This window comes from Pseudopipra pipra, chromosome 12, assembly GCF_036250125.1.
Source record: "Pseudopipra pipra isolate bDixPip1 chromosome 12, bDixPip1.hap1, whole genome shotgun sequence".
NCBI classification, from domain to species: domain Eukaryota; kingdom Metazoa; phylum Chordata; class Aves; order Passeriformes; family Pipridae; genus Pseudopipra; species Pseudopipra pipra.
The window spans coordinates 4403602-4651123 of NC_087560.1; the positions used below are offsets into that span (position 1 = coordinate 4403602).

The 247522-nt window shown below is 54.5% G+C and overlaps 12 protein-coding genes and 3 long non-coding RNA genes across 24 annotated transcripts; 7 read left to right on the forward strand and 8 right to left on the reverse strand.

Moving 5' to 3' along the window:
• The first annotated feature begins 10583 nt into the window (after positions 1-10583).
• Positions 10584-34789, forward strand: SEMA7A (semaphorin 7A (JohnMiltonHagen blood group)). The gene is made up of 14 exons (XM_064668530.1): positions 10584-10779; positions 25040-25173; positions 25986-26036; positions 26277-26372; positions 26488-26572; positions 27133-27243; positions 28389-28528; positions 28914-29092; positions 29271-29379; positions 29823-30021; positions 30978-31093; positions 31761-31912; positions 32399-32466; positions 32908-34789. Exons 1-14 carry the CDS (start codon positions 10668-10670, stop codon positions 33252-33254), a joined length of 1899 nt encoding a protein of 632 aa, XP_064524600.1. The 5' UTR covers positions 10584-10667; the 3' UTR covers positions 33255-34789.
• Positions 34790-36234: 1445 nt separating this feature from the next.
• On the reverse strand, positions 36235-38610 carry LOC135420756 (uncharacterized). The gene is made up of 3 exons (XR_010433697.1): positions 38457-38610; positions 37809-37889; positions 36235-36446 (listed from the first exon to the last, which is right to left on the reverse strand). It is a non-coding gene; the product is annotated as an uncharacterized LOC135420756 (long non-coding RNA).
• A 1995-nt stretch (positions 38611-40605) lies between these two features.
• Positions 40606-44823, forward strand: LOC135420754 (cholesterol side-chain cleavage enzyme, mitochondrial). Its single transcript, XM_064668531.1, has 9 exons — positions 40606-41033; positions 41621-41776; positions 41968-42167; positions 42525-42728; positions 43118-43278; positions 43356-43522; positions 43648-43726; positions 43878-44069; positions 44305-44823. The coding sequence occupies exons 1-9, from the start codon at positions 40789-40791 to the stop codon at positions 44425-44427; spliced, it is 1527 nt and encodes a 508-aa protein (XP_064524601.1). The 5' UTR covers positions 40606-40788; the 3' UTR covers positions 44428-44823.
• CCDC33 (coiled-coil domain containing 33) lies at positions 44342-86601 on the reverse strand. Of its 2 annotated transcripts, none has more exons than XM_064668529.1 (23): positions 85995-86601; positions 85197-85648; positions 83866-84033; positions 73653-73816; positions 69312-69436; positions 67610-67719; positions 66802-66903; positions 66582-66673; positions 66317-66437; positions 62731-62860; positions 62523-62644; positions 62189-62260; positions 56915-57040; positions 48418-48506; positions 48127-48160; positions 46768-46963; positions 46588-46676; positions 46265-46396; positions 46037-46109; positions 45696-45817; positions 45398-45481; positions 45207-45296; positions 44342-44922 (listed from the first exon to the last, which is right to left on the reverse strand). In XM_064668529.1, exons 1-23 carry the CDS (start codon positions 86302-86304, stop codon positions 44860-44862), a joined length of 3066 nt encoding a protein of 1021 aa, XP_064524599.1. In that variant the 5' UTR covers positions 86305-86601; the 3' UTR covers positions 44342-44859. The 2 variants fall into 2 exon arrangements, with proteins under 2 accessions (XP_064524599.1, XP_064524598.1); XM_064668528.1 differs by having other exon boundaries at positions 44342-44925.
• Positions 86602-90624: 4023 nt separating this feature from the next.
• Positions 90625-107558, forward strand: STRA6 (signaling receptor and transporter of retinol STRA6). The gene is made up of 18 exons (XM_064668532.1): positions 90625-90841; positions 95307-95457; positions 97713-97791; positions 98258-98343; positions 98484-98623; positions 98768-98934; positions 99091-99216; positions 99956-100023; positions 100146-100222; positions 101109-101170; positions 101443-101623; positions 102496-102571; positions 102646-102779; positions 103933-104050; positions 104231-104332; positions 105124-105287; positions 105785-105922; positions 106579-107558. The coding sequence occupies exons 2-18, from the start codon at positions 95333-95335 to the stop codon at positions 106755-106757; spliced, it is 2022 nt and encodes a 673-aa protein (XP_064524602.1). The 5' UTR covers positions 90625-90841; positions 95307-95332; the 3' UTR covers positions 106758-107558.
• Positions 107559-110381: 2823 nt separating this feature from the next.
• On the reverse strand, positions 110382-114446 carry ISLR (immunoglobulin superfamily containing leucine rich repeat). 2 transcript variants are annotated; one of them, XM_064668541.1, is made up of 2 exons: positions 114299-114446; positions 110382-112895 (listed from the first exon to the last, which is right to left on the reverse strand). In XM_064668541.1, the coding sequence occupies exons 1-2, from the start codon at positions 114429-114431 to the stop codon at positions 111637-111639; spliced, it is 1392 nt and encodes a 463-aa protein (XP_064524611.1). In that variant the 5' UTR covers positions 114432-114446; the 3' UTR covers positions 110382-111636. The 2 variants fall into 2 exon arrangements, with proteins under 2 accessions (XP_064524611.1, XP_064524612.1); XM_064668542.1 differs by lacking the exon at positions 114299-114446 and adding an exon at positions 114081-114123.
• Positions 114447-117743: 3297 nt separating this feature from the next.
• On the reverse strand, positions 117744-121878 carry LOC135420759 (immunoglobulin superfamily containing leucine-rich repeat protein 2-like). The gene is made up of 2 exons (XM_064668539.1): positions 121593-121878; positions 117744-121086 (listed from the first exon to the last, which is right to left on the reverse strand). The coding sequence occupies exon 2, from the start codon at positions 121078-121080 to the stop codon at positions 118981-118983; it is 2100 nt and encodes a 699-aa protein (XP_064524609.1). The 5' UTR covers positions 121081-121086; positions 121593-121878; the 3' UTR covers positions 117744-118980.
• A 4920-nt stretch (positions 121879-126798) lies between these two features.
• On the reverse strand, positions 126799-135284 carry PML (PML nuclear body scaffold). 5 transcript variants are annotated; one of them, XM_064668535.1, is made up of 10 exons: positions 135206-135284; positions 134368-134469; positions 133061-133628; positions 131831-132408; positions 131250-131302; positions 130725-130805; positions 130444-130642; positions 129771-129823; positions 127770-127926; positions 126799-127684 (listed from the first exon to the last, which is right to left on the reverse strand). In XM_064668535.1, exons 2-10 carry the CDS (start codon positions 134417-134419, stop codon positions 127113-127115), a joined length of 2313 nt encoding a protein of 770 aa, XP_064524605.1. In that variant the 5' UTR covers positions 134420-134469; positions 135206-135284; the 3' UTR covers positions 126799-127112. The 5 variants fall into 5 exon arrangements, with proteins under 5 accessions (XP_064524605.1, XP_064524603.1, XP_064524606.1 ...); XM_064668533.1 differs by having other exon boundaries at positions 134368-134473; positions 135206-135280; XM_064668536.1 differs by lacking the exon at positions 135206-135284 and adding an exon at positions 135070-135181 and having other exon boundaries at positions 134368-134473.
• Positions 135285-135317: 33 nt separating this feature from the next.
• On the forward strand, positions 135318-140697 carry STOML1 (stomatin like 1). Of its 3 annotated transcripts, XM_064668546.1 has the most exons (8): positions 135318-135490; positions 135597-135850; positions 136091-136197; positions 136332-136481; positions 136924-137127; positions 137907-138135; positions 138713-138916; positions 139606-140697. In XM_064668546.1, exons 2-8 carry the CDS (start codon positions 135703-135705, stop codon positions 139806-139808), a joined length of 1245 nt encoding a protein of 414 aa, XP_064524616.1. In that variant the 5' UTR covers positions 135318-135490; positions 135597-135702; the 3' UTR covers positions 139809-140697. The 3 variants fall into 3 exon arrangements, with proteins under 3 accessions (XP_064524616.1, XP_064524615.1, XP_064524617.1); XM_064668545.1 differs by having other exon boundaries at positions 135318-135850; XM_064668547.1 differs by lacking the exon at positions 135318-135490 and having other exon boundaries at positions 135703-135850; positions 138716-138916.
• Positions 140698-140837: 140 nt separating this feature from the next.
• Positions 140838-145685, forward strand: LOC135420760 (protein PML-like). Its single transcript, XM_064668540.1, has 4 exons — positions 140838-141868; positions 142486-142964; positions 143456-144033; positions 144755-145685. Exons 1-4 carry the CDS (start codon positions 141842-141844, stop codon positions 145561-145563), a joined length of 1893 nt encoding a protein of 630 aa, XP_064524610.1. The 5' UTR covers positions 140838-141841; the 3' UTR covers positions 145564-145685.
• Positions 145686-147992: 2307 nt separating this feature from the next.
• On the forward strand, positions 147993-151844 carry LOC135420762 (zona pellucida sperm-binding protein 3-like). The gene is made up of 9 exons (XM_064668544.1): positions 147993-148544; positions 149369-149487; positions 149567-149670; positions 149836-150013; positions 150111-150231; positions 150612-150703; positions 150887-151029; positions 151151-151240; positions 151325-151844. The coding sequence occupies exons 1-9, from the start codon at positions 148149-148151 to the stop codon at positions 151438-151440; spliced, it is 1359 nt and encodes a 452-aa protein (XP_064524614.1). The 5' UTR covers positions 147993-148148; the 3' UTR covers positions 151441-151844.
• Positions 151845-154768: 2924 nt separating this feature from the next.
• LOC135420597 (zona pellucida sperm-binding protein 3-like) lies at positions 154769-157436 on the forward strand. The gene is made up of 9 exons (XM_064668252.1): positions 154769-155213; positions 155684-155802; positions 155891-155994; positions 156178-156355; positions 156436-156556; positions 156643-156734; positions 156901-157037; positions 157110-157199; positions 157273-157436. The coding sequence occupies exons 1-9, from the start codon at positions 154845-154847 to the stop codon at positions 157395-157397; spliced, it is 1335 nt and encodes a 444-aa protein (XP_064524322.1). The 5' UTR covers positions 154769-154844; the 3' UTR covers positions 157398-157436.
• A 3069-nt stretch (positions 157437-160505) lies between these two features.
• LOXL1 (lysyl oxidase like 1) lies at positions 160506-169608 on the reverse strand. The gene is made up of 7 exons (XM_064668548.1): positions 168547-169608; positions 162832-162940; positions 161892-162029; positions 161443-161599; positions 161263-161358; positions 160957-161072; positions 160506-160695 (listed from the first exon to the last, which is right to left on the reverse strand). The coding sequence occupies exons 1-7, from the start codon at positions 169559-169561 to the stop codon at positions 160689-160691; spliced, it is 1638 nt and encodes a 545-aa protein (XP_064524618.1). The 5' UTR covers positions 169562-169608; the 3' UTR covers positions 160506-160688.
• Positions 169609-211597: 41989 nt separating this feature from the next.
• LOC135420598 (uncharacterized) lies at positions 211598-213748 on the reverse strand. Its single transcript, XR_010433623.1, has 2 exons — positions 213575-213748; positions 211598-211760 (listed from the first exon to the last, which is right to left on the reverse strand). It is a non-coding gene; the product is annotated as an uncharacterized LOC135420598 (long non-coding RNA).
• A 13338-nt stretch (positions 213749-227086) lies between these two features.
• Positions 227087-244390, reverse strand: LOC135420765 (uncharacterized). Of its 2 annotated transcripts, none has more exons than XR_010433698.1 (3): positions 242698-244390; positions 231454-232967; positions 227087-230669 (listed from the first exon to the last, which is right to left on the reverse strand). It is a non-coding gene; the product is annotated as an uncharacterized LOC135420765 (long non-coding RNA). The 2 variants fall into 2 exon arrangements; XR_010433699.1 differs by lacking the exon at positions 242698-244390 and adding an exon at positions 235295-238628.
• Positions 244391-247522: the final 3132 nt, after the last annotated feature.

Here is a 247522-nt window from a genome sequence, read left to right on the forward strand (position 1 = left end):
ATTGAGATTAACGAGGCATGAAAATGGGAACTGGGAGCGGGTTTGCCTGAAATGCCACCGTGCATGCTAAGAGCAGAAAATACTCTCCTACTTTACCTTCAGGCTGCTGTGCTCCCCTCTAATTCCTCTCCAAGCTCTCTGATCCTTACTGATACCATCTCAGCTATCACCCAGCAAATGTGGGATTGTTCTCTCCGGGGTAGCTCTTGACTGATAGGCTTTAATCCTGTCTAGAGGATTAAGACTCTTGGGAGGGAGGGACTGTTTTTATGTTTCAATATGTAGGAGATAAGATGTGATGGACATAAATGGCTTTCCTGACTATACACCCTTCCAGGTTCCTGCCCTCAATATGAACTCTGGAAGCCCAGTCTAAATGGTGGCTGGGATTTCATGTGTAAGAAAACTGATTAATCCGTTCCCATCTCTGGTGCCTTCACTCCTGGCTTTGCTGGGGGAGGAAATAGCATATGCAGAGCATCCTCCCACCCCTCCCCACTGGGGAGACAAGCCCTGCTGTCAGCCCCCAATCCTCCTGGGATAACTGCGGATTAGCCGTATCACAGATGCTCCTGCCCAAAGCTGAGAAGCATTTGCAGGCTCTCCTGGATCTGCTCGGGGTGAGCAGGGCTTGCTGTGAGACCAGAGTGACCAGTTTGTTTTCCTGTACTATGTTAATTCTCAGTGTTTATTGGTGTCCCAAAATGGTATTTTTTTTCATGTCCTGACCTCACTCTTAAAATTTGATCCCTTTGTTGATCCACAGTTGTTACCAAGTAGTTTTTTTCTGCTGTAATGGCTATTTCTGCTTCCCTATGTCCCCATATAACTGAGAACTGCCTGGATATTTGGGATGGAAACAACTTTTTTCCGATTTCTTTCACAAATGGCATTACTTGGCTTGGAGCAGCAGCTCGAACACATTCCCTGCCTGAACTGGCTGTATCAGAGGAGAACTTGGCAGCGCTGCCACTCACGACGCGACTGCTGCGTGCGCTTCGCTTCCCTCGCCTCGCCTGCCTTCGGCTGCCTGGAATAGACGTGCTCAGCAACCAGGCAAATTTAGAGCTGCAGGGATGGGAAGAGAGGCTCTGCCTGGCACCTGCAAGGCTGCTGATGGAGGGGGAGGGAGGGGGAACGTTGCTGCAGGAGCTCTTGTGGGAGGGTGGAAGCTCAAAGTGACTTAAAAGTGGCTCTGCAGCAGCCAGGTGAGCGCTGCCTCCCCACCTGCTCCAGAGGCTGAGTGGCTCCTGCTACCAGCTGGGAGATGGAAGTGATGCTGGGAGATGAATGTGATCCTTACGAGGCTTTACAAGGGCATGGAGTGATAGGACAAGGGAGGATGGCTTTAAACTACAAGAGCGTAGGTTTAGATTGGGTATTAGGGAGGAATTCTACCCTGTGAGGGTGGTGAGGCCCTGGCACAGGTTGCTCAGAGAAGCTGTGGCTGCCCCATCCCTGGAAGTGTTCAGAGCCAGGTCGGATGGGGCTTGGAGCAACCTGGACTAGTAAAAGGTGTCCCTGCCCATGGCAGGGGTTGGAATGAGATAAACTAAATTGTCAGTGGCTGACCACAACAGATTCTGCTCTTTGGGAGCAAACTGCAATGTGCTGTCTCCCACCTACCCAGTCCTTGTGGTCCATCCTTGGTGCCGCTGCCCTGACATGTTCCCTTCCTCCTGCCCCACCCCTGGTTTCTCCTTAAAATGATGTTTTGGGTTAAAGATGAATCTGTTTTGGTTGGATCTCAGTTTATCTGTATCCTGCCTGCATGCCCAACCTCCACCACCCTCCGTTTGCCAGCCAAGCATCTGTGGCCTGACAGCTCACTGGGAGCAGACTGGGAAGTGCTTGGCTAACCCTGGGAAAATGTGGAGGTCAAACCACAGTTCCCCAACGTAAGCAGGGACCTCCTGTTTCTGACATCAAAGAGAAACTTTTGTTTCGGTTCCCTCTTTGCCTGTAGAGGAGCTGACAAGGGAAGCAGTAACAGTGGGTGTTTACAGCAGGGATGGGAGCAGCTGTTTTCCCTCCTGTGTTTTCCGTAATCTTGTTATTCATTCTCGTGCCTTGACCATCACTGTGGACACCTGGAGGGGGTGGGAGTTTGGATGGGATCTGGGCTCTGCACCATATGCTCTCTGCTTTTTCACTTTGGCCAACTTGAGGGCTGTTTCACTTCATCTCCTTCATTTTGAGGTGACTATCTCTGTGAGGAGCAAAACAGTGCTGGAAGGAGGTTAATTTTCCAGCAAAAGGGTGAAATGGAGACGGAGAGGAATCTGCCAGATGGCTTTTGCAGTACCTCAACCTCCGTGATCGCCCAACTCCATCTTCCTCTGCTTTCACACTGATGCTGGAGCCCTTCCCATGTGGGAAGTGAATTCAACTGATAAGATCTATCCCGGGAGCAGACACTGATGTTTGAGGTGTTCATTGTTTCTGTACAGACACAGATCTCCGTGGGTGGGTGTGCTTGGGTGGCTTGTTGCACCAGATCAGAAGTTGCCTTCAGGGTTGATTTCTGACTTCACGTGACTTGTGTTGGACAGATTTCTGTGGAATAATGTTTCTTCCTTGCTCTCCCAGCCAGACAGAAGCTCTTAGTGTTCCCTACCACAGGAACCATAGTTTTCCCATCACATTATGGGGCTATACCCCTTGGCCCCTCAGGCACATTAATCCTCTCTGGCACATTAATTCAGAACATTAGTGAAGGCGACTTTCTCCAGTGTTCCAGAATTTCCTTGGGCAGCCTGGCAGGATACCTCCAGCAGGAACAGCAGCAGCAATTAGTCTGGCAGAGTCTTTGCCCATCAGATTGCTTTCTTTGCAGAGGGCTCGGTGGTTTCCTGGCTGCTCCCAGCTTTGTCCTTGTAGGAAATGACAATACACATTATAATTTATAGTTTTCCTTCTTTTTCCAGTTTTGTGCTGGTTCAGTGAGCTGAAGGGTCTCACCAAGTGGGACAGGCTAGTGGCAGGGCCAAGGGAAGAGGGGACAGCAGGACCTGGTGGCATTTCCTTGAAAATAATGACATTTTGGTCTTACTCTTTCTCAGGAAAACTTTGGAGGAAGGAGGAAAGTTTTCCTGATGCTGGGACAACTGATCAGAAATAAGGTGAGAGCCCGAAGATAGGGCAGGGGACACAGTGCAGCTTCCCAGCAGCCTTTGTCCTGAGGGATTCGGTCCCTTTCTTAGCACGAATCAGCATTTTCCTTTAGAAGTGACAAAAAGGGAGGTCTGATTTTAGTCATCAAAATATCCTTTTAAGGATGCAGATTTGAGAGTCCACGTGATGTTAACTGGAGAACAGCACAATAAACCTGTGTGATTTTAAAAGCATCTGACTCTATTTTAACTTGGGGAAAGCAGAAATGGACTGAAAATGTCACGCTGTGAGAATATTTCTATTTCCTTCTATATTTATAATATTCTGATATTCATGAACACTGTGACTTATAAATAATCCTTTGATTTATAGTACTGCACGTAGTTCTAGTCCTGCCTCACAAAGATGAGTTTAAGAGCATGGTAAGCAAAAGGAAAGTTCAGGGGGAAGAAGATAAACATCCCCTGCTCCATCCTTTGAAGTCCAAGACAATGGTGGAGCCACTGGCTTTGAACATGAAGCTTCCTGGCTCTGGTCCTCCTGAACTGAGCCTGGAAACTAAAAACAAAACAAGAAAACCCAACCCAATGCTCGTAAGGTGAGACCAGGTGATTCTGTGGAGCAACCTGGTCAGGTGGGAGGTATCCCTGCCCATGGCAAGGGCTTGGAACAAGGTGGGCTTTAAGGTCTTTCCAAACTCAAACCAACCTGGAATTCTGTGATTTCTGACCGTGCAGTGTCCCTGGCTGAATTCTGAGTGTTCTAGGCTGCAAACACACAGAATGGTTGTCCCAAAATCCCTTTGAGAGGTGGTCGGGGTTTTTTTCCTCCTACCACTGAAATAGATACCTTGCTGATTTAAGAGCATGGTCTGCTTGTTCAGCAGGGATGATTTAGTTTAGGTGTTGAGTTTGAGAGCTATGGAGTTCCAGTCCAGGAGCCATAAAAGCATCAGATGGGTTGTGCAGGATCAGAGCCAGAGTTCCCTGTCTTCCTGCAGTGACCAAGAACAGATGCTGCAGAAATACTTAACAGGGTGAGCAGAGAAAGATCTGTCTCTAATAGATTTTCCAGCATCCAGTTGTCTGAGGTTTAGGGACTTTTAGAGCTAGATATGAGGTGTTAACTATTAACAGACCCCCTCATGACCTTTTTCTTTAAACACAGATAAACTTGTAGCCTCTGTGCCACCCTGCATCCAGGAGTCCTGTGGAGTGGCCACAGGTTCCAAGTCTGTTCAGCAGCTGGAAGGAGGAGGTGACATGCAGACTGTGGCACAGGTCCCAGTAAAGCTCTGAGGTTTAATTTTTGGGTGCCTGGGACCCCTGTGGCCACTGAGGCAGCAAGATCTGACAAGGACAGTTAGGGAGCTGGGCAGTCTGGTAGAAAATTGTCATTTAATCTCACTGGAGCAGAAGGAGCTGCTGATGAGAGCAGAGCTCTGTGATCCCCCAGCAGTGCTCGGCCTGCTGCCCTGACATCCTGCAGAGCACACTCCAAACTGTTTACCTTTGTGCTAATGGGTTTGTTTGCCCTGTTCCAGGGAAGGGAAGGAGTGCTGATCATCCTGTCTGTGCAGGATTCCTTTCTGAGGTTTAGCTCCCTGTCATTAAATGCTTTGATCCCAAAGGATTCTCAGTTACACATAATTTAATCATCCCATCCTGCCAGCTGGTGTCTGGTCATGTGAGTTCATGTCCATTTATTCCCCCTCCACCTCATCTTTTTATTCCTGTTTTCCTCCTCTCCCAAAAGTCTGTGACCTCGTTGCTTATGGCTTCCTGCAATCGCTTTCCCAAATGAGGTGTGTGGGAACAAACTGGACCCATAGTAATCAGGAAGCAGGTGACAGACATGGAGCCTGCACAAGGAGGGGCAGATGGGAGACAGGAAGAAAGTCAAAGGGTCTGGGACACGTTGAGATCCTTCACCGTTCCCACTCTCCTGCTGGAAGAGATGGAGAGCTTCCCATGTCTGATGGACAGAGAAACCAGTGTGTCTGGTGCTGAGCCTTCGTGTCACCAGGCAGGCTCTGAGTTACTGCAGGCACTTCCCTCTGCGTCATTTGGCCAAGGGTTGGCTCACAGGGGCCAAAATGTGAAGGAGGAGCAGGAGATAGATTCCTTCTTCCATGTCTCTCCCTTCCTGGAGAGACATATTGCTGCTGGAAGTACCGGAACACTACAAGGTCAACTTAATATGTTTAAAGGAGTTTACTTTCCTGAGCAGCCTCCACTTAATATTATGTGTCTGGTCAGCTTGTAAAGGACTCTGGCATTTTTTCCAGCAGCGGTTGGAAGTGGCTCCTTGGGGACCCTGTGACTTGTTTTGATTCCCTGGAGAAAAATGTGGGCTAAAATTCCAACCCATATTATGGTAGGGGATGGGAGAGCAGATTGCAGGGGGATTGGACCTTAATGTAGGTGTTGCCAGGAGGATTTTGTGGGTTTGATGGGGCTGATAAAGCAGGTTTATAAGTTTGTTTATGGGATGGTGGGTGCTGGACCCCTTCTTAGAGCCTTCCAGAGCTGCTGGCAGATATGGGAATCAAGTTGTTGAGGAGTCTGAGAGGTAGCCATTCCCACAGGCTGCCCTGAAATCCAGGCCCTGCCAGGAGGCAGAGGAGCACAAGAGTCAAGAAAGGAAGGACCAAGAATTCCAGGTAAACAAAATACAGTCTGACCTGCTGGGCCCTTGCAGGGAGACAGAGCTGGCACTGTGCAACTCCCATGGTGGGAATGTGGCTAAACAAAGCAACTTCTGTTCTTTTTTTTTGCATGAACTCTATTTTAATTGGGTGAGATTCTGCATGGGGTTTTATTTACCGTGCCTGAAGCCTTTGGCCCCCCTGTCTCCTTTCCTGCCCCGTCAGTGAGTCGTCACTGAATCACCACTCTCGGTGCTGCAGGTTACAAACATTGTGACAAACGTTGTGACAAACATTCAGGTGAAACTCATTTGTCAACAGAAAGGATGAGACATGGTTGGGATCATCGAAGCTGAGTTTGGGGCCAGTCCTCACTGGAATTATGTTGTGAGACTCTGATCTGGAGGGTCCTGCCTGGGGGACCCCCTGGGGGTTTCCTCGGGGCAGAGGGGGAAGCACTGAAGAAGGGGAGTCCCAGGTAGGGGTTTTGTGCTGCTCTCCAAGTCACTGAGTGCAAATCAACTTTGCCACTAGTTTCCTTACTGGCAAGTCTACTAGAAAAACTTCTCCTGGGGGCACGTGGTTCCTCCAGCCCTTTCCTGACTCATTCTTAAAGCCCTGGGGGTGGCATTTAGCACATGGGGACTTTTGATCCCTTTTGTGACACTTGTTGGGGCAGTAGATTTGCCATGCTGTCCTTTGACATTGTGGCAGAACTGAGGGGGGGGAAGGTGTATCTTCCCCCCCCAGATCACACCCTCCAGACTCAGCCCAGCTTAAAGAGGTGATGGAGGTGAGCTTGGATGAAAACTGTGTGTCTGGAGAAGCTGGAAGGTTGACAGCCACTGCAGGGCTGTGGCTTTGGGAAGGGATTGTTGAAGTTCCATAGCTATCTGCAAGGAATGTGAGCTCAGGGGGAGAACTTGTGTTGAAAGCAGAAAATGCAGCAGCTTGCTGATAAATGATCCACTTTGCTTCCTTCCCACCTTACTTTGTCATCTGAGGAATGAAAGGCCTGTCAGCACTAAAAGAAACTGTGAGTGAGTGGAATTTCACTTGTTTCATTTCAAAATCCATCCGTTTAAGTCTGCTTGTTCCCAAAGGCAAGACGCAAGAGGTAAGAAATAGCAACTCTGATATTCCAAAGTTCTGGTCATTTACACTTTTGTCCCAGTCTCTTGGGCCATTGGTCCATCCCCCAGCAGGTTCCTGCACACATTTAACAGAGGATTTTCCACCTCTGTTCCAAAACAGGCAGTCTCCCAGTCTCGTCTGGGAAGGGATTGTGGAAAACATGCATGATGGATGTGGTGAGCATCCTCAGCCTTTTGTGCCAGGTTCAATAAGGTCTCTCTTTGTACTGTGTTGGCTGATAATGGCACTGTCACAACTGCCCAGGTGGAGCAGGTTTCTGATGGCACAACAGAGAAAAGATCTTGCTGGCTTTTGCAGGGATAGGAATGTTTGTCTTGTTGATGTCTTTTTCTGTGGAAGATTTGTATGTGTTCGTGTTTCCAAGGGTCAGATTCCTGATCTGAGGTTAACAGAAGGTAATGAATATGTTTTTGTGGATAGTGTCATCACATACCTGTTCTAATGCCAAGAGAAACAGGAGGTTTCATGGTAGTTGGACTGCCTGGGCCACAAACATTCAGGCAATCTGTCTCCTTTGCAGTGATGAATAAAACTGTTCTTCTTAGGGAAAAATCTGTGCTTCCTAAATCTGACAAGATTCCTGGGGGAGGCTGCCTTCTGATCCATGCTGGAAGTGAGGAGCATGATCTGGAAAAAAACTGCTCATAAGTTGCATCGTGGAAGTTTTGATTCTTGAGTGGAGCAGACGGAAACCTCTGCAGGAGGGGGCTGAGCGGGGAGCTCGTGCCTGGAATCTGATTGCTTGTGTATGCATTCCTTGTGGGATAGGACATGGCATGCAGTCCTGAGCAAACACAGTCTCACTGAAGTCCTTGCCTGCTTTGGAAAGTGTGTGTTTCACTTCTGGATGTGTTCAGGCCTCCGTGTTGTGTTCAGCACCTCCTGCAAACTGGGACAGGGTTGGAGCAACCTCGAAACCAAACTGGGCTGCTCCTCCCAAACTGGGCTGCTCCTCCATCAAAGCTTTGCTGTTCAGAGGTTTGTGGGACAACCCTCCCCAGGGGGTATTTTCCTAGTGTGCTTTCCAGATCATACCCACGTGTTGGAATGACTTTGTCAATGTTGTCCTGTGCAATGTTTCTGGGAGCCAGGTTCACCATGACTGCTCAGTCACGTTGCTGCCCTGAAGGAGCTTGTGGGGAAGAGAAAGGACACTAAGGGGAGCTGCAGCTTCTGGAGAGAGCAAAGACATTTGGGTGCGAGCTCCGCTTTAATAAAGACTCTTCATCTGGAGAGTTATAACCAGCATTTTGGGTGGGATGCTCCTATATACTCACATGTTCCACCACTATCCCTTTTTTTCTCCTCCTCTGCAGGTTCTTTTGCTGGTGAGCTGCATGCAGAGATCTCACACAGCTTTAGTTGATGCACACCAAGCTGTCTGCTGAGTCTCCAGCTCAGCAAAAGGTGCTTCAGCATCACTCTGAATCCAGGACCCTAACAGTCATGTTCCTGGGGTTTCTCAACTCCTGGTCTAAGAGATGGAGTGGTACCGTTTGTTGAAGTAGAAAGACTCCAGAGTGGAATGGAATGGCAGGAGTGGCTTCAAACTGAGGTAGTAGGTTAGATGGGGTATTAGGGAAAAAATTCTTCCCTGTCAGGGTGGTGAGGCCCTGGCACAGGTTGCCCAGAGAAGCTGTGGCTGCCCCATCCCTGGAGGTGTCCAAGGCCAGGTTGGAGGGGCTTGGAGCAACCTGGGATAGTGGAAGGTGTGCCCACGGCAATGGGTGGAACAAGATGGACTTTAAGATCCCTTCCAACCCAAACCATTCTGTGATTCTATGAACACTTTTGAAGTGCTGAGGGAGTTTCAGGCTAAATTTTATCCACAGGAACATGTATTTAGCTGTAGGTGGAACAAAATACCCAACCTAAAAGCTAAAACCACGCGGAGTCCCCAGCTGTGTTAGTTAGGGGCAAGGAAAAGGGAAAAACAAATGATTTACTGTTATAATGAGGCAGCAACTCTCTTTGTTCCTCTCTGATCAGAACCCTTCTGTTTCCAGTTGGTAACTTTGTCAAGAGTGGGAGTTGAAAGCCAGTTTTCCAGCCCACCAGCTGCGTCCTGTCATCAAAGGCAGTGCAGATAATCACATATGCAGCTCTCATAGCCCAGCCCAGATTTGGGGTGGATGCAATTCTAGTCCCCACATTTATTAAGGAACCTGCTTGGGTTGTATGGCTTAGGCTGATGATTTACAACTGACAGTCCTTTTTCACTCTTGATTGTGTGAAAGAGTCTTAATGAAGAAAGTGTTTTTCAGGAAGAAAATACCTTTCTTCTCTGCGAGAAAACAAGTGATAACATGGTCTGGCACCTTGGGGAGCAGTGGGGCAGTTAGGGAAATACAGCTGCCTCTGAGGGAATGGGCAGTTTCAAGATGAGCAGGAGCACAAAGGCTGGGAATCACCATGATCAGAAGTGAAAAACTGGAATGATCTCTGTTATCACCCTGTAATTACCCAAGCACACACGTGGTTAAAGAGAAAGATGACCCTCCCCACACGTAGAGTTGGTGGGAAATTCCTGTGGGTCCTTAAAATTCACCATTAGCTGGCTCATTAATTTTTTTTTTGCTTCCTCCAAAATGCCTCCCCCTTGCCCTGCCACTCTTCATCTCCTTCAAGAGCAGAGCAGTGCTGGGTCTGAGCTTCAATCTCAACTTTAAAGAGCGCAGCTGCATCTCATCCTTGCGAGTTCCCCGTGGGGCTCTCCTATTCTGGTCACGTCCGACCTCGCTTTCCGTGCATGGAATGCCCTGTCTTCTCATTAACAAACCTCACAGTGCTGCACAAAGACTGTCAGCCCTTCCCGGCCTCCCCGTGGGGAGGTTTGGAAAAGCAAAGTGACTTTCTAAAGGTTGTGCCACGTGGGGTGTGCTCAGCAGCCCATCCTTTCGGAGAACATTTGCATCACAAAAGTAAGGGCAGGATCTTAGGGAAGAGATCACCTTCAGGGTCTTCTTCATCCCAGCTCCAAGTGGATTGTCCACATCCACTCTGGGATGTCATTCACTCCCACACTGGCACGGGTGAGTTTGACTGCTCAGGCAAGGGAGTGTGTGACAGCGTAGTCAGCTTGTGAAGCCGAGTGGGTTTTCGGGTGGTGTTTTATTTTACTAGGAGTGGTCCTTTGCTATCATTGCAGTGTAGCACCAGCAGGAAGAGGGCTGGCACACGAGATATGCTGCAGCCTTGCTTCATCTTCCTGATGGCAGGCATAGGCTCCTGTTCTGTGTCTGCCTCCGTATCCGAGCATGGCTCTCTATCATGGGCATGTCCTTCTATTTAAACAACCCTGGAGCAGCCATCCTTTGTTATCGGTCTCTGCACCCTTGGTCTGCCATTTTTAGACATACTTTCATTCTTATTTCATTCGTCTCAACCTTAATATTCCCCTTCCAAGCCTCTGTGGGAAGTTGTTTGCAAACCCTGAGCCAGCTGCAGCTTTCCTCCAGCGCCTGAGGGCGAACAAAGCCATCAGACCTCCACCTTCCCCTTGCAAATCGAGGGGAAAAAAACCCCGAAAAGGACCTAAAAAAACCCTGGTAAAACCTGCAGAGACAAAGTGCCGAAAGGTGCTAAATGAATAGAGTTACTGGGCTTTTTTAATTTCGTGTTCCTAGGGTAATAAGTCCCGCCTTCTGTCTCAGCCATTGGCTGGGCTGGATGCTACCAGGCTTTTGTATAAGACAGGCGATGCAGCTGTCAGGCTCACAGGCTCACGATCCCTGCTCCCGAGTAAGTAGAAATGGGCAGGAGCTCGCCTGTTGCCCTCTTGGTGGCCCTGTGGGCCGGGCAGCTGGGCATGTGGGCAGCGGGGCGCTCCAAGGTGAACCCCAGGATCATCACAGCGCCGCAAGGTAAGTGCCGGGCTGCACTCAGCTGCAACCTTGGGATGCAGCAGCAGTCCCTGCAGCTCTCAGCTACTCCCTGCACCGTGTGTTTCATACCTGGGTCTTGTCTTTTGAGCGGAGTTGGTCTATTTTTATTTCTTTTGTTTCCTCAGGGAGACTTTTGGCTTCCTGTAAAATCACTTAAAATGCCTGTGGTCTCAGGCAGGGGTTTCTGACTTGCTTGGTTGCTTTTAATTGCATTTTTTTAGACTATTCTTTCCTTTTTATATTCTTAAAAGCGTTTTCCTACGAGCTGGGTATAATAAGGGCTGTCAAAAAGCTCTGAAACAGACACAGTAACCATTTCCCCCAACTTGCAGTTCTCTGGAAATCCAGACGTGTATTTGCATAGTTAATGGACTGATTTACTTACCCTGTTTGCTGCAAATGAGTTTTGTGAGTAAATATTTGCAAAACGTCCCTGGTCTGTGGGAAAATGTATAAATGGCACGTAAGGACTTCAGTCAGATCTGATCTTAGCAGAAACCGAACAAAGAAATGTTTTCAAGCAGCAAGCTCAGAGTACAGCCTGAGCTTGGTGTGTGGAAGCTGGTTTTATCATGTGTTTTCCGAGCTTTTTTGATGAATCCCCTCCAGGGAGGCTTGAACAAAGACCCCGTCTTGTCCCCGGGGTTTGGCTGGGCCGGCGGGTTTAGCCGGGCTGCGGCTCTGGCGCTGCTCTGCGGTACAACAGTTCCTCTGTGCTCCCCATTCCCCGGCAACTTCAGAGAACACCAATTTCCCCGGGTTTGTTCTGCGCCATCTGTTATTCTTCTGCTGGTATTTACTATGCCCTTCCTCGGGATGAAAGCGCTGGGATGAAGGGCTGGGAGAGGGGTGTGTGCGCGGCTCAGGGGTGGCCTCTGCCTGTCACCTCGGTGCACAAAGGGGAGAGACACCGGCACAGAGGGCAGGGAAAGGTTGCTCTGAGTATGGCGTCATTTGTGGTGGCTGCTGGCAAATGAAGTGGCTGGGGAAAAGGGGTGGAAGTGGTAGGGGGCAGAAGGCACGGAGCCGGAGACCAAACAGAGGATGGGGTCACGCGTTGCCCCTTAGACATTTTCCCCTGCCCCGCTTAGGACAGAAGGGTTAAAGTTAAATTATCAGGGTTTGGCGGGGCTGGAAATGCCTGTCCTGGAGTGAAACTGTGCTGAGGGGGAAGAGAGGGATCAAGTGGCTGATTCCCACCTGTCTGCACACAGTGTGGTCATTTGTCCCCTGCACCTGTGTCAGGGTGGCTCTGAACATAGTCTGTCACTGGGAAGCACTGAAACCAGCTACTGTTACGGCACTTCCCTGCAAGGGGATCAGCTCAGCTTATCTCTCTTCTGTGCTTATCTGTTTCTCTAATTTTTTTGGAGAGCTTAGCAGGGCCACAGGCCAAGAGGGATTTCAACTGGGGCGATATCGGAGGGTGGCACGTTCAGTCCTGCGTCCTAGTTAACAGATTGCATTTTCCTTGGTGTAACCTCTACCCTTCAGAAGTAGGTCTGTGGGTGAGGAGGAGGAGGGTGGAGAAGAGGAGGAGGATCTGGAGGAGGGTGAAGAAATGGGACAGGGGCAAAGGGGGATGCTGTGGGTGACAGGAGGAGCCTTCTTGAACTTCCCCAATGCTCGAGGCACAGTGAAAACTCAGCATGTTCAGGAAAACCTGCAGCTCAGCACAGTGTGCTGCTGCTGTTTGCAGCCACGTACAGAGGCTCGTCCCTCACTGTGGGTGTGATGGTGTTGCAGGGCTTGATTTTTCAGCTTGACCACTCTATTCCTGGAGGTGAGAGCTGGATGAAGCACAGCATTCCAGGACCTTTGCATGGTTGTGCAGCATTTGCAGTGGTGCAGCGCTGGCCTCAGCCCTGGGCTCTGCAGGAGCTGGCAGCTCTTCACCTAATTAAATTTCTTACACGCCACAGCCCAGCACAGGCATCAGGTACAGCAGCCTCAGCAAAGGCACCTCCTCACACTACAGCCCTGCAGGTGAAGGGGGTGATTTCTGGGGCTGGCCAGAACCAGGCTCTCTCCTGGAGGGAAGAGCACATGTGTGGGATTCCTCCCTGGCTGCTGTGCAGGGGGAGAGGAGGAAATTGGTACTGGACAAAGCTGCTGATGTCTTTCCATCTCTCAGCCTTGCTTCCTTCACCAGCACCATACCCTTACCTGCCAGGCCCAGGGAGAGCCCTGCCTGCACTGCAGGTACCTCTGAACCACTCTGCTGTTTTGCCCCCCAGTTCCGCATTGTCCAGGTTCCCAGCAAGAAGTAGATGAGGGGACTTGTAATCTGGGAAAAAAATGTAACTAGGCTTAGGTGGCACAATCTTGAGCTCAGACCTGGAGACAAAGAAGCAGAGTCAGCCTGTCTTTATGCTTGGAGCTCCTGTATTTAAATAATTCCACAGTCCTGGGGACTTGGACTGGTGGCATCAGGCCAGGGCGGTGGGTGGCTGGAGCACGATGTTCTGCAGCTTTGTCTTTCCATGGTTTACAAAGCCATTATGAGGCTTCAGCCCCAGTTCTGCCCTTATTTTGTATCCCTGATGCTACAGCACAGCGTGGTGGGAGGTGAGGAAGGGGCACGCTTTCCCCAAAGATCAGCCTGATTCCACGAAAAGCAGGCTGAGGGACCCCTGGAGCCCTCCCAGCAGCCAGTGCAGGTGGCCACCTCTGGGTCCATCTGGGCAAGCAGTTATTGCACAGCACATCTGACTCTGCAGGATTCCTTCCTCTTAGGGGGAAGATGCCTGGAGCAAAGGTCAGCTGCAGACCACTGGTCACAGCTCAAGTGCTTAAGAACCTTTTTACTGGCAAGGCTTTTGCCCCTGTTCCCCTTTGCAGCTGGCCCAGCACACAGATGGGCCATGGTATCTTCTGGCTGTTGCCATTCCCTGTGTCCTAATGGAGGAAGATTCTAAATGCCGAGTTCCTTATCTGCTGGACTGGCAGTGTGGGAGTGAGTTCAGCCTCAGCTGCCTGGGCTGGTGCAGAAACAAGTGCTCCAACCTTGCACGCTGTGTTCTTATCATCCCTCTTATTTCCATCCTCCCCCTGCCTCCGTGGATTTTTCCAGCTAAATGCTGACCAGCTGGGCTTTGCTTTGCGAAAGGTGCCTTCCCATCCCACACGGAGCTTTTGCTTGTCAGCACGGATAGCGCGTCTGCTCTGCTGATCCATCTGCAGCGACGGGACCCGCTGTGTCGCGGGGCTGGACAGAGCCGGCCGGGTGATGGATACAGCCTCTCTCTGTGGAGGGAGAGGGTGACATCCCAGGCTGGCTGTCTCATGACCGGAAAGTCACCGAGCATCGGGAAAACACTGAGGATGGCAAGGAGCCTGAGGGCTGGCTCAGGCTGCTGTAGCCTGGGGCCTTTGCAGCACAGAGTCATTTTTAGCTGCTGCCATGCTGAGGACTGTCCCTGTTTCCCTGCATGTGCGTAGATCCAAGACAAACTCAGTCCCTCTCTGGTGGCTTCATTGACACCTTGGGGTAGGATGGGGTCTGGCTGTTAAATTTTTCCCATCTTATTAACAGGTGAGACTGCAAGCTGAAGGGAGGTTCTGAGGAGACAAGCAGGTCCCTTTGGGAAAAGAAAGAAAGGTTATACACTTGACCCTTGGCTGCCTCAACCATGTGGACTGGTTCCAGCCTGCCCTGGGACACAGCAGGCCATTGGAGTGGCAGTTCCGGGAATTTGCCTGTGCTGCCTGTAATAACTGCTGGGCTTTGCTAAGCTTGGCTGCCTCCTTGCCTTGAGAAAACTGTCAGCAGGACTCTGAGTGCTGTAGGAGCTCTCCCTGCCCACCGGTGTGGTGGTGATGTGTTCAGGTGGTGACTTTGGACAAGGGCCTGGAGTGACGGGACAGGGGGCAATACCTTCCCACTGCTGGAGTGTAGGTTTAGATTGGATATTAGGGAAAAGATTCTTCCCTGTGAGGATGGTGAGACACTGGCACAGGTCACCCAGAGAAGCTGTGGCTGCTCTATCCCTGCAAGTGTTCCGGGCCAGGTTGGATGGGGCTTGGAGCAGCCTGCTCTAGTGGAAGGTGACCCTGCTCGTGGCAGGGCAGGTAGAATGAGATGATATTTAAGGTCCTTCCAAACCAAACCATTTTGGGATTCTATGAGATAGGGCAGAACTCATACTGATGTGGCAAACCAGAAGTTTTTTGCTGCTAGCACCAGCTTTTCCTCCTCAGTGACAGCATCACCATTTCCTTGTGGTCCCACGAGTGTGAAACATCTTTGTAGGACAGTTTCACATGAAGCTCTCACCATTTCCAGGAGAGAGCTTCTTGCTTTCCCAGCAATGCTATTTTCTGCAGATGGCTTGTTTTCACAGGGTGAGTGATGCTGGGAGCAGAAAATGTTGGTTGAAAAATATATTTTGCTCTGTGCGGATTGAAAAAGAAGAAAAACAAACCAAACAAACTGACTGAATCACAACCACCTCCTGTTGCAAGAGCATGACACAGGAACAACGGGAATGGGAGGACTAATGGAAGTTGTGGCTGGAAAAGGGAGCCAGATGTCAATTCCTGCCCAGCTCTGTGCCAGCCTGAGGGCTGATCTGAGGCCAGGATTGCTGAAAATTGGCCTGTGGAGGTGTTCTGTAGTTGAGGTACTCAGGCTTGGTGCCTTAAAAAGACAAACTAAGTTTAAGCCTGAATATTTGAGTACAAACTAAATCTAAATTTGACTACAAACTAAATCTTAAGTATTGAGTACAAGGTGCTTTTAAGAGAAACTTGTATCCAGAAAAAGGCCTGGAAGGTGAGTTAGGAGGGAGAAATTGTCTGTTTTGCAGCCAGCTACGTCTGATGGCATGTGGCTATTCCTGGTTGCTCCAAGAATAGGACTTGTTCCTCCTGTTGGGCACTCTTTTCCTGTCAATCCCAGCTCCACCCGGTGCTGTGTGTGACAGGGAATGCTGTAAGAGTTGTCACAGGACCTGGATGTGGAAGCGTCTCCTACCAGCTCTAATAAATCCAGAGCAGTTTAAGTCTGGAGCAACAGGGCTTGTGTAATAAATCTTGCCCTTAATGACAGCTCTGGGTCTGTAACTTGTCCACTCCCCAGTTTGAGGCCCATTGACTGGCTCGGTGCCCTTCTGATCCAAGTCTAATTATCCACTTGTGATAAACATTCTGCTTTATTGAGGATATGTGTGTCGTGGGAGGGAGAGGGCACTGCAAGTTTAGGGAGTTCTAGGATTTTCCTTGAGGAATGCATAGCCAGTGCCAGCCAGGCACTTGCCCTTGGGCTACTGACAGCAACCCTCATCATGGGTTTGCTCATATCTTGATGTTTTGGGAAGTCAGATCCCAGTGTCTGGTTTCAAATGCCTAACTGTGAAGCTTTCCAAGTCTGAGTAATATTGTGCTGCAGCCAAGGATGGATGTGAGAAGAATGGATATCGTGTGTTCTGCTGGTGGGGAGTCAAGCGAGCAGAAAGGGGGTGCTGGAAAGGGCTTCATGGCATGTCCTGGCACAAACCCAAGTGACTGTGGGACTGAGATCCACCTCATACTCATTACATGAGTGAGAAGCCTCCAGCAGCAGGTAGAAGCTGGAAAGAGCATGGCAGGGCCCTCCTCAGTCCAGGGAAGAAGTCCCTTCCTTGGCTGCACATATCTCATCTGTTTTCTACAGGGAACTGTAACTCCAGAGCCACTGATCTTAGAATCATAGAATCAGCTGGGTTGGGAAAGATCTCCGAGATCATCAAGTCCAACCCCGCCGTGGTTACCAGACCATGGCACTGATGCCACATCCAATCTCATCTTAAAAACCTTCAGGGAGGGTGAATCCACCACCTCCCTGGGCAGCCCATTCCAAACCATTCTTCCCACCTTTAAGCCTCCATGGGGAATGTCACAGATCCCCTTGCCCTCTGCCCACCTCTGGCTGGCCTCTTCTGGGCTGGGAGGAGTTGACACATGCTTGGGAAGGGTTTCCCAGCTGCAGGAGAGTGGGAGATGGAAGGCAATTAAGTGAGGTTGTTTTGCTGGTGGATGCTGATAGAGCTGCTCGGGGCAATTTTCATCCTGAAAGGCTTTTTATGGTAAATCAATCCCTGGATCTTCCTAGTGGGAGAGACTCTCAGATCCTGCTAAAACCATCCTTTGTTGTGTTGACACAACATCCAGTGGTTGTTCTGCCATTGTTCCACTGACCGTATAATAAAATTCCATAATCACAGGCCGCTGTTCCCCAGCTTCCGCCAGGAACAGGCACAGCTCGGGACTGTCATTACAGAGAACAGCTTTGGGAAAGTAACAAAACCTGGCTCTAAATTTAGCACCTGCAATCCATAGGGTGCAGCAAGCAGCTCAGCTCCGGGGCTGGTTGGGAATAACGTACCTGCTGGATGACAGGCTGCATCTGCGGCATCAAAGGCTCTGGACTCATCTTGCAGCAGCACAGGCTTCAGTGCTGCATAATTTTGGGGGGGTGAGCATGCAGGAGATTGTGGTGGTGTGTTAGTATGCATGGAATATGCTGCCGTGCCTGTCATGTAGTCATTTTGTGTTTAATAAGGAGAAATCCATCTTTCCTGGAGTGTGGAGCACTCTGGTTTGAGCCTTCCCGGGGTGAGCAGAGCCCTGCAGTGCTGCCCGTGTTCCCAGAGCCCTGATGAAGGCAGAGGCTTTGAATCCAGGGCATATTCCTCCCCGGCTGCAGGTTAGGGGTCTCTTTTGTTGCTTGCTGAGTGGGTGTTTGGGACCTGCAGGCTCTGGCTTGGAGGCCTCTGGCAGAGGGAATATCAGCGGCGCTGCTCTCAGAAGAGCTTTTGAGCAATCCTGCCCATGCCCAGCAGCTGCATTACCAAACCAAAAGGTTTCCCCCCCCTCCTCTTTCTTCCTGCCCCGGCTCACCCCAACACTGAATACTGCTGCCTGCTGCCAAGGCACTCCCAGAAATAGAGCAGGAATTGTTAATGTGCCAGAATATTTGCCTTCTGGAGTGTAACTCTAAAAAAGCATATTTGTCTAGTTAGAGTGTGCTCCGCAAGCGTGGCCCTTCCAGGCATTTGGATTGCACATAGGCTGAGAGCTTTTGTAGGATATATCCCTGATAATGCAGGCTGAATTGTTTCCTCTGCTCCGGAGCATTCTGCTGTTGATGGCAGGGATCTCTTGAGGGCAGCAGCAAAAAACACCCCATGATGGCAGGGCCTGCAGGAGTTGGGAGGGAAGAAACCAGAGAAGAGGCAAGATGGGAGGCTGCTGGGAATGTAGGTTGGCCAAGGATGGAAAAGTCCTGCTGTAGAGAGGCTGTTGATGTTGGTGGTTTATCTGTCGCCTTGCCCTTCCCTTTGGAGGGGTGCTCAGAAGCAGTTAGGGAGGGGTGTGAGAAAGGATAACATGAGGTTTCTTGGCGAATGATTAAATGTTGCTCATCAACAAACTCTCAGGGGCAAGACAGGATGAGAAATACCAGATTGAACCCATTGCTCTGCCTTCCTGCGATCTTGAAATGTGTAAGGCAGGTCAGGCTGGGTTTGAGTAACAGCCACATTTCTTCTCCGTGCTTTCACGGAGCCTCTTTTTTCTGGGTTTTCTGTAAGCTCATGGAACCCTTAGCCAAAGGTTCAGGGCTGTGTTCCCCTGATCCCTCTCCACTCCCCTGTGGGATGCCTGTGCTGCCCAGTACTGGGCTCACTGGTTCACTGCATGAAGAGATGGAGTTTCCATCTGGTCACAGGTGGAAAATAGAAGGAAAGCAGCACACAGCCCAATCCCTTGCTCTCAGCTCTGCTGCTTTTGGGAGCTACATCCTTCCTACAGGATGGAGGGCGTGGTAAAATTACGGTCAGGGCTTTTGCCTGCCCCGGGCTGATGAGAAAGCACTCTGGAAAACCATTTGATGTGCTCTGTCCTCTCTGGGCACGCTCTTAGGATGCACCTGCGGGAACGCCTGGCTAAAGGAAAGGCAGCTGCTGTGACCACAGTGTTGCTGCCATACCTGGCTGGTGCCCTTTCCTGCCCCGGTGGGAGAGGAGGGGCTGTGTTGGTTTTTGAATACGTAGGTGGGGACTTATGCCCACAACAGAACTTCTTGATCCGCTCTCCAGATCCTGCCCTCTGGCTCTCGTGGTGGGATGGACAGAAGCTGGGAGGCTTCCTGTGGCAGGGAGCTGTGCAGTCCCTTGGAGGGCACGGAGGGCTCGAAGGGGCAGGAAACACGTGGATGTGTCTGGTCTCAGTTAAGCAAGAAACATTTTTAGCACCAGGCTGCCTGGTTTCCGCTGCTGCTCCCCAGCTGAGGCACAGAGGAGTTTTGGGGGTCCCTACAACCATCCTTAAAAGAAGGCAGGGGAGACTGAGAGGGGAGGGCAGGCACCAACCCTTCCTGAGCTGTGCCAGCCACTGGGCACCAGCTCATGGTCACCATGCTCCCAGTCTGCTCCAAGCTGAACAGGAAGGGAAGAGGGAGGGAGTGAAAGGGGGACAAGTACAATATTTGGTCCTGAAGGAAGCTCTTAGGAATATGGGATAGAAATCTGTAGGGAATCAGGTGGTATTGGTTCTGCTCTCTTTATTTTACTTCCTTTGAGAGATGACTCTGTTGGAGCACAGGCTGAACTGAAACAGTGTGAGGCTGCCCTGTATGGTGAGAGATGTTCCCCACAGGGTGATCCTTTAGCCTTTCCATACCCCTCCTGCTCCAGCACGGAGAAGTGGCTATAAGGACCCAGCTCCAGGGATCCTTAGGGAGTAAGGACTCCAATGCCAGGGGTGCAGCTCAATCCCTCAGCAGCATGCTGGTGGCAGAAGATGGGGAGAGGAGGGATCAACCAAGCAGGTTTTTTCATGTGCAATGAATGAGGAGGAAGTGGTTTCCCACATTTCTTTCCTTTTCACCCCCTTCTCAGAAACCCCTCCACAAAAACGTATCACTTTTCACAAGGCGTGTTGGAGACCTTGCAGCTCACAACCCTTCAATTATTCTGTGACAGGTCAGAGCCAACCACCCCAAAATGTGCCTGTTGGGTTGTCTCATTTAGAGTCAAATTGTTCCTATAAAAAACCCTGTAGCTGCAGGCTCTGCTGGGTCCCAGAAGCCCATCAGGCTGCTCAAGGCATCCATCCCATGGGAAAGGGAAACTCATGGGTGAGCAGGGCTCTGGGGAGCATGTCCCTGTCCTGACTGTGGTTTTCTTGTGTCACGTTGTTCCCTTCAGGCAAAGTCATGATGGAAGAAAAACCTAGCACAGCAGCTCTCTGGAGATATATTTCCTCTTTCCGAAATGTCTAAATTTGGGAATTTATAGATCATCTTAAAAAAAAAAAAGTGCTTGTTGGCATCCGTAGTGGAGCTGGGGAGGCAGATGGCACGTGGCTCTTGGATGGGAGTGGTGTGGTGCAGTCCAGTCCTGCTCCCAGGGATGGCAGCCCCATGGGGTGACTCCATCCCTCTGGGATGAGTGCTGTGACTTTCCACGTTCTCCCTAGAGGAGATGGTAGGGCTGGTATCTGGCCAAGCAGGTAGGAAATCCAGGGATTGTCCTCCTGGTCTTGCCTGAGGGAATACTGTAACCGAAATGCCATTGCTGAGTGATGTTGGAGCTGGGATGGAGAGTCCTGGCTCCAAAGTGGGTGACTAAGGCAGTGGACCTGAATCACATTCTCAGGAAAATGATTGATCTGCCTGTGCCGGGATGCTTGTCATGCATCCTGCCTGCGCTGGGGAAGTGGGAGTGAAGGAGGGGTTGATGTCATTGCATCGAGACGGCTCCTGTCTTCCCAAAGACGGAATGATGTGGAGCAGCCCCGAGCACACAGCCCTGACTCACAGCCAGCCCTGCATTGCTGGGAGCTGAGGGCACCGGCATAGGAATGAGATCCAGGGACACCCCCACACTGCCAGTCCTTGAGTCAGCACGGAAAAGGCAGCTTTTCCTTCTGCTGCCAGAGCCGATCCCAGCCGGATTGCCGCAGAGTCATGCTGTCATCAAGGTCGGAATCTGTCGCAGCTATTCAAAAAGGAAGGAATAAGTAAAACCTGGGAAACGGTTGGAGAGGGAAGGGACGCGAGCGGGAGCGTGCCCGCTGTCAGACCCGCGGCGGCGGAGCAGGTGGCGGTGCCATCGGTGACTGACGGCGTTACAACGTGTTACAGCGAGAGTCCCCGGGGCTGCCGGGTGTGCTGCCTGGGCGTCGGGAACGTGGCGAAGACTTGGCTGCGTTCGCTGCGGCGGCGCCGCACCAGCGCAAATCCCGATTTGCCATTTGGTGGTGGCCCAGCCCTGCGTGCCTGTCCTGTGGCAGCAGCGGGAGGGTTTGGGGGAACACGGGCAGCTTGGGTGAGGGCAGCACAGGGGCTGCGGTGGGCGGCAGGTAGTTCCAGGGAGCAGGTAAACCCCGTACTCTGCTTTCCCAGAGTATGCTTTCCCTCATATCCCAAGGTGGACCCCATTCAGTAAGGGGTTTATGGGCAGCAAGTAAAGGATCTGCCTCTTGCCTGCATCAGCACCACTCCCCAAAACCAGCAAGTGCTTATCTCATCCTCCTTTCCCTTTCATTTTTCCTCCCCCAGCACCTGCAGGCCCACAGTGGCTCACCCACTATCAGTGCCGGGAGCACTGTAAGCCAGTGACTAAGCTGAGTGTCTGGGATGCCGGAGCCAGCTGCCAGACCAGGAATGGTGGAGTGTGAAGGGGAAAAGGACAGCCATAGCTGAGTCAGCCCTCCAGCCGGGATGGGAGCTGTCTTGTTGAGTTTGCCTGCGATGAGGCTGCGTGCCAACACTGCCTCTCTAGCTGGGCATCTGTTCTGGAGGTGGCAGCACAAGGCTCTGGGATGCTCTGGGAGCCCAACCTTGCTGTGGTGCTGGGGAGGACCAGGCCCTTGGTGCCTTCTGAAGGGGCTTCTGGACCCAAAGGGAGCCAGAGAGCCATTTGCTGTGTCATTAAAGCTGTGTCCATGTCTCTCTGTCAGATTGGAAGCAGGATTGCTCCGTCTGTCATCTGCATTGTCCTGTGTTTAGGGTGGGCCTCTCTGCCCTCAGCTCATCTAGAGCATCTCCCTCTTCACTTCCTTCCTCCCCTCTTACCTCACCCTGCAGGCATCCTTCTGAGATGCACCGGGCTCCCTCTTTCTCCCTCATTTAATATTATTCTTCTCCTTGCCTCTGGTGTGGTGCTCTCCCCAACACAAAGCCACTCTTTCTCCCATTCATCCCGCTGGACTGGGGTTAGCATTTCAATGGACAATGCTGCCATTGATCTGTGTGCTATCCATGGGGTTGGCAGTAAATGCCAGGCACAAGCACTCAGGCAAAGGGACTTGGCAGAGTTAGCAAGGCTCTGGAAATGAGCCCTGTGTCTTCTGGAGCTCCAGACTTGGATTTTGGAGGGAGGGTGATGGCAGGGTCATGCCTTCCCCCTTCCAAGGGGAAGAGCCTTTCTTTTGCAGTGTCAAAAGCATCTTTGGCATTGCGAGAACAAGCATGTCCCATTGGGGACATAGCAGGACATTGCCCCATCCCTGGAGGTGTTCAAGGCCAGAGTGGATGGAGTTCTGAGCACCCTGGTCGAGAGGAAGGTGTCCCTGCACGTGGCAGGGGTTTGGAGCTATATGATCTTTAAGGTTCCTTCCAACCCAAACCATTCTATGATTCCGTGATTCTATGATAGTGTGGGCCATTAGATACCCTTTGCCTCATCATTCCTAGCTCTGGAAGCCATTTATACCCCCATGTAATGACACGGAGGGTGTAGGATTTCTCCCCCCATGCTGCCAGAGGAGAAGCAAAGGCAAAGGGGATTGAACAGCTTCTATAATCTGAGCTGTGCAGGTCTGCCACAGAGGCAGAGGGATCCCAGCATCCGCTCCTGGAAGCCCCCTTAAAGGCTTCCTTCCAAATCCAGTTAAATCAGTGCTGGAACCACAACCACACTTGTGGGCCCTGGCTAGCAGAGCTGTTTACTCTCAGCTTAGTGATTCAGAGCAGTCCCTGGGGAGCTGCAGGATAAATAACACGTTGGCGCCGACCAAATTATTGTTTAGGGCTTGTTTGTTTTCAGCTCTTCGGAGAGGAGTGTGTCCTTGCAGGTTGGCACAGCTTGCTGAGCTGAGGCAGTGTTGGAAAAAGCCTCCAAAGGAACCCAAAGGTAGTAGGAGCACAGGGCTGAAGTCTGTAAAAAGTGTGAGGAGGAGGAGGAGCAGGGAATGGCTGCAGATGTATGTTTGTCTGGATGAGCAGCAAATTTATGGGCTGGAGGTTTGAAAACAAGAGTAAAGTTTGCTGCAGTTGGGCCAGACCCGCTTGCAGCGTGTTGGTGATGGGGTAAAAGGGCTTTAGGAGTTCCTGTGTGCCTGGCCTCCACAGGTTGGGCCAAGAGTGGGGTTTTTGAGGACTTCTGGGAAGGGAGGAGGTGTAAAGCGGATTAGTCCTCTCCTAGGCAAGCTTGGACTGAGTATATTGGCTGATAGCAGGCCTGGCTGGCTTCCCACTTGGAGGGCAGATGAGTTGCAGAATCACTCTGAAAGACTCCATGCCAGCTTCTCCACAAGGCACAGCACATGCTCAGGAGTTTTTCTGAGTCCTTGGGTGGAGGAGAGGCACGGGAAGGCTGAGGAGGGGACACGGGGCAAGCAGGGACCGTCATCCAGCTGGGCCTACCTGGCTGAGGGTCCCAGTGGGCTCCATCCCATGGAGCAGGGGAAGGGCACACAGAGGTGTTGCATTAGTTTCTGTCCAAGATGGATCTCCGCCCTCTCTTCATGGTTGAAATGCCCTTGCAAAACAGGACCTGTGGGTTTTTGGCAGGTTACCCAAGACCTGATGGGAAAACATTGCTTGTTTAACCCTGCAGGGATTAGGGACCTGGAGAAGGTGCAACCAGGGAGCAAAGTGGAGAATAAGCCCACAAGTCAAGCAGGAATTCAGCAGCCCCAGTGACCTCTATTAAGTCTTTTTCCCTTTTTGGCTCTGCGGAGCCTTGGCCGCGGGCCCCCTGCGCTGCTTGCTCTGGGCAAAGGGGAGTGTTGGACTGGGCAAAGATTGGCCTTTCCCTGTCCTGCCAAGTGACAACCCCTATAAATAGAGGGACACGTGCCACTGATTAATTGCCTGTCTGTGCAGGCTGCTCCCAAGGCAGCCCCAGCCTTTGTCTGTGTGGGAGTGGCAGCACTTGCCAGGAGAGGGGCCCCTTCTTTGGAAAAGGGAGAGGAGGGAATGATGAAAATGGAGTTCTAAGCAGAGGTTTGTCCTGATCCTTGGAGCCTTTTCCCCTTTGGAGGAGCAATCCCTCTCATGTCATTGCTGCCCACTGTGGCAGTCTGGGCCCTGGCACACCCGCTAAAAGGGGCCCAGATGTGTCTGCACCTCCCCAGAGAAGGCTGCAGGAGCAGGGCATCCCAGGGAGGGACAGCAGGAGCCCCAGGGGAGGAGAATCACACCTGCAGTGCAGGATCAACCTCCTGCACCTGGGCTGGACAGAGGGGAAGGGAGGATGCTTGTAGGAAAGAGGAGCCAGAAAAGCCAGAACGTGAAAGAGGAAGGAAAGAGGAGAGGACAGGCAGTTCTTCTTCCAGCTGGGCCCGGAAAGCCGCCGATCTTCAGCAACCAGTTGTGATGTCCAAGGTCTTGCAGCCACTTCTTGTGAAGCCCATCAGTTGTGGCGTTTAGGTGCATCTTCCCCTGTCACACCTGGGCTCTGGCCTGGGAGTTCCAAACCCTGTCTGACCCTCCTGGCCCTGGGAAGTAGGATGCTGACAGGGCAGGGAGAGGGGTGATAAAGTGCAGGAGGTTGCAGGAGCCAAATCTATCAGGCAGATGCCTGGAGTGGTTGTCAGAGGGTGGTCAGAGAGGGGATGGAGCCCTTCATCCCAAAGCTGGGAGGCAGGAGGCTCTCAGACAGTGGAAGGCAGTGCTTATCTGGCTGCTGCAGAGCCAGGTCTGAGTCTCTTTGAGCTCCCACTCTCTTACCACAGCTCCTGCAGCAATTCCCCTTCCTATTCCTCCATCACAAGTCCTGCAGGGGCCAGGTGGGGTCACTCCTCTGTGGAGCTCTCCTGTCCCCTGGGGCCCAAGGGACAATAGCTCCACTCTGAGCCTGGGAGTTGCCTTTCCCTGCCCGCCTGGCTCTGGGCCAGCCATCCCAGAGGGCTCCCAGCCCTGTGTCCATGTTTTTTTCATTGCTCCAAGGGCACGGGAAGGGAGTGGATCAGCCAAGCTGGCCATGTGTGCTCTCTGCAGTGGTTTCCCTGATGAGTGTGCTGTTCCTAGGTGCAAAGGAATATGTATTTCCCAGGAGTGAGAAGTACCCAGTCTTCTACCATGAGGAAAACAGCTCATCCATCTACATCGGGGGAGAGGGGAAGCTTTACTACTACGACTTTGCAACCTCTGAGAACTACACGGTAAGGATGTTCTGCTAACACATTGGGCCCCAGAGCCCTGTAAGAAGTGTCCAGCATCTGTCTCACAGCCCAAATTCCAGGTACTCTATAAAGTCAGACCTGTAAGAGCCTGGTCTCTGCCCAGCCTGCCTGATCCAACCAGGAAGCCACAATATCAGTGTAAGGAATAGCTGGAGCAACGGGAAAGTCTCCTGTGCTAGCCATTAGTGGGTTCTTCCCTGGATGTGATCCTTCTGAGGTCTTCACTGCCCCACAGGAAGGATTTTTCCGGTAAAGAACTGTTTCTTTAGTATGAGAAGTGATGCTTAGACTGGCGTCACTGGGGAGAAGCTACGTTCCCATTCTTTTCCATTGTCAGAGTCCAGGCTGCCTTTTCTCAAAAGCAGGAAGCTCTGAGCTGGGCACTGAGTTAATAGAGCAGGAAAACCCCCATTGGCTTTCTGCTGATCCCTTCTTGTCTTTCTCAGCCACCCAAATACTCCCTTTCATGTTCCCAGAGCACTGTGGTTCATGTCCACACCAGAAACTATTGAACACCTTTTCCCCACAGTGGCAAATCCTCTTCCCAGATCCTCTGGAGAGCAGTTCAGTCATTCCTGCTACTTTAGCCCTGCATCCCCACTTCTCCTCATCACCTCAAGGGCCTGAGGGACCCAACCCAGCCTTCCCGGGTGTTTTCAAATGCCAAGGGTAGGGAAAAGGGATACAGTGCAGTGTTTAATGACCTTCTTGTAGTGCACGGGGCTGAGCCCATGTGGGTTGGCCTTTAGAGGGAAGGAATTAATAGCATTTTTCTCTCTCTTTTATCCTAGGAAGACTTCCCAGTGAAAAATGAGGGACTGTGCATGATGTCTGGGAGTTCGGTAGGTCCCACCTGTGGCGGAACAGCTGGATGGGTGAGGGTTGAAGGACTTGGGTTGAAGGACTAGTGGGGAAGGAGCTGTGTGTGCTCCTCATGTGCTCTCTCTGAGTGAAGACCTCCTCCTCCTCTAGCTGTAAGATCCATGAAAAAGCTGGGAAGCCATCTAGCAGTGTGTTTGTTAGTTCTGGGGGGTTTGCTCTGCTGTTCACAGCTGCTCATGCTCCTCTCCCTTCTCTTGCAGGAGGACAATAAGAATTACCTCACGCTAGTGGAGAAGTACGGAGATGGGATGATGGTGTGTGGGACCGGTGCCTGCGCCCCCACCTGCTGGAACCTGGTATGAGTCCTTCCCTCATTTGAGCTGTGCCAGGCAAGGAAAACCACTTTCCTCCTGCCCCAGGGGTGGATGTAGGCACCTGATCCCACTTAGGTCCATTTCCATCCTTCTCCAGACACAGAGGAAGGAGAGCCCATCATGGGATGGGAGAGGAATTGCTCCTTTCACCCCTGACTCCAACACCCTCGTCGTCGTCGATGGTAAGCCTGGTGTTTTCATATTTTCCTATTTTTCAGTCATGCTGTGCACAAAAGGCTCTCTGTGACAAAAAGGGGCCCCTGAGGCTGCTCCAAGGCCTTTGTCCCCTGCTCTCATTGGCCTTAGGGCTTCCTGCTTTTGCCTCATGGAAATGCACATCCTTTTAGGACAGAGCATGGCACAAGGTTGTTTTTTCCATCCAGGGCATGGGATCGAGTGTCTGTGTGGGAGGGTCAAATGCAATGAGAACAGTGGGGAATCGTAGGAGCATAGAATGGTCTGGGTTGGAGTGGTCCTTAGAAGGAAGATCCTGCAATAATCCCGCTGCTCTGGACCTGAAAAGGGGATCCTTCCCAAGAATCTGTCCCTGCCACTCTCTAAGGAGTCCTGCCAGACCTGGTCAGTCCTAAGCAGCAAGGACTGAGTTTCTTGACCTGTGTCCACCGTCTCTGTGAGTTCATGTGCCCAAAAGTTCTTGTTTCATTCTTTTCTTCTCTTCTTATAAATCCTTCTTGTCCCCTCTGGAAACATCCTACTGCAAATGAGCCTTCCTATCCCGCAGGTGATGACATCTACTCCACCATCAAGAAGAGCCAGCAGAATGGCAAGATCCCTCGCTTCCGTCGAGTGAGAGGGGGTGGAGAGCTCTACACGAGTGACACAGTGATGCAGAGTGAGTGTGGGGGAGATTCCCGAGGTGTGGAAGCCCACCAGACCACAGCTTGGAGGGGGACATCCTCTCTGCCCAGCCGGAGTGGAGCTCCAGGGCTTGTTCTTTGGGGTCTTCAGTCACCCCTGAAGTTGCAGGGAGGGCTGATCTGGTCCCCTCAGTGCCAGCTGAGGGAATTTCACCTCTTTGCTTCTGTCACAAAACACCTGATAAGTGAGTTCCTGTTCCTCAGAGTAATGGGGAAATGAGGGTGGCAAGTCCCTTCTCAGATAGGAGGAAATAGGGTTGTGTAAAAGTGCCCATCAGCTGCCCTGCGGTGGTGGAAAAGGGAAGAACAAGTTCCACTCCGGGCAGTGACTCTTTCCAAAACCCCAGCCCAGGGTGAGACCCTGAGGCAGAATCACATTGGATTGTGCAGAGGACAGTGTGGGGGTAGAGGGAAAGGACCCTCCTCCATTTCCATGAGTTTGTTATGTTGTCTCCCCATTGACACCGGGAAACGGGAGATTATTGAACCTCTGTCAAAACGAAAAATTAAATCAAGACAACAACAGAATAAAACAGAACTTGTGCATGGAGGGGGAAGCTAAACCAAACCTGAGAGCCCCAGAGCAGCCAGGCTGATCCCGTGCTGACACAGAGCTCCCTGCCATGGGAACAGCAGCTAACGATGCCCAGAGGGACCTGATGCTGCCGGGGATGCCCGTCATAGTAGAGGTGTATTAATAGGAACAGCATCACTGGGTTTTCCAAACACAAACAGCACTGAGGGATCCTTTCTCCCTGATAACACCTCCCTGAGTAAGAAGGGAGACGGGTTTCCTTTGCTGCTAAGCAGCCAAGGCTTCACCAGGTTCTGTGGATTTGGCCCTCAAGGGAATGAGTCTGGGATGTTGGGCAGGAGGGAGAGGAAGGGGAGCCACTGGGAAGGTGTCAGGTGAAGCACAGTTGGTGCAATGCACAGGTCAGGCACAGCGGATGGTCTCGGACCTGTCCTTTCCCTGGAGCACAGATGTGTTTCATTCCCTCCCTCGGCTGCGGGTGGCTGGTTGGCTGCAGAACATGCTGCTTCATCCCCATCAGTGGCTTTTCAGATGAAGTCTGTGTGCTCAAGCCACGGTTTTCTGATGGCTCACTTCCCTTTTCAGACCCTCAGTTTGTCAAAGCCACCGTGTTAAGGCACGAAGAGCCTCACCAGGACAAGATTTATTACTTCTTCCGTGAAGACAACCCAGATAAGAGTCCCGAGGCCCCCAGAAACATCTCCCGCGTGGCCCAGCTGTGTAAGGTACCACGGGAACCATGTGTGGGGGGGAGGCAGGAGTGCTCCAGGGGTGACAAATGGACATGGTGGCTCACCTGGGGTTATCCACGCTTGATTTGGCCCTTCTGCCTCAAATGTCTCGTCTGCCACAGAGTCTGTGGGGGGTACAGCCACCTCCTTTGGCCCTCCCCTCCTCTGGCTCCCATCTTGTTTGTAGGGAAGAGAAATACCTGCCCTGTCTTGCTGGGATGTTAGAGGAACACGATTGTTGCTGTAACCAGCATCAGACATACCTCTGGAGCATCCCCCAGTTATCCATCCGAGATGTTGGGGGGCTTATCCCTCCCAAGTTGGGGACTTTGTGGTGTTCTCTGCCAAACCTTGACTCCCTGCTTTCCCTCTCCCCCAGGAAGATAAAGGAGGAACCAGTTCCCTCTCTGCTTCCAAGTGGACCACCTTCCTGAAGGCCAGCTTGATTTGTGTTGACCCCGTCACGAAGGGCAACTTCAACTGGCTGCAGGATGTCTTCTTTGTCCCTGCGAGCAACTGGCGGCTCTCCAAAGTCTACGGGCTCTTCACAAACACCTGGTGAGGGTCTCTGCAAAACAGGGAGGGGGATGCCCTGTCCCACGGGCCAGATCCTTCCTTCCAGCCCTTTAGTGTCTCTGGGAAACAGAGTGGATGTGGTGATGAACACAGCTGTGTTCCAGCTGTAGGGGTGGTGACCAGTGTCTCCCTGACCCCCTCTTTGTCTCGCTGCCCTCAGGGGAAGCTCTGCTGTCTGTGTCTATTCCTTTGGGGACATTGACGACGTGTTCCGGACATCTAAACTCAAGGGCTATAACGGTCCCAACCCGGAGATCAAACCTGGGCAGGTGAGTGAGCTGCCCCACGTGAAGTGGAGAGGGGTCCCAAGGCCAGGAGAGCTAGTCCCTGCAGTGCCACTGCAGTCCTCAGGGTACCTGGAGCAGGGGAGGGGACACGGAGCAGCCAGGTGAGAGCTGGGCAGAGAGGGTGGTTGTAGGCACTGCGGGAAGGAGCTGAGCCTTGTTGCTGGAAACAAAAGGAGGCCAGAGAAGGTCCAATGCCTTCACAGAAAGCATGGGGAGACAGGCTCTTACATGCACCTGGCACTAGCACAATTGCAGCACCCCCAGGGCCTGTGTTTGCCCCCAGGACAGGGCTGTGCACCGCAGCTGGGCATCTCCTGCAGGCTGAGGTGTCCATGCTGTTCCCCTGCTGAGCTCCCCTGCCCTCCACCCTCATCCTCAGGCACCTGTCTGGCTCTGACAGTGGCTTTTGTGCCCTCTTGCTGCAGTGTGTTCCCTCGGGACAGCACACCCCCAGTGAGACCTTCAAGATCGCCGACAGCCACCCCGAGGTGGAGGACCGGGTGGAGCCCCTGTCCCCCACCAAGAGCCCCTTATTCCACAACAAGCACCGCTACCAGAAGATCGGGGTGCACGAGGTCTCTGCGGCTGACGGACACCACTACAATGTGCTTTATCTGGCAACAGGTACTGGGAACCGTTCCCTGTGGAGATCCCCGGAATCAGCTTTCCCCTCGAGGGTAGGGAGCCCAGGGGAAGCAGATGAGACCCTCACTGCAGAGCGAACAAGGGGCTGTGTTCCCAGCTTGGCATATGTTTGTCAAGCAGAAAAGAGCTGCCAAGTCCCAAGTACTACTAAATACTTCCAATTTGGCTGCGTAGGCAAAGCCGGAATCAAAGCAGAATCCCAAGCATGTGGGATTTACCCCGTTGAGCTTCAACCCGTGGGAGGTCTCAGGGCCAGTGTTTGTAAGGCAAGAGAGGGGTAGCACAGCTCTCCCCAGGTATGGCTTTACAAGTAGAAATCCTTTCCAAAGGGACACGCTCCATCATTTCCCAGTGCTTCCCTGTCCTGCCTGCTTTACCTGCCTGAGCTGTGCTCATCCCTTTCTCTGCTCCGTGCTGGAATCTGTTCACTGGCACTTGTGGAGGAGCTTTTTAAATTCCTAATCTATGATTAAAAAACTCTCAGTAGGTGGCCTGGGTTGGATTAGGGCCCACACATGCTCTGATTGGTCTTATTTTCCAAAAGCCTGAGTTTAAATGCAGCTAACGCCTTGCAGAGTCCCACTGGGAAGCTTGATCCGACATGCAGGGCTTGGCATGGCAATGCTCACCCTCTCTGGAATGGGTACAGAGACACCTGGGGAGTCCTGATCCCTGCATGAGCTGGGATCACATCTTCCACCTCTCTCTGGTTGATGGTGGGATGAAGGGAAGACTATTTGGGAAGGGGAAACTATGCAAGAGGGTGAACAACAAGGATTCTTGAGCCTTGTTCCCTCAGGATGCTGCTTTTGGGAAAGTTTCTGTTCTCTCTGGGTGGCTGGTGTCAGGAATCCAGTCAGATTGTTGGAATCTCTTGGCATCATCTCTTCCGCTCTCAGGATGTCTCATCAGGGCTCTCCTCTCTTTCTTCCTAGACAAAGGATCCATCCACAAGGTTGTGGAGCTGCCAGATGGGGTGCAGAATATCATGGAGCTCCAGGTCTTTCCGAACAAGGACCCGATCCAGTCCATGATCCTGGATCACAAGAGGGTGGGTCTTTGCTCGTTCTGTGGGAAGGAAAACAGTGGGTTGGGCCATAACTTTAAAATCAGGCAGCAGGGAAGGCAGGAACGGACAGTTTACTGCCAGCCCCTGGGTCTGGAAGTAGAATCATGGAATCACAGGATGGTTTGAGTTGGAAGAGACCTTAAAGCTCATCCAGTTCCACCCCTTGCCATAGTCAGGAACACCTTCCACTATCCCAGGTTGCTCCAAGCCCTGTCCAACCTGGTCTTGAACACTTCCAGGGATGGGGCAGCCACAGCTTCTCTGGGCAACCTGTGCCAGGGCCTCAGCACCCTCACAGGGAAGAATTTTCATCCCAGTATCCCATCTAACCCTGCCCTGTGTCAGTGGGAAGCCATTCCCTTGTCTTGTCCCTGCATCCCTTGTCCCAAGTCCCTCTCCAGCTCTTTTGGAGCCCCTTTAGGCACTGGAAAGGTCTCTAAGGTCTCCCTGGAGCCTTCTCTTCTCCGGGTGAACACCCCCAGCTCTCCCAGCCTGGCTCCAGAGCAGAGGGGCTCCAGCCCTCAGAGCAGCTCCGTGGCCTCCTCTGGACTCGCTCCTGGAGCTCCCCATCCTTCTGAAGACACTCAGCAGGTGGCACTGGGACAGGATGCCAGGATGATCATCCATCCCCTCTGCTTTCCTCCCGCAGGCCATGCTGTATGTTGGCTCCACGAGTAAAGTCCTGGAGATCCCCATGGACATGTGCAGGGCGTATCGCAACAACTGCCACAGCTGCCTGCTGGCCAGGGACCCCTACTGCGGCTGGGCCAACAGCTCCTGCCAGTCCGTGTCCCTGAACCGGTACGTGGTGCCCGCTCCCGCTGCTTCCGTGGGAGAAACACCCGGACCCTCGGTATTCCTGTCCCAGACCATGGCCATGCGTGGTTTTGAGGCCATCTTCCCATCACAGAGAGAGATGAGCCCATTGTGTCCAGGCAGGGAAGCGCCGATGTTGGTGCCGTCCCAGAAAGTTTGGGATCTCTCCTCAGGGATCCATCCCTCCCTTGAGGGCGTTTTGAGCACCCAACCCAACCCCAACCCAACCCTCTGGCTGTCCCCAGAGGGATCCTGGGCAGCACCTTCTCCATCTTTTTGCTTCTGGGTCTCACATTTGCCATCAGCAAACTCCTAATTGGGAATGGGGGTGGGAGGGGGAGGTGTTTTCCCTACCCCAACAATACCAGGTAATAAATTTCCTTCTATCTCATATGGGTGATTCCTTTCCTATCCCAGAAATGCCTCTTCCCTAATGTTCTGTTAACCCTTATTCCCATTTCCATCTGCTAGGGAGGTGCTTCAAAACCTGAACTTGGATGTGTGGCAAGGAAACTGCCAAAATGGAGCTATTAAGGAAGGTATGGAAAGGTTTTTTTGAGCCATAGGACAATGTCCCCAGCGGTGGTTGGGGCAAGGTGGCTGATTCTCCAATCTTTGCATGGTTTGTGCGAGGTTTTACTACTCATTGCTGGGGAACTGGGAGTGAAATCAAGACACCAGGTTGGAGTTAGGGGAGATAGTGTATTTCTGAGCTGGGTGAGAGGGATTAAGCTTTGATTCCTGGCAGAAGAGTCCTGTGGACTTCACCGGACGTGGGCCATTGTTGTTAAATGGCTGTGTAACACAGAATCATGGAATGGTTTGGGTTGAAAGGGACCTTAAAGGTCATCCAGTTCTACCCCTCCTGCCATGGGCACGTCCTCATCCACCCAGGTGGTCTTCCCTAGGTGCTTTTGGGGGAATCTGTGGTTCCTGGACAATCCTGCCTCAACCCCCTCCTTCTCCATGTCTTCCTGCAGACGACTACCAGAACATCGCAGTTGTCCCTTTCTCCCGCTATTACCTCAACTGCTCCATCGAGTCCCACTACGCCACATACAACTGGTACCACAACAACAGCCTCATCAAGACCTGCAACACCACCCACCCTCAGCAGGATTGCTTCCACTTCATCCAGAATGTCAGCCACGGCCACTACGGCCACTACGTCTGCATCTCGGAGGAGGACGGCTTCAAGCAGGCACTGGTGAAGGAGCGCCTGGTCAACCAGCTCCGGTTCCTGTTCCAGACGGGCCAGGCAACCATGCCCTTTGGCTCGTGGCTGCAGCTGCTCCTGATGGTGGCTTTGGTGGAGCTCTTCCACTGAACACAACGGTGTTCCCACCGTCCTGCTCTTCCTGCACTTGCTGTCCGCTCCTGAAGCGAGATCCTTGTTTTCTTAGGCGCTCCTTGGACATTAATCTTTGATTGTCCCCAGAGGGGTCCTGGGCAGCACCTTTTCCGTTTTTGGCCTTGGTGGAAGAGCCTCAGTGAGGAGGATGTGACTGCAGGGCCAGGTGGAGCAGGGGTTGGGGACACGTGGGGGACATTGGCTGTACCAGTGACAGCCTCTCCCTGGCAGCTCTGTTATGCTGTTTAGGGGACTTCTGCCGACGTGCATGCACTGATCCTCAGGGCACGGCCACTCCTCACTTTAGGAACGTGCATGTGATGAAGAGGAGGAGCCAGCCCTCGGCCTTCTGAACTGGTTGATCTGAACGGGGACTGACGCCTCCAAGTTTTTAGTGGCTGATGTTTGGGTTGGCAAGCAGCTGGAACGCTCCCAGCGCCGCTTGTGAGTCCCCTTCTGGTCTGGAGAATTGGGCTCTGGAAGGGTTTTGGGGTTTGGTTTATTATTTTTTGTTTGCAGCTGGCTTTGATGTGGGAGGGAGATCGGGAATTAGCACTGGAAACCTGCAAGTGCAGGTGCAAAGTTAGGAGTTTGCATGGAAAAGGCTTGGAAGATGACTAGATTTGGGGTGTGGGGAAGGACAGATGGAAGGGGACTGGAAGGGAAGGTGGAAGCAGAGCCCAAACCAAACTGGGAGGCCCTGGGAAGACGTTTGAAACGCACAAATCCTCTGCAGGCAGCTAAGGGCATTTATCCGTGGGCAGCAGGCAACCCCTGCTCCCCACACCGCTCCTCCGGGAGAGGGACCGGGCTTCCTCAGGGAAAAAGGCTGCGGATCTCAGGGCGACACCGCCGGGCTCGGGGGGCTGTGCCTGTCCCCACCGCCCAGAGCAGCTCTGCTTCCCTTCCCCCAGTGAGGGGACATGGGGGGGGCCCAGAGTTTGCTTCTCTTGGGCTTTGAGGTCTCCGAGCAAGACTAAACTGTGAAAAAACGGGATTCTCTCCCTGCAGAGGGTGATCCCACACCTTGTCCAAACCTTTCCCAGTCTGAAACACCCCAGCCTCGGGCTGTGTAAGGGTGAGGGCATCCTGTCTTATGCTTCCAATAACCTGTCGCAGCAGCACAGCTCCTGCTTCGTGCCTGCTCACTCAGGAGTGCCCGAGGAGTCTTTTGGGCAAGGGGGAGGTGCCACGTGCCTCTCGTGACCACAGACTACAGACAACGGGCCAGAGCTTCCTACTGCACTACATTTCCAAGGTATTTCCCCCCCCCCGGAATCTAGGATAGAGCTTCTTACATCCCTTCTCAAAGCACTTTAACTTCGTGAACTAACAAATACCTATTTATTGTTAACTGGTCGTTACTGTACTTGTAGAGTTTTATAATATCGCCGGAGGTGGGTCCAGATTAGAGGAGATGGAAAAAAACACCACAACAGCTACCAAAAAAAATCTTTCAGAACTGTAACCAAAGTGGATGGTTGGAATAAAGAATGGAAAAGAGCAGGAAAGCGCTGTGTTTCTCACCAGGAGTTGAGGGATGCTGCTATGATGGTGACCAGGGTCTCCCCTATCCCCCCCTTCCCCGTGACTGGGGGTCCCCACACCTTTTTCCATGTCCCACCAGCAGCAGCCCCAAACCAGCCCTGGGTTTGCTGCTTCTGCTTCAGGCTGGTACCTTCCGGAGTGAGAAGCTGAGCAAATTCCCACTGGAAAATCCAAAAGGGGGTGTGAGCAGCACCCATGGAAAATGAGGAATGGAAATAGTGGTGGTCCTCACAGGTATGTAACCATCCCATCACCTTCTGCTTATGGTGCTCCTGCTTTTTAGCTGGTTTGGGGGGAAAATGAGCTTATTGCAGGGGGAAAAAGGCCAGGCTTGGGCTGGAGGGAAGCAGAGAACAGGAATTCAAGCTTTTAAAAGGTGCCAACAAAAGCAAGAGAGAACAATACCTTCCCTCTCTCTTTCAAATCCTCCATCAAAGCACCTCGGCACAAAGGCAGACCTGGCGCAGGGCTTTTAGAGTGTCATGGCTTCACCCCAATCCATGCCCAACTGCCTTTCTGTGTGCTATTCTTAGCACTTCTGCTGGAAAATATTCAGGGATGGGTGGCTGGGTCCTGAGCTCCAGCCCCGTTTTGCAGCGATGTGTCTGCAAAGCCTCAGAGGTGGTGGGGACACAGGAGTGGCACCGACAGGCACCTGTGTCCCCCAGGATTTGTGCAGGAGGTTTTGCAGGTCCCTGATCTGCAGAAGGGGAGTTTGGCAGCCAAAAGCGAAACCCTCCTCTGCCTCCTTTCTTCCTTAGCACTGCCTTTGGCAGAAAACTTCCCGCTGGCGCCGGCAGCATATGCGGCAGCTTGACGTAAAGGAGGAGAAACGAGCCCGAAAGGCAGCGGGTTTCAGCAGAGCTAAAACAAGAAGTGTGATTTTTGGCAGCCCCCTCTCTGCCATGGGAGGAGGTGGGGAGCTCGCCCGGGACGGGAACGGTGACGAACCCAGCACCCAGACGTATTTTTGGGGTGCTGTATATGGACACCAAGCTGTTTGCATTCCCAGCTCCACTGATGCCAACAGAAATTCAAAGCTCTGAACTCCCTCACTAAAACCCTGGGCAAGAGGGCCGGGAGCAGTGCATGGAGGTGATCCTGAGCCCCTTGGGAGTGGGTTGGAAGCGAGGTGAGAGCACAGGATCAAGCACCACGGGGACAACCTGGGATCCCTGGATGACAGGGAGACTCACAGACACACACAGGGGCTGCAGCAGCATCTCCATCCCTAGCAGGTTTCCATCCCCCACTCTCTGGGAACAGCCAGAACAAAACATGGACCCTTTTGCTAAATTCCCTGAGAAAAGCAGGAAAACTTGAAGCCTTTGGGCTGTGTTTTATTCTGGGATACATTTCCACCACCCGCTGGCTGTTTCCTTAAATATAATGAGGCAAAACCCGGGAGCAAACACAGGCATCAGGATTTATTGTGGCTTCGGGGCTGCTGGAGGGAAAAGCCGGAACATCACCGCCCTCACCCCAACTATGGCCACATTGTTTGAGGAGTTATTTTGGGATCTGTGTTTTCACTGGAGCAGGCACACACAGGAAGGTCAGGTATTCCAGCAGCTTCTCTGGGCTTCTTCCGGCACAGGCAGAGTGGGAACGGCTGTACACCTCAAACAAAAGCCACAAGCACTTAGTTTTTTCCCAGCATCATTTTTTTTTGGGTATTTCTGCCTCCAGCCTCACCAGAGACTGCTCCAGGAGGAGGGTTTGCCGTGAAGGACAATAGTCCCAGGAAATCCTGTATCCCTCTGCATCAGAGGCCAGAGCTCGTGGGAAATCCCACAGTAGCACCCAGTGGATGCACTGACTCAGCTGAGATGGTGTCTCTAGCCATAGCACCCCACTGGGAAGCTTTTCCTGGTGGGATGGGGGTACACAGCCACCCCAGAAGGAGCTGCTGGAGCCTGGAATCGGGATACCCTAACAGCCACCCCTGGGTTTACAAGACCCAGATGAAGAGGTGCTGCTGCATCATGGCCACACCTTCCATCCTCCCACAAAAGAGGATGAATGTATTTATGGCTCTATCCAGGGAATTCACATGTCTAGATCAGATGCCTGAAACTGTGCCACCCACTTGGCTCGCTCCCAGCTGCCTTCACCCCTTGTCCAACCTGTTTTCCCAGTCAGTGGTGTGACAGCTCTATTTGTAGGGGCTATTTGCTGCCCTGTGGCTCTTCTCCCATTTTCCCAAGGCCCTCAGGATTTAACCAGCCTTGGACAGGTGTCTGTCTGTTCTGTGGCCCACGCTGGGACACGGAGGACAAGGTGTGGGTGATGCTACACTGCTGAGGTGGATCAGGGCTGGCCAAGTGGGAAATCCAGCCGTTTACTAGAAATGACATGACCCAGGAGAAGCTGGGGGAAGTTAAACACGGGATCATCCTTCCTCCCAGTTGCCGTGTTCCTCCTCCCCACAGCTACACACACAAATGCTTTCCCTTTGGAGCTGTGAATTTCCACTCCAACGTCCCTGGGGGATGATCCTGTTTGAAGAATGCATCCCATCCGGGTGGGATACCCCATCCCAGCTGGATGGAGACCCCAAAAACCAGGCATCAGCCCAGCAATTTTTAGGTCTGGGATTGCAAGCAATAAATTAGTAAGAAGAGATTCAGTTTAATGAAGCAGGAGAATGAAAACGAGGTAGGCTTGTTCCTGTTTGACTTTAAAGCTTGTCCTGGATGGCTCCATCCTCTGGATGCTCTGGCAGCTCCTTAAGCATCACCAGTGCCTCAGGGATGCTGTGGGGGATGATGACCACGTGCCTGGTCACCCCCTTCTCTCTGCCTCCAGGGGAAACCCTCCAGCAAGAACTGCTTGGTCACAGTTACAGTCTGTTTGCAACTGAAAGTTTCTCTTTTTCAACATAATATTATGAAATGAGTTTCCCTCCCTTCCTTCCAGCCCCAGATTGAATCACAGGGGGTTTCTGGGCAGCAGTTTTACTGCTGGAATTTTCCCAAGTACCTGTTTGTAGGCAGGAGCTGAAAGCTTGCAATGAATGAATTCACTCGTGGGAGAGCAGGAAAGACCCTCGGGATGAAATCACTGCCGAAAAGAGAAGAAATTGTTGGGAAATACATGAAAACCACCATCCTTCCCACGGGATGGGTGTGAGCAGCGGGGAGCCAAACAGGATGGTCCATGCAGGAATGCAGGGTATATTTTTAAGGTAAGAAAGCAAAGCAGCAGCTCCATGCCCTTTTCTACCCTAAATCACTGCAGTTGTTGCATTCCCAGCCCTGGGTTTCTGACAGATGAGGCTGAGGAGGGGGATTTTCCAGAGAGGTTGGGGTTTGATTGGATCTGGGGTTGTGGGGCAGAGCCAAGGGGGTCTCAATGGCCTCCTGGAGGGGGGTCATTTACCAGGGGAAGGTGTGAAGGTGGTGAGTCACCTGCTTACTCCAGAGGTGACACGTCAGGAAAACCCCACGGGTGGAAAGCGAAAGCCCACGACACCCACGGTGTCACCTCCCGGCGGGATGAAACCACACCTGGGGGGGCCCTGCTTGTCCCCAGTGTGGGTGGCATAAGGAGAAGGCCACTGGGGAGGGGTGAGACTCTCTGTTTCGCTCATCCCAAAATAGCAGGGATACACCCGAGTCAGGCGGGTACCGTGGGCTGCCTGCGGGGGCGGGGGAAGAGCCGCCTCCATCCACGCGGTGCCGCTTTGCTCGTCACGGATGAAGCCGCTGCGCTCGAGTCCCGTCCCCGCTGCCATGGCTGGGGACAGGGTGTTGCTGTGGGTGTTTGCAGTCCGTGAACAGCTTCCTGCCCACCCCCCCCAGTTCCCATCAGAGCCCCCCAGGTGCCCGGTGGTTTGTTCCGTGAGGGGACACAAGCGGTCGCGGTTCCGTTGTGCTGCAGGAGCGGTAACACCTTGGCAGAGGCGCCGCCAAAATTCGGAGCCCTGCCAGGGTTGGGGGCTCAGGGTAAGAAGGGCCCTGAGAATTCCCATGGAGAATGTGTGAGACCCCTTAATCGTGCAGGGGACAGGCATCGGGTGAAGGAGCCCAGGAGTTGTCCCCATGCTCTGGGGAGGTGGTGGAAAGGGGGGTGCAGAGGTGATGCTGAGCGTGATGGGGGCTGTGACCTCGGGGCTGGAGGCAGTGGCTGACAGGGCAGAGCTCAGCGTGTGGCAGTGTGTCCCTCCGTGTCCCTCCATGTCCCTCCGTGTCCCTTGGGCCCTGACCATGTCTGAAGGGGAGGCAGCAGGTCCCACCCAGGACAGTGACAGCGCAGGGGGGAAGGACAGGGAATGACACTGTGCCATCATGTCTCTGGACTGTGGGACTGCTCTGGGGTGCACGTGCAGCCAGCTGGTGTTTTCATGCTGGGATAAGCAATGGGGCCTGGTACATGAGGGGACAAGGACCATGGGGCAGGAGGGGACAGATCCTGCTCCCTGAGAGGGGACAGATACCCTGGAGCAAGGAAGGACAGATTCTATTCCCTGGGAGGAGACCAGAAACCTGGGGCTGGAGCGGAACAGGGACTATGGGGCCAGAGGAGACAGGTCTTGTTCTCTGGGAGGGGACAGGGACTGTGGGTTAGAAAGGAACAGATCCTGATGCCATGTGCAGAGACAGGTATTGTGGGGTGTAAAGTACAGAGCTGATGCCCTGAGAGGGGTTAGGGACCCTAGGGCAGAAAGGGACAAATCCTGCTCCCTGGGAGGGGACCAAAAACTTGGGGCAGAAGGGGACAAACCCTGTACTCTGGGAGGGAGAGGGATCATGGGGCAGGAGGGAACAGATCCTGTGCCCTGGGAGGGAAATGGGACTGTGGGGCAGGAGGCGACCAAAAACAGGGCAGGAGGTGGCAGACTCTGTGTTCTGGAAGTGGACAGGGACTCTGGGGCAGAAAGGGACAGATCTTGTGGCCTGGGAAAGGACAGGACTCATGGGGCAGGAGGTTACAGACCCTGTTTCCTGGGAGGTGACAGGGAGTGGGGGGCAGGAGGGGACAACTTCCGTGCCCTGGCCGGGGACAGGCTTCAGGTGCCGGGGAGGGGGGCACGGTCGGCGCTGTCCCCGTGCGGTGCCACTGACGGGCCAGGCGCGCCTCCCGGTGGCCGCCGCCGTTGTCGCATCCACCACTGAGCCCGGCTCAGCATCCCCGGCCCCGGACATCCCGCCGCTCGTCCCGCTCCCGGTCCCTTCCAGAGACACTCCAGAGACCCGGGGGACACCCCAAAGAGATGTCTCAGGGACCCCTCAGTAGAGCCCATCCCATTATCTCCCCCACCTCACCATTGCCAGTGGCTGTTGCTGTGCCTGGGGACAAGGGACTCTGCCACTATCTTCAGGTGCTGCAGCCTTTGTCCGTGGCTCAGGACACCCCAAAAAGCCTTTCCCTCCTGGAAGGAGCCTAGGAAGTGGGGATGTGTCCCCCCCAACACTCCCTGTCCTGGGGAGGGTGGAGGTGAGACACCCCCAGCAATGTTCAGGAGTCTAAAAGACTGTCCCCTCCTGGGGTGACCCTGGCTAGGGGTCCCCAAGGCTGTCCCCTGCTGGGCTGATGTGACCTTTATTACGTTTAACTGCCACTATTTTGTCCCCTAGATCGTTTTTATCATTTATTTGGCAGATAAACCATTTCTCTCCTTGGCAGCCGAGTTTTCATTGTTAGCGCTGGCAGCAGTACCCGCCTTTAGTGGGGTGACACAGGCCACTTGCCAGTGTCACCCGTGGTCACCCCTTGCCGCTCAAGGTCAGCGTGTCACCTGTCACACCCTGCCATGGCAAGGCTGGGAGGGGACGATGCTCTGCCAACCCCTTGGCGCTGCCCCATGCCCCAGTGTTCGTCTGTCCCCGGCCCCAGGGGGGCCGTGACTCATCGGGAGGCGGGCGAGAGCACCTCTCCTTGAGCGGGGATAAGAGCGAGGACACCCTCCCCTCTCCACCGCCCGCTCCAGGCCACCCTTCCCTCTCTGCCGCCCGCTCCCATGCTCGCCCGTGCTGCGCCCAAACCCGGCGCCTTGCGGGGATGTCCCCCTGTCCCAGCCGGGGGGTGCCACCGGCTGGGGGGGGCTGCCGCCCCCACCCCCTCGACTCCCCGGCCCTTCAACCAGCTGCCGGGGGAGTGGCGAGCCGGCTGGCTCAACCTGTACCGCTTCTGGCAGGAGGGCGGCTTGAACAATGTCCACCACATCATGGCTCGCAAGTTCCAGCAGTTCGGGCCCATTTACAGGTGAGGTGGCATCTAGCTCCCCCTTGTCTCTCTCACCCTACTCCCCAACCCCAGTGGCTTTTCCAGACCGGGATGATGCTGCTATTCCCGGCTCTGCTCAGGGCGAGGGAGGGGGGAATATGTGACTGAGCTGCTGGAGGAGCCTGGCTTGCCGTGCGCTGATCAGGCTTGATGCCACAGTGATGGGCGAGAGGGCGGTAGCAGGAGACAGAGCTGGTGCCCTGGGGGGGAACAGGGAATGGGAGTGAGGAGGGGACAGACCCTGTGCCCTAGGAGGGGGCAGGGACCAGGCAGCAGTGCCTTGTGGATGCAGAATATCGGGAGGATGGAATGGTGGAGCTGGAGAGGATTCTGCCCTCCCGTATCTCCACAGGGTCTGGATCTGAGAAGGAAGGGCTGGGGATTTGATTTCAGCACCACTCTCTATTCCCACCTGAGTCCTGAGGGCCCGATCCTGGTGCTGAGCCCCTGCATTCCCCAGGACGGGACCTTCCAGCAGGATTTTAGGGCATGCAAGGGGGCGGGGAGTTGATTTGGGGTTGCTGAGGTTCAGAGTGCAGGGCTGACCTTCCTCTTCACCCCGTCAGGGAGAAGCTGGGTGTCTACGAGAGTGTGAACATCATCAGCCCCCGGGACGCCGCCACCCTCTTCCAGGCAGAGGGGACACTGCCAGAGCGCTTCAGTGTCCCCCCCTGGGTGGCATATCGTGACTTCCGCAACAAGCCCTATGGTGTGCTCCTCAAGTGAGTAGGGGGGCCAGGGGGTGCCCTCAAAATGGGGCTACCAGGTCCTATTGCCATAGCCCCAGCACAAGGGCTGGGGAGAAGCTGGAGCATCAGGAGGGTGATGGGGACATTGGCTGGTCCTGGGCTTTGGGGAGTGGCATCCCCTGGGTGAGGGGGACGCCTCTGACCCCCACTTTGGTGTCCCGCAGGACGGGGGAGGCCTGGCGCTCGGACCGCCTGATGCTGAACAAGGAGGTGCTGTCGCCACAGGTGGTGGAGGGGTTTGTGCCTCTGCTGAGCCAGGTGGGTGAGGATTTTATCCGGCGGGCGAGAGCCCAGGTGGAGAAGAGTGGCCGGGAGCACTGGACAGCTGACTTCAGCCACGAGCTCTTCCGTTTCGCCCTGGAGTGTGAGTGTCAGGGGCATGAGCCTCAAAGCCTGTGTCCCCACAAAAAACCCGCCCTTTTCCCCAAGCTTCATCCTCAGAGATGGGCCAACCAGGGTCTCTCCCAAGGCTGAAGTGTGTAGAGCAATGTCCTCTCTCCAGGCAGGATGTCCTCTCTCTAGACAAGAGAACAACTCAATACTTGATAAAACACTCTTTTATCATTTACTGGTCATCAACCGGTGCCCAACCCTACCCAAACCAACCCCTCATGATCCTGAGCAAACAAGAGGCCAAGCCAGGCCTTGGAAAGGCTGGAGCTGGCCGTGGGATGGTGGAAGGTGATGGGGATGGGCCCCCTCACGGGTGCTGTCCTTGCAGCCGTGTGCCATGTGCTGTACGGGGAGCGCCTGGGGCTGCTGCAGGACTTCGTGGACCCCGACGCGCAGCGTTTCATCGATGCCGTGAGCCTGATGTTCCACACCACATCGCCCATGCTCTACCTGCCACCCGCCCTCCTCCGCCACCTCAACACCAAGACGTGGCGGGACCACGTCCAGGCCTGGGATGCAATCTTCTCCCAGGGTGAGTGTTCCTCTTGCCTGCACCTCCTTTTGTCATCCAAGGTCCCTTTGAGGGCTTGGCTCCATAGTGCCAAGTCACTGCAGCCCCATGTCACCACTCTGGAGACGTTCTCCTGGGTCCAATCACCAAGGCCAGGTAGGGTTTCCACGTCTGGAGCTTGTGGGATGGAGCCGAGGGGAATCATCCAGGAGTGATGAAGGGCAGATGACGGGCAGCATGTTGAGGGGAGCAGCTCTCCCAGAGGGGCTTGTGGCCTCAGAGATCTTTGGGCACCTGGGATAACCCTCCTGCAGGCTATCTCCCCCTGGGGCAGAAATGTCCTGAGGTCCCTTCCTCCTCCACCATTCCTTGGGGGAGGAAGCCCATGCCATGCCTCCGTGTCTCCTCAGCGGACAAATGTATCCAAAATGTCTACCGGGACCTACGGCTGCAACGCAAGAGCACCAAGGAGTACATGGGCATCCTCTGCAACCTCATCATGCGGGACAAGCTGCCCTTGGATGACATCAGGGCCAGCGTCACCGAGATGATGGCGGGTGGGGTGGACACGGTATGGAGCGGGCAGGGTGGCTGGGCAGGGTGCAGGTCCTGGCTGGTGCTGAGCCTTGCTCCCCTGCCCTGCCCCAGACCTCCATGACGCTGCAGTGGGCCATGTTCGAGCTGGCACGGGCCCCGGGGGTCCAGGAGCAGCTGCGGGCAGAGGTGCTGGCTGCCAAGCGTGAGGCGGCAGGGGACAGGGTGAAGATGCTGAAAACCATCCGGCTGCTCAAAGCTGCCATCAAGGAGACGCTCAGGTGAGGAGGAGCCCCACTGAAAAACACCCCCAGCCCCTTCCCTCCCTGAACCGTCATGAATCGAAGGGGAATGTGGGCAGGCCAGGCTGTCCCCAGGATGAGATGTTTGGCACTTGTCTCCCCAGGCTGCACCCCGTGGCCGTGACCCTGCAGAGGTACACTACTCAAGAGGTCATCCTCCAGGACTACTGCATCCCCCCCAAGGTAAGCATGGCCACCGGGTCCCTCCTCACCCTGACGGGGTTGTGGGACCTGGGTGACACGGGGGGAGCAGCTGGAGGGCTGGATGCCATCCCTGCACCCCAGCAAAGCCACGTGGAGAGCCCAGACCCACGGGGCTGATCCCTCCCCACAGACGCTGGTGCAGGTCGGTCTCTACGCCATGGGCCGGGATCCTGAGGTCTTTCCCAAGCCAGAGCAGTTCAGGCCCCAGCGCTGGCTGGCAGCTGGCCCCAAGCACTTCCAGGGACTGAGTTTTGGGTTTGGACCACGACAGTGCCTGGGGCGCCGGATCGCTGAGCTGGAGATGCAGCTCTTCCTCATGCAGGTGAGCATCCTGCTGCTGGGGACACCGGGGACTTGTCACTGGGAGGGATCAGGGAAGTGGCATGTGGGTGTGGCTACCTCCAGAGTTTTCTGTGTAATCACAGAATGGTTTGGGTTGGTAGGAATCTTAAGGATAATCTCATTCCAACTCCCTGCCATGGGCAGGGACCCCTTCTGCTAGACCAGGTTGCTCCAAGCCCTATCCAACCCATCTGCTCTGTTCTCTTTCATTCCAGATCCTGGAGAACTTCAAGATCGAAACCATGAGAGCAGTGGAAATTGGGACCAAGTTTGATCTCATTCTTATCCCAGACAAACCCATCTACTTGACCTTACGGCCGCTCGAGTCCCGGGCGTGACGAGCCTGATCCCGGGTGACACCCAGCCCGTCCCCATTTCGGGACATCTCCCACATCCCAACAGGCACTTTCAGCTCCTTCCAGCCAGTCTCCAGCCTGGGGATGGGATTTGGGGGACGTCTGGGACACTTTCAGGGCCGCAGCCTTGGCTTGCTGCATCTCTGCCTTGGCTCAAGGCTGCGCTTACGCCACGGGGGAGATAAACTGAAGCCACCCCAAGGGAGTGCGGGGTGGGAGGGTGGGTTGGTGCTGCTGCACCCTCCAGCTGCTCGGGGCTCCCTGGGAACCGCACCAGGGACTGCGGCCGAGCTCCTCAGACCCCCTCCAATGTTCTGCTTTGCCTCTCATTTCCTCTGTCATCGCATCCCGTGAAAAAGCACCGGCTTCTTCCTGCCAGCAGTGCGTCTCTCCGTCTCTCTCAGCGGGCGTGGGTTAGGGCAGGGGGGGCAGAGTGTGGGGTCTTCTCCGGGGGGCGGTGGAAATTGCAGCCAGGTTCTGCTGAGGGACGAGAAAAGGTCTTGGGGAGCTGTAAATGCAGCCTCGCCCTCTGGGGGGCATCAGGTGAGAGGGCTCTGGGTTGGCAGGGGAGCATTCTGGGATTCTTGAGAGTCCCAGATTCCCCCCAGTGTGAGGGTGGGCATGGAGACCACCCCCGCACCCCTCCCTCAAACTGTCCAAGAGCACATAGGGGTGGCTCTGAGTCCCGATCCTTCCTGCTGGCAGCAAATACCGGCTGCCAGCTCCCGTGAGGGGTGTCCTTGGTCCCCCTGTGTGCTCACCGAGGGGTGGGGGAAGCCATTCTCCTGCTCCAGCAGACGTGTTCCGAGCTCCTGCTTCTCCCGGCCCCACTGCCTCGCTGCCTTCTCCAGCTGGGACAGACCCAAAACAGGCTGGCTCTCCCCAGAAAATGGGGGCCAGAGACACTCCAAGCCCCCCAGCATCAAGTGGGGTGCAGAGGGGTGATGCCCACCTGCCTGTCCAGCACCCGCCCGCGGGCTTGTGCCTCCTCCAGCCTGGCCAGCAGAGACAGCTTCTCCGTGCCCCCCAAAACACCCTGTGGGCACGAGGTGAGCTGGAGCGGGAACGGCCGTGCTGGATTCCCCCGCTCTCTCCCGCTGCTCACGGCGGGGGCGAGCCGTGGGGTGGCTATTGCCCCACGGAGCCGGAGATGCCACCCAGGTGATGCCCCCAGGAGACCCCCCAGCAGTGCTTTCTGGGGTGCCACGGCTCTGCCCCCTCCCCAGTCCTGTGCCCTCCCCCAGTCTCACCGGCAGGGCTGGGGGCCGCGGGGCGATGGGGGCTGCGGGGTGGGCGGCCCTCGCCAGCTCCTCCCGCAGCCGGCGGTTCTCGGCCAGCAGCGCGGTGTGCATGTCCCCGGAGAGGGCTTCACCTGGGGGATGGCGTGGGGGGGACACTGGGACGTGTCCTGCGCCCCTCCCCGTGCAGGGATGGGGGCTAGAGCAAGCCCTTGTCTCTCCCATGCCCAGGAATGTGTGCTGGGGGGCTCAGGACCGACTGATCCCCCACCATGGATCATCCCAGGGAGCCCAGCAGCTGGGTATGGGACGCCCCCCCCCCCCCGAGAGTCCTCATTCCCTCTTGCACCCACCTGCCGGCTTTTCCGTGCTCCTGCCTGCCCTGGCGAGTTTCTCCTGCAGCACCCTCTCCATCACCTGGATGACCTGTGGGAGAAGGCAGAGCTGTCTCCAGCCCAATGCCAGGCTGTGATGATCATGTCATGGAGGAACCGGATGGGACAGAGGGTCCCATCTGCTCCACAGAGCCTTGTGCCCTCCAGTCTGTCCTTCTCACCCCAACCTAATGCCCCATGGCTCACCTTCTCCTGCTGCTGCACAGTCTCCTCCAAGCCCTTTGCCTTGGCCACCTTATCCTGGCACCTCCTCAGCATGGCTTGCTGCAGCCGGTGGGCTCGCTGGAGCAGCACCAGCTCCTTCTCCCGGTCATTTTTCTGCGAGGGAAGAAGAGGAAATTCCCCCAGGGAGCTCTGTGCTGAGCCTCAAGCCTTGAGGCATCACCTGGGAGAACCTCATGGAGCGGTCCTGGGGCTCTCAGGCACTTGCTGGGCTCTGGGGGGCCCCGCTGCTCCCCTGCTTTTCCAGCCCACTCCATCCCCCAGGCAGCCCCTGCTCACACCCATACCCGGATCAGCTCATTCTGCAGCTGCTGGACGCGATCCTTCAGTCTCCTCATCTCTGCTGTGCTGGCCACCAGCTGGTGCTTGAGGGTGGCTGCAAGAGCCCATGCCACATCCTTGTCACCCGGCCAGGGGACCGGGGAGGAGGTTCCCCAGTTTCCACCTGCCCCCTCCCCGCCACACACCGAGCCTCTCCAGCAGCTCCTCCCGGCTCATGACGTGCAGGTCGGCGTCGTGGTGCAGAGCGTGGCCCAGCTCCTGCTGCGAGGCCAGGCTGCCCCGCAGGTGCCCGTTCTCCACCTCCAGGCTGGTGACGTGCCGGCGCAGGGACAGGAGGTCCCCTGCCATCCGCTTCAGTGCCAGGCGGTAGCTGCCCACATCCTGCCAGCCCAGAGCAGAGCTGCTGGCACCCCATGGCAGCCAGGGCTGTCCCCAGATCCAAGGGATCAGCTCGGGATATGTGGCTTGAGGGTCAGACCCACTGTGGAGAGCTAAGGAACATCCAGCTTTTCCACTCCTCTTGACACCATCCATCCTTCTCTACCTCTTCCATCCATCCTTCTCTTTCCCATTTGTCCATCCATCCATCAATTCATGCGTCAATCCTTCTTTTCTCTTCTCCATCCATCCTTCTCTTCCCCATCCATCTATCCATCCACGCATTCATACATTCATTCTTCTCATCTCCATGCATCCCTCTCCAGCCACTTGTCCTTCACTTCTCTAGCCATCTATTATTCTTTTTCCCATCCATCCATCCACATGTTCATGTATTAATCCTTCTCTTCTCCATCCATCCATCCATCCATCCATCCATCCATCCATCCATCCTTTTCTTCTCCAGCCATCCATTCTGTCCTTCCAAATCTTCTCCTCTCCATCCACCCACCTCTCCTTCCACCCAACAGACCCCTCCTCCATTTCTCCATCTTTTCCTTGGGGAAATCTCCCAAGGATGTGGGGTGGAGCAGTGCTGGATCTGGGAGTCATCCCCAAGCTCTGAGCCTTTCAAGGCTTTGCAGGTCTTTGAAAGAAGGGATGGGGTGAAGAATAACAGAAAGATAATGCCAGGTGGTGCTGGGGGGATAAAATTCCCTGTGGATTTTTATCTTTTTAGGCTGATACCCCTCTCTGCCACGCTGGGAGGATCCTGACAGCAGGGACCTTGGCCAGAGGGAGCTGTGTGCCTCCAGCTCCCCTGGGCCCCCTGCTCCCAGCCTTGGGAATGGCCTTGGCCAGTGGCCCATGGGGGGGCCAGGGCATGGGGAGGGGCTGCAGCAGCATCAAGTAGCCTTGGGAAGGGGGGAAAGGGGGGCAGGTGCAGCCAGAGGCTCTGCTCCTTCCTCCCCATCTGCCCAGGAGCGGTTTCATCCAGGTTTTGGTTCGTTCCCAAGGTGAAGGTCCCTCCAGCCAAGCTCAAGAGCTGCCCCCCACCCCCTCACAGACCTTCACTGGCTTTGTGAGCCAGGACCAACCTTGGGGACACTGCTTTTCCTCTGCAGTGTCCCCACTGTCCCTGCTCCTGCCGTCTCCCTGGCACTCACCAGCTCCTGGCGATCTCCAAATTTCTCCTGGGACCTGCAGAGCCAAGAGCAGGGGGGACACTGAAACACCAGCAAAACCCTGGCCAAGGAACTCTCTGTAGGAGACAGGAGCCTGTTTGGGGTGCTGGGAGGGATGGGAGTGCAGGAAGGGTGGGAGGCTGGAGGAGTAAGATCTGCAGCACTGGGGCAAGAGGAGAAGCTGCTGGGAAAAATATGGGGAGAGTGGAGGAAGGATGAAATCACCCCAAGGAGGATAAGAAGAAGGAGCCAAACCCACAGCAGTCCCCGTACCTCTGCTCTCCATGTGGGAATGGCTGCTTTCCAGGCAGGATACTGGCCACGGCATCAATTGCTGGGAGGGACATGTCATCTTGATGGAGCTGTCAGGAGACATCAGGGCAGAGGGTGAGGATGAGGCTGGGGAGGAACAAGCTCCTTCATCCCCTTTCCCACAGCTGGGAGCAGCTCTCCAGGCTTTCATCTGGAGCAAAACACCTTTGCCGTTGTTGCTTTGGGATCAGGGTCCATCCAGCTCTGCCCCAAAACCTCTGGAATGACTGGCTGTGATGCTTCAAGCATCCCGCTTTGGGGCCTGGATACAGCCAGAGGGCTGGGAGACCTTCTCCTGAGGATGGGGGTACTCAGAAACTCCTGGCTTTGTATCATGGAATCATTTAAGACCATCAAGTCCATTCACCCAGCACTGCCAAGACCAGCACTAAACCACGTCCCCAAGTGCCACCGCTACATGTAAGATGTGGATGCAACTCCATGAGCATCATTCCACAGCAGGATTGTTGAGCCAGGCACCCTTGCTCGGGTGTAACAGGGACCTCTGGGTCCTCCCCTCCCTTGGTGACACCAGGTGACGTCCCCATCCCCACCTGCCGCTCCCAGCACTCACAGTGGAGGAGAAGGGTCTGTAGTAGAGCATCCTTCCCGCTCCTGGGGTGTCTCGGTCCCCCCAGCACCCCGTTCCCACAGTCAGCCCTGCCCACAGCAGGTTGCCAGGCTCCTCCTGCCCCAAACAAATCCCCCCCAGGCAAACCTCGTGTTCCTGCACCACTGCCTGAGCTGCAGCCGGGGGACTTGCGGTGATGCCGGGGGGCTGTAGCATGAGGAAAAGCTGGTTTTCCCAGGCCCTTTCCACTGGCAAAAGGATTTAGGTGGCATGGAGCTCCCAGCACACCAGCAGCTGTTGCTACAACACAACTCGCCTCTTAGCAACTCCTCCCTCGAGCAGCTGGGAGGCCAAAATCACCCGTCTGCACCCAGAATGGGAGAATTCCAGAGGCAGACAGGTGCCCTGGACATCCGCATCTCTTCCCCTTCAACAGCCCATTGTTGCTTCCAAAACCATCAGAGCTTGTGGAGACCTCAGCCCCTCGCTGCTTCCAGCCCTCTCTCCTCATTCCCATCCTGATTTGGGGTGGTTTTTTTGCCTTATTCCCTGCTCCCAGCAGTGCAGAACCAAGGAGGGTGACTTGGTGGAGGCCACCACCAGATCCCAGCGCTCCTGGGTGGCTCCAGTGATGACGGCGCCTCATTTCCATGCATGGAAATGCTCTGCCTTCCCAGCACGCTCCTCTGATGTTTCAAACACTCAATTAACTTCAGAGGACACACGTCTGGGAGGTGCTGGGTGGCATCAGGCTTCAGCTCCACCTTGGAGTTTGGCCTGGGAATAATTCGCTGGATAATTTGCTGAGCAAACCCCACTTCCGTCCTGAGACTGAATTTAACGTGTTTTAAGGCACGGGGTTCTCTGTCCCAGCTTGTCCCTCATCCTGTCCCTTTTTCAGGGTCCCACAGAGGCTCCTGTGCCTCCCACCTGCTGCGGCATCCCGCATCCACCTCTGCTCCAGGGTTTGTCAGGGAACAAAGAGGCTGGTGTAAGTCAGTGGAGCCCTTGGCTACCTCATCCCGTGCCATCAATTTTTCATCAAGGAGATGGTGGGAAGCGTGCAATTATCTGCTCCATCAATAATGCACTTGCCTTGCCTGGGCTGCCTTCCACCACGGCTTTTCCAGGCTCAGACTACACCTGCAGAGCCTGGAAAAGCTCCCCCAGCCTGTATTCCCAGCCCAGCACTGCTCAGAATCCCACCATCCCGGCAGGCAGCATCACCCCAGGGACAGGGTTAAAGGCATTTGAAGACATTTTTCCCTACATCTCCTATCTCAAATCCATACGGAGATCGCTGCGTCTCTCCTTCCCACAGGGGTCCGGGATGAAAGGCTGGGAATCCGCGTCTGAAATGATGGAAGCTTTGAAACTCCTGGCACTCGTTATTTATTTTTTAATATTTTTTTTTTCCCCTCCTCATCATTTCCAAGCTTCTCTGAAGCTTCTCCTGCCTTTGGAGCCTTTCATCACCCGATATGCCACCCCCCTCCTTCCCATATTTGCTTAGGCCAAGTTTGGGTTGTTTTTTTTATATTTACTTAACAAATTGCTCCAAGATGCTTTGATGTATCCGATTAGCTTCGACTGCTGGAATCAATTCCTCTCTAGATGGAGCAGCACGGAGCAAAGCGAGACGGGGAGGGGGCTAGAAATAAACCTCTGCAGGAGGCAGGAAGGTCCAAAAATTGCCAAAAATAGGGTGTGCCAGAGGGTTCTGCATCCACATGGCATGTGTGGACCCCGTCCCTGTCTGAGGAGAGGACATGAGAAAGGCTGAGGATGGGACAACTTGTTACATGTGTGAGCACAGAGGCATTTGAGCCCCTGATGGCCCCCCACCCCCTGCTGCAGCACAATCTCCCTCCAGCTCCACAAATAAAACATCCATGGATGAATATTAAGCCTAATTCCTTAATTGTTAGGAAGATGGGATAAGCTCGGATTTACATATCTGAGGAGAAAAAAAAATTACTGCAGTGGCTTAGGAAGATCAGAGGGAAAAAAAAAATCCCATTTTCCCCTCTTTTCTGTAACAAAAGCTCATGAACTCATCAGGAGATGGCGATGCCTCTCTTTGCTTTGCCCATTGCCCCCATCAACCTCACATATTCCCTTGGGATGCAGGTATAGATGGGGCTGGGGTTGATGCCAGGTCCCAGGTCCCTGATGTTCCTGGGTACCCAAACCACCCTCAGGACATCTGGGTGGCCAGATCAGAGGGGAAAACGTTGGTTTTCCTCCTCTGCTTCTAAAATAAACGGGGTTTTATCTGATTAAATCAAGGCTGAACTCCCTTCCCAAGCTCTGGGGGGGCCGTGCTGAGAGGAGGGGGGTGTGTATTAGGCAAAGCATTACAATTCAATTTAGGAGTTAATTGGATTGCATTGAAAACTGCTTAATCTGTGCCACGTCCCATTTAATAGAGACACCACATCTTCTGCTCCCCCCCCAGCCTCGAGGACGAGTTTAGGGCGGGCGATTGCCATCGCTCTCCGGCTCCGGGCCCAGCTGCCGGCTGCTGATATCATGTTTTACAAGGATATAAAAGCCTCTGGATTACACTGGGTAGCTCGGGGAGGGGAGATGCTCCGTGGAGAGGAGACTGCTCCGCGGGCTCCCACCCTCCCGCCTGCTCCTTCAAGATAAGGCTCAAGGAAGCAGCTGTGCCGCCAGCAGGGATTGTGAGTCCTCTGTGAGTCGCTGCTGGTTTATTTTCCTCAAAGAAAATGAAAGGAAGACAAAAAAAAAAAAAAAAAAGAAAGACAAAAAAAAAGGGAAAAAATATATGCAGCTAGGAACAGGTGGGATAACTTTTGAGAGCAAATGCCAGCTGAGTCAGCTCCTGGCTCCCGAAAAACAGTTTTTCCCCTCATCCTGCTGCTTTCAGGAGGGAGGGGGACAGCCAAAGTGATGTCCCCAAGTGATGCCCTGCTCCTGATGGTGCCCAGTGGGAAAGAATCTCCTGGGTTGGGTTTCTCCTCCCAGCATGGACCAGAGCATCCCCCAGTGCTGCTGCTCACCCACGACTACAAATGGGGTCCAGACCTAAAAAAATCCCCCTCCTGAGATCAAAAAAATGAGGGAAACAGATTCCAGCTGTTATTCTGGGTTCCCACTGAGTCCTCGTGGGTTTTTTTCCTCCTAGGAAAACATCCACATTTGTGTTTTAAGACAAACCTCGGGGATGTGAAGAAGTGGAGAAATATCACCAAAAGTCCCCAGTGCCAGATGGGGCAGCACTAGGCAGCTCCACAGAGACAGTTATCCCAACATACCTTCAAAAATCCATGCATGGGACCCAAGTTAAATGTTCTCCCCTATTCCCACACTTTTTAGGTGCCCTAGGACCAGGAAAGGCTGAGAAGTCCCTAAACAAGGATGGATGAGTCCCTCTGTGCCAGGTTCACTGAGGGTTTAGTAGCACTGCTGGGCTGGGTTGGAGCAGGACACGAAAGGGTGCCACACATTCCAACACAAGCACCCCCAAACACATAAAAATGGTATTTTGGAGACAGTTTTCTCTTCTTCCATGCTCTGGATCAGTGCTGGCGTCCCCAGTCCCTACCCCACACAGCTAAACCCTCAGCCACCCAGACCCAAGCAGGAGAAGCCCATGCAAAGCCCACCTTTACCCAGGGCCTGGATCACCAAAAAAACTCCCTCATGCAACATAACTGTGGCACTTGGATCATTTTCAACCCCTTCAGCCCACACGCAGCCTCCCCCAGCCCTTTACCCTTGGGTCCCTGCCTCTCCAGCACCCTCTGCTGCCCTCAAAAACCCACGTCCCTCTGTCCCCGTCCTCGCCATCCCACCTTCTCCCCAAGAAAACAGCTTTTCCCGTTACTTTTACTCTCCCCCAGCCCAGCAGTGACATTGCAGATGGATTTGGGGTGGCTGGCAGGTTTCTGCTGTAAATGCCTTTACCCTGCCCCTGTTCCTGGAGGCAGTGCCAGGGTGGTGACCTCTGGGGTCACATCAGCTCACTTATGGGCCTGTTTTATTAATTGGTTTAATCCTGCTGGGAGATCCCCCCCACCCCCTACCCACCAGCCTGCCGCGCACTGAGCCCCGTGCCCGTGGCTGCCGGGGCACCCATGGGTGTCCAGTTCCCGGCAAACATCTCCGAGCATCCTCGGGCTGGGCAAAGCGAGGCATCTCCGTCCCAACCGGTTGCATCCCAGCTCCAGAGGAGCGGTATCCGGGGTGGAGGGTTGTCCCCTCCCCGGTGGGGAGCCAGGACCGGCGGAGCTGTCGCTAGATGGGGCTGGAGCCTCGCACGGGCCGGCGGCCGCCTGCGCCCTCAGCAACCTCGGCCCTGCAGCATCTTCGTCCCGCGCAGCTTCCTCAGCCTCTGCAGCATCTACACCCCCTGCAGCACCTTCACCCCTCACAGCGCCTTCTCCTCTTGCACCGTCCCTTGCAGCATCCTCATCTTTCACATCCCTGTGTCCCCTCAGCCCTCACGGCACCCTCAGCCCTCACAGCACCTTCACCCCGCGCAGCACCCTCTCCCTATGCATTATCCTTTTTCCTCGCAGCATCCTCATCTTTTGCACCCCTCTGTCCCCTCACCCCTCACAGCACCCTCTCCCTTTCCAGCACCCTTCTTCCTCACAGCACCCTCTCCCTTCACAGGGGTGATGGGGTTCACTGTCCCTTACCCTTGCAGTCTCCTCATCCTTCACATCCTCCTCTTCCCTCACATTGCCTTTTCCCTCTACAGCACCCTCTCCCCTTGCTGCCCCCCTCTCCTTGCAGCATCTTCACACCTTCCTGCACCCTCTCCCCATGCACCATCCTCTTTCCTTGGAGCATCCTCCTCTATCCCATTCCTCTCTCCCTCACAGCACCCTTTCCCTTTACAGCACCCTTGCCCCTTGCAGCACCCACTCCCCATGCACCAGCCTTTTCCCTTGCAGCATCTGCGTCCCTCAAATCCCTCTCTCCCCTTGCAGCATCCTCACACCTCACAGAACCCTCTCCCCTTGCAGCATCCTCACACCTTGCTGCTCACTCTCCCCGTGCACCATCCTTTTTCCTTGCAGCATCCTCATCCTTCGTATCCCCCTCTCCCCTTGCAGCATCCTTGTCCCTTGCAGCATCTTCACCCCTTGAAGCACCGTCACCCCTCATAGCACCCTCTCCCCTCGCTGCACCCTCTACCCTCGCAGCATATTCACCCCTTGCTGCACCTTCTCCCCATCCATGTCCCATCCTATTTCCTTGCAATATCCTCATCCTTCGCATCCTCTTCTTTCCTCACAGCACCCTTATCCCTTGCAGCACCCTCTCCCAGTGCACCATCCTTTTTCCTTGCAGCATCCTCATCTTTCTCCTCACCCCTCCCAGCACCCTCGGGCCCACGGCACCTTCACCCTTTGCTGCACTTTCTCCCTGGGTGCCATCCTTTTCCCTTGCAGCATCTTCATCCTGTGAATGCTGGTTTCCCCTCCCAGCACCCTCACCCCTTGCAGCATCCTCTTTCCACAGCTCCTTCTCCCCTCACATCCTTCACCCCTTGCCCCCCTCTCCCCTCACCATCAGAACACTTTTCAGGCACCAGCTCCAAGAAGCTGCTGGGCCCAGCAGCACCACACCATGCTGGGTGTCCCCTCCCAGCTTGCTGAGGCAGCAGACCCTGCTCAGTGGGTGCAAAAGCTCCCCCCCCTCCTCGGAAATCACACAGAAACTGGATATGGGCCCAGCAAAGGGACTCCAATGCTGCTGGGAAGCAAGAAATCCCCCCCTCCATCACGGCTTCCTCTTCTATGGGATATTTTTGGGGACCAACTGCACATCTGGGCTCTTATCTTACGTGATGGAGCTGACAGCACACGTGCAGTGCTGGGAACAAAACACCAGCATGGAAAAAAAGACGACATTCTCTTCTCCCAGCTCCACGAGAGACCCTGTGGCTTGTAAATCCCCCTGCATCGACAGGTCAGGGAAATATGTGTGATGGGAGTGGAGAAAGAAAGGCTTGAAGGAGAAGCAAATGTTTGAGGAGGCTGGAGAAAACGCCCCCCTAATCGTTAAGTGCTGCTTGTAAATTATTCATCAGCTGGTAAGAGAGGCACAAATCTATTCCGGGAGAGGGCAGGAGGGTAGGAAAACATGGTTAGGCTGAGCCCAGCACAAGGCTCAGCCTAAGGTCGGAGAGCTCGTCCAGCAGGAAAACTTGGTAAGCCCGGGGAGGGGGGGATGTTAATGTCCCGGCACAAAGGATTTCCACCCCCGTGGGAGGTGGAAAAGCAGGAGGGTGACCCCATCCCCGATAATGTTCCTCATGGCTTTGTTTTCCCACTTTCTAATGAAGGCGTTAACGAGCAGATCCAGAGCAGGACCTCCGAAGCCGCAGGGTAGGGATGAGGATCCGGGTTTGATCAGCCCGAGCGGAGTGGGAAGAAGTGACAGGACTGTGATCAGCCGCGTGCTTCCCCCCCCGGCCCCCCCAAACCGCCGCGCCGGGGGGGCTGTCACGTCCCGGCTCCCTCCCGCACACACGCTCCATTAGTAGGGTGTCAGCCCCGATTCCCGGGGCTGTCAGGAGACGGGTTTTCCAAGCAAATCCCCCCGCGCCACAGTGCAAGCCAAGTGAAAATAATTTGTGCTTTAGGGGGGAAGAAAAAAAAGCGAAGGAAAGAAAACGGCTGCCAAAGGTTGTGCGTGTGAGGGGAAATATTAATCCTACCAGCAATGGTTTTTTTTAGACAGAAAAGGAGAAAATACTCGTGCAGGGGTGCCCAGACCTTGTGCAAAACGTTTCTGGGCTCCTGTTGCCCCACTCGGGCTTTAAAATTGGATGCTGGAAACATCCTTGAGATCACTTCCCACCCATCCTCGCAGGGATGCTCTTGGGAGGATGCAGCAAGCCGAATTTGAGGCTGCTTGGAGCATTGGGCTGGATCCTTTGCAGGTCTGGAGGGTGCTGGGGCTTCTCCAGAGGCCCTGGGTAATTGTATCCATCAAATTCGGAGCTCACACCCCGATGGCATTTAAGCTGTGCTGTGGTACCCGCCCCCGCACGCCCCGTTATGGGTTTCTATTAGGTTGAGCATAAAGAAGCCGTGGAAAGGGAAGTCATAAAGCTCAGTGGATTGGAGGAATTAAAACAGCTGGAGGAAAAACAAATAGCTTTGCTGTAGTATTATTCTTTTCTTTATGGTGGTTATTTTATTGCTAATTTTCTTCTTGCTTTGCTGCCTGAATCGCAGGTTGAAGGTGGGGTCTGGGAAGCCACTGATGGGGAAATAAGTGGGGTTTTGGAAAGAATGGGCCCCCTCCACCCCTTCTCTCCAAGCTATTTAATAAGCAGAATTGGGCTTTAACAACCTGTTATTTTTAAAGCCAGATGGCTTAAAGCACAGGAAGACATTAGGACCACGAGGGCCGGGTTTAAATTCATCCAAGGGCTCCATTTGTCACTACAAAGGGCTGGAGGAGGAGAACAGCTGGCTTTTATTTTTTTCCTGGAGCAGAAAGGTATGAGCTGGAGGTGCCTGGGTTCTCCCACATAATGCAGTGATAATAGGAGAGAATTTGCTAAATGAATTTGGGATTGAGCGATTAGATCGAAGCTGGTACATTGAAGCACTGCCCCCAGCAAGGTGATGGGATGATGCCCCCCCTCCAGACCCTGTGCCACCCCGAAACAGCCAAATACCAGGGATGCTCCACACAACACAAGAAATCACTGCTACAGCCAGGCTGGAGGTAAAACCGGCCACTCCCAGCAACGCACACATCAGAAGAGAGATTAAAAATTGGGATTTATGTTGGTTTTTCCCCTTTATGAGGATGGTGTGTGCCTTCATGGAGGCTGGATGCCATGGGCAGGGTGTTGGCACAGCATCTCTGGATGCTCTCATGGGTCCTTACCTGGCCATCAAGTGGGTACAGGGGGGTCACCAGTGGCTCCTCGCTGCTCTGGAGGGTGCTGAGTGTGGCAGGGTCCAGGCTGGGGAGGGCATCGCTGCCTGCCGGGGTCAGGAATGCTGCTGGTCTCTGGGGAGGGAGAGGCAATGGTCTGTGGGATGGATGGATGCAGTGACAGGGGCAAGGAGGGGGCATCTGGGCTGATCTGCATCCACTGCATGTCTCCTGTCCCCCTACCCACATCCCCAGTGTGCCACTGGAGCGACGGGGAAGAGCTGTGGGTCGGCCAAGAGGAAGTTACGAGGGGAGTTTTGTGCAGAGAGGGGATCCCTGAGGTGACAACGTGACAAGGTGGAGAAGGAAGAGAAGGAGGCAGTTCTGTGCCTGTGGTGATGGAAATAGCAGGCCCATGCCCATCCTCAGCCTTCAGGTGGGTGGGAGGTGGGTATCCAGGTCCTGAAGGTGCAATGGGATGTTAGAAACCACTTTACCAACCGGTGCTGCCCCCACCTTGGGTGCCTGCTGGATAAAGCCCCTCCGGCACACCAACAACCCCTGCCAGAGCCCTGCCAGAAGCTGCTGGCAGTAGTAATGTGATTTCCCTGCCCCTCATTTCCCACTCCCGGCTCTGCGCGTCCTGCTCTCCTCCCGCCAGCCTGGCTTTTATAGACTCCCCTCTAATCCAGTTAGAGGGGGAAGCAGGATCTAATGGAATAAACGATGGAGTCCATGTGCTCCTCGCTGCCACCTGAGTGGCAAGGTCACAGATATGGAGCCTTGCCCAGTCCTGGCTCCCAGGGTGATGAGGACCTGCCTTGGCGCTGGGATTCATGTATCAAGGCATGGTATTCCCGCACCCACCCCGAAAATCCTCGCTCCCCACCTTCCAGCTGCTCTCCTGGCTCCGGCGGCTGAGCAATCAGCCTGGATGCCCTCTCCAAATTGGCCACAGGCATGGGCAACGGCAAAGTGGCCCTCTCTGGGTTTTCCTCCGTGCCTGCGCCCGGCCTCGCCTCGTTAGTGCGGATAACGAGGGCGGGCGCATCCCCCCTCTGCAGCAGGAGGTGTCCGGAGGCGCCCCGTGCCCTTCCCCACCGCTGCCTCATTAACACCATCAGCAGCAGCATCCCCCGAGCCGCCGCCTTTCATTCCGCCGCCGGCCCCGACCTCAGCCGAGCTCCTCCAGCATCAAAGCTGGGTGAAGCCGCCCCCCGCCCCACCACTCTCCCCCTTCCCGGGGGAGCAGCATCATGCAAAATGCAACAGTTTAGGCTCTGGCTGCAATTACGGAGGCCGGCGAGCAGCTGCTGCCGCCGCTCCGGAGCGATGGCCGCGGCCACCGTGGCCCGTCGGAGCCCGAGCGAACGTGCTCTTAATTCAATTAGCGCTGCCCTGAACGCTCCCCCGGGACCGGCGGCGAAAACCAACCCATTCCCCTTAACAAAGACGTTCCCTGCTTGGTTTGGCTCTTCCTGGCCGAGATCACGACTCTTGTAATCCTCCGTACAATAAGAGGAACGGGGGCTGTGTTTGACTGGCAAGTGCCGATCAGCAGCTGGCAGCAGTTCGGCTGTGCCAGAAGCCCTCGGGGGCTTTGCCGGCTCACTGAGAAAAGATGCTCAGCAGGGAAGGGCTAAATATAATTTTTATCAGGAAAAAAAAATAGATTAGGAAGAAATTCTTCCCTGTGAGGGTGGGGAGGCCCTGACACAAGGTTGCCCAGAAAAGCTGTGGCTGCGCCATCCCTGGAAGTGTTCAAGGCCAGGTTTGATGGAGCTTGGAGCAATCTGGGATAGTGGAAGGTGTCCCTGTCCATGGCATGGGGTGGAACTGGATGATCTGAGGTCCCTTCCAACCCAAACGATTCCATGATTATACAATTCCCCCAAAGCAAAGTTTTCACCAGCGTCAGCATCCACACTGGGGGATAAAATCCCAATTCTGGTGCTCGAGGAGTACGAACCAGGCTGAAATATCAGGAAACACATGGCAATTCCCTACTCCACAGCCAATTGTAAACCCATTTTTTTTGGCCAGCCCAAAAGGGGTTTGATGGCCAGGCTGGCATGGTGACAATTTACACCCCGGCGCTGTGACAATTTACGCCAGGCACCGATCTGCTCCGGGTTTGGAACAGCAGCAATCACATAAATTAAAGCTGTTTAAGCAGTGAAATAGCCAGCCTGTTGATTTTTTTTTTCCCCCTTGCCTGGAAAAAAAAAACCTGGCACTAGCTTTTCACTTTTTTTTTTTTTTTCAGAGGCTGTCACCGTGTGCCAGCGTGTCCCCAGACTCCCATCTCGGGTGACATGACCAAGGGCGCTCAGCAAATTCATGGCAGAGGCTTGAGGTGACCCCGAAGGTCCCAAGTGCCAAATTAATGGGCTGAGCAAGGTGGGGTTGTGCCAAAACAAAGCGTAAAACAAGGCTGGTTATTAAACAGGGATATAAATAAATCCCTCAGTAATACAGATGCCTCCTCTGTGTGTTTTCCAGCCCTTGGATGAGGCTCAGAATCGCCTGGGAATGCATCCTGCTGAACCTGCACGTGGCTTTACCACTGGCTACTGTGAGGTCAAACTCATCTCTTTTGGGCAAGACACTAAATTTGGGGTGAAAAAGGAAAATCTGGAATGAAGGGAAAACAGGAGTCTTTAGCCCCAAGCCAGTACTGAGGTGGAGGAATCTGGCTACAGGCTTTCCCCCTGGAAAAAAACCTGGAAAACCTGGGGTTTTTTGAATGCCAAAGGTTAATTTGCTAAAGCACCAGCGTTTTGCTGAAGTCTTTGATTTTTTTGTCTCCCTGAGATGATCAAAGTCTTTTGTTCTCCTGTGGGGTCCAGAGGGGGAGCTTGAGGGGATGAAGATGGGGGGGAACAGGGCTGGGTGGGGGCAAACCTGGGGATCTCAGTGCCTTTACTAGGAGGCTGCAACCCAGCACTGCCCCTTCCCTGGGATAACACGACTGTTTGCTCATTCCTGGTGTTGGGGTTCTTGGCTTTTAACAAAGCAGATGCTCCAAACCCTTTCCCTGTGGCTTTTACAAGCGTAGCAGAGTTTTGAGACAGGGAGTTTAGTTTGTGGGTAGCCCCTTTTCCCTGGAAAACCCTATCACTGAGGACACTTTCCCAGCACAAAGGGTTGATATGAGCATCTGAAACCAAGCTCTGGGCATCCACGCCCTGGTAGGAGTTGGTGAAATCCCTGCAGAGGCCACGGAACAGCCGGGATTTACACCCGGCTCTGAGTGTGCCGGGTACCAGATGGCACCTCGGGTTTATTTAGCTGCTGTTTGTTATAAAGAGCCCAACCAATCTGGGTTATCCATTTTCAGCTCTCTGAGGTAAAGGAAAAATAAGAAAGGAAAGAAAATGAGCTCAGTGAGTGTTCTCCTTTGCCACCGGCTGCGGGGAGAGATGTGGGGTGAGAAATCATGGAGAAGGATGGACAGGGATGCTGCAGCTCCTTGCACTCCGAGGATGGACAGCAATACCATGGCTGTCCAAGGATGGACAGGGATGCTGCAGCTCCTTGCACCCCGAGGATGGACAGCAATACCATGGCTGTCCAAGGATGGACAGGGATGCTGCAGCTCCTTGCACCTCGAGGATGGACAGCAATACCATGGCTGTCCAAGGATGGACAGGGGTGCTGCAGCTCCTTGCACCCCGAGGATGGACAGCAATACCATGGCTGTCCAAGGATGGACAGGGATGCTGCAGCTCCTTGCACCCCGAGGATGGACAGCAATACCATGGCTGCTCACACTCCAAGGATGGACAGGGATGATGCAGCTCCTTGCACCTGGAAGTGGGCAGGGATGCTGGGGCTCCCTCACACCTCAGGGATGAACAGGGATGCTGGGGCTCCTCAGATCCAGGCATGGGCAGGGATGCTGTGGCTCCTCGCACCACAGAGACATTCCTCGTACAAAGGCCCAGGGCATCACCAGGTTCATCCGAGTCCTGTATTGCCTGTCTGTGCCTCTTGGCCCCCATTTGGCCCCTTCTTGCTGTCCCAAAGCCAAGCTCAAGACTAATCCATGAGCTGAGAAGCTGGAAATTAAGCCTTCAAGCATCCCTTGAAGCCTAGGGCTGCCCAAAGCAGGAGAGTCCCTGCCCATGCAGCTGAGGCAACGCCTCCCCTACCTGCTGGTTTTGGGGTGCTGGGGATCACAGCCAGACAGCTGGAGCATTTTCCTAAGAAAATCCTGACCTCCAGGCAAGAAACAAGGAGCAGAACATGCCCTCACCCCGCTCGGTAGGAACTCGCTCACTGATTTGCATCGCTCCGGGTCCATCTGCCTGGGCTGCTGCCGGATGAATTATCCAGAGCCCAAGGCTTGCTCTGGCTTTCTCGCTTTTTGTTTCCACTCCCAGCTCTTACATACATTAGGGAAGGCAGGGCTCGAGCAGCGGAATGGGAGAGGTTGAGGAAGAGGAGAAAAAAAAATTGCAGCTCCCAGATCAAAACAATAATCAGCTAAATGAATTCTGCAGCATTTTCCCGCATGACTGCGAGTGATAATTTAGTGCAGCAGCCAGCTGGAAGCAAAAGGATTAATTCTGCACTTAGTGACACCCATGTGAATAATTCATCACACGCAGACCCCTTTTTGCTGACCCCCCTGGGCAATCACTCCAAAGCCCCCCACCAGCCGGCCCCTGCCCGCCGCGGCTCCTCAGGGATGCAGCATCCAGACCGGACCCAAATTCACTTTATGGAGAGGATTTTTGGTTTGCAGATGGGAGCAGAGGCTGGTGGCTGCAGTAATTAGATCGATTGGGCTTGTGGATGCATCCAAACCTGCCCACGGACCTGGAGCCAAGGGCTGGCAGGGTTTCCTCCTCCCCAGGAAAAGCAGCCGCATTCCCTCCCTGCTGTGACATCCCTGGGGAGCACAAATGCTGAAGGAAGACAGCTGGACATTTGTCACCATGGTTAACCAGCCTGGCGTTTCTCCACTCCGAGATGGTGAGCAGCCTCTCCCGAATAGCCTGCCTGTGCCCTGTCTCCAGGCAGGATTTCCTGGGAATATGAGCATGTGACAAAATCCCTGGGAAAGCGATGGATGTGTGATGGCAAGAACGATGCTGCTTTTTCTAGCTGCCTGATGACATGATCCAGAGCCTTGGGACAACATGCACAAGGGATAAAACCCATATCCAGCCCAGCTGAAAGGTTTGGAGAGAGGGTGGCAGCTCTAAAGAGCCATCTCCTCCCTGTCCCTGTCCCCATCCCTCCTCACCTCGGGATTTTCCATCCCCAGCATCTCACCTCGAATCGAAGGAGCTGCAGGCAGAGCCCCACGGTTGGGATGGTTCCAGTTTTGGTTTGGAGGTCGGTGCCCTGGGGAGGCAAATTGGGTTTCCACTGGAGCTCCTGGTGGCTTTGGCATCATCTAGATGTCATCCAGAGGTGCAGGGCTGTGGTTTGGAGCAGAGATCCCAGCTTCCTGTGGGATGCTTGGGAGTTTTGTGCCAGGCTGCTCACCCAGACACAGAGGTGGGATTTCCATCCCACCATCCCACCATCCCACCATCCCACCATCCCACCATCACCTGTAGATACCCATCACCTGCCCAGTGTTGCCCCACAGGCCCTTTCTCACCTCCACGGCGAGGCCATCCACGTGCACTCCACTGCTGCACGCTGCCAGCTCCTGGAAAACACGGCTGGTGAGGGGCAGCACCGAGTATCCCACAGGAATGAGGGTGCCCGGAGCATCCCACACTGGAAGGGATGAGAACAGCTGGATGAGGGCACAGCAGCCAAAGCTGGGATGACAGAGATCATCCCTGGTGGGGTCTGAGACTCACCGTCTTTGTATGGATAAAACTCAATTGTCAGAGCCGTGTCTTCAGAGAAGATGGTGGCAGCGTCTTGGCCTTGGAAGAGGAAGGAGGCATTCCAGGATGGCTGCTCCCGGGGACCGGCTGGTCGGGATATCTTAAGAGACAACAGGAAATTCCATATTTGTGGGGGAACACAGCACTCATGCTTGGGAAGGGGTTGCTTTGCAGGCGTTCACCTCAAAGGCCCTTCCCAAACATGAATTCCAGGTCACCCTACAGATATATAGAATAGTGGGAAGCATGTTTATCCCCAGAGCTGCCATCCGTCGTTGGAAATGGCATCACTCTGTCCCCACCGGCGGCTACTCCACTTCGCCTCCGGAGAGCCCCGCCAGCTTTTCAAAGGTCAACCTTAACACTGACTTCCCAACGCCAAGAATTTATTGACAGCAGCTCCTTTTTAATGCTGTTACTCCATCCCTTCAGCCAGCATCGCCCAGCGGGGACGAGATGCCGATCGGCTTTTCTGCATCAGCACATTTCTGCTTTGTTGGGGAGGGTGGAAGAGTGGGGCATCTCCCTCTGCTCCTGTTTTGGGATGCTAATGGGCATTATGCACCTCGGAGAGCCTCAGAGGTGCATTATCCAGCCTTGGGAGGTGTTAGCATGGGGAATGTGGGGTTGGGATGCTTCAGAGCCTGAAAAAATCCTCCATGATGGGGCTGCATCAGGCAGTGCTGTTAGTGCTGGCTCAGCACCAGGCTGGCTCTCTCATTCAGGAATTTGTCAGGGAATCCTTAGGGATTTTTAGCTGGGATATAGCTTAGTTTGGCTGCTGGGAGCCCGGGCTGTGCCTGAAAGTCCTTAGGAAAATGCACACGGATTGGAGGAGCTCACAGCAGTCAGATCCAGCTCAGCACCCTCCAGCTGCTCCTCTCCTTTCCCAGCCCATGGGGCTGTTTCATCAGCCTCAGAAAGCCCAATTTTTTTGGGAAAATCTCAAAACCACAAAATGCCACCTCCAGTTACTTTTCCTGGCATCGACCTGTACGAGGTGCTGGAGATGGTGCCGTTTCAGCCTCAGCAGGGAAGGGAAAAGTCAAACGTGGGAGCATATTGCTGATTTGACCCCAATTGTTGGAGGTCCTGAGCCCACATGGCTCCTCTCACCAGCAGAGGGATGGGAGATGACGTTCCTGATTTCCCCCCCTGATTTTAGAGGCAGGGGCAGGGGGTAGGATGCTTGCTGGGGCCGGGCTGTCTCCCACTGGCTCGGTGGGACAGATGGATGCTCTGTGCCGGGGCGTCAGAGCCAATGCGCTGATTTGGGCAGACATCCTGGCACAACAGCCCCCCCTGCCAAGGGCCACCTGCAGAAACACAACAAAGGGGATGGGGAGGAGGAGGAGGATGAAGGAGACACCTTCATCCTTTTTGGCTGTCCCAGCTCATCTCCCAACGGCCGGTTCAAAGGCAGCATCGTTGGCACGAGCAGAGGTAGAGGCAGCCAAGCCTACAGCCCCTCTCCTGCCTTCCCAAGGGATGAGGCCATCCCTTCTCCTCACAGATGCCTGTCTGGATGCTGCAGACCGCAGACAAGAGTGAGAAGCTCCAGATAAGTAGGTTAAGCTGGAGAATTCCCAAGGAAAATAGCCCTGAAGGAGGTTTTATCTTAGAGGGGGCCAACATCACAAAGGCTTGAGCTTGGTCCTGGGAGGACAGACACACCATGGCTTTCTGTAGGAGGCCCCATGGATTTGCCATTGCCACCAGTGTGGCAATCCCTTTGGTAACAAAGAGGATGGTGGCCCAATGGGAGCACCCAGCACTCTTGCAGGCGGCTCTGTGCAGGTCTCAGCTTACTCCTGGCCAGGAAGACCAGGTCTCCAGGAGCCCCGGCCAGGCAGAGAAGGGCTAATGACCTGGGAACCTAAAAGGAGTGAGAGGGGTGCCCTGCTGAAGGTGAACCCAAGTGCTGTTGGCTGCAGACGCTGATGGGAACCGACAGGCGAGAGGACACACAGGGCTGGCAGAATTATCGAATCCGATTAGCCCGCCCAGGAGTTCACTCAGGGAAAGCCATTAACCTCTGGAACTGGAGCAACAATGCTCCCTCCTCCTCCTCCTCCCCCCAGCCTTCCCCTAACATTTCCTCCCAGGCATTAAGAGTTCATCCTCCCATGAGGGAAGCACATCCTACAGGTGAGGAAACTGAGGCAGGAGACTGGGGTCATGCAGCTCCCCAGGAAGAGCATCCTTGGGGATGTGCCAAGACAGACTGAGCCCTGTGGGTGTGGAGGGAAGGAGGAGCAGGAGGAGGACAAGAAGGAGGAGGAGGAGGCAGCACTCAGGCCAGATGGCCAGGTTTAATCACTCGTCCTCCCGTGTTGGGCTCCCACCGCTTGGTGCTGGCAGCAGTGCCAGGGATGTGGGGCTGGGACCAAGAGCATGGATCCCACAACTTTGTGGGGGTCTGTGTTTGTAATTATGCCTGTAAATCCAAAATAAATGCATTTTGGCTGCCTTTACAAAAGAGAAATATCCCTGGGAAACAGCAGCCTCGGGGTTGCAAAGATTGGAGAGGGAAGGTATCCAGTGTCTTGGGTAGCGGACAGGGATTTCATTCCTATATCTGGTCTGGAGTTGATGGGGTAACTCGTACCCTGAATCCATTGCCATGGTGGGACTGGGGGTGCAGACCCAAAGTGGAGGGTCTCAGTGCTCCCTCTGTCTCTTACCTGCAAGAAGAACCCAGGGAGGCAGAGGGGGGGGGAGTGGAGGGATAAACCAATAATTATTGTACTGAATGAAACACACTAGTGATTTTTATGATAATTCAGCGCCTCACGGGCGACTTGGCATTTGGCCGGCTTCCTCTCCATGATATTTTATTTATGGGCTCCCCGAATGTGTTGATCCAGGGCCTTTCGCTCCGAGCCGATCAAAATTCCATGCACGGGGGAGGAGGATCGAGACAGAGAAACGCGTGCGCTCCGCTGGCACTGGGGGCCAGCTGGATCCGTCCTCTGGGTGCAGCCGGACATCTGCCCTCGGCTGGCACTTTGCGGAGGTGAAAGGATGGAGCAGCTCTGCTTTTGAGGAGTGGCAGCTACACACAGTGGCTCCTGGCTCTGCTGCTCCATCCCGCCTCCTCCCTGCCCCACCAGCCCTCTCCCCTCCCTCCCTCCCTCCCTCCTCGCCAATTTTTTGGCAGGGCTCAGGAACAAAAGCGGGGCCCTCCTCTCGCTTGCCAGTGACGATGCTCTGTGTGGAAAGGGGATGTTTCCCTGGCAACAGCTATTTTGAAGATGTGCGTCGCGGTACTTGAGGCCCGGGGAGGAGAAGGTCGCTGCCTTCGAGAGGAGGCACTCGAGCTGGAGGCGTGAGCAGAGCAGAGGGAAAAACGAAGGACAAAGGCACAAACGAGGAGCTGCCTGTGGGTTTCTGCATGTGAGGACCATGTCTGACGCTCAAAGCATCGTTTTGCCCCTGAAGTTTTTCCTGCGTGGGGTGCTCAGCTCCCCTGCTGAAGGAGGGATGCTCTTTGGTACCCAAGCGGGAAGGATGCTGCTGGATCCCTGCATCCCTGCGGATGTGCTCAGCCTCGTACCTGAGGGCAGCCGTGGTTGGCAGCTCGGGCGATGCTAAAGGCGGCTGCTGGAGGGTCTGGGAACAGGATGGTGGTGGGGCTGATGCTGGGATGAGAGATGGGATTCTTCTCCATGCGGTGCCTGAGGAGTGATGGAAAGGTTTGGGTCAGTGTGTGTGGGGCCACATCCACCCCAGCGAGCCGAGCGCCATGGGAGGGCACGATGGCACCAGGGATGCTCAAGTTGTCCCCCTGTGTCACCAGCAGACCCCTGGCCATCACTCACTTGTACTCCTGGACATTGCTCACAACTCTGGCCACGGCGACGAGGGTCCTGGGGAGGGTGGTGAGGGGGACAGACAGCCCCCGCAGCAGCACCTGGGAGGTGGAGGGTCCATGGTGAGGGGACAGAGACTGTGGGGAGGGGAAAAAGCTGCCAGAGCAGGAGACGAGGTGCAGACCCTGCACACCTCCCTGCCACCCCTGACCCCAAGGCCACCTCTCACCTCCAAGGCCACGTAGCTCAGTCCATCACAGCGAGGGATGAAGCTCTTTTTGCGGGTGATGGTGACATGCAGGACCATTCCCACAGAGTCCTGCCTCCTTGGCTGTGTGTGGAGGAGAGCAAAGCGTGGGGGGAAAAAGGTCAAGGCCACAAAACTTGGACACTGGGCACGGACAGCCCATCACTGGCAATAAAGCTCCAACTGGTAATTAAAGCTCAGTGGCCCCCTGAGCCTTCTCGGAAAAGATCAATATAATAAATCCTTCTGTGTTTAAATATTTCATCATTCCCAATCTATGTAGGGAAGGGTAAGCTCATTTCTGCCAGCCTGAGCATAGGAGAGTTTGATTTTGGGGGAGTAATGGAGTGAGTTTATCAGGCCTCAGCTGTACAGGGCGCTACTGGCCAAGTCCCTGGGTTGGAGAAATGCCCATGGAGGGGTTCAGGAAGCTGCTTCTCTGGGGCTGGGTACCTGCCTGCATTAATTAATGCACAGCAACCTGTGTTTAATGAATGTCCTGCCCTGCTTCTCCTTCCCAGGATCCTGAGGGTGAAAGCACTTCCCAGCTTGCAATCCCGTCACTTTTCCACCACATTTGAGCCCAGCACAACGCTTGCCTTGTTCCTCCCTCTCAGGGAGCTCACAAGCCTCTTTGAGCACCTTCCCCAACTTGCCAAATGTGGTTTTCCCACCGGTATTATGGCATTACACAAGGCTGCCTTTGCCCACAGCCCCCAGCTACAAGTGGTGAAAATCAAACTATAAGCAGGAATAAGGAGCAGGATGGAGGGGTTCATGCCGTACCTACCAGCACCAGCCTGCAGTGGTGGGGTTGGAAAGGCTGGAGATGCCAGACTGGCAGCTGGAATGTCCCCAGTGCCTCCTTGGTAGCTTTGTCTGCCACAGTGAGGGTCAGCACTGGAAGGGAGAGGGTCAGCTGTCAGGATGAGAAGGGTTTGGGAAAGAGGAGGGGTTTAGGGAAAAGGAGAGGTTTGGGGGAAGGTCTGGGTGCGAAAGGGACAGAGACAATGGAGTGATTAATTTTCAGCAGGCCCTTCCCCTCACAAGGCCAGGGTGGAGTGGACAGGAGCAGGCTTTACACCCAGACCAGGATAATACACACACACATGTGCATCCCAGGGAGCCATGAAGAACAGGTCCCAGGCAATTCCAGGAGAGCGAAGCTGGCACCAACACAGCTCAGATTCCCATCTAAGAAGCCAGGATTTCCTACTGATCCATCTAATCCACCTCCCTGCCTCCAGCCCACCCTGCTCAGCTTGCAGGCTTCCATCCTGCCCTGAGCCCTCCCTGCCTCAGGGTCCACCACGAAATCAGTCCTCTTAGAGGTGCCTAGTCCCCATCTGTCCCCTGGCATGGCAGCATCACCCCACGGATTCTGGCACCCCCAGTTCTTCCCTTAAATTAGAGCAAAGCTGCAATTTATTTGACAAGCAGGAGCAGGAGCCTTTTATGGGAAAAAAAAAAAAGAAAAAAAAGGAGCTGATGGAAGGGAAAACCGCCCTCTCCTTATGCTGCCATCAAGAGTTGGGCCTCCCTTCCCCCAGCTTAATGACTGCCTAGGCACCCGCCTTAACTCCTGCTTGGCCAGCCTGGGAATGCCACAGGTTGTGCACGTCCCCAAAGTGAAGATGAAGAAGGCAAGTGCCTGGTCCACGCTTCCCTGAGCTTGTGCTTTACAGCACGTGCTCCATTTAAATGGAAATTTTCCTTTTCTCCCAGCTCCTCGTGGAAGAAGCACCGGAGAAAACGTTCTGGGGTTGAGCGAGACACAAGTGGCTTTTCTGCCTGTCATCACCAATGATGGATCACACTGGGATTTCTGGGAGATAAAAGGATGGAAACTGTATTGCCGGGGAAGAAAAGCTGTGAGCTGCACCTGGGGATGACAGCTCCAGGATGAACACCTGGGGGATGAACATGGCCAAACATCTGGAAGATGCTGGGAGGTGGAGGAGCAGACCTGGAAGCTCCATCAGGTCTCCCTGAATTTCTCATGATCCCGCACGGGGCAAAAAGTACATCAAAATCTCCTCAATTTCACCGAGGTCAGGGCCTAATGGGATTAGGCACGATGTGAAGATTGGTTCCTAACGTTTGTTTTGTAAGGAGCTGATTTTATAATCAAATCCTGGCCCCTAATTCCACGAGTTTTATCACAATTACAGATTTAGCAGCCCTGCGTGGGGAGTAACAGCATCAGGATGTGGCTCCAAATGATACAAGGTGAGGGATGGCAGTAGGGAAAGATTTGGGGGTGTTTCCCCTCTGATGCTGATTCCCATTGGATACTTTGGAGGATGCCTAGCATCACTGCCTGTTCCACCCTGGGCACGTCCCTCCTGGTCCTGCCCTGCAGACACCATAGCCATGAGCTCAGGACATGGCTCGTTCCCCCTGCCTGGGGTCCTGAGGAGCAGGGACTCCCTAATAACCCCAAATTAGCCCTTTGAGGAATGAGTCCCATGTCCTGGTCCCCAGGCTCTCACCTGCCCAGCCTGCATCCTCGGCATCCATTTCCAGCACCACCTCCTCCTCCCAGGTGGGTGTGTGGGTGGGCTCTGAGGATGCACGAGACGCCTCCCGCTTCTGCTCAGCCCCTCCACTGGTCTTACTGTGAGGAAAAGGGAGGAAAACAGGTGAGGAATATGGCAGCAGGGAGCTGGGAGAGGGATGAGCATCCAGCCCTCAGCAAAGCTCTGCCCCTGCTCTGGGGGGGCTTTGCTGGGGATTCAGTGCCGCTTTTACTCCTGGATCCTGCCCAGCCCCCCGTGACGGGGGTTTGCAGCCCCTTTTATCCTAAAGGCTATTTCAGGCCCCGGAGGCTAATTATCCACAGTATTGATGAAGGGACAGGGAAGATGCTGCTGGGAAAAGAGAGAGAAGATTGAATGTTAACGACTGTCATCATTAGACTCGGCACATAACAATGCTGAGCAATAATTATGGTTGTGTTCACTGCTACAGACCTGGGTAATTCTTCATCTGTGCTGGTATCACCATCAGGCATGTTTTGGGGTTGTTCCTCCCACTTTTATCAATTAATCACCAATTACTCATTAGCTTGGCTAATAATAATAATCCCCCACACACTTTTAGTGGGGCTGGAAGATCTTTTAGGGCGTCTCCACTGCCCAGTGAGACACTTGGTATTATCCTGGGAGTCCCAAAACCACAGCAGAGTCCCACTGCCTGGTGACGTGGTGACCTCAAGTCCCTGCACCCCCACTCATGGGGTGAAAGGGGATGGTGACATCCCACTGTGACACAGATATCCCAGCCCTGTGAATGGGTTGCTCTGGATATTAAGGTGATGAAGTGCCTGGTGCTGGCCCCTCCAAGAAAAGCTCTTCCTGGGGCAGAGCCAACATGGCCCTTGGGGACAGTTTACCAGGGCACTGTTGTGACTGAGAAGAGATGGTGTCAGTGGAGATTCCAACACTGGAGGAAAAGAGATTATAAGGCATAGAATTATTGAATGGTTTGGGATGGAAGGGCGCTTAAAGATCATTTCGTTCGCAAAGGTCCTTCCAGCTGTAGGGTGAGCTCCAGGTGGGACCGAGCAGGTTCATCCCAGATGGATGGGAGGATGGTTGCAAGACCTCCATTCCCTCTCCCTGCTGAAGAGATTGGTCTAGTGGGCCCTCAGCCACGCTGCATCCACATCCCGTGCTCCTTTTTCATCTCCCACGTGTCCCCTTCCCCACCAGCAAAGCCCATCTGCATCCCACAGGGATGGAGCTGGCCAGCGTTGGAAGGTGGGAATTGCCATCAGGCTGGCACTGTTTTGGAGGGGCTGGAAAAAAACTTGGCTCTCCAGTAATGAGCTCTGTGGGGGATTGCTCTCCCAGCAACGTGCTCAGAGTCCGAATGAAGCCAGACCTTGGCTGGGGGGGTGGGAGGAGGAGCAGGAGGGTGAGAACAGACCCCCTTCATTATAGACTTGCCTAAGGACGGGAGAGCATTCAAAAAGAGCTGTGAAGTGGGGAGGGGGAGGAAAACAACCCACGAGTGCACAAAGCACAGGGGTGTGCCTCAAAAACCAAATGAATAGGCCGGGGGCAGCTGGAACAGCGGAGAGCAGAGAGGGTTTCATGTTTTCTCCTCCCCCCAGCCAGCTCCAGACGCGCTGGAGGGGCAGGAGCGGGGTCTGCAGACATGAGATCGCACAGCTCAGGGCAGGACACGGCTGGGATGCACCAAGAGCTGCTCCTCCGATTCTCTGCATCCCTCCCTGCCGGCTCCGGGGCAGGCTCTTGGCTCTGCCGTGCGTGCGGGGATGCACCATCCGCCCACCGCTGCGATAAAAGATAAAGATAAAAGATAAAGACGGCTGCCCCCGGGGAGTTATTACCCATCAACGTCTCGGCTGCGGTGCTCGGGGACGGCGGCACGCAGCCACCCCGCTGCTGTGACACCGGGGTGCCCAGCAAAGGGCTTGGCAGGGCTGTGCCCAGCCTTCAGAATGTTTATTTATCCGGTGTTATGAGTTATTATCTCTACAGGGTGAGTTATTTCTCGGGGCTGATATCCCAGTTGTTACATTGCTCCCGATCTTCTAACCCTGGGATGTTCCATCTTCATCCCACCGGGATGCTGTGGCAAGGAGGGACCACTTGATCTCACAACTCCAGTGCTCTGGGTTTATCAGCTGAGTCCCTGGTTTAATTTTGGGCAGAGCCAAAAGGTTTTACTTGCAGGAACACCCTTTCTGAGAGCATCCCAGGGCACCATGACCTGGACTGCTGCCTTCACAGGTCCCCCGTGGGCAGGGGGACAGCGGACCCCCATCCCCCAGCCTGGGAGCAGCTGGTGCATTCAGCAGCGACCTTGAGTTGCTTCTCCGGGCACTGAAGAGCAGAAAGGAGGGAGCGAGGAGGTCCTTTCACCCGCCCGTGGTACTCAGCGGGGAGGAGAAGCCGGCCGGGGCCAGGCGCTTTGTGCCGTTAATTGCAAACACGCCCGGCTCCGGCACGCCAAGGTCATCCCTGCATCCTGCCGGTCGGGCAGCAATTTGTCTGTGAGCACGAGGGAGTGAAAGGAAGATGCGGAACAAACCCACCGGTGCCCCCGGAAGCAGGGAGGGAGGATTTTCTGGGTGTACAGAGGGTGAGGAGCAGAGCCAAGGTGCTGCCAGATCCCCAGAGCATCCTCAGAGGAGGAGGCTTTCTCTGGGGCAGGGTGAGCCAAAGCCCCTGTGTGGGATCTTCTGCTCCTCAAGGTCTTTCAGGCTCGCTCTGCTAAACCTTTCCCTCCCCAGATCTCTGGAAGTGGTGCCCAGAACTACGGAGCACTGTGGGATGCTGAGTCCAAGCACAAGTGACTGGGCACAGCCACAGAGGGCAGTGGTGCTGCTCCCTCCCTCCCATCCCACTTGGATCACATCCTTATGTGGGGTGATGCTCTGTGTGCTGGCACTTTGGGCTTGGGATGGCTCCACTGGTTATCACTTGGCTGTCTGGGGGGGATTGGATGCCACCAGACTCTCCACCAGCACATCCCCCTCCAACTTCTCCCTCCCATCCATAAAACCCCACCTTTTAACTGCAACATGCTACTCTCCTTAAAGAGCAAGTGCCCTGAAAAACAATCAGTGATTCCCTTCTGCCTTGGCTCCCTCACTATGGTTACTAAAAGGCCCCTCATGTGTCCTGCATCCCTAATACCCCCTCCCCTCCCTTCCATCACTCTCCCGTTACCATGGCAATGCAGTGATGGAGCAGCACCAGAATGTAAAGAGAGATGCAACAATCACACGCCACCCTCGTGCTATCATTTAGGATATTGATGTTTAAATCTCCGGAGATCATCTGAGTATAATTGGTTTATGGAAATAGAGACAAGTCCTGCTGTAGAGTTACTCAGGCTGTCGGGGCGGAGAGCGGGTCCTTGGCATGGGGGGGTTGGGAAAGAGGGGATGGGGTGATAGAGGGGTGGCAGTGGAGGCTCCCAGCTCACATCTCAGCCAGCCCCAGCTGCCAAAATCTTGATTATGGAGTCCTGCATCCCCCCTGCCCAGGGAGCCTCTGGGATGCCTGATGGGGCTGGCACCGGGCACTCTGTCACAATGACAGACCCTGGGACCCCCTTCACCACAGAGCTCAGGGTTTCTACTCTGGAAAACACCCAGCAAGCAACAGTTTGCTTTACACGAGATGTTTCCAGGCTTTCACAGTCCTGGCTGCTGATTGTTCCCAGTGGATGAACCCCAACCCTGCGGCCTTGTTCCCTTGGCACTGATGGATCCACTTGGGTACCAGCCTGCCCGGCACTGCCCTGGGGAGATGCCCTGCAAAAACCAAGCTCTGCAGCCAGGTGATGCTCTGAAGGCACTGATAGCTGCTTTCTCCCCTCTTTTCCAGGGAAGTGAAGCCCCTCTGCCTCTGGGATGGCAGTGCTGAGCAGGATGGCCTCCCTCCTACCACAGACCAAAGCTGATCGGCTAATTGAGTCCCCTGGCACATGCATAATGCACGAGGAGCCAAGTCCTCCTTACCCAACATCCTGTTTTATTTATTAAAACACTCTTTTATTTATTGTGATATCATCCCCAAACTCAAGCAGCATTACCCTGTGGATTCTTTGACATCATTTTACACTTTCAATATTAGGAACACTTTCTTCCTGACACCCCGGCAAGCCAGAGTGCCTCGTGTCTGCCTTCCCCCATCGCAGCGAGGAGTCCTGGTTCCTCTCCCTGCGTCTCACGGAGGCGATGCCAGAGAGGTTCCCCTCTCCCCGGGGCTCATGAAGAGGGTGGCAGCTCCCAAACCCTTTCTCTGTGTCCCCACGATCCCTGCTGTCCCCCTTTGCAGATGCTGGATACTCACACAACAACGTACGGCCACGGCACCCGGCCCTCGCGTGTGGCTGGCAGGTTGCTGGCACCATGGAGGGTGATGGTGATGGTTTCCTTCCCCACAGGGGCCACGTGTCCCCCACCAGCCATGGATGTGTGCCCGGGACCCTCTGTCACAGCAGGGGACTTGGATACCTGCCGGGAGTGAGTGAGGATACGTGAAGGTGGGAAGGGCTGCAGCCATGTCCCTGTCACCCACCTCGTCCCCATGGCCCAGCTCAGTGCTGAGAGCCCAGATTTCATCCCAGCACATCCCCACATCCCAAACTGGTCCCATATGAGGGAGAGCAAGCCAGGGAGGTAGTGTCCCCCCCACATTCCCATCACAGCTGCCTCTTCCCTGTCCCTGGTGTGTCCACATCCTGTCCCCTGTGGCTCCACACCACTGATGTCATCATGTCACAGCAGTGCCACAGTGGTGCCAGGCTCTCTGGGAGGACACCCAGCAGCACCAGAGGATCCTACACAGGGTGAAATCATCCCAGCACCCCTGCCCAGCATGGTGCCATAGGGGGCAGCTACACTGGGGTCCACAAATCCCAGGCTAGGTCACCAAAACAGGGATTAACCATCTAAGACACCTCTATGCCCCCATGTCCCTCTGACCTCCCAACAACCACCCCCCTCTCCAGCTCCTGTCATCCCCCTGCTCCCCCTTGTCACCAGCCCAGACATCTCTGCAATTTATAGGGACTCTGCCGGGAATTGGGATCTCGGCCCAATCTGGGGGGAAGGGCAGGAGTGCAGTGGCTCCCCCCACCCCAGCTCATTAATTCCCACCAGCTGATGTGATAAGGAGCAGCAGAGCCACAAGCTGCTCCTCACGCATCCCATTCCTGCTCCCATCACACCCCGACCAAGTGAGAGACGGTGCTGTCCCCCACCCCCTGCGTCCCGCAGTGCCGCCGTCTCAGGCAGCACACAGCGTTAATCCACCTTATATCTCACGTTTCTGGGGATGCAAGGAGTTAAAACCCACTCTGCCCCACTTCAGACCCTGAAATCCAAACCCTTCGTGCATCTTTGGACCTCCTGGGGTTGAAGCAAAAGCTCCAACCCGGCGAGCAGCCCGCGGGCTCCTCAAAGCCGCCGCCTGCAAATCCCCTCCGACACGTGGCTGTGCCTCCGAACTCAGTAATGAGGGATTGCTTTGTCCTAAAACCACTCCCTTGTCTCTCCCTCGTCTCTCCCGAGGCTGCCCCGTTGCAGCAGTGGTGGGCTTGGTGACCCACCGCCATGAGGGATAACATGCCCAAAGCTGAGGATCACTTGTGGCATGGAAATCGGGGTGGGTGCTCTGATCACCAGCAGTCTGGAAAAACATGTAAATCAGCTTTTCTTCCCCCCCGCCTTTTTTTTTTTTCCTGTCAGCTCACAAACCAGTTGGAGCTTGGGGCTGGGACAGCCTTGGTGTCACTGACAGCCAGGAAGTGGCACTGAAGGAGCAGAAACACAAAGTGGGGGAGGATCCCCTGACCTGCAGAGCAGAGTAGGGAATGGATCCCAATCCATCACTGAGAGAGGGTTGGGGGTTTTGCAGGGGCATGGTGCCAGATTTGCAGGCAGGAAGCAGGCACAGGCACGCAGGCAGGGATGCTCTCCCTGGAGACCCCTCTATCCTGTCAAGAGAGCATCTGTTCAGGCTCCAGTTCTGGAATTTCAGTGAATATTTTCATCCCAAATATCGCAGAATCCCAGTATGGTTTGGGTTGGAAAGGGTGTTAAATCTCATCTCATTCTAACCCCCTGCCATGGGCAGGGACACCTTGCACTAGACTGGCTTGCTTCAAGCCTCATCCAACCTTGCCAAATATTCACTAAAATCCCCATCTGGAGGAATTCCAGCTGGCAGAGCCCAGAAACAACCTTGCTTTAATTGCACAGACACCTTGGAGCTCTCTGATGGAGCCCTGCTCTGGGGGGGGAGCCCTGGACATAAGCTGTGATGCTGGGCCAGTGTCCCACTCCCCCATCCTTATTTACTGCTCCAGATCACTATTTTGGGACATTTTCTTATATTCTCCCTATTTTCTTTCACATTCCAGGTAACAGAAGCAGGTTTCTTAGTGCACATCTTCATTCCCACCACCGTATTTACATCTCCCTTGGTTTTACCATCAGCAACAGTGACAGCAGGATAATTAGTGAGGGTTTTACCAGAAAATTCACAAGTGGTTAAGCAAAATAAAGCTCAGCAGGAGAACAAACCATTTTAAAAATAGCAGGTGTGAACAATGCCAGGCTTCTCAGGCAACCAGTACCTCAAACCTCCAACAAGTCTGTGATTAACTACCCAAAAAAAAACCCCCAGTCACTATTCAAAGCCAGGAGGAGATTCAGTGTTTCTTCCCAAAGGGAAGAAGTATCTCTACCCTACAGTTCCAGGTAAAGCCCACGCTTGTTTGCAGCTCCCTCTTAGTGGGAGAAAAGCTTCTCCACCCTTCCAAGCCACGTGCTCTCCCCCAGGAGTTTGCAACCTGTAGCTTGCGGAGGTGGAGATAAAATGTATTTTGAGTGTGCCCAAGCTGGTGACACCACGTTTGGAACATTTTGAGGAGCTTTAAAGAATCGACCGACTTCTGCAGAGCATCATGAGCATCTCCCGCAGCCCTCTGCCCTGATCCCACGCAGCACCTTCACCCCGAGCCGCCCTTAAATCCTCCTTAACGACGATTATTAATTATTCACACCGCGCTGTTGCGGGGAGGTTGATTAACGGCGTCTGAGCCGCCATCGTCGTAATTTGTTTTTCTATCAACTCTTTATCATCTCCAACGAAGCACCGGGGCCCAGCAGCTCCTTTTCAGCAGCGCTCAGCCAAGATTAAATTGCTTCTGGCTGCGAGCTGACAAGACATAAATAGCCTCAAGAGCCCGGCGTTTAGTTCAGGGCAGCCCGGGCTGGGAGCCAGCAGGGACCTCCAGGCACGGCACTGCAGGGGCTCCTCCAGCCCCTGCCCACACCTGGAGACCACTGGTTGTGTTTTCCCCCCTGGAAGAAGGTTGGTGATTTCAGAATTCTCCTTGAATTTTGATTTCATGGAGCACCATAAGCTCAGAGGGAGAGCCTGGGGCTGTAGGCCTGCAGCGTTCACCTCCTCAACTCCAGTCCCAGCCCTCCCAGAGCTCCTTGGGGTGCTGCAGGAGAAGACACCAGTCCCTGTCCTACTATAGAAGGAACAGTACCCTTGTGGTCCTTTATAGTGAGCCCCCCAGTGCCGCCTAAAGCCAGGAGCGATGCTGTCACAGAATCATCAACAGCCCCAAGCTCCTCCCTGCTCCTGGCAATTTATGAGTAGCTGTTGGGAATGTGTCAGCTTTATCCTCCTCCAGAGACTCCATAAAATAATAGTAGGCTCCATAAGTGAAGATGGACTGGGGCTGGTGTGAGTTTTCCTACATGATGTCTCCCCAGGCTCCATTCAAGCCTCCTTACGGCAGCTAAACACCAACAAGCTGCTTCCCTTCCCGGACGGAAAATAAAGAGCCACTTGGCTTTAAACAAGCAGCAGGATCAGGTCACAGGTTCCACCTCCAGCACTGTGCCGCTGTGAAGATGAAGAAGGGCTGGAGCATGGCCAGGACACCCCAGGCTTGGTCCAGGACATCCTGGAGTATGGCCGAGGCAACCCAGAGCACGGTCCAGGACGTCCCAGCGATGGGCCAGGACATCCCAGAGCACAGGCAGCTTGAAGATGCTGGATTCCCAGGTGTCCCTCGGGAAATCCCAGCAGATCTAGCCACCTCTCAGCTGGAGCTCAGTGCTCTGGGATGTCAGAGCACACCAAAAGCCCATGGGACACCACAGAGAATCTCTCAATAATGGGGCAAGCAGCCAAACTAACAGCCAGTCAGCTCCATCATGGCATGCACCTCCAGGCACAGGGAAACCAGGATGGGGAGAGGGGTGTTAGACTTCATCAGGCACCAAAATGGGGGTGAAGTATGGGTTTACAGCAGGGCCTTGGTGGCTGATGGGTGAGTGGATGCTTCACCTAGACCAGCCTTCTCCCAGCATCCTGAATTCACAGATTTCTGAGGGTGGGAGATGTGTTGCATCTCAGCTGCCCCATGCCCCCAGGCTCCATGTCAGTCCCTAGGGTGTTAGAGTAGAGCGTGGCACCCCGTATCTGTATGGATTTGCACCCCCTCCCAAGCATCATGGCTCCTCATCTGTCTACCTCACTCTTGGAAGCAACCGGAGCCTCGGCGCTAATCAGATTTGAGGCTGTGAAATCTCATTTGAGGCTCTATTAATGCAGAGCTGGCACGACACAGGCCCCGGCCTGTCTCCAATGAGCAAAACAAGGAAAGCAATCTAGCTGGGAAAAATGCATCTCCTGGAACGAGCTCGGGGGAGCCAGGCAAACACAATTACAGTTAAAAGGAAGATTAAAACAGTATCAGCACTCCTCTTCCTGCGACCCCTGCTCTCGCCCCTGGGAGGGGAGCATCGAGCTGCACCGACAGGCATCCCCAGCACCGTGGTCCTGCCAGCACGGATGTGATTGAAGCAGGATGCTGCCCCTTCAAAGCAAAGGACTTTTGCAGGATGAATGCCGTGGTCTCCCTGTGTCAGTGGAAGGCCTGTGGGATCACCATCATGGAATGGTGACTTGGAAGGGACCTTAAAGCCCATCTTGTTCCACCTCCCCTGCCATGGGCAGGGACACCTTCCACCAGACCAGGTTCCTCTAAGCCCCATCCAACCTGGCCTTGGACACTTCCAGGGATCCAGGGGCAGCCACAGCTTCTCTGGGCAACCTGTGCCAGGGCCTGCCTCTTCCTCAGGGAAGAATTTCTGTGGTTTGCTGACACAGCATAGGAAGGGGGTATCCCTCTGGGCCCAGGCATGGATGCTTTCTCCCTGTTTGCTCAGACATTGCTGAGGTTTTGCTCCTGGGTGCCTTAGAGCTGCTTGGCATGGGATGGGAGGAGAACACGGCCCCCTGTAATGACACCTATAATTAGCACCTGCCAGAGGAGCCCTTATCCTTGAAAAATAACCTCTAGAATGCCACGGACGTGGATGTGCAAGGCAAGGGACAGCCATCAGCTTCCCAAATAAAGGAGTCAGTGCACACATGGTTTCCATTTCTAGGAGCCCACAAGCAGATCCTCCCCCCTGCAAAGGCTCCAGACTGACAAGCACAGCTCCAAACAAGACAAATATCCATATGGCTGGAAAACTCCATCTCCTCTGGCAGCGCCAGCTCGGGTTTGAAACAAACCCAATTGTATTCCAAAGGGGTATTTCCCAACACCTTCGCAGCAGGTTCAAACCACTTTCCAAGGAAAACCACACTTTAAACCCCCTAGTAGATCCCCAGCAAAACAAAAGTGAGAGGAAGACAAGCAAATGCTGTTTTATTCATCATTTCGTCCTGGCAGCCTCCTCCTTTCCCGCTGCTCCAGTAACCCCCATTCCTGCTCTGCTCCCATTTCTCAGTCAGCCACAGGGAGATTTTTTCCCTTGGATTCAGGCTGAGCTTGATATATTCTGCTTATTATTATAATTTTTAAGCAACTTGTTTCCTTGAGGGGACCCTGCGGGAGCTCGTTAGAGATCACAGGGCTGTTTCGGGGCGCTGGGAGGAAGAATGCTCTTCCCCCTCGGATGTCAGCTCCAAGACAATTTCCCTGGGGAGCTCCGTAGCTGCTGGCTGGGAATCCCTTTGGGCTAAAAATTGCCAAATTCATTTTCCTTCCATTTACGTGGAAAACTCCCAATTCACCTGTCAAATAATGAAATGGGCCGGCAGCCCAGCACCGCCTCGGCTGCTCCATTAGGACAGTTTTACACTTTCTATATTTATCGGTGGCACCAGCACAATTCCCTCCCCCCACACCTTTTAAAAAGGAGCAATTTTCTCTTTTTAACCCCATTTGCTTTCCTCATCAAGGCAGTTATCTGACACTTAAAGGGACATGATGACTGAAATTGCAGGAATTAGAGCCAACAGCTTTCGTCTCCTCGGAGCAGCCAGAGTTTGTGTTTTACAGAGGAGCAAATCACAAAGCAGCTTGGAAAACCTCCTGAGGATCCATCTTCGCCAACTGAGAAGATTTTTCTTTTCTCCATTTTAGCTATGAAAAGGTGAATTGCCACTCGTTGCTGGCCCATTTCCACAGCAGATCTCCACCTGGGCGGGGAGAAGCGTGCAGGGAATTTTGGATCAAGCTGGGCAGCCTGCAGGTCCCCCATGTTGTGATCAGGAATATAATTTCCTTGCAATACATCACCAGCAACACGTGTTTTCACTCTAAATCATCATCTTTAAATCAGAGCCATGCAAGCAGCCCCCCAAAGCTGTTTGCCTCAGGTCCCCTTTGGCTCCTGGCTCCCTCCAGCACGGAGCTAGATGATCAAGGAATGCTGAGAGGCGAAGCCCCCAATGAACCCATCAAGGCACACTCCTCCCTGGGCTGACAGCTCTTCAAAGCCCTACAAATTGCTCGCCGGAGCGGCATTATTCATCTCAGCCGCGTCCCGGGGTGAGCTCTGTCAGCAAAGTTTGTTTTTCAGCCTCATTGGGCTTTTAGTGAGTGGAGGCGGCTCCGGCCCCTCACCCTGTCGTCAGGGCAGCAGGCGGGGGAGAAGGGCTAGAGCTGTTCCACCCTCCCTGTCACTGTCGGCGGGGTGAGGGATGGATCAGCCGAGCCATCCATCACCCAGGAACAGGGACCTCTGCCCCAACCCCACTGCTCTGCTGACGGGAGACAGAAGCTTTTACCCACTGCCACTGCTCGGAAAGACGGGGCACGTTGCAAGGGCATCATCATTCCACAGCGAGATCCTCATCCTGCATCCCCTACCACTGCAGAGGGACAGAAATGCAAGATCTCAGCCCAAACCCAACCCCTTGGCACAGCTACAAAGGAAGCCCCATCCTGAATCCCACACAAAAGAGGCTGAAATTATTCCAGCTGTGGCTCAGAACCCCTCAGGACCCTGTGCCTCAAATTCCTTCGGTGTTTGAGGAGCCCCTTCTTTACTTTCTATATCCTGCTTAAAAAGTAAAGGTGATTTTTACTCCTGAGGAGCCTTTTTTCCTCCTCCCTATGACTTGCATGAAGTCACTTTACAGCCACACAGGCTTTGCCAGGGAAGCTGCTTAGCTCCATGGGGAATCCAAAAGGATAAAGCACAGGCTGAGCAGAGCCAGGAGCAGGCTTGGCCCCATTTTTCAGACCCATTGAAGCTTCAAATGTCAGGGTAGCTCCATGGAGGATAAAACACAACATTAGTGGAGCCAGGAGCTGGTTTGGTTCCATTTTTCAGACCTGTTGAAACTGACCAAGTCAGAGTAGTTTCATGGAGAATCCAAAGGGATAAAACACTGTACACAGAGTCAGGAGCAGGTTTGGTCCCATTCTTCAGACCTGTCGAAGCTTCCCAAGTTTGAGTGGACTTTGCACGGCATGGATGGGCTGTGCTCCCCACTAGGAGCCCCAGCTGGGTCTCACCCCACTCCCTGATCCCTCTGCACCCTGGTAAACCAGGATCCAGAGGAGGAGCACAAGCTGTGTGCAAACCCGTGTGTTTGTTGCGGGGAGGCTGCGATTCCTTGTTCCCTGACAGCACCAGACCGTGGGTCTGGGCTGGATGCTCGCTGCCAGCTGACACTGGAGACTGGAAACAAACCACTCTGTGGGCTTGCAACCAAGTTCAGCTGCCAAGGAGATCTCCAAAAGCTGGCTCCTTCCTCCCAGCACCACTGGGGAAGTGAAATGGGAATGGTTCCTGGAGGGAGGGACTGACTTTTAAGGGTTTTAAAGACCTTTAAAAGACTAGGTGACCTTTAAAGGTCCCTTCCAACCCAAACTCTCCTATGACTTCTGCTGACTTGGGGGCTGATTCCCCTTAACTGAGCCCTGCTGCGAGATCTGCAAGGATCCTGGCGAGCCCATTTCCCTCTCCTCCTTCCCTGTGAGGAAGGCAACTGAGAGATGATCCATGGCATGTTATCGATCTGCTCGGTGCTGTGCCCAAGTCCTGACAAAATTAGGGAGCCGTCTGGCTCTGCAACACACACCAGTCATTTGAACAGCCAGCAGAGCCTCCCACTTCGTGCCTGGGAATACATTATCCACAGGTTGCAGGGAGATGAGGAAAATATCATTATCCCCGTGCCTTGGCCTTTTGCGGGGAGCTCAGCACACATCCATCAGCCCCAGCATCCTGCAGAGGAGATGCTCGGCACAGAGGCAGTGTGTCAAGGAGCTGGCCCCCCTCCTTAGGAAAACAAAACAGATGGATGTGGTAGCCAGCATCCTGATTTCTCAGGACACTAGTCCGAGCTGCAGCCCTGAGATGAAACCCCTCACCCCTGTGACGTTACCCCTCTCCAGCCCCAGCATCACTGACTCCCCAAAGTCAGTAATCAATCAGATCACCCAAATCCTGCCTGAATTTAGGCAGATACTTGGTCTCTCATACCTCAGTTTAGGGTTTGCTTTCACTGTGCACTGCAGGGTCAACATATGATGCCTTGAGACACTCAGGATGGGACCACCAAGAGCCAAAACAGCTCCAGACCCACAAGTACCTCCCAGCTTGCTCTGAGCTACAGCGTCCCAGGAGCATTTTTGGAGGTTAAAAACCAGCTCTACCTGGTGCTTCCCCATAACCCAGGACAGCTCAGCCACCCTTCAACACATTGTCCATCACTCCAGGCCTCCCAGGAGGGCAGGAGCCAGCATTCCCCCCACCTCTCAGCTTTTACTTCTTAAATAAAATCCATCCTGGCAAATACTTGCTGGGTGACATCAGCAGCAGGTGATTTATTGCATTCCCTCCAGGGGCCCAGGAGCGAGATTGCATTTGCTAATGCCTCTCCTTACGCCCCTGGCCCAGCTCCGCATCCCGCTCCACATCCCAGCTGATTGCTATCGATTCCCGCAGCTCCAAAGAGTTTCCGTCTAGACCTTTGCTGAGCAAACTCAATCAGACCTCGCTAATAAGCATCTCTGGCCAGTAATTTTTTGGCGGATCAGGCCGGGAATAGCAGATGCGCTTGGAAATGAAGTGCCGCGAAGGGCCCGGAGTCGCTCTGGGGTGCCAGGGGTTTGTGGTGCTCAGCATCCTGCCTGCAGCACGTGGAGCAAGGAGAGCAGCTCAGCTCCAGTACCCTGTAACTCCCTTGAAATACACATTCCAAGTGTCCCAGAGCCACCAGCTCCACGTTCCAGCACAAGGGAAAGAGCCATGGCATGAAGGTGGCCTGCAGCAGGCAGCCCCTGTGCAGGGCATCCCTGCAGGAGAGAGGGATGACAACCCAAATTTGACCCTACAACCTCACCAGTGGAGTCACCAGGACCAAAGAACGTGTCCAGCATTAAGAACATCCTCATGACTGCACCCTGGCCACGAGCCACCCCGTGCAGTATCCTCTGTCATCTCTTCAGCACTGCAGCCCAGAGCTGGGGGGCTGAGGGAGGGCTGCCGGCCCATCCCTGAGCCAGCAGCGTTTGCCCACGGCCAGGAGGCTGCAGACGGCCTTGCCACCCATCCTACCATCCCAAACTCTCCCACCAGGACTCCCTGGAGGGGGAAGAGAGCCCAGAGCATGCCTGGGGAAGGTCCATGAGCTCAATTCCCTCTCCAGCGCTGCAATCCAGCTTTGCAAGCGATGTTTTCGCAGGTGTGTGAGACACCTCTGAGAGCAGCACAGACAACACGTCAACGGGTGTGTTATTCTTCCAGCGAGATGCAGGAAATGGAGCCCCTGGGGCAAGGGTTGTCTTTGTTGTCTTTTTTTTTTTCCCTTTATTTAGACAGCTTTTAACACAACTAAGGGAAGAAAAACACAGCCTCTTGGACTGTTGTAGCCCTGCCCAATGATTTCTGCTGCTTAAGTCTAGATTTGAGCTGCAGGGTGAAATATTTAAGACATGGCAGCCCCAGATGCCCACACTCAGCATTTTAAGGCCTTTCAGGTGATGCCATCCACTGCCTGGGCCCAGCCAGCATGCAGGGATGTGTTTTGGTAGTAAAAATGCATAGTTTGGTGTCTCATTCCCCCATTCATGGAGTTGTGGGAGCAGCGCTGGTACCCAGGGATGGGATGGAGGTTCCAATGTCCCCTTCCACCCCTCCATCTCCTCCCCAGCACTGGAAGCTACAATAAATAATAGCATTTTATATTAATTTAGGATGGTGTTTTCTCCATGGGCTGCACTCACCTGCGCTGGCGAGGAGGGTGGGTCTGGGCTGTGCCCTGGTGAGGAGAGGTGGAAGCTGCTGCAACTCAGCACAGCAGACACTGAGGAAGAGGAGGAGGAGGAAGGATGCTCACCTGAGCCACCCAGGAGCTCCGGGGAGGAGCTGAGCTCAGGGTCAGCCTGCAGCCTCTGGGGGAAAGAAAAAGGTTTTGAAGACTCAGCTTTGAGATCCAAAACCCCTTTCTCATTCCTGTCAGTGTCCCAGGCTGACCCCTCTGTATCCCAGCTCCTTCCTCCAACAGTCAAGCTCAGAACCCCATCCTTCAGGGGCAGAACCTTTGATAGAAATCAAAAAAAAAAACCCCAAAGAAGCAAAGAAAAAACCACCCAACTAAAACAGCCACAGCCACCCCAACAACACTTATTTTAGACTTAGAGACACCCCCTAAGCACCCCTAGGGATTGTTCCTCCACAGCCCCAGTTGCCTCAGGAAAATAAAGAAAAGAACACACCTATACGTAATTAATTAATTAAATTATTAATGAATTTTGTAACAGCCCAGCCCTCCCTCCATCCTTTATAGGGAGCACTGCCCAGCTCCCTGCTGCCTCTGAAGGGGGCTGGCTGTTCCCAGTGCTTAGAAGAGTGAGGTAGAGGAGGGCAGGGAGATGCTGAGGTGCTTCATCCTTCCTGGGGGTCTTCCTGGACCACCCAGAAGGTAAGGGGGATGCAGGTGGGCTGGAAATTCTGGTCTTACAAGTACTGTAGGGGCAAAATGTAGGTCTTGTAGATGGTAGGGCATGGCTGGACCATGCTGTGGTGGAAAGAACCAGGTGAATACCCTATAAGGGATCTCTTCCTACAGCTCTGAGCATGGGTTAGGCACAGAATCCTCTTTCCTGGCTTTGCTCAGGTGGCTGTGATCTCACCAAGACCCTGGCAGCACTTTGAGCTTGTCCCAGCTTGCTCCTCTTCTGGACAAAGAGGATCATAGGGCCATTTAGGTTGGAGAAGACCCTTAAGGTGAAGTCCAACCAGACAGTAACCCAGCTCTGTGGTGTTCACCACCAAACCATGTCCCCAAGTGCCACATCTACATGTTTTTTGAACGCTTCTGGGGATGGTGACTCCACCACTGCCCTGGGCAGCCTGTGCCAGTGGAGAAATTCAGGGGGAAACTGAGGCAGGGCTGTGCTGTGTCCCAAAGCCACTCTTCAAAGCCATGGAAACCACTGCCTTTCTCCTTTTTCTCCAGCTGAAGCCAATGTGGGACCATCCAGCTACTCTAGGGCCACATCCTGTCCTAAACAGACCGGTTTGCTCTCTAGCCCCCAAATCTGGGCTCTCCTACCTCGGGGAAGTGGGCATGGCCCTCCGTGGGCAGTGAGTGATAAGCGGACTCTGGTGTGCTGAGTGAGTGGCAGGAAATTCCCAGATCTGGGGACGCTGGGGCTGCTCCTGCTGCCTGCTGGTCCTCCTGGGAGCTGGGGGAGCGCGGTGGGGGTGCAGCCGGCGTGGGGGGTGGCCGGTGCTCGTGCAGGGACGCGGTGAAGGCCAGGCGGCCGCAGTGCATCGCCGGCTGCTCGCTGCCCACCCGCAGCAAGGCCACCACGGCGCTGTAGCGGTACCAGTCCTCGTTCCTCCTGGCAGAGAGCTTCAGCCGGGGCTGGTCAGGGCGGGGGTAGATGGCAAAGAAGGCTTCTCCCACCCGCCTGCCCCTCCTCAGGCTCTCTGCCCGCCCGGGGTAGCGCAGGGCCTCGATGTGGAGCCGCACGTCGTGGTTCTTGTCGTTCTTGCAGAAACCTGCAGGGTGGGGGGTGAAGTCTTCCTTAGGAATGCTGGTGGTCCCAGGAGCATCTCCTGGGCTCATCCCTCAGCAGCCCTGCTTAGCTCTGCTCTGTGAGCACTAGAAAACAGGTTATCCAGCCTGCATATATCTAGATCTTGGGTGGGGGTGTTGGCCCCAAGCTGGACCTGCCCCATCCATCCCATGAAACTCAGACAGCTTTGACCCCAGCTCACTGGTTTGGTGGAGGTGTGAGTGTGGTACGGGGGTCTACAAGCCTGAGATGAGCTGTGCTTGCTCCAGGTCCGAGCTCCTGGGTCACCTCCCCTGTCAGACAATCCCCGTGGTGCCCAGCCCCCTTACCTCTGGGCAGGGTGAAGGTGAACTTCCTCCTCTGGAAGGAGTAGATCTGGTTGAGGTGTCTCTGCTCGATGGTGTCGGTGGTGCTGGTGCTGCTCCGGGCGGCGTTCCCGCTGTTGACACGGAGCCGGATGCCGGCGCCGGAGCCCTGCAGCAGCGGGTTCTCCACCGTGAGCCTCAGGGCGTAGCAGCCCCGACGGTTAAACTGGGCACTCACCACCTCGAACTCAAAATCCAGGGTTTTCTCCTCAGCCTTCAGCCGGGAGCGCTGCAGGGTCAGGGGGATGTGAGGCTCCCCTGCTTTGCCCGCCATGGGGACAGAGTAGGATTTGGGGATAAAGCCTCCTTGGAGCAGGGAGTCTGAAGGTCTCTTCCCTGGAGGAAGCCCTCCTGGCAGCCTGGGGCAGGTTTCTGAGCCAAGCCAGCTCTGATTCCGCTCTCCTCTCCGGCAGGGAAAATGCCTGGAGGTGCCCTTGGGTGTGTGTTGGCCTCACATCTCCGCAGGCAGCTTTCAAAGGCAGCAAACAAGGAAAATAAATCCCCGTCTCTGAAAAATCATCCTTCAGTGCCGTGGGGAGCTGCTGAGAGCTTTCCTGCCCCTGTGCAACGGCAAGACAGACACTTTGAACTCCAGTTTGTTTGCTGGGGAACCAGGTAACTAGATGCAAAGTGGTGGCTGCCTTCCAGCAACAACCCAGAATATCCAGGGTGACGCTGAGCGCTGTGACACACACGTGTGCAGGCAGGGTGTGCATTGATGGCTCCTTGAGCCCTTTTCCTTGGGAGATCCACCTCAAAGGAGTGTGCTGGAGGCTCTAGGAGGTGCGGGTGTTGAGGATGGTACAAGCTCTGACTGTTGCTCCCATGTTTTGATGGCCCTAATTCTGCTCCTCCTGCACCCGTGGGTTGTTTTTGGATCTCTGCTGGGATCAGGCAGCCAAGTTGGGATCTCAGTGGTGCAGGGAGGGCTGGGCCTGTCCCAGGAGTCAGGATTGGGCTGCAGAAGGGGAAGTGGGGCTGCTGGGGTGCCTGAAGGAGAGTCAGGAGCATTCTGGGGTGACCTGGGTCAGACCTGCCTACAAAGGGGTTTTGGTCCAAGGCTGCTTTTCCCAGCATCACACAGGCTGCTCTTTCCCACACTGGAGTGTGTGTTTCTGGCTGGTGCAACTAGAGCTGAGCTCCCTTCCTAGTAAGCCTGCTGCTGAGCCAGCTGAGCATCCCAAGGTTAGTCCCACCATGGATATTTCAGGGCTGACATCAAGGGGATTGGTGGTCTGGGTTGGGCAGGAGCTGGAAGCTCAGTCTGATCCTCATCAGAGCACCCTGTCATATCTCCTTCCCCCATTACCACTGAGAATAGCACGTTCCCACAGTTTTCGGGATGTCTCCAGTGAAATGTGAGCTGGAGCTGGGCTAGCAGGTGGCCCTTCTCTAAGACAGCCCCATACTCCATATAAAAAACCACATTCCAAGCTTTTCACGCTGGTGCAGGCTTGAAACAACAAGATTATCCTTGAGGGGAGCGGGTTGGGGGATAAAACACCATCTGGGACCCTGCGGCGTAAGATTTTGGTGGGTTTTCTTTTCCCCCCTAGTATGGGAGCAGCCCAGGCACCTGCAAGGCATCCAGCCAAAATCTGCTCCAAAATGCCTGCCTCCAAGAATCCCTTTGGCCATGTGCATGGGCCATGGATGGAGTTCAAAAATAAATCCTATTCTCCCACACCTCCCTGGAAGCACCAGTTGTGTGTCCTGGACCTTCCTCAGTTTCTCTTTGGGGAACAAAGACGTGGGTTGATGTCCCACCTGGAGGAATTGTCCTGGACATGACCTTGGCTCATGGATTTAACCTCCCACTGTGGTGAGGATGTCAGGATGAGGATGCTGTGGAGATCAGGATGAAGACAGAAGGCCATAATTCAGGGGTTTGGGGCACTGAGTTGGAGTAGAAGAAAAGGGTGCTCTGAGTGGTGCAAAGCCTGAGCTGGTGAAATGAGGAGGGGGAGTCATTCCACTGCCAGTCAAGCCAATGTCTCCAGGGAAATGCTGATGGGTGGATTGCTTCCTTGGGAGGGCTGAGTGCATAAATGCTTTCAGTGGTGCTGGAGGAATTGGTGGCTCTTTCCCCTCATGTGCTCCCAAAGCAGAGCTGTGCTGGAGAAGGTGGTTTTTCCCAGGATCCCAGAGGTGGCTTGAATTGAGTGTGTGATGCTACTCTGAGCTGTTCCAGCTACAAATTCCTAGTAATTTGGGCTGCTGGTCTCATCTGGAGGTGTCACCATGTGCAGCTGGGACTTGCCTCAGCCCCCCTTGTACCCCATGCCACTGAGCTGGGCTCTGCTTCCCTGGGGCTCAGCAGCAGGAGGAATCCAGAGGATAAAACTGGTGCCTGTGGGAAGGATCATACCCTGGTCCTCAGCTCCCAAATGCTCCTGAAAGTTTCCTTTGCCTCAATTAAAACCCTTCCAGGTTCTAATGTGGGGAAGCAGGAGCTATTTCATCCTTAACTAGCCTGCTTAATTTCCTCCCTGCCCTTGTGCAAACACATTACAGAGCCATCACTAATGACAACATCATCAAAGACTAATTTTCCCATAATCTAATCTAAGGCACGGCTCATTCCTGCAGAGCTTTCCTGGCTGTACCAGAGACACACGTGCAGCACGTCAGGAGGTGCCACCCCCGTTGTGTTAATGGGGCATATCCAGGGCTGAGACCCTCCTTTGCCCCCCAGAAAGGTGAATACCAGTTTCCACAGCTTTGTTGGGTGTGAGGCTGATTCACAGGATTGTGTGAGGTCTGTCTGTCTTGGCAGCCTGTGGATTTTTGTTCTGTGGGATGAAAAGGTCCCTGATGGCTGCAGCTCTGCCTGCGTAATGAGCTCAAGGTTTGGGTCTGGAAAGCTGAGTGTTCTGGCCACAGGTGTGTTTGGGCTGTCCTTAGCTCTGTTTCTCCATGTGAAATTCCTTTTCCTGAGGGAGAGATCCCCACCAGCACAGTCGGGTTCGACCTGGATCTCAATGCTGCAGCTCCTCACCCAGTGTTCCAAGATAAAACAGGCTCAGGACACCAATGCACACAAAGAGAGGACATTTCTCCAGAGACTAAGAAAAAGGGATTTCCTCATCCCTGGAAGTGTTCAAGGCGAGATTGGATGGGGCTTGGAGCAACCTGGTCTAGAGGAAGGGCAGGGAGTGGAACAAGATGGGCTTTGAGGTCCCTTCCAACTCAAACCATTCTGTGATTCCATGATCTGGGGGAGACCTTATCATGTGGGGCAGAAGTTAAGGATGCCTGCAGTGAGGGGCTAGTGTTGTAGGGGCTCTGCATCCTCCAACTGCTACACAGGACTGGGAGAGGTGTGAGAAGCAGGAAAACCATCCCATCTCCATGCTTATCCAGCACAAGCTGCAGCACCTTGGGATGCCATTGATCTCCTGACAACCACACATCCCAGGCTTGTGGCTGGTTTTCCAACAGCCATTTTTGAGTTGACAATGCAAAACTCCTGGAATACCAACTCTTTGTAGGGTATTAGAGTGCCTCGAGGTGTTTTGGTAGCTACAAAGCCCTTCCAGGGCTGGTGTGTGTCTATGTAATGGTCACTTTATGAAGATCAGGATGGATATTGCTGGCATATTTTTGTATAGGAGGGAGGAAAAACCCCTGTGGCTCTGAATTTCAGCCCCTTCCCTCCCTACCAGCTGTTTTCCCAGTCTCTCAGCTTTCCCAGGAAGCAGCTTTGGGATCCAACAGCAGTGTTTCTTATTTAAAAACAATCCCAGGGAAAGGAAAAAGAAAACAACAAACCCTCAGGTCATTTTGTTTAGTGTTGCCACAAGGTTTTGGCTAAAAATTAAGCTAAATCTTCGACCCTAATTAGTTTTCCTTTGCTTGGCTTGCTGTCACATGTGGGCTGTGTGTGTATTTGTCCAGATTATATATTTTTTCCTAAGCTGGTGTCTCCTGGACTGTGTGGGAAGGGTGCGTTGGCCAAGGGGCAGGTGGATGAGAGCAGTGGTAAAGCTTCCTGTTGCTCCCAGCTGCTCCCACCCACCCCTAGACTAAAGCATCCCCCAGTTCTTATCCTAAAATGTTTTGCATCCCTTTCCCACTGCTGTGGGACCGTCACTCTGCACCTTCAGCACTTTCTGTGTGAGCCCTGGGCAGGACCCAGCCATGTCCAAGGTGGTGGTGTCCCCAAACCAGGGATGCTTGTCCCCAGGGATGTTTGTCCACAAGCTCTTCACCCACCAAAACTTTCCTTCCCAGTTCCCAGCTGCACTGGGTGAGGGGAAAAAACAAATGAAGCTGCAAGATTTGGGCGAAGGGTTGGGCTCGGCTGATTTACACCCGTCAGGAGCTGGTCCTTTGTTTTATCCTGGGAGGAAGGAGAGACGTTTTCATCCCGAGGCGGGCGTGCAGCAGCATCTCTATCCCTGGGTTTCCCCCTAAATTTCAGCGTGGAGGGAGCAGTTAAACCCCAGCTGAGCCGGCGGAGCGCTGTGGAAGAAGGGGGCTGGCTCAAGCTGCCTCCTCTCCCGAAAAGCTCTGCCGAATCAAAGGGAGAGCCGAGCACGGGGTTGGTTGCTTTTAATTTTCTAAACCCCAGGGTGGCCCCCAGCCAAGGCCTCCTGGCGATGGAGGGGATAAAGTTCCCTGAGCCACCGCGAGCCTCCGTTCACTCGCCAGTGCTCTGAACTTTGCGTTTGGGTTTGCATGGCTGCATCCACGCCCGACCCCCGCCAGCCAGTGCTTTAGGCCCCGCTTAGCAAGGCCACACTGCTCCAGAGACCCCTGCCCAGCTGAGCCTCTAGGTGCCTTCCAAGGAGGTGGGCGACTGGAAGAAGGTAACTTTATTTTGGTCTCTTTTCCTCTTTTCCCACCCCTTTTCTGTTGTTTCTTCTTCAGACTTGGCGTGGCCGGGGGGGAGCCGGGTTTACACCGCGGAGCTGATTGCTCCAGGTTGTAAATGCGGCTCCTGTTTACTTACAGAGAGTCAAATCCTGCTCTGGGGGGTGCAGACCCCCTGCCAAATCCCAGCTCTGCCCTTCAGCAGGGGTTTTACCTCCAGATTTGCTTTTCCTGGGGGATGCTCCTTCCCCCAGCACCAGAGGAGCAGAGGTTATAGGGTGCTCTGCCTTGGATTCCCCCAACACTGCTTCCCACACCGATGGATGACTGTGCCAGCAGGTTTTGCTGTAATCCTCCAAACTTTCCCCTTTCCTGGCTTCTGGGGGTTGTGAGCAGCAGGTGCTGCTGCCTTTGCTTTGAAACGAAGAACCAAGGATGGGGGTCAGGAGCCTAAAAATAAGCTTAAACAGCCTCCTTGGCTTAAACGTTTAAGCTGCCTTTGCTTTTAAAATGCAAAAAGGGGCTTTTTTTGCCTTTCTGGTGAGTTTGTTTATGATCTCCGCTGTGGATTTATTATCTGCAAGCTCCAGCTCTGCGAAGGGAGAGGGTTTGTGAAGCATTGGAGCAGCTCCACGGCTCTCTCCGGGTGGTGGAAGTCGAGGTGCTGGAGGGATTTAGAGGGGATGGGGGGCGGAGGAGCTGAGGGGGTGGGGTGGGGACGGGACTTGGATCAGCTGAGAACCAGCCAGAGCTGGGAGGAGGGAGGAAAATGTTGTCACAATGGGATGAAACACTTCCTCCGGACCCTTCCCTGCCCCCGGGGCTTTCCTGATGGGATAAGGAGAGTTCACCACATATCCACTCATCAGGCTTCCCCACATCCACTCATCAGTGGAATGAGTTCAGCGTTCTCAGCACCCTGGGACTGAGGCTGTCCCCGGGGAGAAGGGTGGAGAGCGACTTCCCGGAGGCCCCAGCATCCAGCTGGAGGGTCCAGGGTGTGTGTGGGCTCCTTGTCACTTGTGTTTGGAGAACTTGGAGACAGCTCTGCTTTTCCAGAAAGTCTTCAAAAAGCAAGGGCTGGCTGGGGCATCTTTGGGGCTTGAAGGACTCCAGAGTTACCGGTGGAGGGAACAGATGGGACCAATTGTCCCCTTGTCCCTCCCAGCTGAGCACAAGTGGCTGCAAACCAACCTTTCTCGTATCATTTTTGGGGCTGGATCACTGAGTTTAGTGGAGTTTGGGGCTGCAGTTGGCTGCCTTGGCTTGTGCCAATGACAAATCAGGTTTTGCCTCTCCAGGCATCATCTGAAGCTGCTAAATCCACCTTTGGGAAGCCCATCCTCTTTTTGACGCCCTCCAAAGCCACCCCTGTGCCACCTGGCTTTGCAGGTCCCGGCGCGGCTCCTGAACAAGCAATTGAATTAGAGGAGGTCTTGCTTAAACAGCCCCCCTTCTTCCCCCGGCCCAAGGGCTCCCTGAACAATTGTGAAATGAGATCTTTATCATTTTTATTAAAAGCTGTACACAAGGCATCACCATTAGGCTGGATGGGAGGAGGGAAGAGGGGTAATTCCCTTATGGCTCCCTTCCTCCCCTCCCAGTTTAATTCATAATGGTGGGATGCAAAAGCTCCCCGGAGAGTGATGGATAGTGGGAAATGAGGAATATGAAGGAGCTTTATTGAGCCCATCAATCTCGGGCGAGGCTGCTGCGATCAAAGGCCCAGCCTGTTTCGGCAGAGGTTACACAGAGGAGCAAAGAGATCGGGTTTCGGGGAAACCCGGGGCATGGGGGGGCTGCAAAGCCAGAAAGCTCCTGGCTCAGCCTGGGCTGGAGGAGCCAGCACCCGTCGAGCTGGGTGGAGAGCTGGGGCCCTGCCCTGGCTGGGGATGCTGATCCCGCTGAGCTTTTGGCACACCTGCCCCTCCTCTCCTGGGACACCGGGATTTGCAGCCTGAGCAGGAATCATAGGATGGTTTGGGTTGGAAGGGACCTTAAGGATCATCTAGTCCAACCCCCTTCCACTATCCCAGGTTGCTCCAAGCCCCGTCCAACCTGACCTTGGACACTTCCAGGGATGGGGCAGCCACAGCTTCTCTGGGCAACCCGTGCCAGGCCCTCACCACCCTCACAGTAAATAGGGAGTTAACCCTTCCCTGTTCCATGTGAGGCTGGAAACCCTCATGGAATGCTTCTCCCCAGCCAAAATGCCCGCCCCCAGTTAGGTCTGTCCTCCAGGAGCTGGCAATAAGAGATGCATTGGTGTCCAGGCTGGGATGTCCCTGTGTCACACCATCGTGGCTTGGCTGATGGTGTCCAGCAGACAGGTTGGAGGCTCTGAAGCACCTCCTGACCTTTCTCCAGACCTTTCACAAATGGTGACCAAGACGTTGCCACATTGCTTGGTAGACCACAAGAGGAGACCATCTCCTGGAACAGGACAGCACCCACCTCATGAGGATGAGTGGGTGGAACTGGAGGACTTGAAGATCACCTGGTGCTGAAACTGTTGACTCATCTTGGTTCCAAACCCAGACAGGAATGGGCAGCGGAGCTCTGAGATCCAGGTGTGTGTGATACTCCAAGCAAGATGTTTTGGAAGGGGATATGACACACCACCCAAAGAAACTGTCAGTTCAATCTTGAGACATTGCTGCCTGCCTGCTGAGAGTTGTGTGCACCAGACATCTCATAGAGCCTTTCTCTCCATCCCTTCCTGCTTTTCTCTGGCCTCCATGTCCCTGAGTGGCTGCAAATCCAGGCATTGGCAAGGTGGCATCAGTGGTGGATCACAGTGATAATGCTGCCTGGCTGGGCTGGTGGGAAGGTGCATCTTGTTTCTGCTCATGGTCCTTCTTTGGGTGATGCCAGGGGGAGGAGAGGGGGGCACGGACAATCCCAGTGTGGCTTTTGGAGCTGATTCTTTATCCTGATGCTGCGTTCTCAGGATGCTCCCCCATTCCAAGGCTGGCATGGCTTGCTTTACCTGTCTAAATCCCATCCCCTGCTTTCAAAGCCTGCCAGCCTTTGGTGACCCCACAGGAGGGGAATGGGGCTTCCAGACCTGTGTGGGCACTGCCATGAACTTTACAGGCTCCTTCTACCTTTTTACGGAGTGCTACATTCCTGGGAGGTGAGGTCAGAGCTGCTTCCCTGCACAGTCAAAACCAAGGGATGGCTGGAGAGTCGATTCCTTGAGGCTGGGACACTCAGGGGTCAGGGATGGGGGGCTGGGATCCATCCCAGTTGGATGCTCTCCTGGGGTTGGGGGGGTTCATCCTTCCATGGGATGGTGGTGGCATCTGGATTGGGACCAAAAGGTGGAGTGGGAGGATCTTCTTTCTAGCTGAGTTGTGGTGCTCTGGGAAGGGAGGTGAAGATCCCAGGCCTTACACCCTGACATAGAGAGAGTCCCTGGAAAACCTGACTGGGGGATGTGATGTCCATCAGGCAGTGTGGCCACGGTGACAAGGTGACAAGTGCCACTTGTCTGTCAGAGCCAGGGCTGCCTGCAGGGCTACAGTCTGGATCTGGGGAATCTCTTTGAAGCTGTGCTGGACCCACCACGGTCCCTGGTGAACACCAGCTGTACAAACAACAGCCCAGAGCAAAGCTGCTGGCTCAGTCATCCATCTCCCACCCATCCCACTGAGGAGCCCTGCGGGAGTTCAGTGACATCCCCGAGCTGTGGGATGGGGTTTCCCAAGGTCCTGGGCTGTTCCCAGGGCTTGGAGGCTGCACCAAGCATTGCTGCCTGGCATTTGGAGATGTCTTTGGGCACTGCCTTTCTGACAGCAGTGGTAGATGAGGCATGTTACAGCTTGTGCGGTGTAGCTCTGGGACAGCAGCGGAGGGTGTGGGGCTGTCCGGGCCAAAATCATCAAAAAATAATTGGGAGAAGGAGAAACGAGAGCCTGTTGGGTCTGGCACCACAGCAAATCCTCCTTCCTTTTTATTGCTGCAAAGGGAGAGGGACTGGGGGAGGCTGAATGTCACAAGGAGCATCTGGTGGCACAGAGGGACACCGGGGACACAGATCATGGTCAGATCTCATCCCCCTTTCAGCAGCCGAGCCCAAAACTTGACCCTTGCGCTGGTTTTCAAGTCGTCGGCGTAAAAACTGTTAAACAACCCAAACAAAGGCTCCAAGTCTATCAGCGTCCCGCGGCGGGCAGGGAGCGGCCGCGGTGATTAGGTGTGCCCTGAGCACTCGGGATGTGCGGCGGGGGAGGGTGTTCGCCCCTTATCCCTCCTCCGAGTCCAGATAAAAGCTGGATCCTTGGGGGCACAGCCGGATTTTGAAAGCTCCCGGTCCTCCCCCGGCTGCGGGAGTGACCCGAGAAGATAAAGCCTCCTGGCTCAGCGCCTCCATCCCGCATTTCCAAGCGCCCAGGAGGGCCCACCTTGTGCAAACCCGGTCACCTTCTGCCTCTGCTGCCTCTCGCCATCTCTCTCCAGCCCACAGAGGGAGGAAGGAGACGGCCATGGCAGCCAACGGCTCCGGTGGGATGCACGATGCTCTCCTGGACAGCAGCCTTGTCAGCGATGACGACCTCCTTTCCAACTGGTACATCTACGAAACCATGGAGCCGGCCGTGCCACAGGATGAGTAAGTGTCCAGCCCCGCTGGCAGGTGCCACATGTCCCCCTGTCCCTGCTGGGATCGGACAACCTCCTCCCAGCTGCTCTATCCCCTTTCCACAGAGCAACATCCCCAGAGCAGCAGAGCCGGGATTTGTGTCCGGGCGAGGTGATTTAAGAGGCTCCTTTTGGCCCCTTAAATTGCTTAATTTCTTCCAAGTGCCCCTGGCAAAGTCTGGGGTAAATCCTGCAGTGGAGATCTCTGCTAGTTACCCTCGCTTTTCCTCAACCTTCCCCAAAATTCAAAGTCAAGTGCATGGGGTTCACCTGCTGCCCTGACCCCCTTGAAGCTCCCAGAGACTTTCCTGGCTGCTCTGACTCCATGATTCTGGGTTTGGAGCCATCCTCATGACACAGCCTTAATCCCGTCCCAGTTCTCTGCCAGCATCCATGCAGATTTTGGCTGGGAGTGAGGAAAGTTGGCAGCACAGCCCAATCTACTTGGACACTCTGACAGGTTCTGCATGGCACGGTGACCCTGAATAGGTTTCCTACCTGCAAAATAGGGCTGAGCATCTCTGGGCTTGCATGGATGTCCTCTCTCTCTCCCTTCAAATCAGTGTATCCATGGGTCCTGTAAAGCCTATTCCTTCCCCATCCATGATGATCCACTCGTTAACTCAGTGTATTCCAAAGGGCAGTGCTGTGTTTCCCACGGGGATGGGACCCCAGGGCCCAACCTTGCAACAAAGACCCAGGACTTTGTGCCCTCCTAGTTCAGTGCCCTTCCCAAGGACAAGAGAAGTCCCGATGGGAGGGGAAACTGAGGCATGGAGCAGCAGGGCAATTTATCCAACATGTCCCCAAGGCTCAAGTCAGGCATCCCAAGGCCCATCTATCAGGATCTATTGTCCCTCTGTTGACTTAGTCCTCCACGGATGGGTACCTAATCCTGAGGATAACCAGGAGGGGATCCCAGCAGTGACCAGCCCAAAGGGTTCCTTCTCATCCCTTATCTTTCTCATTGTGAAACAGCCTTTGAAATCTCCTTGCCCAGCCTTGGTTTCCCCAGGTGAAGCCCCACCTGTGTGACCTCCACCTTTGCTAGAATCTTTCCGGGGATATTTTCTGGGTGTCCCCCAAGCCATGGTCAGTGAAGAGGTGGAGGCAGCACTGGGGGATTTGCCCACCTGATGGCTTCTGGATGCTCTGGATTTAGATGCTGAAGCCTTGGTGATATCCAAAAGGTGTTTGGTGTCCCTGTGCTCTCAGTCATACCAGGAGGATTTCCTGAGCCTGGATATTTTTGGACAGCAGGAATTTTCTGGTCTATCCAAGGCCAGTCACTGGCAGCTGGTCCTATAAAGCCTTTTTGTGGCAGTTTGGTGACAGGCTTGGACATATGATGCCTGGAAAATCCCAATTTCTCTATCAGACCCTTCCTTCCAGGCTTACTCGTGGGAGCTCCCATCTCTGCCCACCCCATTGGAGCTGTGGGGTTCGGGAGGGCAGAAGGGCTTTGGGGGGGGTGTCTTCCCCTGTAAGTTATGGGCTTCAGGAGGTTCCCACATGTGAGTTATGGGGCTTAAGGGGGGTTCAGCTCTCCGGCACAGGGATTTGCTGCCCAGTGTTGGGTGAGGGTGTCTGGGCACAGTCGTGCCTGACCTTGGGGAGAGGAGGAGGGCTGTGCCAAAGCAGAGATTAAGGGATGTAACAGAGGCCAGGAATGAATAAATAAAGCCAAGCCTGACGTCTGCTCGGCTGGCCTTGGCTGAGGGGGAGCAGCTCTGGGACCCCAGGCAGCCGTCTCCTCCATCACCCCAAGCTGTGGGACGGGTCCCTCTCCCATGGGAAAGGCATCAAAACGTCCTACAAGCAGCCTCCCAGCTGGAGTGCAGTGCCTTAGGCAGGAAGAACTGCTGCATTCCCTGAGAAGCCAGAGCCAGAAGGGACATGGGTGTAAAAGAGGCAAAGGCAGGGTTTCATCCATCCTCGCTGAACTGTTCTGCCTTGCTGTCCCGGTACATGCAGGAGATTACCCAGTCCCTGTGGGGCTCAGCTTGAGGCCTCTGCTGGGGGTTATCTCTCCCTCTTGGTCATAAAACCATCTCAGGAGGGTGACTTCATCCCTGGTTACTGAGGGTTGTGCAACGCAGCACTTGGGAGGTTTATTCCAGACGGATATCTCTGCTGTGCCGTGTGCGTGGCTGTCACCCCAGCACCTTTGCTTTTCCCTTTTGGGGCTAAGAACAACCACACATGATTTTCCCCTGCTCTTTCTAGCATGTTTCCTGCTGTAATCCCAGACTGTGAGCCCACTGTTTCTCCCAGAATGTATCACATCTGCATGGCACCCATCTCTGTAAGTATCTGACAAGTACCACAGGGTGAGTTATCTGCCCCAATATCCTGTTTGCTGTCCCCCAATTTGGGTCATGCCCTCTCAATTATCAGGGCTGAGCTCTGCAGCTGGAGCTGGGATGCTTTTGGAAAGCACTCACACCTCTCCAGACCTTGTTCTGTACCTGTAGTCAATGGAAGGTTTTGATTTATGGTGGGACTTGATGGTCTTGGGTGTCTTTTTCAACCTAAATGATTCCATAGTTCTATGATTTCCTTTTATTTTTTCCCAGTATGTTCCCTCTGAGACACTTAGAGCCTCTAACTCCTCCAGGCAGGTTGAGAAGTGCCTGTCCCTGCTTCAGCCATGGCTGGGTTTAGGGTGTAGGGTGTGAAATGGTGTCTCCATGGAGGCTCCCATCACACAGCATCATGCCCCAGACTTCCCCTCTGTGTATTTACTGCTCCCTTGGTTGTGTTCCTGGCAGCTGGCTGTGCTCCTGGGCTTGTCCTTGCTGGTGAAGCGCAGGCGCCTCCACCAGAGCTGCTGGAACGGTGTCCCAGGACTGCTCAGGTACCTTGGCCCTGCGCCCCAGCCCTCAGGGTCCCTGTCACCATGCAGCCAAGGGGGTGGCAGGAGGAGATAAACCAGCTTGGCAAGGGGACACAGTGCCCACAATCTGGTGTCAGGCTCATTCCTTCCTTGGCTTGCAGCCCAGCCAACTTTCTGGAAGAGGAAGGCAACCAAGGGCTGGTGGCTGCGGTGTTCGGCATCCTCTTCTCCTCCCTGTGCGTGCTGGTCTTGGACAGGGACCCTCTGCCATTCATCTCCCACTCCTCCCAGAGCACCCGGGGTAAGGCCAGCACCCTCCTGGCCCCTCCCCACCCAGCCCAGGGGACACCCTGAGCACCCTGTTCGCTCTGGTCCATGCTGACAGCACTGCCTTCTCTTGCGTGTTTTGCTCTCCCTTCCCTCTTCCCTCCATCCCACCACCCAGAGTACTGGAAGATCATGGCTTTGCTCTACTACCCAGCCTTCTACTACCCCCTGATCGCCTGTGCCACCGTCCGGCACAGGCTCAGCTACCTCGTGGGCTGCCTGCTGTCCTGGTGCCACTGCGTGGTCCACATCTGGCAGAAGGTGGATTGTCCCCAGTCACCAAAGGTGTGTGTCCCACTTCCTGGGGAAGGAGTGGAGAGCTGGCCAAAGCCTGGAGGTGGCTTTCTCGCAACCTCCTTGGAGTGACACCGTGGTGTCACCCACCCGGGATTAGACCCCCGGGCTGGGGTGGTGCCATGTGACATCTCTGCTCCCCCCCAGATATACAGGTACTACTCCACACTCTCGTACATCCCCATCATCCTCTGCCTTGTCCTCTTAAGCCTTTGGTATCCAGCCCTGCTCGTCAGGAGCTTCACTGTCCAGGAGGAGACCTTGGATAAGGAGGTAATGAAGACCCATGGGGCAACTCAGGGAGAACCCCTGGAGGGACCAGCATGGTTTTGGGGACTTTCCTGCCCCGCTGCCTTGGGGGATCAGGAGATCTGGGGTGCTCCCAGTGCACGTGTTCCCCACTTTGCTCAGGCACTGGAATTGACTCTGTTTATGTCACTGGATTTGAAAAGGGAGTGAAAAATCCATCTTTGGAGTAAACTCCTTAGTACAAGAGGCTTAAGGCATCAATGCTTCCCCTTCAGGCCGGGACTGGGGTCGCCTTGTTTTCCCAGCAGGCTGGATAATCCCTGGCCCTTTGAGAAGTGCCGGGGCTTTGTTGGGAAGAGAGGAGGAAAAACCTACTTCAAAACAAAGGAAAAAGCCAGCCCAAGTGTGGCCTGAAGTGACCCCCCCAGGCACTTACTGGGAGCTGGCTGATGGGAAGGAGAGATTTCAGCCGTCCTACCGGTGTGTCTGGTTTTGGGCTGCTTTGTTGATGGGAACAAGGCAGGTTTGTTTCCACCTTTGCTGTACCAGAAGATTTGCTGCCCACATCTCTTCCAACATATTCCTTGCAAAAATGAGGGCTGGAAAGCCATCACCTGCATCTCATACAGAGATGCCAGTGATGGGTGGGTGGCCAGGGGTAGCAGAGCAAAGAGATGGATGCTGGGTGGGATGCAGATGCTCTGCCCCCCCAGATCAGAGTTCCTGTGCTGAAATCAGGCAACTTATCACTGCTTTCCTCAAGGTTACAGGGAGAGGGTATTACAAGAAGTACCTAAAGGCTGTCCTATCCAAACGCCCTCGGAAGGGAAGGTAAGGATGGCACCTTCCCATGGCACTGCCAGTTCAGCGAGCACCTGTGTCAGCCCTGCAATGGGACAGAGAGGCTCCCTGTCCCAAAGGACATGCTCTTCACCCTGTCCTTCCTCCTCCAGCTCCGCGAAGATAGAAGAGAGCCTCTTCTCAAGGATCCAGACGTATTTATGCTCCTACATCTACACTCCTGAGGAAGGTGGGCTGGGGGTGCTCTCCTGGCTGCAGCAGCAGCTCGGCAAACAGGCTGCCTGCCCTTCCCCAGGGACAGCAAATGCCTTTCTTGGCTCCTGCCCCAAAGCATCTGTGCCACGGCAGCTGCCACGCGCCACGCGAGCGACGCCTCTGCTCGGCACAGACCACGGCCGTGTGGGGTGGGGACGTGGGCCCCCTGTGTCCCCGGGGGACGTGGGTGGGCTGAGGCAGTGAGGTTCAGGCACGGGTTGTGGCAATAGCACAGAATCATGGAATGGCTTGGGTTGGAAGGGACCTCAAAGGTCATCCAGTCCCGGACAGTCAGGGACCAACAGAGACAGCTTCCACTAGCCCAGGTTGCTCCAAGCCCCGTCCAACCTGGCCTTGTACACTTTCAGGGATGGGGCAGCCACAGCTTCTCTGGGCAGCCTGTGCTAGGGCCTCACCACCCTCATAGGGAAGAATATAAACAGCCTGGTGCTTCATAAGGCTGTGATAAGGGAATAAAATCTGCAATAAGTGGATTAAATCCCTAATAGACCAGGAATGGGGAGCTATGCCTTGCTCTCTCGCCCATGGAAGAAGCAGGGGGTGTCCCAGGGGTGGCAGCCCAGGGGCCATGGCATGCAGCTGCTGGCATTTGGCGCTGTGGGCACAAAAAATTTCATGGAAAAGGAGGATGGACCCATAGAGCCAAAGTACAGAGAAACCACTCCCAGCTACATATCCACACAGGATTTCCCTGTGGAAATCCCAACTAATATTAACCATCCTGTTTCAGTGCTTTCCCTGGGGTGTTTGCTTTGGCTGCTGGGTTGGATGGACCTGCAGCCAGCTCCCTTCTTCCCCATGATCCCACATCCTGGCTCCTGTCTGGTTCTGCCTTATAGGTTTCCGGATCCCCCTGAAGCTCGTTGTGTCCATAACCATGGCTGTGATCGCCGTCTACCAGGTGATGCTGGTGATTAAATGCCAAGCAGAGCCCCTTCCCTGCCTCCTGGCCACGTCCTCTCAAGACAGAGGAGCCCAGAGGTCACTGCCATGCCACAATTTTGGCTATGGGAACAGTATTAACGTGCCTCAAGGAATTACCATCCCCTGCTGAGCTGCACCAACCAGCCATGTGCTCCCAGGGCTCAGCCAGCCCTAAGTCTTTAAGCCAAGGTGATGGCTCGGCAGTGGGATGCCGTGACCCGGGGCTCACGTGTCTCTGCTCCTTCACAGGTCGCCCTGCTGCTCCTGGTAGCCTTCGTTCCCACCATCCAGATCGTGCGGGCGGGAATGACGAAGGACGTCGTGGTGTTGTTGGTCCAGTTTGGCTTGGTGCCCTCAGACAACCCAGCTGTCCCAGGTGACATGGAGAAGGAGCTCAACATTGTCAAGCACTACCTGTGGTCGCTGGAAGGTGGGTTCCCAGCCAGGTCCCGCATCCATAGGTGGTTTCTGGAGGGTTTCAGAACTTACCAGAGAGATTTCTAATCCAGAGCATGGTCAGTGATAAGGCAGCTTCCAGAGGGACTTCAGAGCCAGCTGCCAAAGCCCCAGACATGAAAGGCAGTGGTGTGAGCCTGGTGCTGTGCCAGCTCCGAGCAGCCGCCACATGCCAAGGTGGGCAGGGCCAGCAGGGAGAGTGGGCAGGGCCAGCAGGGAGAGCAGGCAGGGCCGTGCTGCAGATGCTGCCCTGCAGATGCTGCGGGCTTTGATATGTGCTGGAATCGAGCAGATGGCCCCCAGGCCCCCTGGATAATTGAAAGCCTGGAATGGGGGTAGCAGGGATGCCACCCCTCCCTCCACAGCACTACCTTGGGGTACCACCGACCCCGGGAAGGCTTTTTATGGCTCTTCCTGAATCACCAAGCCTCTCTCATCACGTTTTTTTCCCCCCCTGACATCTCCATCCCTCCTACCAGACTTCCTTCCCCCCCTGTTGCTTTCCCCCCAGCATCCACTTTTCTGAGAGCACCTTCCCAGGCTCTCTCCATCGCACCACCTGCTTATCACAGCTTGCTCCAATGATTTTTCCAGTGCTGGGCCAGCCTAACTGCTTGGATTTCCCTTGACAGCTTGTCTTTCCCTTTCCCTGTCTCATCAGTTCACACATGGAATTTGGAGATCCCTGTGTTGCAAAGGAGGGAGGGAGGGAAACTGAGGTGTGGTGCCATGCAACCCTGTAACTCAGCCCCTGCAATGCTCCTTAAATACATTTTCCAGTAAAATCCCGTTCCTGGGGCTGGCCACAGGCTGGCTGATCCAGCCTTTCCCTCTGCTCCTCCACAGTGTGCTACATCTGCTCGCTGGTGCTGTGCTGCCTCCTGACCTGTGCCATGCTCCTGAGGACGCTGGTGATGCACAGGTATGGATGGTGTCCCTGCTCCGTTGGCTTTGTCCTTGCCACCGAGCCAGGATGCAGCTGGACTCTCTCCCCAGGAATAACCTGAAGGCACTTTACCAAGGGGCCGTGCTGGACGTGTTCTACAAAGCCCATATCCTCCGCCCATCCCGACAAGCCATCGTCTGCTGGATGAGCTTTGCTGGCTTCCAGACAGCTTTTGCCTGCTTGGGTAAAGGATTTTGGGGGCAGAAGGGGGCAGAGGGGTGGAGGATCCCCACCTTGCACAGTCTATCCTGGAACTAAGCATCTCCTCCCCCTTTCTCACCCCGTTTTGCAGAGGGATGGCTGTGAGGCTTTTGTTCCCCTTTCCCCAAACACAATCTGTCCTTCTGCGGGAAGGACCATGCTGAACACCAAATGGTCAGGAATTAAAATAGGAAGGGGGGGGGGGGTGGGATGATGATTCATTTTGGCTCAAGCCCAAATATTTTGATTTGAGAAACTGTCACAGAATCTCGTGCAAAGGGCTGTCTCCCCCAGCCCTGGTCATTCTGGGTGTTCCTCACTGTGCCCCTTCCCCATCACAGCCCGCATCTCCCTACCTGGGAGGGAGAGGCCACTGCAGGGATGGGTGGAGGACATCAAATAGGGTGTAAATCTTTACCCCACCATGATTTGGAGACATTTTAAGGCCTCTCTGCTCCATGGGAGGTGACTCTGCTCATTGTCTGCCAACAATCAACTGTATCAGCACTCTGAGGTCAGGCAGGGGAGTCAGGCTGAGGGTCCAGGGGCGTGATGGAAGGACAGGAGTGACCATCCCTTGGGAAAGCAGACCTGTTTTGCAGGCACATTGCTGAGCTTAGTGCAGAGGTAGGAGCTGGGGAGCCCCCCAGGAGCTCCTTGCACCAGCTTTCCACAAGCCACTCAGTGCTCAGTGCATCCCTGATAGAGCTGGATCTCGCCTCCTTCTTAAAACTCTTGGATTTCAAGTGATTAAAGTAGAGCAGGGGCGGTGAAGCACCAGCTTGAGCACAAGGAAACACAGTCGCTGCTGATCTTGGTGTGATTTATGATTAGAAATCAGAGCTCAGGCTGGATTTTATGATGAGACATCATAGTTGCAGCCCCGAGTGATGGCTCTTCTCAGCGGGGATAATGTGGGGAGTGATAAGAAAGACTGAACTTGTAATTAAATCCTGCGCGGAGCATCGTGTTCGGAGCGGGGGAGGCAGGTAAGGATCTCACGGGCATTTTATGGGATTAAAATGAAAATCATGTTCAGCAATGAGCATGGATCTGGGGAACGAGAGCAAAAATGAGAACTGCTTCTCCATCCTCCCCCTCCATGGTTTCTCTCTTTCTCTGTGTCTCCCTCCCAGGTCTCCTCATCCAGCAAGTGATCTTCTTCTTCTGCTCGGTGGTGTTTGCCTTCCTCGTTGTCATCCCACTCCAGTACAGCACGAGCAGCCCCTTCTTCACAATCGTTCAGAACATGTGGTGAGTGCTCCCAGCCCTCGGGAAGGGATGGAAGACCCAAGTGGGTACCATGGCCGTGATGTGCTTTGGGGTGTTCTACTGGGGGCTCTTCCAGCTTTGCTGGATGTTTCTGCTGCCTGGGATGGTGTCTCATGCGTGGCACCCTCCCGGTGCCCAACCTGTCTCTTCCCTCCCACCCAGGCCCTTCTGGTTGACCCTGGTGGTTGCCGTCATTGTGCAACATTTGGCAGCTCACTACCAGTTCCTGGAGCAGCATCCCCTCCAGAAGGAGCTCACCAACAGGTATGGGGACACGGTGAGCCTTGGGGGCAGAGCTCACCCTCCCGAGGTCCAGCACTCTAGGACTGTGTTAGGTTCACACATGTCCCTGGTGTGGTGTCCACTGGATCATGAGCTCAAGGGAATTTGAGGTGTTTAAGTGGCTTGATGCTCCCAGGGAAGTTTCTTTAGATGCTTTAGAGGGCCACAGTCCATTTGCAGCCTTGATTTTGGTGGGGGGAAACTGGTGAGGTCTGCACCCTGCCCTATCACCTCCTGAGGAAGTCCAGATCCACCAGGATCGGCTGGACCAGCTCAGTTCTAGCAGCAGATGTGGTCACACGTGGTGTCACAGCCTAAGATGTGTCACAGCCTAAGATGTGCCTTACGCTGAAGGCCGGGGTGATGGATGGATCTAAGTGTCCTGCTCCATCCACCAAAGGCATTTCCATCACCTCCACCACTCACCCGGCACAGCAGGGAGGCTGCTGTGGGCTCTTCTGGCCTCCATGGGAGCTGGTGCCCTCCATCCCAAACCACCAGCTTCATGCTTTGTCTGGTTTCCAAGTCTTTGAGGAGAAAAGGAGACCCTGTGTGTGCTGGAGGCCAAGCTCTGAGGTCCTGACAGTGCTCTGAGAGCCTGGAAGGGTGTTTGCCTCTCTCCATGGGATGGAGACACCTCAGATGGAGATCGTGTCTGATGAGGAGGGAGGGAAGGGAGGGAGGCTTATTTTGGCAGGTTTCTCTGGCAGGGAAGGGCTGTGCTTCCCATCCCGTGGTGTTTGTCTTCCGTGCTCTTCCTTCTCCACCCACAGGCGAGCCCTCTACATAGTCACCTACCTGCTCTTCCCCATCAACATCCTGGTGGGTGTCCTGGCTGGGGTGTGGAGGATGGTCATTTCTGGCCTTTACAATGCCATCCACTTCTGCCAGCTGGACATCAGCCTGCTGAACCGGGGCGTGGAGACCTTCGACCCAGGTAGGGCATGGAGAGGGTCCCCCTGCAGCCCCTCTGGGAACATGGGAGCCCTTCTCCCACCCCTGAGCTCCTGGGGGAGGTGGTCTGGGGCTCCTCCGTTGCCTGGAGCTGCAAGGACTGAGAGTGGCTTCAAACCACCTGCGTTCAGAAATGGGAAAACTGGAGCAAGTGGCTTCTCCTGATGCCTGCTTGGTCCTGCTTTTCTATCCCAAAAGGTGGGTGATGCCCTTCTGGGTTTCACCAATGGCCAGACCTCATTTCCACAAGCAGCAGACCCCCATCTCTCCTGTCCTAAAGGCAGAAGGAAAGGGACCTCAGCCCTTCCCCTGCTTTTCCTGCTGGGATTTTGGGAGCAGAGTTCATCCCCAGCATTGAAGGCAGGGCAGAGCTGGAGCCTGGCAAACAACCCTCCCCTGTGCTCCAGGGTGGGAGGGATGGGGGGGATCCAGGCAGTCTGACCCCACCAGATGCATTGACTATGAGCTCTGTTCCCCCAGGCTACCACACTTACTGCCACTATCTGAAAATCGAGGTCAGCCAGTCCCACCCGGTGATGAAAGCTTTCTGCTTGCTGCTTCTCCAGCCAGCCTGGCCAGAGCGGCCGGCGGCACCTCAGCCCAGCCACGTGGAAGAGGGTGAGATCTTCCCACCTTCAACCAGGGGGAGGCACAGCCGTCACCGTGGGGTGGCATCAGGGCCTCCTCTGCGGGTTTATGGCTCCTCTGGAGGTGCTGGTGGTGTTTGGGGTAAAGGGAGCATGAAGGGTTGTGGTTCTGGTGACCTCTCTACTTTTATGCCGCCTTTCCTTGGATTGTGGACATCACATCACAATCTCCATCACAGGAGTTGCTCCTGTGCGAGGGCAGGATGAGGCTTCCAGGGGTGTGGATGGAATCTTGGCAGCCCCAGTGAGATGGAGCTGGGGTTGAGATCATAGAAACCCAAAACGGTTTGAGATGGAAGAGACCTCAAAACTCTTCTTGTTCCACCCCCTGCCATGGGCAGGGACACCTTCCACTATCCCAGGTTGCTCCAAGCCCCATCCAACCTGGCCTTGGACACCTCCAGGGATGAGGCAGCCACAGCTTCTCTGGGCAACCTGTGCCAGGGCCTCCCCACCCTCACAGGGAAGAATTTCTTCCCAATATCCCATCTAACCCTGCCCCGTGTCAGTGGGAAGCCATTCCCCCTCATCTTTTCTCTCCATGCCCTTGTCCAAAGTCCCTCTCTATCTCTCTTGGAGCTTCTTTAGGTACTAAAATCATTGCCCCCCATTCCCATGTCCTTCCAGGCATCCAGCTGATGCAGCCCGAGCGGACGCCCCTGAGCAGAGCGCGGGTGAAGCGGAGCCGAGCCCGTTGGGGGTTGGCTTACACGCTGCTCAATAACCCCTCGCTGATGGCCTGCCGGAAAACCGCCCTCTCCGACCCCACGGCCAACGGCACCCAGCTCAGCCCCCCCAAGCCCTGACCTCCAGAGAAGCCCCCCACCTCTCTCTCTGCCTCCATGCACGCTCCTGTCCCATCCCGTTCCTGTCTCCTGTTGACTCTAATCCTGCACCGACAGGAGTTTTGGGCACCTCTTGCCCCTCTCCAGCCTCCGGACCCTCTCCAGCGGTGTTGGGGGCTGGTTTTTATCTCTAGGTCCATGCTGAGCCACTCCCAAGGCCCAGAGTTGGAGACAACTGGGTCACCTCCAAGCCTGACCTGGAAGGAGATGAGCCAAGCTAAACCCTTCCGGCATCTCAGAGATATTTTAGGAGTCACTCCTGCAATGAGCCCACCCATTCTCAACAGCTGCCTTTCCGACACGTGGCAAGGCAGGCAAACCCCCCAGTGCCAGGGCATAAGGAAGGAGGGAGAGGGTGTGTGGAGGGATCCTTAACCATCCTGAGCACAAGGAATTAACTGCATCTCAACGTGATCCCCACTGCCAACCCCATCCCCAGCTTCTCCCATTCTGATCCTGGCTCCCTTCGGGCACTGCGCCTGACCCTGGGACTTGATTTTTTTCCCAATTCTGTGAAGGATAAAATCCCATGTGCCCCTGTTCTGGGCTGTGAGGCTGCAGAGCTGTTTGTTTTCTGTCCACCTCTGTCCTCTCACCCCCCCAGTGCCTCTTGTTGCCACCCCGTTCTGTTCAAAGCCAGCAGCTCCCAGGGCGGGTGTCCCTCCGAGCGAGACGAGCTTGAATCCATAGGAACCAGTTTCATACCTCGCTTGGATGTGCCGAGTCGGGGAAGGTTAATAAATCACATACCTCATTCCTACACTCGGGGTGTCCTTGGTCTCTTGGATGTTCCCAAATCAGGCAGGGGGGGACATGAGGACCATCATCATCCTGTCTCCAGGTGATGGTTTGGACTGACCTTGCCCAGCAGAGACTTTGTGGTAGATCTGCTTAACCAGGAGGTGATGGGATCAAATCTATGATCCCACTTTAGGGCAATTTTAATGCAAAACTGGTCACTTTGCTCTCCCTTCATAACATTTGGCCCCTAAACTACAGCTCCCATGAGGGGTGGGAACTGAAACAGGGCAGATCATGGCTAAAGCACCAAGGGGAGATGTGCAAGGTGTTGCTATGTCACCTTTTTCTACAGTTAAATCCTTGAAATCCTGCCTTTATGGGCTGGAAGGATGCCTGTGGCAGCAGCAAGCAGAGCTCTTGGTAAGTTCTCCTGGTGGCTCCTTCCCTCTCAACACCATCACAAACACCTCAGCCTTGCTAAAGCAGCCTTTGCAGCCCACCCTGCACTGAGCAGGGCTGCTGGACCATCCCCTTGCCCCAGGGATCTGCTCGGAAGGAGGTTTCTAAGGACCCTCCTCCCTCTTGCTGGGATGTTTGCAGCACCTCAGTGTGGTTTGGGGGGGACTGAGGTTGAGCCCTGTGCTTTGGGGTTTGCCTGGAGGGTCCCAAGATCTCTCCACAACACCGGGGTGGGAGCCACCCTTTTCCACAGCAGTCTGACCCCCATTCCTTTCTGTCCCAGGGAAGACAGGGGGGTCTCTGCCTTCATCTGCTGCCTGCAGGTGCCACCCGGTGTGCTTGGAAGCTGGAAATGCTGTCGCATCCGCTGCCCACCAATCAAACGTGATTAAAGTAATTGCATTTGATCACTGTCTGGCACGAGCACAATGTCACCGAACGGGGTGACAGCGGTGCCACCGGAGGCAGGTCTGGGCTGGTTTCTTTCTAAGACAGCAGGAGCCCAAGGTGCGATTCCCGCCGCGTTCCCAGCTCTGGGATTTGAGGTGTGCGTGCCTGGTTTGCACGGCACAGCAGGGGAGAGAGGGGTGCTGGGTGTCCTGGGTGTCCCTGAAACACCTTTCCCTTGCAGCCCATCCCAACCCACCTCCAGCCTCCCAGGCACTGAAGTCAACTTTGGTAATCCCTAAAATCTTTGGCAGCTCAGGGCCATGGGTGGAGCTGGATTTCAGCATCTGTTTACACAGCCCTGCCCCAGGCATCCTGGAGATGTCTTGGCTGGGGCCCTGGTGAGAGATGACAGCCCTGGGAGGAAGACAGGAGGTGGCTACATGGATTTACTTGTTTTCTTGGACATAAACAGTGCCCTGGGGGAGGACTGAGACTTTGTTCTTCATGGTGGCTTCACACCTCATCTCTAAACCCCCAGCACTGCCATGGCTGTGGGGAAGCTCTACCCCTGTGCATCCACATCCCTCTCCACCCAACCTCTGAGCAGACGGTGAGGTGGTTCAGGGAGCTGATCCAGCTGCAAATGGCCCTTAAGGAAAAATTGTCTGTGTGGGGAATGGAAATTCAGGTCTGGCTTTGCAAACGGGAGGGACGGAGGGTTGTGTTATCCCGTGGTGGGTCCAGATAGTGATGCCAGCTGTGATATCACCTGCAGCATCCAACCCAGGAATGCCATGGCAAGGGGTCCTGTTTGTTAGGAATGACTGATGCTTGATATCACTAACAATTTGCCATGAAATCTATGAGTAAATCTGGCCAAGGAGGAGGAATTCCCTTTTTTTAGTGGCAGAACAGCAGAGCTGGTGGGAGCTGCAGCTCTGCTAGACAGGCAGAGACCTCCAGGCGTGGCTTAGGGCTTCTGAGAGCCTAAACTTGCTTTTTTATCCTTATGCCAGGCCCCAAACCCTGTTCCCAGCTGAGACTGCAGGAATAAACTCCCGTACCCCGCTCTTCTAAGCTGGGAAGGGAGGATGTCAGCTGATGTCAGACTGATGTCAAACTGAGTTTAAAAGTTGTATCCTATGAAACGAAACCAAAACTCTCATTGGAGCCACATTGCTTTTCATCCTGTAATGGGAAAAACATGTTCCTGCTTGTCAGCATCCCTTCATGCGAGGAGCTCCTGGCTGGGTCTGGGACGTTTCTGCCTCAGGACTCCCACGGAGACCTCGGCGCCGTTCAGAGCTCGGCTCTGCTGGCAGCTCCTTGGCTGCCTCTTTCCTTACCCTTACGAGCTGTCTGGATAAGGAATTTTGGGGCTGGAGAGCTTGTGTGAAGGCTTGAGGCTCTGGGATAGCTGGTTCCCAGCTGATTTGGGTGTTGCTGCCTTCCCCAGCTTGCTGCAGACACGGATGGGGGGATTTTGGGGTATCCAAAAATGCCTCCTCCCTCCAGAATCATGGTGGGGGGATGATACGGTGCAGGGAGGGGTCTGGGGGAGCTGTGGGGGATACTACACTGCAGGGGGACCTGGGTGGGGGGTGCTACAGCACAGGGAGGGTTTAGGGGGGGATACAACAGAAAAAGGAGGACTTTGGGGGAGCTGAGGGATACCATGGGACAAGGAGGACCCTGAGGGGAGCTGGGGGCATGCTATGGGATGGGGAGGTTTTGGGGGGAGTTGGGGGAATGCTGCAGCACAGGGAACTGGGAGATGATATGGCACAGGCAGGGTTTGAGGGAGCTATGGGGATGCTGTGGGATGAGAGGGGTTTGGGGGAGCTGGGGGGATGTTACAGCTCAGGGAGGAATTTGGAGGAGCTGTGGGGGAAAGGAGGTGTCCCTTGATCAAAGAGGGTTGGTGATGAGCTCTGATAGCCCAGGTGCTGTTTGGTCTGGGGGATTTGGGGGTGCACAGAGGCAGCATGTACCAGCTTGTTTAAAAAAAAAAGGTATTTATTGCTGTCCATACAGGTTTGGTTATAAGGTGAGGGGGCTGCAGGGGTCCATCCAGCTCCCACAGATGGTACGAAAGCTGTACCTCGAGGTGGGGGAGATGGAGGTGCTCAATTCCTCCACCAGGAGATAAAGGGTTCCCCAGCACCCTGGGACAGCTGGATAAGGTATATATGTCCCGCATGGGAACGCTAAAGCACTTAAGGAGTGTGTTTATGGCTTATAGGTCAGCTCAGCTTCTCTCTCTGTAGTCTGGGTTTTCCCAACCTTTTTTCCTCCCACTCCACCATGCAGCCCCTGTTTAGTATCCTGTCAAGGAAGAGCACTGGGGAATTATTTGGGTCTCTTTGAGCTCAGTCCCTCCCTGCCGGGGCCGGAGCTGAAGCAGGGCAGCTCGGTGGGTCCAGCCCAGACGAGTTCTTTTGGACCACAGGTCTCAGCAGTGAAAGGGGAGGGAGTTGGAAATCCTGTGACATTCAGGGAAGGCACAGGCATTTTAGATGCTCCCAGCACCCAGCCAGCTGGAGCCCTTTGTGCTCCTACAGGGATGAATTCTGTGGCAAATCTTCTCCTGCTCTGAAAAATGGCCTGATCCAAGCCCATGGCTCCACCCAACATGTTCTGCTGTACCCATTCTGCCTACAAAGCACCATCCCATCTCTGTCCCTCAGAGCCACGTCACCTGGCATCCCAGGACCCCATCCCCTGGCTCTTTCTCCATTCTCAGACTGGTCCTTCCACTTCAGGTAATGGTGGTGGTGGGAAGGATGCACCTGGCTGGCCAAGGGCCCAGCTGCTGGTCATGTAAGGGATGTTATCCTTGGATCCCCTCTCTGGACACAGCTGGATGCTGCAGGTGGAGGTGGGCTCCTGGTGGGCTCTGGGGACAGATGATGGTCACCTTGTTGAGGGTGGACTTTAATCCTGCAGCTACACTTTGATCTCAGGAGGGAGATAAGGGGGAGGTGTCAGATTTGGACACCTGGAAAGTGGCAGCAGGGTGTGGGTCTGCTCAACATCACCCAAACTCATTTGAAGCCTTCAACTAACAGAGCCCAGCCCTGACCCCCACCTAAGGAGGGGTTGAACTACCAGCCCTGGGCCTGGGTCTTGGCCCCCTTTGACTCCTGACCGCCCACAGTTCCCAGAAGCTCAGCAAAGGCACGACACTACGTGAAAATAAATGCTACAGAAAGAGGAGGAACCCCCGAGGCACCGTTTCCTCCTCCCCCATTTAACAGCAGAGCACGACGCCCAAAGCCAGCAGGAGGGTCCCCAGGTGGACCTGGGGCGGGGCCCCTCCAGCCCCACTCTTTGACTCCCTCGGCATGTGGTAAACGATCACCAGCTTTTCTCCAATGCCTGAGGGATCCATTTCGTCCCCCTTGTAGCAGCTCCGCCCCCCGAGGTGGCCGGCATGGGGGTCATCTCGGAGCAGGTCTTCAGCCGGATTCTCCGACCCAGCCAGCGCCACGTTGACCGAGACATCCCGCGTGCCCACGTCGTTGACAGCGAGACAGGTGTAGGTGCCTTCATCCTCCTTGCTGAAGTTGGGGATGGCCATGGTGCCGTTCTTGAAGACCAGGAAGTGCTCTTGGCTCTGCTTGACGTTTCCATCCCGTGCCACGTTGGGCCCGTTGATCTCGATGCGGCGGCTGGAGGTCTGGATCTTCCAGCGGATCTCCGGCGGGGGGCTGCCGGCCACGCTGCAGTGCAGGGTCAGCGTCAGCCCGTCGTACATGACTGTGTTGTCCAGGTTGGAGAGGTAGGTGAGCTGCACCGAGGGGGCCACACAGTGGTGGTCGGGGATGTCTGTCACTGCTCTGCCCTTCAGCCTGGCGGGAGCCACGCACAGCGTAGACCCCCCCTTGGTGATGGAGACCGAGGTGCGCTCGGTCCATTTCTTCAGCCAGAAGACCTTGCAGGAGCAGTTGAAGGGGTTGTTGAAGATCTGCAGCTGGGACAGGGAGGGCAGGTTGTCAAAGGTGCCCTCAGCCAAGGTGGTCAACTCGTTGTCATTGAGCCAGAGGGAGCGCAGGTCCTTCAGGGAATGGAAAGCATCCCGGGACAGCCCGGCCAGGCGGTTGTTGTTCATCTTCAGGATCTGCAGACCGCTGAGGTTGCGGAGGTCCTGCCACGGGAAATCCGCGATCTTGTTGTGGCTCAGGTCCAGATTCTTCAGGTGCACCAACGAGGCAAAAGCCCCTGGTTCCACCACCCCGATCTGGTTGTAGCCCAACCACAGTGACTGCACTTCAGGAACCTCGGCAAAGGAGCCCTGCCCCAACCAGCTGATCCTGTTGGCCGACAAGGTGAGGATGGTCACGTTGGAGGACAACCCCTTGGGTACCTCCTGGAGATCCTTGTAGGCGCACTCGGCCAACAGCCGCCCGTTTTTCTTGGTGGAGCAGGAGCAGGGGCTGGGACAGGCCAGGCAGGGCCCCAGGAGTGCAGCCAGGACCAGGCAGCAGAGCAGGGGCCTCATCCTTCCTCCTGGGAACAGAGACGGGGCAATGAACGGGATGGGTCTAGCTGAGAAGGGGATCTGCTTTTTCTTGCCAAATAATAAGAGGAAGCATATAAGAACAAAGCATCCATGTGATTATCCCCAGAACTTTGGCTGGAAAAGACTGTTTGAAATATTCCCTTATCAGAAGGCATTTCCTCACCAAGAACAGAGCCTTCAACTACTGCGTGAGGGGGGAACTTCCCCCTAAACCCTTTCCTACCCCCACTAGAAGACATCTTTTCCTGATCTTTGATGAAATACAACCCCCAAGATGCTGTTTCCACAGGGTTCAGAGTTCACCCTGCTGAGACTGGAATTAGGAGAAACAGAGCAACCACAGCTCTTTCCCAACCAGCTTTCCCCTAAACCATCAAGCTGTTGGGATTTTCAGCAGGCTCTCAGACCACAAACCAAGCCCCCATCTCCGTATTTTTCCATGTCATGGAAAAAAACCAGCTTCTCAAGTGCTTTTTCTCAGCAAGGGAGTGTGGGGTCCCTGGCTGCTGGAAGTCTTTAGAGTGAAATATTTCTGAGCTAACTCCTTACTCCCCTCCCTCCTGCCTTGCAAAGGGGACGGTGCTTGCTCGGCTCCCGGCGTCTGGAGGCTGTGTCCCACCAGGGAAGAGGTTAAGTGCAGCTCTGCGAGGAGCTGGCAGCCAGACCCCTTTGTCTCTGCCTTGTAGGCAAATTTTGCTGCTCTTTCCAGTTCCCAACCCTGTCATTTAAAGCAGGAGGGGGGGACGTTTTATTGGTAATGGAGAGGCTGAATAAGACATGCACAACTGAGGGGGAGGGACGGGACAGGCACAGAAAGGGAGGACCCTGCAGGGATTGAACACCCCAGTCCTGGGGTTCGAGGGATGGGGAAGGAGCCCCCCTGGCTCTGGGGGTGATGGAGGGCTGCGGTGGGGTCTGTCCTTGGCTGATGCCTTTGAAGTGCTTGCTTGGTGTAGTCTGGGGGTGTCCCGCGGCTGTCCCAGTCCAAGCTGCCCAGCGAGGGGCAGATCCCCATCACACTGCGGGACGCGGGGGGAGCAGGGCTGGCGGCGCAGCACCGGGGGGAGGAGCGGGGGGGTCCTGCATTTTTATAGCTCCTGGAGCACCCCTATCCCGGCTCCCTCCCATCCCTCCTGCCCTACCCCCGCCAGTATCCCCCGGGGCGCAGTTACCTCTCCCCGCCGCCTCTCGCTGCCCGCGGCCGGGGCGGGCGGAGGCAGCCCGGGGGCGGTGTGAGCAGGGCCCGCACGCCGCATACCAGAGCCGTGAATAACCACCCTCCCTCTTTCCTTCCCTCCTTCCCTCCCTCCTCGGCCCGGCCAGCCCGTTCCCCCGGCCCCGCCGGTCCCTGGCCCCCCGCTGCCCTCCCCGGCCCCCCTTGCCCCTTCACCGGCAGCTTCGCGGAGATGGAGCCCGGTCACCCTCGCTCCTCTGGAGTGAGGGAAAACAGGACCGCCAGTTCCCTCGGCCCTCGTCGGGCTTCTCCTCCCCTCCCCGTCCCCCGGGCCCTTTTTGTTTTCCATGGCACCGACCCACTCCTGGCTGCGGGGGCCCTTCCTCCACCCGCCCGCCTCCCCCGGGGGCTGCTGTCGGAGCCCGGCCCCCTCTGCCCCCAGTCCTCTGCCCTCCAAACCTTCTTCCCTCGTACCTCTGCCCCCCAAATCTCCTTCCTCATAAAACCTCTGCCCCCCAGCCCTATATCTCGGGGTCCATCCTGTCCCACCCCTTGCAGAGGACATCTGGGGGACGGGCAGAGAGCGAGCGGCTTCTGGAGGACACGGGGTGGCCGGTGAGTTGTCTCTGAGGGGGGTGAAGGGCTCTGGGGGCTTGGGAGTGGCAGGATGACACTGCTGAGGGGCTGTGCGGGACCCGAGCAGGGTGGGAAGGAGGGTGCAGCTCAGAGGCTGCATCGGGGGCAGGAGGAAGGAGGATGAGATGCTGAGGTCCCAGCAGGTCACCCAGAGCTGTCGAGGTACAGGGAGGTCACCTGGAGTTGTCACCCAGAGTCATCTCCTCGGCCCTGCAATAAATTGCTGATAAAAGCTTTTAAAAGTGGGTGATGGGGATTTCAAATCTCAGACTCCATCCTCCAGCCTGGCAGGACCACTAGGGCAGGGGTGGGCATCCAGGGCCGGGAAGATGAGCAGGTCCTTGCTCCCTGCCCTCCTGTACTGGCCAAACTGGGGCATTTCCAGTAGGAAAGCTTCTTGCTGTGGGGCTGGGATTGGAGGTGCAAGGACCTCCATCCTGGAGCGAGCCAGAACCTATTTGTAAAAGCCCGTGAGGAAGATGAAGGTGGAGCGAGGGGGAGCTGGATCCCCCTGGGAGAGCTTCACCTCCGTGTATGGCAGCCACAGCTCCCTGTCTTCCCACTTGTGCTGACGCAGCTGTGGCTGAGGCCGGGCTGTGAACAGGCTTGGGGTTAAAAATAGTGCTGTGCGAGGCAGAAGGGGATTGTTTTGAATCTAGAGCAGTTCATGGGGCGGGCTCGCAGCGTGGCTGCTGCCCAGGGGCTGAGCTGGCACGCCAGGAGAGCTGGGGATTTTCTTCAGTGGGTTCAGGACCTGTTTTGCAAGGCATTTTGGGGGATCTGTCACTGCCCCTCCTGGGTGTGATGCTCTCATGGACAAGGCCAGCATGGGGGATGCTTCCTGGATCCCTGGGCTTGATCTTGGCAATGCCCATCACTCCAGAGCGAGGCAGAGGCAAATGATCCATCAACCCCTCCACCCTGAACACCTTCAGAGCCCACCTGGAAGGGAGCAGGGGCTCTGGACCAGTGGAGGACACAGGACAGGGGTTATACAGGGGACCAACCCTAATTCAACCCACAGAGCAGGGGAAAGATGCTGCTCTGACCACTCCCATGGGGGCCCAGAACTCTTATCTGTAACCCCCTAAGGCACAACCCCTTTTTGATCCAGGATAAGCAATAATTTGGGAAGGGAAGGTGTGGTGTGTGACAGCTTCTTTATTTTTGGGGCCGTCCTGGGAGAAGGGTGACAGACACCTTCCCCCAGCTTAGGTGACACCATGTGCATGACAGCCCGGGCTGTGTGGGTGTAAGATTGTCACCATCACGAGTGGGCACTCAGTCCCGGGCTGGTGGGAGTATGTGCAGAAGGGTTAAATGCCTTGGGAGGGGCTGAGCCATCCAGCCAGGATGCTTTAACCCTTTCCAGGAGAAACCCTTTCCAGGAGAAACCCTTTCCAACCCCTCCCTCCCCTCGGACACGGAGGGGGTGGGAGGATGCAGAGCTCCATCCTTGACCACTTTTTGTGCCTTTGGGCACCGGGTACTAATTAGAGCCCTCCTGAAAAGGAGCAAATCTCAGCGTAATCCGGCATCAAGATTCCCTGTAGATACGTTAGGCGGGGAAAATCTATTATTCTCTAATTAAAGGGAGGGAGAAATGATTGTTCTTTTTCTATTCCTTCTATGTTTCTAAGCATGAAACTCAATTATAAGTGTATTCACAGGAGGGGATTTGTCTACAAGGGGGAGTCTCTGCTTGGCACGGGCTCTTAAAAGCTGCAGCAAACACCTGGGCTGCTTCAGAGCAGCCTCGAATTCCCAGGATTTGGGGCATTTGGGTGGGACCCCCTCCTGCCCGCTGCCTCTTTGCTCGCTGACCTGCTTTGTCTGCCTCCCCCACTCTCCCCGTCTCAGGAGAAAGATGCAGAGGCCGGAGTTTAAAATAGGAATTTTTCTCCGGAGGGTGGAGAAAGGAGTGTTTGCTCGGCAGGGATCTGCTGGGTTGCGGAGGCTGATTTTGGGGAACGTGAGGGGAGCATCAGTGGGGCCTCAGGGGACACCCATGGGGGTTGGAGGGTGGGTGACTGTCCCCACATGATGGGACACCGCCTCTCAAGCGGGGACACCAGGAGGAAATGTGGCTTTGTAGCTCCAGATAAGAAAAGCAATCAAAGGCAGCCTTAAATCTTGACTATGTAATTATGGGCTGAAATCATCAGCCAGATGAAATGGGGGGCATAAATCCACCAGCCACCTTCATACCACCCCCAGTCTCCGGGCTGGGAACACTTTAAGACCAGGGTGACACTAATCCTGCCAGGCAAGCTGCAGGGAGACAAGTGTTGGGAGAAAAAACTTGTGTGTACATGGGCAGTGTGGGCGTTTAGCATGTATTTGTACATATGTTGAGCACACTTATTATAGATACACAGAGCTTATATAAATTAGATACATCGTGTATATATATTGCATATATTCTTACTCCACATGTGTGTATGGGATGCGTGCGCCAGGGGAAAATACTATTTGCATTTTTCTATATAGTGAATTTATAGACAATATGTCTAAACGGTATATAATATATATGGGTTATTTTATTTTCCTATGTACACTGAATTTATGTGTATTTATAATGTGTGTAGACACCATGTACGTACAAAGTGTGTAGTGGGTGTAAAGGCACAGTAGAGTGATTACAACAATTATTTGTGCTTATACGTCCTGTGTGGATGTATAAAAGGAGTGTGTGCGTGTATATGCAGCGTGAGTACTTATATATATATATTATGTGCGTGAATTTATATATTATATGTATATACAGAAATATAATATGTATATACAGAAATATAATATGTATATACAGAAATATACTATGTATACTGCATGTGTGCACGGTTTATGGGTACTAATATATATGTTTATAATGTGTGTGGGTGCTTTGCTGGTAGCTGTGGCGACGTGTCTCTGCGCCGTCTGCCACCTCCTTGGTGTCCCCTCGACCGCACTGGGCTGTACCGGGAGCAACACGGGGGGCACCGGGCGCGACCTCCCCCTCGTCCCCATCGAGCACAGACCCGTCTCCACTTTCAATCCCTTTTATTGACTCTTTCACAGACAGAAGCTCGTAGAAGGGCGCCCGCGGCTCTCACCGGCGCCGGGGCTCGCGGGGAGTGGGGCTGGGGGTGGCGGCGGCGGCGACCCCGTCGCCTTCCGGGACCGGGCCCCCGCCCGCCCGCCCGCCCGCCAGCAGCGCGGGCGCGTCTACGGCACAGACACTTGGCTACAAGGCTACTCTACCCAAAACACATCGAGGGGCCCTGCCGGGACCGGGGCTGGGACCGGGGAGGGGGGATCGGGACACCCCCGCCACCTCGGGGTGCGGGCGGGGGGCGCGGAGCTGTCCGGTCTCTCCGAGTGCTGAACGGGGAGAGCGCGGGGAGCACCGGCACCCGTCGGGGGACGGAGAGGACCCCCGGGAGTGGCAGGGAGCGGGGACCTCCAGTGTCCACTGGGGAACGGAAAGCACCTCCCAGGAGCGGCAGGAACCGGGGAGCCCCGGGACGCACCGGCGAGCAGAGAGCACCGCCGGGAAGCGGCAGAGACCGGGGAATCTCGGCACCCACCGGTGACCACCGGGGAAAACAGGGATGCGCCGCAGCGCGACGGGCACCCACCGGGGAGCGGCGGGGACCGGACCGAGGCGCGGCGGGCATCCACCGGGAAGCGGCGCGGGGAGGATGACGCCGAGGAGCGGTGCGGACGGCTCCGGGCTCCGGCGGGGTTCGCACGGGGGCTCGGCGGGGCCAGAGCGGGGAGCGGCAGGACCGGACCGGGGAGCAGAGGGGACTCACCGGGGACCGAGGGAGCGGCAGGACCGGACCGAGGAGCGGAGGGGACCCACCGGGGACTGAACCAATTCCAGGAAAAAAGGTTTTGGGAAGTCGGGTTTTTTTCTTTGACCCGTTTTTCATCTTTTTTTTTTTTTTTTTTTCGTTTTTTTCCTTTAAGGGGAAAGAAAATATGGGCCGAGCGGAGGGCAGAGGCGGCCAGGGGACCGCGAATCGTTGTTGTCGCTAAGCCGGGAGCAAGGACTGCCGGTACCCAAAATGGAAACGAAATCGTAGGAAGCGCGTCCCGCCGGCACTGAGCATCCCCGGGGTCCTGCCGTCTGAGGAGGAGGAGGAGGGTCAGGCATCGCTGAGGATACTCCCGTCTTTCCTCGGAGTAAAAGCAGCAGCGATGCCCCGCGAGGAACGGGGGTTGGGGACCGGGGAGGAGGTGGGGCCGAGGTGGGGGTGGAGGGGGTGTGGGGAGGCTCAGCGGGGCCGCTGCCGGTAGTTGCCGTTGATCTCCTGGGAGATGGTGACAGCCTCGGCACCCAGCGGCAGCTTGTCACTGTACTCAGAGCGCACCTCGAACTCCTCGCCGTTGGCTTTGGATTGTGACTCCGCCATGGAGCTGGCTGCCACGCTCTCCTCTCGCTCCAGCTCCGGAGCCCCTTCGACTTCTCTCCTCCTCCTCCACCTGCCTCCTTCTTCATCCTCCTCCTCCTCCTCCTCTTCTTCCTCCACCTCTGCCTCCCCTACCTCGCTGGGATTGTAGTTCTTCTCAGACTCCAGGTAGGAGACACGGGGGTCAAAGTCAGCGGCCATGTGCTTCTCCATCTGGTCTGGGTTCTGGGCCTTCATGATGAGCTTGTAGGTCTTCCCTTGGTATTTGGAGAGGAGGTGGCACCACGTGGCCCCCATCAGGGGTAAGGTGGCCAGCACCAGCAAGAAGATGCTCACCACCACGATGATGATGAGCGAGGGGATCTCTTTTTTGGTGGTGAAGACCACTTGGACCTGGCAGTCCTCCCCGAGGTAGGTGAGGCACACGGAATAGTTGGTGCCGGGGTTCAAGCCCTGGAACCAGTACGAGTTCACCCCTTCTTCAATCTTGGACCACTGGACCAAGGCATGGCCCTTGCTGCTCTCCTGGCACAGGTAGAGCATCCTGAGGTGGACCTTCTCGGGCTGCGTGTAGGTGGGTGTGAGCTGCACCCGGGCGTCGCGCTCTGACACGTCCAGAGCGATCACCCCCAGGTCGAATGTGTGCTGCTTGAAGTCGCCGCTCTGGTTGAAGGCGTGATTGGAGATGTACTTGCTGGTTTGTGTGGAGCCACACTTCTTCTCAAAGGGTGGCAGCTGGAAAGGGATTTGCCCATCTCCCGTGGACTCTGTCCCAGCTGCCAAGGATGGTTGGCTCTGCCGGGTGGGACCAAGGGGTTTGCTCCTCTCATCTGGTGTGAGCACGCTATTCTTCGCTCCCTTGGCCCCAGGCTTCTTGTCACCTGGCTGTGCTTTACCCCCCAGTGGGTCCCTCCCAGGCTGCAGTGGGTATTTCTGGGTGCCTGCCACAGCCACGTTGACAGAGGTCTGGTTGCTCCCCATTTCATTGGAAGCCAGGCAGGTGTAGGTGCCTTCTTCCCTCTTGCTCAGGTGGGGAATCACCAAGGTGCCATTCTTGAAGACCAAGAAGCGCTCAGGGTCCCATTTGGACTGGTCCTTCCCAGCGGTCTCATTCGGGTTCCCGTTGAGCTCCAGGGTTTGGCTGGAGGTGCGGATCTTCCAGCTCACTTCGGGCAGTGGGGTGCCCGTCACGGCACAGTGCAGTGTCAGGGTGAAGCCATCAAAGAGCTCAGTGGTGTCCAGGTTGGGGTAATAGGTGAGCTGCACCGTGGGCGAGGCGCACTGCACATCCGGGATCTTCCCCACCGGCACTCCTTGGAGCTGCTCCGGGAGGGCACAAGTGATGGAGTCCTTCTCAGGGATGGAGATGAGTGTGCTGTCCATCCACTTCTTCAGCCACTGGAGCTTGCAGGAGCACTCAAAGGGGTTGTTGTAGATCTGCAGGTGGGAGAGGGAACTGAGCGAGTCAAAGATCCCCTCAGCAAGGGTGGTGAACTTGTTGTTGTTGATGCGGAGGGACCGGAGGTCCTTCAGGGTGTGGAAAGCCCCCTGAGGTACCAGAGCCATGTGGTTATTGTTCATCTTGAGCAGCTGGAGAGCGCTGAGGTTGTAGAGGTCCTGCCAGGGGAAGTCCACGATCTGGTTGTGGCTGATGTCGAGGTTTTTCAGCTGCACCAGGATGGCGAAGGCACCGGGCTCGATGGAGCGGATCTCGTTGTGTGCCAACCAGAGGGAGGTGACCTGGGTCACTTCCACGAAGGAACGCCGCTGCAGTGAGGTGATCTTGTTGGCCGAGAGGCTGAGGGTGGTCACGTTGGAAGGCAAACCCGTGGGCACCACTTGGAGGTCCTTGTAGGCGCAGTCGGCGAACTGGTGCGCGTACTTGTCCACGCAAGCGCAGGGCTCGGGGCACGCCCGGGCCAAGCCGAGCAGGGCCACTAGCCACAGGGCCAGCAGCGGGGCCATCTCCCCCTGCCAAGGGATACAGGGGGTCTCAAGGCTGCCGGCCCACGTCCCCGCCCCGCTCCCGGCCCCGGTCCCCGCCCGGCGGGAGGCGGTGGCGGGGCCGCGCCCCATTGTCTGTACCCGGCTCCCCCCGCCTGCCGCCCCCTCGCCCCTCGCTCGTGCTCATCCCCTCTTCCCCTTCTCGCTCGTTTTCCTCCCTTTCCCATCCAGCTCTTCCCATCCTTCTCACTCTCTTTTTCTCGTCTTGATTAAGCTTTTCCTTCCCCCAGACCCTCAAAAATTAATTAAATCTCGTTTTCTTTCTTCCCTGCTTTAATTTCTCCCTTTTCAATTATTTCTTTCCCTTTTCTTTTTTTTCTTCCTTTCTTTCATCTTTCCTGTCCCCACTTTTCTCCCTCCCACCTCCATTCCTCCCTAGTTCTCTCCTTCCCTGTTTTCCACTCTCGCTGACTCCCTCCTTCGCCCCTTTCCCCCACTTCCCGCACCGCACCGGGGCTGACCCCGCACCTTACCCGCTCCTAAGTGCCGTTAAGCAACACGCAGCCCTTCTCCTCGTCGTTACCGGCCCTCCGCATCCTCCTCCCGACCCCCGTCCCTGTGGCACGGAGGAGCCTCCGCCAGCCCGGACACGACGGTGAGGGGCGGGGGGACCCCACCCGTCCCCCCGCACCTCTCCGGGCTGAGCTGTGAGCCGGAGCGGGGCCGTACGGGCACTGGGCTGCCGAGGCGACAGCGAAAGGGAGGAATTAGCATTTCTGCCAGCCTCCCCCTCCGCTCGGCTGCCCCCTCCCTCCTCGCCACCCCTTTCCCATCCCACCACCCACCCACCGCCGCCGCTCGCCAGCCTGCGGCGAGGACGGGGCCGGCTGCTCCCGCGACGGGCGCGGCACCCTCCTACCCCCCCTAAAAAATTCAAAATAACCAAAATAAACACCCACCCGGCAGAGCAACGAATACAACTCCGCGCGCTTGGCAGCAGGCGTCATCCAGCCCCCCTCCAACCCCGTCCGCCGTTTTGACTTCCCCGGTGCCCCCCCGGAGGGACCGAAATGCCGTCGTGGCGGATGCGGGACACGGCTACCCCCGTCCTCCCGGGACATGGCGGGGTCGCAGCCCTTTGTGGAGCGCTTGTGGACGGGGATGCGGAGGTTGGACCCTCCCGCCCCCGGTCCCCGGGCTGTGCTGCCATCCCCCCACGCCCGATCCATGCGGTATTTCCACGGGCGATGAGCGGCGTGTGCCAGCCGGTCCCGTCGCTCGGCGCTCGTTGAATGCAAAGCGCTTTTAAACACGGAGGGGGTTAGGAGATGGGAGGGGAGAGAAATACACGGGGGCTGCCGGGGGTCCCCAAGACGGGACCGTTCTCTCGCAGCTTCCTCCCGAAGGTTTCAGCCCCTTGGAAAGGCGCAGGGAGCCCTCTATTCCCCTCGTGGTTTCGCCTCGACGTGTGAGGCTGTTCTCCCCCTCCACCCTCGGTCCTGCCCCTCTCACCGAGAAACCATTGATTTTGGGAGCGTGATCGATTCCTGTCTCCCGCCATCCCTCCCTTCCCCCCTGCATCCCTCCATCCTCTCCCCTCCGGGAGCTCTGCCGGGGGGTGCCGAGGCGGACTCATCATGGATTCGGATGGGTCAGTCCACTCCTCCCGGTGTCCCCGACCCGGCTCTGTCGCGACAGACAGCGGCCCCGCCTAGAGCTGCGGCTACCGCCCCTTCCCCATTCCCCACGGGGACTTGGCACATCCCGGGGAGCTTCAGGCGTGGGGACCCCCGGGGATCTGAGGGGGGGCCCCACTGCCTTCCTGCTTACTCGCAGGAGTAGTAAAAGCCCGGCCACCTCTCCCTCGGCGAGAGCTCGGCCCCGCATCCCAGCCCCGAGGCCACGGGATGGGCGTGTTCTTCCAAGGACGAGGAGAGGGAGGAGGGAGCGGAGAGGGGGTGATGACTGGAGGGACAGAGCGCAAGCTGCTTGACAGCGAAATGTCAGATTTGATCCTCGATGATGGCTCCCATCCTCCCAGGAGCCATGTCCAAAGCCCCCCAGCCTGACACCTGCTGCCCGACACAGATTTGGCCCAACCCAACCAACGCTCCGCAAGGAAAACCCTGGGAATGGTCCAAGGGAACTGTCCCGAGCAGATGGGCAAGGCCACTTTGGTACAGTGATCCGCTGAGGGGCCACACAGAAGGGAGGCACCGCTTCAAATCCAGTGGATACATCCACAGGGCAGCGCTTCCATGTCTCCCTTCCTGCTGGAGAAGGGTTTGAACGGCCATGGTGCTCTCAGCATCTTCGGAGCTGAGCCATGACTCATCCCCATCCCACCCCTGTGGCTGGCTGGTCACCCAGCATGTCCTCACCCTCACCATGACACTCCCAAGCACCCGTGCTCAGGGAATTACAGCATCAGGCATTTGGAGTTGTGGTTTATAGGCGTTTTCCCCTCATTTTGCTCACTTTCTGAACACCTGTGGGCTGTCACTCTCTCCTGAGCCCCACAGCAGGGAGTTCTGTGGTTAGTGGGGCAGCACTTGTGGGCTCAGCATCGCCAAACAGACCCACCCTGCTCCTCACCCAGGTTATTCCACATCCCAAGCTCCCCGTGCTGCTGTGGGGCTGCAGGACCATGGATTAGCCCATGCTGGTGTTGCCCCATGGCTGCAGAGCTCAGGTGGGAGACACAGGGATGGAAAACCCGCTTTGAGGAGCATGGAAGGGGGTTAAAATGCCACAAGAATGTGACCAGCAGGGAGAGGACACTTGTTTTCTGGTTTGGCTGCTATCCACGGCGCTCCGCTGAGCTCTTCCGAAGGGATGGATGATGCCTTCATCCATCATGCAAGAGGAAGGAACCCAAGTGTCCTAGATACAGTGGCAGCATTTCAGGAACATTTCATGTTGTGCTAGAAATGGGTCAGGGATGAGGCACGTGTGACAAGATGGATACACATCCCTCCTCATGCTCCTGAGGGCCAGACCCTCACCTAGACACTTGGGAGGGCATCGGAGCATGAAGCAGCATGGCATGGGATACCCCATCCCTCCAGACCCCCACTCACCCCTCCCCAGCTGACACAAGGGGTTCATGTCACCATTTGTGCCTCAGTTTCCCGTGGGCTGAGAACAGGGAGGAACAACAGTGCTCTGGTGGCTCTGCAGTCCACTCAGATGGGAGCTCCAAGGAGGGAGGGAGGGAGGGAAAATGAGCAGATAGATGTGTGGATGGATGGATGGGTGGATGGATGGATGGATGGGTAAGAGGGTGGATGGATGGAAGAGCAGGCTCTGGAGCTGCCCACTTCTCCTTCTCACACCTCGCCTCAGCCCCAGGCACCCCAAGTTTCATTGTGCTCCTAAACATGTGGCACATAGGGACTGGTGTTGACCATCACAGCTCCAGAGACACAACTCCCACTGGTCAGGGACATTGCCTACTTCAGAAGGAGAAGGCCAAGCCACCAGTTTGGGCTCTCCTGGCTTCTCCAGCTCCCCCAGGATCAGGTGAACACATGAACCACCACCCTGGGAGCATCCTGGTTGCAGGACCTGCCTGGCCAGAGACAATGTGGCTTCTCCTTCTACCTAGGAAAGTCTTTCCTCAGCTTGGCCTCACCACTTCTCCAAATATTCAAGAGTCCTGACCACCCCGTCCTCTCTCTTGATGTTCCATGGGATGCAAACCTGTTCAGGTGATAGTAGAGTTATGTTTTTATTAGGAATGTAATCCAGGTGACCTTTCCCAGGCTCACAGAGGCGAACCCTCCTCTGCACTAGACTTCCCCACCCTGGCCAGCAGACCTGAGCGATCCCGCAGGGCACAATCAACGCAGAGGAACCAGCCCTCTGGCTCTAATTAGTTTTGCATGATTGTTGGGGGAAGAAATCTGTTTTCATAACCTGAAAGGATTTATGCTTCTCTTTCTTGCTTTTTTTTTTTTTTTTCCCCCTCTTGGGTCCCAGAGCACTTTGCTTGGGGCTGGCGGGGAGTCGTTTTATGAATGGTTTAGATTGAGCAATGCATTATTAATAACAGCCAATCAAGCAAGCAGGATAATATATATCATTTCAGGAGGTTCGCTTAATTCAGTGAAGTTATTTATTGGGCTAAGAAAACCCGGAGAGGCTCTGAGTCTTCCTGGGAGGGGGATTTTCACAGGGTGGCTCTGGGTGGAAGGGAGGTCTGCACCAGTGTCAAAGCTTCCTGTTGGAGGTGGAAGCTGGCGGGGCTTCTGGGGAGCCCTCAAAGCCCTTTTCTCCAGGGTTTGAGGGCTGTTGGGTGCTGCTCAGCTCCCCTCACAGTGAGAGACCGTTTTCTGGCTGGATGAATGAGCTTTACTGCAGCTCAAGGCAAGAGAAACAGCTAATCCTGCTCCCACAGCCCATTGGCTCCGTCATTGTTTTACCAGGCTTTGATGAGGCCGGTGACAGCAGACAGATGGGCTCTGCCCTCTGCCCGTGCCCCTCGCGAGGCTGATCCCCCGCAGAACCCTCGAGCAGCCACCAGAGGATCCTCGCGGTGAATTTGGTGACAAGCCTTGTGTGTCAACGTGCCGGCTCCTTTGGGATCACTGCTGTAACAGCAATAACTCATCGCTGTGTCCAGGACATGGTTTGTTCCCTGGGGGTTCCCAGAAGATGGGAGGCACTTTTCTTCTCTGTATCCCCCGTTTTCCAAGCCTGGCAGCTCCCCTATCACCCTCTTGGAGGGGAGACCCTCACCCTTCTCTGCCCACCCTCACTTTCCCTGCCCACTTTTACCCTGCCCTGTCCATCTTCATATTTCCCTGTTCATTTTCACCCTTCCTTGCCCACTTTCACCTTCCCTGCCCACTTTTACCTTTCCTTGCCCATCTTCACCCTTCCCTGTCCACCTTCACCCTTCCCTGCTCACCTTCACCCTTCCCTGCTCACCTTCACCCTTCCTTGTCTACCTTCACCCTTCCCTGCCCACCTTCACCCTTCCCTGTCCATCTTCACCCTTCTCTGCCCATCTTCACCCTTCCCTGTTCATCTTCACATTTCTCTGTCCATCTTCACCCTTCCCTGTCCACCTTCATCCTTCCTTGCTCACCTTCACCTTTCCTGTCCACCTTCACCCAGCTCAAGCCCCCCAGAGCACCTGCCCACCCCTCCCACCCCTCTCCCTCTGTGCCCAGCACAGCAGCTCAGGCACCTCAGTGATGGCCACGGTGCCCCCCCAGGCACAGGAGGGACCACTGGTGGGCCCTGGGGATGCGGGTGGTGTGAGACGTGTGGGTGTGAGCGAGCACAAGTGGGTGTGAGTGCACGTGTGAGAGTGCAACAGGGAGTGTGAGTGTGCACAAGTGAGTGTGCAACAGCGTGTGAGTGCACAAGTGAGTTTATGTCCACAATGGAGTGTGAGTGTGCACAAGTGAGTGTGCCCGAGTGTGTTTGCACGTGAGTGTGAGCACCAGTGAGTGTGAGTGCCCCAAGGACGGCGCCAGCCCCGGCGCTCCAGCCCGTGTGCGGCTGTACAAAGAGGACACCTGGTGGCATGTGCCCCTCACTGCCGTGTCACACACAGCCCTGCTCGGGGACACCCGATGTGGCCGCCTCCGACTGTCACCAGGGCCACATCCGGCCTTGGGGTGGGGGGGAAGTCCTGAGGGGAGGGGAGGGGAGCAAGGCAGGGTGAAGAGAACGCCAAGCATCTCCCCTCCTGCCTGGCTGGAAAAAGGAGGAAGAAAGATGTCCCAGTAAATTGCACTTGCCTGTGTTGTGTCATTTATTTTATAAGGACGTTAATTCCATTAGGTTATTTCTTCCCCCTAGAGCTGGCCCAGGGGCCTGAACCTTTTAAGCCCAATGCTGGGAGCAGAGAAGGTTTGGGAGTCCTGTTTAATGCTGCTGAGAGCTTCCCTGCATTCCTTGTGAGCAACCTTGCACCCTTAGTGAGCATCCTTGTGTTCCTGGTGAGCATCCTTGTGTCCCTGGTGAGCATCCTTGCGTCCCTGCATCCGTGGTGCAGTTAACCTGAGACCTGACCAGCTCAGCTCACCCCACAGTTGTGCTCATTCCTCTTCCAGATCCTGGAGGATGAGATTGCGCTGTGCCAGCACCTTGGCCGCCCTCTTGGTGAGCAGCTTTTCCTGCACGAAGGGCCAGAGGAGGGTGTAGCTCTGTGCGTTGCGGTGCGTGAGCATCATCTCCATATCCAGGCTCACAGGGAGTGCCAGGGCTCCCCAAAGGTTCTGCAAGGCCTTGGCCTTGGCCAGGGCGCCTTCTCCGAGTCGCTGCTGCAGGTACCTTTTCAGCAAGTTATTCAGCCTGTAGGAAGGGGCCTGGGGTACCCTGTCCTTGACCAAGGACAACATATCCATGTAACCACACACAACATGGCAGAAGTCCACTTTCCTGCCCGTGGCATCCAGGGCTTTAAAGAGAGCAGGCAGCTCCAGTCCCCAGAAGTTCCAGATGATGAGGATGGGTCTGGGGAGCAGGGAGAGGTGCCAGAGGAGGTACTGCACCCCCACCTCCAAGGGCACGCCCTCGGGGAGCAGTGCCAGCACTGACTCGGGGGTTTGGATCAGCGTCCTGAAGGAATGGTCTCCGTTCACCGCCGCCATCTCCATGATGTTCTGGGCTGCGGAGGGGAAAGGACGGGGCTGGAGTAAGTGTTTGGGGAGGCCCCTCTCTGCCCCTCAGCCCCTGGGAAGGGCAATGCTCACTTCTCAGATCAACCTTCAGGCTGAAGAACACCAAAGCACCCGGCTCCAACCTGTCATCCAAGGGGCTGGTGGGGCCAGTGCTGTTGTGGGGTGAGGTGCCACTTCTGGACCATGTGGGGCTGGAGGGCTTCTTGCTGTCCTTGGCCTCGCTGAAGGCCTGCAAGAGATTGGAGAAGGGATCCAAGTACAATCTGCCTGCTTAGACCTGGCTGGGAAGGCATGAGGAGAACCCCTGGGAGGACCATTGGCCATGGACAGGGATCAGCTTGTGGCAATGCCACAAAAACCACAGGTGTGATGTCCTGGCACTGGGTGTGTCCTGTGTCTGGAGTGGGCTGGCCATGGGGAGTCCTGCTGAGAGCCCAAAAACAGGGTCAGAAACAAGTGATCAAGAGCAGAGCCCTGAATCCAGCTTGTCCTGAGCAGGGTCGGGATGCAGGCACTAACACACAGGTCCAGGGATTGCTGTCCCTTGCTGTTCATCTCGTATGGATGCAGATCACAGAGGGACATAAACATGCCTGAGCAACCTCACTCCATGAGATACTTAAAGATCTTGTTGGTGTCTAGAGGAAACTGGATCAGGAAGACTGGATCAGGTCAGAAGGAGGTTTAGGGCCTCTCCAGGCTCAGCAGATCCAGTGCCTACAGCAATGCTTCCCAAGGATGAACAAAAGTAGCCTCACCACCAGCCCCTGCCCAGCATCAGCAGGGATGGACATCCACAGTGAGAATCTCCCTACAGGAGGAGCAGGACAGCAACACATTCACGAGGCTCCAACCTTAGTTTCCTTCCCTCTTTCCCCCCAGGACAATCCTGCACCTCTTTCCTGAGTATCCTGCAGCGATGGGACATCCATCTCCCTCCACAGCTGCTCTCTGCAACTCCACCCGCAGCCCAGGAGTGGTGGAAACATGGCTGGACAGACAACTTCAGGCTCCTCAGCTCAGGGAATGTGGGATTTTTACCCCTGGCACCTGTCTTTGCTACACCCTTAAATCCACATCGTACTACACAACACCTGGTGCACTCAGGGATTTCTCCCAGCAAGCTGCTAGCATCCCCCAAAGCCCCAGCCTTGGGATTTTTTGCCACTAGCAGGGACTGGGGACAGGTTTTAGCCCCACAACTCTCTTTTTCCCTTTGTTAGAGAGGAATCAGAGGAGCCAGGAAAAACAGGACAGGAGGAAATGAATAAGGAAGCCAGCAGTGGCTGGGGTTTAATCTGAGAACAGCTTTATTGAAAGAGCAAGAAGAGATTCTGCATTAGTTTATACAAAAAAAAAAAGGTGTTCACCCCTCATTAAGCCAGTATTGGAAAACCAACCCCAATTCCCAATCCCAAATCAGCCGCACTTGCCTCTGGTTCCCAGGGGATCCCCTTCTTGTGATGGTGACATGGTATCTCATCAAGGATCCCCCCCTTTGGATCATCTCACCACCTCAGCCAAGGCCATTTGGTTGCCACACACCAGTTTGCAGCACCAGAGTTGTGCAATGTCCCTCTGGGGGTGCTCAGGTGGTCCATCCCTGCTCCAGTGGCTCCCAGGAGCATCTCAGCCCGTGTTGGTACAGGGCCGATGAACTCTGAGAGCACAGATGCTACATTCAACTCACAAATTTGATTTTTAGATCAAAATTGATTGGTTTTAAGCTGAGAACCACCTCTCAGGAAGCCACAAGGACCAACTGGGAAGGTTTGCCTCAGGGGATCCCACCTCAGAGCAGACCAAGGCGGGGTTTACGGCTGCTCCAGAAAACCAGGAGCAAAGGTCTTGGCCTGGGAGAACTAGATTTGGGATGGCCTGGCCGCCCTGCCACCTGGGAGCACCTGAAGTGGAAGAGAAAACCATAAGCAGGTCTCTGGGTGCTGCTGGGAAGGAGAAGGCTTGGCTCCAAGCACAGCTGGAGGAAAGGGAAAGGCACCCAGAGACGACGGGGTGCGGCCGCCTCTTCTCCGGCAGCGCAGCTCAAGGAGGGAGGTCTGGCACTACACTCACCACCGTGTCCTCCTCGCTGTCATCTGAGCTGCCAATGACAATGCTGGTGATTTCTGTGGAAGGAACAGGAGGATGCTGAAGCTCCAAGACTGTGATTTTGGATGCCACCAGATCGACTCTCCTGAGTTTTGCCGCAGGACCATGAACCACCCAGCCTTTGGATGCACCCCAAGGTGGGGGCAACCCTTCCACTGCTGCTTCACCCCATGGATCCTGCACCAGCCTCTTCAGAAGGTGCATTTCATCCTCTATCCTGTTTGCAGAGCTGATCCCAGGATTCCTCACTGCGGGATGCAGTGGGGCTGGCTCAGCTCGGGGAAGAAAATGTGTTTTCCTAAGAATTATGGTGGGTTTTGCTCCAGGAAAATGTACTACTGCTGGAGCAGGAGGCAGAGGAGCCTTCCTGCACTTTCCCTGCTGATACACTCTTCCCTAAGCTTGGATTTTGGCTACCTTGAAAGTGGGACATGGAGCTGGATGGAGCATCTACATCCGCCCCGAGCACTGCTGTTGTATTTATTCCCTAGGAAGCAGCTCCCACCCTCTGCTTCTGTCACTCAGGGGAGGTGGCCAAGGCTCTGAGTGCCTGGGGGTGCAGAGAGGCCGGGAATGGACCCCCATAATGGGGAGAAAAATATGGGATAACAAGGAGGGCAACATTCATGGCCCCCACCTGCATCATCTGTGCTGCTGCTGCAGTTCCGTCCGGGCATGGAGGTGCCGGGCTCCCTTCGGAAATCCCTCTGGTTTGAATTGGGATCACTGGGGCCTGGCACGTCATCACACTCCAGCTTCAGTATTTTGGGAGAGATCTGGCTGCCCCTTTCTTTGCAGTGAAACATCCTCTTGTGCCATGAGGGGACAGGGCAAACCTGGACAGGGGAGAGCACAGGTGGTGGAAGGTGCCGGGGTGGCAACTCCCAAGGGCTCCTGCCTGGCTGGGATGGTTCTTACCTTGTCCACATGCACATCCTTGAGGTTGGCGGGTGAGGTGGGCAAAGTGCTCTGGTTTTTGGGCCAGACTTGATCCTCTTGCTGTGGAGAGAGCACAGAGCAGCGTTAGGGTGGACCCGGAGAACACTGACCCCCCTGTAGGGCTGGGGTGTCCCCAGACAGTGTGGGGGGCAGAAACATCCTCAGGAGGGGGGAAACTGAGGGACAGCCTGGCCCTGTGGCTCAGCTCAAGGTTTGTGCTACAGTTGTGGTTTTCCCTGCGGAAAGTGAGGGATGAAGCAGCAGGCTCGGAGAAGTGGGATGGGGTAGGCAAATGCCTGGGTAATGGAAAATGATGGCTACAATGTAGGTTCTTCTCTGTCCAGGCAGAAACATCACCAGGGGTTTTGTTGTTGATGAAAAAATGGGACTGATGGGCTGGGGAGGGGAAGGTAGACCCTCGCAAAAGATCAAAGGAAGGGAGAATGTATGTTTTGGCTGATGCAGGAGGCCTCTCCACACAGGAATGAAACACTGATGTCTCACCAGGTTGTTCTCCAGGGCCACCTCGACCACGGGTACAGGTTGGGATTCAGTATCTGCAATGGAGAGAGCAGGGTTGAGATCCCAAATCAGAGCCTCCAGAGTTCCCACCCGGCCCTGGCAGCAGCCAAGCTGGGAAAAACCTGCCTGACAGTTGCAGCAAGGAAGGGGCAGCTCTGGTCTCTCTTCCCTTTCCCAGCCCTTTGGTCTGGGATGGCCCAAGGGTTTAGGAGACTCTTGTAACCCAAAAATCATCATCACCAGAGCCTGTTAGACTGGTGGGAGAACAGAAAGGGGCTCTGGACATATAAACAAAGGAGCAAAGCTTGGCCCCAGTGGAAATAAGGACCCACAGGAATAGATCTGGGCTTCTTCTGCTGCAGGGAGCAGAAGAAGTGGAAGAATAGAAGTTGTGGCTGTTCCATCTCTTGAAGCATTCAAGGTCAGGTTGGACAGGGCTTGGAGCGACCTGGTCTAGTGGAAGGTGTCCCTGCCTATGGCAGGGGGTGGAATGAGATGGGCTTTAAGGTCCTTTCCAACCCCAACCATTCCATGATTATCTGATCCCCATGGCAAGTCCTCACCTGGGTGCCCTGTGACACGCTCCACCAGTGCCTGCAGCCTGGCTCTGCACTCGGATAAGTCCCCGGGCTGCCCTCGGTCCATGGCCTCTGGCAGCTTCAGCCGCTGGAGCTCCTGCAGCGAGCCCTTGATGAAGGGCTGCATGTCCATCACCTCCTGCTCCGTGGCGTACAGGCTCATCTTCTCCACCAGCCTCTCGCCCGCCTCCATCCGCCGCAGCACCCCCTCCACGTGCCGCAGCTCCCGCGCCAGCTCCCGACGGCCCTGCTCCTGACGCGCCTCCACCAGCCCCAACAGCTCCTCTTCCTCCTGACGGATCAGCCGCACCAGCTGCTCCACGCGCTGACGGATCAGCTCCCGCATCTCCCGCTGCGCCTCCTCCAGCCGGGCGGCCTCGCCCTGCAGGGACGCGTAGGTGGCCTCGAAGCCGCTCCGCCGACGCCGCAGCTCCCGCTCCATGGAGCTCAGCTCCTCCTGCCTGCGCTGGGTCTCGCTGCAGATGTCGCTGAACTGCGAGTGCTGGTTGTCCAGCAGCGCACACGAGCAGCACAGCGCCTTCTCACACTGCTGGCAGTAGATGCTGGCAGGGAACAGGAGCGCCCTTCAGGGCCCGCACGGCACTGGGGCGGCAAAAGCAGCTCTGCTGCCCTGGGCACCGTTCCCCCTGCCCAAGGGACAGTGCCAGGGAAACTGAGGCATGGGGGCTTTGCCTCACTGCACCAGCTGCAGGGGTGGCCGTCAGCCTGGGCCTTCAACCCTCCTTTGCTGCCCTCCCTCCTCCCGGGCTCCTGATAAACCAATAGCACACACACTCATGGAATGGCATCTCCTGAGCTGGAAGGGACCCACAAGGATCATCAAAGTGCAACTCCAGGCCCTGTGCCAGACACCTCAACAACCCCACCCTGTCCCTGAGAGCACTGTCCAAGCGCCCCTTGAGCTCTGGCAGCCTGGGGGCCGTGACCACTGCCCTGGGGAGCCTGTTCCAATGCTCAACCACCCTCTAGGGTCCCATTCTTTTCCTAATATCCAACCTAAACCTCCTCTGGCTCAGCTCTATGTGATTCCCCCCAGCCCTATCACAACTTGCTCCTGCCTGGGGTCTCACCAGGGTTGCAGCTTTTCCTCTCCAAAGGCAGGTGATGAAACCCCTTTGGCAGGGTTGCTCCTGGAGCAGCAGCCCCAAAGCCCTTGGGACAGGATGGGATGCAGGAACAAGGCACCACTCTCACCTGCAGACGCGGCTCTGGTCGGGGTGACTGGAACTGGTGCAAAAAAGGTTGCAAGACTTCCTGGTGTCTTCCAGGAATTGATGGGCTGACTCAGCACGCAGCTCCTCCACCTTCTTGACTTTGTGACTCTTCTTCTTGTGCCACCACTGGTGGTCCTCAAAGCACTTGGCACAGAAGAACTCCTCACACTCGCAGCACCACACCAGGGCCGCTTCGCCCCGGCACCGGCTGCAATTGGGACCACCAGGGCTGGTGATCTGCTTGTAGACCCTCAGCCGGGCCTGCAGGTTGGTGAAGAGCAGGTTGTCCATGTCCGGGATGCCGTTGGCCTGCGGGATGGCCGTGCAGCACACGGGGCACTGCCCAACGGGCTTGTTCTCGCTCAGGCAACCCAGGCACAAGGTGTGGAGGCAGGTGAGGAGCTTGAGGTTGGGTGATTCCTGCCGGCAGCCCTCACAAAGGAGGAACTGGAAGTCATCTTCCACCGCCGGAGGGTGGGATGGAGGTGAGCACACAGGTGTATCTGGCTGGGGTCTTGTCTCCATGGGAGCAGTGGCACCGTCTCCATCTAGGTGGGATGTGGAGAAAAAACCTCCATGAGATGGAAGTTTGGGAGGCTCAGTCCCACCTGTGGGCATCCCACTTTGCCCAACTGCTGCAGGGGAGAGATGAAGGAGCCACAGGGTGTGCTTGAGGCTCCTCTCCATCCCTCCTGCCGAGGGCGAGCGGGTGGCAGCACTCCAGGTGCTCTCCCGGGGAGATTCTCCGCTGGATGCAAAGGGTTGTGCTCCCGCCTACCCTCTATGTGGGAGGCTCTTGGAGGCCCTCCTCCACCCTCCCCAACCGCCTTCCCTTTCAGGACTTTCCAGGACTTTCGGATTTCAAGACTGGGGGTGGGGACAAACGATTTTCGTTTTGCTGCTACCGCCTTTTCCTGCTCTGCAAGCGGGAAAAGCAGCGGAGGCAAAAGGGGGGACCCTGGAAACGGTCCCCAAAGTTTCCTGCAAAACCTCCCAGGCAGCACTGGGATGTTGGCATAAGCCCTGTCCCCAAAGGTGTCCCCTTCCCCACTCCTCGTCCCCCCAGCCCTCCCTCAGGCCGGCAGGGCAGAAACCCCCCCGTCAACAAAGCCAGTACCCCACTTATCATCTCCCCCCTGCAACGGTTTTGTACCCTAAAAACTAATACACACACGCACCCTTCCAAGCAGGCAATGCCCGCAGGTCCCTTTCGGAGACTCTGGATCGGGCTTTGCCCTCCTCCCCATCCCGCCTCCCTCTCCAGGAAAGCGGGGAGCCCCTCGTTACCTGCTGGGGGTCCGGGGCCGGGCGGCCGGGGCGCGACGGGGTTATCGGGCATGAGAGCGGCGAGAGGGGACAGCCGTCCCAGACCACTTTCGTTTCCTCAGCCTGGCTGGAAAGGAAGGAGGAGGAGCTGGTGGGAAAAAGGCGGGGATGGCACGGGGGGGGGGCGGCCCGGGCCGGGAGGGACCGAGGGAGCTGGTGGGTGGGAAAGGAGTGAGATGGGGGCTCCCCGCTCCCACCCTCTGCCTGGGGGTACCGGTGGAAAATCCGAGGGAGGCGGAAATGCAGGGAAGGGGGGATGTTGGTACTGGGGCGGAATATTGGCACCGGGAGGGAGGGCAAGCCGGCACCGGGGGTACGCTGGTACTGGGGTGGGGATGCTGGTACCGGGAGGATGTTGGCACCAGGGGCATGCTGGCTCCGAGAGGGGTTCGGATGGCAAAGCTCTGCTCCGGCTGTTAGGTAGGACCCCCGAGCTGTGCTGTCTGGGTGTTGTCTCGGCTGCAAGAGCTGCTGCTCTCTCTGGGGCAGTGTCAGGCTCCCACTTCAGCCGAGGGGGGCTTTAAACCCTCACTATTGTCATCCCCTACCCTCGGCAGCGCCGCTCTTGGATCTCCACTGCCCTTTGAGCCGGCGAGAGGGAGAGTGGGGGGCTTTGGCATGGCGGGAAGGCCACGCCGGAGCAGGAATTCCTGGGAAAACTACCTTTCCCGCTTTCCTGTTCCTGTGGGGTCGGGGTACCCTGCGGAGCCCCCCATGGTGTGAATGCGTGATGGAGACCCCCGTCTTCCCCGCGGCCGGCGGAGCGTTTCCCTGGCAGGGCCTCTCCGGAACAACTCACCGAGCCGTGAGCCATGAGCCGTGTCGTCCCTGTGCCGTCAGCAGCCACATGACGAGCGGACCAGGAAGCGATAGCGGCTCCCTCCTTCCTCCCCTCAGCATCCTCGGCGCGGCCTCCGCTCCCCGCGGCCACGGGGCCGGCGGCCGAGGACGCCCCGGGGTCATCCCCGGCTCCGAGGGGGTGCGAGGTGAGCAGTGACCGCGGGGTCGCAGCTTTTGCCTCCAAACTCGGCTCCTGCCCAGAGGGTCTCCGGGAGGATGTGAAGCCTCCAGCACCTCAGCCGGGGTGAGACTCCGGCCAGGGAAGCCCCTGAAGGATTGGATTTCTTTCAGCAAATGTCCTCCTGTAATGTGACTGCAGAAGGGCTTGTCAGCTGCATCTCTCACGGCAGGGAGACGGTGACAGGGACGGAGGTGGCTGTGATGGCAGCAGGGAGCCAGGATTAGAGGAGCACCTTGGAGCACCAAGAGTAAGGCCCTGTGCGAGGCACCAGCACCATGTTCAGCCGGTCGGGATACCAAGCCCTTCCCTTGGGGGACTTTGATCGCTTCCAGCAGTCCAGCATTGCGTTCTACGGTGCCCAGAAGGGCTTTTTCTGCTTCAGAGACAAGCAAGACCCACTGGGACCAGCTGGGAATGCCATAGGTGAGCCCCAAGCCCCTGGGATGGCTGGGAATACCACAGGTGACTCCCACACCGGGAGGGGAGTTGCTGCCTCCCTCCCTATTGCCCCCAGTGCTGTAGGGTGTGGCACTGGCTGGGTGTCCCCCACACTGCTGGCTGCCCTGGGTGCAGGGTGCAGGGAGGGGAGAGGCTTGGATGGGGGTTCACGGGCAGGGCAGGGGGGTTTGGAGCAGGTACATCCCCCTTTCACCCATCTTGCAGACACCTCCCAGGGTTGGCTGTCCTGGATCTGCCATGGGATTATCACCTCCTTGGTTTTCTTGCTGATGGTTGTCACCTTCCCCATCTCAGGGTGGTTCGCCTTGAAGGTAAGTGAGGAAAGCAGGTGAGGAGTGGCATGACAACCAACCTCCATAAGGGGACAGTTACAAGCTGCCCCTGGTCCTGGCGTTGCAGGATCCAGGGTTTTGCTCCTGCCCTGGTCTAAACTTTCCCATTCCAGGTCGTGCCCGCCTACGAGCGAATGATCATCTTCCGCCTGGGCCGCATCCAGGCACCTCAGGGGCCCGGCGTGGTCCTGCTGCTGCCCTTCATCGACCACTGGCAGCGGGTGGATCTGAGGACGAGGGCCTTCAACGTGCCCCCCTGCAAGGTGAGTGCCATCCCTCAGGGTGGGATGGAGAAATAGCTCTCAAATTCCCAGAGCAGGTGGATTTTGGGATGGTCTGACCCTTGGTGACCCAGCTTTCAGCTCCTCCTGGCAAGGCCAGGGACATTGTAGCTGGTGCTGTGTAGTCAGTCCTCACCTGCCTGAGGTCAAAAAGCTCCTCTTTCCTTGTTCAGAGGGTGTTCCTGGCTAGAGACATCCCAAAACCATCAGTCCCTACCCTTCCCAGATGTCTTTAAATAACAGCCCATGCTGGAAACTGTCCTCACCATCCAAGCTAGCCGAAAATTAATGATTTGGATTGGTTTTGTTTCCAGTAATCCTCTTAACAAAGACATCTGGGAATGCCTTTGCTCCCAGGATCTACACACAAGGGTTGGGCCATGGGGCGGAGAGCGGAAGAGATCCTGACTCCTTTCTGCCCCAGGTGACCTCCAAGGATGGGGCAATCATCTCCATGGGTGCCGATGTCCAGTTCCGGGTGTGGGACCCCGTGTTGTCCGTCATGATGGTGAAGGACCTCATTGCAGCCACCCGGATGACAGCACAGAACGCCATGACCAAGACCCTGATGAAGAAGAGCCTCCGTGAGATCCAGGTGGAGAAGCTGAGGATCGGGGAGCAGCTGCTGGTGAGGACTGCCTGAGAGCCCCCCAGGACACCCAAACCCTTGGGATCGTGGTGCCGAAGTGACAGTAAGGAAAAGATGGAGCTGCTGAAAGTCTTATCTGGCCACAGACCTGGACAAGGAAGGGAGCTGGGAAAATGTGGTGATTAGCAGGGAGCAGATATTTTCAGATCTCCAGAGTTCTGTGGCTGAACTCTAAGGGCTTTGGGTGCACAGAAAGGCTGACATGTTGGGATTTGACCTCCTTATCTTCATCAGGAAAATGTCTGGAGGGAGACTGGAAAGGGCTTTGGGTGAGAGAAGAAGGACAAGGTAGTGACAGAGGGGCAGTGAGTCCTGCCTACAGTCAGCCTGGGCCAGGCCAAGATCTTGTGGGTTCAATGTCTATAAGAAGTGATGTAAAAAGAGACTGGGGGATACCTCTGGGGTGCCTGGGGTGGTTTGGAGGCCAGAGATACTGCCTGGTGGAGCACCATGCCAGGATGTGTTGCCCAAGAGGGAGCAAGGAAAAGGACCATGGAAAGAGGAACAAGACAGAGCTGTCTCCCCTGTCCCAGCCTCCTCCAAGCTGGGAGAGCAACTAGGGGAGGAGGGTTTGGATGTGAGAGCTGACAGCTTGGAGGAGAAGGAGGACTATTGAGCCTGGTGTAACACCCCACTGATGGGCAGCAGCAGCACAAGCTATAGGATGCCGATGGTTGGGGGTGCCATGGTGGGGAGGTGGTCTCCATGGCCATATCCAGCTCTGCCTAGGCTGTCAACACCTCTCCCTTTCTTCCCAGCTGGAGATTAACGACATGACCAAGTCGTGGGGCCTGGAGGTGGACCGGGTAGAGCTGAGCATGGAGGCTGTGCTGCAGCCACCCCGGGAGAACCTGGCGGGGCCTGCAGCCACTGTGCCACCAGTGCCAGGGCTGGAGGGGCTGGATGGCACCATTCAGCAGCTGGCTGCCCATTTCTTCGGCAACACCCTGGCCCTGGCCGGCGGCGGGACCGGCGCTCCAGAGGCAGGTAACCAACCCTGGGTCACTGCTCCTCTGCTGGGTCATGTCCCTCCTGCCAGGTGGCCTTTATGTCCGTTGGCTATTTGACAGAGGAGTCAAAGTCTGGGAGATGTCATGCTCCTACGAGCACAGCACAGACAGGCTGGTAGCAGGGAGGAGAGCTGTGGGCAGAGCTCCATACAGCACATGGCACAGCACCACCATTCCAACAAGACATTAGAGAAGGGACTGGGAAGGGCAGAAGCAGATCTGCAGGAGCCCTGGGCTCAAGACCAACTCATATCTCAGCATTTCCACCAGGCAAACTCAAGCCTGAGTTTCCCAAGAGTCACGTGGATTTTTTTCCAGAAACCCTGCACCGATTGGTGCCCCATTAACTTTTCAGGGATAATTTTCCTCGCCCTGTTAGCCAGGGAAGAGTAACCCATGGCAGACAGTGGAGCAGGAACTGGCAACACCAGTTGCCCTCTTCTTGCTTAGCTGGAGACTTTCTGGATAAGTGGGTTTCTTTCCTCTGGAGACCTTTTCTGGTGGGTCTGGCTCACCACACAAAGGTGTCCCCTAATCTATGCCGTTGTCCCCAGCAGACAGTGTGGAGATGGTGAACGAGGTGGAGCCTCCCACCACTCCCCTCCTTGCCCAGAGGAAGCCCAGTGCAGACGAGCTGCTCTCAGTGGTGGAGTCTGTCCTCTCTGAGGCCCTGGTCAGCCAGGTGGGAGCATCCTACCAGGTCAACATCGCCCTGTCCAGTGGCACCTGGAGCACCTACTTCATAGACCTCTCCTCAGGTCAGCACTCTTTGGGGTTGTTGTGTTGGAGCTGTGAGGGTGTGTTTTGCTCTTGTGCCCCCTTTGCATGCTGTGAACCCCGCCGAGCTCGGTGGTCAGAGGTCCCAAACCAAACCCCTTTTTGGTACCTCCATGAAAGCCACCTCGGGGCCCATCAGGTGAGCGACATAGTTTGGTGACCATGACCTTGAATCCACGCTCCCTGGCAGTCCAAAGCATAATTTGTTCTGGGTTAAAACCATGAATTTTTTTTGAGAAATAGAGTATTGATGGAAAATTGACAGCAAGGTCTCATGGCTGGCCTGGAGACCTCAGGAGTTGTTGACTCTCGTAGGACACCAGCACAAGGGGGTAGTGATGGAGGGCCCCTGCCATGCTGGAGGATGTCCTTCCAGCACCCTAATACATCCCCGCATGGTTGCCTGTGGTTTTCCTGGTGGTTATGGCAAAAGCGGGACGGGGCTTGGAGGTGGACCACTGTGAAAGGTATTGGTGGAGCAACACAAGAGAAATTCATCTCCATAAGGTGTAAGGACTTCCTGTCTCCAAAGTCTCCCTGCCAGGAGGAGGCCCATCTGTCATCTGGCCCATCTCAAATCTCATGAAATGTGGGGGGTGAAACACCAGCTGGATCAAGGCTGGATCCTGAACCCACTGTTTCTCCCTCTCCCACCCACCGTGTCCTACAGGCAGCGGGCGGATTTGCCGCGGCGTGCCCGAGGGCGTTCCTGATGTCACTCTGCAAGTGTCGGAGAAGGACCTTCAGGACCTCTTTCTGGGTGACCTGCGCCCCCTGAGTGCCTACATGAGCGGGAGGCTGCAGGTGACAGGTGACCTGCACCTGGCCCTGAAGCTGGAGGAGCTCGTCAAGGCGATGAAGCAGCGTCGATAGAGCGTGTGCGTGGGCGCGTGTCCGTGTGCTTGTGTCTCTGTCCGTGTGCCAAGGCGTGGGGACGTTTGGGAGGACCGTGCTGTGTGGTGGGGGGCCTTGCCACGCTGGAGCTCCTGCTGCCCTTCCTGTGGAGGCTGTGGGAGTTGGGTGAACATCTGAGCAGGGAAACTGAGGCTGAGCTCCGCTGCCCATCCTTGTCCTTGGCTTTCCCTCTGTTCTTCATCCTCTGCTTACAACATTACAGGAACCAGCTGGCACCTCACCGTGCGCCAGTTTGCTTCCAGTTTCATAGAATCACAGACTGGTTTGGGTGGGAAGACCTTAAAGTTCCAGCCCCTGCCATGGGCAGGGGACATCTTCCACTAGAGCAGGTTGCCCCAAGCCCCATCCAACCTGGCCTTGATTTCCTGGGCCAATGTGCCACCAGGGCACAGACTGATGTCCTGGTGTCCCCACAACCTGGTGCATGGCCAGGGATCTCACTGGGAGGGGTGTGAGCTGAGCAGTTGTGTGGAGGAGAGCTTGGGGACACTGTGGCTGAGGACAGGAGCCATGGGATGGGGTGGGCAGCCAAAACGGGCCACGAGGGCTGGCTGGACCAGGCTGGGATGCCACCAGCAGGCTGGAGCTGGGATCCAGCGTGGCACCACTGATGGGATAACGGCACTTACGGGGAAGTGGCAGAGGTGACAATTTGACCTGCCTTCCCCACACAGCGGTTTGTAATTAGCGCTAATTTGTGCTTCAAGATCCTTTTGCGTGTGTGCTGTGAGGTGTGTCCACAGGGGGCGGGGACTGGATATAGGCATATAGAGATATTTATTTATTTTGTAAGCTTCCTTTCTATCCACTCTCGATGGACAATAAACTTGGTGTGCAGCCCTGGGCAGCGCTGGGCTCGTGAATTCTGCAGGCAGATGTGGCTGCACCCCCCGTGCCTCAGTTTCCCCCAAGGCAGAGACCAGAGCATGGGAGGAGCTGCCAGTCAAGGAGGCTCGATTGTGATGAACACATGAAGTCCTGGAATGGTGAGGAAGAGCTGGCAGGATGCTGTGTGGCCTCTTGGGGGATGCTCAGCTCCCTAACAGCACCCAGCACCCCAGGGGTTAAAATGTCTCAGAGCTCCAGGCAGCTTTATCAGCTCCAGGATGTTCTGCTGGACCACTGGGACAAACCTGAGTGGTCTTGCTGTCCTGTCCCATCCATGCAAGGGGCTCCTTGCCAGAGGATGGGACGGGGGGGAAAGAGAATTAACATGTTTCCAAAACTGAAATGTTTGGAACTGAAATGTTTCACAGCTGCAACCAGACTAAACCACCTGTTAAACATCTTCTTCAAAGCCTGGGGCTGGGTGGCTCTAGCCTGGGCCAGGCTTTGGGGATCCTCAGGGCATCAAAAGACCCCAGAGGAGTTGACAGTAGTGTCCTGCCATGCCCTCTCCCTTTGGGGGTGCCAGGAGAGGTGAACCCCAAGTACTCCTGATGGCCCCCCATTTGTAGTGGTCCACTCTTTGTGGCAGTCCCCCTTCTGTGGTGGTCCCCCAGTCCCCTCTTTGTGGTGGTACCCTTTCATGATGGTCCCCATGGTGCAGATGGCTGGGGGTACCGATGATGCCCTGCATGAAGGAGCAAAGGACCAGAATACAGGACAAAGGGATGTGGAAATCCTCTCCAAGGTGGAGGGACAGCCCCCGAGCTCCCTCAGGGCCTGCAAAGGGCACCGAAACCGCCTTTGGCAGTGCCCGTCTGAAGCACAGCAGGGACGGGGACGCTGCTACACATTTCTGGGGGTGCTTCTCCTTGGGGGAGAAGCCTTTTGGCGGGGATCTTGGGGTTTCCTCCCTCCCGGATGGCCGGGAAGGGCTGAGCCGGCTGTGAAGCGTTTTCCGGGCGGGAAGCAGGGCTGTGAGCGGGCTCTCAGGCTCCGCCGCCCAGTCACGGAGGAGGAGTTATTCCCGGAGCCGCAGAAACCGAAAGTACAGGCGGGGCAGGCAGCGCGGGCGGACGCAGGGATCCGTCTCTTCCCGCCCCGCCATGTCCCTGTCCGGCTCCCGAGCCCCGGTCGGTCCAGGGGGGATGCGGGAGGGATGCGGGCGGGACGCCGAGGGGGCTCCGGCCGCGTGAGGGGACCGGAGGTGTCCAGGACACCAAAAAGTCCCTTGTCCCGGGGCGTGGGGATGGGGATGAGAGTTTGGGGTGTTTCTCCGCTTCCCGGTTTGGTGGGTGGTGGGGAGGATGAGACTGGTCCCCAGTCCAGCCCCCCCCAGCCTCGCTGAGAGAGGGAAGTTCGAGGCCAGAGGGATGGGCTGAAGGGAGGGGGGGCGTGTCTGAGACGATGGTCCCCACCTCTACCAGGGTGTCATTCAGGGATCTTTAGCTATTTCCTCCGTGCCCCCCCCTTTGATCTGCCCCTCCTCAGTCCTCCCCAGCCCCATAGCTGGGGGACTGTTTCCTCTTTGCTAGAGGGAGAGGAAGGGCTCAGCAGGGCCCTGTCCATCCAACCTCATCCCAGTGCACAGGACAAACTGTCCTGGGCATCACTGGTGGGAAGTGGTTACTCACTGGTTGCTCCAAGAAGGGGTTTTGGGTCACCTCTACCCCCAAGATGAGGTTTCAGAAGTTCTTAAAAACACTCCTCAGTGCTTATTCCTCACCCTCTCCCTCTCTCTCTCCCCAAGCTCCTAGAAGATGACTTCCAGTTCCTCCTTTGTGAGGGCTGCCAGCAGGAATCACCCAACCTCAAGCTCCTCACCTGCCTCCACACCTTGTGTGTGGGTTGCCTGAGCAAGAACGAGCCTGTTGGGCAGTGCCCCGTGTGCTGCACGGCCATCCCGCAGGCCAACGGCATCCCGGACATGGACAACCTGCTCTTCACCAACCTGCAGGCCCGGCTGAGGGTCTACAAGCAGATGGTTGATGGAGTTGACTTGTTTTGCAACAACTGCAGGAAATCTGGGGAGTTCTGGTGCTCCGAGTGCTTTGAGTTCCTCTGCACCAAGTGCTTCGAGGCCCACCAGCGCTACCTGAGGTGGGAGAGCCACAGAGCCAAGAGGGTGATGGACATCAGGGCAGGGTCTGCAAATGACTTCCTGCAGGGAATCAGGAGGACAGGTAGCTTGTCCTGCTCCAAACCAGACCACAGGAGCCAGCCTGTGAGGTAGGTCTGAGAAGGCTTGTCCTCATCTGAGTGGGTTCTTGTCATCTCTTTGGGTCCCATGATGGGACCCCCAGAGGGTGGTTGAGCATTGGAACAGGCTCCCCAGGGCAGTGGTCACAGAACCAAGGCTGCCAGAGCTCAAGGGGCGCTTGGACAATGCTCTCATGGTGGGATTGTTGGGGTGTCCTGCACAGGGCCTGGAGTTGCACTTTGATGATCCTTGTGGGTCCCTTCCAGCTCAGGAGATGCCATTCCTTGAGTGTGTGTGCTATGGGCTTGTCAGGAGCCCGGGAGGAGGGAGGGCAGCAAAGGAGGGTTGAAGGCCCAGGCTGACGGCCGCCCCTGCAGCTGGTGCAGTGAGGCAAAGCCCCCGTGCCTCAGTTTCCCCGGCACTGTCCCTCGGGCAGGGGGAACGGTGCCCAGGGCAGCAGAGCTGCTTTTGCCGCCCCAGTGCCGTGCCGGCTCTGAAGGGTGCTCCTGTTCCCTGCCAGCATCTACTGCCAGCAGTGTGAGAAGGCGCTGTGCTGCTCGTGCGCGCTGCTGGACAACCAGCACTCGCAGTTCAGCGACATCTGCAGCGAGACCCAGCGCAGGCAGGAGGAGCTGAGCTCCATGGAGTGGGAGCTGCGGCGTCGGCGGAGCGGCTTCGAGGCCACCTACGCGTCCCTGCAGGGCGAGGCCGCCCGGCTGGAGGAGGCGCAGCGGGAGACGCGGGAGCTGATCCGTCAGCGCGTGGAGCAGCTGGTGCGGCTGATCCGTCAGGAGGAAGAGGAGCTGTTGGGGCTGGTGGAGGCGCGTCAGGAGCAGGGCCGTCGGGAGCTGGCGCGGGAGCTGCGGCACGTGGAGGGGGTGCTGCGGCGGATGGAGGCGGGCGAGAGGCTGGTGGAGAAGATGAGCCTGTACGCCACGGAGCAGGAGGTGATGGACATGCAGCCCTTCATCAAGGGCTCGCTGCAGGAGCTCCAGCGTCTGCAGCCACCGTCAGCCGGGGACCAAGCGGAGCCTGGGCCCTTTGCTGAGTGCAGAGCCAGGCTGCAGGCGCTGGTGGAGCGTGTCACGGAGCACCCAGGTGAGGAGGCACTTGGCCAGGTGGGTTGGGGAGGGGGCAACTGAAAGCAGAGATGAAGGTTATAACCCCTGTGTAGACCACATTCTCCGTGGGTTTCTCATCTCCTTCAACATTGTGACTGTTCCCATTCCCACCCCTGGAGGTGTTCAAGGCCAGGCTGGATGGAGCCCTGAGCAACCTGCTCTAGTGGAAGGTGTCCCTGCCCATGGCCTGCAGGTTGGAACCATTCTGTGATTCTATGACTTGAGAGAGCTGTGCCCCGCCCAGCCTTTGCTCACGCCTTGAGCACATTCCAGCCTCTCCCAGGGATGGGATGTTGTTGTTGCACCCATCACTTCCAAAGCAATGGTGTCTCTTGCCCTTGCAGAGTATGGTGGGTGCTCCCCAAATGCACAGGGGGAGAACACGGGGGATCCCTCGGGATGAATCTGCTGTCTCCAGACCTGGGCTATGACCTCCTTGGCTTTCTGTGGGTGTCCACCACTGAGCTTCCCAGGGCAAGCTCATGTGCCATGGATGGTCCATATAGGAGTCCAGGGGTGATGTCCTGGATGGCGCTTGGGGTTTCCTGGGGACAATCTGCCCCCCACCCCACTACTTGCATCTCCTTTGTATGGTAGGCATCATGCCTCTGCTTCCCTTCTCCACCTCACCGAGTCATGCTCTGAGGACCCTTGGAGCCCTGACTATCTCCTCTTGCTTCCTTCCTTCCTGCTTCCAGCAACAGGTACCTCCACTTCCCAGCACAACTCCCTGTCTGACGAGAGCACTGTGATCCTTGACCTCAAGCATCCCGGGGAGGATTGCCAACCACAAGGAGATCTCCCTCTGGACCTGCTGGCCCACCACCAGCCCTGTGCCCCTGTGTCGGACCCCTCTGGTGGCCGAGGACACGTGTGCCCAAACCAGGGAGGGGGTATGTCCCCCACCCTACCCACAGCTCCAGCTCTTCTGATGCAGAGGGAAGAAGAAGCAGAGGAAGACTCAGGCTCAGCCCATGGGGACACTGTGCCTCTTCCCAGGAGCATCCAGGACTCTCTGGCCTCCCTGCAGGAAGGTTTTGATGGCTGGGCCAGGTCCAACGTGCAGCAGGCAGACAAGCTCCTGAGGATGGGCACTCGCCTCCTGCAAGCTCAGCAGAGGGCAAACAGGCACCTAGTGGCCATGACCCAGGAGATCCGGGCCACATCCCAGTCCCTGGCCACCATTGCCTCTGCTGTGGGACCCCTGGTGCAGTCTGTGGCCTGCCCACAGAACCCCTCCACTGCAGACATGGACTGGCCATCGCTGCCCTCCAACTTGCTGGACTTATTCCCTTCCAGCACCCCGCAGAAGGATGAACTGCCGGTCCCAGTGGCTGCTGTGGCCCTTTCCCCCAGAACACCCCCTCCTGCCACCCCCCCTGCCAGCCCAGCGCGCTCTGAGACTCCCAGCCTAGAGTCTGAGTGGGAATGCCCCAAATCAATGCTTCCCACCAGGGGCAAGCGGGGTGGGCAGCCCTGCAGGAGACTTCGGAAGCGGAGGAAGTGAGGGTCTGCAAAGCAGGACGTTTGCCATGGACTGTGGCTGCTTGGAAAACCCTCCAGAGGTCCCTGTGGAGACCTTTAGGGCTCCATTTCACCTTGCCATGCCAATAAATCCTCCTGGGATGATCAGTGTGTTGGTCTTTTGCTGGGTTTGGGAAGGCAACAGCTCCCCCATGAACGTGCCCTCACTGTGGCATGGCAATACCTTGCTCAGGAACAGCATGATTCCACTAATGTTCCTTTTTCTTTCCTTTCCAGCGTGTGGGACCTCCTGGCTGATGGGTGTGGCGTATGTGAGAGGGCAGCAAATCCATAAGGGAGAGCTGGAGGGTGAAGGAATGGATGGTGGCTGGGTGGAATGGGCACCTCTCCAGCCCAACCTGGAGCTGGCTCCTGGATTTCAGCCTTAGTAGCATCTCCAGGAGGTGACCCTCCGAGGAGGTGCCCTCAGAGCCACCTGCACCTTCTGCAGAGGCTTTTCTTCAAGGCTGCTTGAGCTCTGGCTCTTGGCTGGGACTTCACAAGGTTTCACTGGAATGAGATCAGCCAAGCTGACAGGGCACAGGGCTGCAGGGCCAGGGTGAACTTTGTCCCTTGAAGGCACTTTTCTGGCTGAGGTGCCAACATCTCAGCACGAGACACGCCACTGCATGCACTGAAACAGCTCTCAGAGGCACAATGGTTTGCAAGTCATTTCCTGCCCTGCCTTGCTTAAATCCCACATGCTGCCACAGACTGTGATGGATTTGGTGCCTCCCGACACATCTCCCACTAGAAGGGCATCAGTGCCATGGTCTGGGAACCGCAGCGGTGTTGGATCAAGGGTTGGACTTGATGATCTCAGAGGTCCTTTCCAACCCGGCTGTGGTTCTATGATTCTATGAATGACTTGTCCAGCATCAGAAGTAACTTTGCGTGGGACAAAACTGAGGCTGAGGACCCCCAGGCTGCCCCCTGCATCCCCAGCATGGGATCAGAAGGGCTTATCCCTTGCCTGCAAGCCCTGCCAAGCTTGGGAGCTTCAGGGTTGGACCAAGAAGATAAAGATAATTTATTGCCCCAGCTCAGGAAGGACAGGTTCCCATCTTCTCCTCTGCAGCCGTTGAACCAAAGTTTTCCTGGCCTGTGTCAGGCAGAGGGAACCTTGACTGATGTGGCCGGAGTGGCCACAGCCCAGGAATGAGGATGTGGTGCTGGTGCCTCAGAGCAGCAGAGACCATCAGGGCAAGAGGACTTGATTTGGGCAGGGACAGACCCGTGTGGTCACCTTGTTCAGCTGTGCTTCGGTGGCAAAGGCCATCTCCATCCCTGACTGCTCACTGGGCTCCTCTTTGCACACTCAGGTGTCCATCTCCACCCCTGCAGAGAGGAGAAAGTCCATGAAGGTTGAAGACAATGACGAGTGGAACCATGCTCAGACCAGCTGTTCCGTGTCCCCCATGACTCCCACCAAGGACAGTCTGCTAGAAGACAGGCCAGGGGACAACACTGGGCTGCAAGGCTCAGGTAAGCCACCTCTGGAGCAATAAATCCACAGGTAGGCTTTAGGATGTGTAGGCATCGAGATGGGACAGTTTGGAGCACCTCTGTGGAGCCCCTGGTCCCACAGTTTGCTTGAGGATGAGCACAGGATGACTCATGTAGGGGAGACGTGCAGCTCCCCATGAGAAGGATGTTGGCTTGAAGACAAGGAAGAGAACACCAAGAGGTCCTGTTTGCTCAGGGAGGTGCCAAGAAAGGCTGTCAGCCTTGGGAACAACTCAAGTTACTTCCCTTCAGACGGTTCTTAGCTCTCCTGCTGGCGGTTGTCCAGTTTGGATCATGCTAAACCAGTCTGATTAAGCCACAGATGTCACCTAAAATTCATGGGCATCTCGCGTGGTTCTCACCTGAGTGTGGAAGCAAAGCACTAAGCCACAAGCAAACATCCTTGTTTGAAGCCTCCCCAGTGTCACTTCAGTGCCCAAACTGCTTCTCCTCCTGCACACAAACCAGGCACGAGGAAGCTTGTGGGGTGATTCATCTGGATCAACCTGCCCCTGGAGTATTTGTCCCCCCATGGAGGGGACAACCTGCTGCTGAATCATCTCCACAAGGGTTGGACTGCCTACACACCATGGGGACCATTTTGCTCCAGGCCTAATCATTCTAATAATTATTAGAAATAATTATTATTTCTAAAATCAAATAGCTCTGATTTATTCCTGATAAGGAAATTATCACCTCCCTGCTCCATCCCCCAACAGCCCTGCTACGGAAGGACCCCATAACCTGGAGATGGGAGATACAGGCTGAATGTGGGACACATCTCTGTGTGTCCTAACTGGTTGTTCCCAAAAGAACAGGGGGAAAAACTGCAGTTGGCTGCACAGCAAGCCCAGCATCTCTCCTGTGAACAAGGGACCCAATCCAGCATCTTGTTAAATCCCACCACAGGGGTCCCACAGACAGGGGTCTCTCAGCTGTTTCCAGTTGCCCTGATGGGAGGTGTGCTGAGCATCACCTGGGGTGGGAGCGTCCGTGGGAGAGGTGGGCTATAAAAGCTCCCTGGGCAGCAGTTACTCCTTGTGCTGGACCCTGGTAGGCAGGATGAGGTCTGGAAGCAGCCTCGGGTTGGCTCTTTTGTGCTGGGTTTTTGGGGAGGTGGTTGCTTACGACCCCCTGGGTGTCTTTAGAGGGGAGGCAGAGCTATGGAGGTACGGAGGGGATCCTTCCCTGGGGCAGCCACGGACCTTCTCCCAGCCCTGGGCATGGGTGGATGTGTCCCAGCTCCAGGCCATGGCCCCGCTGCACCCCGTGGCCGTGCAGTGCCAGGAGGCACAGCTGGTGGTCACAGTGCACAGGGACCTCTTTGGCACCGGGCGCCTGGTCAGGGCTGTGGATCTGAGCCTGGGGTCAGCCTCCTGCCTGCCCGTGGTCTGGAGCACCTCTGAGACCACTGTGACCTTCGTGGCTGGGCTGCACGAGTGTGGCAGCACCCTCAGGGTAAGTTGTGGGAGGCTGGACCCCTAAGGGGGAGAGGGGCTGCCTCTTGGCTTTCTCCCTGATGCCTTAGGGTGCTGAGACTGAAGGGATTTGTGGTGTGGTTGGGCTAAAGGAAATGCTCCAAAGTTTTCCTGGAGGCTGAACACCTCGGTCAAGAGGAGCAGGAGCTGCGCTGTGTTGTCTGGGCTTGTGTGAGCAGGGAAGAGGCAGAGAAATAAGTTTGTTTTTTTTTTTCTGATAAATACAGAGGTAGCTAAACACTCCAGGACTGTTCGTGCTGCTGCTGCCACCTCGAGGCTGGAGCGCGGAAAACCTGGTGTTGGGAGCCACTGCTCCTTATGGATACCTCAGGAAGCATCTGAGTGCTGCTTATGGGGTGTAGCATGAAGCTACTTCACCAAAAACTTAAGTTTGAAGTGGTCTCTCCCCTGGGAGAGACGTGGGGGGCCTTGAGAATGAGTAAGTGCCCCCATCCAACAGATGAAGTCACCCTTTGGTATCCTGGGAGACAGACCTTCCTGTCTGTTGTTCCAGGGCATGGAAACTATAGAATAAAAATAAGAATCAGCTAGAGAACGTCTGCATTTAGCTCTGCTGCTGGCCACAGGCTGTCCTGGGCCAGGCTGGAGCAGATTCCCACCCCAGAGGATTCCTACATCAGGATGTGTGCTACTCACCTGCCTCCAGCACAAATGCTGCTGGCTGAGGACCAGAAAAAATATCTCAGTGCTGAGTCTCTGGTCTCAAATGTGCTGCTCTGTGTGTGCGTGTGGTCAGAGGAACAGGGCTCTTAATGACTGCATAATTGCCTTGCCTTTCCCCAGGTGACCCCCGATTCTCTAATCTACGCCACGAGCTTAAATTACAGCCCAGTTCTTCCCAGCAATCCTGTTGTCATCCGCACCAGCCCTGCCGTGGTTCCCATCGAGTGCCACTACCCCAGGTGAGCCAAGGCAAGTGAGCAACAAATAATCCCCTCTGCTGCCACAGAGAACTCACCTGTGGGCGTTTCTCCTCCCCAGGAGGGACAACGTGAGCAGCCACGGTGTCAAGCCCACGTGGGCACCCTTCCGTTACACCCTGTCCTCTGAGGAGAAGCTGCCCTTCTCCCTGCGCCTCATGAGTGGTAAGTTTGGGGTGAGGATCTCCTCTGGTGGCCATGATTCCACTAGATGGTTCAGTTCTGGGCAGTCCCCAGGGCCTTGTGCCTGTTGGGGTTTCCCTGGGTGGAAGCAGTGAAGCCCAAACCAGCTTTCCATCTAAGAGTGCCTGGTGACCTCTGTCCTTCCAGATGACTGGAGTGCTGAGAGAGCCTCCGCTGTATTTCAACTGGGAGAGGTTTTCCACTTCCAAGCTGGTGTTGATGCAGAGAACCACGTGCCTCTGAGGCTCTTTGTGGACAGTTGTGTGGCCACTCTGACCCCGGACAGGACCTCTTCTCCCCAGTATGCCTTCATTGAATTCAGTGGGTAAGAGCTGGCTGTGCCCTTGTTCAAAAGGACCTTTCTGCAGGTTTATGGAGATGTCTGACAGTGGGACCCTGCTGGCCCCTGTGTTTGTGTCCAGGTGCCTGGTGGATGGGCAGGTGGATGATGCCACCTCGACTTTTATATCCCCGAGACCCAGGCAAGATGTGCTTCAGTTTGCAGTAGATGCATTCAAGTTTGCAGGAGACTCCAGCAATCTGGTAAATCCTTCCTAAAGCAATTAACTCCCTTTTCTGCATGACAGCCTTGCTCCACTATGAAATTTATTGTCTAGAATTACATTCCCAAGGCAACATATGAATGAGGTCATCCTGTACCTCAGGATGCTCATGATGTAGTACTGCTGCTACATCATGGCCCTCTGAGCCAAGGATCAGTCTTGATACTGGTCAAGACAAGCCCTTCTGATGGGCTTGGTAGCTGAAATCCCAAGTGGCTTGAAGGAATTGAAGGGGCTTGAGCTGCCCTGGGGAGTTGGTGGTCCTGTTGGTGGTCCAACTGGAGACCAAACTTGTGGAGTGTGGGAAAGACATGAAGACACCTGATGGCCAAACCCCTCTGTTCTGCCTGCCCCGCCCAGATCTATGTCACCTGCCACCTGAAGGTCTCCCCAGCTGACCAAGCTCCAGACCCTCTGAACAAGGCCTGTTCCTTCAACAAAGCCAGCAACCTGTGAGTAGCTGGAACAGCAGCTTGGCCAAGGGTGGGGAGCTTGGGATTCTTACCTGGTGTGTCACTTTGCAGGGGGGTGGGGTTGGACACCCGGGTGGGAGGGTTTGGGTCTCTCCTAACAGACCCCAAAGCACGTGAGGCGTTCCTACCACGGGGTGGGCTGGTCACCAGGCTCTCTTCCAGCTGGGATCCTGTGGAAGGCACACGGGATATCTGTTCCTGCTGTGAGATGAGGAGCTGTGGCTTGGCCAGGCACTCCGGGAGGTTCCATGCTCCTTCCCGATGGCCAGGAGGACGTGTCCGGAGAGAACTGCCCTCCCAGCCTGGTATGTCTCTTGGTCTATGCCAAGCTGGAGCTGCTCCATGACCTGTTGGCTCCTCAATGCCAATCCAAGATTTCTGGAGAGGTTCAAATGAGTTGGAGTGCTCACAGGTCCTCCCTTTTAGATCCCTTGGTGAAAGAAGCAGATGTTGTGGTTGGACCTCTCTTCATCCACAGCTGGCAGGATCACACAGTGAGGAGGGTCCCTTCACAAGGTAGGGCAAAGCCAAGGAAGTGGGGTGGTTTGGGGGACAGGTTCTGGCTGTGGCTGTAACTATCTCCTTCCTTCTCCTTCCTAGCTGCAGGTCACCTGTGGATGCTTTGGGGGCTGGCTGCAGTTGCTGGGTTGGTCATCCTGATCCTGGCTGTCCTGGGAGCTCTGACTGTCTGCCAGAAACCCAGCAACCCTGTCTGAAAGCTGAAACCAGGGACTTATACTTTTTTTATTGTATGACTGTGAGGAACTTGGTGAGGAGAGGGGAGAAGTCTTCTTTGAGAAGATGGATCGAATCTTTGTGCTGACTTTAACTGAGCTGCTTTGCCTCCCCAATCCCAACTTTATCTCCTTCTCCTCCAGCCCTGCCCTCAGCAGAGCTTTGTGCAGCCTTACCCTCCTCCTTGAACTTCTACCAGAGCACCTCTTTGGAAACTAATGTGAAAACTCCCCACCGAGATGCTCTGTTTGCTCACCTGTAGAACCATGGAGTTGGGTTTAGTCTCCAAACACTTTTACTTTTTCATGGAGCCATGTGGGTCTGCTCCATGCTGGAAACTCCTTACTCGATGAGCGAAGCATTTAATAAAACTTGGACCACTCTCCTCTTGCCTCAAGCTGTTTTTGGGAGGAAAGTGCAGCTTTGCTGGATGAGGGAGGGAGCATAGTTTGAGGGTCTGTGGGTTTGGCTCTTCGTGGGACAGAGAGGCAAGAATTCCACCCCCAGCCCCAAGGACTATTTACACATAGTTGTATGTAACAAGCCTTGGCTGAAATGTATAAACAGTCCTTGGGGCTGGGGTTGGAATTTCTTCCTCTGCTTCCCCCCCTCCCCGCTCCAAAAAGGGACTTTCTGACATGCCTGAGTCACGCTTGCTCTCTTTTTTTTCCTCCAGTGCTGTGGAATTTGGGCTCTTCCGCTCAGCAGAGTGGCCAAAATGGCAAGATGTTCATCCCCAAACCCACAGTGCTCTCCACAAGCTGGGAAAGGTTCACACTTTAGGTAGTGGTGGAATTGGACCAGCTGAACATCCTGAGATGCTGTGTTTGTTGTAGGAGGAAAATTCAGGTGCCTGGGTTTATGGAAAAGTGACACCTGTGAGGAGTTGGGATTTGCCTGCAGCATGGCTGCCTCTTGGGCTGGATTGGCAGAGAGCAGGAGGATTCCTGCAGACCCTTAACCTGCCCTGAGGGACTTGTCTTTGTCATAGAAAACAGAGGAAAGGGATATTTTGCACAAACTTGTGTGCCTTGGGGTGTCATCCAGCGCCCTGGAGACCCTCAGCCAGATGTCTTGGGATAAATGTCACCTTGAGCTCTTTGGTACAGGGTTCCAAGCTGAACTTAAGATTTTTAGGTCACCCCAAACTTTCTCCTGGTGAAGAAATATTTCTTCCTCCCAGGCCACAAGTTGTGGCTGCTGAGACATGTTGAACCTTCTTGTCACCAATTTCTTCTTGATCAACATTTTCTCCAGGTGTTCAGGGCCCTCATCATTCCTTGGCATAGGTGCAGGGACTGTCTCTGTTTTGCTGAGACACACAGAGGGACCCTTTAAGTTAAAACCCTTTCCCTCTGCCATTGGGCACAGCCAAAATACCTCCCCTGGTGTCAGGATGGAAGACAAGCAGAGGCCAAGTCTGGTCAATAAGGAAATGGGGGGATGGGAAAAAGCTCTCTGACTATCCAGAGCAGCTATCCAATTCCAGCAGCACCCTCAGCACTGACTGAGGGGTTTGACTTTAAACTCTGTTATAAGGAAAAGTGGGATGTGCTTTATCTGATGGTGGGGCAACACTGGGGTTTGTGCTTTCCCACTGCCCTGGGACTTTCTGGCCTCAGCCTTTCCCAAAAAATGAGGTCATGCTCTTTCCCAGCTCTGCTGGTCTGTGGCTCCAATTCTATGAATCCAATGTGCTGTGCTTGGAATAAAGTTGGGACAGAAGAAATCCCCTCTTCCATGGAGAAATACCCTCTCTTCCCAGAGCCTGTGCTCATATCACCCTCTGGTCTTCCCCTCTTCTCATTTGTGCTGTGTAAACATGAGGTGATTCATCCAAGGGATTTATCCTCCTGCTAGGATCAAGCCCTGGTACCCAGAGACCCCCAAGCTGGAGCTCTCCAGGGTGAGACCATGCATCTCCCGTGGTCCTTGCAGCCAAGGACTCATCTGAGCAGAGATTCTGCCCCCGGGAGGGGGGGCAGCCACGTATTTACTGAATCAGCATCGCCTGCTGCTGTTATCTCCCTGACGCAGGAGCTCAGCCTCTGGAATCCCCGGCATTTCCAAGCAAGTGCCACTTTCAAGGTATTTTAAACATGGGGAAGTCCTGGACCCACTGGCAGCAACAGGGCTGGGGCATTGGCTCTCTGGGGAAAAGCAGAAGGTTTTACCCTAGTCCATAAATGTTCCCACGGGTGGGGTTTGGGGGTGTCGAGTCAGGCGCAGGCCAGTCCTGGGTCCAAACCCAGTGGGATTTCTGCTAGGATTGGGCTGGTCAACATCTGCCCCTAAAACTTTCTGTTTCTCTTTCTTTTCCCAGAAATGGCTCAGCCGTTCCAGCTCAAACATTCAAATCAGGACATTTATTCTGTCCCTACGGTTTGCCAGGGACATCCTGAAAGGTGGTGAGGGGTTTGGGGTATGAAATGGAACATCCATCATGTGGAGTCAAGGGGATACTGGCAGAGCTCTGGCAGGGAAAAAGAGTGAAGGCACTCAAAAGAAGGAACAGAAACTCCATAATAATAATAATAATGAGCCTTGTAATAATATATAATTAAATAACCCCATAATAATGAGTTTAATAAATAACGAGGCTTGAAAATCTATAGGATTTCTTTTCAAGCAGCTTTCCCTGTTCTCACCAGGCCCCTTTCCCTGAAGGCAACAAAACAAATATAACAGAAAGAGCCAGGGAAGGGCAACAGAGATAAAAAGGAGTGATTGGGGCTCTGACCTCACTGCTGAGGCTGAAACATGGGGGTGTGGGGCCCCCACTGCGAACAGCCACGCTTGTGACAGTGGTGAGGGCTCTGCATCGTTGCTGCTGACCCAACACCCCATCCTGGCCCTGCTGAGAGCAGGGGGATGCACAGAGCCCACCTTTGGGATCAAACTGTGAGCATGTGGGCTGCTGCCCCCCCCCCCATCAGCATCCGAGCAGAAAACCAAAGTCCCAGGGGGGCCAATGGTGCCGGGCTGGGATGGTCCCCGGGATTTGGGATCATGGACCCTGCTCTCCCCACTGCTGTCACCCCCGCAGCAGCCTTGAAAAGCCCCTTATCACCTTCTAACCTAAACAAGTCACTTTGTACCCGTCTCCCCGTCTCCGGCTTCTGCTGAGTTTTATAAACAACTTCCCCAAAGAGGCTGACGAGGATGTTTGCTCTTGCCTTGGGCTGCCCGGGGGCAGGGGGTCCCGGCACCCCGGAAATGACGGGGTCATGCCTCCCCTCTCCCCGCACCCACGAGGGCCGCCCTTTGGGTGCCATTGGCCCCCAAACGGGAGCCCGGGGGCAGACGGCTCCTGCTTCTGAGGGGATATAAAGGCTGAAGGAGCAGCCTCAGTCCTCTGTGCCAGGGTTTGCTGGAAGAAGGAGGGATGGGACCCGAAAGCAGCTTGATCCTCTCTCTCCTCTGCTGGGCGGTGGGCGAGGTGGCTGCCTACCCACCCTGGGACTTCTCCTGGGGTGACCCGGCGAGCCGGGAGGCGCGGGCAGACTCCAACACCTGGTCCTGGGTGGGGGACTCCCCGTCTCCAGGGACCTACAGGCAGCACCCGGTGACGGTGCAGTGCCAGGAGGCTCAGCTGGTGGTGACGGTGCACAGGGACCTCTTCGGCACCGGCCGCCTGGTCAGCGCGGCAGACCTGACGCTGGGGCCGGCGGCGTGCAAGCATTCCTCGCTGAGCCGCGCCCACAACACCGTCACCTTCACCGCCGGCCTCCACGAGTGCGGCAGCACCGTGCAGGTAAGACCTTCTCCCTTGCACTGCGTCCCCCGGTCCCGGGATCCCGTCTGGCTCTCCCTCCTCCCGGAGCAGCCCCAAGGGCTGTGCACCGGGCATCCCCTGCGAGGCTGGGAGAGCTCCAGGTGTAGGATGCAGAGCACCGTTGAGGAACAGCCCAGGGGAAGGACGAGAAGGTATTTCCCCCAAACTGGAGCATTTTTCCTACAGCTGCTGTGCCCATTCGGCTGGAGCCATGCAGATAGCACAAAGCCATTTCACTCATTTCACAATCAGACCCATTTCACTCATGTTTCAGCCCATTAGTTTAACTCACTGCGGACAGAACAGGGCTCCTTCTCCATTCCCTTTTCCCCCCTTTCTTTGGATTTCCCCAGTGTTTCCAGTTGGGAAAGGCTGGATATGTGGCCTGGTGGTGGTGCTGAGGGTGGGGAGCGGCCTCTCCAATGGCATCTCAATGCTTTTGTGCCCAGATCACGCCGAATTCCCTCATTTACCGCACGCTGCTCAACTACGACCCCAGCCCTGCCAGCAACCCCGTCATCATCCGCACCAACCCCGCCATCATCCCCATCGAGTGCCACTACCCCAGGTGAGGCCTTCCTGCCCTCGATACCCCCACCCTGCTCCCTGGGGATCGGCACGGGGCAGTATCCTGATGCATGGTGGTCCCCACCCAGGAGGGAGAACGTGAGCAGCAATGCCATCCGGCCCACCTGGGCTCCCTTCAGCTCCACGCTGTCAGCAGAGGAGAAGCTGGTGTTCTCCCTGCGCCTCATGAATGGTAAGTAGGAAGCCATACTGGCCCGTGGATGGGGACTTTCCACCTTTTCCCAGTGCAAGAGAGCTCCCCAGCACCCCACTGGGGACACCCCAGCAAACCCCATTGCTTCTGCTTTTGTGCTTTGCTCCCATGAGGACCTGGGGACAAACAGAGCCACCCCCTCTTTGTTGTCACCCCTTGCAGACGACTGGAGTGCCGAGAGACCCTTCACCGGTTTCCAGCTGGGCGATGTCCTCAACATCCAAGCGGAGGTGGGCACCGAGAGCCACGTGCCGCTGCGGCTGTTCGTGGACAGCTGTGTGGCCGCCCTCAGCCCCGGCACTGACTCCTCGCCCCACTACACCATCATCGACTTCAACGGGTGAGCCCTGGGACATGCGGGGTGTGGGGGGGGAATCCAGCAGGGTGCTGACCCCTCCACTCCACCCCATCCCACCCCAGGTGCCTGGTTGATGGGAGGTTGGACGACACCAGCTCTGCCTTCGTCACCCCCCGGCCCCGGGAGGACATGCTGCGCTTCAGGATTGACGTCTTCAGGTTCGCAGGGGACACCAGGAACCTGGTAAGGCTGTGTGTCCCCTGCCAGCCCCAAAAGCAGCCACTGTCCCCACCAGCAGGTGCCTACCTCTCTCTCTTCCCTCCCCACAGATCTACATCACCTGTCACCTGAAGGTGACCCCAGCAGACCAAACCCCAGACCCCCTGAACAAGGCTTGCTCCTTCAACAAAGCCAGAAACACGTGAGTAGCTGCCTTGCCAGGATGGGGCACATCCAGGAAGGTCCCCACCAGCATCCCACAGCCCTGATGTGGCACAGGGACAGGTCATGGACCCAGACTTGGGGGGGGTGAATGCTCTGTGGGTGCCACGGGTGGATCTGGTGACAATCTTCCCACCCTGCTCCAGCTGGGCACCCGTGGAAGGCACCCGGGACATCTGCAGCTGCTGTGAGATGGGCAACTGCGGGTCCCCTGCGCTCTCCCGGAGCCTCAACCCCCTGGAGCGATGGCCCAGCCGCCGCTTCCGCCGCCACGACACCAAGGGTAAGGTCCCCATGGGGACAGAAGGGACAGCCCAGAGTGGCAGGACAAGCCTCATTGCTCCTTCCTCCCTAGGGAAAGAGGCTGAAGCTGACGTGGTCATCGGCCCCGTGCTGCTCTCGATGGAGCCGGGCGCGGGGGGACGGCAGCAGGAGGGTGGTCAGGGTGAGTCCCCACTGGATGTACCCCTGTGACACGGCCCCAGTGGCAAGTGGTGACACTCCCCTTGATTTTCCAGGCGGGGTGACGGCCGTGCTCGGCGTGGGGACGGTGCTGCTCTGCGTGGTGGCCGGCGTGGGGCTGGCAGCAGCTGTGCTGGCCATCGGCGTGGGCCGCAGGAGGTGCACCCGTGCTCAGGCCTGAGCGTGGGGCCAGAGCCCAATAAAGCCTGGGAAGGACAAACCGAGTCCATGGTGCTCCCTCTGTGACAGCATCCCGGGGACATGGCTGGGAGGGAGCATCCACCCCTGGGACATGGGAGTGCTGGAGCCCCCATTGCCAGGGGAGGGTCCCGACATCTCTACCTGGGTTTCAGCCCTTTCTGAGGCTCAGTTTTGGAATGGGGGATGTGGGGGACAGTCCCCTCACCCTAGAGGAATTCCAGGTGGGTTTCCTGGCCTTGTCACCCCTCCTGGGGGAAGGGGGTGCAGGGCAGGGTGCAGGGCCCAGCCCGGATGATCTCAATGGTGAGTTGGGCTGCACCAGCCCTGCAGGGTTCCAGGAACAGCCCCTGCAGACCTCTCAGATGGCATTTAGTGCCTGGGAGCCCCCCAGGCAGCTCCATCCCCTTTCCTACAGGATTTATTTCAGCTCCAGCCACAGCATTTCCATCACTCCAACATCACTTTGTGTCTGGCTCCAGCCCCAGGGCCTTCATGTCCCCTCCAGCCCCACAGTCCGTGTTTCAGTCCCAGCCCCTGCCCTACCACCTTTATTTAATAAACATTGTATACGTAATAAGAGCATAATAGAATAAAAAAAAAGTAAAACCATCAGAACAATAGAGCTAAAATACGATAACATCTTAAAAGAATAACACAATAACAGGATAAAATAATAATACCAGAACAATAACAGAGCAGCAGTAGGAGAACACGGCAGCTTTATTGTCTTCCATTACAATAGTTTAAGCTCCGGATGCCGGCGGGGGGTGTCCCCCAAACCTCCTCCCGTCCGGGGGTCCCGCCTGGGGGTCCCCGGCCCGTCCCGCGCCGCGCCATCGCCACCTCCCGGCCGCGAGCGGGCACTGCAGCCACCGCCCCGCCCGCTGCCCCCGGCCCGGCCCGGCCCCGGGGAACACGGCCCCGGACAGCACGGCCCCGGACAGCACGGACCCGGAGAGCACGGCCCCGGAGAGCACGGCCCCGGGGAACACGGCCCCGGAGAGCACGGCCCCGGGGAACACGGCCCCGGACAGCACGGCCCCGGACAGCACGGCCCCGGAGAGCACGGCCCCGGAGAGAACGGCCCCGGACAGCACGGCCCCGGAGAGAACGGCCCCGGACAGCACGGCCCCGGAGAGAACGGCCCCGGACAGCACGGCCCCGGACAGCACGGCCCCGGAGAGAGCACGGCCCCGGAGAGCACGGCCCCGGACAGCACGGCCCCGGAGAGAACACGGCCCCGGGGAACACGGCACCGCGCTGGGCTCCCGGACCCCGGGATGGGCCTCCGGGATCGGGCCTTGTGCGAGAACCAGCGTTGGGAAGGGGGAAAGGGGGCGGGGAATGGGGCGGGCGGGGCTTATATAGGCGGGAGAGAGGCGCGGCTAACAGGGGGCGTGATGGGGGGACGGGGGACACGGGAGGAGGTGGGGACAGGAGTGAAGGGGGGCGACACAGGGCTTGGGGGGGACAGGAGTGAATGAGGGGGACACAGGGCTTGGGGGGAGACAGAAGTGATTGAGGGGGACACAGGAGGAGGTGGGGACAGGAGTGACTGAAGGGACACAGGGCTGGGAGGGGACAGGAGTGATTGAGGGGGACACAGGGCTGGGGGGAACAGGAGTGAATGAAGAGGACACAGGGCTGGGGGGGGACAGGAGTGAATGAGGGGGACACAGGGCTTGGGGGGAGGGGGACACAGGGCTTGGGGGGACAGGAGTGAATGAGGGGGACATAGGGCTGGGGGAGGACAGGGACACAGGGCTTGAGAGGGGACAGGAGTGAATGAGGGGGACACAAGGCTGGGGGAGGACAGGGACACAGGGCTGGGGGGGACAGGAGTGAATGAGGGGGACACAGGGCTGGGGGGGGACAGGAGTGAATGAGGGGGACATAGGGCTGGGGGGGGACAGGGACACAGGGCTTGAGAGGGGACAGGAGTGAATGAGGGGGACACAGGGCTGGGGGGGGACAGGAGTGAATGAGGGGGACACAAGGCTGGGGGGGGACAGGGACACAGGGCTGGGGGGGACAGGAGTGAATGAGGGGGACACAGGGCTGGGGGGGGACAGGAGTGATTGAGGGGGACACAGGGCTTGGGGAGGAACAGGAGTGATTGAGGGGGACACAGGGCTGGGGGGGACAGGAGTGATTGAGGGGGACACAGGGCTGGGGGGGGACAGGAGTGAATGAGGGGGACACAGGGCTGGGGGGGACAGGAGTGATTGAGGGGGACACAAGGCTGGGGGGGACAGGCTGTGGAAGGGGGGGAAAAAGGACCCAGTAGTGGGGTGTGGTGACAGGGCTGCAGCTCCCAGAGCCACAGGATGTCACAAGAGGGTGGCCGTGTCCCACCCCCCCTCTCCAATCCAGGCAGGCAGCAACAAGCACGGGGGGGGAGGGTCCTGAGGAGTCCATCCTTCCCATCTCCCCATGAGTTGTGCCCCTTGGTCCCCACCATCCAGGATTAAAGGACAACAGTCATCTCTCAGGAGAGATTCCCATCCTGGATGGCCCAAGGGCATCCAGGGATGTCCCTCCGTGGGTCTTTGTGGTGCCACCGTGGCCTCGGTCAAACACCAACCCCTCAAAAGCAACATGTTTTAATGATTTCTGGTTTTAAAGCTTGTGAAAATAACAATAACATTAATAATAATAAAAATAATAAACCAAGCTTTCCAGTCATCTCAAGGACTCTCTGTGTTTATAAAAGCTGGGCAGACAGAGAGATTTCTCTATTAAAGGTGATGGGATTTCCAGCACCTTCAGTCCCAAAAGTGCCTGGAGCATCCTGGCGTGGCAGCCACCTCAAAAAGAGGGGCCAAGTATCCTTCCTGGGGCAGCAGCTCCAAATCCAGGCTGTCTTCTTCCCCCTGGGGAAACATGGCATGGCCAGAGACCCCCCCCCAAAAAAAAAAAAAGCCAAAGGGGTTAAGGACTACAGAGCTAGTATGCATTTACATCATTATACAGCACTTATGGGTCCCTGCCTTTATTCCAGCTAAAACCCAGCATTGGATCCCCTCAGGAAATGGTAAAAAACTAAGATTAAAGAAAAGTTAAGTATAAAAAAAATTTCAAAGAGTCATTCTGGCTTCCCCTCCTTTTAATGTGAAGGCATGGGGGGTTTTTCGGGGCAGGGGGGGCAGTCTGTGTCTCGAGGAGCTGCTGGTGGGCTCCAGGGTCTCTGGTGGGGCAGAGGAGCTCAGGCTTTCTTTTTGAAGAGGGGACAGAGGCTGAGGCAGGTGACATCCCTCTGGCCCTGCTCCCATCAAGATCTGAAAGAAAAGAAAACAAAATCCCAGAAAATTCAGTATCAACATCCCAAAAGGGAGCGAGACACCAACCCCCAGCCCCTCCATTGGCCAAATCCAGCTTCTTTTTTTGGTTCACAGAGAAAACACAGATGGAAAGGAGGAAAAAAGGAACTAAACCACTCGGGTCTGACCCCCAACTGTTTTTTTCTGATGGCCAAGGGAAAAACAGAGCAGGACATAAGGAAGAGAAGGACGGGGAAGGACACATGGCCATCTCCTTACTGGGAAATTTTGCAGTTTGTTGTGGAGACGTAGCGTCCGGTGTAGTGGATGTTGCACCTCACCACGTTGTTGGTGAAGTCTGACTCCAGGACGATGTATTTGGGGTTCACTTGAACCTAAAAACGGGCAAAAGGGACGGAAAAAACACCCCCAAAAAAATTAGTAAGAGGGGGGACGAGCAGCACCGAAACCCATGTTAAAGGGACGCTAGCAAAGAAGGTCCTGAACACGATGGTTGGAAGACCCCAAGCCACCCCCAAAACAGGAATATTTGCCCCAAAGATCTCCCCCGAGGCCCCTGGCCACCTTCAAGACATAGTTGCCCGGCTGCACATCCGTTATATCGATCCACTGGCAGTCGATGTCGGCGTTGTAGGTGTCATAGCAACCCGGGCTCAAGCCCTGTGAGGAGAAGAGGGGGGTTCAGGTGTGCTGGGGAGGGGGTGAACCCCGAGCAGCCTCTTCCCCCGGCCCCCCCAAGGTCACCTGGGTGTGGGAGGTGCAGGCGTAGCGCTTCAGGTTGCCGAAATCGCAGGTGGTGTCCTCCAGGCAGAAACTGGCCTTGTGGCCCTCAGCCACCTTCCTGCCCGTGGTGGCATCCAGCAGGTCATAGTGGCTGAACTCATCCATGCTGTGGTAGTGCCTGGGGATGGAGGGGGGATGGCAGTCAGGGTGACGCCCAGAATGATGCCACTCCCTCCCCAGATATGATTTTGGGGGCTCCTCATCAACACTGGGCCCCCAGCAGCTTTCCAGCTCCCTCCCTGGGGACGTTAATTGCAGGAGCGTGCTGGCTTTAGGGACAAGTGGCAATGACCCCCCCTCCCACCAAGATCTCAAAGCAAAGCCACAAAATGGGGGAAACGCCATTAAAAAGCCTTAGAGCTGCCCCCAAAAGCTGGTTGATGGAGGGGAGGTGGGGTGGGGACACTCACTGGTGGCAGCTGTGCCACTCCCAGCTGTGCCGGGGCCGGCTGGGCAGGAAATCGGCCGTGCCCTGGTTCTTCACCCGCTGGGGAAACCGCAGCAGCACCCGCACGTCGTAGTCGGTGGCTTCGGGGGTGTAGGCAGTGCTGGGGACATCAGGGAGGGTCAAACCCCACGTCCCCTCATCCCCAGCCCCGGGGGGACAGAAGCCCCCCAGGTGCAGGGTGGAGTGTCAGCCCTGGCACCCCGAGGAGGAAAATCCCCAGCGAGCGCCTCTGTAGGGAGAGTTTCCTCCGTGGAAAAGGAAATGATGAAAAAAGGAGAGAACCCACCAGACACCTTCCATCATGCTTTGCTTTGCTCTTCCCTTTGCCCTTTCCTTTCCCCTTCCCTCTTTCCTTCTCTCCTTTCCTCTCTTCTCCTTCATCCTTCTTCCCCTTTCCTCTTTCCTCTCTTTACCTCTTTCCTTCATCCTTCTCCTTCCCCTTTCTTTTCCCCTTTCCTCTTTGCTTCCCTTTCCCCTTTCCCCTTTCCCCTTTCCTTCTCCCATCCACTTCTTTCCTCCATCCTCCTTTCCCTTCCCTTTCCCCTTCCCTTCTTCTCCTCCATCCTTTCCCTCATCCTTCTCCTTCTTTCCCATCCCTCTTCTCATTCCCTTTTCCTCTTTCCTATCATTCCCTTCCCCATCCCTCTTTCCTATTCTTCCCCTTCCCTTTTCCTCTTCCCTTTCTCCTTTCTTTCTGCTGCCCTCCACCCTCCTCCTTCATCCTTTTCCTCCTTCCCCATCCCTCCTCTCTCTCCCCTTTCCCCTTTCATCCCCCGCCTTCATCCTCCTCCCCTATCAGCACATCCCCCCTTCCACTCCCCGGGTCCCCCCTCTCTCCCCGCTGTGTTCCCATGTCCCCCTCATCCCAGGCCACATGTCACCCCCAGGAAAGCTGCTCCTACCTGGCCAGGCACTTCTCCTCGGCGGCGCAGCGCAGCGAGTACAGGTGAGCTCTCTGCACGTAGGTGGACGCCTGCACATAGTTGGGGTCTGGCACCAAGTCGGGGAGACCTGCCAGGAGGATGAGGACAGCCCTGAGGACAGGGACAGGGCTTGGGGACAGCCCTGAGGATGGGGACAGGGCTTGGGGACAAGGCTTGGGGGCACCACAGTCCTCTCCTCGAAGCGGCCAAGGGGGGAAGCTTTCCTTCGGTCACCGCCACGTTTTTTTAATTTTAAGCTGCAGATGGAAAATCCTCCCTTCCCCTCCCCTTCCCTCCCAGCTCCCGCTGGCAAATCCCAATCCTCCATTTTCCTACAGCGGGATTGCTCAACCCACCCTCCTGGAAGCGATTACACTCAGCCCTGCCCGGCCCCCCTGAGAGGGATCCTGGGGTTCCCCTGAGCCTCCCACCCCTGTGGCAGTCAGGGACAGGGGTGACATGACCCCCAAGATAGGAGAATCCCTATTTCCTTCCCCGTTTCCTGTTTTTCACCCCAAAACAGGGGTGAAAGTGCAGAGCTAACCCCAGGAAGCCCTTGCTGTTATCCCTCATCTCCTTGAATTCTCAACAGTTCCTTGGGGCCACACTGAAGAGACCTGTGACAGGCAGACAGCTAGACAGACGGACAGATGTAGGGACAGGCAGGGGCTGCCTCAGTTTCCAAAACTATTATGGAGCCCTAACGGAGCTGGAACTTCCCCCCCAGCAATGCCCTTTCACACCTCCCCTTCCCAAAGGCTCCTCTGCCACCACTGACCCAGAAAATGCCCCAGCATCTGCCCCTCAAGAAGGACTGGGAGAGGGAGGGATACTCCCCAGGCACTCTGTGCCTCAGTTTCCCTTCTGCCAGCCCTCTGCAAAGTCCTGCTCCGCAACAACCTCTGCTTAGGGTCTGTCCTTGCTGCAGGCTCGCCAGCCTACCCCCATTCCCATCCTTAGCACTGTTCTCATCCCCATCCCTGTCCTCCTGCCCATCTCCATCTGCAACCAATCTCCACCCTCATCCCCCATCCTTGTCCCCACCCCTGTCCCCATCCCCTCACCATCCGTGCCCCTCCTCCTTTCCCACATGCCCATCCTAATTGCCATTCCCACCCTCCTCCTCATCCATCCCCATCCCCGTTCCCGTCCCCATCTTCAAGGCCATTCCTATCTTCACTCCTTATCCTCATCCCCTTCCCATCCCTGTCCTCACGTCCATCCCTCTCCTAATTCTCATCCCTATCTTCAACCCCATCCCTGTCCCAGTCCCCACCCTCATCCCCTTCCACTCCCCCATACTCATACTCATGCCAACCCCCTTCCCCATCCCTGTCCTCATCTTCCTCTCCATCCCTGTCCCCATCCTCATCCCCATCCCTATTCCCATCTTCATCCTCATTCTCATCCCCATGCCCGTCTTCACCCCTCATCCCCTTCCTCATCCCCATCCTCACACCCAGCCCTCTCCTCATCCCGATCCCTGTCCCCATCCTCACTCCCATCCTCATCACCATCCCTATCTTCACCCTTCATCCTCTTCCACCTTCCCATCCCCATCCCCATGCCCATCCCCATCCCCAGTCCTATTTCCATCTTCATCCCCATCCCCATCATCACTCCTCACCCTCATCTCCTCTTGCCCACCCCTCTCCCATCCTCACCTTCCTGCCCATTCCTATCCTGGCTCCTGTCCCCACTCTCATCCCCATCATCTTCATCCCCATTCCCATCCTCATCCTTGTCCCCACCCCCTTTCAAGGCACCCAGGGGCTCCAGCCCCACCCGCTCTTTGCCCCCAGACAGTTTCCAGCACATTTCCTTTTTTTTCCCTTTTTTTCCCTATTTTTCCTTGGACAAGAAGAACAATGCCTCCTTGTTTCTGGGCCTGCCTTCCCTCGAGGGATCACGTCACTCCATTGGAGCTCGTTTCCTGCCCCGCTCGCTTGGTCATCGCTGCTGATGTAATGCCCAGGGGGGGCCTCACAAGCCGGGGGCAAGAAAATCAGGAGAGCTTGGAAAGACTTTCCCCCCCTCCCTTAAAAAAATTAATAATAAAAAAAGCAACGGAGAACGACCCCGGGGCCTGCGAGAGGAACATTTGTCATCATTTATAAAACAGCTTTTCCTCCCCACTGTTGTTTATAATAAATTCTTGGACGCTCCAGAGAGAAATCCGACTCCTTTACCAACGGGGAGTTTTATTTTCCCCCCACGACGGAGCTCGCCCTGGATGGCCCCGCTGTTATTGTAGGGTCTCGCGCCTGACTTTCGGCAGTGAAGGGTCAAATCGCAAGTGCCGGAGTCGCTGGAGTTAATGGGATGGCAGGATCCGGCCTTGCCACCCTACAAATGTCCCCTCAGCACAGCAGGGAACCCGACTGTCCCCATCCCAGCTGGCCAAATCCTGACTTTTTTTGCTGAGGCAGCGTTTTCCCACCTCCTGCAAGTGAGAGCCCTGGCAGCCCCCCCGCCATCGCCTCCGAAACGGGACAACCACAGCAGGAAAATGTTTGTTTTTCCTCCTCGGCCCCTCGGCCTGCCCTGGGAGCTGCCAGAGAAGATTTCCTTCTTCTTCACCGTGAAAATTAGAATAATAAAAAAAGGCCGGCCCGCTCCCGCCGCGCTGTTTGTGCAGGTGTGCCGGGCTTAGCCCAAAAATCCCAGCTCCAGCAGTTTTCCGAGAGGGCAGCTGCCTCTCCTCCCTGTGCCCGGCAGTGCTGGGTCCCAGCCCTGGAGAGGCAGGAGCACCAAAGCAGGGTGGTTTTAGCGGTGGGGATGGGGACATGGGGATACCCTGAGTGACTGACACCCCATTACTCCTTCATCCCATCCCATCCCATATCACCTCTGCAGCATCCCAGCTCCAGCACCTCCCAATGCACCCCTTCATTCCCCCATCCTATCCCCACAGCATCCCTCCTCTAGCACCTCATGATATTCCCCTTCATCCCATCCCATCCCACCTCATCCCATGCCATCCCACCCCATCCATGCAGCATCCCCACAGCATCCCTCCTCCAACACCCTCTGGTGCACCCCTTCATCCCATCCCATCCCATCCCATCCCATCCCATCCCATCCCATCCCATCCCATCCCTGCAGAATCCCTCCTCCAGCACCTCCTGACATCCCCCTTCATCCCCACTGAATCTTGGCATCCCCAGCTCATTGTTAAACACCTGAAATCAACCCAAACTGACCTCCAAACCCACCAAAGGAAGACATTCCCAGGAAGACCATCATCTCCTGGCCCAGGTGCCCCATCAATGGGTGATGGCACCCTCAGGTGTCACCACAACTGAAGTTTAGTGGGTAACAAAATCCCTATCACCCCATGGAATTCCCAAACACCACTTTCATTCCAACACCAACCCTGGGTGATCCATTCCATGAGGTCAAGGTGAAAAACCCTTCTGCAGATGGGGTCCAAGCAGGGGTCAGGGTGAGGAAGCCCCTGGACATGCCTCCTAGGGGTCAGTCAAGAGTGGGAAGCCCTGTTGGGAACCAGCACCTTGTCCAAACCCCATGAGAGGGGAGGCACTCTGGCCTGAGGTGATACAGCCCCAGAGCAAGATTTGGGTGACCCTTGGGTTGTGAGCAGGAGACACAGACGTCTGAGGTCTCCTCCCCATCTCCTTGGCCCAGAGTCCCCCTCCCTTGGCCAACCCACACAGAGATGCTCCTCTCCCACCTCCACCATGGCTTGGTCACCTACAGATTTAGGACTGGAAACTATTCCAACTCATCTTCCAAGGTATCTCCATCTGGTTTGGGTGGAGGGAGGTGGACAATCCACAAGCCCCAATAAACCCTCTCATAAAAGCTGGTGGGATCTAATTGCTTAATTAACCCCCCAGGTACCCCAGCGAGGGGCCAGGAATGCTGCACATTCCTTGCAGAGCCGGGTGGGATTAAGAGGCTCTTAAAGAGCTTAGACACATAATTAACATCTGATTCGGCTTTATGAAGTGTTTGGACCAATTAAGAAACCATCCTGAAGGGTGGCCCTGCAGGTGACAGGTTTGGAGGGGCTTTTGGTGAGCCCCAGGGAGGTGACAGCTTTCCCTAAACAAAGCTCAGCTGGAGAGAGCAGCAAGTGACCCAGAGGAGAGGCCAGGCCACCTCTCTAAATTGCTTGGATGATCTTTATTCCTGCCTTTAGATTTATTAAGGAAAAATGTGAAGGAGGAGGCCAGGGGCTCCGGCACTGAGAGGCGGATGTGGATGGACCAACGAGGGTTGCTGACCCACCCACGAGCACCCTGATTCCCCTGGTGGAGCCACAGCACCGTCACCTCCTGGCCCAGCTCCCACGGATCCTTGAAGGACACAGCCATTGCCAACAGGGAGACGACAAACTTGGCAGGAGTCTTCCCCTTTCCCTCTGCTGCTTTGGGTCATCTGCAGGGCAGCTGTCCCCAGGCGTCCCTCGCAGAGGTACGGGACTGCCAGCATTCCTCATCCCTGTATCCCTTGCCCCTGCATCCCACATCCTCACATACTTCACCCCCCTCATCCCTCACCTCCGGTACCCATTGCCCCCCACACCCCATGCCCAGCAGGAGAGGCTGCTCCTGGTGAGGCCAGCGGGGATCCAGAGGAAGATCCTCTGTACAAACCCTGTCCCTGAGCTCTCTCCCAGCTGGACCTTGGGCTGACCCAGCCCGGCTGCTCTTGCTGTGTTTACTCACTCGCATGCAACAGGCAGGGCTGGGATGAACACTTCCCCCAGCCCAAATCCTCTGGGATGGGTTTTTCCCAGAAACCAGGGATGGGGCTGGATGGGTTATGGGGTCAGACTGGTCAGAGGCTCCAGCTGAGATGGGCTTCCCAACGGACAGGCTGATCCCCCAGGCTGCTGCTCCTCACACCCTCCAGCCTTGCTTCCAAACTTACCATGGAGCAAAAACACTCTTGGCAAGGCTCAGCTGAAAGCCACAGGATTTCACCAGGATCGGGGTCAGTGGGACATGAAACAAGGGTGTCCCTGCTGTGACCTCGGTCCCCTGCTGCGGCCCCGGTGTGGCCGGCATGGGGGGAGCGCTGGGAGCGACTGTCCCTGGCTGAGGCAGCGCAGATCCATCCATCCATCCGTGAGCTGAGTGTACCCGGCACAGGGCACATGGCCAGGGTGGCCCGGGATACAGAACTGTCCTACCCCAGGAGTATGGGAAGCCCCCAGCCCATGGCACACAGCCACCCCGTGGATACAGGATGACCTGAGATGTGGCATCCAGACACCCCAGGAGCACGGTGTGACCCCAACCCACGGCACAGACCCACCCCACGCAGGCAGGGTGGCCTGGGACGTGGCACATACCCACCCCACGAGCACAGTGTCCCCTCATGCCACAGCACAGACCCATCCCACAAGTATGAGATGCCCTGGGACATGGCACAGACCCACATCAAGGCCAGACCTCACACCTGGACTTGCTCCTTCACGTCCCTTCCCTTTCCTCTCCGTTCTTCACCACCTCAAACATCATTCCTAAAACATGTAGGGTGTCCAACAGCCCCTCGGTGACCTCTCAGCCACATTTGTCCCCACAACACTGGGGCGGCATCCTTGAAGAGTGACTGGCATCAGACATGGATGAAGGGGACTCTGCCCTCGGGAATAACAAAGCACCCAGGGCACATCCCACCCAGGGGACCTGCCACCCACCCCAGGGTGCCCCCCAAACTCACCCCGTCCACCGTGGCTGGGCCTGTAGACGCTGCCCACGCTGACCCGAGCTTGGCTATCAGGGACAGCCTGGGGGATTTCGAGGCTCCTGGCAGGCAGGTAGGACTCGGGACGAGGGACCCCGTACGGCTCCACCGCCCGGAACGGCGGCTGCGGCTCGTAGGGCGGGTACTGACCCCCGTACCCCGTCCCGACGGCCGCCTGGAGGTTATCCGTGGAGGCCGCGCCGTGGTTGACGGCTTGTTGGTTGGCGTACGAGTCCGGGCTCTGCTCCGGTGCAATCCCGGTGTCGTGGTACAAACTATGGGAATACCGCCGGTCCAGCCCGTCCACCGGCTGGGGCACGGCAGGAATGTAGGGCCGTTCTGGCGGCGGGTAGTGGGCTCTGTAGGGGCTCTGCTCCTCGCCGTAGTCCTCGTGGCGGGCGCGGGGCTGGAAGGGGTACACCACGCTGGCCCCCGCCGCCGCCCCCGCCGCCACGGCCGCCCCGCCGGTCCCGGTGCTCCGGTAATAGGTGAACGCCTCGTCGTAGGCCCGGGGCGCCTCGTAGGGCTCGTACTGCGGGGCGAAGGGGTACTGGGGGTACGGCGGCTGCCCCGCCGAGGCGTACGCGAAGGATGATGCTGATGCTGATGCTGACGATGCTGAGGAGGATGAAGGCTGGCGCGCGCGGGCGGGCGGTCGCCGCTGCGCGGCCGCGCCGTCGCCCACCGGGCCCTCCCGCCAGTTCTCGGGCACCTGCCCGAAGCCGAAGGGGTGTCTCGCCTGTCCCCGCACGGTCCCGGAGCCCGGAGCCTGCCGGCGGACGCTGCCCGCCGCCCCCGCCAGCAACAAGCGGCTGCCGGGCGGGCGCTCCTGCCCCGGCGGGACGTACTCGGCGCCGCTGTTGAGGAGGCTGTAAACGCGGCCGTTGTTCTCCCACTGGATGAGCTGCCGCCACGGCTCCTGCCCGCCCGCCAGCAGGCACAGCCCGCAGCCCAGCGCGGCCCAGAGCCCCCAGCCCGCCCGCCGGGCCATCCCGACCGCCGCCGAGCGCCGCGGAGCGAGCGCACGGAGCGGGGCCGAGGGCGGGAGCGGCGCCGCGGGGGCCCGGCACCGCCTCCACCCGCCCGCGGGGGCGGGATGCGCGGGGGAAAAAAACTCCGGCTGCGGTGAGCGGCGCTTTTTCTTTTTTTTCTTCTTTTTTCTTTCTTTTTTTTTTTTTTTTTTTTTTTTTTTAAGCCCTTCGGTGAGTCACGCCGTCAAAATCTGGGTTGAATTCGGCGGGGTTGGGTCCCAGGAACCACTTCTGGCGCGGGTCCTGCCCGCCAGGAGCCGGGAGGAAGTGCATCCACTCCGGGGAAAAGCTGAGATTTCACCTTTCTACATTTTTTCTGTTTTTTTTTTTTTTTTTTTTTTTCTTTTTTTTAACCCTGGAGTGATGCACGCCTTCAAAACTAGGGACAATTTTAAGGGTTTTAGTACTAGGAACCGCCTCCAGCACGGATCCTTCCCTCCCTGAGCCAGGACGAGGAGGAAATGCATCCACTTGGGATAAAGAAGTGAAATGTTGAGGCTGATAGTTTTTTTAACCCTGGAATGATTCACACCATCAAAAATTGGGTTGAATTATGCGGGTTTCGGTCCTAGGAACCACCTGCAGCATAGATCCTGCCCTCCAGGAGCTGTAAGGAAAGGCTGCAGGGTGCTGGCTTAAGCAAAATGAATCCCCTTGGGATAAAAACCTGACAGTTCACATTTCTGCCCTTCTTTTTAACCCTGGAATGAGTCACACCTTCAAAACTGGGGATGGATTTTATTCCTAGGAGCCACGTCCAGCACAGATCCTTCCTTCCCTGACCCAGGTGTAAATGCAGCCACTCGGGATTAAAAATTGAAATTTCAGGTTTCCACACGTTTTTAAACCACAGAAGTATCCACGCCTTCAAAACTGGGTTGAATTCTAAGGGTTTTGGTCCTAGGAACCACCTTCAGAATGGATCCTACCCTCCAGAAGCCAGGAGGAAGGGCTGCTGCCTCCAAGCAAAATTAATCCACTTGGGGTAAAAACTTGAAATTTCAGGTTTTTGCACTCGTTTTTAACCCTGGAGTGATTTGTGCCTTCAAAACTGGGGACGATTTTAAGGATTTTAGCCATAGAAACCACTTCCAGCATGGATCTTGCCCTCCTGGGGCCAGGAGGAAATGCATCCACTCCAGACAAAACCCAGAAATTTTGCGGTTTACACTTTTTTTAACCCTGGAATGATTAATGCCTTCAAAACTGGGGGTAATTTAATGGCTTTTGGGCCTAAGAACCACTTCCAGCATGGATCCTGCCCTCCAGGAGCTGAGAGGAAATGCATCCACTCGGAATAAAAACTTGTAATTTCAGATTTTTACCTGAAATTTCAGGCCTTTGCACTTTGTTTTTAACCCTGGAATGATTCACTCCTTTAAATTGGGGGAGATTTTATGGATCATGGTCCTAGGCCCCACCTCTAGCACGGATTCTGCCCTCCAGGAGCTGGGAAGAAGGGCTGCTGCAGGGCGCTGGCTCCAAGCAAAATGTATCCACTCAGAATAAAAGCCTGAAATTTCAATTTTTTACACTTTTTTTTTACCTTGGAATGATCCACACCTTTAAATTGGGGAAAATTTTATGGATTTTGGTCCTAAGACCCACTTCTGACACAGATCTGCCCTCCAGGAGCTGGAGGGAAAAGCTGCAGGGTGCTAGCTGCAGGCAAAATAGGATAAAAGCCATTTGGGATAAAACCCTGAAAATTCACTTTTTTACTCCTTTTTTAACCCTTTAAGGATCCCATTTTCTCCCAAAGGGATCCACCACCAGTGCCTATCCCACACAGAGGACTGATGCCAGGTAAGAGCCTGGAAAAGCACCTTCACTCCCTCACAAAAGCTTTCAGTAGGTTTCAAAGGGAAACTGTGCTCAAAAAATGGAGTTTTCTCCCAGAATTTTACTCTTTGGGTCAATCTGGGATTATTTTTCCCATGGTAGTGTATCCCAAATGAGGATGGGTCCTGTATAAAACCTCCGGAATAAAACCGGAGACCAGTTGGTAACTCGGTGCTGGAAATATTAAATAAAAAGGGGGAACATGAGGAGTGATTCCGGGGGGTCCCCAACCCTGCTGCCAGCTGGATCCAGCTCCTGTCGATCCCGAATCCATCACCACACTGGAATCATCACTACAGCTCTCTCCTTCACCTCATGGAATGAAGGATCTGGGCTCCTTTTCCTCTCTTGGGTCCCCTGAACCCCCTCCTGCCTTTTTACAGCCCCACACTCCCAGCCTGGCATCCATAGGCGGGATATTTTGGGGCAGGAAGGAGGCTGGGAAAGAGCATCCCAGTATCCTGGCATTTCCCTGAGGAAATTGAGGCAGCACCCCAAAAGCTGGGGTGGGCACCCCAATCCCTGCCACCCCCCTGTCCCTGCAGCTGCCCTTGTGCCACCTGGCATTTCCCTGTTGCTTTAAGTCCCGCCCACTGGGACGTGTGTTTTCCACATGTAGATTTTTCCTTTTCCCCTTTTCCCTGCCTCCTGCCGCTCTCGTTCCCAGCTCCAAAGCCAGGGGTGGAGCCAGGCTGAGGCTCCAAGGGGCCAAGCCCAGCCGGACCACGGGGGATCCCGGCTCCAAGTGTTATTGAGGGGCCTGAATCCCACCCGTGGGATTCCCCAGTTCCCTGCATCCCCCAATATTTCCTTGCTTTTCCTGGCTCCTCCCTTCTCCCCGCGGGGACTGGAAATACCAGAGTTGATGTAATAGGCAGCGCAGCGCTGGCCAGGAAGGAAATCCTGGACTAACCTCCTCCTCCCACACCCCAAGGCCCCACGGGGGGCACACGGGGGGCTGTAAGTGGGTCACTTCCCTCTGCATCCCCCCGGGTGGGGAGGGGCAGGATCTGGGGGGATGGATCGGGAAGGACACACAGGGACAGGGTTGGGAGGGGTCTCTGGGTTTGGTGCAAGGGTGGGGGTCCTGTGTGGCCCCATATCCCTTCCCCCAGGCCATGTGGTGCCACCGGGATGTAATGCCCGGGGGGGAAAAAGCTGCCACCCCCACCCACGACCCTTAACGGGGAGGGACATGCAGGGTCCCATCCCAAATCCCCACAGCCGCCTGTCCTGAGTGGGGACAGGGACATTGGGGGCTGGCCGTGGGTCACTTCCCTCTGCTTCTCCCCAAATGGGGAGGGATAAGATCTGGGGGGACAGAGGGAGGGACAGGCACAGGGACAGACTCGGAGAGGGTGAAGGGGTTATGGGAGGAGGGAGGGGCTGTATAGGTTCGAGGGTCCCACCTGGCTCTGCACCCCATCCCGCTCCCCAGGCCATGTGATGCCACCGGGCTGTGGTGGCCGAGGGGACAAGCTGCCACCCCCACCCATGACCCTTAACGGGGAGGGACACGCAGGGCCCCATCCCAAATCCCCACAGCCCCAACACGGGCTCAGACTCCGTAGAGAGGGGTGGCCAGAGGGCTTCCGTCCCTGGGCCACCAAGGAGTGGGAAGGGACACACCGAGGGGCCTGTCCCGCTGTACGGGGGTCCCACCCCCACTAGATGGTGCCAGCAGCCCACGCTTGCGGTGCCAGCGCGCCGGGGTGACACCGGCGACAGCCACCTCTGCAGGGGCTTCTGCCCCGCAGCTCCACAGAAACCCCTTCCCCAGGCGGGGAGCGAGGAGAGGGCACAGGGGCGGGACCCCCTGAAGCCTTTTTTACCCCCTTATCTTTATAGGGGGAAATATATATATATATATATATATATATATTTATATATTTATATATTCATATATTTATGTATTTATATGGGAATGGATGTGGGAGCTGGTATCCAGGACCAGAGCTAAGGGAATTCCAAAGAAGAGGGTGAGGTGAAGCAGGACGCTGGGGAAACTGAGGCAGCTGCCAGCTGGGATCTCTGCTGGGATCAAATCCCAAATTTCCCCTCAGCCTGTCCATCCTACTTTTCCTTTGCAGAAATAAATTATCAATGCCAGGAATTCACTGCATTCCCAAGTGATAATTCCTTAGCGACTTAATTCCCTAAAAAAATAGTTTTTCGTTGCTATTATTTTTAGGAGAATTGGGAGAGTCACGTGAGTGATTGGGTGTCACCTCCTGGAATTCAGGGGGACACCGTGGGGCACGGTGGCACTGAGGTTCCACTGGCTCCATCCCCATCAAACTCACCCAGAAGCTCATTCCCAGGATTTTCCTGCCTCCTTTCTACTACGGATTTTCCAGGATTGAGTTGATTTTCAAGACAGCCGGGTGAGGAAAAGCGCAGGGGAGAAAAAGGGGGAATTTAACTGAACCTGAATCTCCGCTTTCTTGCCCCAAAACAGGTTTTGGGGTACAGCAGACTTTTCCCCCAGGGAATTTTAGCAGTTTATGGCAGAAATTCCCCTTTCTTCTCCAGTTCCCACCTCATCAATGACCACAAGCCCCAGGAGCAGGGTCAGCATCCCCCAGCTCTTCAGTCCCTGTGCTGTGGGGATGAATGGATGGGACTAAAGCCTCCCAAGGCTCCCAGTGGAAGAGGAGAGAGACCTCCACCTTTCCCTGATGGAACCAAGGTTTTCCTATTAATTTTCCACCCAGCTGAGCCCAATTTAGAGATGTCACAGCCTCACCTGACAAGGAAATCTGCTCGTGCCACCACTGCAGAGGAATCACCTCCTTATCCCATCATCCAATGGCTCTCCTCCCTCCAGGCAAAAAACAAGTAGAAAAATGATTGAAAGGGAACAATAAAAACGCCTGTTCTTCACATCCCTCTGATTGCTGAGAAAGTTGAGTGTGCCAGGTCTCAGCCATCCTTCAGGATGGACCCCAGGGAAGCCGGGATGTCTCCTGCTCCATCCCTTCCCCCCCTGTGCCTGGGTGGGTGCTCTGCATTCCCCTCCCTCCCACCCTGGGCTGCAGCAAGGGAAACACCAGCACCTGAGCAAATCCCACTTTGACACCTTCAAAATCCCCTGTCCAACCATCACCTTCTGGATTCCACGCATGGGGTCATTTCCAAGACAAGGAAAGGCAGATTTGTCATTGCAGCCCTGGCCAAACCCACAAAAATCCCGCCGGGCTTTGTATTCCTGGTTTCCCAGGTGGGTACAGGAGAAGAGAGAGCATGAAATGATGCCAGAAGTTAGTGGCAGAGGGATTATTTGAATAATCTTGTCCCTAAAAGTCTTTTTCCTCCATGAATTTGGCGATGGCACCCCATGGGAAGGAGCTCCAAAGCCAAATGAGGGTTGTGCTCTTCCCTTCGCAGAGCCACTCTTGAGGCAGGAATGGAAGAAAAAAGGGGGGAAACATATGATTTGGGGCAATAAAACTAAAAATCAAATGTGTGTGGGGGGGGTGGCTTCTCTCCTCCTTCTCCCCAACCTGGGCAACACCACAAATAATGCAAAATTCAAGAGGAATCCCATGGCTCAATCTATGGGATGGAGCAGGGAGGTGCCAGACCTGCCACCACCCCACCTGGGCTCCACCAGCTCCTTTCTCACCTCGTGCTTGACCCAGAGATGGGTGGGGAGGGTCTCTAAGGAGTGGGGGTCCTTCTCCCAATGCACTCTTCACGGCTTCCTGGTGTTTTGGAACGCTGGCAGCACTCCTTGCTTCCTACGCTGACATTCCTCTATCCCATTTAGCAATTAGAGGTGATTTTCTTTTTCCCCCCACGTGTTTTGAACGGAGCTTATAATTAACTCGCATCCCTGTTTGCGTCCTGGTCTCATCAGAGATGTCAGCAAAGCTCTCCCGTAACGTCGCTCGGGGTTTTTTATAGCTTGGGATCCTGCAAGAGACTCACTGCCAATCCAGTGTGTTTCTTTTCCCAAAGGATGAGAGACCCACTTGTCCCCAGGAGATGCTGTACCCCAGCCTGAAGGGACACCCACAGGCAGGGGTCGCTGGCAGGACTCACGGCTCCACCCGAATTCCTGGCTCCCGCTCCCAGCCCCACCCACGCCGAGCATCCCGTCAGGAGCAGCGGGGTTTAGGCAAAGCCTAAGAGAAATACAGCTGCTGAGCCCTGTCTTCATCACTCAGGTTAACCTTCAGCGCAGCACCAGCCGTCGGGGACGTGAAAGGTGGCAGGGAAAAGCATCCCTTAATTCCGCGTGGCCGCCCGCTCCCGGCACACGTGCCGGCGCTCCCGCCTTCCGCCGGAGGTTTCTCCTGGAAATTGAATAAAGTTGTCACCGCCCTAATCTCCCCGGCTCTGCATGAGCAATGTTCCCTCCCTTATCTCCCCAAAACTCCTGCCTCGGCTTTCCAGCCCCTTTGGATTGCTTTAATGTTTTTTGCCATCCAGCCGGGCTCTCAGCGGAGCAGGGGAAATCCATCATGTTCCTCGAGGGGAGAGGAAAGTCCCTGGAGCTTTTTGCCTTCCCAGGGGGCATCGTCCCCTGATCTTCTGAGCCTGGTCACCATCACGACTCCCAAGTGCAGACCCGCCCTTGCTGGGGGACCCATCTCAGACAGGGCAGATAGGGGATAGGGTGGGCATCACCCTCAGCAGCTCTGGACTCCTTGTTTTCCATCCTTCCTGTGCTTCCGTGGTTGCCACCAGCTTGGATCCACAGGCAGATCCTGAGGAAGCAGCTGGTCCACCTCACAGTGAGCATCTCCTCGTCCTCCTCCTCCCACCCAGCAGTCCCAAGGCGAGACATGCCCTCCCTGGCTCTGCCTGTAACCCTCAGTAACACCCTAAAATAACACAGACTACTTCTCCCATGAGCAAATTCCCTCTTTTTTTTTTTTTTTTTAGTTAAATCCTTATTAAGTCAAGGCTTTCCCTGCCCAGCAGAGGTGACCCGTGGTGGCTCAGCTGTCCCAGCATCAGCAGACAACACCCCTGACAGCTGAAAACCCACCCACCACTGTCTCACCCACCCCTGCAGCATCACTCAGGGCTCTCAGCATCTCCTTGGGGATCTCAGAATCCCCCTGGGGGTCTCAGTTTCCCCCTCAGGGGTCTCAGCACCCCCCAGGGGTCCCACCCAGCACAGATGCCGGGTACCCTGCGGGCTTCACTCATGGATGGCGGGAGATGGAATTAATTAGGAAGGCAGAGTGGATAATAACATGTTTTTTAAAGCATGTTGTTTGCAGCAGACTTCTCTGGAGTGGGTTATTTATAGGACACGGCTATAACCTAAATAAAGCAGTGGAATTTTGCCGTGTGGCTCCAGGGGGACGACGCCGGCTGGATCTCAAGGGGGTGCAGCCCCCCCCCACTGGCGCTCCCCAGGCACCCCCAGCCCCTCCTGGGTGCAGCAGCACACTGCAAAACAAGCCACAGGGTGTTCCTGGAGGACCCTGAGCATCTCCCTCTTGAATTAACACCGGTTGAATGAGATGGTTTGAGGAGCAGAACTCGTGAGGATCCTGCAGCCCCTCACAGGATCCTCTCCGTGGGACCCCGAGGAGGAGGAGGTGACACTCACTGTGAGCTGGACCAGCTGCTTCATCCCAAGGCTGCTGGAAACAGGAGCAGGAGCCAGGGTTGTGTCCTGAGCAGGGTAGAGACAGGGTGAAAGCGCCTCCCAACTCCAGTTGGGACCTAGGGGGTGGTCTCAGTCACCCAACTCCAGCTCATCCCAAGGGATGCTCACAGGGATGCTACAGCCACCCCCAGGAGCAGTGAACTTTCTCCCACCACCCTCTTCTTCTTCTTGGTCTCCTTCTTCCTCCTTCTCCTCCTCACTCTTTAGTATTTAATATTCCCCCCCCCAGTCTAATTAATTAAATATTAATTAATATTTAATCATCCAGGGTGGGCTGGGGCAGTGGTGGCAGTTCCACCAGCAGATGATTGTCCCCAGACCTTGCCAGGATGGCCTGTGCTTGCCATGGGATCCCCAAACCCCCTCATTTATTAGCTGGACATGCTCAATGTCATCGTGATCCCTCTCCCCCCGTGCCTCGGTTTCCCCTCCCTGCCTGGGAGAGGCAGAGGCAGGAAGCTGAGCTGATGGCAGGGAGGATAAATAAACCCCAACACATCCCTTGGCATTCCCAGAGCCGCTTGAAAAGGAGAAACACCACCCACAGCTGTGACAAATGTCTTTGTCTGGCTCTCAAGTGGGGTAGGGAACACCCGGAGAGCGGTGGCTGCTCGCGCTCCAGAGTGGTAGGTGTTTAAATATATAGTGAATAAAATGAATAGTTTTGTTTGTTCTGCTCTTCTCTAATTTAACACCTTCTGGGTGAGCAATTACTCTCTGTAACAAGAGCAAATAAGCAGCATTAGTGTAATTGGTTGAGTATTACTCTGCTTTATGCCATATAATTCAACATTAAGACCTCAGCATTTACTCTCAAAAGAAGGTTTTCTGCTCCAGTCGAGGCTGACTGTGGGTTAACCCTGGGTTTACTCACCAACCCCCAAATTCAGCTCCTGTTTACCATTCCCAGCCAGGAAAAACTGCTTTCTTTGCTTGGTTTATTTTCCTTAATGTTTGCTGCAGAAGCTCTGTGGGATGAAATCTCTTCTGGAGGAAGGGCTGAGAGCTCTCACTGTGGGTCTGGAGGTGTCTCACCATGGTGCTCATCCCCTTCCCCAGCCACAAAAAGGCTGAATCCAGCCTGGAAAGCCAAAAAAACCCTCATCCTTGTGCATGGCTGGGTTTAAAGGAGGAGGGGAAAAAAAAATCACTTGTCAGGAGAGCAAGAGGAATTATCCCATATTCCTCAGCCAGATCAGTGATGTACATGGATTTAAATGGTCCTTAATGCATCCCTTCCTGCTTGGAATCATATCTGGGTTAATGTCCTCCCTGATGGACATCTCCATTAGGAGCAGTCGGGAAAGCCACAAGAACTGTCTGGGGGGAAAAAAAAAATCAAAGAGAGAAATTGGCTTTGGGGTTGGGGAGAGGTGGAAATGTCACATAAATGCAGTGAGTTGCTTTGCTGCTGCTGAGGAGGTGGAAGAGGCAGCTCTGGATCTGGGGCTGTGTGGAGAATCAATTGGGAAACGGGAGATAAAAACCAAACCCAGTTTTGGGGGGTTTCTGGGTGGAAACAGCACCTTTTTTTCTCCAGCAACCCCAAATCCTTCTCCCCACAGCCCTTGGGGGCTGTCAGATCTTTGTCAGCAGAGGAAGTATCCCCTCATTCCGTTCATCCCTGCAAAACAAAAGTAAAGCCCAATTCTTCCAGGTGCTCCATGTTCCCCATTGAAACACTTCCAGCAGCTCCCAGTCTTTCCAGTTGGCCTCACTGGTCTTGGAAGAAGGAACTGGGAAGCTGGAAAGGGTGCTTGCCCTGACTGTGCCTCAGTTTCCCTCCCTAATGTAAAGAGAGGGAGGAAAAGGGGACACATGGACACCTTGAGCTGGTCCAGAGGGAAAGGGATGCAGGATCCATCCTGTCTGTTTGTCCACACCCCCTCTATGGGTGCTGAGTATCCTCAGCCCCTTCCCTTCCCAAACCTTCCCAAACCTTCCCAAACCTTCCCTTCCCAAACCTTCCCAAACCTTCCCTTCCCAAACCTTCCCTTCCCAAACCTTCCCAAACCTTCCCTTTCCAAACCTTCCCTTCCCAAACCTTCCCAAACCTTCCCTTCCCTTATCATCTCACCTCATCTTACCTCATTTCATCATCCCATCCCATTATCTCAACCCCTTCCCATCCCATTCCAGGGACCCACTCCTGCACAGGGATGGGTGGAACCCAACCACATACCTGGTGTCCCGCCTGGAGAGAAGGAAACAAGACAATCCTTGTATTTGGTGCCCCAGGATGGTTTAACTCCCTCTGCAGGAAGGGTGGCTCATTCCCAGGTCCTGTGGCAAGAGAGGGATGGCTTGGAAGGGAATGCCTGTGGAATGAACTGGTGCAAACTGGTCCCTGGCAGCATCCGACGTGGGACCCGGGAGGAGAAGGACAAGTCTCACTTTGGAAGAAGCTCTTGTTACCTGTCCTGGGAGCTGGCAGGGGACCCAAAAAATCCATCCAACAGCACCCCATGGAAAACCCCTGGGGAAGCAAAGCCCTCATCCCTTTTAACCCTTTTAGCAGGGTGAGTTCCCAGCTGGAACAAGGCTCTCCTTTATCCTGCCAAAGCCTCCTCGCACCGCGGAGCCACCGGCTGCCCACACCCAGCCTGGAACAGCCTCACCCCAAATCAGCTCAGGCTCGTGGACTAACCTCGTTAATCTGACTGAGGAAAAACAATCCCCCAGCCTGGGAGCTCTGGGAATTTCTGCCGCAAGCCCAAAGCCAGTTTCGTTTCCATAAAAGCGATTTAAACTCCACTAAATACCCCGGAGCTCCCATGGAAGCGGCAGGAGGAGGGAAACAACCGGGAAGGTGAGCTGGGGTTTGTGGGCACAGCCAGGGTGGTGTGGGTCCATCACAGACCAAAAGATCCAGTGCTGCTACAGCTTGAAAATTCTCACTTGGAGCTGAGTTTTTCTGGATGCTGAATGCCCATGACAGTGTGAATCACCCCAAAATGTGGCCAGCACCTCATTACCTGTTCTGCAGAGGTTGGAGGGGCTCGGAGCTGTCCTGGAGCAACTTGTTTGCCCCTTTTTATCCTGGAGGAAAAGACCATCATCACCTTCTCCAGCCTCAAAGCCCATCTGTGCCATCCTGCTCCTCCCCTTCATCCCTCCCCCGTGGCACACTGGCTCCTTGGGGAAACCCAAGGAAATCAAGGCAGGACTTTCTCTGTCACTGCACGAGCACCGTCAATCACTTGGAGCACGAGAACATTTAAATGTCCCTCAGGGCTGGAGAAAATCCTGCTGCTAAGAGGTTTTGATCTCCTCCTCAGAATTCCCAGCTCCAGCTTCGGCTTTACTGCTTCCTTGGTGTCTCCCCTTCCATCTGGGAGGCTGCATGGGGATGGGACAGCAAGCACAGACACAGGGACAATCCCAAAACAACCCAGTGCCACCCCAGAGAGCCTCAGCTCAGGGCCAGGACCACAGAGATGGATTAACATCCACCTCTGGGGTCAGATGGGAGAGGACCAGCAGCCTCCTCCTCTCCCGCCCAATGCAGAGGGAATTTCCTTCCGCTGCCAAAAGGAGCCACCAAACACCATGCACTGGGTCCCACCTCCTTCTCCAGGGGGTTACACCTTCCTCTTGAAACCAGAGGCAGCCCTATCCATGGAAAAACCACCTCTTGAGCCCAGGACAGGAGCTGAAGCATCATCCAGGGAAGTGCAATCCCAAAGGGACTCATTCTCACGTGCCCCAGTTGGGGTGACATTCCCCATGCTGAAGCTGCTCCTGCTGCCTGTTATCCCCCACCAAAATCCCGGGGGAAGGAGGAAAAACAACCCCAAACCCAAATCCCACTGGACACAACGTGCTTTGAATCAGGAAGGAAAGCAGAAGAGGAGAGAGCGAAGCAGCCAGGCTCAGGAAACAATCTTGTTACGGATCTCAGCAGGGATGAGGTGTAATTAATCCCCACAAATCCATCACAGAACAATCCCTTGGTTTGGGATAAATTGCCTGTAGCATCATCCTGAGGAGGTAGCAGGTACCTCCAGGTGCTTTGTGGCAAATGAAGCAGGATGAATCCTCCCTGTTCTGCTGCCGTTGGGGGCAGCAGGGGCTTTTCCACGTTATCAGATGGCAAATGGGGACAGGTTTGCTGTGGCTTCCCAGGAACCCAAATCCCCCCAGGCTGAAATGAGGAGCAGGATGGGGACGCTGGAACAGGCACAGCCACCTTCCTCCACAATTCCAAGGGGGAAAAAAAGGCTGAGATCTTCCCACATTTCAGCTACAGGGTGAAACGAATCGAGTGAATAAATCCAGGTTGATTTGCTCTGGGTTTTTGCAGGGATCACCTGTTTTCCTTCATTTTGCAGAAGCACCATTGCAAGCTCAGCCAGCACTGACGTGGCTGCATTGCTCAGCCTTCCCCAGCCCCTCTCGTCCTCAAAGAATTCCCTCAGCAAGGCAATTTTTGCCCTGTCCATTTAAAATAGGACACGTTATAAATCTCTCCCGGAGAGGATGTTTGGCTTCAAGTGTGTTGGGATAGATGTGCTTTGATGTCTCATGAAGATGCAGAGGGACATCTGTGCTTCGTCATCGTGGTCTGCAGCAACAAAATAATAATGGAACACCCTCAACTCTGCCAGCTCTTCCCTGCTGGAGCCTGGGAATCACTGCTTTTAGCGTTCCAGACTGGGATGCTGGGCTCTGGGTACCACCAGCATCCCAATGCCCTCGCGCTGCCCTTCCCAGCGCGGGAGGGCTTTCCTCCCCGGAGGCTTTCCCAGCTTTCCTCTCCTCCTCGCTGCCTTGTCTCATCTCCTAAATGAAGTATGTCAGGCAGCATTAGCTCATCCTTCCCCTGATCCCTGCCCAGGGAGCACCCCTCGGAAAACAAATCGCTCCATGTCAGCAGAAGTGTCTGGAGTGATAAAAGCTGTTCAGCAGCAGCAGCTCCCTGTGACCAACCACTGGACACTCCCAAACTTATTAGAACCTTGAACATATCGGCAGATTTTCTGCTCCACCTGCCAGCCTGGCTGAGGATGGATAAATTCCTCATGCTGGCTGGCTGGAGTCTCTTCCTTCTCCTTCTTTATCCCTCATGGAGGTGGGTGGCCCCTTGAGTGGCCCTTCTGGAGAGATGACAAAGTCCAGCCCTTCTTTATTCCACAGTAAGTTTCCCCATCTGTTTTTAAAAAAAATAAATAAAAATCAAGGGTTAATTCTTAGTTTGGGATCTATTTATCCCTTCCCTGAGGACAGAACATGCAGGGGGGCTCTGGGAGATGCTGCCCACCCAGCATCATGTTGGATGTGGTACCCAGGGGGTTGAGAGGTGGGCAGCACATGGAGCTCCTCTCTGAGAGGGGCATCTCCCCTGCTAAAGCAGCAATCACAGCTCATCCTATTCCCTGCTCCATTTCAGGAGGAATTTTCCTCCTGGTGCTTGTCATGAACTTGCCTGGTGCTGGGGAAGATCATCCTGTCCATCTCTTTGCCACATGAAGGAGGGGAGCTTTTCCCTTCCCCTCCCCTCCCTTTTCTTCTGTCAGTTTTCTTTTTTTTTTTTTTATATTTCCTTGCTTTTTTCCAGCTTTTTCCCTTTCCCCCTCTTCTCCTACCCCTTTTTCTCTCCTTTTTCCCCCCTCCTTTCCCAACTTTTCCTTGTTTTTTTGTCTTTCCCAGCACCTGCCACTCACCATCAGGCTGTCACTCCTGCTTCTGTTTTCCCACAGGACCTGCTCCTGCACCAGCAAGGCCACAAGCCCTTAGGAATTTCGGCAAGGCTTCCCCATCAGGAATACCTGGGAGGCAAATGGGAGAGGGGCACAGAGGGAGTTAATATCAGGGGGAAGCCTGGAGGCAAAATCTCCAAACCTGGATAACTAGGCCCTCAAACAAATCAACCTGAAAACGTTAAACTGCTGGGGAAGCTACACAATAAACAAAGCAGCAACCCAAATTCCTCGATGTTCCTTCTCAGAGGATCCCAAATCCATTCCCTGGGTTATGGATGAGGGTCTTACAGACCTGGGACAAACAGCACCAATCAGACACATGCACAGGTAGTTTTGGGGGCTCCACGATTTGTTTTTGACATTTTCGTTCCGAATAGAAAAAAGGCAATTTATGGCTCAGGGACCTCCTGAGCCACAGAAAGCTCTGGAGATCTGATCCCTCGTCAGCTGGAGAAGGAGGAGAACAAACACTGGGCACACAGACTTCATCGGGACGGGCGAGCACAGAGAGACTCTGCGCAAATATTAACTGAGGTGATCAAAGCTGTGGGGAGGGATGAGCTGCAAGGAAAGAGAAATTCCTCCTTCCTGTGGATCAGGAGCTGTGCAAGCACGGGGCTGGCTGCAGTGATATGGGATGCTCAGTGTACCTGGGCAGGTGGAAGCGGGACTCTCAGGGTGCCTGGGAAGATGCAGGATGTTTGGAATACCTGGGCAGACAGATGCAGGATGCTCTGGGTTCTTGGGAATATGGATTCAGAATGCTCAGGGCACCTTGGAAGACAGATTCAGGAGTGCCAGGGAAGAAGGATGCAGGATGCTCAGGGTACTTGGGAAGCTGGGAGCAGGATGCTTGGAATACCTGGACAGACAGACACAGGCTGTTAAACCTGGAGGAGAGGGAATATTTTTTGCCCCGGTAACATCAGCAATGCATAAGAAGGTCTGGCCTGTGGAAGCACAGCTTGGGAGAGCTCAGTGGCATCCCTGACTGATCCTACTGGATCTGTGGGGGTGTTGAGGAGGCTTGGGGCTCGCCCAGGGGTTTTGCAAAGGTGGGATCCATAAATGCAGCTGGGGTCTTCCCTGTGTCCATGCTCATCCCACAGCTGTGCTCCTGGGGGACACAGAAAGCGGGAACCCAGGACAGGGAAAGCTCCTGTGGCCCAGCTTGTCCATAGCCACAAAGCCCCAAAAACAGAGGATTCAACCCTTTTACTACAACTCCATGCTCTACAGGATCAGCACAGCCTGGGAAAGCTGGATGAGGACCCCCCCAAACCAAGGCTCATGGAGAAGTGGTCGGGAGGAGGGACGTGTCCGGTGGGGAGCTGGAGGCTGCAGGGGGCTGCTTCCCTCAGGGAAGGACAACGGGCCAGGAGAAATTATAGGCTTTCATCTCCTGGAGCATTTGGTCCTATGAAGAAGCACCCAGAGACTTATTGTTTTCTGGAGAAAGAACTGGAATATTTCCAGAAAGAACTGGACCTCCTGTTTCCTCTCGACCAGGAGCTAAAAGAGCAGGTACAAGCCTGGAGGGAGAGACATCCATCATGGACAAAACAAGCCTGAGGCAGGGAAAAGCTTTCCTTGCCTGGAGGGCTCAAAGGGGCCTCAAGACAGCTCTGCAACCCTGATTTTGACCACGGATTTCCTCCTGCTCCAAGAGTTCCACCATCCCCGATGCTCCAAGTTGTACTTGCCTACACCTACAAGAAGTTTTAGCTCCGAGCTAAAACTGTGTGACCCCACCCCCAGCTCTCTGAGAAATTCATTTCATCCAGAAAGTTGGAGAATGATTTCTTTTTCACCCAGTCAAGGAAAAAAAAAAAAGGGAGCAAGGAGCTGTATCTGGCTGAAGGTGTGATATTTTCCAGAGGTCTTCTCCAGCTGAATGCAGCATCTTTTATTTCTAAAGCAGCGACTTTGCCACTGGAAAAAAAAACAAACCTCTCAAACCTCACCTTGGGTTGGGTTGATTTATGCAGGTTACATTGATTTGTAACATAAATTTTGCAAGATCATATAATATTCCTTTTGTTGTACAACTTGGAGAAGCCTAAATGTGAATCTGAATATAATAACACTCTTCACTGAAGTGAGCTCCTTTCATCCACGCAGAAAACGGGCCCAGAGGTTCTCTCCCAGCTCCCAGCTTCTCTCTAATGACATCTATCTCCTGCCTTTCTATATATAATTCCCTGTCTCCGGGTCACTCGACCCGTCATCGTGGAGCCGATGGCCCCAGGCGATGCTGTCGCAGGTGCCACATCCAGCAGCCAAATGCTGCAGCTCCAGGTAGAGGAAAGAGGGGGGGGAAAAAATGCCATAAATCGGATTTTCAGGTGTTCTGGAATAAAATGACACATGCTGGGCTGAGCCAGCTGGGGGAGCACAGGGGGGATGTCACCCCTCACCCTGTGGGGAGAAGACACCCATCCCGGTGTCTCATCCAGCATCGACAGCCCTGGTCCTGCTGCAGCTGGGGGAGAGGAGGGAGGATTCAGGATTCCATTGCAGCTTCTCTCTGCAGTCCCAGTACAAGATTTCAGGCAGCTTCAGGTGATGCAGGACCTTCATATGGTCTTTGGTGGCCTTGACCCCGTCCCTCCAGCACCAGCTGGTCAAGCTTGCATCTCGCTCCATGCACATCTGCGGGGGTAGTTATCCTCAAGGCAGGATAACTGGATTTTCCAGTGTCCAGTTTCAGCTGGACATCTCAGCTCAAGTCACTGTAACCTCCCAGACCCTCTCCCTCCCCTTCCCAAGGCCATCAGCACCTGCTGATGGTGCTGCAGATGTAGGAGAAATCCCTGTGCTGTGTCTCCAGTGACACTGAGTTCTCCCTGCAGGGAGGGGGACAGCTGAAACACTACCCAGGATTTGGACCAAAATTGTATTTCCTACTGATTTTTCCCTCATTTCAGACCCACAAGGGGGTGCAGGATGGGGGGACAGGCTGCCAGACAGATGTAGCTCCAAGTGATGTTGACAACAAGCATCTCATTCTGGGAACTGCTCTTTCCACACATCTGATGGCACAGAGGATTCCGGGCCTTGGGGATGGCAATGTGGCATTTTGGGCACATTTATGTCCCCAGGGGTGACACTCTTATGGCTCAACATTATGGCAATGTCCAAATCATGCTACTTGGACAAGTAGTTTCAGGGTTTCCTGCAAAAGCAGCTCCAGTTTATAAGTTCATTTAAATCCAAACAACTCAGCAGAAGAGTTTTCAGTGCAGATTTGCACATTCTCTGGGGTTCCTCACTGTCGGGAGAGGGAGAGTACACAGGGAGGATACTCAGCACTTTTGCAAGATCCCCCCCACACTGTGGCCTGTCTTGGACTGCACAACCCCATTTCCAAGGAGACAGGAGCATCCTCTCCCCCACCTCCCCATCCCATGAGGATTTAGCTCCATACACCAGCTGAAAAAGGTCTAAGAAGTCACCCATCCCAAAAGCACCATCCCCAGCCTCTGTGCCACCAGCAGGCCAGCCCTGGCCCCTCCAGATGTTTCCCAGACACTGCTTTTAAGCCCAGACAGTAAAATTTCTCACCACCAGCCCGAGCAGACTGTTTTCGCAGCTCTCTGCAAGTGTGACAAGGTGTCTGGGTTCTTCTCGGAGCTCTCCTGGCTGCTTTCAGGGGGAATGAAAAGCTGTTTTTAGAGGCTAGAAAAAAGGGAAGGAAATTAAAAAAAAAAAAAAAAAAAGGTGTTTGACTGTAAGAATCAATTCTCCCTCGCTGGGCAAAGCTGACTAATTTGTAAACTGCGAGAAGAGAATAAAAAGGAGCCAGCGAGCGAGAAATGCCAGGCGAGGATAAGTGCAGAGCATCTCTTGGCAGAGGGATGCTGCTGCTTCCTCAAGGGCTTAGCTATTCTCCTAGAAAATTGGGAAGGAAAAAGCAAACTTTCAGAGGGTGGTTTCCCCTTGAAGTGCCACCTGGGTGGACCTCACAAGCCTCTCAGCCGCTGAACCCCTTCGCCCTGTTGATGGGAATCTTCTTGGCTCTCTCCAATCCAGAGGAGAGTGGGAGCAGCCAGGCAAGGGCAGGAAAAGCTCTCCTGGGTTCAAACCATCCCAAAGCTCATAAACCACATCATCAACCTGCTCAGCTCCATCACTACTCCCATTGACCGACTCCCTCACTGGGAAAATGCATCCCTGAGCCTACATTGCTCCATTTAATTCCAGTCCAAGCCCGCTTTTAGTTGAGGATAAAAGGCAAGAGCAGTGTGGGTTAGCATTGCTAATTAGAAAGGATCAGAGAGGAGGAATTAAGGGGATGAAAATCAGGAGAGGAAACGGTATCAGAATCCAAAATTTCTGCATCCAGTAGAAGAAACACTTAACATGGCTCCTGGGATCCAAAGGCAGGTTCTGGAGGAAGGGCTGTGCAGGCAGAAGGACACAGGAACACCACTGATGCTGCTTCCCAGCCTTTTGAAGGGAGAAGGAATAGGGAAATCCACTTTTTTTTTTTCAAACCCAACACCAAATTAAAGGTGAGTGAATTTGTGCTTCTGCTGCCTCCTTACGAAAGAGTGGGATTCAGGAGAAGTCTGGCCATCCTGGGAGCAGACTGTGCCCCAACACTGGCACCTGTGTGGCACCTCTGCCACCTCAGGGCTGTGGGGCTGGAGAAACAGTGCAGAAAACCCAGGCTGGCTCTGGGTAAGCCAGGTCAACACCCCCAAAGCAGGAGTCCCAAACTGGAACGTGCCCAAGGGCCTGTGAGATGCCAACTCGGCCGGTGCTTACCAAGGCACAAGTCAGAGGTGTTTGACCTTTCAGATCCTGTCTCAGAAACACCTTTATGGCTTGTTTGAATCATCCTCTATATTTGCAGTTGGCTTTTCATCTCCCAAGGAAATCCACTGAGCTGGGAATAGCATGTTGGGGGGTTGCTAAAAAGAGGGAGGGTGAAGGCTCGCCCAGTTTTTACTCCTCTCCAAGAGGAGTGAAGACAGAGCAGGAGGGCTGCCCAGACTAAGGAGGAGGCTCTGAGCTGGGAGATGCTAGTTTGGGAGAGGCACCCGACACCTCCACAGCGCTGGAGAGAAGAACAGGGCAGGGATTCACACGCCTGCAGGGCTGGGATGTGCTGATGGATCCTGTGAGGTCCCAGGGACAGGAGTTCACCCAGAGATGAGGTCACGCCGTGTTCTCAGCCAGCATCTCCTCCCCAGCCTGAATCCAAGCCCCTCGGCAAGAGCTGAAGGTGCCCAAGTCGTTTAACATCTCTGGGGCTCTCTGATGACCCATTTACAATGGCTTTGGTAGATCTCAGTCTACATCCCATGTTTAATGTGATTACAAGGCTGTGTAATTGCTGCGTAATTGTCCTTCTTCCTGAGGCTGGTGCACCCTGGGGTTCCAGCCTCTCAATCTTAATTAAAAAGGATAAATCTTAATCAACCTCAATCGGAATTTTGGAGCTTGGGGGGCAGAGGGAGGGTCCCTCAGCACCCTTTTAGGATGTAAGGGGAACATGAACCCATGTGGGGAAATCAGCCTGACTAAGGGTCTCAGAGGTGCCGTGTCCTGTTATTAGGGGTCTAATTGAGGACTCTGTTAAACTATTTTAACTCCTCAGCAGCTGATTGATTGGCAGAGCAAAGCCTCAGGAAGATCCACCTGGCAGCTACAGAGCATTTCCACCCTCTTCCCTGCGTTTCATGGAGGGAAAAGAGCACGAGCAGAGACGCTCGTCGTCTTCCGTCTGCTGGGAGGCAGGAGCCAATCAGCCTTTCCTAGTCCTTGATTCAAAGTGGTGCCACATCTCATTTCTCTCAGCAAAAGTTTGCAAGAGGAGTTTGAGACCCCCCCCCCAGTTCTCCTTTTGTGCGGCCGCTCACAGCTTTTGGTTGTGGAAATGCACCGATCCACGGGGCCAGAGAGGTGGGGTGCAAACCAGCTCCTGCCTGGAATGCAAGAATCCGTGTCAGTGACGGGGCAGAGTAAACAAAGCCTTGCCAGGATCTGGCCCCCAAGCTGCTGGGACCCAGGGAACCCAAGGATGAGGCAAAAAAGGCTTTCCAAGAGAAGGGTTTTCCAAGGCAGGCACCCGGAAAGAACTGCTGAAGGGAAAGGTAGAATTTAGGATGGGATTTGCAGGAGATACGTGGCAGATGACAGCCAGGATGGCATCAGAGATGCTCAGGCAAGTAACGCTCAAGGGAAGGTTTGATTCTTCTTCCTGCTTTTTCCCATCCAGGACCAGGAGAGATGCCCTGCTAGCCCTGATATTTTCAGGGAAAAGCCACCCAGAGAGCAGGGTGAGCTGAAATGGGGTGTGATGATGCAGCACATGGAAGAAGAGAGGTCTAGTTCAAAGACAGGCTCTTTCAGGGCTGTGTTGTTGAGGAGTAACTGGGCCAAAGCTCCCACATTAACTACTTTGAGGCTGGCAAGGATCTGCCCTGCTGTCCAGGGAAACCTAAGCAAGGTGCAAAAGGGCAAGAAAGAGTGAAATGAGGAGGAAAAGGGAAGAGAGTGATGCCAAGAAACTTTGGAAAGAGCTGATAGAGAAGGGGAGCTCAGCTAATTACATCCTCAGAAACTTCACCACTTCCAAATGAATTTTTAATGAAGAAAATAATGCTCTTTTCCAGTTAGTTCACCCAGAAAGGAAAAGCTCTGGAGATTGCCACACCGTCCCTCAACATTGCTGGTGCCTGGGCATGTCAAGAGTACAAAAAGAGGTGAAGTAGAGCCTTTTCCAGACAGGTCTTGACCTTGGGAGGTGGGATCAGGAGTTAATTCAGTCTCACACAGACTGAGAAAATGCTCTTTAAAGCGGAGACAGGAGATGGGAACTTGTAGGGGTCAAGGGGTGATGACACCCCTGGAAAGGGACTTGCTACAGAGGCCACACTTGGAAGCTGAGGCAGAGTTTTCTAAAGCAAGGATGCACCCAAATTCCACAGGGTTCTGAAGATGGTGTGGAAAAGGTCCATGAAGAGAGAGCAGCCAGTACCCTCAAACACCTCCTCCATCTTCCAAGGGGACCCCCAGGATGGACTTCATCTCCACACCCATATCATCTCCTGGCATGGCACAGGGATGGGTGTTGAGCACCATGGTACATGACTTACACCTCCCTTCAGTCCTTTGGGATGAGAGGAAATGGATCCACATCATTTAAAATCAGTTGGACCCGTCACCACCGGATCCTGCCTGGGATGGGTCGTGCCAACAATCCCTGTCTTTGTTTTAAACCTTCTCTCATCTGATGTCTTCTGTTCTTGCCTTGGGCAGAGGAGTAATCATTCCCTGTCACTCAGGTTTTTACAGACCTCTGTCACCAGCCCCATCGATCATCCCTTCCCTATGCTGAGGAGAGCCAGGTTATTTAAGTTTTCCTCATCCATAAGCCGTTCCACCCCTCTGATCTCCCTCAACACCCTCTAAATTGTCACTCAGGGAGCCCCAGTTCTCAGCACAGCAGTCAGAGGTGCACATGAGAAAGGTACAGGCACCATGCTGAAACCTCTAAAAGTAAAAACGTGATTATTTTCACCTTTAACCACCTCACACCCACCCAAAACTGCTTTCAGGCAGGATTCAGATCCATAATCTGGAAGCCTGGTGTCCTAAAACTGTGTGTCTGAAAGCTGTGTGTCTGGGCAGCTCTTGCCTCCTCTGCCCAGTGAGCTCAGCTCAGCTATTGTGCTCTCCTGTCTTCTGGTTCCCAGAGACCATGAAATATTAAGAGGAGAAAGAAACCCCAAACATAAAAAGAATTTATAAGGGATTTCCCAGGGGCTTTTTTCTTCTGCTTGAGCAGGTCAAAGTTGCCCTTCCAGAAATGAGCAGAGAGAGAAGGCTTGTTCTTGTTTGACAGAGCCAAGACCTCGCTAAGCAAGACGTCTTAAAAGTAACTTTAAATGCTTTGTGAGGCAGGAAAAGGTGTTGGGATGGAGGAGCCCCTTTGGGCAGCAAACCCCCATCATCCAAATTGCTGTTTAGCTTCTCTGACAGCCTCTTTCAGTGACCCATTCATCTTTTCTGGATGGAGGGCTGCAAACTCTCCCTCCCTGCCTCCAGTTTTGTTCTTTCAAACTGTTCCATCAAAGAGATCTATGGAGGGCTCCGTTCCCAGCTGACAAGTGATCTATTTAAAGTTTATATGCCCAGGAACAATCACAAAGACTTATTAATGGGAAACCGCTGAAGGGAGCAAGCCCATGTGCAGCCACTACACAAACACGTCTCCATTATCATTTAATGCTCCCCAGCCTGGAGAAACAGCACATTCCTTCTCGTTCCACACCCTCCCCCCTGGGCCTGAGCAAACCCACCTGAGGGTCTGGCAGAGGTGGCACGTGGAGATCCAAGAGGGTGAAGCTGGATGGGCAACCTGCCCCAGCGCTCCGGCTGCAAGGAGAGGAGCGTCACCCGGGAGATTCCTGCAGCGGATGGTTCTTGTGGGGGAGATGCATCTCCGGCACGGACCAAGTGCTTCAGTGGCTGCTACCACTGGGCAGGGGAAGGGCAGAGTCACATCTCCTGGGAATCAGAGGAACTGGCAAGTTTAAGATGGGGCAAAGTGAAGCCATCGCCAGCGTGTGCTGACAGCTTGGGGTATTTTAACAGAATCACAGAAGGGACCCTGGGGGACCATCCAGTCCCAGCCCTGCTGCCAAGACGGGGTCACCTGGAGCAGGTGACACAGAAACATGTCCAGGTGGGTTTGAAATGTCTCCAGAGAACCAGACTCCATGTCCCCCGTGGGCGGCTGCTCCAGTGCTCTGCCACTCTCCATGGAAATAGGCTCTTCCTCGTGTTGAGGTGGAACTCCTTGTGTTTTAGTTTGTGGCCACTGCTCCTCACCCTGTTGCTCTCTGCAAATATCCCAGAAAATATACGGATGGTCTGGGTGGAGAGGGTGGGTTGGGATAAAAAGGGCTGGGATCATGTTAAGCTGGAAGATCCCCTCTGTCCCAGGGAGACGTCAGGACATCCTGCACCAGGCAGGTCCAGAAAAAGTCCAGACACGTTGGTGCCATTGGAAGGAGGAAGGAGAAAGCAGCAGAAAGGCTGAGACATGGCCTGTGATTCCTTGAGCCGGTCACAAGGAAACATCCACGGTCAGAGAGCTCCACAAACCTGGAGAGGGTCCTTCTACCCCTCCTGACCACGTACTGCCCAGGGAAAACTGCCTTCTCCAACACTGGTTTCTCAAACTGGGAAAATCCAGCAATGGAACAGGAGTGTCCTTGCCAGCCCGTACCAGCTAAGAAACACCAGCAGTTGCTCCCATATCTGCGTGCCCTGGGTGATGTTTTACTCCTGGCACGCCGGGAAGTGGAGCATGACCTTGGCTCCAGGAAATCAAAGATTTACCGGCACGAGTCGGCAAGCGGGCGAGGAGCGGAGCCGGGATGAATGGACAGTGAGGGCACCACTCCCTCCTCTTCCCAACACACGTGTGAGGAAATGCAGCGTTTCCAGCCAGGCGATGACATGTCGAGTGTGGCCGGTCCAAGGTAATTGCCTGTGCTTTTCCTGCCTTAAGATTTCCAACCTTGCGGTTTTCCCATGGAAGGAGAGCCCTGCTCTTCTGATAAACAGCTCTGGCTGCACGGCTCAGGTTCAGTTTGACAACCAATAAAAGGCTTGAGAGACAAAAAAAAAAGATATTAAGCATGAGAAGACTTTCTCTGGGATGAGGGGTGGAAAAACTTGGAGCTGTGAAGCCCGACTGGGTGTGATTGATGGAAATAGGGTAAGGAACATGCCCTGGAGAGGGTCAGCAGGGATCTGCTGGTCCCTCCATCTCTGACACTGAGCTCCTTCCACAGACCAGCATCACCAAGAGATCATCCTGGCCCCTCCATCCCTCCTCTTGCTGCAGGCTCTGGGTTTCTGCATCAACCATGAGCATTTCTGAGATGGTCCAGCTGCCCCCATGTCCTCCTCCGAGCAGCTGGCAGATGTTCGGGAGGGATGAGGCAGCCGGGACCGGGAATTCTGCCCTTACTGCCTTGCACTGCTGCCAGCACCGAGCATCTCCATCTCAGGGATGGAGCCACACAGCTCTCCTGGCAGCGAAAGGGATGATTTTATAGGCAGTGAGAGCTCTGCTGTAGGCAAACAGCCCCCAAGGTGGTTCTTAAACCCGTTTCCAAGCCTGTGGAGGGGCCTTATGAATGGACAGCGATGCCAAGCCTCGCTCCTCCCTGGCTGCCAGGTGGGAAAAGCCATCAGTGCTAGAAAAAGGCATTCCCCAAACACCCACAAGTTCCTCTAATGCAACAGCCTCGTGTATCGATTACCTGATGTGGCCAAATTGAGCAGCTGCTCGGAATTCCCACCAAGATTTACGGACACGGCTCTGCGGCTCCTGGGTTTGTGGGAGGACACCAAGGATGTCATTTTTGGTACCGTTCCATTTGCTCATGATATTATTTCCTTTTATGGCTTCAGTAAATTTTTTAAAAAGCACTTTTATTGAGCCATCTCCTAATGAACAGCCTCTCCAATTGGCTTCCTGAAAGAAGCCAAGGCAGTATTGATGCTTTTGTGTCAATGCAGCAAAAAGAAAAAGGATGTTTTTAACACCTCGGAGTTCACAGGTCCTCACCTGCACGGAAATGCCCTGGGATGCAAAGAATAGATCCACCATAAATGCATGAATCACTTAAAACTGAACACCAGGACCTTCTACAGAGTGCAAGTTTGGATTTCAGGGGGAAATATCTCTATATAAGCTCAGGTCAGTGTTTAGTGTTTAGAGTTTTCCTGTCTATTGGGAAAGGTTTTCTTTGGCTCAGGCTCTAAGGTTGGGTTGGATGTTGAGTTGGGGCATCCCAGCCTGAAGGTCATTATAGGGAGATGGGAGCCCTGCTGGATCTCACCTAGAGAAGCAAGCAGAGCTGGAGAAGAACAGCCAGATTTCCCAAGAAACAAAAGGAAAAATGCAAAACGGGGTCAGACATAGCGAGCACGGATCAAAAACCAGCGGGAGAGCACGGAAAAAGGGACTCAGGGATCCAGCCAGCCCTCCAGTTTCATTGCCTCACCTTGCAGCAGCACTGACAGACAGGACAGCCCATCTGCCTCAGCCCCCGGCACCAGCACTGGGAGAAGACGCTCCAGGTCCACAAAAGCACTCAGGGGCTGGGAATAAACAAGAGCAACTGCCTTGAGCTCGGCTTTCGAGCTCAAAACCAGCCACCCACCACAATTAAACCACTGGCAGGTTATTCACCAGCAGTGTGAGGAGGCTCCAGCCACTGGAAATCAGGTTTATTCGGGGCGAGCTGGAAAATTACGGGGGCAAGGAGAGCAGCCCCACTGAGGTCACCCACCCTGCTGTTTCCTCGGAGTGAATGACACCGGTTTAAATTCAGACATGAGGTTATACCCAGGACATATTTCCTAGATAAATAAGCCACTAGCCTTTTCCACTTGTAACCAGGCAACACACAGACATGTGGGTGTAGGACGCCAAGGAATGTTTATATTGGGTATTATAACCTTTATTTACTGTTGGACCGGAGCTGTTCTCTCATTCTGAGGAAGAAAGGAAGGTTTATTGCCAAGCTCAGTGGATATGGACTCCTGCCTTACAACCAAGCCCCACAGGATAAAACAAAAAAAAAAAAAAAAAAGAGGTATTAGATCTCCATCCTCCCCAAGCATCGGATCAAGGGTCCTGCCGCAGCTCCTGGTGGGGGGAGCAGCTCTTTAAACATTTAACACGCTCAAACCAGCAGTGAGAGAGATGGAAAAATAAAAAAAACCACCTGGAGCAGCTTGATTTTCAGCCTTCGGAGACACAAAGCCATTAAACTTTCATGTCCACCCTTCGCCTCCTCCCTGCCCGGCTCTGATCCGATTTAGCAAACACATGGTCCCTGGGACCAGGACCTGCTGGAGGCAACAGAGGGAAGATAAACAGAGCCTGGGCTTGGGATGCTGAAACACAAGATCCTAAGAAAATAAAAGGTGGTTTCTCCAGGTTATCTTTCGAGGATGACTTGATTTCTGTGTCTTTCACTCCCACCAACCCGGCAAGAACGGCAGGAATAAAGGGAATATCACTGGTGCTGTGACAAAGGTAACTAGGATGGGCATACATGGATCTCTAAACAGTGCATCTGGAAATAAACACATGAGAAATATAAACGTGTAAGAGATATAAATAAAAATATGTCAAATTTAGAAATAGATAAAACCAATGCCTACTTTTATTTTAGGGAAGTTTTCGCAAAAGGATCTCGTGGAAGTGATCAAAAATAAACTCCCTGGTGAGCTCTCCATTTCAGTAATCCAAAATACAGCAAGGAAAAGCAATATCAAACTCCAGAATGGTTCAAATTAAGGTCCTGTCCATTTTTCCTCCCCTCCCTGCCATGTTCTGCAGAAGCTGTCCCAAATTCCCCATTTCATCCAGGTTTCTGACACAGGGCAGCAGATTTGGGCTTTCCCTGTGGTGAAATAAAAGCACGTGGAGAGCATTTGCTGGAGGTTTGCATCAACCAGCAGCAGGACCAAGTCGCCCACACTAAACAAATCATCCCCAAAGCCATATTTTCTGGATGCTGTCCCTGCCCTGTGCCCTGTGGATGCCCAGCCTTGGGCGTGACTGCTGTGCCACCACTCTTAAGGTCATCTAAGCCCTGGAAAGGGTGGGAGTCTCCTTTCCTCAGCACCCACGGGTGTCCTGCTCCATGACAGAGCCTGTGAGGCGCAGGATCCACACCTTGGATACAAGTCCTCAACCTGCCAAGGTCTGCCTTGGCTCCCTTCCCACTGAGCTCTCCCTCCCTTTTACTCCCTCTTGGCTAAAAAGCTCCTTTGGGGACCTTTTTCTCCACTCCAGGAAAAAAACATTTCTCAAAAATGAGCAGCTCCAAGCAAAATATGGCCGAGCCATGCAGCAAAATGCATTTGCAGATGGAGCTCTGTGGCAAGAAAGATGCCTCCAGCCCCTGGCACAGCCTGATCTCCAGGTCCCACCACCCCATCACCAACACCCCCCATTTCTACAGAGCATCCCCGCAAAGCCCAGATCTTTTCCAAGCTGGGATCCACGAGGAGATACTCCTATACATCAGAATAGTTGTTATGGTCAGAGAGTGACATCTCTGCTGCTCCTCCTGAGCCACCAAGCAAGTATTAACCACCCAAGTCCAGCTGCTGGCATCCACCATGCCCCAAATCCATCGGGATGGTTAGATATCAAAGCATTACAGTGATGTCCTTGGAATGCCTGGCTGGAGGGGTGGTGGGTACCAGCTCACTCACAGTTCTTCTCTTTCCACAGCTGCTCCATGCCCTGGTGACACCACACTGGCAGGACCACAGCACCGGGCTCCGCGCTTGGACACTCACTTGGAAGATCAGGGAAGGTTTCAACAGGGATATGGCCATGGGATGCCCTCAGGATCACGGAATCATGGAATGGTTTGGGCTGGAAGCGACCTTAAAGCTCATCCTGTTCCACCCCTGCTATGGGCAGGGACACCTTCCACTATCCCAGGTTGCTCCAAGCCCCATCCAACCTGGCTTTGGACACTTCCAGGGATGGGGCAGGATGATGCCCTTAAACCAGAAGATCCCTATGACCGACAGCAAAGTGTCTTTGGGTGCTGATGGGGAAAACCCGCCAGCCCAGCTACCCAGGGGGAATATTTGGAGGAGGGATGGGGACAGCCCTGTGCTCAGGGGATCTCCTGGAGCCCTGGGGTCTCCACGGGCAGTCTGGGAGCCGTCAGGATGGACAGCACGTACCTGCAGCAGCTTTAAAAGGTTTCATTTTGTACCGCCTTGACTCGAAGTTTTGGTGCAATTCTTCGACTGCTGTTTATCCACTTGAAATCCGACTGGCCTCCTTCTGCAGAGACCTTTCTGGGACATTTTCCAACCTTCTGTCTCTGTTTATCTTGCACCCTAGATAGGGGAAGGGAAAAGAAACCACAACCCAACCTCCAGGCAGGCAATCTGGTGTCTTTGCTGCACATCCCATCTTCCTTCCCCTTCTTACTGGTGTATTGTCTCTATTCCTATTTTTTTTTTCCTCTCTTCCTGCTCTAATAAAATCTGGGCTTTAGGAGACTGGGGGAAGAGATGGATTCATTTTTCTGCAGCCCTGAAAGCCAACCTACCTGTGTTTAGTCCACTCAAATGGATCATTTCACCTCTGCAGCATCCCAAGCCCAATTAATATCAGGCTGAAAACTGCCCTGTCTGCATGTTTGGAAAAAAACCCGTAACATTTTTGATGGGAAGGATTTGCTCTCAGCCAGGGATGCAAATCAGGGTAGTGATGCAAGGGAGAGAAACTGCTTTTTGCTCAGACCAATTTTTTTTTTTCCTCCTGTTGTTTCTGACAGTGCAGAGATCAAACTTCTCCCAGCTCTTACAAATTCCATGAATTTTTTGGATGCTAAAATGAAAGAAGTTGATGTTTCCTTTCAAAGCGTTCAAGAGAGGGGAAAAAATTAAAAAGATCTTCTCCCTCCCCCCCTTTTTCTTTTTTTTTTTTGGAAAAGGAAATGCCAAAATAACAGATTTGGATGAGAACAAACTGGAAGTTTCCAGCCCTGGGGTGCAGCTCACCTGCCAGCTGCAGGAATCCCAAAATCCTGGATAGGGAGTGGGACAGCAGTTCCCAACCCACAGCAGAGGCTGTTTGCCTTCTTCCAAAGGATGTTTTCCACACAATGGCTTTGCAGAGAGGTGCAAAAAAGGGAGCTGAGTTTTCCCAAAGCTTGACTGGGAAGGATAGAGATGTGCCAGGCAGGGAGGGTCTCGCTGAGGACCTGCTTCCCAAGGGGAGATCCCATTTGCATCCATGCTAGAGTCATGGAAGGGTTTGGGCTGGAAGGGACCTTAAAGACCAACCCCCCTTCCACAGGCAGGGACACCTTCCACTATCCCATGTTGCTCCAAGCCCCATCCAACCTGGCCTTGAACACTTCCAGGGATGGACAGGCACTGTTTCTCTCTTCCCAGTCCTGGCTGAACATGGAATTCAACCAGAATCTCTTGGGCTGACAGGAACAGAAGGGAAATAGCAGCACAAAGAGGACAAAGGGGGTGAAGCAGCATCAAAGGAGCACAAAGAACATCCCCCAGGCCACCACAGTGGACGTGAAGGGTACCTGGTGTGTCCCTCGGGGCCACCACAGTGGACGTGAAGGGTACCTGGTGTGTCCCTCGGGGCCACCAGAGGCACAGGGGGACACAGGGGAGTGGGGCAGCTCCATCCCCTGTCGATTATTCACAGGTAACTCCCAGCATCGCCCCAGGATTAAGCAGCAGCTCATGGGGAAATCTCCACTGGCCAGGAAAGCTCCCAGAATCCTGAAAACACCGGGAGCCTTCACCTCCTCACCACCTCCAGCTGATCCCCTCCTCTACTCACCCCCCTGCTCCCTAAGAACCTCCCACTCTCCACCTTCATTACCTAATTTATTAAAGTAATTACACCCAGCTTGGAGCACTTGCTGCTTTTGTGCTGGGAAGAACCCTGGATGACAAAACACGGAGACAGGAAGCTCATGGAAAACAAGGCTCGGAGCTGAACTGCCCTTTTTGGGGTTCAGAGCAAACAGCTTGCTGCTGTCACCCAAAAAAGACTCTGGAGAAGGGGTGCCACGTCCCAAAATCAAGGTATATCTCTTAGCTTAGCACCACTGGAAGAGAGTTTTCTGTCCTGCAGGAAAACCCCGAAGGGAATTTAATTCTGGCAAGAACGAGGTTCCCCCGGGACGACGTTTGAACAACGCGACATAAAACACGACACCCACACGAGTGAGGTGGCAGAAAAGTCCGGATGAAATTAGAGCTGTAACACCTCGATGAAACGTTTTGACTGTCAAAGTGAAAGGAGATTGAAAATTATTTTGCAATAATTGGGAAGGGGGAGGGGAGAGGGGCGTTAGTTTTAATAAGCTTCTAGGAATTTTTCCAGTTCAGTAAAACTGCGTGTTCAGCAAGAAAACCCCTGTGGCAGCAATATCAGTTTCCCTTTGGGAGATTCCATGAATATCCCAGAGGCTCGAGGATTATTTGCTCTCCCGCGGGGAGCACTGACAGAGCCAGCCTGGCACATCCCTGGCACTGATGGGGGATTCATGGGCTCGTCACAGGAATGCCATCCCCTTGCCAGCTCCATGGCTCTTCAGCCAAGCCAGGAACACCAGGCTGGAGAAAGAAAAGCAAGAGGGGGATATATATTCCATAAACAGTGAGGAAAGGGGGGTTTTTGTGAGGGACGAGCAATTTTCCAGGCACAAACACAGGCAGGGGAAACCCCGGGCTGTGCTGAGCCCATGCCCACGGCTCCCCTGTGTCTATCTCAGTCTTCACAGGCTCCCTGGGTCCATTGTGGCAGTGGGAAGCCCTCCCTGGGGGCAGGGAGACATGGAACACATCCATCCAAATGCATCTGGCCAGTGGGAGACGTGGCCCCAGCTCGCCAAGATGCTCCCCCAGCTGGTGATGCTGCTCTGCCTGCCAAGAAGTCCCCTCTGCCACAGTTTGTCCAAGGGCACAGAGAGAAGGGGAGGGAGAAAAAAAAGAGTGAGAAATCCCTGATGCATTTATTGAAAATCATTTTGGTCACAGCAGAAAATTGCTGGCAGCTCCAGCCCCATCATCTGAGCAGCTGCCATGTGGCCTCCAACCCTTCCCTGCTGGAAGCCAGCCTGGAAATGAGCTGGCCCCAGTACCAGAGTCCTGCCCAAAGAGCGAGGGGAGATTTGTTCCTTGAAATCAAACCCAGGGAATATCCTGCCTGATTCTACACGGGGAAATTGAGGACCACAGGGTGTTCCCAGAGGGATGCAGAGCCCTGCAGGGTCAGCCTGGCCTGGCATGGGCACCCCCGAGCTGCCTCTGGGTGAGTGAGGACATGTTGGACCAGCAAGAGAAAAGTCAGGATGACTGGAAATGCAGAGGAAGGATCATCTGGTGCATGGTCCCTGCAAACGAGCACGGCAACAAGGGCCAAGGTGGGAGAGGATCCTGTGTCCCATTCCCACTGTCTGTCCAGCCTGGCCTCCTCCCACACCCCCCTAGAGAAGGGAACCATCAGCCAGAGCCCGAGTGATGCCCAAACGCTTCCCGATGCTCCGAGCATCACACTCAAAGCCACATGTCCTGGATGGCTGCAAAAGTGCTGATCAATGGTCAAGCCAGAGCCACATCTCTCCGTTGGCACCCAGGAAGAGGGAAGGGTTGGGATGCACCTCCTGGTCCCCACGGTGACCCACTGGCTTCCCATGGGCATCGGGTACAACCTCAGGCTGGCTCAACACAGCCCAGGGTGGGCAGTGTCACCCTCCTGCTCCATCCAGCACCTGCTGACACCACCAGCACCAGTGGCAAAGCAGCAGGATGCCACCAACCAGCCTGTCCCTCTGCCACTGGAATCTGGTGACCACTCTCTGCTTCCTGGGTCCCTCAGCCAAGTGTGACCCTCAGAAGGTGGCTCCTCATAGATCCACCCTCTGCTCCAGCATCCAGAGTCCTGCCCAGGCTGGAACTGAGCCAGAGACCCACCCAGGGGGGGTGGATGCTCTGAGCCCACAGCCCCAGCACTGCCCAGACAAGCCTCACACAGATGGGCAGCGAACCCTCTCCCAGCAGGAGATCTCCATCTTTCATCAGTCCAACTCCCAGGCACAGCTTTCAAAGGAAAAGCGAGTCTGTGCCGGAGAACTTGAGATCCAGATCCCTCTGTCATGGCAGGAGACATGACAGTCTCTCTCCCTCCCCCACCTCCCTCCTTCACCTCACTAAAATCCCATTTAAGAGTCACGGTGTGCCAGTCTCTATCCCAAGGGAACTGAGGAGCAGTTTCCTCTCCTTTGCACACTTCAAAGATGCTCATGATCTGAGAGCGTCTCCCTCTGGTTCCCTTCCCCTCCAGCTTGTTTCCTTGTCTGGCAGCCTCTGTACTTCCAGCTCCTCTTGCTCTCTCCCTCGCCCACGTAGCTGGAAGAGAGCTGCACACGGACGGCAGCTCGGCTCGGCTTCCAGAGGCACCAGGTTCACAGCCTCCAAGGACTTCTCCAATTTTTCTCCTATTTTTGATCTTTCCCCCCTCCTGTTAATCAGGTCAGCCCCAGCATGCTGGATGTGCTCCCAGCTGATGCTTGGAGACAATGAATCCCTGCCGGGTACCACATACATGGAGATTTGTCACAGACACATGTGGGTTCAGGCTTCAGTGTCCATTTGTGCAAGGAGATCCCACCCCATTCCCCAAGGTCTGGACAAGCCCCCAAATCCAGCAGGAATCACTGCACACCCAGCCCAAGGAGATGCACAGAGACTGGAGATGAAAGGGAATGTCCCACCAGGGCCCTTCCTACGACACCACAGCAGACCCAGCTCAGACCCACCTTGCAGAGAGAATCCAACAAGGAGTCAGACTTGGTTGTCCCAAACCCAGAAGGAAATCTGGAGCACAGTGCCCCTCAGGGGCAAGTTTGGGCTGAGGACAAGCGATCGCTTCTCAAACTGCTCTCACATCCTGGAGAAAATCCAGCAGTAAACTTTAGTTGGGTGTTTGTGGTCCTTGTAGAGCCCAGATCAAGTGGAACCAAGGAGGAAACACTGGTCCACAACCTGAAAAAACTGCTCTTGTGGCATGGGGGTAATGGAGTGCAGCCTGAGGAGGGGACCACCCCAAACAAGCCCACCCCATGGCTTTCTAAAGAGTGTGACCTCCTTGCAGGCACGGGATTTGGGCAGAGGGATGAGAGAGTTGATAAAAGGTTCATTCCAGAATAAACAGGGCTATTAATCAGACTGGGGAGCAATTAAATCCTTTCCTGGTGGCAGAAGGGCATCATAGGAGAGGAAACCACCCAAAAACAGTGGGACCAGAAGAAGTTTGATTGTCCAGGATAATCCCAGGATTACCTTCCATGTCAGGACTGAACAACTTGCCTTTCATCCCTGTAGACTGTATCAACCAACAGACCAGGTTAAACCAAGTGTGTTAACTGGAAAGGGTAGGAATCAAAAAGCCAAATAAATCATAGATGTAGGTTTACATGGTTTAAATAAAGCCTTTGAAACAAGACATTATCCACTGGAAACTCTTAATGAAAAGCCAGCAATGTTCTCAGAAGCAAAAATATTCTCAGCATGAAGGCAGGACATCTATTAAAGCCAGGAAAATGAGATGAATGGGGCTCAAAGTTAGTGGTTTTTAATACACCAGTTGGACACTGGGAATTTAAGCTAATGCCATTTGGAATTAGCTCTGCTCCCAAGGTATCTCAGAGGGTAATTTAGCAGATGTTTGAGGGATTAGGAGGTGCTGCAGTTAAAGCAGAGGATATTTTAATTGGGGGCTGTGGAACCTCAAGGAACATCATGAAAGGCAGAGGTGAGTTCTGCAGACAAGTGAGAGGAGGACAGGCCTATTTGCATATTTAAGGAGTCCAAATGCCACGGGTATAATTGGCCTCAGGTGAATCATGTCAGCCCTGGTGTCCTCCAAAATAAATACCAACTGGCTGATGAAATGACCTTCAAAACTGTGTCGACACTGAGGCCAAGATGGTTTTAAGTCAGCAGCTTGGGCACTGAAGGCTTCTGGAAAGGTGCCCTTCATCTGCTGTCCAAGTAGGGTTTGGAGATTCAGCTGCTGGAAGCTCTCTGCCAAGGACACTTCTGTCTCTCTGCCCAAGATCTCCTCAACCCGATGGGCACACTGAGGGATGTGGTTTCTGAATCCAATTACGAGTCTTAGAGGCACTAAGATTAAAAAAATGTGAAACAAAAATGGTCAGTGGGAAGATGCTGGAGAAACCAGACCAAATCCCCATGGAGCATTCTAGAAGCCTCCAAAACATGAAGGAGCTGAATGAACATCACCGGAGGGCCCTGAGATGCTTTAAAAAGACTCCACGTGTGAGTTCCTCATTAAAAGGAGAGCTTTAAAAAGTCTAAACTTGAAAATTCCCAGGAACTGTTCACCCTCCGTGTCACCTAACCAAGAGCCCAGGGCTGGAGACACAGAGGATGGAGAGGATAGAGAGGACACCTCAGCAGGAAGGAGGGTACAAACCCTGCAGGGAGACTGAAAAATCCCCACTGAGCGGTGACACTGCAGGCTGCTGTTCTTCTTTTGCTGCTTAAAAAAAAAAAAACCAAGAAGGGAAAATAAAAAAAAAAGGAAGAGAAAAAAGGATGAAAAAAAGGATGAAAAAAATATTTACCCAGTTTATAATATTGCTCTGGATCAACATATCAATTATTAATACAGCCAGAGACGAAAGCAGTCTCCAAACACCTCCCATCACATCAAACTCATGTGAGAGGTTTCTGTCCATCAAACCCTGAAAGGGAACAGCCTAAGAGCAAGTTTCCAGGTGGAGGAGAAAGCAAAGGGAGAGGGAACACTATCCTGACAGGAGAGAAATCCCGGTGTCCGCATCAGCTCCTGGAGCAGCTGAGCAAGGAGCTGGTTCTCCAAGACTCGGCACTGGACACAACTCTGAGGGGCAAAATGACCCTCTCTGTGGGCACAGACAAAGGAATTTTGGGGGGTGAAGGTGACAATATAAACACAAGCTCCTCCTGGCTGCCGCCAATCTGCTCTGCAGTGGGTGCTCCAGAATTAGGCAGAGCTCTGCTCCGAGAGAGGCTGCCTGGGCATTAATAATTCATGCTAAAAAGCTGAGCCAAACTCCTCAGTGTGAGTTTGCAGCCTCTCTTGCTGAGCCAAGTGGGGTGGACAACCTGCTGCCACCAGACCTCCTCCTTCAAGAGGTGTCTGCGCTGGAAAAAGAAAGAAAACCTCCCATGGGAAGCAAAAAAATCCCATTTTTAAGCCTCATGGTTGGGATCTGGTCTTGGCCCCCTCCCAGAGTCACTCGGACCAGGAGGGGGAGCATGAAATAACAATCCTCGTTGAAACTTCGAGGAAGGACCAGGGAGACATTGCTCCATGGTGTAATTATCTACCCTGGACTGCAGCCAGGACACAGCCCGGCATCAGGTCTGGGTCCAGCCGTGCAGCCTCAGTCCGGCAGAGGCACAGCTGTGGAATTTGTCGGATTCCTTCCTCCGGGGGCAGTGAAAGGCCAGTTTGAGTGGGGAGAAAGCACGGGAGCTGTGGAGATGGGAAGGGGAAGGGCCCACGGCACAGGAACTCCCTGCTCACCTCGTGGCCTTTCCCACCTGCCCTTGTGTCCCCACGTACACCAGACCCCAACCACCAGTGGCGACGAGGCTCATCCCAGACCAGTTTGAGGGATGAGGGACCACAGCACTTCACTGTGGCTTTGCAAGGGGCAAAAGACAGTTTCCCTTCACCACTGGTGGTGGAGGGAGGTGCTGTCCTCCTTCCACCTGCTCCCACAAGAGCTGGATCCTGTTACTCCACCCCTCGTGAGATCTTTACTCCGTCCTGGTGCCTTCAGATACTGCAGCCTCACGTGTCCAAACCTTCCTTTGCCACCTGGAAACAAAATCACCAGTATTTAGTAAATGCACACAAAACGTTTTGTAAAAGTGGGTGGACAATTCCTGGGCATCTGATCCGGTTTGGTGGTTGCTTCCCAGGGTCTGAGAGGGGCATTTTGCAGTGTTTGAGGTGACCAGGGTCTCATTTGCCTTCAGCTGCAGAACTCTGGACAAAAACCGTCCAAGCTGTTCTGTTGGATGTCAGTGAAGTACTTCCAAGTCTTGAAGCAATTAAAGGCTTTTCATGGTCATCCAAGAACCTCCTGCCTGTGGAGAATGTGGGCTCACTCCAGGGAGGGGTTGGCTCTGTCACTTCATGGGGTGGGCCAGGAGGTCCCATCACTTCCTCAGAGGGGAGGTGGGATCTGCCAGGGGGTTTCAGACCAGTGAGTCCATCAGTTGGGAAGGGAACTGTCATCACTGAACCACCAACTGCCAGGGGAGGGAACCAGAAGTAAAGGGAGGATTCTAAAAGCCACCCAAGGGAAGAAAGACACGTCTTCCCATGGTGGGAAGCTCTTCCATTGGGATTTTCATTACAAAGGGCTCCTGCACCCTGAGGGCCTCCAAGCAGAGGTCCCATGAGAAGGATCTCCATGGGATTGAGAAGGAGCTTCCTCTTGCAAACAACTGTCCCATGCACAAGCAAAAAGCCTCACAGGGATGAGGTGTGTGGTGGTGAGGGAAGCTCCCAGGGAAGGACACCCTCCGAGGGGACATGTCCTCCAGTGAGAGCCCCCTCTTGCTGCAAGCAAGGCTGCAGGTGCATCCTTGACATAACAAGAGCTCCTCCCAAGTTGAAGCCTTGATCATGAAGACCTTCCAACATTCCAACCAACTCTAGGAAAGACACAATTACCCAGCCAAAGAAACTCCTAGAAGACCTGAACTCCAAAATCCCCTGGGACTTGGTGGCCATGGCCAAAGGGACACAGGCAGGTTTGGATGGACCTTGGGTACGGACTATTTTTATTTCCTGTCATTGAGGATGGCAGTGGGACATCTCCAGTGACAGAAGAAGGGTTTAATCAGCCTTGTCCCACCAAAAAAGCCTGGTCCTGTGCTGGTTCACAGGGGACTCTCTACCTCTAGGGTTCTCACAATCACTGAATCATTAGTAGCTTGTCCTCATGCAACCCAACTGTTTTTTCCCCAAGCCTGGAAGCTTCCTCCCCTGCTCATCAGCAAATCAAATTTCTTAATAGCAGAGTGAAATAACCTGAGAAGTAATGGAAAAAAAAGGGAAGCATTAAGCTTTCCCGGGGACCTTGATCTCTTTTATCATCTCATTGTCTTCAGAGGGGTGGTTTTCTTTCAATCTAATTATCTCCTGGATATGTGTTGTCGGCTCTCTTATGCATCCCAGCTTCCATCAAAACAGACCAAAAAAAGAAGTTAAATCCCCTGTTATTGTTTTTTGACGAGAAACTCATGCTAATAACTTCCATTTGGGAAATAATTTCAGTGACTATACCTTGTTTTCCTAGGAGATGTCCCACGGGAGCTCGGCGGTGTAAGAAATGGCCACGAGGAAGAGGCAGCTGTTGCCAAGAAGGATAAAAGGGATATGCTTGTCCAATGTGCTTCCTGAGGGACTTGACCCACATGTTCAAAAAAATAATCCATGGGAGGTTTTCCATGGCTGTTGGCCACTTTTGGGAAGGATTTCCTACAAGCACCTTCTGCACTTGGCCATGAAATGGAAAGGAGAAAACTATAAAGAAAAGGGGAGGATTGCTGAAGGCACAAGGGATGTATTAGGGAAGAGTTCCCTGGGATCCTGGAGGAAGCAACAGTGGAAGGTGAAGATCCTGCAGCAAGGCAGGAGGTGCCTGCCCTTGAGAAAGGAGATGCAGGCAGGAATACAGGAGATGAGGGTGTGCATGCAGAGAGACAGGGCAGGCCAAGGAGATGGTCCCGCTGGAGAAGGTGGAATCAGGTGGAAAGCAACGGGAATGGGCAGACACAGGGATCAGGGCTGCAGGCAGCACGTGGTGCCCTGACCTGCCTGGGGATTTAGAGGCAGCAGCATCTGGTGATGTGTGTGATTACATGGCCGAGTTTCTCTCTCCAGAAGCAGCTCAATGTCTCACTCCCCTAGAGCCTGACAGCACCAGGGTCATGCACGGAGACTAGGGATGGATCCAGTTCCCCACAGGGAGCACCCAGCTTCTCTCTCAGGCAGCAGCATGATCCAGGCAATGGGGAATCTCAGGAAAAAAACCACCAAGACTGAAAATACAGGAAGAGTGGGAAATCTCCAGACATAAACCCTCTCCAAAGCCTGTCCCCCCCCAAAACTGAGCTCCCTTACAGTCCCAGCACAGCATCTGTATCATGAGAACACCAAGGTACCTCCTGGAGGGTCTGTTTGCTCTCACCTCACACTGATCAAGTGAAGGGAAGGAAGGCCTTTTTTGGTCTTCTGTCTCCCAAAAGGCTCCAATAATTTCCATTTGAGTGCCAAGTATCTTCCACATGACAGGCACAGTACCAGCACCATACCCAAGAGCTGCTCCATCACTCAACTTATGACAGGAGTAAGGGGTGTCCTCTCTTCCAGATGGCCTGTTGCTAATTTAATACAATAATTAATGTATTAAAGCACATAAATTTGTGCCTTTTGACCTTTGGAGATGTGACTCTTGCCTGAGTCACTGGAATGCTCTTTCCCTGGCACGAGGAGCAAAGCAGGTTTCTTGGAGAATCATGTTTAAGCAAAGGTGAAAAGGGTGTCTGTGTCCAAAGAAAACACCTGGAATGGGTTGATTCACCCTCCCCAGGAGGAGGAAATACTGAGCTGGGCCAGCAGAGGTGACAACATCCCACTCTGGGATGATCATGCTGGAATCAGGAAGGTTAAACTCCAGCAGGACAATGGGGACGAGACCTCAGCACAACACTGAGATACGCCAAGAACAAAATTAATCAAGGGCACCACGGGATGTGGCGTGAAAAAATGATTTAAGTGCCTGCCCACCGATCCCTGCAGCCTGGAAATGCACAGGCAGCACTGAGCTGCTCGTTTATAAATAAGCATTTGACCCGGTCGGTGCTGCTGAGAGCTGGTGGGAAGCAGTACCTGCCAGGAATGCCGAGATGGATCTGAGTCACTCCGGCAGGAGCGAGAGGTGGAGGACGGACACGGCTTGAAAATAACCCAACCTGATGTTTGCAACCCCAGCGAGAGATTGGAGAGAAGGGTTTGTTCTGGCACCTCCCCGGGGCCTCACACAGCTCCTTGTTCCAGCATTCCCCCGTGGCAGGGCTGTGCCCCAGCCCCACGTCACACCCCCAAACACACAGTGGATCAAATCCCTCACTGATGAGACGTTGGCTCCCAATATTCTGTCCAAGAGGAGTGGTGGCCATGGCTAGGAAAAGCTGCAGCCTGCAACAGGTAAAGGAAGAAAGATAAACACTCTGAAACCCCAAAATTTATTGAAAGAAGATGAAAAAGGGAGAGATTTTGTTGTTAGATTGATGGCGAGACATAAGGGCAAGAGAGATAGCGCAGAAAGGAGCATGAAGAGATTTATCCTGAAAGATATTCCAGATAAACAGGAGGCAGATAGATGAATAGATATAAATGGATTAGATAAATAGACCATAGGAAGGGAAAGGGGGAAAAAATGAATGAATATATGGATAGAGCTTTATTTTCCAAATAAATCCCAATCTCCTATTTCAGTCTTTTGTTTGCAGACATAAAATGCACCTGCTTTGAGAGATGGGAGAGGAACGATAAAAAACTTCCTCACCTGTTTTCCAGCCTCTGGCAATGTTCAATGCTCCTGACCACGAGGAGCTTGAAGCATGTGTGTAACCCCAAAGCCTCCCAGATCCACGGGAAAACACTGCTGCCAAGGATACCTCCCTGGAAGGAGAGGTGCTGGTGCTCCAGGATGTGCAGGAAAGAGCTGCCTCCATCCTGTGCTTAACTCGGACAAGGAACCCTGTGCACATGTGCCCTCACAACATCTGTGCTGCACACCCACAGAACCACGGTGGGCTTTCCATCTACTGCTGTTTCATTCCTAGACCACGGGAAAGAGGAAAAAAAAGGAAGGTAATTCCATTCTAAACAGTGGAAACTTTACACAAAGATGAAAGTCCTTTGTTCTGTCATGATTTACCCTATTTTCCTTCCAGTGCTTTCTGCCCCTGGTGTTCACAGCTCCCAAGAAGAACAGATGGGTCTCAGCAGACCTGTGAGACGCCTTCAATCTCTGCTGGCACCGTTTCTGTGCTTGCCAGGAGTGGAAGTCTCACCAGAGACCCCAAAACTCCTCAAGCTGTGGCTCAATCCTGCACGAAGTCACAGGGAAGAGCTTCCTCTGTGCAGGTTTGGGCCCAGCCCAGCCCTGGATGATGGGGAAGAGTGAGGAGATGCTGTGGCTGCATCACAGACCTGCTCAGTGCAGGTGTAAGAGGCAACATGACACATCCACAAAGGGCAAAACATTTGCTTACACAGATAGAAAGATATAAAACCTGGGAAGAGATGGATGGATGGATGGATGGACAGAGAGCAGGGGTGGGTACCACATGCCCAGTGGGAAGCATCACCTTTCCATGAGCTGGGTATGTGCAGCATAAAAGCACATATATTCTGGGATCAGCTCAAGCAAAACCCCCTCGAGTCATGTTGCATGTGCTGGAGGGCTGGAGCACACACACATGTATCTTGAGGGGAAAAAAAATTCCCTTTTTTCCTACCGCAAACCTTCGGGGAAAGAAAGCGAGCACAGGCACAACGGGCCCGAGGACATTGCTGAGATCAATGGGTCTGCAAAGTAAGAGTTATTGAGAGATATCACACAACGAAATCCATCAGGAGTGATGGATAGACAATCTGGGAAGGGTTGGGATGCAAGGAGGGGGGGTCCCTGAAAACACTCACTCCCCTGGGGGGCTTCGCTGGCACCGCTGGCAGAGCTTCTGAAAGAGATTCCCGAGGCTGAGCCGCCACAGTGAAAAACGAAACCCTGCCTCTCCTCCCCCCAAAATCACCTGCCAGGGGTTTAGGCTAAATATATCTCCAGCCCAGCTTGTACTTCCAGGGCTGCATTAAAGCAGGGTGGGCGGCACGGCAGAAAGGGGCTGGAGCACCGTGGGCGGGCACAGGTTGTCCCCAGAGTCCTCACGGGACCCGCGCTGTGGCAGAGGTGGGATGCGGGGGGCTCAGCGCGGGAGGCAGGGGGGGCGTGGGAGAGAGCAGGTTTGGGGAGCGCAGGAGGGCCGTGGGTGTGGAGCTGGAGGTATATTTAGGTGCTCGGGGGCGGGAAGGAAGGGGGGTGTCTGGCAGGGGTGGCTGTGCCTGAGTCATGGCCCCTGGTGGGAGGGTGTTCCTGAGGAGAGGGGAGTGTGAGGGGGAGGTGGATGCACCAGGCATCCCTCCGGGATGGGGTGTTTCTGGTGAGCCAGAGCCACCACCACCACCCTCATGGTCCCTCTCTGCTGGAGCAGGCAGGGAGCAGCTGAAGGGTCTGTGGTCTTTTAGGCAGCCATCCCCATTTATTCCCTGCCCTAGAGCACCACCAGACCACGGCAGAGGTGAGATGCCCACCCCAAAGCCGGGGGCCAATGTGGTGGCTGTTGCAGCTGTCAGGGGACAGCAGCCAAGATCCAATCCCAACACCACATCCCAAAAGGAAAACAACCTCCTGCACCCCTCAAAAGTTCACAGAGATGCCCAGGGTGGTCTTTGCTGCTCACCTTCCAGAAGGAACAGCTGAGAGGAGACCAGGTGTCCCCACCAAAGAAGGGCACCAGCATCCATGCCCAGGATCTGGCCGAAACCAGGTGACAAAACATCTCCCCAGCCATCCGGGGAAGAAGAGCCACCTGGGCATTTTTCCAGCAGATTTTTGTTACTTTGCAGGAAATATTTTCCAGAGCAGCCCAAGAGACCTGGACATCCCGGAGATTTACACGTGGGCAAGCGCCAGCCAGACTTTGCTCCTGATGAACACGAAAGCTCTCCACAAAGCCTGCCAAAACCCAGAGTGGGAAAAGGACAGAAGGCCGCCAGGGGAATGCGCATCAACAAGTTTTATGGAAATCCTCAGTCTCCGCGTTTCGATGAATCTCCAGAGCTACTGCAGGACTGGGGGGCTGGGTGGGACCAACCCCCCCGTGCAGCTGGACTTCGTGCTCCCAACACTGCTCCAAAGAAACGAGGGGGGTTGTGTTTTCTTTCCTTCCAAAGGGTGGTAGGACACAACTGCTTCTTTCTCCAGCTTTGCCAGCGTCAAAAATCCCCCCGAGTGGGAATTCTGCAGTTGCACCTCTACCTGTGTGGTGGGTGGGGCAGCACCCCATGGGGGTGTCCCTCCTGGGTTGTCTGCAGTCTGCAAACCTGGGGTTGGTGTCACTGCCCTTGCAGTGATGCCAAGTGCTCCCTGGTCCCATATTTCCCGTGGTTCTGCCGCCCTGCCTGCCCACAGGCATTACCTGTGGGGATGCAGCTATAGCTGCATCCTTTATCCATGCAGGTGGGTATTCAGGACCAATATATTGGCTTGTTCTAACTGATTTTGATCCCAGCCACACATACATCCCCTGCAGGAGGTGTCTATAGACACGCCCAGATGAGAGCTACTGCTTCCCTGGTTTTCTTCTGCAAGAAAGTCCATGGAAAATTTGGGAAAACAGGGAAAAAAAATCTGATTTTTGGAAGTTTTCCAGCATTGACGGGACTGCTCCTGACAGGATGGCTCCATCAAAACCTCCCCAACCCTTTCCCCTACTCCTCTTCAGTCATCTCGGGTGTTGGTGAGGGCCTGGTGGGAAGAGCACCTGGATGTGGCCGTGCTGGGAGCCTATTAAACAGTTTTCCTCAAAAAGAAAAATGAAGCAGAAGCCATTTTCAGCTGGCAGGAGCAAGGAGAAACTCAGAGCAAGTCTGAGGCCACCATGGCCCAGCACCTGCAAGCAAATATATCACATAATCCCACTCCTAAATGGATTAAATTCCTTCTTAAAGCCAGATGGCCCCTGGCTGTCCTCAAAATCCCTCCAGAAACTCTCCTGACAGCCAAAACCCTTCCGCTAATTTTTTAAGCGCCTCCACCCTAATTGGCTGTGCAGCTCATTGCTGTGACTGTGCAGCTCGTTTCATCTGCAGAAACAACAAACACGGGCAGGATTCGGCTCCTTACAACTGCAAAGCTGCTTTATGGCCCATAAAGGAAGAGATTACCACTTAACATCACAAACACGCCTCGAAGAAGCCTCCAATTTTGTGCTTTCCACCGCGCTCGCGGGTTTTAAAAGCTCCTTTTCCCCCCTCGCTCTAAATCAGAGCTAAAGTTTCCCCTGTGCGTGTCGGCTACACTTCGGCACAATTGAAAATATAGAGTTTGGGATTGTTCTTATTTCCACAGTAGCTCTTGTGAGTCAACAAAAACAGGGTTGGAAACGCCACGTGCACGGCGAGGAGTTCGGCTCTGGGCGGCTGGAAGGGCGGCCGACGGCGGCGCGTCCGTGAGCGTCCTCTGCCTTTCTGCACCTGCCTTTCTATTCCTGCACCTACCCAGGAAGAGCGCGATGATTACTAATTAAAATAATTAAGAGATTAATCAGAGCAGGGCAACTGCTGTATCCCGAGTGCCCTCGTTTGAAGACGCTGGAGCTGCAGCTCCAGGCGTAGAGCAGAGCCCTTCCCTAAATGTTCCATGCTTGCACCCTGTTTCCAGGATAACTAAGGAGAAGGAAGCAAAAAATCAAGCAAATTTTAAGATTTGTGTGGTTTCTGGCTTTTAATCCACATTAAAACATTCTGTCTGGAGCCACAAGACATGGATGGGGGCCCCAAACCCATCTCAGCCCCCAGAGCCATGGGAAATGAATGGGACATCAAACAAGCCCTGGAGCAACAGGACATGGATGGGGACCTCAAAGTCCATCCCAAAGCTGGAGCCCCAGGGCATGTATGGAGACCCCAAGCCCATTGCAAGCTCTGAAGCCACAGGACATGGATGAGACCCCCAAGCACACCCCAGCCCTGGAGCCATGGGGACCTAAAACACATCCCAGTCCCTGAGCCACAGGACATGCATGGGGACCCCAAAGCCATCCCAAGCCACAGGGCATAGCCAGGAGCAACATCAGCTGTTGCAGGGTTCCCTTTTCTTTGCTGACCCTCCTTTTCTCTGCACCCCCAGGACAGCCCCTGTTGTACTTTTCCTCCTCCTCCCCCCCACTGTTTTGCTGTCTGCTAATTCCCATTTTAAGTGCCAACAGCATCCTTCTCAACAAACCTGGAGCATTTTGGGATCTGCAGTGGCCCTAGAACCTGCCTCAGTGCCCTGGGAGCCCACCTGGGACCAGCAAGGTCTCAGAGCAAACCCCAGGGCACCTCTGCTTCCCACAGCCAGGCCACCTTAGTGACCACACCATTCCTCCCCAGTTTCTTTTTCCTATAATTAAATCAGAGTTTTCCAACAGGGAAAGAAAAGCAACCCAATGTTTTCTGTGGAGAAGTCTTTCCCCCCCAGCACAAGCCTTGGGCAGATTATCTCCTCCAGGCCCAGGATCTGTAACAGCCCTTCCAACAACTCCTATTAAAGCACAGAACCTTCTCCATCAGCCCTCTCCCACATCGTCCATCCATCAAGCTGCACTTTGCCTTGAAATGAAAGGAAATTCAGTTTATTTGATCCTCACACTCTCGAGGAGCAATTTCACAACAGCTGGCAACAAGGATTTATCCCTTGTCCAGAAAAAAAAAAAAGGCACAACCCCTCGTAGCAGCACCAAGGGATTTTTCTGAATGGGAAGGAAATAAAAACAAGCTGAAATTATTCCTGCAAAGGGGAGGGAGGTGGGAATAATACCTTGTTCTGCTCTTGGCACGTTGCTTTGATCTTTACTTTGTAGTTACCATAGTGACAAATAAAAAAGGCATAGGTGGAATAAATTGATGGAAGTTGATGGTGCCCTATATATGTTTCTCCAGCACACACAGCGTATGCTGGGCTCAGCTCTACGGCTCACAGGGAGTATTTACACCCTGCCTCACCTCAAGTGATATTTGGGCATGTCCCAGACACAAAAAGCTTCATCACTGGCGTGCTGTGGTCTGGAGGAAGGAGCAGAGTGTTTGTCCTGTCAGCAAAATCAAGTGGTAACACTGCAGCTTGGAGATGGACCATCACCCTCCTCCCCTGGGATGGTGCTGAGGATGAGGCAGTAAAAGGGATATAAATCAGCAGAGGGAGGGGGTGCAGCCTGCAGCAAGAATATCTCCATCATCCAACAAACCTTTTTTCCAGCTGCTCTGATGCCTGTACTAGGCTAAAAAAAAAAAAAATAAATCAAAATGTGTGAAGTGATTTTCTTACTGTGAAATTCCGTCCCCAGTTGTGTTGCTTTGCCCCGGATCGTTCACTCCAAGGATCAAACTTTAGGACGGAAAGTTGCTGCCAGTTCCAAAAAAGCCTGACGTTTCAGGGGGTTCCATTTCTCCTAGAAAACACCCAAAAAACATTGTCCAAGTCAGTTCCTACTGGTTAGACAGGATTTTAGCCTCAACCTTCATCCCAGCCACTTGAATTGGAGTGACCTAACCTGGAGGTACCTGGTTTTTTTCCCCCAACTGCCCTCTACCAATGCCTTAATACTTGTTTTTATACTAAAAGAGGAGCAAAACCCTATTAGCATTGATTCCTCTCTCACAGAGAGGTTCATTGCAGGTTGGGATGACTCAAACCATTCCCCAGGATAAACTGGGATGTGGTCCTGTGCCAGGGCAGCCCCTCAGACTGGCTGGCCCCTGTCTCATGGAGCGAGGGCTGGCTGCAAGAAGCAACGTGATGCTGCCACGGGCTCTGATCATCCTGATTTTCCCGTGTACGTTCATTTGGAAATGACTAATTCTTCTGTTCAGACCAAATATTTGAAGGCTCTGATCCCAAGCAGCCGCATAAAGGAGCAGAGCAAACAGGGATGATGCCAATCCCCCATACACGGAATATAATACAGTGAAAATCAGAGGAGCAGGGCCAGTATCTGCCCAGTGGAGGAGCTCGGGGGGCTGAAAAAGAGCCATGACAAAAGGAATTACCACCTGGAGGGACGAGGCAAAGGCTGCACAGGGGGGACCCTGGAGAAGAGGAGACTGAGGGGAGACCTCCTTGCAGTTACAGCTTCCTCATGAGGGGAGGAGGAGGGGCAGGCACTGATCTCTGCTCTGTGGGGATCAGTGACAGGATCCGAGGGAATGGCCTGAAGTTGTGTCAGGGCAGGTTTGGGTTGGATATGAGGAAAAGGTTCTTCCCCCAGAGGGTGGTCGGGCACTGAACAGGCTCCCCAGGGCTGTGGGCACAGCACCAAGGCTGCCAGAGCTCAAGGAGCACTTGGACAATGCTCTCAGGGACAGGGTGGGATTGTTGGGGTGTCTGTGCAGGGCCAGGAGTTGGACCAGATGATCCAACCCTTGTGAGTCCCTTCCGACTCAGCAGCCTCCGTGACCCTGCGTCGTTGCACCCATCTGGCAGACAGGGAGGCGAGGAAAAAACCCGGATACCGCCTTCCAAAGGCCACAGGAGACCCCAAGAGCTCCTGAGCACCCTTCAAACCCACGAGGACGGCGCCGTGCTCGAGAGGAACAACCAGCCCCGGGCTCTGCCAGGCCCTGCCTTGCTCCGGCGCTGTTGACACACGGCTCCCGAGTCAATCCGTGCACGACTAATGCGCCACATCTGCTGTGTGTTTTGCTCGGCGTTTGTTTGCTTTAGCTCCGTGGAATCTCTTCCCGCGCTCCGTGCTAAGCTCTAATGATGTGCGGCGGCTGCTGTCGTCGCGCCATTACGCCGGGATAATCTTTGGACAATTATTTGCTGGATTCGCCCCCGTCGCTGGATGGAGCGGCGCCTTTGCCAGCTGTCAGTTGGACGTCCCTCCGAACCGAAGCCAGAGCGCGGGAAACCAGCCTGGCAGTAAATTGGGAGCTGCCAATGCCAGAAGCGTCCCCGGGAAGCGTCTCTGGCTTCGGAGGATCGTTAGCGATTCGCTGTGGGTGGGGTGAGGTGTGTCCTGGGGCGACAGGTGAATCCTACGGGTGATGGGAGAGGCTGAATCCAAAGATGGGTCCCTGGTCCCTGCACCCTTCGTTCCCAAAGATGCCATTTCTTCCCCAGATATCATTTCAAACTTTCTTTTCCCTTAACTCCCAGGAAAAGCAGCGCTATTCTAAGCCACACTCATACAAGAAGAGGCAACAAGAAGTCACAGGTTGATTCCTCACTATGATGTCTCCTACATTCCCCAGCCCCCCATTCCATTCTCCACCCTCCCATACTTGTGGGGCTCTCCACATGGACGAGAGAGCTCATAAATCCAAAATAAATTGCCCCAGCAGAGGGAAAAACCCACGGAGCTGGTAGGTTGGAGAGTCTGAGCTCTGGGTCAAGCTCATGTGGGGGCAATTATCCAGCAGAGCTCCGAGAGGAGCCTTTCAGGAGGGGAACGGGTGCTTCTGTACCAGGGAGGGCTGGGGAGGTGGCTTGGGCCCCTATGTTTAAAGCTTTTAGTCTCAAAGACACACACAAAAAAGGACTCTTTTTGATGCTCATTATTATTTTAAAACAAACCCTCAGAAGCTAAATCGACTTGGGGGATCCTCCTGGAACCTCTCAGAGGTAACTCAGTTGCAGATCAAAACACCTCATACTTTACCCGGAGCTTTCATCTCCCCGTGCTGCCTCTGCCGTTGCTGTAATTAGAGACAGAGGTCCTTTTGTCTCCAGCTATCCCTTCCCTTCCCCTCTCCCTTCCAGGAGATACTGACTCCATTTGATTTTTGATGACAAGCCTTTTTTTGTTGTTTAACACTCCTGCTCCTGCCCGCCCTAAAACACCTGGGTTTGTGTCGTCACAGCATTTTTGCAGCATCCTCCTCCCTGCATCACTGATGTTGTTGCACATCAGGTGTTAAATACACTCTCCCAGCCCATCCACGGGGGTGCTGAGGGCTCCTTGGGTCCATAACCAGCTGCTTCTGTTTAGTGACGCCCACCCAGACTGGGAGCAAGCACAGCCAGCATTAGGACCTGGGATTTCTGTCATTCCTCCTCTTTTAGCAGGATTTTACCTTCCACTCCTCATCTCCAGGTCAGCAAGGAGAGAGGAGACACTTCTCATGCAGCCCTGGAGCCATTTTGCCCTAGAACACAAATTAATGGGTTACAGAGCTAACCAGATGCTTACATCTGTTCTCCAATTTTGCCTCCATCAATGGTGCATGAACCCACCTCCAGGGGCTCAACCTGCCCTGGAAAACCCAAATTAAGGTGGGAATTAACAGCCCCACCTACACAGATGTGGTGCCATTTGCTTTCATTACTCGTGATTAAAGTCATCATTCCCCAAACCAGCTCCAAAGGGGACAGAGAGGCTGGACTGAGGGTCAAGATGCTCAACCCCAGCAGCAAGGACGGCTGGGAGAGAAGAAACCAGGCCAGGATACCCTGCAGAAATATCCAGCGGGGTGAAAAATTGGAGTCCTGAAGGAGAAATCCAAGCTTGCTTGCAACACTGGCTTCAGATGGTCCAGTAGTTTGGGGAGCTTGGCCAGAATCCCTGGACTCTGTGGTGATGGATGAGGGATGTATGTGGTACCCGAGCCTGGCACTTGGAGTTTTCCCTGAATACCCAGCTGTGGGACTCATAGGATTTCCAGGGAGGTGCTACCAGCTCCATGGGGGGGAGAGAGCACCCCTGCTGCTCACACTTTCCTTACCATCATGTGGAGAAAGGAAATAAAATAAGACAAGGTCTGGATATCCTATGGCCAGGATCAGGACCTGGATAACGATCTGGGTACCCACACACAACACCTGCCCTTTAAATTAGGGCTGAGCTGAAGCGTCGCCTTTATGAGCCTGAAAATAGGATTCTGCCACAAGTCCAAACCCAGGGATGCCAGGAGCTCCTTTTCCCTGCTTAGCTATATCCACGATGTGGATCAAAATCCTGAGGAACCCAAACACTGAGGAGCTGCAGGGACATCCTTTGCGTGCCCTGAGAGTGCAAGTCTCACATGTTCCTTAAGAAAGGGTAAGGTAAGAATTAGGTGGGAGAAAAGCAACCAGGGAGCAGCAAAAAATTAAATTGCATTTTTTTTTAATATTATATAACCACCAAGAAGCCTCATTAATCTCAGAGGGGTCTGCAACCCCAATCCTCTTTCATACACCAAACCACCCCAAAATCCACACTGAGAGATTCCTGCTCTTCTCATGGACAGGGAAAAGGGGAATCAAGAGGCAAACACATCCACCCCCAGTCCTGTACAGTATAGGGGCCATCCACGAGCCAGCTGCTTTCTGGGTGTAAATCCCACTGTTTTGATATCATAGGAATTTATTCCTGTCCTGTCTCTAGCAAGATGAGCCAAAGATGGTAAAAATCAGGGAGAAAAACATCTGCCTTTCTAGGAAAGGAGAAAATAGAGCTGTGAGTTCTGGAGCAGCAGGAGTTAAAAGTTCTCCTCATCTGTCAGCACCATTCAGCCTCCTATGAAGTTCAGGGGGAAAAAACAAAGGGGAAAATATAGCCTGACAACATCAAATTAAACCAGCAGCCATCCTTTCCCCCCCGTGCCTTTAAAACACAAGCCCCTGCAGCATTGAGGAGAATCAAAGGGATTTTATCCCCCTGCAAAACAGACACTGGAGGGTCTGGCACATCAGGGGGGGGGGCATAGACGTGGCAGGACCATTTGGCTGAGGCACCTTGGCCCAACCCTTTGGATGAGCATTCCCATCCCCTGCCTCCCTCCACGGTTAAATCAAGCCCAATTATGACAGGTGTGATTTTATATCAGCGTTTGGCTTTTATTGCCATCATAAACGGTCCAGCTGGCACCAGGCTGGCAGAGGCTCATAGCAAGAGATGAGATGAGATAAATAAACGGAGGAGAGGGGTGGCTTTTTTTTTCGTGCTGTGCCTGAAATTCATCCCTGCATGGCTCCGACCAACCCCGGGCCAAGGCTGGCGCAGGCAGGAGCTGGAGTCTCACAGGGCAAAATGCTCCCCCAAATTTGTTGTTTGAGTCCATCAGCAATGCCCGGGAGCTCCAGGCATCCCCCATGGCTGGATCAGGAGAACAGGGATGACATAATTTGCCTAAAGAGGGGCTGTGGCTGAGGGGTTTTACAGCTCGCCCACCAAACCGAAGAGGGTGGGATGGAGAGCAGTCCAGAGCTTGGCAGCAGAAGGTGGCTGGTGTCACCCAATCCTGAGGAACGAGCATCCTCAAAGGCAACATTTTGGGTATAGATTTTACCTCAGATTCCAAAAGATAAATCCTGCCTGGGGCTGATGCTATTTTAGTGTCTCCCACTCCCCATTGCTTGATCCACAGCCCCCAGGGCTCAAATCCAGGGATCTGATTGTGCCTGTTGCTCTTTGCTCTTTGTCAAGAGCCAGTGCCCAAGCCAAGGATTCCCAATCCCGGGGTTCTTACCAAGCCTTTTAATACATCAAAGTCATTCCCATCCCACCCAAACATCCTGGAGACAGATGGGTTCAGACAATCATAAAACTATTTTTAGGTTGGGAAAAACCTCTAAGCTCCCCAAGTCCAACCCTTCCCCAGCACTGCCCAGGCCACCACTGAGTGTGTCCCCAGGTGCCACTTCCACATGGCTCCTAAATCCCTCCAGGGATGGGGACTCCACCCCTGTCCTGGGCAGCCTGTTCCAAAGCCTAAGCACCTTTTCAGTGAAGAAATTTTTCCTGCTATCCAACCTAAACTTCTCCTGGCACAACTTGGGGCCATTTCCTCTGGTCCTGTCACTTGTTACCGGGGAGAAGAGAGCGATGGATTAAAAAACTGGCCGGGTGGCCGAGCCCAAAGAGTGGCCCCCTGAAAACCTGCTTGTCACACCAGCCTCAAGGAGGAACCTGCTCCTGGAGGGGAATCACCAGGGTTGGGAACAGTAGAGTTTAAGTGCAAATAGTGAGGGCAGCCCCATAACCCCCCGGGAGGGACCTGGACCATCCCCATGGGAGATGGACAGGAATTCAGCCTGGTTTTACATTCATGAGAGGTCAGGTTGGCCACAGAAGCTGTGGCTGCCCCAACTCTGGAAGTGTTCAAGGCCAGGTTGGAGCAACCTGATCTGGTAGAAGGTCCCCCTATCCATTTGCAGGGGGGTTGGAAGGAGGGAAGCTTTAAGGCCCCTTCCAACCCAAACCAATCTGTGATTCCATGAGAGTTTTTAAATTAACTCAGAGGGCTGGAAAAGGCCAATTCCACCCCTTCCCGGGTATTTAGAACCAGTTCAAGAAAACAAAATAACCATAAAATAAAAAGCAAAAGGCAGCAGGACTTGCCCTGTTTACTGGAGTGATCACACAGCTCCAAGTAAGCCCCCAGAGGAGGATGAAGTGTCTTGGCCATCGCAGCAGAGCATCAGAGCAGCTGGTGTGTGGAAAGGAGGAAAAGATTTACTATCCCTGGTGCTTGTGTTTCTCCTTCCCCACCCCCTCTTTTTTGTAACAATCATTGTAAAACGGGGGAAAAAAAAAATTCTTCTGTACCTCCCCGTGATGTTTCCTTATTAAAAAAAGTGACAATTAGTCATTTGAAGAAGCAACAAAGAGAGGCAGCGTCGGGAGAGGCGCGATTTGAATTTCAATGTGCGATGGGAGGGGTGGGGAGCCGAGGCTCGGGGAGGAGAGCTGCCAATCTTCCTGAAAAACCCACGGACACCCCTCTCCACCCCAGCTCTCTCTGCTCGTGGGGCCCAAATATAGCTCACAGCAAGCATCCTGCTCCACCTCCCCAAAATTCTCCCTGCCTTGCTCCCCTGGCTCTGTTCTCTTCCATATTCTGGCGCGGGCACTTTCCATGGGACACAGAATCAGCTCCACTGGAAACTGCTTTGCTGTCAGACAACACGTACAGAAGGGCTGGGGAGACCCCAAAATCCCACCCCAAGGCAGATGGACCCCAATGAGCCTGTCCCAGGGGCCTTGAGCAGCTTTCTGGGGTTGGGGTCCAGGGATGCAGGCTGGGGGGAGAAGGATAGATAAACAGATCCAGGCTGGGATGGGAAGGATGCGGAGCTCAGCCCAGAACCTCCATTCCCCACACCTCCCCATCTTTCCCCATGCAATCCCTTCAGAGAGTTTTGAGAATCAATTAAGTTGAAGGAGCCTGGAGATTTAATATAAAAGCTACATCTCACCTTGTATCTCACCCTGTTTCATGTATGCTCTGAAGCCCTGGCTCTGGTTGGCCAGGAAAAGCCCCAAAAAGCCCCCAAATCACCCTAAAGACTCAGGATCAAATCCATGAAAACAGAAGCCACAGCATTTCTGAGCACAGCAAAACAAGTCCAAGGGAGCAGGAGGGGCTACAACACCCCCAGCCCAGAGCCCTGCCCCAGATGAGCCCCCAGACCCACATACCCCAGGTGGGGGGGAAAGTCCCAGCCTTACTGTCCTTCTCTTACAGCACCTTTCCCATTTTCCCTGGATTCCAAGGCGGAGATCCGCCAGCCAGAGAGAATATCAATGCAGCCCTGCAGCCCAACAAACCAACAATATCTTTATTAACATCTTCCTTTTATTGCTGGTTACAGGGAGGGTTTTTTTCCCCCTCCCCTTCATTGCCTTTCTCCTCCTTTTATTCTCACAAACCGCGACATTTATGGGACAAGATGGGCAGGATGCCTTTGCCCAACATCCCCCAGGGGACATCAGTCCCCCCTGGGGACACAGATGTTCCCTTCAAGGAGGGCAGTAGCCCAGTGTGATGGAGGAGAAGGCGTTGGAGCATTTCCCCCACCATCAGCAAAAGGGGTAAAATAACCCTGAACAATTCCCAAAGCTTTCTCTTCCCAAGGAAAGCACCCCCAGGAGCCAGACCCCCGCAGATGGAGGGACAACAGGCAGAGCTGGACCTGCTCCCTGGAGCCAAATGTAGGAGCCCCATCTTCTCCCTGCCTTGGAGCCACTGAAAACTTACAGTGCCAATAAAAATCCCCTGATTATGGGATCGGAGCATCCCCTCACCCCGGTGTTCCCAGCACCGCGTCCCCCCAGGGACCTCCCGCGTCCTCCAGCACCTCCCGGCACCGCGGCGGAAGCTCCGCTCGCTTCCCCGCATCCCGGGGGAGACAGGGATGCTCGGTGACGTGCTTAAAAGCAGGCTGACCTCTTTAGCCATGCATGGATGCTGCGGAACAGCCAGCGGGACAGGGAACAGCTGCGCTTCCCTATCCCAGGAGAGGCAAACAGCCCGCGGGTGAGGCCGGGGGGTTCGGCGGGAGACGGCCCCGCATCCTGTGAGAGGCTCGGGTGGCCCAAAAAGGGTCCCTATACCTATCTCCCTCTCCCCCTCCCTCTTTCTCTATCTCCCTTTCCCCCTCTCTCTCTTCCTCTCTCCCTCTCTCTCTGCAGGTGAGACTTTGCATTTAGAGGAAAGAGCAGATTGCAGCTTTTAATTAAAAACCTCCAAGCCTTCTCCTGCTCCGAGTTGCTCTAGGAGCAATCCCTAAACAACGTTCAGCAGAGAGGAAACAGCCCTGACTGCTGCTCTGCTTTCAAAAAAAAAAAAAAAAATTAAAAAATTAAACAGCACAAGCCACAGAACAGGGAGTTCTTCCAACAATCTGTTTTCCGTACCCTGGAAAATAATAGCAGCCCATATGGAAAGCCCACACAGCTATTTTCCAGGTGCTTTGTGTGGTGTGAAATCCACGGAATAAATTACCTGCGTGACGGGGGGGATGCTGGGGATGTGTTTATTTGCTGCACCTCAGTCCCTTTGGGTGCAAACATGGGGCATGGGGCAGGATTATCCCCCTCTGTCAACCTAAATATCAGCAGCGTGGGGCACGGCCATGGCACAGCCCTGTTCCCAGCCCAGCTGGGAAATTTAATTGGTTTTTTTCCCCCCCTGTTGCTTGGTCAAGGTGTTTATGGAATGCCTGGATCCTCCAGCCAGGTTGGTACCTGGCCCTAAAAGGGAAACTGAGGCACCACGAGGGCTTTGCTTCGGGGTGCTGCAAAAATCAGATCCACGAAGGAGAGCAGAGCAGGTAAACAAGCCAGGAAAATATTCCAGTTGTGGAGATGGCAGCGAGATCTTGGCTGATCACAGGCACACAAGTTTGTTTCTCACGTCCATAAAAGCCCCCCCAGCCCTTCTGTTTGATGAGGGGGATGAAGGGCACGAGGACACGCTTCCCAAGAGGATGCTCTTCTGGGTTGGACATTTCCCAAACACCTCGGAAAGCTGTTTTCGCTCAGACAGCACCGAAAAGACACATGGCAATTCTGTTCTCCTTCTGCCTCAGCTCTTAAACCTGGAGGTTTATTTTATTTTTTTTTTTTTTTTCCTGGCCAAAACAACATCAGTTTGGGTACGTGCTCAGGCTGCCTGAATCTCCCAGCAGGAGTTGCAGCAGGTCCTGGCATGGGATCAAGCAACACCTCTGTGCCCGAAAAACCCTCTGCCTCTCCCTTTAAGCCCTCTAAACTGATTCTGAAAGGTTCAATCCCTTCTCCCTCCTGTTTTTAACCCAAAACAAGCAGATATCCATGGCTAGAGCTTCCAGGACAGGCTCTGCTCCAGATCCAGGGATGGTTTCATTTCCTAGGTGTCACAGATGGATGGCAAGAACAGTGTTGGTCTCCCACATCCCAAAAATTTATTAAGGATGCCCCCACAGAGCCTTATGAAAGATATATTTAATAAACTAGGACTTTTCAGGCTAATGGGAAGAAAATCAAGCCTGGGGTGAAGATGAAGGAGATGGTTTGGCTTCTTCCCTCTCCTCAAAAGCATCCAAGAGACAGTTCAGCAAAGACCAGCACAAACTCATCCCAGAGTTTTGAGATCCCACTCCTCCTCCTCCTCCTCCTCCTCCTGAACACCACCATGTTTTTCCCACCTTCCCATCCTTAAGCCGCTTATTACAGGGCGACGTGGGCAAATCCAGACAGAAAATTAAAGTGTTGTAAAAAAAGAGGAGAACTAATTACAGCCACAATCATTTCAGGTTTTCCTCGCTGATAAATCGGAGGGGGCCGGAGCCTGGGATGTTCGTCCACCTGCTCGAGCTCTTACAGCCTTGCATGGCAAATAGATTGTGTGATTAAGGGAGTAATTATGAAGCTGGACCATAAACTTTGATAATTAATGGGCTCTTCCCTCCCCCCATGTCTGCTCCTGCCTCGTAGGCACCACCCAGCACTGCTGTTGATCCAATCATCTCAAGCCCAGGATATTTTTGGGAAGCTTTGTGGGTTTGCAAGGTCTGTAGGGAATTAAAGCCTCCAAAACTCAGCCAGCAGAAAGGGATTTCTGCCTCAAGGAGGGGGTGACCAGTGGTACCCAGTTCATTGCAGCAGGAGGTTGGAAGGGACCCACACAGACTTGATCTGTGCCGGTCCCTTCCAACTCCACTCTGTGATGTTAATGGGGAACCTGCCAGGTTCTGCCCCAACACTTGCTCCTTCTGGTCTCTCATCCCAGTGCTGCCCACGACGGGGTCCTGCCACTGCCCACCCCAAAATCCCTCCTGTCACAGCACCAGGAGCATCCCTGTGGAACTGGCATGGGGCAGCGTCATCCTGGAGCCCACCCCGACCCCCTCAGCCCAGCAGGCACCTGCTTAAACAAAGATCCCTTCCCACAGATCCATGCTCAGGGTCCAGTGCCCACATCCCCACGAGGGGAGTTGTGTCCCAGAAGCCCCGAGCAGCCCCCCAGCAGCCACATTTTCAGCAGCTCTAAAGGGCTCTGTGGGGCTTTCAGAGCCCCCCAGACAGCGAGAAAAGCAAATAACGGGGTTAAACCACTTCTGGGGGACCAGGGGGAGAACAGGGGCTCCCCCAGAGGAAGGGACTCCCATCAGAAGTGCACAGCACCCCACAGCCCCCCCCCCAACACAACTTGCCCCCCTCACCTACACCCCACTCACCACGTGATATCCTAGTCTTAGGGGGTTGATGACAGCACACAGGACAGATCCCTGCAAGGACACACATTCCAGGATCCCTATAGCACAGCTTCCCTTAAAAAACCAGCTGCCCCCAATTCCCCCATCCTCTAATAAAGCCACAGCAGCACCCCACAGGTGCCTGCCCCAAACCCACCCCAGCTGCCAAAGGAGCAGCAGCAATTAGGAAACCTCAATTAGAAAGCTCAATTTCGGGACATTAAATGTGCTGACAGTGGGACAAGCCTGGGGCTGCATCCAGAGAGGAAAATCAAGGGATGCTGAAAGCCCTGACATGAGCCAGGGGCTGGGCCAGCGTCCCCAGTTTCCCCTGAGAAACCAACCTCTCTGCTAAATTGGATTAGAATTGGCAGTGGAATAACCTCGTGGAAGGGAGGATGGGACAGAGATGTGTCAGAGCACTCTGCTTCTTCCAGAGCTCCCAGAAGAGCCACCAAGCAGCCCCTGCTCCCATCACCTCACTGGGGAGGGACCAGCACGTGTCTCCTGGGTTAATAATAGTTTCATTTTGGGGTGCTGGCTGCCAAAATTGTGAAATTTGAGCCCGGGGGGACCCTCCAAGCCCTCACCCTGGGCAGGCCCTGGGGAAGATACTCGTCTCCAAGATGCCTGTCAACCTCAGCACGGAATTTACGGAATGAAACCAGCCCAGGGTGTGAAGAATTTAATAATACAAGCTGTTGCATGACAAAGCCTGGAGAGTAATATCCATATTATGGTTATTATTAAATCAGAGCAGCCTCCTATGTTTTGTCCTGCCTGTAATTTAAACGGATCCTTGGCTATACTTGGGTGCTTTCACAGGGAAAAAGCCCTGAGTTATATTTGAAAAACCATGAGAAGAGTCTGATGGGCAACACTTCACTATCAAAATCTAAATACGAATAATATTTATTGTAAAGATTCCAGAGGGGGTTTTTGCACCCTCTTGGAACTGGCAAAGACCCTGCTGCATGTCCTTGGCCTGGCAAAATATGGGACATCTCACGTGGTGATGGGACAGTTTCACCTGGGAGTGCCCTGAGACACTTCAACCCTCAGCTGAGGGGATTTCTTTCCTTCTTTTAATTTTTTTTTGTGGTTTTTCAGTCTCCCTGCTCCTTTGCTCAGCCCTTGCTCCTCAATCCCGCTGGCCTTTAGCACTGATTAAAAACAGCCCAGAGCTCCTTCCTCGTTAAAAAAACTGAAGTCCTAAAGTTTGGTACCCTAGGAAAAACAAAAGAAAATAAGAAAGAAATTAAAAACTTCCCCGGTTTCCCCAAGTTCAAAGTGTGTTTGAAGATCACAGGTGGAGTTACGGCCGCTCCTACCAACCTTCAGAGATGAAGGGGGATGAGGGGGGCTGTGCAAGCCCCACAGGGTGAAGCTTGGCCTGGACAACATCAACAGACAGAGCCTGGGGACTGCAGGGTTGGAATTTTTACAGGATTCGTGGCTGAGTGTGTTTAAATGCACCAATTCCAACTTTTTCAGCACCAAGGATGCTGCTCCGAGGAGCTGGTCCAGCCCTTTGCTTTCCCTGTGTGGAAAAGCACTCTAAAATTCAGTATTTCCTGCCAACACTGTGCAGGAAGAGTGGAGGGAAAAATGGAATTTTCCCTCTGGATCCCTGGAAGTGCCAGGCCTGGGGAGGAGGGGATGGGCACCAGCAGGTTCCTGTTCTGCTCCGTGTGTGCTCCTGACAGAGGGAGCTGCTGGCACAGGAGCTCAGCTGAGCAGGGACCGTGTCAAGGGAATGATTCCCTCCCCTACACCCCCCAAATAAACCCTAAAACCCAAGAGAGGACCAAACCAAAATTAAATGGAGATGCCACACAACAAAACCAGGGAAAAAAGCTCACGAGGGTCCACGGGCAGCCTGAGAGCCAGACCCCTTGCATGGGATCCAAGGGTCTCCAAAGGGACTGCAGGGGAACAAGGGAGGCCCCTGAACAGCACTTTGTAGGATCAAACTTCCCTCTGGAGCTGGACCTGCCTCTCCACAGAACACCAGCTCTCTCAGCCCATCAAATTTAAAAAATAAGGAAATCTGTTTGCCAGCAGGGAAAAATCAGTTTGCTTCTGGGAGGCAGGAATCACCTATTCCTGGTAATTAGGAAGAGAGAGCATCACTTACTAAATGCTTGCAAGGTGGTTAATTAGCAAAGAAGCGAGTGTGGAGCAATTAAGAGGCATTTTTCCAACAATTCAGGGTGGCAAGGTCGGGAAACAAGAGAAGTGGAAGATCAGAGGGGGGGCTTGGCTTTGGTTGTTCAGGGACAAGGAAAGGTTCAGCCCCAGATCCACATTCCCTAAAAAAATAAAAAGCAGAGGTATTCCACGATTTTGGGGGAGAAACCATCTCCCATGTTATCCTTATGTGCCTCAGTTTCCCCACCAACACCGCTGATGGATATGGATGCTGGGAACACAATGCTCTTCCCAACCATCTGCTTCCACATATCCCTTTCGCCTCCCTGGGAGCACCTCCAGCCTGGGGCCAACAAGGCAACCTCCAGCCAACGAGGCTCTTCTTGGGACACAGACGTTACATTCCTTCCTGGTTTTCCTCGGCATCCACGGATCTGCCCTGCCCTGCCCACAGCAGATGGATCTGGGCACAGCACCACCGGAGCCAGCCCTATTTACCAGGTTATTTGCTTCCCCTTTCTGCTCCGGCACATTTTGGCATCTGCAGGTGAGTCCAGCACTTATCTGATATCATTTTTCAGCTCAGTGAGAAACACAGCAAAGAGCAGCAGAGCAGCACCGAGGATCCCCCCACGAACCACTTCTGATCCATTTACCACGGGCTGCCCAGCGCTGGCCCGGCGCTGGATCTTGTCAGGCTGGGATGCACAATTAAGTCAAACACGACACAGAAGTCAAAGGACATCAAGTCAAGTTGTCTTTATTAGCTAACCCTGTGAACTAGTAAGAAAAATAGCCTGGAGGTTGCTTGGCAAGAGCAGGATCTGACACATCTGCAGGTTTGAGATGGCAATAATCCCCCTATCCTGCCTGATCCAGGATGGAGGAGCACGTGCCATACCCTTGTCTTCATCCCGTGATGTCCTCCTGTCATCCATCAGCATCACTTCAGCATATGGAGAGGATTTAAATACCACTGTGTGGAGAAAGGAGTCTTGGAAAAGGTTCTCCTCCAGCCCAATGGATTGATGAGCCAGGGAGAATGGGATTCTGGGAGAAGGCAGCATCGTGAGAGAGCCCAGGAGGGGTCCAGACCTCCCATCCTCAAAGCCAGGCATGTTGGGGACAAAGGCAGGTGGCAGGTGAGGACACCTTGGCACAAGGAGAGGGTGGCAGGAGCAAACACCAGGGGCTGGGGTGTCGTGCTGCCCATTTGGGGTCTCCAGGGATGGGGAAGGGGGTACTGGTGAGCACAGGCTGCGGGCTGTGGCTGCCATGAGAGGTGATGAAATGGGCTCTACCTTCCCTCCATCCTTCCTGGAGCAAATCGAGGCCATTCCCTATGGAGGATCCCACAGCAGCTGCCCCTGAGTCACCGGCTGCTGGTCACAGTGAGTCACTGCACACCCAGAGCTGGAAGACATGGAAGCATCCCAAAAAAATGACCATGCCACCCTCACATTCCCAGCTGTGGCTCCCTGAAGGGCCTCATCAGCCATAAACCATCCTGGCTGCCAGAAGTCTCCTCCAGGCTTCCCGGGCAGCGAGAACGGCAGAGGAGGGATGAGAGAGGAGAAAGGCTGTGGAGGAGAAAGCAGACTTGTTCTCTTGGATAAAGTTGGGAATGATGAGTATTCAGACAGGGAAGAGGGATATCTTCCCGTCCCAGAGGGATCAGGTTTCTGCTCTACCCTAAGAAAACACAACCAAAACGTTTTGTTCTGGGTGGTTTGAAAGCATTAAAATGATGAGTAAATTCAGGGAAAGAGGAACAGTAAAGCCCATCCTCTCCCCATTCTGTTTCTCAGCTTCATCCCACCCCTAAAGCCTCACTGGTATCCCAATGCCCTCAAATCCCCTGGGGAGACCAAGGAACCAAATTCCTTCTTTGCCTTTACCCTCCCTCCCCTGCCTTGGCTGAGCACCTCCAGCTTCCCACAAGGACTTTTTTTTGGCTGGTTTTGACTTTTTTGTTTCCTTTTGCATAAACTGAGCGCAAAGTTTAAGCTCAGACTGTCAAAAGCAGGAACTAGGGGGGAAGGCATCCAAGCATTGCTACCCTGGGTGGCATTCCCTACAGGATCATCATAATTTACAGCAGATAAAATATGATGTTTGGAGTGTGATGTCAACCCTCTGAATGATTATTCTTCCCCCTGTCCCTTAAACATTCCACTCCAAGGAAACAAGTGTGTGGAATGAAATCCAAACAGCCCAGATTGCCTGTTGATGCTGGGATGGAGCCATTCAGCTCCAGTGGGATCTGCATCTCCAGGGCTGGGAAGTGCAGCAGCAGGTTGGGACATCTCTGGGTTGGGTGATCTACCTCTACATGGAATAGGTAACAGCAGGGAGAGTTAATCCAGGGAAAAAAACAAAAACTTGAGGAAACAGATATATTTGGGTTGAAAAAAAGATTCAGAAAAATCAAAGAGGAAAAAAAAAATGAGTTGAAGACAAGCAGAGGGATTTTCTTTGCCTCGGGACAACGTGTGTGTATTTGCCCCAGCTCTGTTTCAGGGGTTTGTATCCTCTGCTTACATTCATTTTTAAATTAAGAAAAAATATAAGAATAATTAAAAGGGCAAAAGTCAAACTGTTGGTTTTTTTTAATCAGTAGCCTATCAAGATGCCTGAAATAAAATATTTCATTAAAAGAAAGCCAAAAAGGCAAGAGAAAAGAGCTCAGAAGTTTCTCCAAGGGTGAAAGTTTGACCCAACACTTCCCACACCCCTAAAACATCAACGCCCACCGACTGTACTCCCAGAAAAAGCTGCGTGGAGACCACAGTTTTTCCAAACATCCATCCCTGGGATGGGACCTGGCTGGTGGGGTCACCACCAGGATGGACACCCAGTGGCCCCCAGATCCTGCTCCTTAGTGCATATGGTTCTTCCAAGTGCAAACCTCCACCCAAGGTGAGGTTTGCAGTGTCTTCGTGGTGAGTGACAACCAAGGCATTTTAGGAAGGGCCCAGGACATCACCTCTGCTTGGTTTTGGGATAAACCTGGAGGAAGTCCCCTGTCCCAGAGCAGGGAGTGACTCCTTCATGCTCCAGATCTGGCAGCTGGGAGGGACCCCACTCCGTGCAGGGATAACATCTGCATCTTGTCTCCCTTGTTTATCAGGGAGTTTACTCCAGAAAATCTAATCATCATTTTGGAGTTAATCCCTCTATCAAACCCTTACAAATCCCTTCATCCAGAAGTTTATTAATATTAGCTCCTCTCAAGCAGAAGCAAATAAGCGCCTTTACCTCCCATTTGGCTTTTTGTTCCCCTTCTCTCACCGCTGTTAACGGGAGCAATTCAATTAAGGAACAAACGACTTCCCAATAAAAATCCTTCCTCTCTGCCTCCCTCCTCCTTTCATTCAAGGACTAATAACGTTTAACTGGGGAAATGAGCTTGGCTGGAGGTGCTGGGGGGAACACAAGCCCTGGCAAGCGCAGCCCCCACGGGCTCGGGGCAGAACGGCTCAGCTCGTCCCAGGGAAGGGGGATGCTTGGTTAGAAATTCCCAAAACTCCCTGATTTGCCAGGGGAAGATCTCCCAGCCCCGAAGTGGCTGTCCCAGTGCCCATCCCGTTTGAGCACAATGGTCCATGGAACAGAGAACCCTTAAAGGCTGCACCAAATCGTGACTGTGGATGGCCAGGAATGCTCTCCAGCTGCCCCATGTCTTGCTGATGCTCCAAAAATCCCTGAGAGTTCCTTCATCTTGATGCAAACCGTATGCATTCCAGCAAGAACCGCTGCAGATCCACAAGGATGCGGGGGTGAACCCAGCACCAGCAGCACCGGCTGCAGCAGAAGGCTCAGGACCCACATCCAGCACCAGGGAGAGGGGATAAAAACAGCAACGAAGTTTGAAAACAGGGCAGTAACTACGGATGTAGCTTGCACTCTGCACGAAAAGGCCTCCTCCAAGGGGGCTCCAGGGGGTCCGAGCCCCTCTCCAAGGGGTCCAGTCGGCCTCTGCTGACTCCGCCTCCCAGCTCCGTTCCGCAGGCGCGATCCCTGCGGAGCAGCGCTGGAAGGGGATGCTCAGCTCGCAGAGGGAGCGGTGCCGCCCGTCAGCTCCGCTCCATCGCAAAGGCCACGGCATCTCCCGGCTGTCACAAAGCATTTGTTCGGTGCTGCGCCCCCCCCTCCACCTCCTGCAGTGACAGAGCTCTTCGCTAAAACCCGGGGTGAGCCTGGGAAAGGAGGTCGGATCGCTCCATCCATCCCGGGCTCCCTCTGCGCGCTCGGCTTGGACCCGTCTGCGTCAGTGGCAGGAGGACACGATGGACCAGGGATGCTCAGCCACGAGCTGAGGCGCCACCTGCGAGGAGAAGACATGTGAGCAGGGACAGGGCACAGGAAAGGCATCAGCCTGGGAGAGCTCCCTGCTTGTACCCTTTAATTCCCCGAACCTCCTGCTGGAGTTGAGGGGCAGGAGTGACCCCCCTCCCTTTCCAAGCTCTGCCTTTGCCATTCCCATTCCAGCTAAGACCTGAAGGGCTTTACCACACCTTCTCCAGTACTGGAACTCTAATGCTGGCAAGAAAAATTCATGACATGGTCTGAGGTGACCTCCTGCCATGCTCCACTCACATTTCACCCCAGGATCTGCCCGGTGGCTCAGCATGGAGAGCATCCCCGTGCTTTCACACATTTTCTCATGGTTTTCCTTCCAAAACATCCCCTTTCCCAGCCCTCCGAGCCATTCTTGGTGCTCTCCTGCCTTGCCCCAGGATGTGTCGAGCAGCATCCCCTGCCCCGAGTGCCAGCACGGGAGGATGAGGGACGGGCACCCGCCTCGCTGGTGGCCACGTTCCAGCAGGGGGAGAAGTGCTACGGGAATCCCTTCGGGAAGAAATGTCCTGGTGAAATGTCAGTGGGAGTTATCATAATGGGAGAGACGGGTTTGTCGAGCAGAGGACGGTTCAGATCAGGACAGATGCCTGCGGGTGTTTGACAAGAGCTTCCAACCCAAGGAAAGCTCTGGCCCCAGCCTCAGGACCCTTCCCGGGTGGACTTTGGGCTGGCAGAGGGATGGGGGTGGTACTGCCAGCAAGGAAAGGGCTGTGGGATGCTCTGGCAAGGGTCATGTCGCCCAGACTGACCTATTTTGGGGCAGCAAGGAAAGCAGAGTCACACAGCTCCAACTCAGTCTTGTTAACCTTGGACCAGGCTTCTTCTCAGAGCAGCTGGAAAGCCTCCAAGACAGGGCTGCAGCAAGGGCAGAGCTGCTTGGAAAAGAAGATTTCCAGGAAGCAAAGCAGATGAGCAGAAGAAAGGTTTTGTTTCCTCTCTCTGCTTCTTTAGGCCCCCCAGGAGACACGTTCCCAGCAGTCACATCGTCACCAGGACCTGGGCCTGGGTCTCCTCCAGATCCATGTTCCTTCCAGACTGTGAAGTTTATGGGGTTACCCACACACAGAGGGGTCCCATCTTTATCCCATCAGAGTCAGCACATCCAGCCCACGTTCCCTGCAAGCTGGGCCTCACCTTAGGACAGTCAAAGAGGTGGAGCCCCAAATGTGGTCGTCCAGGCATCATCTGCAGGGGGGTCATCACCTGAGGAACGACAAAAATGACAATGGTACCCATGGGGGGATGGGAAAGGGGTTACCTCACCTCCAGAGGCTGAAAATAGGAAAAGATTTTCCATCTGCATCAACATTTTCTTCTCCCATGCAAGGAGAAGACACCAAGCTGCCCCACAGGGCTTCTAATACAGCCTTTGCCCCTCCTTTGGCTTCGCTGAAGGGGTGGCTGCTCATTAGTGAGCGCCACTAATTAAGAGGAATGAGCCCAATCTACAAAAGCAGAGTTAAGAGGCTCCACTTGCTCCCCTCTGCAGCTGGGAACAGCTTTGGAGGGGATTATTCAGCCACTAGACCACGGTGAGGGCAGTAAATGTTGGACACGAGTACGTCCCACCTGGGAGGAAGCAGCTCCTCTGGGTCTCACAGGCACTTTCAGACCCAGATCACAGAATTCCAGCAGAAATCCGGCTTTCTTTTTCCATGACACAGCAAGAGAAAAGCACAGTTGAAAGTCTTTCCAAACCTTGACGCGCCTGCCTTTGATTTCTTCAAAACAAAATGAGGTTTCCACAAATAAATTAATTTCTTTTCAACAAGATGTTTTTCCTGGCAGGTCCTCTGACACCTGCTGACCCAAAATGGAAACTTGAGACATTATTATTTTTTTCCCCCCCCTAATAAAGATACAGTTCACATTGACCCAAATTTTGAGCTTTGCTGTTGTTAGTTTTGCCTCCGGACAGCGAATGGAAGAAGCAGCTGCTCTCCCATCACCAGGGGACACCCAAATGATGCATGATGAGGAATATTGTGAGACATCCAGGTGGGATCAGCAATTCCCACACCTCTGAAGGAGGCCAAGAGGAGATGGAGAAGCTTGCAAGCACAAAATAAGAGTGAGGAGATGTTCTTCCTGGCTTTAAGAACTCATTGCTGGCTTTCAGCACGTCCTGGCACAGGGATGCTGGAGGCTGAATCCAGACCACGAGGCTTAAAATCCCCTGGAAACCTCTTCTCCACGAGCTGGTGAAGTCCAATTTGTCCTCCAGAGCATCCTGCAGCAAGAAGTCCCATGAGTGAACATCCCACTGCAACGAAAAAAAAGAAAAAAAAATCAGGCAATTTGGAGTGTTTTGATTAAATTAAAAGACATGAACCAAATTACACAGGACAAGCTTTGCCTGGGATCTGCCAGGGAGCTTGGCAAGACCTGGCTTGCCCGTGGAAATGGAGAAGGAGGAGAAAGCTGAGCCACCAGCGGTTCCTTGGAGCTCTTGGTTTCACCTTTAATGTATTTCAGTGCATGATTCAAGCACATTATCTGCATGAAATGCTGCATTAGCATCAAAATGAGGGGAGTTCTGTTCGATATATTAAAGTGGCTCTGATGGGTTTGAAGGGAGCTTAGCGCAGGAGAGGCATTAAGGAAGTAAATGCCACATTTGTATTCAAAAGAGCTTTCTTTTTTTTTCATTTAAAGCCATTGATCTAAGAAGTGGTGCTTAAGACGGGCTTATAAAAGCGGGAGTGCATCTTCCCTGGGAGACAAAACGCCGTGTTTATGGGGAGTGGGAAAGCGAAGCAGAGAGCCCGTTTGGAAAATATATGGCACTGGGGGTTTGGCACATCACCCTGAGGAGCCAAGGGCAGGGAGGGACAGGGCCTTCAGGTGCCACCACCATTCTCTTCCTAATATGTCCTACGTGATGCCTTTTTTTGGCTCAAGTCTGGAATTAAAAATGGCTTTTCCAGGCTGGCGACGCCCACCACGCTTTTTCCCCGGTAAACACCCAGTTTGCCTTTTTCTGCTAAATTTCAAGGAAAAAAATTATCTTATTTAAGCATTTTAATATTTTTTTTAATTAGGGTGATTTTCTTAATTAGGATTTTTTTAAAAAAATTAGGAATTATTTTTTTAAAAAATTAAATTTCTGCTCAACAAAACAGCTTCGGACTTTTCACTGGAACATCAAAAGTCGAAGACGCGTCAAAGCAAACGTCACCGGCGTCGCCACCAGGACAATTTCCACGGTCTTCTTCACCAAGAATTTTTAAAAAATGGTAATTCTGCTTCAGAATATTCTTTATATCTTTACGCCACTGAACTAGAAAACGTCTCTTTTGTAGCTGGTTCTGAGAAAAGAATATTTTCCCCAAAATCAGGCTCCGTGCCGCGGTCCTGTTTAAACCACAATGAATCTTTCTTGCTCTGTTAATGCAAGGCGAGGAGCATTTTAGCTAAAAACACCAGGATTTCTGCTGAATTTGGGAGATCAAACTGGTTTAGTTTCATTATCTGAAGCAAACAGAAACTGCCCTGAAAGCTCGGGGCGAGCGTTAACTGCCTTCATCCATCTTTGCCACCTCCAATGGCAATTAATAGTCCCTTGTCTTTCCAAACAGAGAAAGCAAGGGGTTAAATTAATTGCTTCTGACCACTTAATGAATCAGGGAGAGACCCTGGGAAGCTCCTCTTGCCTCTGCCTGCAAATCAGCCAGAGGAAAAATACACTTTTCTTGGCTGAGATGCATTGCTTATGGAAATATTTATGCCTTGGAGCAGCCACGGGTGTGACACCCTCCAGACTTGGAGCTGCTGGAGGTTGGTCACCCTGTGGAATTCCACCACGTGTGGCCCTCAGGGTGAATTAAATAAATCAGAATATTCCTCCCATGGGAGCTGTGAGCAGCACTGGGAGATTTTTGGGGGTGTCCAGCCCAGAGCACAGCAGGACGTGCACCAGGACCTCCAGTGGCACAGTACCAACCTGTCATCGATGTCATCCCTCCCTGGAGGGCCGTGCCAAGGGGGAGACACACCAAGGAAAAGCTGGACATCCTACAAGCCTTAAAAAATTAACAGCCCCTTCCTGCCAACGGCACTGAAGCCCAGCCTGAAGGATGTGGCTTTTGTCACTCAGCCTTCCTCCCTGCTCCGTGCTCTTCCTCTGTCACCCTACAAAGCAAACCTGGGTGGCTTGGGGACATTCCAGTGCTCCCTGCCTTTCCACCCAGCTGTCCCAGGGGCCACGCAGCCCCTGGAGCACCCCCCAAGCCCACCCATGAGGATGGGGCTGTTGGCTGGAAGAGCATCCCTATATTTGGGGGGGGAGAGGGGGAGGGTGGCAGACGCTGCTCCCGCCCAGATATCTCCCCACTCCCAATTTTCTTTCCCATCACAGCTTGTTTTCTCCCTCCTCCCCAGAGCAGGTTGTCATGTCACAGAAGAGGGGAAGGAAACAATGCGGAGGAAATTGATAAGCATGGCTTGAAAGCCAGAGAAAGGGAACATTTGCCTGGGAGAAGCTGTGATTAGATCCGTGTGTGTGTCCTCTGCCAGCACTCCTAAAAATAGAGCTTGGCTGCACAGACTGTCACACGCATGCAGACATGCTCTCGCTGGAGCTATATTTACCAGCCTTGGAGACAGCCAGATTCCCAGGAACGAGCCGTACGTCCCCCCGGGACCGCCACGGAGGGGTCACACGGCCAGGAAGGGACCACAGGGGTGAGGAGGGACCTCCCTGAGCATCCCTGGGAGCTGGGGGGCACGGAGAGACGTGGGTGGGGAGCACCAAAACGGGGAGCTTCGTTTCTGGAAGGTCCTGGAGAACATCTGGAAAAGCAAATCTCTTGAGTTGGAGAGACACACGTGGGACAAACAGAGGCCACCCAGACGGCCACACGCTCGTGGTCCCACCCCTCAGCATAGAAGCAGCCCTCAGAAGGGATACTTATCCCCCAACCCCTCTTCCCATATTGACCCAAAAACCCAACTTTTGTGGCCAAGTCTTCCAAGCCCAACATCTGGCCAGCACCAATATCCACATCCACGGGCTGAAGAAGGTTCTCAGTGAGCTCCAGCCCTTCTCCACTGGTGAGACCACGACTTAGTGCCATCAGCCATGGCGCTGCACTCCTGGATCTGGGCATGAAGAGGTTTGGGAGGAGGAAGGTCCCACAGCTGCTTGTTGGAGAAAGAAAAACTGGAGCATGACCTACATCGCCCGCTGGAAAGAGGCTCCTCCGCCCCCCGCCGCGCTCGTTGGCCTCGTGATAGAGCGGGGAGTGTTTAAAGGGACAAAATTGAGGCATTTGAGTCATATTCATGAGGTTTCTGAAGAGGATGTTTGAAGACCGAGGTATTATTATCCACATATGTCTTCCCAGAGGTTGCGTGCAATTAGCATTATTCACAGATATGCAATTAGCATTAGCCAGAGATATGTATTTCGGGTGGGAAAATAAGTGTTTTTCTTCCCGGAGAAGTTGTTTTGTGCGCGGTTCGCTCGGCTCGGAGTGCTTTGGTCCGACTGGAAATTGGAGAAGAGCCATTCGCCCCCGTTTGCCCCTGGAAACGGAGAGGCCAGCAGCAAAGAGTGCTTCTGCAACTGCGGTTTTTTGGATGAGCTAGAAGTGTCTGCAGAGCCAGTGGGCACCTACACAACCAACTGGCCCATTGCCACCTGTGGCGTCATTCCCTGGGGACCAACAGCACATCCCTCTCTGCCTTCCATCTCCCCAGCACAGAGCGTCCACCCCAACCCCGTGCCAACTCCAGGAAAATGAGTCTCGCCTCCAGATCCAGGACCTGAGCCGTGGCTTTGGTTGCAAACCTTCCCCTCTGATGCCTGGAGATGATGCTTGGCTGCAGGTGGGGGAGCAGGGTGGTATCTCCAAGGGTGGGTTTGTTTCCGTGGCCTCCCAGCAAAGCAGAAATCTTCCCCCACAGGAAGGGCAGCAGGTGCTGCTGTGACCCACCTTCGTTTTGCAACTCAAATGCCCTCTGTTTAACCACCTGGACATAACATCACCCTGTGAAATGTCATTACCAGAGGGCAAGAGGTGAGTTCCACCCCACCTCGGAAATGCAGGAGCGTGGAGCAGCTCGTTCTGTGACCGAGACACCCAAACCCACACACTCAGAGCTCCTGGAGTCACCAGCCTTGGAGAAAAACGTGGAAGGTGGCGCAGGAGAGACTCTCCAAGACTGAAGGATTGAATAGGTTCCCTGCACCAACAGCCACATGTTTTGATAGGAAGCTGCAGCACCCTAAATCGTGCCAATAAACACTAAGACATCCAGCTTTGATTCAGCTCGGTGAAGAGCTGGGCTGTCTGTAAAGAGGTGGTTCGTAAACCAGGAAGTTGAGGGTCACTTAGTAGGGACAGCTGTATAAATCCAGTCCTTTCTTCCCTCTAGCTTGAAGTTTAAAAGCCCAGGAAAGAGCAAGGTCTAGACCTAAAGAGGTGTTCAATCACCTGCAGGAGGTGTCCTTGGCATGAGGACTCCAGACAATCCTTCACTCACAACCACACTGCAAATTCCACTCGTCTTGCTCCAGGTGGATCCTCCCTCCATCGGTCACCATATCCGTAGGGTCCTTTGGACTGAATCCCACTGGTCTCTGGAGACACCAGTGCTCTCAGGAGCAGAATAAATCTGGCAAGTGATGCTTCACAGAGCTTGTCAGACAAGGTGGAGGGTGTTGGGTTGGTGGCTTAAAGTTCCTTGAAGGCACCAGGTGCTTGGAGCTGGGTACAGCAGGTGACCTGCGCTGAGATGGGACTGCAGAGCACAGCTCAGGAGGCCCCCACCCCTCAAATCCATGCAATGCTGTGGGAGCTCTCATTCCCAAATCCTCCTCCCATCCTCCCAGGAGGCAGGTTAACCTAAGGACACAAGGACACATCACAAGGGTAGACAGGGACTAATAGTCAAGCCAAGAGCAGATCCCAATTCCCTGACCCCACTGTGGGCTCCAAGAGCAGCCAGGCCTCACCACACACCCAACCTAGCTTCCCAGCACAAAGGGACCACAGGGACCACCACAAAGTCCTGCTTTTTCCTTCAGAAAGAGCCAAACTCTGCAAAATCACGTCATTTGTCACCAGCAGCTCTTGCTCCAGGGCATCCCATGCCAGCTGGCTCCGTGCTGTGCCAGTCCCCAGTGTCACTCCCTGCTCTTCCTTGCTGCAGCCAGGGACCTTTACAAATAAATAATGTTCTCCTCCAATCTGTTGGAGCAAGCTGGCCTCCTCCGTGCCTCTGGGGAGGGTGGCAGATGAGGAAGGGTTGAGGATCTGCAGGGAAAACACCTGCCTGTGGCCCAGAAATGCTTCTAAAAAGCAAAGAGATTGCCTGGGTGCTCTAAAAATATCTGAAATTCAGAAATTTGACACTGCATCTATCGAGAAACCAGCACCAGCTTCCAAAACATCTCAGCAATGTCAGGAGAGGTGCAAAGGAGCCCAGACCATCATGTTAATGGCATGAAGATATCCAGGAGCTGGTGGCCTGGGGTGAACGGTGGTTTGCAGTGGGTGGAGACCAGAACAAGCACCAGGACAAGTTCACAGAGGAATTGTTCACTTGCAGGCAGCTCTGGGCTGCAGGGAGATGGCCCTGCCTCCCTCCTCAGGGCTGTCAAACCCCTTCATTTCCCCAGCAAGAGCTTTGCTTCAGCACAAGCCTCGAGCAGAGGCACAAGTGGGCTCTGGAGGTAATGTACAAATTATCACAGAATACACTGAGCTGGAAGGGATCCAAAAGGATCATCCAGTCCAACCCTCAGCCCTGCACAGGACCATCCCCAACAGTCACACCAGGTGCCCCAGAGGATCATCCAAATGCTCCTTGAGCTCTGGCAGCCTTGGTGCTGTGCCCACGGTCCTGGGGAGCCTGTTCAGTGCCCGATCACCCTCTGGGGGAAGAACCTTTTCCTAATATCCAACCTAAATCTCCCCTGACACAACTTCAGGCCATTCCCTGGGGTCCTGTTCCTGGTTTCCACAGAGCCTGCCCCTGCTCTTCCCCTCACAAGGAAGTTGTAACTGCAGTGAGCTCCCCTCAGTCTCTTCTTCTCCAGCTGAACACACCAAGTGCCCTCAGTGTCCTCCACTGGGCTTCAAATCAAGGTCCTTCCCCATCCTTTTTGCCCTCCTTTGGACACTCTCTAGCGACTTCATGTCTTTCTTATGTTGCACTGCCCAAAACTGCCACAATATTCAAAGTGCAAAACCCCTTCCCCCCAGCCCTGGCTATGGAACACAGGAAAATAACAAAAAATCCCTTTGGGATGGGATTGCACAGCATCCTTGTCTCCAAGGGCAGGGTGAGGCTCCCCCAGGCCCTTGGCCAGCACAACACTTTCCCAGCACCATTGCTGAGACAGGAAGATGCAAAACTCTCTGGGTGGGAAGGAGCCCATCAGGACGAGAGGACGTTGTCTCAAGCTGTGCAGGGGACGTTTAGGTTGGACATCAGGAAGAATTTCTTCACAGAAAGGGTGATTAGACATTGGAATGGGCTGCCCAGGGAGGGGTTGGCATCACTGCCCCTGGTGGAATTCAAGGAAGACTGGAGGTGGCACTGGGTGCCGTGGGCTGGTTGGCACGGTGGTGTTGGGTCATGAGTTGGACTCAGTCTCCAAGGTCTCATTGATTCTGCGAGCCAAAGCTGAGGAACCAAGGCTAAAAAAGCCCAAATCACAGGGTGCAGGTCCTCTTCCTCAACTAAAAGACTCCAGGATGAGCTCTGGGGCAGCATTCCCAGGGCACAGTGACCACAGTTCCCTCTGTAGTTTCTCCAACTCTGAGGATGACCATCTGATGCAGGTTCATCCCTAAGGATCTGGAGTCACAGGTGGAGCACCTGCAATCAGTGCAAACCAAGCTCAGATTCACCAAGTCTTAAAGGAGAAACCTGCTGCCAGGGCCTCGGTGTTGAACCCCAGAGCAGGGATGTCCCAACAAATCCTGTATGTGTGAGCAATAGAAACAGAATTATTCATGCAAATTATTAGAGGAGCAATCTCCACGAGCAGAGTGTAACATTCAGCTGGTAACATTCAGCACCCACTTTTCACAACAAGATGTAAATCCTGCTTCAAACAAGATGTTCCAGAGAGGAAGCTGAGATGAGAAGGTACAGGGGGACACATCAATTACAAATTGTCAAGAAAAATCAGTAGGTGGGTAGAAAAGAAAGAGAAATTCCTGGAAGAAAAGCAGGTCTGGAGCTGGCTGAGAGCCAGTCACAACCATCCACCCACACATAATCGGGGAGAAGATACAGAAGCCCCAAAACCACCACTGAAACCCTTATCTTTGCCTTTTTTGCCTGTCCATGTACTGTACAGGAGCCATGGCTGTGAGAGGCCAAAGGCAGCTGAGACCCTCACCCTTGAATCCAAAAATAGCCTGGAAATCACAACATGGAAAAACTCTCAGGATGCAGGACACAAAGCAGCCCAACGTTTTGGAAGAGTCTCCTGAGACTCAAAAGGTGGAGGAGACCAACTCAGCCAGGGCTTGTCAGAGCAGAGCTCACCAATAACCAAAGACCCCCCTGAGGGCAAATCCACCCCCTGCTCATCCCCATGGGATGCAGGGTCAGGTCAGCCTTTTGCCCCATGGTTAAGCCAAGTAGGAGACCCCAGATAATTCCCACAGGACACACGGGGGAAGAGCTGGTGAAGGAAGTCACCAGGGAGCCCAGGCACGTACCAACCACGTTCCACAAAAAGGACCAGGGTTATCTACCTCTGAAAAAGAGCCCATGGCACAAAAGGTGGACAAAGTTTTCATGGAAGAGGGAAAAATTCAAAGCTGCTTTAATCCCGTGGCAGATCCTCCACCCAGCTCCTGCTTCCAAACTCATTAGCTGCCATCCGATTCTTCCTTGACAGCAGGATCGTTAATTTTGCACTTCCCAAAATAATATTTGCCAGGCAGCACTCTTCACCATGATTAAAACAATATTGGGCACTAAAAATATCCAGCTCCTGGGGGAATCCTGCCTGCCCAAGACAACAAACTGCTGAAGGCACAGCGAGGAGGAGCTTCGTTCCCATTAAAGGCAAAGAGGGGTCAGGAGGGATGGAAGGGGAAAAGCGAGGGTGAGGAAGGGGCAAGGAGGGTGGGAAGGGTTCTTTCAGGCGTGAGACACCTGGGATGGCAGAGCCAGGGCTGGGGAAGGGGTGGTGGGCATCTATGGGAGGTGAAGTCCTACACCTGGAGATGACCCAGCAAAGTGCTGGTGCTGCCTCTGGGCTGGGGCAACCCCCGGGATCAATCCAGGCTGGGGAAGGGATGGATTCAGAGCAGCCCTGAGGAGAAGGACTTGGGGGTGCTGGTGGAAGAGAGGCTGGACAGGGTCCAACTCAGAACCCCCCATGTGCTGGGCTGATCCCTCAGCGGGGGCAGCACAGGAGGGGGGATTCTGCCCCTCTGCCCCCTCAGGTGAGACCCCCCTGCAGAGCTGCCTCCAGCCCTGGGGAACAACAGCACAAGGAGGTGGAGCTGCTGGAGAGAGTCGAGAAGAAGCTACCAAGATGATCAGAGGAATGGAGCCCCTCTGCCATGAGGAAAGGTTGAAAGAATTGGGATTGTTCAGCCTGGAGAAGAGAAGGCTCTGGGGTGACCTAATTGTGGCCTTCCAGTACCTGAAGGGAGTTGACAGGATGGAGAGAGACTATTGACAACGGCCTGGAGGGACAAGCCAAGGGGGAATGGCTTCCCACTGCCAGAGGGCAGGGTTAGATGGAACATAGAGCAGAAATCCTTCCCTGTGAGGGTGGTGAGGCCCTGGCACAGGCTGGCCAGAGCTGTGGCTGCCCCACCCCTGCAAGTGTTGAAAGATGGGGCTTGGAGCAACCCGGTCTAGAGGAAGGTGTCCCTGCCCATGGCAGGGGGGTGGAACAAGATGATCTTTAAGGTCCCTTCCAGCTCAGGCCGTTCCCTGACCCTATGATTCCGTCAGTATTTTCCCACATGGCTCCAGGAGCTCCCATTGCTGGTCACATCATCTTCCCCAACAGGTTACACCACTCATACCTCCTGCCAGCTAGTGGATAAAACATCTGCATGCAAGCACTTCATTATTCAACCAGCCCCCATGGCCACATACAATTCATCCAGGCAAATATTTGCATTTTTATCCCATCAAGTAGCAAATGAATTATCAGGCAGCACCCACTCCCAGCGACAAGGAATCACCCCCGAGACCATCTCTCCATCGTGGTGGCTTTGTGTTTGCCAGTCCATCCACCCTCTGTGCAGTTTTTCCCCTCTTTCCAACATAAATACATCTCCATTGGGATTTTTCCTATTTATTCTTGTGCCAATATTGTCTTTTCACTTAACCCCTCCCCAGTCCCCTGGTCCTCTCTCTCCCCAGGGCATTGCCTGGTGCTCACGGGCTGCACAACTTCCCCAGCACCAAAATCGTGTTTCTGGGCCACGAGCTGCAAAGCCTCGTGCCCTTCCCCAGCTAAATCATTAATCACCACTCCTCTGATCCCATGATTTGCATGGCTGGCAGCCAAGGTCACTCCAGGGAGGGCTGCCTGGTGGAGATCAGCCTCTGGTGGATGCCCCACCACCTCCAACAGCCCGGGCAGCACAAGGACCTCCTCGGCAGCTGCTGGGGCAGGTCCCTGCAGAGCAGCCCCCACGGTGAGCTCCACTTCCAAACTCTGCCTGCTCCCCCTTCCCTTTGATCTCCCCTTCATTAGTCCTTCTCCTCCGCTTTTGAACGTAATTAATACTTCCCTGATCAAAAGCCCTGGCCAAGGAGAGTTTTAACAACTCTTGTTTCACTGCATGTTCCCATTAAAGGAGGGCTCGGGCAGAGGGGAGGAATGAGACCTCGTTTGGAGCCTCAAAAATGCAGCAGTTTCTCATCCCTTTGCCCAGTCCCCAGGATCTCACCATCAGCAGTCAGAGCACACCATGTTCTGCTTCTTCCAAGCCCTCACATTCTCAGGGGACTCAGGACCTACATGGTGGTTGTTTGGGGTCTGGCCAAATACCCACCTGAGCCAGCAGCAGCAGCCAGAGGACCAGGGAAACCACAGGGAGATTTTCCCCAGCACCCAGGTGCTGTCCCCTCACTCCCAAGCTGGCAGAGAATCGTGTCCTAAATAATCTTCTCTGATTTCTACATCCAGCCCCAGCCTGTCCCAGTTCTCATCACTCAGGATCAAACTCCAGCCCAAACTTGGAGCAACCCCGAGCCCCTCCAAAAACCCTTATAACTCAATGAGAGGCTTTGCTGTTGGGCCACTTGGCAATCAGATAATCCAAGAACTACATGATCAAAACCCCCTGGTTTAACCTCCTTGACTGCCTCAATCCACAGAAGAGATCCCACAAGGTCTTAGCTGGCTCGTGGGGCCGTGGAAAGCAGCCACAGTTGCTGAGATGGGGAGGGACAGCACAGAACAGAAGGTGGTTCCTGAGATGATTTGGGCACCAAAACCCAGCTTGGTCTCCCCATGAACCATCAGATGCTGCTTCAAAGGGCCACAAAGCAGCACTTGAAGCCTCTGCTGCTGCCCACAAACCCTCACTGACCAAACCCCCCATCCTGGCTGAGCCTGAGCTGAGCTGCAGCCCAAGTCTCCAGGAGGAAGGTGTTGATCCAACCCCCAGCCTTTAATGCACAGGAGGGTCTCCAGAGCCTCAACTCCTGCCAGCACAGGATGAAACACCATTTCCCCAGGGGAAAGAAGGTGCTGATCTTACGTTTTCACCTGTCAGCAAGCAGGTTTCAGCTTTGCTGAGGGGAAAAGAGCACAGAACCACCCCCCAAAGCGTGTTCAGCCGTCCCCGATACACCCGAGACATCCTGATTTGATCAAAGGACACTGCCCACACACATCAGCATCCTTCCCCCTCCTGCTCAAACCCAGAAGGAAACCAAAGGTATTTTTCCATCCAAACTTGCTTTTTTAGCCTGCTGGTGTCCCAGTCTTTGCCTGAGCCAGGCCAGCAGCGTGTCCCACACGGGGACCTGCCGGCACCGGAGCCAAGGTCACTCCACCCAGGTGACTTTACCCAGCAGGCACATCCAAGGGCTTGGCTTGGCTCCCTGGCACTGCCAGCCTGGTCAGACCTTGCAAAGTCACATAAGGTGACATTTTCCAGAGAATTTAACTCATCCTGATAAAAAGCCAGCTAAAAAATCCTCCTGTCTGTACATATTCCTGCTGGGAAACACTGTTCCGGGTGGGAACAGGCTGTTTTCACTGGCATTTACTTGGGAAAGAAAGGGAACAAGCTCCTTCCCGAGGTGGGAACCACACGAGGTGATTGTTTCCTTTGAAAAGGCGTTTGGTTGGGCTCTATTTTTTTATTTAATGCTGCAGCAGCACGATGAGACAGATCTGTTCAAAGGGAAAAGGAGAACACGACGCTCTGATCCGCTCGGACAACTCCAAACAACCCCCCCCCCCCAACCACGGCTCAGCTTTCCCCTTCCTGAAAATGTTGATTTATATTCCACCTGCAAACGAGGAGGAAACAGAGCAGCCAAATACCCCACGATGCTGAGCCCTAGGGCATTTAGGGAATGAGCCTCTGCCCCCCAGAAGATGGGGGTTTTTTTCTCCTTTTATCCTTGTAATAAGCAGGTGGAGGATACACACTTCAAGGTAAAGAGCAGGGGAAAGCCTGGAGTTTTTGGGGTCAGGAAAGCTACCAAAAAAAAAATAAAAAATAATTTCAAGACCTGTTCACAACCTCTCCTTCACCTAAAGCTGCTGCCACAGACACAAGTCACAGCCCAGCAACTGGAAAACACGGCTTAGGAGCAAAGGTTTTATTTGCTCTGCCTTAACCTTGTGCTGATAACTTAAGAAGGTGGCAATGGGGTGATGTTGCACCTTATGGTGTCTCCTGGGGACCCAGTTCCAGCTCTGGAAGCCTTCATGGCTCAGCAGGGCTGGCCCTTGGATGTAGCACAGGGAAGGAGCAAATGAAGTTAAATAAAGGAGGTGCAGTGCTCCTTCTGAGGACTGAAGAGCTCACAAACGCAACAAAAAGCCCAAATCATGTTAAAAATAGAGCAGCAGAGCAGAGGGGACACTCATTGCTTGCCACAGCCCAGGGCAGCCTGGTCCTGCTCCCACTGCTGCTCCTCCAACTCCATCCTGCAGCAATGCAAAATCCATGCCCAGGGACCACAGACACAACAGAGCTGCCAGGACCTGCACTCGGCACTTGTGCAAGCTCAGAACTGGGACAAGAAGATGGATTGTTGGTCTGGTTGTCCTTGCATCCCTTAAGATGCCACATCATAGCTCAGATCCCAGTTCATGCCATGCTCCAGCCGCTCCCCTCCTGCCTAAGCTCCAGCTGCCAGCAGGAAGTGTCTTCTACCACTTAAAATCCATTTTAATGCCGCTTAAAAATCACTTAAAGTTACTCTAAACTTCTTTAGCAGTGAGGAAATGTGCCCTCTGACATCCCAGGAGAGCAGGACAGCCGGTTCAGCATCTGTCCCAGGCTGGAAAAATCCATCCACCTCTGAACACCCATCAGAAAGCACTAAATAAAGAAAAGAGACAGATTGAGTGTCTCTGGATAGGAAAAAACCTGTAAAAATTTATACTTTTATGCACCCAGCAGCAGAAACTGGGAAACATTAGGAAATATTGGGGATATTAGTAGATATTTTATACACCTGTTTTATGTCAATTCCTCCCCTTCCCACCCAGCACACTCATTTCTTGCTGTCCCACTGCATCTTTCCAGAACAGGGAAAGCATCACCTCAGGAAAAATAACAGGGATGTGCAGAGAGACAGGGATACAGGCTCAGGGAATCTCCGTTGGAGGAGTCGGGGCTGGAGACAGGAAGTTACGGAGGTCATGGAGTTTGGGACTTTTTTCCCCCCCCCTCCTTCTCCACTGTTTCCTAGTGGGATGACATAACCCTCTCAAAGCTATTTTAAGCCCTTGTGACTTGTTTCATCTCAGGACAGATGCTGATCCCCGAAGCCGGAGGTAATTCCCACACGGCAGCATTATTCCAGGAGTGACGGCACAGCCTGGGCTGGTCACCTTTGAGAGATGCTGAATAAGTTTCTAAAAATGCCTGGTTTTCTTTTTTTTTTTTTTTTTTAACAGAAACAAGGGAGTTGGAGAGGGGAAAAATATCCCAGTTTGCCTTTCCTGATGCATTTCCTCACCCCCGGGCTCACCAGAGGACACTACTGGGGACAAACAGCCCAAATTCTCCTTCCAGAGCCCATCCCAGACACTCATTTTGGGATACGTCACCAGGGCTGAAGGTTTTGACCACTTTTGGGTATCAGGGAAGATCCTTTCTTGGGGCATCTCTTCCCAGGACACTTTGAGCAGGGAGGAGCATCCAGAGCTACCACAGGGGCAAGAGATGGGCAAGGAGACATTTCAAGCTTTGACCTCTGGGTTGGCACATGTCCCCAGGGCTCCTCCTCCACCTCTGAGCTCCCATCTCTTCCAATCTTTTTCCCACTTCCTTGCATAAAACAAGTTTGAGGAGTCTCAGCCTCAAATCCCACTCAGTGAGGGGTGGAGTGGCTTTTTGGGACATCTCTGAGCTGTTGGATTTGCAAAGTAGCTGTACACTCATCTTTTGAATGCCCCAGGGAGCACACAAAAGTTGCTGGATCAACCCTAGTCCTGGAACTGGGGTCCAACAAGAGGCTGTGGTGTTCCTGCTCCTGCAGCCACAGAATCCCTGGGGTTTCCCACTTGGCAAACATGCCTCCAAAATAAATCCAACCCTCCCTCCTGGTCCCAGCACCCTCCTCTCCCTTTCTACAGCTGGGCAGGAAGGTGGGAGTCTCAGGGGGAAAAGCAAGGGAAGAATATGCTGGTGAGGTGGGAATCTGCAGTCAGTGCTCAGCCCTCACCTCCAAACAGCACCCAAATCCCATGGGAGGGTGGGATCCCACGTCCAGTTGTGCCCCTCCAGGAGATGCAATGGGAGTTTATGGGGTGCTCTTGTAAACAATCCATCCTATTTTTCCCATGAATTTTAAGGGAATAAATACATATATTGCAGTTGCCTCTAGGCTTAAGCATTTGGCTCGGTAAGAAGAGAGGGAGCAAGGCAGGGAGAGATGGTTAATCCAAGCCTTGCAGCAAAGATCCTGGAGTCAGGAAGGTTGAACCGTGTGACTAAAGTGGTGCTGTCTGAAGTTCTGGGCATGGCACACACAGAAAAGGAGGTTTGAGGAAAATTTGTCTAATCCTTTCCAAGTTCTGAAGATTTAAATCCTTGGCATTTTCACCGAGGGCGTTCCAGCTCACGAGGAGGAACAGATCCCCTCCGAGCCCACCGAGAGCCAAGTCACAAGGTTCAGAGCCCTTTTCCACAGCAGCCTTCCCACCTCCCGTCCCTTCCAGGACCTTTCAGCAAAAATAAATCAGTCACAGAATTATTTATGTCTACTTTCCCCCCAAAGCCCAGAAGCAGCCAACTGGATTTTGTTCAGCCTATCATCTCAAAAGGCTCCTGAACAAGGAGAGGAGCCCAAAGCTGGAACATGCAGCAGATGACTTTGAAAACTCTGAATAACTACAGTGAGGAAGCAGCTGGGAAGTCCCCAGATGGACAGACACAGCCCTTTGGGATGTCCCGTGCCCTGCAAGGTCTCCATTTCTCCCTGGAGAGGTGCAAGAAGGGGGAATGAGAGGGAGAAGAGGCCACAGATTCTGGATCTGCTCATCCGGCTCAGCCTGCCCTCTGCTGGAGTAAGAAAGGCTTTGAGGCAACTCCTGCACCCCCAAGCAGCTCACTTGGTCCCAGGAATGCCAACTTTTGCTTTCAAATCAATAAAGAGGAGGTAAAAACTCAGTGTAACCACATC

What these genes read in the sequence shown, in the direction of transcription:
- SEMA7A (XM_064668530.1), top strand. Translation starts at nt 10,668, where the DNA reads ATGGGCAGGAGCTCGCCTGTTGCCCTCTTGGTGGCCCTGTGGGCCGGG. An exon ending in GATCATCACAGCGCCGCAAG is followed by an intron (nt 10,780 to 25,039) that starts GTAAGTGCCGGG and finishes TGCTGTTCCTAG; the next exon opens with GTGCAAAGGAATATGTATTT. An exon ending in GAGTGACACAGTGATGCAGA is followed by an intron (nt 27,244 to 28,388) that starts GTGAGTGTGGGG and finishes TTCCCTTTTCAG; the next exon opens with ACCCTCAGTTTGTCAAAGCC.
- LOC135420754 (XM_064668531.1), top strand. Translation starts at nt 40,789, where the DNA reads ATGCTCGCCCGTGCTGCGCCCAAACCCGGCGCCTTGCGGGGATGTCCC. An exon ending in GGATGCAATCTTCTCCCAGG is followed by an intron (nt 42,729 to 43,117) that starts GTGAGTGTTCCT and finishes GTGTCTCCTCAG; the next exon opens with CGGACAAATGTATCCAAAAT. An exon ending in TGGCGGGTGGGGTGGACACG is followed by an intron (nt 43,279 to 43,355) that starts GTATGGAGCGGG and finishes GCCCTGCCCCAG; the next exon opens with ACCTCCATGACGCTGCAGTG.
- CCDC33 (XM_064668528.1), bottom strand. Translation starts at nt 86,304, where the DNA reads ATGGCGGGCAAAGCAGGGGAGCCTCACATCCCCCTGACCCTGCAGCGC. An exon ending in CGAGGATGCAGGCTGGGCAG is followed by an intron (nt 67,720 to 69,311) that starts GTGAGAGCCTGG and finishes TCTCCCTTCCAG; the next exon opens with TGCTGACCCTCACTGTGGCA. An exon ending in AGCAATGTCCAGGAGTACAA is followed by an intron (nt 66,438 to 66,581) that starts GTGAGTGATGGC and finishes ATCACTCCTCAG; the next exon opens with GCACCGCATGGAGAAGAATC.
- STRA6 (XM_064668532.1), top strand. Translation starts at nt 95,333, where the DNA reads ATGGCAGCCAACGGCTCCGGTGGGATGCACGATGCTCTCCTGGACAGC. An exon ending in TCTGCATGGCACCCATCTCT is followed by an intron (nt 97,792 to 98,257) that starts GTAAGTATCTGA and finishes TGTTCCTGGCAG; the next exon opens with CTGGCTGTGCTCCTGGGCTT. An exon ending in CTGTGATCGCCGTCTACCAG is followed by an intron (nt 101,171 to 101,442) that starts GTGATGCTGGTG and finishes GCTCCTTCACAG; the next exon opens with GTCGCCCTGCTGCTCCTGGT.
- ISLR (XM_064668541.1), bottom strand. Translation starts at nt 114,431, where the DNA reads ATGGAAAACAAAAAGGGCCCGGGGGACGGGGAGGGGAGGAGAAGCCCG. An exon ending in CCATCTCCGCGAAGCTGCCG is followed by an intron (nt 112,896 to 114,298) that starts GTGAAGGGGCAA and finishes CTCTGTTCCCAG; the next exon opens with GAGGAAGGATGAGGCCCCTG.
- LOC135420759 (XM_064668539.1), bottom strand. Translation starts at nt 121,080, where the DNA reads ATGGCCCCGCTGCTGGCCCTGTGGCTAGTGGCCCTGCTCGGCTTGGCC.
- PML (XM_064668535.1), bottom strand. Translation starts at nt 134,419, where the DNA reads ATGCCCGATAACCCCGTCGCGCCCCGGCCGCCCGGCCCCGGACCCCCA. An exon ending in CGGCCCCGGACCCCCAGCAG is followed by an intron (nt 133,629 to 134,367) that starts GTAACGAGGGGC and finishes CATCCCACCTAG; the next exon opens with ATGGAGACGGTGCCACTGCT. An exon ending in CCTGAAGGTTGATCTGAGAA is followed by an intron (nt 127,685 to 127,769) that starts GTGAGCATTGCC and finishes TCCCCTCCGCAG; the next exon opens with CCCAGAACATCATGGAGATG.
- STOML1 (XM_064668545.1), top strand. Translation starts at nt 135,703, where the DNA reads ATGTTCAGCCGGTCGGGATACCAAGCCCTTCCCTTGGGGGACTTTGAT. An exon ending in ACCAGCTGGGAATGCCATAG is followed by an intron (nt 135,851 to 136,090) that starts GTGAGCCCCAAG and finishes CCCATCTTGCAG; the next exon opens with ACACCTCCCAGGGTTGGCTG. An exon ending in TCAACGTGCCCCCCTGCAAG is followed by an intron (nt 136,482 to 136,923) that starts GTGAGTGCCATC and finishes TTTCTGCCCCAG; the next exon opens with GTGACCTCCAAGGATGGGGC.
- LOC135420760 (XM_064668540.1), top strand. Translation starts at nt 141,842, where the DNA reads ATGTCCCTGTCCGGCTCCCGAGCCCCG. An exon ending in TGTCCGGCTCCCGAGCCCCG is followed by an intron (nt 141,869 to 142,485) that starts GTCGGTCCAGGG and finishes TCTCTCCCCAAG; the next exon opens with CTCCTAGAAGATGACTTCCA. An exon ending in CACAGGAGCCAGCCTGTGAG is followed by an intron (nt 142,965 to 143,455) that starts GTAGGTCTGAGA and finishes GTTCCCTGCCAG; the next exon opens with CATCTACTGCCAGCAGTGTG.
- LOC135420762 (XM_064668544.1), top strand. Translation starts at nt 148,149, where the DNA reads ATGAGGTCTGGAAGCAGCCTCGGGTTGGCTCTTTTGTGCTGGGTTTTT. An exon ending in ATCGAGTGCCACTACCCCAG is followed by an intron (nt 149,488 to 149,566) that starts GTGAGCCAAGGC and finishes TCTCCTCCCCAG; the next exon opens with GAGGGACAACGTGAGCAGCC. An exon ending in CTCCCTGCGCCTCATGAGTG is followed by an intron (nt 149,671 to 149,835) that starts GTAAGTTTGGGG and finishes CTGTCCTTCCAG; the next exon opens with ATGACTGGAGTGCTGAGAGA.
- LOC135420597 (XM_064668252.1), top strand. Translation starts at nt 154,845, where the DNA reads ATGGGACCCGAAAGCAGCTTGATCCTCTCTCTCCTCTGCTGGGCGGTG. An exon ending in ATCGAGTGCCACTACCCCAG is followed by an intron (nt 155,803 to 155,890) that starts GTGAGGCCTTCC and finishes GTCCCCACCCAG; the next exon opens with GAGGGAGAACGTGAGCAGCA. An exon ending in CAGGGGACACCAGGAACCTG is followed by an intron (nt 156,557 to 156,642) that starts GTAAGGCTGTGT and finishes CCCTCCCCACAG; the next exon opens with ATCTACATCACCTGTCACCT.
- LOXL1 (XM_064668548.1), bottom strand. Translation starts at nt 169,561, where the DNA reads ATGGCCCGGCGGGCGGGCTGGGGGCTCTGGGCCGCGCTGGGCTGCGGG. An exon ending in GAGGAGAAGTGCCTGGCCAG is followed by an intron (nt 162,030 to 162,831) that starts GTAGGAGCAGCT and finishes TGATGTCCCCAG; the next exon opens with CACTGCCTACACCCCCGAAG. An exon ending in CCTGCACCTCCCACACCCAG is followed by an intron (nt 161,359 to 161,442) that starts GTGACCTTGGGG and finishes TTCTCCTCACAG; the next exon opens with GGCTTGAGCCCGGGTTGCTA.